Source organism: Ursus americanus, chromosome 21, assembly GCF_024610735.1.
Source record: "Ursus americanus isolate L20-20 chromosome 21, mUrsAme1.1.p, whole genome shotgun sequence".
NCBI lineage: Eukaryota > Metazoa > Chordata > Mammalia > Carnivora > Ursidae > Ursus > Ursus americanus.
Genome location: NC_142147.1, coordinates 41,787,190 through 42,035,669, shown reverse-complemented (window position 1 = coordinate 42,035,669; position 248,480 = coordinate 41,787,190). Strand labels below are relative to the sequence as shown.

At 38.1% G+C, this 248,480-nt stretch overlaps 4 protein-coding genes, 2 long non-coding RNA genes and 1 other non-coding gene across 32 annotated transcripts; 4 read left to right on the top strand and 3 right to left on the bottom strand.

The window, feature by feature from the left end:
- Positions 1-21,393: 21,393 nt before the first annotated feature.
- On the bottom strand, positions 21,394-47,752 carry ZNF566 (zinc finger protein 566). Of its 5 annotated transcripts, none has more exons than XM_087871131.1 (5): positions 47,560-47,752; positions 38,864-38,934; positions 35,909-36,035; positions 35,518-35,616; positions 21,394-23,443 (listed from the first exon to the last, which is right to left on the bottom strand). In XM_087871131.1, exons 2-5 carry the CDS (start codon positions 38,870-38,872, stop codon positions 22,419-22,421), a joined length of 1,260 nt encoding a protein of 419 aa, XP_087727257.1. In that variant the 5' UTR covers positions 38,873-38,934; positions 47,560-47,752; the 3' UTR covers positions 21,394-22,418. The 5 variants fall into 5 exon arrangements, with proteins under 5 accessions (XP_087727257.1, XP_045661221.1, XP_045661222.1 ...); XM_045805265.2 differs by lacking the exon at positions 47,560-47,752 and adding an exon at positions 47,397-47,492; XM_045805266.2 differs by lacking the exon at positions 47,560-47,752 and adding an exon at positions 47,397-47,456 and having other exon boundaries at positions 35,518-35,613.
- A 26,560-nt stretch (positions 47,753-74,312) lies between these two features.
- Positions 74,313-92,787, bottom strand: LOC123797388 (uncharacterized). Of its 2 annotated transcripts, none has more exons than XM_045805268.2 (3): positions 92,711-92,787; positions 89,623-89,833; positions 74,313-80,492 (listed from the first exon to the last, which is right to left on the bottom strand). In XM_045805268.2, the coding sequence occupies exon 3, from the start codon at positions 80,036-80,038 to the stop codon at positions 78,800-78,802; it is 1,239 nt and encodes a 412-aa protein (XP_045661224.1). In that variant the 5' UTR covers positions 80,039-80,492; positions 89,623-89,833; positions 92,711-92,787; the 3' UTR covers positions 74,313-78,799. The 2 variants fall into 2 exon arrangements, with proteins under 2 accessions (XP_045661224.1, XP_045661223.1); XM_045805267.2 differs by lacking the exon at positions 92,711-92,787 and adding an exon at positions 92,286-92,343.
- Positions 92,398-163,587, top strand: LOC148108255 (uncharacterized). 2 transcript variants are annotated; one of them, XR_015728169.1, is made up of 4 exons: positions 92,398-92,542; positions 92,797-92,978; positions 143,823-143,939; positions 150,447-163,587. It is a non-coding gene; the product is annotated as an uncharacterized LOC148108255 (long non-coding RNA). The 2 variants fall into 2 exon arrangements; XR_015728168.1 differs by lacking the exon at positions 92,398-92,542 and having other exon boundaries at positions 92,767-92,978.
- LOC123797394 (U6 spliceosomal RNA) lies at positions 130,026-130,137 on the top strand. Its single transcript, XR_015720866.1, has one exon. It is a non-coding gene; the product is annotated as a U6 spliceosomal RNA (small nuclear RNA).
- Positions 138,459-212,485, bottom strand: ZNF529 (zinc finger protein 529). Of its 14 annotated transcripts, XM_087871083.1 has the most exons (7): positions 212,307-212,485; positions 211,864-211,954; positions 210,871-210,934; positions 186,643-187,696; positions 150,235-150,329; positions 149,158-149,284; positions 138,459-143,408 (listed from the first exon to the last, which is right to left on the bottom strand). In XM_087871083.1, the coding sequence occupies exons 4-7, from the start codon at positions 186,698-186,700 to the stop codon at positions 142,009-142,011; spliced, it is 1,680 nt and encodes a 559-aa protein (XP_087727209.1). In that variant the 5' UTR covers positions 186,701-187,696; positions 210,871-210,934; positions 211,864-211,954; positions 212,307-212,485; the 3' UTR covers positions 138,459-142,008. The 14 variants fall into 14 exon arrangements, with proteins under 14 accessions (XP_087727209.1, XP_087727207.1, XP_087727206.1 ...); XM_087871081.1 differs by lacking the exon at positions 211,864-211,954 and having other exon boundaries at positions 212,193-212,485; XM_087871080.1 differs by having other exon boundaries at positions 210,871-211,954.
- Positions 186,012-189,695, top strand: LOC148108254 (uncharacterized). The gene is made up of 2 exons (XR_015728170.1): positions 186,012-186,084; positions 187,643-189,695. It is a non-coding gene; the product is annotated as an uncharacterized LOC148108254 (long non-coding RNA).
- Positions 212,486-212,522: 37 nt separating the features above from the next.
- Positions 212,523-237,032, top strand: ZNF382 (zinc finger protein 382). 7 transcript variants are annotated; one of them, XM_087871093.1, is made up of 5 exons: positions 212,523-212,554; positions 214,756-214,829; positions 217,153-217,237; positions 217,509-217,604; positions 234,904-237,032. In XM_087871093.1, the coding sequence occupies exons 2-5, from the start codon at positions 214,821-214,823 to the stop codon at positions 236,325-236,327; spliced, it is 1,614 nt and encodes a 537-aa protein (XP_087727219.1). In that variant the 5' UTR covers positions 212,523-212,554; positions 214,756-214,820; the 3' UTR covers positions 236,328-237,032. The 7 variants fall into 7 exon arrangements, with proteins under 7 accessions (XP_087727219.1, XP_045661185.2, XP_045661186.2 ...); XM_045805229.2 differs by having other exon boundaries at positions 217,111-217,237; XM_045805230.2 differs by lacking the exon at positions 212,523-212,554 and adding an exon at positions 212,561-212,706.
- The last annotated feature ends 11,448 nt before the right edge of the window (positions 237,033-248,480 follow it).

Genomic DNA, 248,480 nt, shown 5'->3' with positions numbered 1-248,480 from the left:
AGCCAAATATCTTGGGTTCTGGATCAAACACTCTTCTTTGTTAAAGGAGGGCAAGAAACTTGCTTAAGACCCAAAGTATCAGTTCATGCTGACATTACTAACTCAAATTTAATGTTACAAGGTTTTATTCTTACCTTTAATATTTTGTTTTTTTTCTCTAATAATTTTTCTCTAGAAATCCTGGTTCCTAGTAATATTAGCACATTTATATATTTGCAGTAGCCTAGAATGGCCATAAAGTAGTTTAAAGTGGTAATGCCAATATTATTACTAACAATAAAGCTAGTACATAAAATTTTAGATTGTAGTTATTCGAAAGCAGGGGTTGGCAAACTACAGCCTGCAGGCCAAATCTGGCCTGCCACCTGTTGCATAGCCAGTGAGTAAAGAATAATATCTATCTTTTTAAGTGGTTTTAAAAAATCAAAATAAGAGTAATATTTTGTGAGGTATGAAAACCATGCATTTCAAATTTCAGCGTCCATAAATAAAGTTTTACTGGACCATAGCCATGTTCATGTATGCATTGTCTATGGCTGCTTTTGAGCTACAAGGGCAGAATTGAGTACTTATGCAGACTGAATGGCCTGCAGAGTCTATAATACAATCAATTCTCATTATTCACAGTCCTTAAGTTCTATAAAGTTGTTGCAAACACCAAGTTAGCAAACCATTGCTCCTAAAGGAAATACAGGGTTTCCTGCAAACATTTGATGACATTTTCTTCAACCAATCAATATATACCTGGTAGAAATATCAAAATAAAAATACTGAAAGTTAAACACAAAGAAAAAATATCAAAAGCAGCAAGAGCAAACCAATTTGTGATGTATAAGAGAACACCAGTTAGGTTAACAACTGACTTTTTATTTTATTTTTAATTTTTTTCTTCCAAGTTTTTATTTAGATTCAAGTTAGTTAACATATAGTGTAGTATTGGTTTCAAGAGTAGAATTTAATGATTCATCACTTACATATAACACCCAGTGCTCATCATAAGTGCCCTCCTTAATACCCATCACCCATTTAGTTCACCCCCCATCTCCCCTCCAGCAACCCTCAGTTGGTTTCTTTATAAATATAAATATAAAAATTAAAATATTAAAATACCACATATTCTTTATCCATTCATTGGTTGATGGACATATGGGCTTTTTCCATAATTTGTCTATTGTTGATAATGCTGCTATAACCACTGGGATGCATTTGCTCCTTCAAATCAGTATTTTTGTATCCTTTAGATAAATACCTAGTAGTGCAATTTCTGTCATAGGGTAGTTCTATTTTTAGCTTTTTGAGGAACCTCCTTACTGTTTTCCAGAGCGGCTGCACTAGTTTGCATTCCCACCAACACTGTAAGAGCGTTCCCCTTTCTCCACATCCTGGCCAACATTTGTTGTTTCCTGAGTTGTTACAGACGACTTTTTAATAGAAAAAAATGGAGGCCAGAAGGCAGTAGGATGACATATTCAAAGTGCTGAAAGAAAAAGTCAAGGCAGAATCCTATATCCCTCAAAATTATTTTTCAAAAATTAAAGTGAAATAAAGATAAACAAAAACTGAAAGATTTGTTTGCTAGCAGATACACCTTACAATAAATACAACAGGACATTTTTCAGGCTGCAAACAAGTGATTCCATACAGTAAATCCAAATCCACATTAAAAAAAAAACCTCAGTAAAGATAATAATGTAGTTATAGAAGTATATAAATGTATATTTCTTTTCTGTTTTTCTCTTTACTGAATTAAAACTAATTGAATAAAACAATATATACATAATAATACTTGAGGACTGCTATCATACAGAAATAAAAAAATATTTATTAGTAACAGCATAAAGAAAGTGAATGGGAGCAAAACTATATTGGGTTACGGAAACAACACTGGATAAATGGTGATATATTGAATCCACAGGAACAAAAGAGAACTATATATGATCAACAAGAACATTAATATTGCAAACTCTATTAAATATATACTTGTCCTTTCTTAACCCAGCTTCTTGAACAGACATAACATTATATAAAGTAATAGCTAAAATAATGTATTGTTGGCTTTGTAGCATACATAGTTCTAATATGTATAACAATATAGCAAACAAAAGAGCAGAGCGGGTGAAGAAGGAATAGAACTCTAAAGGAATAACAGAAATATATCTCACTGGACTAAATCTAAAGTAGATTCTGATAATGTAGGGTATATATGGTAAGGCCTAGAGCAACCACTATGAAAATAACTTTAAAAAAAAGGTAAAAAGTTACTAAAATAATTTAAATTTTATGTTAGAAAATATTCACTTAATGTAAAAGAAAGAAGTAAGGACTAATAGAGGAACAAAAAGGACATAAGAACAAAACATAAGAAACAAAAAGTAAAATGGTAGCAATAAATTCAACAATATCCTAACATTAATGTGAATGGATTAAACAATGACTGATTGTAAAGAGCTAATTATCAGACTATTTCTTTAAAGATCCAACTATATGTTGTCTATGATATACACTTTTAATTCAAAGACACAAAAAAGTTAAAGTTATAAAAAAGCTATATCAGCAAACACCAACCATAATAAAGCTGGAGTGACTATACTAATACCTGTTAAAACTGACTAAAACAAAAACGTTACTGGAAAAAAGAGGGATCGTTTATAATGATGAAAAGTCAATCCATCAGGAAGATAAAACAATTCAAAACTAAAAGGCAACCTTCAAAATGGGAGAAGATATTTGCAAATGACATATCTGATAAAGGGTTAGTATCTAAAAAATATTGGTAAAGAATTTACCAAACTCAACACCCAAAAAACAAATAATCCAGTTAAAAAATGGGCAGAACACTCTGGAAAACAGTGTGGAGGTCCCTTAAAAAGTTAAAAATTGAGCTACCCTATGACCCAGCCATTGCACTACGGGGTATTTACCCCAAAGACAGACATAGTGAAGAGAAGGGCCATTTGCACCCCAATGTTCATAGCAGCATTGTCCACAATAGCTAAATCGTGGAAGGAACCAAATTGCCCTTCAACAGATGACTGGATTAAGAAGTTATGGTCCATATATACAATGGAATATTACTCAGCTATCAGAAAGAATGAGTTCTCAACATTTGCTGCAACATGGACGGCACTGGAGGAGATAATGCTAAGTGAAATAAGTCAAGCAGAGAAAGACAATTATATGATTTCTCTCATCTATGGAACATAAGAACTAGGAAGATCAGTAGGGGAAGAAAGGGATAAAGAAAGGGGGGTAATCAGAAGGGGGAATGAAGCATGAGAGATTATGGACTCTGAGAAACAAACTGAAGGCTTCAGAGGGGAGGGGGGTGGGGGAATGGGATAGGCTTGTGATGGGTAGTAAGGAGGGCACGTATTGCATGGTGCACTGGGTGTTATACGCAACTAATGAATCATCGAACTTTACATCAGAAACCATGGATGTACTGTATGGTGACTAACATAATATAATAAAAAAACATTTTAAAAAATGGGCAGAAGACATGAATAGACATTTCTCCAAAGAAGACATACAGATGGCTAACAGACCCATGAAAAGATGCTCAACAGCCTCATCACCAGGAAAATACAAATCAAAACTACGATGAGACATCACCTCACAGCTGTCAGAATGGCTAAAATTAACAACACTGGAAAAAACAGATGTTGGTGAGGATATGGAGAAAGGGGAACCCTATTACACTGTTGGTAGGAATGCAAACTGGTGTAACCACTCTGGAAAAGAGTATGGAGTTTCTTCAAAAAGTTAGAAATAGAACTACCCTATGACCCAGAAATTGCACTACTAGGTATTTACCCAAAGGATAAAAAAATACTGATTTGAAGGGATACATGCACTCTTATGTTTATAGCAACATTATAAACAATAGCCAAATTATGTGAAGAGTCCAAATGTCCATCGACTGATAAATGAATAAAGAAGATGTGAGATATATATATATATATATATATATATATATATATATAAATATTATTCAGCCATCAAAAAATGAAAATTTGTCATTTGCAATGATGTGGATGGAGTTAGAGACTATTACGCTAAGTGAAATAAGTCAGAGAAAGACAAAAACCATATGATTTCACTCCTATGTGGAATTTAAGAGACGTAACAGATGAACAAAGGGGGGACAAGAGAGAGGCAAACTATAAAATAGATTCTTAACTATAGAGAACACCCTGAGGATTGCTGGAGGGGAGGTGGTGGGGAGATGGATTAAAGGGGTGATGGGGCTTAAGGAGAGTATATGTTGTGGGGCACCTGGGTGGCTCAGTCGTTAAGCTTCTGCCTTCGGCTCAGGGCGTGATCCCGTGTTCTGGGATCGAGCCCCGCATCAGGCTCCTCCGCTGGGAGCCTGCTTCTTCCTCTCCCACTCCCCCTGCTTGTGTTCCCGCTCTCGCTGGCTGTCTCTCTGTCAAATAAATAAATAAAATCTTAAAAAAAAAAAAGAGAGAGTATATGTTGTGATGAGCACTGGGTGTTATAAGCCAGTGATGAACTGTTGCATGTAAGTGATGAATCACTAAATCCTACACCTGAAACTAATATTACACTGTATGTTAACTAACTGGAATTTAAATTAAAAAAGGAATAAAAAGGTAATATATATGCACCTAACAATAGAGTACCAAAATAAATGACCTAGAAATTGGGAAAAATGAAGAGAGAAATAGACTATTCAACAATAACAGTTGGAGGGCACAGTACCCCATTTTCAATAATGTACAGAAATACTAGGTGGAAGATGAACAAGGAAATGGAGGATTTGCCCAACACTATAAATCAACTAGACCTAATAGACATCTATAGAATATACCATCCAACAATTCTGAAATACATATTCTCCCCAAGTACACATTGAACATTCTCCAGGATGGACCATAGGCTAGGTTATGAAACAAGCCTCAAATTTTTAAAAGGATGAAATAATGCACATTATGTTTTTTGATTAAAATAGAATGAAATTAGAAACCAATAAGATAAGGAAATTTGGGAAATTCACAAATATGTGAAAATTAAAAATGAGCTCCTAAATAATCAGTGGGTCCCTGATTTCAAACTATATTACAAAGCTATGGTAATCAAAACTGTATGATATTGGCATAAAAACAGACACATAGATCAATGGAACAAACTAACGAGCCCAGAAATAAATCCACATATATATGGTCAATTAACTTACAACAAAGGGGCAAAGAATATTCAATGGGGAAAAGACAGTCTCTTCCATAAATTTGTGTTGTAAAACCTGGACAGCCACACAGAAGAGAATGAAACTGGACCACTATATTACACCATACACAAATACTAACTCAAAATGGATTAAAAACTTGAACATAAGTGGGAAACCACAAAACTCCTAAGAGGAAGCATAGGTGCTAAGCTTGACATCAGTCTTAGTGATATTTTTTTGTATCTGACTCCAAAAGCAAAGGCAACAACAGCAAAAATAAACTATTGGGACTACATCAAACTAAAAAGCTTCAACACAGCAAAGAAATCATTAAAAAAAAAAAGGAAAAGGAAAAGGCAACCTACTGAACGGGAGAAAATATGTGCAAGTCATATACTGAATAAGGGGTTAATATCCAAAATATATAAAGAACTCATACAACTCAATAGCAAAAATACAAAACAATCTGATTAAAAACCAGGTAGGGGCGCCTGGGTGGCACAGCGGTTGAGCGTTTGCCTTCGGCTCAGGGCGTGATCCTGGCGTTGTGGGATCGAGCCCCACATCGGGCTCCTCCGCTGTGAGCCTGCTTCTTCCTCTCCCACTCCCCCTGCTTGTGTTCCCTCTCTCGCTGGCTGTCTCTCTCTCTGTCGAATGAATAAATAAAATCTTAAAAAAAAAAAAAACAGGTAGAAGAGCTGAATAGACATTTTTCCAAAGAAGACATACAGATAGCCAATAGGTATATGAAAAGATGCTCAACATCATTAATCATCAGGTAAATACAAGTTAAAACAACATTATCACCTCACACCAATTAGAATGTCTATTATCAGAAAGACAAGAGATTTAATAAGAGTTGGCAAGGCTGTGGAGAAATAGTAACCCTTGTATACTGTTGGTGAAAAGGTAAATTGATGTAGCCACTATGGAAAACAGTATGGAGATTCCTCAATAAATTAAAATTTGAACTACCATATGATCCGGCAAATCAACTTCTGGCTCTTTATCTGAAGAAAATGAAAACACTAACTGGAAAAGATATATGCACCTCCAAGTTCATCACAGCATGGTTCATAACAACATTGTTAGAGTGGCATCATTTCCCAAACTGATCTACACATTCAGTGCAATCCTGATAAAAATCTCATCTGGCTTCCTTGGTAAATCGACAAGCTGATATGAAAATTTATATTTAATACAAGAATAGCTAGAATAGCTAAATAATCTTGAAAAAGAACAAAGATGGAGGACTCACATTTCCTAAATCCAAAACTCAGTATAAAGAATGTTTACCATTCAATAAGAAAAAGACAAATAACTCAGTTTTAAAATGGGCAAAGTATCTGAATTGACATTTCTGCAAAGAAAATATATAAATGACCAATAAGGACATGAAAAAATGCTCAACATCACCAGTCACCAGGAAAATGCAAGTCAAAACTGTGAGATACTACTTCATACCCTATGCATACATGCATTAGGATGATTGTAATAAAAAAGAAATTTAATAACAAGTGTTGGCATGGATGTGAAGAAGTCATAATCTGCATTTACTGCTGGTGAAAATATAAAACAGTGCACCCACATTAGAAAACAGTCTGGAAGTTCCCCAAACAGTTAAAAGTTATATAACCATAAAACCCTGCAATTTCTCAGTTAGATATATATACCAAGAGAAAGGGAAATATATGTCCACAGAAACATATCAAGAACGTTCATAGCAGCATTAACGATTGCAGCCAAAAAGTGGAAACAACCTAAATGTCCAGCAACAAATGCATGGATAAATTAAATGCAGTATGTCCACACAATAGGGTACTATTCAGCCATAAAAAGGATGAAATATTGACACATGCTACAACAGGGATAAGCCTTGAAAACATGCTATGTAAAGAAGCCAGACACAAAAGACAACATATTATATAATTATATTTATATTAAATGTATAGGGTAGGCAAATCTATAAAGACAGAAAGTAGATAAGTAGTTGCCTAGTGTTGGAATGTATGTTAGTAGTTAAAGAACTGTTTGAACTCTCAAAAAAAAAGTAGGTGAATGAATTTTGATATGTTTATACCATAGAATACAGTAGTACCCCCTTATCTATGGGGGATACTTTTAAGAACCTTCCCAGTGGATACCTGAAACCGTGGATAGTATCAAACCCAATGTATACTATGTTTTTTTATACATACATACCTATGATAAAATCTAATGTATACATTAGACATAGTAAGAGATTAACAATCACAAGTAAATAATAAAATAGAATACACTGTAATAAAAGTTATGTGAATGTGGTCTCTTTCAAAATATCTCGTTATACTGTACTCACCTTTCTTGTGATAATGTGAAATGATAAAATATCCACAAGAGATGAAGTGAGGTAACTGACACAGTCATTATGATGCAGTGTCAGGCTACCACTGACCTTTTTTTTTTTCTTTTTAAGATTTTATTTATTCATTTGACAGAGAGAGAGACAGCAAGCGAGAGACGGAACACAAGCAGGGGGAGTGGGAGAGGAAGAAGCGGAGGCTCCCAGTGGAAAAGCCTGATGCAGGGCTGGATCCCAGAACGCCGGGATCACACCCTGGGCCGAAGGCAGACGCTTAATGACTGAGCCACCCAGGCGCCCTTACCACTGACCATCTGAAGATACATCAGGAGGAGGATCATCTGCTTCTGGACTGCAGTTGACCACAGGTAACTGAAGCCATGGAAAGCTAAACTGTGGATAAGAGAGAACTACTTATTATAAAATAGTCAAAATGAATGGACTATATTGAACAATAATATGGATGAAATCTTGGCCATCTAATGTTAAAAGGAAAAAAATACATTCCCTAAGGTTTTTTTCATTTATTGTTTTTTTTATTATATTATGTTAGTCACCATACAGTACATCCCTGGTTTTTGATGTAAAGTTCGATGATTCATTAGTTGCGTAAAACACCCAGTGCACCATGCAATACATGCCCTCCTTACTACCCATCACCAGTCTATCCCATTCCCCCATCCCCCTCCCCTCTAAAGCCCTCAGTTTGTTTCTCAGAGTCCATAGTCTCTCATGCTTCATTCCTCCTTCTGATTACCCCCTTTCTTTATCCCTTTCTTCCCCTACCAATCTTCCTAGTTCTTATGTTCCATAGATGAGAGAAACCATATGATAATTGTCTTTCTCTGCTTGACTTATTTCACTCAGCATTATCTCCTCCAGTGCCGTCCATGTTGCAGCAAATGTTGAGAATTCGTTCCTTTTGATAGCTGAGTAATATTCCATTGTATATATGGACCACAACTTCTTAATCCAGTCATCTGTTGAAGGGCATCTCGGCTCCTTCCACGATTTAGCTATTGTGGACAATGCTGCTATGAACATTGGGTTGCATATGGCCCTTCTCTTCACTACGTCTGTATCGTTGGGGTAAATACCCAGTAGTGCAATGGCTGGATCATATTTTTATGGCTCAATTTTTAACTTTTTAAGGGACCTCCACACTGTTTTCCAGAGTGGCAGTACCAACTTGCATTCCCACCAACAATGTAGGAGGGATCCCCTTTCTCCACATCCTCTCCAGCAATTGTTGTTTCCTGCCTTGTCCATTTTTGCCATTCTAACTGGCATAAGGTGGTATCTTAGTGTGGTTTTGATTTGAATTTCCCTGATGGCTAATGATTTTGAACACTTTTTCATGTGTCTGTTAGCCATTTGTATGTCTTCATTGGAAAAGTGTCTGTTCATATCTTCTGCCCATTTTATGATTTGTTTATTTGTGTCTCGCATATTGAGTTTGAGAAGTTCTTTGTAGGTCTTGGATACCAGTCTTTTATCTGTAGTATCATTTGCAAATATATTCTTCCATTCCCTGGGCTGCGTCTTAGTTTTTTTGACTGTTTCCTTGGCTGTGCAGAAGCTTTTTATCTTGATGAAGTCCCACAAGTTCATTTTATCTTTTGTTTCTCTTGCCTTTGGAGATGTGTCATGAAAAAGGTTGCTTTGGCCGATGTCGTAGAGGTTGCTGCCTATGTTCTCCTCTAGAATTTTGATGGATTCCTGTCTCACATCGAGGTCTTTCATCCACTTGGAGTTTATCTTTGTGTATAGTATGAGAGAGTGGTCAAGTTTCATTCTTTTGCATGTAGCTGTCCAACTTTCCCAGCACCATTTCTTGAAGAGACTGTCTTTTTTCACCGGATGTTTTTTCCTGCTTTATCAAAGATTAGTTGCCCAAAGAGCTGAGGGTCCATTTCTGGGTTCTCTATTCTGTTCCATTGGTCTATGTGTCTGTTTTTGTGCCAGTACCATGCTGTCTTTGTGATCACAGCTGTGTAGTACAGCTCAAAATCCAGCATTGTGATGCCCCCAGCTCTGTTTTTCCTTTTCAACAGTTCCTTGGCGATTCGGGGCCTTTTCTGTTTCCATACAAATTTAAGGACTATTTGTTCCAGTTCTTTGAAAAATGTCCTCGGTATTTTGATCGGGATAGCATTGAAAGTGTAGATTGCTCTGGGTAGCATGGACATTTTAACTATGTTAATTCTTCTGACCAATGAGCATGAAATATTTTTCCATCTTTTTGTGTCTTCTTCAATGTCTCTCAAGAGTGATTTATAGTTTCTAGAATATAGGTCCTTTACGTCTCTGGTTAAGTTAATTCCAAGGTAATGTATGGTTTTTGGTGCTATTGTAAATGGGATGGATTCCCTAATTTCTCTTTCTTCAGTCTCATTATTCGTGTATAGAAATGCAACTGATTTCTGAGCATTGATTTTGTATCCCGCCACATTACTGAATTGTTCTATAACTTCTAGTAGTTTGGGGCTGGATTCTTTTGGGTTTTCCATATAGAGTATCATGTCATCTGCGAAGAGAGACAGTTTGACTTCTTCCTTGCCGATTTGGATACCTTTTATCCCTTTTTGTTGTCTGATTGCTGTTGCCAGGACTTCTAGTACTATGTTGAATAATAGTGGCGAGAGTGGGCATCCTTGTCGTGTTCCTGATCTTAAGGGAAAGGCTTCCAGCTTTTCCCCATTGAGAAGGATATTTGCTGTGGGCTTTTCATAGATGGTTTTTATGAGATTGAGGAATGTACCCTGTATCCCTACACTCTGCAGGGTTTTAATCAGGAAAGGATGCTGTATTTTGTCAAATGCTTTTTCTGCATCTATTGAGAGAATCATATGATTTTTGAATTTTTCCTTCGGGATAAAATCTAAGACACTGATAGATTTGCGAATGTTGAACCACCCTTGCATCCCAGGGATGAATCCCATTTGGCCATGATGGATAATCCTTTTAATGTACTGTTGGATTCTATTATCCAGGATCTTGCTGAGGATTTTGGCATCCATGTTCATTAAGGAAATCGGTCTGTAATTCTCCTTTTTGATGGGGTCTTTGCCTGGTTTGGGGATCAAGGTAATATTGGCCTCATAGAATGAGTTTGGTAGCTTTCCTTCTATTTCTATTTTTTGAAATAGCTTTAGGAGAATAGGTATTATTTCCTCTTTGAATGTTTGGTAGAATTCCACAGGAAAACTGTCCGGGCCTGGAGTTTTGTTATTGGAAGGTTGTTTATCACTGACTCAATCTCTTCATAATTAATTGGCCTGTTTAAGAAATCAATTTCTTCCTGTTTCAGTCTTGGTCGTTTATAGGCTTCCAGGAAGGCTTCCATCTCTTCCAGATTGCTTAATTTATTGGCATAAAGCTGTTGATAAAAGTTTCTAATAATCCTTCCAATTTCATTGGTGTTGGTCATGACCTCTCCTTTTTCATTCATAATCTTATTAATTTGGGTCCTTTCTCTATTCTTTTGGATAAGTCTTGCCAGTGGTCTGTCAATTTTATTGATTCTCTCAAAGAACCAGCTTCTAGTTCTGTTGATCTGCTCTACTGTACTCCTGGTTTCTAATTTATTGATTTCTGCTCTAATCTTGGTCAACTGCTTCCTCGTGCGTGGATTAGGCCTGCCCCTCTGTTGGTGTTCCAGCTTCTTGAGGTGAGAATATAAAAACTGCATTTTAGATTTTTCTATTCTTTTGAGTGAGGCTTGGATGGTATGTATTTCCCCCTTAGGACTGCCTTTGCATTATCCCATAGGTTTTGGACCATTGTGTTTTCATTCTCATTGGTCTCCATAAATTGTTTAAATTGATTTTTGATTTCCTCGTTTATTGAATCATTCCTGAGCAGGATGGTTCTTAGTCTCCAAGTGTTTGAGTTTCTTCCAAATTTTTCCTTGTGGTTGAGTTCCAATTTCAAGCGTTGTGGTCTGAGAATATGCAGGGAATAATTTCAGTCTTTTGGTATCGGTTGAGACCTGTTTTGTGTCCCAGAGCATGGTCTATTCTTGAGAATGTTCCATGGGCATTAGAATAGAATGTGTACTCTTTGGTTCTGGGGTGTAGTGTTCTATATATATCTATGAGGTCCATCTCATCGAGTATGGCATTCAAAGTCCTTGTTTCTTTGTTGATTTTTTGCATGAGTGTTCTGTCTATTTCTGATAGTGGAGTGTTGAGGTCCCCTACAATTAACGTATTTTTATCTATATGTCTCCTTATTCTGGTTAAGAGTTGGCTTGTGTATCTTGCTGCTCCCCTGTTGGGGGCATATATATTTATAATTGTCATATCCACTTGTTGGATACCTCCTTTAAGAATAATATAGTGCCCTTCTGTGTCTCTAACTATAGTCTTTAGTTTAAAATCCAATCTGTCTGATATGAGATTTGCTACCCCAGCTTTCTTTTGAGGTCCCTTGGTGTGAAAGATGGTATTCCATCCCTTTGCTTTCAGTCTGAATGTATCTTTAGGTTCAAAATGAGTCTCTTGTAGGGGCACCTGGGTAGCGCTGTGGTTAAGCATCTGTCTTCGGCTCAGGGTGTGATCCCAGCGTTCTGGGTTTGAGCCCCATATCGGGCTCCTCCACTAAGAGCCTGCTTCTTCCTCTCCCACTCCCCCTGCTCGTGTTCCCTCTCTCGCTGGCTGTCTCTCTCTGTCAAATAAATAAATAAAATCTTAAGAAAAAAAAATGAGTCTCTTGTAGACAGCAAATGGATGGGTCATGTCTTTTTATCCAATCTGCAACCCTATGGCATTATGGGATCATTTAGGCCATTTACATTGAGACAATATTGAGAGATATGATTTTAATGATGCTATGTTGCCAGTAAAGTCTTTGTTTCTATAGATTGTGACTTTCTGTTCTGTATCACTCTTAGGGCCTTTTTACCTTTATAGAACCCCTTAATATCTCCTGCAGGGCTGGTTTCATGGTTAAGAAATTGGTCAATGGCGATTTTGGAAGGTCTTTATTTCTCCATGAATTCTGAATGACAGCCTTGCTGGATAAAGGATCCTTGGCTGCATGTTTTTCTCTGAAGGAGCTTTAAAAATGACCCCCCCAACCCTTTCTCTCATTCCAGGTCTGTGTAGACAGGTCTGACGTAATTCTGATACCTTTGCCTTGGTACGTGAGAAATTTCTTTGCCCTGGCCGCTTTCAATACTGTATCCTTGGATCTAATATTTGCGAAATGCACTATGACGTGACGTGGCGTAGGTTTGTTGTGGTTGAGCTTGGGAGGGGTCCTCTCTGCCTCTTGGACACGGATGTTTGTTTCCCTCACTAGATTAGGGAAGTTTTCAGCTACAATTTGTTCAAATATCTCTTCTAGACCTCTGTTTTTCTCCACCCCCTCGGGGATACCGATGATTCTGACATTGGAACGTTTCATTGAGTCAGTAATCTCCCGTAACCTACATTCATGAGCGTGGATTTTTTTTTTTAACGATTTTATTTATTTATTTGACAGAGATAGAGACAGCCAGCGAGAGAGGGAACACAAGCAGGGGGAGTGGGAGAGGAAGAAGCAGGCTCATAGCGGAGGAGCCTGATGTGGGGCTCGATCCCAGAACGCCAGGATCACGCCCTGAGCCGAAGGCAGACGCTTAACCGCTGTGCCACCCAGGCGCCCCGAGCGTGGATTTTTTTTAAGTCCAGATTCTATTTTAGCTTTCTCTTCTACTAACCTATCCTCCAATTCACTGATACGTTCTTCTGCCTCATTCACCCTGGCCATCAGAGCCTCTAGTTTTGACTGCATTTGGCTCATAGAATTTTTAGTTTCTGCCAGATTTGTTTTCAGTTCTGCCCTTAAAGATTCTATATTCCCATTAACATTTTCATTCATATTTTTTTCAAGTCTACACATCATCTTGACCATTGTTACTCTGAATTCCATTTCTGATATTTTGATTATATCCATATCCATTAGTTCTGTGGCAGAGGCCACAGACTCATTATCTTTTCTTTGCTGGGGGGGATTTCTCCTCGTCATTCTAATGAGGAGAGGTTGCAGGGTTGTCCAGAGCCCAAATTATTGACTGGGACCCAGGCCGTGCACCCTTTTTTATAGGGATCTTAGGGATGTGGGCTTCTTGAGTTTTAAGCCTGCCTTCTGGGGGGGGGGGCTGCCATGCTGATACTCAGGCAACCTGTTTGTGTAGAGTCTCCGTGTCCCCTGCAAGGGGGGATGGGGATGGGCACACTGTGAGCTGGTATTTCCAGGCTTTTGTTCTCTGGCGGCTTTCCCTGGCGGTTTGCTGTGCCTATTCTGAGAGTCAGAGCAGCAGTGGGCGAATCTCAGCCTCTGTCTCAGAACAGAGGGATCGCGGACTGTTCTCCACTGATGTTGTGTCCACTTTAACTCTGTTTCTGTTGGTGCTGCTCAACCCTGCACCGTCCCGGGATGTGCACCCCACACCCAGCATCCCAGCCCTCACTTCCAGGGCCGGCGTGTCTCTGTCCTTTGTGTTTTTAACACCGCCAGCTGCTCCCACGCGCTCCCGGAGCTCCCGGTCTCGGTCTCGTTCCAGTGAGCGCACCGGAGCTCCATTTCAGTCTCGTGGCGTGTGTTCCCCAGCTCACGGTCTCAGTCTGCTCTCTTGTGGGTGCCGGTCCTCGAGTACGCCCGCTCCCCCATGCAGGTGGCTACTGCTTCCCGGCCCCCAAACGCGGGGGCTCCCTCCCCCTTCTGTTTATCTTCCAATATCTGTGCGCGGTTTCACAGCTCCCCACTTCATACCTCAATACTCAGCGCTGGAGATGTTCATTTGTAGAGATCCAGATGTATCTTCCTGCGTCTCATGCTGATTCCGTAGATGTTCAGGATGGTCTGGGACCTATCCAACTCGACTCAGGGGACCATCTGAAAAATGGGTCCCCTACTCCTCCGCCATCTTACCTCCTCTCCTATCAGTTGCATTTCTATACACTGTGCACCTGCAGGCAATGCAGATACGGTTCCGGGTAACGTGCCAGTCCAAGGGGAGGTTGGTCCCTAAGGTTTTATATAGCATGAAACCCATTTTATAAAGTGAAATTTAACCAAGATAATAAAAATGTATTCAAGTAATGTTATCCCAGAGTTCTTGAGTTTCTGAATCATAAATGCTTTTAAAATAAGGAATTTTAAGAATTTAAACTTTATGGATTTTATGGGAATATGATTATCACTATAGAGTCTATATACAACTGATTATACTATAATAACCTGATCTACATGGGTATCTTTTTCCAAAGGAAATTTTAACTGCATGACTATATGGAACAGTAAAATTATGTTCCTGTATTCCTTATTATGGATTCCTTACAATTTCCACTTACCTGAGCATAATGTTGAAAGTTAGAAATTTACGAAAATAGTCTACAATTTCACTTTTTTTAAAAAAATGATTTTATTTATTAGAGAGAGAGATCACAGCAGGGGGAGTGGCAGGCAGAGGGAGAAGCAGGCTCCCCAGTGAGCAGGGAGACCGACGTGGGACTCGGTCTAGGACGCTGAGATCATGACCTGAGCCAAAAGCAGATGCTTAACCGACTGAGCCACCAGGTGTCCCTGAAGCTCTTATAATTACCTAGTCTGAGGTAGTTATCTTGCAAGTGTTACTTTTCTTCACGCTCTTCTCCCCTTATATTCAGACCATAAAATATAATAAAATTTCAGCATACTCTGAAAGAACAATTATAAAGTCAAACCTAAATATCAAGAACATCACCAAATTTTGACACTTGACTAAGAATAATGTAGAAAATAAATGAAGGAATGCTTTCACCAATAGACACAATAGTGATTCCAATAAAATATAAAGTGAGATCATAACTTTGCTATCTGGAGTTCCTCATGACCATGGGCAACAGATCAAAGGCTGGGGTGATAGGAGAGGAGAAATAGGTTAGTTTTTGCTGGACTGATTGATCCTGGCTCTCAAGGGATGTGAAATTTCTAAATGAAACTTAGAACTCAAAGACTTCCTTGGGTCGACTCTTATCCCTATCAATTCTGGTTGTAAAAACAAACAAAGAAAAAACAAACCAAAAAACCCAAAACAAAAAACCTATGAAGAAAAGTAACCAGCAGATTCTGATCTTTTATGAAAGAAGGTTTGGGTAACTTTACCCATAAAAAGTCCCCAGTTTGCTAATTAAAAGGGAATGTGTCACAACTATTTACAGAAAGGAAGACTGGAACATCTACCTAATTTATATGTAGTTATATATTATTACATTTCTTCTTTCTGCTTTTATGTAGGTTGTTACAACTTAGACAAAAAGTCACAGAATATCTACACAGGATCCTGACAGAGAGGAGGTATAGACATTACCCAATACAATTTTCATTGAATGAGGAATGGCTAATGAACAAATAAGGAATAAGTAATATTATTTTAGGTGAGGTTTTAATTATAGTTATGGGAAGAATTATGTATATTGGTGGGGTGCCATCTTGTGAACACCGGTCATTCATTTGGCTGTGCAGTATTTATGTATCCTTGCTATTATGGTTAATACCCATCTTTAAGAAGCTGAGGCTGATTCTCACTAAACTGAAAATGCATCTGTCTCCTCAGCAACTAATGCACAAGGATGGAACCTAGGCTTCAGCACTTAAACACATTCATATCAGAACAGCAAGATCATGATACTGAGGAACAAGGATGGGAAATTCCATCTGGGTGATGGGTAATCCCATGTACACATGGCAGTAGCAGGAATATCCAGAGTCCAGCACCCACGTTGTCAGTAGTGTAAGCTGTGGATTCTGTCCAGCAGTGACAGCAGCAACAGCAGTGACCTCACAAGTTCTGTGCCATCACATGCAGCAGTGTTCTTGGCTCTGTATCTTTGTTCCTCAGCACTCTAAGATTTTCTATGAGCAATTCAATATTCTTTGAATGCATTTCTTATCTACTCAAATTTTAAAAAGGTAGAACATATTGACTGTAACCAACATGTTTCCATTAAAATCAGAAACAAAACAAAGACAGCTATAGAGGAAATTACTGTGGGTGATGATAATTAATCATAACTTTCTCCTCCTGATTTCTAGACTAATTGAGACATAGACTATTTTTGTTGGCAATACCTTATTGAAAAAGGCAGCTTGAATCTGGAGTTAGAATACACATCCCGATACTTCATTTAAATTATAGATATTGGGAGACATAACAAGAAGGAAATGGACCTGCAGAGAAGGTATAGAGAATCATAGCCTGCCCCAGGGAACATGAGAAATTCAGGGTTGAATAAAGGGAGGTGATTTATTTATTTTGACACATTTAACCAAAGCAATAAATCATTTCCTTTATGACAAATAAGAGATGAAACAGCCCATTAAAAGGGGGAATTATGGTTTTAAAAAAAAGTTTTCCCACTGTTCTCATGTCTACAACATGAAAAAAGAAAGTGAAATAGGTATAAATACTGTGAGACACTATATTGGGCTCCCTGCTCAGTGGGGAGCCTGCTTCTCCCTCTCCCTCTGTTCCTCCCCCCTACTCATGCTCTCTCTCATGCTCTCTCTCTCTCAAATAAATAAAATCTTAAAAAAAAATACTGAGACAGATATCACTTTATCCACAGATTATAAAGATCAAAAGAATCTATCATTTTATAATCAGTACCCTAACAAAAGATATTAAATGTTCAGATATTACTAGTATATTTTAAGTATTGTGAAGCATTATATCATAAAGATATTAGAGGGAAAGGAGATGAAAATTGTCAAAGACATTTTGAGACATACATGTACTAATGAGTATTCACCCAAGGTCAATTCAATGTGAACTCACTTTGAAATACTCAGTATTTAAGTTGAGTAAAATTCAAAATATAATCTCAGTTTTTTAATTGGAAGTGGATAAAATTAAAAATTCTAATAAAAAGCTTTTGTCTTTATTTCCAAATAAAACTAATATATTAATAATATACATATCTCTATTTCCAAGTAATAAGTTATAAAAAGTGTAAGTCAAAGATTGCTGGAAAATAGAGCACAGAAATAGATCTGAGAATATGAGCATTTAATGTATGATAAAAGTATTTTAATCTAGTAGGAGAAAGAGGAATAGTTCAATAGTTGGTTTTGGCCTAATTGGGTTTATTTCTGAATAGAAACAGAGCTGACATCCTGTATCACACCATATACAATAATAAATTCCAGATGGATTAAAATGTTAAAATCTGTGTGTGTATACACACCAACATATATGAAAAACTGCACACTTTATTCCTTTATCCTCTTCCCTCTGAAAGTTTCTATAAGCAATACCTTCCTAAGAAACAGAAAACATTGGAAATGGTTTGGGAAACCTATTTTATAGAAATGAAATAAATAGAGAGGAATATAAAATATGAATGTTTATTAAAGCACTACTTTTAAGTGGCAAAGAAGAAACAGTCTGAAACATCAACATTGGGGAATAGTTGAATTGGTATTGGTATAAGCACTTGGATATGAAATATAATGTAACCATTCTAAAAACTAAATTAGGTGGTGCCTGGGGACTCAGTTGGTTAAGTATCTGCCTTTGGCTCAGGTCATGATCCCAGGGTCCTGGGATCGAGCCCAGCATCCCGCTGAGCAGGGGGCCTGCTTCTTCCTCTCCTTCTGCCTCTCCCCCCACTTGTGTTCCCTCTCCCAAGCTCTGCTTTCTCTCTCAAAAAAATAAATAATCTTAAAAAAATAAAAATAAGAACTAAGTTAAATCATCATTTACTGACTAGGGAAATTCAAAATGTAGTTGAATTTAAAAAGCAAATTACAGAGAAATGTATAAAGTATCATCTATTTTTTTGGTAAAAATATACCAAAATAAATTAATTGTGTTAATGCTTAAGCATAAAGAAATATATGGGGGATATACACAAGGTTCGTTGCTCAGAATGAAATAGACAGAAGGGAAGGGAGTGAGAAATAACAAAGAACAGATTTTTTTTTTCTTGTTTATTGGTATTGTTTCATTGGTTTGGGTGCAAATGCATTACCCCTGCAATTTTTGATGAGAAACTTAATGATTGACTTAAAGTAGGTTCATGAAAGAATATAAAATTTCACTTAGCAGTCCTCATTTTGATTGTAATGCAAAATATTTGAACAAAATATCCTGTTTCCACCAATTCTCTTATTTGTTCACTCCACTTTTTTTTTTTTTAAGATTTTTTAAATTTAGAAAGAGAACACGTGCAAGTGGGGGGAGGGGCAGAAGAAGAGAGAGAATCCCAAGCCGACTCCACATTGAGTATGAAGCCCACTGTGGCGCTTGATCTCACAACCCTGAGATCATGACCTAAGCTGAAATCAAGAGCTGGATACTCAACTGATGAGCCACCCAGGGGCCTCCACTCCACTTTTCTTAAATTAATTATAAAATATTTTACAGGCATATGCCTGTAACAAATGAAATAACTAAATGTATAAAAAAAAAAAAACCTCTAATATGGGACCTAAGAAAAAAGGAAGTGGGGAATGGAAGGACAGACCTGTAACTCTGGATATATATGGGATTTTCCTTCCAAGAATGGTTTCCATCCAATGAAAGAAGTTGCTGCTAAGCATGAAAACTGAGGCATAGAAAATATCTATTTCAAAACACTAACCTAACCTAAACAAAGTTAAGATGTGGGACATTTTCTTAATTTCAGGATTCTTAACCTAGGACTTTTGGTAACCTTCCACACTCTAATAATAGAGTTAAGTAGTTGCATCAGAAATAGTATTCACTTATAGGGCTAAAATATTTACTATCTGGCCATTTATGGAAAGTCTGCTAACCTTTCATCTAGAACACAATACATAATTCCAGTGACATTTTTGCTGCTAGCACAAAATTATGATGATATATATCTCAACAATGGGATATGCAACATATAAAGTATATCCAATTTTTAAACTTGATATGATGCTTAGAATAAAGACCTACATGTTGAAAATGTTGGGGCTGAATCAAGTCCTTTAAAAAAAACCCAAAACCTTACATTTGTAACTTAGCTTCTCTGTCCCTGGAAATATTTTAATCTAAACCTGTTTGCATCTAAGAAATTCTGGGTAAATTATCTTGTTTTGTATCATTCCTTTGCTTCCTTAAATTTCCTTGGGACCAATGGGTTTGCACTATTAAAAACTCACTGCTCTAGTCTCCAGAACAAAAGTTAACTCACGGGCTGTTTTTGCAGTCCATATATCATCTCCTTTGGTCCTTGTGGTGTCTTTAAATAAAAATCTCAGCTACCACTTAAAAACCAAGAGCTATCAGGGCACCTGGGTGCCTCAGTCAGTTAAGCATCTGCCTTGGCTCAGGTCATGATCCCAGTGGAGATCATGCCACATGTCAGGTTCCCTGCTCAGCAGGAAGCCTGCTTCTCCCTCTTCTTCTGCTCCTCCCCCCCACTTCCCATTCGTGCTATCTCTCGAAATAAACAAAATCTTTAAAAAAAAATCAAGAGCTATCACGCACTAAAAAAATAAATAAAAAATAAAATATTTGGTTTCTCTTAAAAAATCAGAAGAGCTGGCAAAATGGGGCCTGTTTCCACACATCACTTAGCTGGAACTGGGCACTGGGTATCATCCTCTAGCTACTGTTACAACCAGGTCCATTTCTATTATTCTTTTAATAGGTACCTATAGTTTGTTAGTTTCCTTAGTATGCCTGTATATATCTTCATGGATGACATCAAAAAATAGCTTTCCTTTTTGGGTGTCCTAAGACTGTTCTAACATCAAGATTATACCTGAGTATGCTATGAGATGTCTAACTCTGTATAACAAATAGTTCCTTAGACACTTGAAGTTTTAGGGGCACCTGGTGGTTAGGTGTCCAACTCTAGATTTCGGCTCAGGTCATGATTTCAGGGTTGTGAGATCAAGCCCCAAGTTGGGCTTGCACTGGGTGTGGAGCCTGTTTGAGAATCTTTCTCTCTCCCTTTCCCCATCTCTCCCTCTCTAAAAACAAACCAAAAAAACAGTTGATAATGTTTTGCCTGAAAAGAAATTTGGTTTGGTGCTTCATTGTAGGAATAGCTACTATATCACACTAAATTTCCCCTTTCGTGTTTTTATAAATCTTCTGAGAGTTCTCTTTGACTCAGTACTGAAATTTTTATTTTCCTAAGAATTGTTTAGGTTTTCAAATGTTATCAGAAAGAAGCACTGTATTTAACATTTTATTTATTTTTATTATTAAAAATGTTTTTTTAAAGATTTTATTCATGAGAGAGCGAGCGAGCGAGTGCATGAGCAGGGGGGAGAGGCAGAGGGAGAAGCAGACTCCCCACTGAGCCGGGAGTCCAATGTAGGGCTCGATCCCAGGACCCGGAGATCCTTAACCATCTGAGCCACCCAGTTGCCCCATTTATTTATTTTTTTAAAAGAAGATTTTATTTTTAAGTAATCTCTACACCCAACTTGGGGTTTGAACTCACAACCCTGAGACCAAGAGTTGCACACTCCAGTGACTAAGCCAGCCAGGCCCCCCAACATAACATTTTAAATCAGTAACCATAAGGTTTCTCTTTGTGTATTTATCCATTTTTCAAACATAATTGTTTGTCTTTTCATACTTTTTCGTCAGTGTCACAATGGTTTGTTTATATTCTTTTTTATGTTGGGTATATGATGTAGTAGAAAGGATGCCAGTCTGAATGAAGTCCTTCCCACACACTGCACACATTACTTTCCCCACCAACACCTAGGATTATTTCATGTTCCATAGAAAATAAGCAATGATGGAAAATTTTCTGAATGCATTACCAAGTGTGTCTATCTTCAACTATATGTCCTGCCTGAGGTTCAGCAAGGTCTGCAAGACAACTGTTGTTTTTCAACAAATAATACTAATGACAACGATGAATAAAATCATGACCAACATTCAGTGAATATTTATTATATGACAGGAACAATTCTAAGCACTTTATGTGTCTTGATTTATTTGATCCTCACATAAAATTTTGAGGTAGGTATTATAATTATCCCCATTTTATAATTTCTACTGAGACAAATATGTATAAAAACATAGAAAAATGCTCAGGAAGGATAAATACTAAACAGATAATGACTATCCTTCAGAATGCGAAATGGGCACAAGGATGGTACTCAAAGGGTATGTTTGCCTTATTTGCAATGTTTAAAAATTTAAAAGGAAAATATGTTCATGCATTATTTCTGCAATTAAAATACATGATACAAAGATATGCCTAGGGAGAATTGCCATCAGGACACTGTGAATAATGGCAAAAACTCTGGAAACTACAATGTCTATCAATAGGAATTTGATATCACAGCAATATAAGGAAACACCAGGAAGTTATGAAATGATCTCTGTTTACTGTGTGGAAAGTTGTTCATCGATGTTTTTACAAGAAGAAAGCCTAAGTTTTGTAAATAACAAAAAGAATAAGCCATCTTTGAATAAAGAGGTCACTTCTTTCAGGTCTTAAAGGCATTTTATAAACCGTGAGGTAAAGGGATGGACTTTACAGTCACATAAATTTAAGATGGGTTAAAATATTAATATAGCAACTATAGATCAATTGGGGGGAAAATGAAAATTAGGAATATATTTCACATGAATTCTGAGGTTTAAAATAAGGTGAAAAAGGTGTCAAAAGTGCTATGATTTTCAGTATTTGCTAGCTTGAATTATCTAATGTCAAAAGAAATATATGCTCTTATTAAAGGGCTTCCAAAATATATTCTACTCATAGGGTGTTTCTCCTACATGATTTTTCTCGGGTTGAATAAGCTAGAGTCAACAAATAAGATGTTTCTACATTATCCTATTTAAAGGGTTTATTATCAAGATAAATTCTCTAATGTTGAATAGTTTTGATCTGTAATTAAAAGCCTTCCTACAGATTTCATACATTCTATCGTTTATCACCAGTACAAATTTTGATGTTGAATAAGTTGTGAGCCATAATTAAAGGTCTTTCCACATTCCCTATATTCATAGGGTTTCTCACCACTATGAATTCTATGATGACTAATAAGTTGTGAACTCTGAGAATAGGCTTTCCCACATATCTTACATTCATAGGGCTTCTCACCAGTATGAATTCTCTGATGTCGAGTAAGGTCTGAACCAGAACGAAAAGCCTTTTCACATTCCTTACATTCGTAGGGTTTCTCACCTGTATGAATTCTCTGATGTTTAATAAGTTGTGAGCTCTGACTAAAGGCATTGCCACATTCCTTACATTCATACGGTTTCTCCCCTGTATGAATTCTCTGATGCTGAGTAAAGTTTGAGCCACTACTAAAAGCCTTCCCACATTCTTTACATTCATAGGGCTTTTCGCCAGTGTGAATTCTCTGATGCCGAGTGAAGTTTGAGCCACTACTAAAGGCCTTCCCACATTCCTTACATTCATAGGGTTTCTCACCAGTGTGAATTCTGTGATGTCGAGTAAGGTCTGAACCACAAATAAATGTTTTCCCACATTCCTTACATTCAAAGGGCTTCTTGCCAGTATGAATTTTCTGATGATGACTGAGTCTTGAGGGATGTCTAAAGGCCTTTCCACATTCCTTACATTCATAGGGTTTCTCAATGGGATGAATTATCTGATGTGTAGTAAGTTGTGAGTCAGGTCTAAAGGTTTTCCTATATTCCTTAGTTGCACAGTATTTCTCTTTATTATTAATGATTTGCTGTAACGTAAAGGGGGGATGCTGGCTGAAAGTGGGCATGCCTTCATGTGTGAATATCAGTTGACTGAAGTGTCCCTCCTGAGAGCCATGTTGTTTCTCAAACTGGCCATTACATTCCCAATCATCTCTGAAACTAGAGCACTGAAGGTCATGTCTTGTAAGTCTTTCCATTATCTCCCACTGCGCTGACTCTATTTCATAAATTTCCTTCTTCAGAAATAATTTCTTGGTCTCACATCTTGATTCCAGGACTGAAAGAAAATATGAAAGTAATCACTCACATTTTTCTTGTTTGGGAGAAATAAAACTTCAATTAAAATGGAAGAATTAAACTGAACTTTAAAAAAATAGACAAGAAAAGAGCGAGGGCAGATCATATAGTAAGATGAGGGCAGTAAGCCAGCCATTGGTTTCCAAACATTGCTATTGATCAGAATTACTTAGAGGAATTTGCTGAACATGAAGATGATTCAAGTCTTATCTCCCTTGTTACAGAGTGAGTCTAATCATAAATACACATATAAAATCTCTCAGCATATGCACACACAGCTATAAGAGCATCCCACAAATGAACTGTAAAATAAGGGAAATGATCATACCTACAATAGAGTTATTATAAGGATTAAATGCATATGTCTAAGAAAAAAATCCCAGGGGTTGGCAAACTATGGCCTGCAACAATTTTTGTAAGTAAAAGATTTATTGGAAGACAGCTACACTTATTTGCTTATATATTGTCTATGACTGCTTTTAAGCTATAATGGCAGAAGTGAGTAGTTACAACAGAGACCACATTGACTGCAAACTTAAAATATTTATGATCTGGCTCTTGAGGAAAATGTTGCCAGCCCCTGGTTAGATATATGTTGTCCATTACAGTAACCATGAGCATATGTGTGTATTTAAATTTAACGTAATTAAAATTAAATAAAAATTCAAATTTAACTCCTCAATGGCACTATCCACATTTCCAGTGGCCGATTGTAGCTAATGACTACCATGTTGGAAATGACAAACACAGGACATTTCCATCATCACTGGAAGTTCTACTGGATTGCACTGGTCTAGATTCTGCAACTGGAGGCCTAGGGTCTCTTTAACAAATGATAAGGAAATACAGGGTGGCAATCCAAATGGGAGAATGAATGAATCTAGTATGAGTGGTAGATAGCAAGGGTTCTTTTGCAGCTAAATATGGAATGTGTTTTTGGGTTCTGATGAAAATACTTTTTGGTTTGGAATTCTGTGATGCTAATCTCAGGAAAAGAGAAGAGGACTTATCAAGTACATAAGCACTATGATAGTGATGACCAACTGACAGGAAGGGCATTTGCAGATTTAAAGAGAAGGAAGAGAATATAAAGACAGTGTTCTACTACTGAAAATTCAGTTACCAGATTCAGTCATGAATTTTGAACTCACACTCAAGTTAATTACAAGCTTTGTTTTCTTGACCAAAGTTCATTTTTCTGAGCCCTCAATTCTCTTGTTATACAACACAAGTAGTAACTCTTATAATCATTGTGAGGATTGTGAATAATATATAAAAAGTATTTGGCATAAAATAAGTATTTAGTATTTGAGAGATAATACAAAAGAATCTGTATACAAAAATGGAGTAAAGGGCAAGTGAAGTGTTTTGAAGACTACACTATGGACCCAGTGGTAAGGCCTAAAACCAAAAAAGTGAAAATCATTCAAGTACCATTGTCTCTCTCTCTCAATTATTCAGCAAATACCACCTAATCTTGCTCCTAAATATATCTTGAAACTCTTCCTCCTATTTTCAGTACAATATCTAATACATTTCTTGAACTATCAGGACAGCCTCTTTCTTTCTAGTTTTCCCACTTGAGGTTTGCAATCTTGAATCCACCCCTTATGATATTTCTCTTACAATAAAAGCCGAACTGTTGAACACGGTCTACAAAGCTCTGAATGACCTAGTTGCTGCCTGCCTCTTCAAACAAATCTCAAGCTATGCTCCCTTTTGGTTGCTAAGACCCATCCATGCTGGCCCTATTTTGCAGTTCTTCAAATGCTCCCAGTTTTTAAGTCCCCCTTAGGGTCTTTCCAGGAATTTTTCTTTATGTCTCATAGATGTTTCCCCCCCCTCCCCACTCTCTGCCTTAATAATTATTGCCCATTTTCCAAATCTCTAAAGGTCATACTTTTTGAGGCCTTCCCTGACTCCATGACCAAATTATACCCTCCTTGTAATGACACTTTTAGCACTCTGTTCTCTTCCTTATCAGGATTTTCACAATTTGTAATTATATATTTATTTAGGTTCACTTAATATCTTTTTCCCTGAATAGGTGTTAGGTCTTTGTGTTTATTTCATTTTAAAAGTAAATGTCTGCTGTCTTCATCAATGTGTATCCAGCTCTAAGCACAGTATCTGGTACATACTGGAAGATTAACAAATATTTATTAACTGACTCAATTAGCAAGTATTTGAATATATACTCAATAAAAGATGTCTTAAAAAATTCCTCTAGAAAAAAGGACACACTCTTTTCAAATACCACACAGTGAATATATATTTATTACTGTTCCCTCAATAAGTCCCACTAAAGTGATAATAAATGAAAGAAACTCCATGAGGACAAAGAATAGGAGACAAAAGAGCAGCAACAAAATTTTGGAAGCTAGAGTAGAGGTAATGGTAATAAATAATGTGTCAACCATAAACACACTGAAACCTAGGTTGCAGATTGGTCCTACTGTGCAATCCAGTTATTTACAAGAACTGCAATCAACAGGTAGCTTTGAAAGTAGGGTGCACGAGGGGCTGCAAAAAGGAAGATTAATAGAAAATCTGGAACAAACAGAGAGACCTCAGATTCTCAAATCTACCCCATACAGTAGGCTGATTCCCAAGCCTGATATTCTCAGTAAACTTTTAGAATCTGGCAGCCAACCTCATTTTATTGATTCCCAGAAAGAAAGAAGAGGATCCATTCTGGAGAAAACCAGCCCAAGAGAAAAGACCTGATAAGTGGTGTCAGCCAATGAACTGTTCTAGACAGATCACTCTACAGTGACTACCACCAATAAATCTACACATCCTCAGATACAAATGAGCTCAGACCAGCTTTTTACTACCACAGTTTTATATGAGCAGATAGCCTAAGTCACTAGCAATTTGAGGAAAATCTTAAACATGAACGATTAAAATCAATAAAGAAAAAAACTCAGGAAAGAGAGATAATGGAGAAAAATTTAAAAATTCAGAAAAAGAATGCTTCTAAAAACATATAACAATTTCATAAGAGAATAATGTCAGAAAAAATATTCAAAGAATATCCTTTACAAAAATTAATGAGATTTAAAACTTAATAAAATCTCACAGAACATACAAAAAATATGAAAAATAGAAAAAGAAAAGAAACTCTAGAGCTAAGACAAGAAATTCAAGATCTGAATTATGAGTGCTCAATCATTTAAAAAATTTAATTAGCCCATACTGTATGTCAGACATGGTGCCAGGCACTGGAAATAAAAAGTGAACATTCAAAACTTGAAATACAGAGAACAGAGAAGATAATGGGGAATAAATAATCAAGAAAATAATATAAGAAAATCTCAGAGATTTTGTTTCCAGAATGAAATGTCTCAGTGAGTGTCCAAATGAAAGAATAAAATTGACATCATATCTCAACTTGAAATATTAGAACATTATAAAGAATAAATTCTAAAAGTTTCCAAAGAGATTAAACAGGTCACATAAAAGAATTAAGAACCTAAATGTGTTTTGGATTTCTCAGTGACACTAGATGCTAAATTTTATAAATCCATGGAGCAATGCCATCAAAATTTTGAAGTTAAGTTTTTCAACCTAAAATTACATCTCCCATCAAATATCAATTAAAAATGAGGGTGAAATGAAAACATTTTCAGACATATAAGGATTCATAAAATACGCTATTTACTTTTCTTGGATACTTTCCTTGGTTGCTTTCGGAACATGTGCCTCAGAATAATGAAGGAATACACCAAGGAAGAGGAAGGCAAGAGATCCAAGAATCAAGGTGAATAAATGTATCAGAGGCATCCAAATACAGAAGCGAATCAATTGGATGATAATGAAGAGAAATTCTAAAATGATAGCTCTGTAACAGTCTCAGTTGGGACAGAAGAACAGAGGGTTAGAGGAGAAATGTCTCTTAAAAAATAAACCAGTTACCTGATGTGTCTGAAAAGAGATTAATCAGAGATACTGAGAAAACTAAGCAATTCTCAGTTAAAACAAGGATTAATTGCATGGAAAAGAACAAGTCATACAAGAAGTGAAATGTGACTACAGAGCTCCGCAATGAAAGACGTTTTACATAGTCATTAAGTGAACTGAATAATAATTTAATTTAAAAATCATGATATTTGGAGGATAAAGGAAGAAGGTGTATGCTAAATCTTCAAATTCCACAGTGAAAAGTCAATTATCACTAAAACTAGAATTCATGAAAAAAAATTCTGAGAGAAAGGATACAAATGGTGACAAAAAAGTAGTAGGAGTCATGAGAAGGGAAAATCATTTAGGAAATAAAATAAATGTCAAATATGAGTTCTGGATGATGCAATGATGCAGATCTAACAATGAAACAAATTTCCAGGGTTGAACAAAATGCTTAGTAATAACAGAGCTCCTCTCTGTGTTGAGCAGAATTTATGAAGAGTTTCAACCAGATACTTCTTGGTAGAATTTCTGAGGTTCAAAGAAGAAGAGAACTCCATAGAAGTAAAAACCTGATGAATCAGGTTGTATCCAACTCATGCATTTGTGTTTGATGTTACCCCCAACAGTTCTCTAAAGTTTTGAATTAGTTATCAGCCTTGAGATATCAGATTTAATATGAAAATCTGGATTTCTGACTTTCTTGAAAGACAACATCATTTGGAAGCACTGAGCCTGCATTCTCATATGACAGCTGTCTTCTAGATGTAACAAGTGCTTACTCCTTTAAGATGGTATAAATTTGCTCTCATTAGCCAGTCTCCCCACTACTGCCTGGTCCCACAGGGACCATTAGGTGAGTCTCAGTTGCCATGTACCTTTAGAGTACTGCTTTTCTTAATTTCACCTTCCTTCCTAAAAGATTTTTGCTGGATTTGGAATTCTGGGTTAACAGTTCTTAAGCACAATAAAATATTCCTTCCTTCTGGCCTCCATGGTTTATAAAGAGAAAGAGAAATCCAGTCATTCAAATAATTGCTTCCTATAATTAATGCATTATTTTTTCTATGGTTCTGTCATTACTTTTTGGTCATCCATTTTCAGCAATTTGATTACGATGTGTCTGGTATAGATTTCTTTGTTTCTCTTCTTTGGGGTGGTTGAGCTTCTTGAATTGGTATGTTATATCTTTTACCAAATTTGGTAAGCCATTATTTCTTCAAATACTTTTTTCAGTCCTGAACTTTGTCCTTCTGGGACTTCAATGACAAATATTAAACCTCTGTTGTTGTCTCACATGTCCCTGAGGCAAGTTTTCAATATTTATTCTCTCCATTATTTATGTGAACAAATTTTTTAAGATTTTATTTATTTGTCAGAGAGAAAGAGAGAGTGCACAAGCAGGGGGAGCAGCAGGGAGAGGGAGAAGCAGGCTCCCTGCTGAGCAAGGAGCCCAATGCCAGACTTGATCCCAGGACCATGACCTGAGCCAAAGGCAGACACTTAACTGAGTCACCCAGGTGTCCCTGAACTAATTTCTTTTGACTTACCTTCAAGTTCAGTAACGTCTCCATTATCTCCATTCTATTGAGCTTATCCAGTGAGTTTAAAAAATTTTGGCCACTGTATTTTTCAGTTCTAAAATTTCCATGTTTCTTTTTATATCTTCTATATTTTAATTGGATTTTTTGCTACAGAGTTTATGGGTTCTGTGTATATATTTTAGATATTACCCCCTTATCAGATATATGATCTGCAAACATTTTGTCCCATTCTGTAGGCTGCCTTTTCATTTTGTTGACAATTTCCTTTGTTGTGCAGAAGATTTTGGGCTTGATGTAGTCCCACTTGTTTATTTTTGCTTTTGTTGTCTTTGCTTTTGTTGTCAAATTCAAAAAAATCATCACCAAGACTGATATCAAGGATCTAGGAGCTTACCGCCTACATCTTTTTCTAGGAGTTTTGTGGTTTCAAGTCTTATGTTCAGGTCCTTAATCCATTTTGAGCTGATTTTTGTGTATGGTGTAAGATAGAGGTCTAGTTTCATTCTTTTGCATGTGGCTGTCCAGTTTCCTCAACATCATTTATTGAAGACACTGTCCTTTTCCCACTGTATATACTTGGCTCCTTTGTCATAAATCAATTAACCATTTATGTGTCGGCTTATTTCTGGGCTATTTGGTTCCATCGATTGATGTTTCTGTTTTTATGCCAATACCATACTGTTTTGATTATGATAGCTTTTAATATAGTCTGAACTCAGGAAGTGTGATGCCTCCAGCCTTGTTCTTTCTCAAGATTGTTTTGGTTATTTGGTTCTTTTGTGGTTCCACACGACTTTGTAATTGTTCTATTTCTCTGAAAATTGCCATTGGAATTTTGATAGAGATTTCATGGAATCTGTAACTTGCTTTGGGTAGTATGGACATTTTAACATTCTTTGAATCCATGAACACAAATATCTATTTATTTGTGTCTTTTCAATTTCTTTCATCAGTGTCTTATAGTTTTCAGGGTACAGGTCTTTCACCTCTTTGGTTAAATTTATTCCTAGGTGTTTTATTCTTTTTGAGTAATTGTAAGTGGGATTATCTTAATTTATTTCTGAGTGTTGATTATTAGCACATAGAAATGTAACTAATTTTTGTATATTGATTTTGTATCCTGGGCCTTCACTGAATTCATTTATTAATTTTAAGTTTTTTTTGGTGGAGTCTTTAGCATTTTCTATATAGATATCACGTTATTTGCAAATAGAGAAAGTTTTACTTCTTCCTTTCTAATTTGGATGCCTTTTCTTTCTTTTTCTTGCCTAATTATTCTAAGACTTCTGGTACTATGTTAATAAAAGTGGTGAGAGTAGGCATCCTTATCTTATTCCTGATCTTAGAAGAAAAGCTTTAAGTTGAGTATGTTAGTTGAGTATGGGCTTGTCACATATGGCCTTTATTATGTTGAGATACATTCCCTCTACACCCACTTTGTTGAGAGTTTTATTCATGGATGCATATTGAAAAAAATTTGTTTTTAAGAGAGAGAGCAGGGTAAGGGGAGAGAGAGAGAATCTTAAGCAGGCTCCACACTTAGAAGGGAGCCAGATGCAGGGCTCAATCTCACAGCTCTGAGATCATGACCTGGGCCAAAATCAAGAGCCAGACGCTTAAGTGACTGAGCCACTCAGGTACCCCCCAAAAATTTTTAGTGAAACTTTACTTAATGTAAATTTTTAAATTTATATGGAAGACAAAGTATAACCAAACACTTCTGAAGGAAAGGGTAGAGGGTTCTGTCTTGTCAGAGATCAGGACTTTTTACAAAAGTAAGACTAATTAGGACAGGGGTAGATAAAAAGGTCAATGCAACAAGAGAGACCTATATATACACAGAATTTTAATATATGCAGAAGGAACATGTGGATTGGTGGATCAGGGGCAAACAGATGGACTTTTCACTCAATGGGGAAAAGATAATTTGTTTTTATATGGGAAAAAATTACAACTGATCTCTACCTCAAACCATTCGTAAAAATCAATTTCGGTTATGTTAATAGGGCTTTAATAAGAAAGTCAAAACATAAAAATTCTTGGAAGAAAAAATAGGGGAAAATTGGGCTAGGAAAAGGTTTAAGATTCAAAGATATGGAGGGGCCTGGCTGGTTCAGTCAGTAGAGCATGTGACTCTAGATCTCAGGGATGTGAATTTGAGCTCCACGTTGGGTGTAGAGATTACTTAAAAATAAAATCTTTAAAAAAGAAAAAAAGATTAAAAAAAAAGATATGAAGCATATAGCAAAAAAAGTAGACTGTTTTATAAACTACATATAACTTAAAGAAAATAAACTATATATAACTTAACCATGAAATATATAATGTAACCATACTAACATAAAGAATTACTATCATCAAAAGATATCATAAAGTAAATAAAGAACCTACAACAGGAAAAGATGTCTATAAACATATTATTGACTAAAAATTAGTATCCACAAAATATGTAAGAAATTCCTACAATCTTAGGAAAAAGACAAATAGCCTAATATAAAAATGATCAGAATGGTATTACACAAGAGGCAATAATGGCCAAATAAGGAAAGGCAATCATCTTTAATAGTAACCAGGAAAATTTAATTTGAAACAACGAAATAAGATTTTATACTCATCAGATTAAAAAATGAAAAAAAAATCTTTCAGTATCAATTATAGGGAAAGATGGTGATACAAACACTTGGAAAATGGTTTAGTATTACCTAGTAAAGCTGGGTAAGTATGTATGCCAAGACCCAGCAATTACATTCCTAGGTATATTTCCAAGCAAATCTCTTGCATATGCAAGTCTAGAGATTTACATGTTATTATCTTATAATTTTATGTTCATTATGTTATATATATCCTATTGTGTATACAGGTGTTTTTTTTCAAGATTTATTTATTTGAGAGAGAGAGTGTGTGTGTGTGGGGAGGAAGGGCAGAGAGAGGGGGGAAGGGCAGAGAGATAGGGAGAGAGAAACTTTAGCAGTCTCCTTGCTGAGCTCAGAGCCGAGATGCAGGGCTTGATCTAGGACTATGAGATCATGACCCAAGCTGAAACCAAGAGCTGGATGCCTAACTGACTGTGCCACCCAAGGGCCCCTTTTGTTTACAGTGTTATTTATTTATTTATTTACTTACTTATTTATTTATTAAAAATATTTTATTTATTTATTTGTCAGAGAGAGAGAGAGAGAGAGAGAGGGCAAGCGCATGCACACAAGCAGGGGAAGCAGCAGGCAGAAGGAGAAGCAGGCTCCCTGCTGAGCAAGGAGCCCAATGCGGGACTCAATCCCAGGACCCCGGGATCATGACCTGAGCCAAAGGCAGATGCTTAACCAACTGAGCCACCCAGGTGTCCCTACAGTATTTTTTTTTATAAGTAACTATACTTTTTTTTTAATAAAAAACTTAATAGATAGGTTGAAGAGCCAAATGGTCATAGCTGAAGAATGTATTAGTGAACTGATACAAAATAAGCTAAGGAATTCCCTGTAAAAGCAGTATCAGCTGAAAAAAAAGGATAAAAAGTAATAGACACTAAGGATGATCCATATGTCCTAATGTTTAATTAGGACCCCAAATAATAGAGAATATGTTCTGTTCATGGTCTTATGGTAAGCAAAGACTTCTTAAAGAGGCCAAAAAATACAGATAATGTGATTCTGTTTATATAAGATTCAAAAACAAGCTGAGGAGGAATTTCTTACATAAGATCCAATGAGTGTGAAGCACAAAAAACTGATAAATTTGACTAAAATGAAGAACTTCTGTTCACAAAATGAAACCATAGAGCTAAAAGACATTTCAGAATGGGAGAAGATATTTACAATTTTAGAACACTGAATGTACTTATAATCAAAATATATACCGAATCCTTACACATCATTAAGAAACATAGAGACAATCCAACAGAAAGACATTTTAAAAAGACCTGAACAGGCAATTCACTAAAGAAGAATTTCAAGAGACCAATAATGATATGAAATGTGTTAAACTCATCAGTAAAAAGGGAAATGCAAACTAAAACTACACTGAACTATACTATACACTCACCAACTGGAAAAAATCCAAGCATGACAATACCATATGTTAGAAACCGTGCAATAATGAGAGCTCTCATATACTGCTGGTGGGATTGTAAACTAGTATAGGCATTAAAGAAAAGTTGAAAATTTGGCAGCTGAAGACATGAGTCTTATGATCCACTCACTTCTCTCCTAGTCCTAAAACACAGAAAATGTTCATAATAGCTGATTGTAATGGTTAAAAACTATAAACAACCCAAATGTCTATGAACAATAGAACTGTTAAATAAACTGTGGTATATTTATATAATGAAATGAATCAAGTCTGACTACAAGCAACACTATGTATGAATCTTAAAAGCAATATGCTCAACAAAAAAGACCTAAAAGAAAATATATAGTACGATTCCATGTACATAAAATTCAAACTCAAGTAAAATTAAACTGTATATTGTGGATGGCACTCTTAGATAGTAAAACTGTGAAAGGACACAAAGATATTATGGACACAAAGAGATCTGTGTTGGCACTGCTGTAGTTCCTGACCTGGGTAATGGTTCCATGAAAGTTCATTTCATAACTGTTGGAATGTCCACTGGCAGTTTGTTACATTATTTGTGATAATTTCGAATAAGATAAATGACAATATAGTAACTTTGGCTAGGCATATCTATTTCTGTAGGCATAAGTGGACAGATGGATAAAAGAAATAAAAAAGAGGCCCTGAAATACTAACATAAATCAGTACTATTGAACAGGCAGATAAAACAATGATGAATCAGCTAAATGATGACATGGTGCTAAGATGTGTGTGTGTGAGGGAGGGAGGTTAATCGATTTAGACTCTCAATTTATACCTTATTGCAAAAGAAACTTAAAATGGATTTAAATGGTATAAAACAAATTACAGAAAATCTAAAAAAACACGACAGAATAAAGTCTTATAAAATTTGTAGAGGACTGTTAATTTTCTAAAATCAGAAATCACAATAATCACTAAGGAGCTACAAAAACATTGAAAATACATATTAAAGATGCCAATGCAAATTAAAATTAAAAAGAAATGGGTAAATGGATTTTATTTCATAAAGTCCATAACAATTGACTGAAAAAATAAGGATAGTAATAGATGAAAAGGGTAAAATTTAGTAGTGAGCAAGTTAAAGGCAATAGCACCATTAAGATGACAATGTCCACTCTCACTAGTATTCAATATAATGACATGAAAAAATCCAGTGCATCAAGAAATTGTAAAATTTATTAGGGATGATAATGGCATTAAAGTTTCATAAAGAAAAAATGTCCACATTTTTTAGAACTATATGCTGAGATTATGCAAACGTGAAATGACATGAAGTCTTGGATTTATGTGAAATACTTAAAATAACCAGGGTAAAGCACTAGTCTTCTGGCTGCTCCTTGAACACAGCCAATGCACACCTGCTTCAGGGCCCCTGAATATCTGGCTTCCTCCCTCTGGACTGTTCTTCCTTCCGGTAACCACACACAATGATTTACTGCTGTACTTCTTCAAGTTTCTGCTGAAATGTCACCTAATTGGAAAAGTTTCTCTTACCCCATCCTATAAAATAGCATCCTCTGCCCCTTTCTCTGTTTTGTTTTTCTTTTTAGCACTTACTATTACGTGATAGATATTCATTTATTTTTGTATCTCTCTCCACATTGGAGGGTAGGCTCTGGGAATACAGATTTTGCATGTTCTGTTCACTGCTATAACATCGGTGTTGAGAATAGTGCTGGGCAAACAACAGGTACTCAATAAACATATACTGAATGAATGAGTGCACTGTACTGTTTAAACTCCTTCATACCAATTCTGTTTATCGTTGCCAGCTCTAAGTTTTCAATGGAGGCACAGAGCCTTTATTTCCAACATCCTACCTAAAGTTAATGACATGCACACTCAAATCTCCCTCTATGACATTTATACAGATTAATTTCTCTTCTATATCCTAATCCCTCATTTTTTCTGCTCCCTACTTTAACCTCTCTTATGATGGTTCTACTTATAGAAGTTATATATAGACGTGTTCTAGTACCCCATTAAGCTATACATTTTGAAATTATTTCTTTAACCTCTGCAGTATCTATCAGAGTACCTTACACATTTGAAAATCAGTAAATGTTTGTTGTAAGTATGAATGAAGCAATGGCTAAATGCGTTACTTTATCTAAAAAACTCTAAAGAATATAAGCCTTTGGCAATACAGAATAAAAACGTATTTCAGGAGACAGTGGTGCTTTTTTAAGATTAAATACAAAAGAGGATGAGAACTGATGAGGAATTGGATCCAAAATATGGATAGAAAGGAATATCATTAGAGAGGATAGAGGAGGTGACTGGCAAGTTAGAACTAGGCAAGAAGAGGAATTGGAAAGAAGTATAAGAGGAGAAAAGCAGGTAGAGTGTGTTATGTAAGGGGAAAATGTAAGGTCATTTGAAAGCTCATGCTGAAAAGGCTTACTTGTGTACAAGGGGCCTAAAGCTTTTAAGGGGAGATTCCCAGATAGCACCTCAAAGGTACAGTCTTTCCACTGACCAACTGGCTCATTACCTGCCACGCCTCACTTACCTGGCCAATGGTCTCTTGTTAGTTCTCTGTCAACCAACCAGGGCTCCTTCCCCTGCTCCAAGAAGGAGATCACATCTGGTTTAGAAACAGAATGTCCTGCTTACAAAAGAAGTAACGAGATAAGTTTATGATGAGAATATCCCAGGATTCAAATTTAGTTCCTTCATTAAGAAGAGTCAAAGAAAGGTATATCAGATTTATGAAACATAACAGAGGACTTGAAACTTCCCCCATGACTCAACGCAGCTTCTTTTTTTCTAATGCTACAATATTAAAAACATTCCTCTGAGCAGAGGATGTAGAAATACCTGCTTGAAAGGTGGGTATTTCACATGGGAGAAAGTAACCTTCTAAGGGCAGAATCTGAATTATTATGGACGGACATCCTTACCCATTGAAACCAGGTGGCTGTAATTCTCCAACATCACATCTCTGTATAAATCTCTCTGATCATCATTCAGGCATTCCCACTCCTCCTGAGAGAAGTCTATGGACACATCACTGAACATCACTGACTCCTGGAACAACAACCACGTAGATGACTTGATTAATAAAAAGAAGTGTTTTTTTGTGAAGGAAAGAGAAAAGAAAAGAATAAAGGTAGAAGTGAAAAACAGCAAGCATGTAGAGTGGGGCTGGATGTTTGGGACGCACATGGAGGACTGTAAACATATAAGCCGGACCGAATCTTGTGTTTCCACGTTCATTGTTTCCCCCAGATAAAACTGGGAAGGTACAAAATCCTGCTAAGAGGAGTATCCCAATTAAATGAAATAGTATATACAAATGGCTAGCATAATACTTGCCATACAATAAGTCATCAACACATGTGAGCCTCTTTCTCTCTCTTCTTTTCCCAAATAGCTAAGAGTAAAATTTCTGAATAAGGGATAAAGAGAAGACATTAAAAGTACCCAGAGAGCAGATCATATAAAAGACATCAAGAGTCAGAGGGGCAATGAGGTTCTCAAGAACACTACTAAAAACAAGAAGTGATAAGAATAATTCTTCAATATACTGATGGAGAAAAGAAATTCTGATCTAGATTGCATAACAAACTATCATTCTGTTGTGAGAGTTGAAAAAAGACATTTCTAGACATAAAAGGACTCCAGCACATTTCTTAGGAAATTACCAGAAGATGTGCTCCACCAAAACGAAGGGAGTATTCAAGAAATAGCTGAATTAACACAGGAGAACAGTGAAGGAAAATCTCAGGTAAACAAAAAAGGGGAGGTCTTGGGAAAGTTACACAGCAGACCCAGAGAGTAACCAGACCGGGTGGGAGCAGGGAAAAGAGAAAAGGGCATGGCAGTCTCTACACTCAAAATGAACTGATGTGTCTGACCAAAGGGAAAACATGGACAACTAAGCAAATGGGAGGAAAAAAGCAATTAACCCCAGGGAAAATGAAGGTTGTAACAGAACAGAGGTATGAGCTGGCTTAGCAGTGAGCAATATTTGCAGTCATAATATTCTGTACACTACTGATTCAACAAAAAATTGTAATATAATTAATAACAGAATCAGAGGAAATGAAGGGTGCAATACAAGAGTACAATGTCCCTTCCACTCTGTAGTAAGTCAAGAGAGTTAAACGGATTCATCAAAAGATAGTAATTAAACCACACTCAACAGAGTTGAGTCATGTTTTAGGAGTGGGACCAGTGATGGGGCAAGATTGAAATAGCACTACTTCACTTGTAAAATGACTTTAAATTCAAGACTGATCCTTTCTCATGTCATACTATTATGTAATGAGTTAATTCCTTGTTCCAACATATTCTTTTCATAAGCATATTTTTTAAGTGAACAATATTCTATTATATGGATATAAAACAAGTTTTCCTTGGTTTTCAGACACTGAGGTTGAAGGTGATATTTAAAGACCTCCTCAGTATTGGCCCAATCTTACTTATAATTACCCATTGCTCAACTGTAAATTCCCTTTGTTCCTGTGCTATAGGAAAGTGATGGGAGATGGTCCAGATTCACACAATAGCATTACTGAAGTCTATTTATCATGGATGATCTGGTGAGCTGTCAGAGCTTTCTACTAACCAGGAGTCATATCCCCAAATCTGAAAGGCTCATATGCCAGGAGATCTTTCCATGTATTAAGACTGATATCAAGCAAAACCATTCCACATATTTTCTTCTTTGAAAACCTAAGTCTGTGATGATCAGGGCTTTTCCCTAAGAGGTGCCCCTAATTACTTATTCCATCCCATCAAATCACTGTCCAAGCAAATTAGATCCATTAACAAATGGGGAATGCATTTCTGTTCTATCAAGATTTCTGGCAAAAGTCTAAGACAGAAGATGCTGAAGGACTTACTAAATGAGTTTGTAAACATTGCTTAAACAAATAGGGAACTGGGGAGGGCCTTGGGGTTGTTTATGAAGAAATGGGGGTCAGGTTCCTGAATGGGAACCATGTTAACCAGCGTAAAGTTTTTTTTCGAAACCTGGTCTCAGACCATTTTTACATTATGTAATTAATCTCTTTGTAGGAACAAATAAGGATTCTTGATGGAATCCATAAGCAATTTTCTGCTGGATTTTAATCTGATTAAGACCTCTTCAGAGGGGCGCCTGGGTGGCTCAGTCGTTAAGCGTCTGCCTTCGGCTCAGGGTGGGTCCCAGTGTTCTGGGATTGAGCCCCGCATCAGGCTCCTCTGATGGGAGCCTGCTTCTTCCTCTCGCACTCCCCCTGCTTGTGTTCCCTCTCTCGCTGGCTGTCTCTCTCTCTGTCAAATAAATAAATAAAATCTTAAAAAAAAAAAAAAAGACCTCTTCAGAGAGACTTGTCATCTAACCACGTGGCCCTCTGTTACCTGTAATGCAAGAGTGTAAACATTTTTAACCAGACTTTATTACTTTTTTCCAAGAATGGTGATAGAAGCACTTCTTTTTTCTGTAAGTATTTCCACCAAAAGAGACATTTTTTTAATTGACTTACTGAAGACCTTTTTCTTTAGAGCAAAAGGGTAAGAGAACTTTGAGGCTGACATTGCTTTTAACTAAGATGGCTGAAAGTTGTTGTTTTTAAAGATTTTATTTATTTATTTGACAGAGAGAGACAGAGAGAGAGGGAACACAAGCAACGGGAGTCTGAGAGGGAAAAGCAGGCTTCCCGCCCAGCAGGGAGGCCGATGCGGGGCTCAATCCCAGGACCCTGGGATCATGACCTGAGTCGAAGGCAGACACTTAACGGCTGAGTCACCCAGGCGCCCCGTTGTTGTTGTTTTTTAAACACTAAAAATATCATGATGAGGAAAACAAATGTTTACATGTACTAGGGGTAAAAATGATTCTATTTGAGCAAAAGAAAACAGCATCTCACCTGAGCCATGGCTTTGGTATTTGCCGAAAAAGACCAGTCCTCCTCTGGGCACCTCTTGGAAAAGGGCAAAGCTGGGGAAGACAAAAGAAGCTCCATAAGATTCCACTTGCTTCATAGCTCCCAGAATGATCACTTCCCTCTGCTCACCCCACACAAACACTTGAGGGGTATCAGTGAGAAAAATGGGCAAATCTTTCATTATCCCCTATTCCAGAGACCTCAGTCTTTGACTGGAGTAGGATAAATTTCAACAATCTGATATGGCTTGGAGAATATAGAGTACATATACACACAAAGATACAATTTTTTTACACAAATGACAGCATATTATACACACGGTTATACATATCACTATTTTTACTTAATATATCGTGAACTGGATCCCAACTAGTACATACAGAGCTATGTAATTCCCTTAGCTACACTTATTTCATTAAATGGATGCACTTTATTTAACCAATCTACTGCCTGTGACCATTTGGGTTGTTTCTTGTCTTTCACTATAACAAACAATGCTGTAATAAATAGCTTGTATACATATCATTTTACCTTTATATGAATTTGGAATAATTCCTAAAAGTTGTTCATATACATTTTAGTTTGAATATACATTTGTCAAAACAGTTTTTAATGATCTTGGATTGTACAACCAGGTCCCAGGTCCTGAGCAGGAAACAACTGGTTGATGAACCAGATCCTCTAATCTTGCCCAGTTTGAAAAGACTTTTGGGGGGGTTAATGAATCTTATCTTAAGAAAAGTGAAATGCAGAAAAGCAAACAAAGCAAGATTACAAAAACTTTAGGAAGATATTTAAATTAGAATAACAATAGGAAGGAATGAAAAATACGGAAATGTAGAAATGGACTAAATCCTTATCACTGATGCCTTAGAATGCTTTTAATTGTAAGCGTAGTAATAAAATTTGTAATAATTGCATATATTTTGTGTGCTTAAGATGTTTAAAATGTCCAAAAGAATGTTATACTAAAATACTAATAGAAGTCTAAATTGTTTAAGGGGCATAAATGAATTTGAGATCAATGCTGAAATGTTTAATAACATATGGGTTTTTTTGTTATATATATATATGTATTAGATTCAGGAATATAATAAAGAGAGCATTATAAAAGTATAAAGGTCAGTGAGCATTCCTGTACAAAGCTCCTTGATCATTAAACAATTTATCTATAATTGCATGTAGGGCACCTGGGTTGTTCAGTCAGCTAAGCGTCTGCCTTTGGCTCAGGTCATGATCCCAGGATCCTGGGATTGAGTACAAAATTGGGCTCCCTGCTTGGTCGGGAATCTGCTTTTCCCTTCTGCTACCCTTCCCCCCTGCTTGTGTGTTCTCTCTCTCTCACATGCTCTCTCTCAAATAAATAAAATCTTAAAAAAAAATTGCATGTAAAACTGACCACCCAGGAAGTAGAATCTTGTAATCAATTATTTAATGGATACCTCTATCCCCAAGCACTCACTGCATTTCCCCAGGGATATACGTGTTTCAGGAAACGAAAACCAAAGTAATCCACAAATGTCTCTTCTTTAAAATCTGAAAGCACTCCTTTAATATTTTATTATTATTTCTATTTATTAAGCTCTTAGTAATTTTTTTAAATAAACCAACATAATCTATTATGTGCCAGGAATTGTGCTACATACTAAAGAATCACTAGTAATCCAGGAAGACTTGGAAACTGGGCTCCTTCTCCCATACTTCTCTTTTTTTTTTTTTTTTCATACTTCTCACTTTAAGTCCCCCTTTATGCTAACCAAGGCCTTTCCTTGGTTAAAGGGACATCCTCAAGTGCTGTACCTTCCAGGTAGAATGGGCAGGAAACATTCTTATTTCAATATTTCCATGTGTTACATTACCAACCCTCTTCATGTTTGCTCCTAGAGTATATCCTCTCTGGCTGAATTCTTGCTATCTGGGGAATCTGCTCCTCCCTTTTAAAGCCAATGATCTCTGTGGCCAAGAGTAGTATGCTTGCAAAATAACCACACCTTGGGTATGGAGCACCACCAAAAGATACCACTACAGACAAGAGAGTCCTTTGAAATCTAGTAAATAAAATTTTTGAGAATTTTGCACTCTTCTAAACAATAAGCCAGTCTTTTGATAAAAATATAATGTCTAAATTATTTCCAACATTATCCTGAAATTTTTCTGTATGCTAAGAACTGCATTTGTCTGTTAGTTAACAGAGAACTGAAAAGCACTAATTTTTCTTATATAATGAGAAGGCTAGACGTAGGTAGTGGTTGCCCTTGGCCTCCATGGTTGTTTGAGACACAATACCTATCACCCAACTAAAAATTGGTAGAGAAAACCAGAAAATAGAAGCAGAACTATGGACAATTCAGAGATTAGAACTGGCAAACAAATAATTTAAAATAGCTATAATTAAAATGTTAAAAACAACTAAAAAATATAGGCAAATGGATAAGATGAAGAAATTAAATAGAACTGAAATCTATAGAAAAGAATCAAATAGACAACCTAGATCAGTAAATTAAGAAATTAGGAAGTTGGGGCACCTGGCTGGATCAGGAGGAAGAGCATGCGACTCTTGATCTTGGGGTCATGAGTTTGAGCCCCACATTGGGTGCAGAGATTACTAAAAAAATAAAATAAAATAGGAATGCCTGGGTGGCTCAGTCAATTAAGTGTCTGCCTTCAGCTCAGGGTCCTGGGATCAAGTCTTCCATTGGGCTCCTTGCTCCCTCTGCCTGCTGCTCCCCCTGCTTGTGCTCTCTCTTTCTCTCTCTCTGACAAATAAATAAAGAAAATCTTAAAAAAAAAAAAAAAGAAAGAAAGAAAGAAAATCTTTAAAAAAATAATAAAATAAAATAGACTTAAAAAAAAAAAGAAATTAAGAAGTCATTGTATGGTTTTAACATGAGACCAGACAAGCAGAAGATAGAACTACTGAACTCAAAGACAAGTCAAAAACAAAAAAAAAACCCCACATGAAATGCAGAGGAAAAACAGAACAGAAAGAACAGAAGTGAGTATAAGACAAAAGGGACATAGTCAAAAGATTTACCATATAGGTAAGTGGAGCCTCTGAAGAAGAAAAAAGATTGGAGAAAAATTAATATCTGAACTGATTAGCTGATAAAAAGCCTCAGCAAGAGTTTCAAGAAGCTCAGCAAACCTGAATAAGAAATAAAAAGGAAAACACACAAAACAAAAAGCAAAGCCACAATCAGAGAAAAAAGTCTTGAAAGTACCCAGAAGGGGCCCCTGAGTGGCTGAGTCGTTAAGCGTCTGCCTTTGGCTCAGGTCATGATCCCAGCATTCTGGAATCGAGCCCCTCATCAGGCTCCCTGCTCTGCTGGGAGCCTGCCTCTTCCTCTCCCACTCCCCCGGGCTTGTGTTCCCTCTCTCACTGGCTGTCTCTCTCTCTGTCAAATAAATAAAATCTTTAAAAAAAAGAAAGAAAGAAAGAAAGAAAGAAAGAAAGAAAGAAAGAAAGAAAGAAAGAAAGAACGAACCCAGAAGAAGAAAAGACACATTACCAACAGCACCAATGAATAAGAGGGGGATAACACAAATAAACAAAATCAGGAATGAAAAAGGGAACATTGTTATAGATGTCCATAGACATTAAAAACGTAAGAGAATACTAATAACTTTATGCTAAATTTGAAAGTTTAGATGAAACAGATAAATTTTTTAAAAAAACATGCCGAAATGGACAAAACAAACAAAAAACCTGAAATATCTGAAGAGGTGAATTGATTCCATAGTTTAAAAATCTTCCAGGGTGCCTGGGTGGCTCAGTCAGTTAGTCATTTGGCTCTTGGTTTCAGCTTAGGTCATGATCACAGCTTCCTGAGATTGAGCCCCAGTGTCGGGCTCTGTGCACAGTATGGAGTCAGCTTGGGATTCTTTCCCCCTCCTCTCCTTCCCTCTTTGCTCTTCCTCCTGCTTAAGCCTCTCTAAATAAATAAAATAAAAGTTTTCCTATCAAGAAAAATTTCAGGCCCAGACAGCTTCACCAGTAAATTCTTCCAAATTTAAGGAAAAGCTTTAGTTTTATATGTAGTGAATAGAAAAATGACAGGGAATTCCTCCTAACTCATTTTATGAAGCTAATATAAGCCTGATGCCAAAACAAACACATTAAAGGAAAAGAAAATTATGGGCCACTATTTCTCATGAACATACATGCAAAAATTCTATAAAGTATTAGCAAATCTAACCCAAATTCTTTTTTTTTTTTTTAAGATTTTATTTATTTATTTGACAGAGAGAGACAAGCGAGAGAGGGAACATAAGCAAGGGGAGTGTGAGAGGGAGAAGCAGGCTTCCCGTGGAGCAGGGAGCCAGACATGGGGCTCAATCCCAGGACCCTGGGATCATGTCCTGAGCCAAAGGCAGATGCTTAACGGCTGAGCCCCCCAGGTGCTCCTAACCCAGTCAAATTCTTGAAAAGATTAATACATTATGGACAAGTAGGGTTTACTTCAGGAATGAAAGCCTGGTTCAAAATATGAATTTAAGAAAATTTACCACATTGATGGTAACAATAAAAAAAATACGATCCTCTCAATAGAGAAAATGCATTTGCCAAATTCAGCTCTCATTAATGTAAAAATCTTAGCAAATGAGAAAGAGAACTTCCTCAACTTGATAAATAGCATATGCAGTAGGTGTTTTGTAGATGCTAGATCCAAGGACAATATACAAAAAACAACTGTACTTCTAGCAACAGACAAATGGAAAATGAAAAAAAAATTTAAACCATGTACAATTTCGGGGCGCCCGGGTAGCGCAGTCGTTAAGCCTCTGCCTTTGGCTCAGGGTGTGATCCCGGCATTCTGGGATCAGTCCCACATCGGGCTCCTCCGCTGGGAGCCTGCGTCTTCCTCTCCCACTCCCCCTGCTTGTGTTCCCTCTCTTCCTGGCCGTCTCTCTCTGTCAAATAAATAAATAAAATCTTAAAAAAAAAAAAAAACCATGTACAATTTCAACAATAAATGTCAAATACCCAGGTACAAATCTAACAAAAGATGTGCACTGAAAACTACAACAAAGCGTTGAGAGAAATTAAAGACCTTAACAAATGTAGACATACACCATATTTATTAATTGGAAGATTCAATATTGATAGGATGGCAATTCTCCCCAAATTAACAAATATACTCATAAACAAAACACTAGAAAGGATTTTTCATTTTTTGTGAGAATTAACAAGTTGATTCTGACATCCATTGAAAGGACTTACAACAACCAAGACAGTCTTGAAAAAGAAATGTAAAAAAGTCAAAGGACTAATACTGTAGATTTCAAGACAGTGGCACTGACAAAAAGATAATAGAACAGAATACAGTCCAAAAAGAGGGCCACATATATGTCACCTGACTTATGATAAAAGCCTCCTGCAATTCAGATGGGCAAGGATGGTGTTTTCAATAAATATCATACACAAAAATTAATTCAAGATGGACCATAGACTTAAATATGAATGCTAAATCTATAAAGCTTCTAAAATAAAACAGAATATCTTTAGGAACCTGGAAATAAAGATTTCTTTTCAAGATACAAAAAAAAAAAAAAGGGACTAATCATAAAAGACAAAGGGCTAAAAACTTTCTAGGAAAATGGGAAAAGATATACATAAGCATAAGAAAGTACTCGAAAATGATGCCATGTTAAAAGGACACAGGAACTAATTTGAAGAAGTTCCTAATGTCCAAATCTGGGACAATGTGAACAACAAAATATATAAAAATAATAATGGATTAAAACTCATAGAGTAAAATAAATACCCACGAGTTAATAAATAATTGAATAAATAATGGGGACATCTGTAAAGGACAGCTCTTTACAGAATTTAAATTAATATAGAAGAAATGGTGGAAAGAGAAAATCACCACTAGACAAACATCACAGTAATAATTGTTACAGACAAGAATGACCAATGGATGTTAAAGTTAATGGGTGAAAGTATGATGAGAACAGTATTTTTTTTAATGTTTATTTTAGTAATCTCTATACCCCGAACATGGGCTTAAACTCATGATCCCAAGAACAAGAGTTGCATGTTCTTCTGACTAAGCCAGCCAGGTACCCCCATGAGAACAGAATTTTTGCATAGTCTCAAAGCGTCTCCCCACAAGATACTTACTAGTTGAAAAGAGAAAAATAGTAGTTTTACAAAGGAGAAACCTGGCAGATGCCACCTCAACCAAGTGATCATAGTTAACATCACCAGTAATGAAATATATTGATAACATTATATGACACATTGAGAAGAACACAAACATAATTTCTGTGATCTTTTAGCCAAAAATGCTTGGTCTAAATTTAACCATGAGGAAAAAGCAGACAAATCCAAATTGAAAGACATTCTACAAAATAAATGGCCAGTACTCTTCAGTGTCAAGGTCATGAAAGATAAAAAAGACTAAAGAACTAAGTCTGATGGGAAGCGGTAAGACAATTAAATCAACGTGGGAATCTTCGATTGGATCCTGGAAAAGAAGAGGGCACTGATAGGACAATTAGCAAAACTTAAATAAGGTCTATAAATTAGTCAAAACTCTTATATCCATGTAAATTTCCTGATTTTCATCATTGTACCAAGGGCACCTGAGTGAAGACTTATAATATAGGAATTCTTTACACTATATTTACAATATGAAAATAAAAAGTTTTTTAAAATGAAAAAAAAATTTTTTTAAAGGGAAGTGGGCAAAAAGACCTAAACAGACACTTTAAAAAACAGTATATCCAAATGGCCAATAAACCTATGAAAAAGTGCCGAACATCATTACCCATCAGGGAAACACAAATTAAAACTGTGATGAAATTCCATTATACTACCACCAGAATAGTTAAAATAAAAGACTCACAATATCAAACAGAGACGATGAGGAGCAACTGAAACTCATATATTGCTAGATGAATCGGTACAACCACATGACAAATTGGTAGTATCTATTAAATATATGCCCACTGTATGACTTAGCAATTCCACTCCTAAGTAGTTACCCAAGAGAAAAGTATTTACATGTTCACCAAAAACATAGAATGTTCACAGCAGCAATACAGTTTGTAATAGCCAAAAAAATGTTAACTATCAAATGTCCTCAATAGTGTAAGCAATGAATAAATTGCAATATATCCCCATAGGTAATGAGAACTAAGTACAATGACAACATGGATGAATCTCAGACATAATGGGGAAGAAAAGAAACCAGGCATAAAAGAGCACATGCTATACAATTCCATTTATATAGAAGTTCAGGAATAGTTAACTAATGGTAATAGACTTTCGAACAATGATTGTGGGAGAAATAACTGGGAAGGGGCATGAGGGAATCTTCTGGGGGTACTGGCAAAGTTCTTAATGTTAATTTACGAACTGTGATACAGCTCATATTCTTAAGATTTGTGTACTTTATATATGCTGTATCTCATAAAAATGTTTTAAATAACTATCAGAACCACGTTTTGGTAGGGACATGGAGCAATGAGGTGTTTCAAACATTGCTGTGCAAGCATAAATTTGTGCACCCACTTAGGTATTTATTTTGGTACTATCTAGTAAAGTGCAAGATATCACATGACACAGAAATCAGGTAGATTGTCAGGTAGCTCAATTCATGCATATGTATCCTCTGTAAAAGAATGCTGTGGCAGCACTGTTGATAAAGTCAGAAACTAGAAATAGCTCAAATGCCCATCATTAATTGAAGGGATGAATAACACTGGCATACTTCAAACGATAAAAAACAATATAGCAAAGAAAACAAATGAAACACTACTATATCTAATAGGGCAATTCTCAAAAACATAGTTGTACAAATAAAAGAAAAAAGACAATATGATAGCATTTGTAAAAGTTTTAAAATCAGGGAAAACTACAGTATAATACTTAGGTAGGCAATATAAGTGAAAAAACCTCATACGTTTATCCAGTCACCCAAACATAATCACACGACCACCACGGGGACATACAGCTAGAGGTAACCCACAACCAAAGCAACAGGGCCACCCACCCAGGGCCTCAAATGGTCACATGAGCACAATAACACGTTTACCAAGAGGACATTCAGTCACAACCGCACTGTCACAAACACCTGACACCAGCAAATGGTCGCACAGTTACAACCACACTAACCAGATAAAATCACAGAGTATTCACAGGTACCCCCACCTGTACTCTGCAGCACACAGTCACAATGTCGCACAATCACACACCCTTACGGGGACAAACGCTGTATCACATCCACTGAGTCACAAGCTCCCCACACGAGCACACACAACGTTGCACGTGGTCCCAATCACACACACACCATCGGGTCCCATCCAATCACACCAGCACAATCACGGGTCCCCAGACTCTGCTGCACACTGGTAATCTCTGGAAGTACACACTCACCACAGGAACTGCTAGTCGCAACCACACGGTCATTCACCACATACCACCAGACACAGTACTACAATTTCAATCTAACCTATCCCGACGTACAAAGCCGAGCCTCCGCCTCCGCCCTCTCCTGGGGACCCTCACCTAAGGCCTTCCAAGCTTCCAAAACAGCAGTACACGGCACAGCGCTGCAACAGATGCGCGTGCAGACCTGAGGGTCCCGCCAGCGCGTGACTTTGAGGCTGAATTCACGCGAGAATCACAATGATGCCGAGGAGTCCTCTGGGAGTTGTAGTCAGAAAGTTACCTGTGGCGAGCAAGATGGCTCCCGGTTGTCAGGCTTTCTGTCAGGGGTTAGCTACGGCCCCGCTTGCTTAAAGGATTGCTCCCCCTCATGGAACCGCGCACCGGAGGCCACGCAGAGCCTTAGGCAGTGGCTTCCAGGGAAAGCCACTCCGACGTGTTTGAAATGCGGTTCCTTCGCGGACCCACCCTTTTTCCCCCGAGATACGGGCTCAGGAAGAGGAGGGCTAGTTTGGTTTAGGTAAGATAATAGGCACCATTGAGCCTTCTGGGAAATGTAGTTCGGAGCAGGGAAAGCGGTGGATGGACCGTTTGAAATTCGTCTTGATTTTTCACAGTTTGCGCCTGGCTACACTCCAGAGACTTCTGGGAGTGTCACTGCGCCCAAAGAGTGCGCAGGCTTCTCGGGTAACCCTTTCGGCCTTTGTTCGGGCGTGAGTTTGGCTTGCGGTTCCTCAGTGCGGAGGAGTTGTGGGACCTGAGCTTCTGAGACTCAAAGCTGGGGTGGCCGAAAGGAAGGAGATTAGAAACTTGCGACGGGATTGGGGAGGTCCAGAGGGAGGAATTGCTAAACATGAAACGGGGTTGTGGAGGCCAAAAGGGAGAGGTTTCCGACGCGCGAAGGGGGCAGGTATTTTTCTGTGCTAGTGATTTCTGTATGAAAGTCAGGGCCTGAGGAGAATGATGGGGAGGCGAGACAGCCTTTGCAGGGAGCAAGTAAAGAGATTCCCGGTGTGTGTATTTAGGATGTTGGGAGTCGTGGAAAGAGGGAGAAACGGGACTCAGGATTTTGTGTGTGTCTGTGTGCGTGTGCGTGTGTGTGTGAGAGAGAGAGACAGAGAGATGGGTAATTTAAATAAGTATCACTGTGTGTATGACTGGTATTGTATCTTGGAGAGTAAATCGCTGAGCCACAATGGTAAAACAGTAACAAGGATAGATTTTCCTGGGACATTTTTTTGTTTTTGTTTTTGGATGGGAGAAAGTTTACATAATTGAGCTGATAAGTGAGCTAAAGCTTGACTTTTGTGTAAAACCAGTAGCATTATTATGGAATTGAAATTAAAATAGCAATGTTTTTTAAAAGAGAAAGTTTATTTGAAAGGAACTCTTAAAAAAAATTTTTTTTTTAATTTTTAATGGGGTTCTTGTTCTTGCTTAGAGTACAGACCCCAGAGACAAAGCCGTTCAGTCTTCTGTGTTCTTTTAATGGCCTGAGCGAGGGGTGTAGGTCTAAGGGAGCCGACTTGTGAAATCGTGAGCTAAGAAAATGTGAAGGGTAGTGTTGACCATTGCAAGTAGAAGAGAAGTGAATTAGTGTTGTTTACATTTTCTTAAAAAAAAACTGGTCTTAGAGAGATGAAGGAATGTAAGTTTAAACTTTCTCAAGGAGCCTACTAAGATAAACTAATTTAGTAATTCCCTCTGGTTATCCCTCGGCCAGGTGGATTTTGTTGGGTATAAAAATAGGTTGCTCCTAATTGGAAAGGTGCTTTCTACAAGTAATTTAATACAGTTGCTTTTAACATAATTTTATTTTATTTTTTTAGAGATTTTGTTTTTAAGTAGTCTGCACCCATCGTGAGGCCCAAACTCACAATCCAGAGATCGAGAGTTGCGTATTCCACTAACTGTCCTGCTAGGTGCCCAACATAATTTTAAATAAAAGGAGAAAGTAAGGTTGGGTTTAAAATTCATGTAAGTAAATTTTATATGTACAAACAAAACCTTGGAATAGGATAAAATTTTTCAGGATAATCTTAGCAAGAATTAAAAAGACTTATTTAAGAAAAAGTTTAAAACCCTATGAAGATACACAAAAAAAGACTTAAATGAAAAGTTATATCATATTTTTGAATAGAAATCCTTCATTATAAACTGTCATTTAAGTTAATTTATGAATTTAACATGATCCCACCAAAAATATCTTTCTCTAGATAGGTAGGAGTTATTTTAAAGTTCAAATGCAGGGGTTCCTGGCTGGCTTGGTCAGAAGAGGATATGACTCTTGATCTCAGGGTCATGAGTTCAAGCCCAACATTGGTTTTTTAAAAAGTAAAGTTCAAATGGAAAAACAAAGGCAAGAATAGATGTGTGGATGAAAAAAGCAACGTGGAGCAAATGGGGCTAACCTTATAATAAAACATTCTAAAAGTTCAAAAATTTAAGTAATATAGTATTATCATTGGACAGACCAGTGGAACAGAAGATAGAATCCAAAAATAGAACCAAATAAAGAATTTTAGTGTATGGTGAACGGGGCATCTCAGATCAGTTAGGGAAAAGGTGAACTTTTCAATAAAGGTAGTAGAGACAACTTGGTAGACTTTCTAGAAAAAAGAGAGTGGATTATTCCACGTACTGAATCCAGATTTAACTCCAAATGGGTCAAAATTTAAAACTGAAACAAAAAACTTAACTTACAAAGACTGAAAACTTGAGTGAATTACTTTATAACCATGGAGGGGGGAAGGCCTTTCTAACTTCAAAATCTAAAAATCAAAACATAAAAGATTAATTATCCCTTCTATATGAAAAAAAAAAGTTAAAGTGAAAAACTGGAAATATATTTACATTTTATGTTACAAACAAATGGCCAAACCTCCCTAATATACAAGGAGCACAAAAAAAAAAAAAAATTGATTAAAAGACTAATAACCCAGACGAGATTGGGCACGTTCAGGGTGGTATGGCCATAGACATAAAAGACTAATAACCCAGTAAGAATGGAGAAAGAGATCAGCAAATAATACACAGAACATAGCCTACATGTTCTCAAATGTATGAAAATATGCTCGACCTCATTCATGGTCAGATAAATTCCTTTAAAACTATATAGAGCTATTGGTTCTTATGGACTAGAATGGCAAAAATTCCCCAAATTTGAAAACCTATATTGCTAGAGGGACTGCATGTTGGTACAAACTGTTGGCAGCATCTTTCAAAATTCCAATTGCATTTAACTTTTCACTGAGCAATCCCACTTCTGAGATTTTATCCTACAGTTATCATAATGTATATCCAAGATTATTCATATAGCAGTCTTCACAATAGTGAAAATTAGCTGTAAATAAACCATTGAAAAGAATGCAGCATTATGTAATTGGGGAAAAAACTGAAAACACTATCTATGGCCTGATACAAAAAGCCTCCAAAATATATTAAATAGAAATAAAAACAAGATTCAGAATCTTATGTTACACTATTCTGCTTTTTGTATAAGAAAAGGGGGAAATGGATAAGAATAAATGTTTGTGTTTGCATAAAGAACTGAAATTTGCCAAAGAAACTAATAAAAGTGACTTCTGTGGCAGCCATTGAGGGCAAGAGGGTGGGTAGGGACAGGAAGGGCATAATTTTTCTCTGTATACTCTTTTGAGACATACTCTTTATATTATGTATATTATATATATATGTATTATATATAATATGTAATATTTATTATGTTATATATATTATAAATATAAATGTGCTTTTATTGTCATCTTTACATGAGAAGGAAGAGTTGTGTTCTTCACATTTCTTTTCAGAAACCTATCACAACTGCATTTTTGACAACTTCCTTGGCTTCCTTGAGACCACTCTTTCATTTTTCTTATTCTAATCCTCTGATTATAAATAAAACAAGTAATAACAGCAGCAAAAACATTCATGAATTGTTTTTCCACTTTTTAAAGTTAGATTCATCTTCTCTTAAGCTGTACTTTTTTTTTTTTTTTTTGAGCAATCATATCCATACCATGGTTTCAACATTTACTGACTCATGAGTAACAAATTTGTTTCCATTCTAGGCCTATTTTTTTTTTTATTGTGGTTAATTATACATAAGATAAAATTTACCATTAGGGGAGCCTGGGTGGCTCAGTTGGTTTAGCATCTGCTTTCGGCTCAGGTTATGATCCTGGAGTCCTGGGATCAAGCCCCACATCAGGCTCCCTACTCTGTGGAGAGTCTGCTTCTCCCTCTGACCCTCCCCCTCTCGTGCTCTCTCACATTCTCTCTCTCTCAAATCAATAAAATCTTAAAAAAAGATAAAATTCACCATTTTAACCATTTTTAAATGTACAGTTAAGTGGCATTAATATATTCACATTATTGTGCAACCATCACTACTGTCCATATCCAGAAATTTTTCATTACCCTAAACTTAAAACTCTGAAACCATTAAATGGTGGCCATCCACCCTCCCTTCATCCTGTAACCATTATGCTATTTTCTTTCTCTATGAATTTGACTGTTATAGGTGCTGTTCGTGTAAGTGAAACCACACAATATTTTTTTGTGTCTGAATTATTTAACGGCATATAATATTTTAATGGTTCATCCTTGTAGTCTATATTAGAATTTAATTCATTTTGAAGGCTGAGTAATATTTCATTGTATATTTATACCACATTTTGTTTATCCATTTATCTGTTGAAGGACATTTGAATTGTTTCCATCTTTTGGGTATTGTGAATAATGCTGCTGTGAACATGGCTTGTACAGATAATGTCTTTGAAACCCTGCTTTCAGTTCTTTTGTGTATACCTAGAAGTAGAAATACTGGACCATATGATGATTAAATTTTTAATTTTTTGAGGAAAAATTCTTATACTCAATGTCTACACCATTTTACATTCCCTCCAGCAATGCCCAAGGATTCCAATTTCTCCATATCCTCACCAACACTTGTTATATTCCGGGTTTTTTTTCTTTTGGTAATAGTCTTCCTAATGGGTGTGGTGTCTCTTGGTAGTTTTGGCTTGTGTTTTTTTAATGATTAATTATGTTGAGCATCTTTTTGTGTACTTATTCGCCATCTATATATCTTTTTTTGGAGATTGTGTATCCAGCTACTTGGTATATTTTTTAATTGAGTTGTTTTATTGTTACTGAGTTGTAGGAGTTCTTTATATATTCTGATCAGGTACATGATTTGCAAACATTTTCTTCCTTTCTGTAGATTACCTTTTCACTCTGTTGGTAGAGTCCTTTGTTGCACAAAAGTTTAATTTTGAGGAAGTCCAATTTACCTGTTTTGTTGCCTATGCTTTTATTTTTATATTTTTATTTTTAATTTTTTTAGAGAGAGTGAGTGAGTGTGTGGGAGGGGAGGGGCAGAGGGAGAGAGAGAGAATCTCAAGCAGGCTCCACACCCAGCACATAGCCCGATGCAGGTCTCAATGCCAGGCTTGATCTCACAACCCTGAGATCATGGCCCTGAGCTGAAATCAAGAGTGGGATATCCAACCTTCTGAGCCATCCCGGCACCCTTTGTTGCCTGTGCTTTCAGTGTCATGTTCAGGAAATCATTGCCAACTTTAATGTCATGAAGATTTTTCCCTTATATTTTCTTTGAAGAGTTTTATAGTTTTAGCTCTTGTGTGGGTCCTTTGTCTCTTTTCAGTTAATTCTTTTACATGGTGTAAGGTAAGGCACAACTTTATTCTTTCGCATGTGGATATCCAGTTTTCCCAGCACCATTAGATTATTTCCAGGCTTATGCTAACATATTTATAATAGATACCCTGGTTGTTTTGAGGATTTCCAAGATCACCCTAAGGTTTGATGATTCGGTGAAAGAGTTATAAGACCTAAAACCAGCAAAGGAAAAATGAGCATAGGGTAGGGCCCAGGAGAGAATAGGCATAAGCTTCCAGTTTTCCTTTCCTAGTAGAGCTGCACAGAGAGTACTTAATTCTCCCAGCAATGATATGTGACAGCACATGCAAAGTGTTGCCAACTAGACAACTAGAATAGCCTACTTGAGCCTTGGCATCCAGAGTTTTTATTGGGGGTCAGTCTCACAGGGATGAGCACTCACATGAATGACCTTAGCTATTCATTCTCTAGTCCCCCAGAGGTCAAACTGACAACAGCTCAATACCCCAGGCATACAAAAGCAGGAATTCACGATAAATCATATTGTTAACATAAACTATCTGGCGTGGCTTTAGGCTTCAGAGATTCAAAGACACCTTTATTAGGGAGGATATTCTAAGGGCTCAGAAGCTGTCTCCCAGGAGCTGGTCAAGGGCCAGTCCTTTCTTTGAAGTGTGTAAGGTTTGAGCATCCCAAGCTTGCTGAGGTCAGTCTTTACTGCACACTTGTATAGATAGGTTTGCATGTATGCGCTAGTTTATTTACGATAAATCCCGAAATTGGAAGTGCTGAGCCAGAAGTTAAATGTATTTATGCTTTTGACAGATAAAAGTGAATTGGTATTCAAAAATGTTAGCTCAATTTATAGTCCTACAAGAAGATAATGAAACTGCCTTTTTTCTATTCTGCTATAAGGTCCATTCAACAAATATATACTGAGTGCTAATTATACAATAGACACTCAAGATACATCAGTAAACAAACAGAAATCCCCATTCTCAAGATTTCTGTGTAGTATTGCCAGATAGTAGAGTGTTGAAAGAGATAGTAATCAAATATATTAACTGTGTATGAGATCAGATGGTAATAAATGGTACAGAAAACAAAACAGAAAGCAATAAGGAATGAGAGGAGAGATGCAACTTGAAATAGAGTTTTCAGGGATGATCTCACTGTGAAGGTCAAATGGGACAAAGATATGAAGGGGGAGAAGGGAGAGAAACATGGAAATTTGGGAGACCACCATTCTGGGCAGAAGGGACAGCTAGTACAAAGGCCCTGAAGTGGGGGCCAAGCTTGAGGTTAAGGGCACAGTCCTCGAGATTTCCAACATCAACTGCAAGCTCAGGGCTCCCCATGGCCACCATCACTTCAGACAGCTGGCTACAAATTTGGAGGTCTCACAGGTGCTCTTGGTTTTGGTAACTCACTGTAACAAGTCTCGGAACTCAGGAAAACACTGTACTTGTTACTAGAGTTTTGTTGTAGCAAAAGAAGAAATCTCAAACAGCCAAAAGAAAAGACACAGAGAGAATGTGGGACTTAGTCCCAAATGTCAAAGCTTCCATTTCTCCATGGGTGTATTACCCTCCTAGTGTCAACGAGTGGTAATATGTGCATGGAGTGTTGCCAACCCAGAAAGCCCACCCAAGTTTCTATGTCCAGAGTTTTATCAAGACTTCATTACATAGTCAAGATTGATTGAGTCATTGGCCATGTGAACAAAGTCAGTTTCCAGCCCCCTCCACTCCCTAGAGGTCAGGGGTTTGTACGGCTCAAAGCCCCAAAAGTCTAATCACACAGTTGGTCTTTTCGGTGTGGCCAGTCCCCACTCTAAGTCATCTCCTTAGCATAAACTATTGAGGGGTCCACCATTAAGTCACCTCGTTATCAAAAAGTATCAGGTGTGGTCTTTGGCCCACCATGAACGGAGATGCTCCTATCACTTGATAAATTCTAAATGTTTAGAGGTTACCTTCTAGGAGCCCAGACAAAGGTTTTAGGTAAAGTTAATTCTTCACTACACACATTCTCTCAGTAATCTTGAGGAGTTATGTAGTCAAATGCAACAGGAAAACTAGTATTTCAGGTTTTTGTTTTTGTTTTTTTCCCTGAAGACATTCTTCAGGTTTTTTTCCTGCTACAATCTAAACTTGATTTTCTCTATACCTGTTAGTTAGCTGTTATCCTGGAATATTATCTTATCATCCTGTTGGGTATTTTCCTACATTTCTTTCCTGTGTGGGGTTCCTTCTATCTTTGATGTCACTTCTTCCTTTCTCTTGAGCTACTACAGTTGACCCTTGAACAACTGATTCGAAATGCCTGAGTCCATTTATGTGTGCATTTTTAAAAAGATAAATACAGTGCAGTACTTTAAATGTATTTTGCCTTATGATTTTCTTTTTTTCTAGCTTATCTTATTGTAAGAATACAGTATATAATACATATACAAAATATGTGTTAATCAACTGCTTATGTTATTAGTAAGGCTTCTGGTCAACAGTAGGCTGTTAGTAGTTAAGTTTTGGGGGAGTCAAGAGTTACAGAGAATTTTCAACTGCATGTGGTCCGTGCCCCTAACCCCTGCGTTGTTCAAGGGCCAACTGTACTTCGTTTTTGTGGAATACATCCTCCAGTAATATCCTGGAGAAAGTATTTGGGCCCCTGCATGTATAAAAATTTCTTTATCTTCTCACTTGATTAATAATTTGGCTAGATTTACACTTCTAGGTTAACATTTTTTTCCCTCAGAATTTTGAATGCATTGTATTATATAGCTTAACTTAAAGATGGTGTCTATGCTGGGAAGTCTATGACCTTTGGATACTTGTTCTTTTGTAGAGGACAGGTTTTTTTCTCTTTCTATTTAGGATCATCTCCTTATCCCCAGAATTAAGAAATTTAACAATATGCATTAGTGTGGGTCTTTTAAAAAACTGTTTTGAAGGACACTTGTGTTTTTTAATATGGAGATTCATAATGTATAGTTTGAGGAAATTTTCTTCAGTTCTTTGAATTTTTCTGCAAATTTTATTCTCCCTTTGGTTATCTTTTTATTTAGTATTATAAAAATTTCAAATATATACAGAATTAAAGAGAACCATTTTTAGATAATTAGTAAGCATTTGGATTTCTTCTTCTTTCTTTTTAAAGCTTATTTATTATTTTTAGTAATCTCCGCACCCAACCTGGGGCTTAAACTCACAACCCTGAGATCAAGAGTCCCATGCTGTACTGACTGGGCCAGCCAGGTGCCTATAATCCTCTTATTTTCTAATCTTTTCCCCTACTGTTAGGGTGACCAGTGATGAGGGCAGCAAAGAATTTCACAGAGAGCGGAGCAACAAGTAGGACAGAGTTTATTCACTCTCCAAGGGATGAGAGAATGTCAGCCCCGAGTTTCTGTCAGGCTGACTGAAGGGGTTTTGAAGGATGTGAGAGGGTTGTAGCTGTGCCTATGGGAGGATGGTTGTGGAGAGGGGGTGGCCAGGTAAAGCAGGAGGTGGTAGAGGGGGAGGGAAAGAGAGAATCCCAAGCAGACTCCCCACTGAGCCTGGAGCCCATTATGGGGCTCAATCCCAGGACCCTGAGATCATGACCTGAGCTGAAGTCAGATGCTCAACCGACTGAGCCACCCAGGCGCCCCTCCGCCCCCCCCCCCCCCGCACTTGTGTTTTAAATGTACCTCAGTGTTTTGTTTGGGGGAATTACCAGTTTAAGTTTTCATTTGTTCTTGCTGGAATATAGAAATAAGATTGATGTTTATAGGTTGACCTTGTACTCGGTCTTGATAAAGTCATTTATTAGTTTTAGTTTTTTGGTAGATTGCTTGGAGTATTCTAGTTAGATAATCACGTATACAGAGACAGTTTTAGTTCTTCATTTCCATTTTGATGCCTCTTCTTTCTTCTTTCTTTCTTCTTCCTCCTCCCCTTGTTCCCCCTCCTCCTCCTCCTTCTTCTTTCTTCTTCTTTCTTCTTCTTCCTTCTTCTTCTGTTACTGGCTAGGACTTCCAGTATGACACTGAATAGGAGTGATGAGAGTGGACATCATTGTGTTGTACCCGATCTGGGACAGGAAGCAATTCATTCTTTTGCAATGAGTGATAGGTCTGCTGTTAGTTTAAGAAAGGTCATTTTTGTTCCTAGATCACTGAGAGTTTCCATCATGAATAGACATTAAATTTTGTCAAATGTTTTTTCTGCATTAGTTGATATGATCATCTGTTTTTGTTTTTAATTTGTTACTATGGTATATTACATTAATTAGTTTCCATATATTAAACCAGTGTTGTATTCCTCAGATAAAAATCAATTTGTTTGTGATGCATTCTATATTGCCGGCTTTGATTGCTGACTTTTTGTTGAGCAAATTTGTGTCTATGTTAATAGAATATTGATCTCTACTTTTTTTTGGTACTGCCTTTGTCTGGTTTTGGTATCATAGTAATGATAGCCTCATAAAATGTGTTGGGACATTTTCCCTTCTGTTTTGGTAGAGATTGTGTAGAATTGACATTATATGTCTAAATATTTAGTGGATTACAACCACAAAACCATCTAGGCTAGAATTTTCTTTCTTGGAGTGTTTTTAGCAATGAATTCAATTTTTTTAAAAGATTTTATTTATTTATTAGAGAGTGAGCGAGAGAGAGAGAGAAGGAGCAGGGGAAGAAACAGAGGGAGAGAGCAAACCAGACTCCCCACGGAGCAGGGAGCTTGATGTGGGGCTTGATTCCAGGATCCCAGGATCATGACCTGAGCCAAAGGCAGATGCTTAACCAATTGAGTAACCCAGATGCCCTGAGTTCAATTTTTTTCTTTCATTAATTGAAGTATAGTTGTTATACTATTATGTAAGTTTAGTGTACATAACATGTTGATTTGGTATGTTCATATATTGTGGTATAGTTGTCACCATAGTATTGTTAGCACCTCTACCACATTACATAATTATCATTTATTATTTGTGGTGGGAATAATTAAGATTCATCTCTTAACAAGTTCAGTGTTTATAATACAATATTGTTTATAATCATTATACTGTGCACTACATCTTCAAGACTTATTTATCTACTAGTTGCAAGTTTGTATTCTTAAACAGTATATCTCCTTTTCCCCCAGCCCCTAGCCCTTGGTAACCACCATCTTACTCTCTGTTCTTATGAATTCAGTTTTTTTTGTTTTTGTTTTTGTTTGTTTGTGTGGGTGTGTGTGTATTTAGATTTCACATGGAAGTGATATCATACAGTATTTATCTTTCTCTGATTTATCTCATTTAGTATAAAATCTTCAAGGTCTATCCATGTTGTTGCAAATGGTAGGATTTCCTTCTTTCTCATGGCTATTCATTACTTGTATATGTGTATATATACATATATATACATGTATATATATGTATGTATATTCACATTTCTTCATCCATTCATTGTTGATGGCACTTGGTTGTTTCCATACCTTGGCTGTTGTGAATAATGTAATAAACATGGGAGTGCATATATCACACCAATATACTCTTTTAATTACCTTTGGGTATATACCCCAAAGTGGGATTGTTGGGTCATATGATAGTTCTATTTTTTTTTTTTTTTGAGGAACCTCCATATTGTCTTCCATAGTAGCTGAACAAATTTACATTCCTATCAGTAGTGTACAAGATTTCCCTTTCCCCACATCCTCATCAACTCGTTATCTCTTGCCTTCTTGATGATAGCCATTCTAACAGATGTGAAGTGATATGTCATTGTGGTTTTGATTTTCATTTCCCTGATCAGTAGTGATGTTGAGCATTTTTTCACATAGCCGTTAGCCATTTGGATGCCCTCTTTTGAAAAATATCTATATAGTTCCTCTGCCCATTTTGTAATTGGAGTCTTTGGGGGGTTTTTGTTTTTATTTTTGTGTGTGTGGGGGGGGGTTTATTTGTTTTTTTGTGGTTTTTTGCTGTTGAGTAGTATTGGTTCCTTATATATTCTGGATCTTAAACCCTTATCCGATATATGCTTTGCAAACATTTTCTCCTATTCTCTAGGTTGCTTTTCATTTTGTTGATTGTTTCTTTTGCTGTGCAGAAGCTTTTAAGTTCTCTGTGGTCCCACTCACTGAGTTTTGCCTGTTGCCTTTGCTTTTGGTGTCATATCCAAAAAAATCTTCGCTAAGACAAATGTTGAGGAGTTTCTTTTCTATATTTCCTTCTAGGAGTCTTATGGTGTGATGTCTTTTTTTTTTTTTTTTTAAAGATTTTTTATTTATTTATTTGACAGAGATAGAGACAGCCAGCGAGAGAGGGAACACAAGCAGGGGGAGTGGGAGAGGAAGAAGCAGGCGCACAGTGGAGGAGCCTGACGTGGGGCTCGATCCCGTAACGCCGGGATCACGCCCTGAGCCGAAGGCAGACGCTTAACCGCTGTGCCACCCAGGCGCCCCTTATGGTGTGATGTCTTATGTTTAAGTCTTCCATCCCTTTCTAGTTAGTTTTTGTGAGTGATATATGACAGGTGTCCCAATTCATTTTCCTGCATGTGGTTATCCAGTTTTCCCAACACCGTTTGTTGAAGAGACTATCCATTTGGTGCTCTTAGTTCTCCTTTTGAATATTAGTTCACTGTATATGCAGGTATTTAATAATGTACTTTATTCTGTCAATCTGTTTCTGTCTTTTTTTCCTTTTCTTTTTCCTTTTTTCCTTTTTAATTGTAATTCCAGTGTAGTTAACATACAGTGTTATATTAATTTCAGGTGTACAATAGAGTGATTTAACAATTCCATGCATCATCCAGTGCTCTCCTTAATCCTTACCATCTATTTCCCCTATCCCCCCACCCACCTCATCTCTGGTTACCATGTTTTTTCTCAATAGTTAAGTTTCTTTCTGGTTTGTCTCTCTTTATTCCTTTGCTCATTTATTTGTTTCTTAAATTCCACATATGAGTGAAACCATATGGTATTTGTTTTTCTCTGACTGACTTATTTCACTTAGCATTATACTGTCTAACATGAGACATCTCTCTATTTGTTTGTATCTTGGCATATAATTGTTCATAATAGTCTCTTATGATTGTATGTATTTCTGCAGTATCAATTGTAGCATCTCCCCTGTCATTGTTGATTTAATTTATTTGAGCCCTGTCTCTTTTTAGTCTACTTAAAAGTCTGTTGATTTTGTTTATGTTTACAAAAACCAGCTCTTAGTTTAATTTTTCTTTCTATTGTTCTTTTTCTGGTTTGTATTTCATTTATTTCCTTTCCAATCTTTATTATTTCCCTCTTTCTGCTAACTTTGGGCTTAATATGTTCTTTTTTATTTCCTGGTTCCTTGGGGGTGTGAACTTTGGTTGCTTATTTAAGATGTTTCTAATTTCCTAATATGTTTATTATCAATATAAACTTCCCTCTCAGAACTGCTGTTGCAGCATCCTGTCAGTTTTGATTGTTGTATTTCCATTTTCATTTGTTTTGAGATTTAAAAAAATTTTTCTTTTGATTTGTTCTTTGACCCATTGGTTGTTCAGAAGTGTGTTTTTTGTTTCCACATATTTGTAGATTTCCCAGCATTCTTCTTGCTGATTTCTTGTTTCATACCATTGTGTTCAGAAAAGATACTTGGTATGATTTCAGTAATCTTAAATTTGCTAACACTTGTTTTGTTGTCTGTCATATGATCTATCCTTGAGAATGTTCACTGTGCACTTGAGAAGAATATATATTCTGCCATTGTTGGATGAATTGTTCTGTATATGTGTTTTAGGTTCATTTTGTCTAAAGTATTGTTCAATTCCATTGTTTCCTTGTTGATTTTCTGTCTGAATGATCCATCCATTGCAGAAAGTGGGTTACTGGTCCCCTATTGTTGCATTGCCATCTATTTCTTCCTTTAGGTCTGTTAACATTTGCTTTATATATTTAGCTGGTCCCATGTTGGATGCATAAATATTTGCATAAATATTTACAAATGTTTTATCCTCTTGTTGGATTGACCCTTTATCATTATACATTGACCTTCATTGTCTCTTACTACAGTCTTTCTCTTAAAGTCTGTATTGTCCGATGTAAGTCTAGCTTCCTTCCTTTGGTTTCCATTTGCATGGAATATCTTTTAGTCTGTGTCTCTTGTAGGCAGCATACAGTTGGGTCTTGTTTTTTTATTCATTTGGTCATTCTATGCCTTTTGATTGGAGAATTCTGTCTGCTTATATTTAAAGTAATTGTTGAAAAGAAATAAAGTGATTATTGGTAGATTTGGATTGACAGTTGCCATTTAATTGTTTTCTTGCTGCTTTGAAATTCCTTTGTTCCTTTCTTTTTCTCTTGCTCTTATCCTTTGTGACTTTATGATTTTCTGTAGTGGCTTGCATGGATTACTTTATCTTTTGTGTTTCTACCGTAGGTTTTTGTTTTGTGGTTACCCCAAAGCTTACATAAGCCATCTTGGAGTTGTAATAGTGTGTTTTAAAGTGATAACAAATTATGATTGGATTTGCCTTCTGAAGATCTACATTTTTATTCTGTCACCATGTTTCATGTTTTTGATATCATAATTTATCTTTTATCCTGTATCTATTTAATTATTGTTATTATTCTTATTTGTACCAATTCTGTCTTTTAATTGTTGTACTAGGTTTATAAGTGATTAACCCACCACCATTACAACATTAGATTATTCTGAATTTACCTATATATTTACTTTTACCAGTGAGATGTATACTTTAATGTTTTCCTGTTACTAATGAGTGCCCTTTCTTTCATCTTAAAGAAGTCCTTTTAACATTTCATGTAAGGCTGGTATAGTGATAATGATCTCCTACATCATTTGTTTGTCTTCAAAACTCTTTACATTTCCTTCAACTCCGAAGGACAACTTCGCTGGGTACAGTATTCTTGGTCGATTTTTTTTTCTTTCAGCACTTTCAGTATATTGTGCCATTCTCTTCTGGCCTGTGAAGCTTCTGCTGATAGCCTTAGGGGGATTCCTTTGTTTGTAACAAGCTCTTTTTCTCTTACTGCTTTTAAGATTCTCTCCTTGTCTTTAACTTTTGACATTTATTTATTTATTTATTTATTTATTTTTAAAGATTTTATTTCTTTATTAGAGAGAGTGCACGCACTGGGGGGGGGGGGGCAGATGGAGAGGGAGAGGCAGGGGGCCTAACATGGGGCTCCATCCCAGGACCCAGAGATCATAACCTGAGCCAAGGTAGACACTTAATTGACTGAGCCACCCAGGTGCCCCTAACTTTTGACATTTTAATTATAATGTGCCATAGTGTGGGTCTATTTGGATTTTTCTTTTGGGGGAACTTCTGGGCTTCCTGGATCAGGATGTTTGGGGTTTTTTTTGTCCTTGTTGGGAAAAGTTTGCTGCTTTTATTTCTTTGAGCAAATTATTTGCCACTTTCTCTCTCACTCATCTCCTTCTGGTCTCCTATAATGCAAATATTGGTCTACTTAATGATGCCCCTTAAATCTCTTACAAACCTTTTTCATGTTTTTTTTTTAATATTTTTTGATTATATTATGTTAGTCACCATACAGTACATCCCTGGTTTCTGATGCAAAGTTCGATGATTCATTAGTTGCATATAACACCAAGTGCACTATGTTTTACGTGCCCTCCTTTCTACCCATCACCAGCCTATCCCATTCCCCCAGCCCCTTCCCCTATGAATCCTTCAGTTTGTTTCTCAGAGTCCATAGTCTCTCATGCTTCATTCCCCCTTCTGATTACCCCCCTTTCTTTATCCCTTTCTTCCCCTACCAATCTTCCTAGTTTTTATGTTCCATAGATGAGAGAAATCATATGACAATTGTCTTTCTCTGCTTGACTTATTTCACTTAGCATTATTTCCTCCAGTCCTGTCCATGTTGCAGCAAATGTTGAGAACTCGTTCTTGCTGAGTAATATTCCATTGTATATATGGACCACAACTTCTTAATCCATTCATCTGTTGAAGGGCATCTGGGTTCCTTCCATGATTTGGCTATTGTGGAAAATGCTACTATGAACATTGGGGTGCATATGGCCCTTCTCTTCACTACATCTGTATCTTTGGGGTAAATACACAGTAGTGCAATGGCGGGGTCATAGGGTAGCTCAATTTTTAACTTTTTAAGGGACCTCCACACTGTTTTCCAGAGTGGCTGTACCAACTTGCATTCCCACCAACAATGTAGGAGGGATCCCCTTTCTCCACATCCTCTCCAGCAATTGTTGTTTCTTGCCTTGTCAATTTTTGCCATTCTAACTGTCGTAAGGTGGTATCTCAGTGTGGTTTTGATTTGAATTTCCCTGATGGCTATTGATTTTGAACATTTTTTCATGTGTCTGTTAGCCAATGTATGTCATCATTGGAAAAGTGCCTGTTCATATCTTCTGCCCATTTTAATGTTTATTTGTTTCTCGCATATTGAGTTTGAGAAGTTCTTTGTAGAACTTGGATACCAGTCTTTTATCGGTACCATCATTTACAAATATATTCTCCCATTCCCTGGGCTGCGTCTTGTTTTTGTGACTGTTTCCTTGGCTGTGCAGAAGCTTCTTATCTTGATGAAGTCCACAAGTTCATTTTATATTTTGCTTCTCTTGCCTTTGGAGATGTGTCATGAAAAAGATTGCTTTGGCCAATGTCGTAGAGATTGCTGCCTATGTTCTCCTCTAGAATTTTGATGGATTCCTGTCTCACATCGAGGTCTTTCATCCATTTGGAGTTTATCTTTGTGTATAGTGTGAGAGAGTGAACAAGTTTCATTCTTTTGCATGTAGCTGTCCAATTTTTCCAGCACCATTTATTGAAGAGACTGTCTTTTTTCCACCAGATGTTTTTTCCTGCTTTATCAAAGATTAGTTGCCCAAAGAGCCAAGGGTCCATTTCTGGGTTCTCTATTCTGTTCCATTGGTCTATGTGTCTGTTTTTGTGCCAGTACCATGCTGTCTTTGTGATCACAGCTTTGTAGTACAGCTCGAAATCCAGCATTGTGATGCCCCCAGCTTTGTTTTTCCTTTTCAACAGTTCCTTGGCGATTTGGGGCCTTTTCTGGTTCCATACAAATTTAAGGACTATTTGTTCCAGTTCTTTGAAAAACGTTCTCGGTATTTTGATCGGGATAGCATTGAAAGTGTAGATTGCTCTGGGTAGCATGGACATTTTAACTATGTTGATTCTTCCGATCCATGAGCATGGAATATTTTTCCATCTTTTTGTGTCTTCGTCAATGTCTTTCAAGAGTGATTTATAGTTTCTAGAATATAGATCCTTTGTGTCTCTGGCTAAGTTAATTCCAAGGTAATGTATGGTTTTTGGTGCTATTGTAAATGGGATGGATTCCCTAATTTCTCTTTCTTTAGTCTCATTATTCATGTATGGAAATGCAACTGATTTCTGAGCATTGATTTTCTATCCCGCCACATTACTGAATTGCTCTATAACTTCTAATAGTTTGGGAGTGGATTCTTTTGGGTTTTCCATATAGAGTATCATGTTATCTGCGAAGAGAGACAGTTTGACTTCTTCCTTGCTGATTTAGATACCTTTTATCCCTTTTTGTTGTCCGATTGCTGTTGCACTATGTTGAATAATAGTGGCGAGAGTGGGCATCCTTGTCGTGTTCCTGATTTTAACGGAAAGGCTTCCAGCTTTTCCCCATTGAGAATGATATTTGCTGTAGGCTTTTCATAGATGGTTTTTATGAGATTGAGGAATGTACCCTGTATCCCTACATTCTGAAGTGTTTTAATCAGGAAAGGATGCTGTATTTTGTCAAATGCTTTTTCTGCATCTATTGAGAGAATCATATGATTTCTGAATTGTTCTTTCTGGATAAAATTTATGACACTGATAGGTTTGCGAATGTTGAACCACCCTTGCATCCCAGGGATGAATCCCACTTGGTCATGATGGATAATCCTTTTAATGTACTGTTGGATTTTATTAGCCAGGATCTTGTTGAGGATTTTGGCATCCATGTTCATTAAGGAAATCGGTCTGTAATTCTCCTTTTTGATGGGGTCTTTGCCTAGTTGGGGGATCAAGGTAATATTGGCCTCATAGAATGAGTTTGGTAGCTTTCCTTCTGTTTCTATTTTTTGAAATAGCTTTAGGAGAATAGGTATTATTTCTCCTTTGAATGTTTGGTAGAATTCCCCAGGAAGACCATCCGGGCCTGGAGTTTTGGTATTTGGAAGGTTGTTTATCACTGATTCAATCTCTTCATAATTAATTGGCCTGTTTAAGAAATCAATTTCTTCCTGTTTCAGTCTTGGTCGTTTATAGGTTTCCAGGAAGGCCTCCATCTCTTCCAGATTGCTTAATTTATTGGCATATAGCTGTTGATAAAAGTTTCTAATAATCCTTCCAATTTCATTGGTGTTGGTTGTGACCTCTCCTTTTTCATTCATAATTTTATTAATTTGGGTCCTTTCTCTATTCTTTTGGATAAGTCTTGCCAGCGGTTTGTCAATTTTATTGATTCTCTCAAAGAACCAGCTTCTAGTTCTGTTGATCTGCTCTACTGTACTTGTGGTTTCTAATTCATTGATTTCTGCTCTAATCTTGGTCAGCTGCTTCCTCGTGCGTGGATTAGGCCTGCCCCTTTGTTGCTGTTCCAGCTTCTTGAGGTGAGAATATAAAAACTACATTTTAGATTTTTCTATTCTTTTGAGTGAGGCTTGGATGGCTATGTATTTTCCCCTTAGGCCTGCCCTTGCAGTATCCCATAGGTTTTGGACCGTTGTGTTTTCATTGTCGTTGGTCTCCATAAATTGTTTTAATTTGATTTTTGATTTCCTGGTTTATCGAGTCATTCCTGAGCAGGATGGTTCTTAGTCTCCAAGTGTTTGAGTTTCTTCCAAATTTTTCCTTGTGGTTGAGTTCCAATTTCAGAGCGTTGTGGTCTGAGAATATGCAGGGGATAATTTCAATCTTTTGGTATCGGTTGCGACCTGTTTTGTATCCCAGAACATGGTCTATTCTTGAGAATGTTCCATGGGCATTAGAATAGAATGAGTATTCTTTGGTTCTGGGGTGTAGTGTTCTGTATATATCTATGAGGTCCGACTCATCGGGTATGGCATTCAAAGCTCTTGTTTCTTTCTTGATTTCTTGCTTAGGTTCTCTGTCTATTTCTGATAGTGGAGTGTTGGGGTCCCCTACTATTAACGTATTTTTATCTATATGTCTCTTTATTGTGGTTAAGAGTTGGCTTGTGTATCTTGCTGCTCCCCTGTTGGGGGCATATATATTTATAATTGTCATATCCACTTGTTGGATACATCCTTTAAGAATAATATAGTGCCCTTCTGTGTCTCTGTCTTTAGTTTAAAACCCAATCTGTCTGATATGAGAATTGCTACCCCAGCTTTCTTTTGAGGTCCAATGGCATGAAAGATGGTATTCCATCCCTTTACTTTCAGTCTGAATGTATCTTTAGGTTCAAAATGAGTCTATTGTAGACAGCAAATGGGTGGGTCATGTCTTTTTATCCAATCTGCAACCTTGTGACATTTTATGGGAGCATTTAGGCCATTTACATTGAGACTGATTATTGAGAGAGATGATTTTAATGATGCCATGTTGCCAGTAGTCTTTGTTTCTATTGATTGTGACTTTCTGTTCTGTATCACTCTTGGGGCCTTTTTACTTTTATAGAACCCCCGTTAATATCTCTTGTAGGGCTGGTTTCGTGGTTACAAAATTGGTCAGTGACTGGCGATTCTGGAAGGTCCTTATCTCTCCATCAATTCTGAATCACAGCCTTGCTGGATAAAGGATCCTTGGCTGCATGTTTTTCCCTGAAAGAGCTTTAAAAATGCCCCCCCAACCCTTTCTCTCATTCCACGTCTGTGTAGACAGGTCTGACGTAATTCTGATATCTTTGCCTTGGTACGTGAGAAATTTCTTTGCCCTGGCCGCTTTCAATACTGTATCCTTGGATCTAATATTTGCGAAATGCGCTATGATGTGACGTGGCATAAGTTTGTTGTGGTTGAGCTTGGGTGGGGTCCTCTTTGCCTCTTGGACACAAATATTTGTTTCCCTTGCTAGATTAGGGAACAAATACAATTTGTTCAAATATCTCTTCTAGACCTCTGTTTTTCTCCACCCCCTCGGGGATGCCAATGATTCTGACATTGGAACGTTTCATTGAGTCAGTAATCTCCCGTAAGCAACATTCATGAGCCTGGATTTTTTTTGAGTCCAGATTCTATTTTAGCTTTCTCTTCTACTATCCCATCCTCCAATTCGCTGATACGCTCTTCTGCCTTATTCACCCTGGCCGTCAGATCCTCTAGTTTTGACTGCATTTGGCTCATAGAATTTCTAATTTCTGCCAGATTCGCTCTCATTTCCGCCCTTAGAGATTCTATATTATCATCAACATATTTTGTTAATAGTTTTTTCAAGTCTACACATCATCTTGACCATTGTTTCTCTGAATTCCACTTCTGATAATTTGGCTATATCCATATCCATTAGTTCTGTGGCAGAGGCCACAGACTCATTGTGTTTTCTTTGCTGGGGGGACTTTTCCTTCTCGTCTTTCTGATGGGGAGAGGTTGCGGGGTTGTCTAGAGCCCAAATTATTATTATTTTTTTATTTTAATTTTTTTTATTATGTTAGTCACCATACAGTACATCCCCGGTTTCCTATGTAAAGTTTGATGATTTATTAGTTGCGTATAACACCCAGTGCACCATGCAATACATGCCCTCCTTACTACCCATCACCAGTCTATCCCATTCCCCCCCCCGAGGCCCTCAGTTTGTTTCTCATAGTCCATAGTCTCTCATGCTTCATTCCCCCTTCTGATTACCCCCCTTTCTTTATCCCTTTCTTCCCCTACCAATCTTCCTAGTTCTTATGTTCCATAGATGAGAAAAATCATATAATTGTCTTTCTGCTTGACTTATTTCACTAAGCATTATCTCCTCCAGTGGTGTCCATGTTGCAGCAAATGTTGAGAAATCGTTCTTTCTGATAGCTGAGTAATATTCCATTGTATATATGGACCACAACTTCTTAATCCAGTCATCTGTTGAAGCAGAGCCCAAATTATAGAACGGGACCCAGGCAGTGCGCCCTTTTTTATAGGGATCTTAGGGATGTGGGCTTCTTGATTTTTCAGCCTGCCTTCTGGGGGAGGGGCCTGCCGCACTGATACATAGGCAACCCTGTTTGGGTAGAGTCTCTGTGTCCCCTGGGAGGGGGGGGTGGGGATGGGCATACTGCAAGCAGGTATTTCCAGGCTTTTGTTCTCTGGCGGCTTTCCCTGGCGGTTTGCTGTGCCTCTTCTGAGAGTCAGAGCGGCAGTGGCCGAATCTCAGCCTCTGTCTCAGAACAGAGGGATCGCGGACCGTTCTCCACTGATGTTCTGTCCACTTTAACTCTGTTTCTGTTGGTGCTGCTCAACCCTGCAGGGTCCTGGGATGCGCGCCCCACACCCGGCATCCTAGCCCTCACTTCCAGGGCTGGCGCGTCTCTGTCCTTTGTCTTTGTAATACCGCCAGCCGCCAGTCGCCGCCGTGCGCTCCCAGAGCTCCCGGTCTTAGTCTGTTTCCAGTGAGCACACCGGAGCTCCGTTGCAGTCTGGTGGCGCGCGTTCCCCGCTTACGTCTCAGTCTGCTCTCTCGCGGGTGCCAGTCTGCGAGTCCGCTCGCTCCCCCGTGCAGGTGGCTACCACTTCCTGATGCCTGAACGCGGTTGCTCCCTCCCTCTTCCGTTTATCTTCCGATATCTGTGCGAGGTTTCATGGTTCCCCACTTCGTACCTCAATACTCAGCGCTGGAGATGTTCATTTGTAGAGATCCAGATGCATCATCCTGTGTCTCAGGCTGATTCCGTGGATGTTCAGGCTGTTGTGGTACCTATCCAACTCTACTCAGGGGACCGGCTGAAAAAGGGGTCCCCTACTCCTCTGCCATCTTAACTCCTCCCCCCTGGTTTTTTTCTTTTTATTTCTCTGAATAGATGATTTCTGTTGCCCTCTCTTTATTTTCACTGATCCTTTCTTCCATTTCATCAAGTCTGCTCTTGAATCTTCTGTTGAATTTTTCAGTTCTGTATTTCATTCTTCTGCTCTATCCTTTCTGTTCAATACTTTCTCATGTTTCCTGTGTCCTTGATGAAATTTTCTCTTTGTTCATGCATTGTTTCCTGCCTCAGTGGGCATCTTTATAACTATTATTTTGAATTTTCTATTAGACAAATCACGTGTGTCCTTTTCATTAAAGTCTATTTCTAGGATTTTTATCTTGCTCTTTTGTTTGGAGCATATTTTTCTGTTTCTTCATTTTCCTTCACTCTGTGTTGGTTTCTGTGCACTTGATAAACCAGTTACCTTTCTCAGTCTTGAGGAGTGGCTTTGTTTAGGAGATGAACCATGTCTTAGCTCTTGGTTGTTTCTTAAAGCTTTGTGCTTGTCCAGGTTTTTTCTTAATGTCTCCCAGTTGTTGAGAGTGTGCCAAGACCTATCAGTGTCCCAAAGGGAAGAATTTCATTCATCACCTAGATACAGGCTCCTTGGAACCACACCCTCAGGAGCTTTTAAAGTATGCAGATATATCTCTTTCAGGGGAAGACTGGGAGATGTGTGTTTCTGTCTGCTTCCTCTGCACTGAGTCCTGGCAGTATAGCCAGTTAAGTTCCTTAATCTGCTATTGTCTTGTTGAACCAATGAATACAGACCTACTGACCACCAGAAGCAGACAATCAAGGGATGTATCCTTTGGACAGCATCACTACAGCCAGGGTGCCAGATGTGTGTGCAGGTTCCTTACCTGGAGTCCCCATTGACTTGTGTCTGGGCAGAGGAATGGCATGAAAATTGTGTCTGCTATTTGGCCTCTAGATGTTTACTAAATTAGAAAACTGCCCCTCAGCTCACAGCTTTTAAGATGACCAGATAGGCTTCTTTCATGGTAAGACTGGGAGTTTCAGTCTTCTGCCTCTGTGCTGAGCCTTTAGGGGATGGATGGTTTCTTAGTTTGCTGTAGCCTGTGGCTCTCATGGATACAATCCCCATTTGCTTTCTGAGCTAGATATTTTGAGGGATGGTCTCTCAGGTATAAGTCTTTTTTTTTTTTAAGATTTATTTATTTGAGAGCCAGAGTGAGCAGGGGGAAGGGCAGAGGAAGAGGAAAAGAGAATCCTCAAGCAGACTCCCTGCTGAGTGCAAAGCCCAACTTGGGGCTCTGTCTCAGGACCCTGAGACCATGGCTTGAGCCTAAATCAAGAGTCAGCCACTTAACTGACTGAGCCACCTAGGTGCTCCTTAGGTATAAATCTTAATAGTGGTGTGCCATACATGTGGTCCAAACCCTTCAATCATTAGGTAGAAGCTAGGATTTGAGTACTCTCCGGATGGTTTGTCACTGTGCCAGGTTGGGGTATTTGCGAAGATTGTGTGTCATTCACTTCCACCCTAGGAATAGAGAAATGGGTTTTCTCTGATTGCTTGATGTATACCTATAAATGAGGTCACTCACCTCATTTCTGGATTTTTTTCAGAGGGAATTGTTCCATATGTAGTTGTAGATTTGGTGTGGCTGTAGGAGGTGGTATGTCCAGGAGCCTCCTAGTTACCATCTTGAAACAGAACCATCATTGGCTTCTTAATCTGAATCCATCTTCCAAGGGAGCTGAGCGAATGAGCAGAATGTGACAACTGGAATGGTGGCTTGAGTATAACAGAAAGTGTTCACTTATCATTCCCAGTCTTCTCTCATAACAATTCCAACTCTTCCCATCCCACTGATACCCAATAAAAACCACTCCCCCATGGTTTGAACCATCTTGTGTCCAAGTAGTCATTGCCCCTGGTCTGGCAGGTGATTTTTTTCTTAAGATTTATTTATTTGAGAGAGAGAGCATGCTTGTGTGTGCACACAAGTGGGGGGGAGGAGCAGATGGAGAGAATCTTTCATCAGACTACCTGCTGAGCCCACAACCCCTGAGATCATGACCCAAGCTGAAACACGAGCTGGACACTTAACTGACTGAGCCACCCAGGTGCCCCTGGAAAGTGATTCTCATAGATCATGTTAGCAAGTTTGGATTTTTCTCCTCTCAAAAGTTATTTATGGAAATTACTAAAAGGCAAGAGCATAAAAGTATAGAGTAGTCTGAAGTATTTATGTATTGTGTTGTGTGCCATGTGGCCATTATGTGCTAGGGTTTCTGAAGAGACCAAATATGCATCACCATACTCTTTACCCATGAGTTGTTATCTAACTGAGATTTAGGACAAATAATTAAGATCAATGGAGGCCAGATATCCCTTTTATTATGGATAAAGGCAAATTGGAGTATGGTCACTGTGGGAGCTTTCTGTTTGGACTCCAGAAATAAACAGACTGACTCAGTGAATCATGACAGTGGCAACAACAGGCTCTAAATCTCCAACTTCACGTCTTGACCTGGATCATTGAGGAATGCATGCTCTATGCAGACAGGCAGATTCCAAAGTGAAGAGGAAAGAAGCAGGGCCAGAACAACTCATGCCTACGTCTTCTTCCAAACTCTTTGCATCAGTCTGATCCAATGTGGAAGACAGGAAACCACACATTAATTAAAACGGGAAATTTAATATAAAGAATTATTAAGCAGCAATAATAATGTAACTATTAAGATGTAAAGGGACTTTAGGCTGAGGCAGAGTACACAAGGAAGGACAAACTTGGAAGGGAAAGGGTTCACATTTCTTCAAAGACTACTAGCTGGTAGAGAAGTTTGCTGGTTTGCTCAGGCCTGATATGATTCATATTCATTAGGCAGTTAGGTGAGCAGAGCCTGAGAAATAGGCATATAGAGGGAGTTTGGGGGACCACTGTGCATACTATCTGACCTGGAGTTGTAGAGAACTTTCTCTTCAGGAACCTAGCACACATCCATGAAGGTCTTGGGCCAGAACAGCTCCAGGTAGCTATGTGGAACAGAAGTCGGGTGCTGGCTTGCATGAGGCCCCCAGTATGCATGTGTAGGCCTATGAAGAGGATACAGGGAGCACAGACCTAGCTGGGGTATAGACACATGTTTGAAGGTCTTCTGCTGTGATGCCTCTGACTTGGTCAAGAATGGAGAAAACATGGTGGCCAAATGCTAGCGAAAGCTGTGATTCAGAGGTACTTCGTAATTCAGTAAACTGTGGGGCAGAGCTTTAGAGAAGAGAGCCTACTTTCAGAAACCTGGAGAGGGGGGCGCCTGGGTGGCACAGTGGTTAAGCGTCTGCCTTCGGCTCAGGGCGTGAACCTGGCGTTATGGGATCGAGCCCCACATCAGGCTCCTCCGCTATGAGCCTGCTTCTTCCTCTCCCACTCCCCCTGCTCGTTGTTCCCTCTCTCACTGACTGTCTCTATCTCTGTCGAATAAATAAATAAAAAATCTTAAAAAAAAAAAAAGAAAAAAGAAACCTGGAGAGGGGGGCGCCTGGGTGGCTCCGTCATTAAATGTCTGCCTTCGGCTCAGGGCATGATCCCAGAGTCCTGGGATCGAGCCCCCGCTCGGAGCCTGCTTCTTCCTCTCCCACTCCCCCTGCTTGTGTTCCCTCTCTCGCTGGCTGTCTCTCTGTCAAATAAATAAAATCTAAGAAAAAAAAAAAAAAAGAAAGGAAGAAAGAAAGAGAAAGAAAGAAGGAAGAAAGAAACCTGGAGAGGAAGCCACACCAGAACTAAGGAGTACTGTGTCCTGCAGTGTCTCTCCAGTACCCTCTAATGACAAAGGTTACCATTATGCCAGCTGGTAAAAAATGTTTAAAAAATAAAGATCTATTTTCACCCATCAGGTAGCAAAAGGTTAATTTGGACCAAAGAGGCAATAAATTCTCTAATCAACTATTTTGCTTTACCTCTCCAGAAGAGAAATAAAAAGTAGGACAAGGAGCCAGGAGTATTTAGGGGGGAAAAATCCTCTTGAAGAACAGATGAGTGGCGAAGATGCATTCTCCACTAACATTCCCAAGCTTTTTCCTTTGTTAACTCAATGGATCTGGCCAGTTATAACCCTTTGAAATCAATAGTTTATTAGTATGTCTTGCCTGCATCTTCTTGAGACCAGTGCTTCCATACTAACTCTTGCTACCTAGGACATCCTTTTTGTTTTGTTTTCAAAGATTATCTATTTGAGAGAGAGTGAGAGAGAACATGAGTGGGGGAGGCAGGGAGAGGGAGAAGCAGACTCCCCAGGATCATGACCTGAGCTGAAGGCAGACGCTTAACTGACTGAGCCATCCAGGCACCCCCAGGACATCCTTTTGAACTGCTAATGGACATATATAGTTTGTCTCCAGAGGTCTCTGAAGTGGGTCATTAATAGCACATTAGTAAAATTAACCCCAAGGTCTTGTTTTGCCCAAGTGCCAACAATTCAGTGACAGTTTCTTTGACCAAACTTTAGTCAGACTCCTGAAACTTCTAGACCTATCTGTGCACTTATTTATAAAATCAGGATTTAGTAAGGACCCTCAGTCAGTTTAACTAGAACCCTCTACCCTTAATATATGATCACCCTTGGTATCAAATCAGGCATTCTCCACCATCTCTCAGGTGCTGTGTGGTCATGCTAGCCTGCCTTCAGTAGGAATCCTGTGTGGTTGGTTTAGCCAGAACACCCTTATCTCTGGTGTTTCCTCTTAGAATTTTCTCATCCACTGACCCTCACCCTAAGCTCTGACTATACACTTCCACTTTCCCAATCTTATATTCAGACTGTGGATTTGTAGTCCACCTTGTAGGTTTTATGAGCAATGCCTGCTCAGTTTCCCAGCTGCATTTTTGTAACATGAAACAGATAATGCTTGCATCATTCCTTCCTGTATCAAGACAGGTTAGAATGGGATGTATACAGTAATTTGCAAACTTGGTCCACTCTGCTCCCTCCAGTTTGAGGGGGGAAACTGGGTGGCTGCTTGCTCAAGACCGTATCAATACCACACCAGCGAGGGTTGGGGCAAGAATAAAAATGCCACAAAACATTACTAACATTTGAAGATGGCTTTTGATTTGCTTGCGCATTTGCTTGTTTCTATAAACCACTGACTGTTTTCCAGAGGTACTACAAAGTTAGTTCAGAAAGTTTTTGGGTTTGTTTTTTTTTTTCCCCAGTTTCTGTAAGGGAACTAACTATAGCTTGTCGATTCCTAGTTCAACATTTTCAAGACGTCACTCCAGGAACCGTATTTTTTACTTATTTCCTTTTCCAGCAATTTTTACTTTTTAAATGAATAAGGTGGGGGAAGTTTTATAAATTGCTAAAAATTACAGACCTTATATGAAAAATGCAGTTGGGAATTTACTCTCCTAATGAAAAGTGCTTTTGTCTTACCACATATTAGGAGCATAGAAGCAGGCAGGAAAGGGATTGTCTTAGCTCAGGCATTATAACAAAATACCACAGACTAGGTGGCTTAAACAACAGACATTTATTTCTTACAGTTCTAGAGGCTGGGAAATCCCAAGATCAAAATGCTGGCAAATCCTGGTGAAGGTCCAATTCCTGGTTTGTAGACAGCTGCTTTCTCACTGTGCTGTGCTCACATGACCTTTTCCTCAGTTTGTACACGTGGAAAGAAATCTCCTTTTATAATCTCTCTCTTCCACTTATATGGGTATTATTTCCACCATGAGTGTTCTACCCTCATGACCTAATCTAAACCTAATTACTTCCTTACAGCCCCATCTCCAAATACCATCACCCTAGGGATCGGGGCTTTGGTGTATGGTTGGTTTTTTTTGTTTCTCATTCACCCAACTAACAAACTTTTAAAAAATATATTATTAAGCAGGGATGGCATTCAAATTACTTTGTTCAGGACCCTCATGCTGAAAGACATGATTACAGTTTGAACAAATGCAAAGGCACACTACGATTTGGATCAGAAAGACTTAAAATCAAAAATCTCATTTCTCCCAAAATAAATATATAAATTTAATACAATTCCAACTAGAATATCAAAAGGTTTTTAGATTTTGAGAACACAATCTTCATTTATATAGGAAGAAAATTAACTTAGAATAGCCAATAAAACTATGAAAAACAGCAAGGAGGACTTTGTTATGCAGTATCAAAATACAATAAGGCTAATGTTAAATCAATTTATCAATTAATATGGTATCGAAGTAGAAAAATAGATTAGTGAAACAAGAGAATACAGAAATAGGTCTTGGTATAAATGAAAGTACAAGGCAGTTTCAGTTGAATGAGGAAAAGATCATGTGGTTAAAGGATTACATAGCTGTTTCAGTTGAATAGAAAAGGATGGTATTGATAAAGTATTGAGAATACGCCTTTCCCACTGACCCATGTCTGGAAAGATGATCTTAGATTTGACTTTCTACCAGTTTTCTTGAAGAAAATACTACTGTATATTCCTAATTTGTATCCTGTACCTGGATAGGGGTAGGGGGAGCTGTGAATTGGCATGTAGACATCCATAGCCTATGTGACTAAGGCATCATGTCTTGGGAAACCAATGCAGCAGCTTCCCTGTGCTTAAGTGGGTATCAGTCTTACAACTGGGTGTGTACAGATGCAGTAGTGGGTTATCATAACATGTCTTGGATGAGAATGTTATGTTTCCCAGAGCTTAGGTGAACTATACCCATTCTGACCTTTTCTCCCCAGAGCAGCACAGGATCCCTGGAAGCTGTGCTTGCTTGGGCAGTTGCAGTACTGTGAAGGTGGTTTTGTTTTAGTTTTTTGTTTTTGTTAGGGCAAGGCTGATAATAAACTGGGTTAAAGCCTGTTCTGTTTTATTGATTGCCGGTTCAAATCTGTGATTGCTGCTGGTGGATACCACAAGTTGGTGTGAGAACTGTGTGACTGGCTGCTGAACAGATGGGTTATTTTAACAAATTGTACTTGTATAACTGGAAACCCTTCTGGAAGAAAATAACAAGGAATTCTCATTTTATATAACATTAAAACTTAAATTCTAGATGGACTAAATACTTACATATTGAAAAAAGCAAACAATAAACAACTTGCAAGAAAACCTAAGAAAGACAATCTAGAGATTAAAATATCTTCTTAACCAATCCATTAAGCTTAGAAAAAAATTATAATACATATCTGATTATATAGAAATTTAAGATACTTTTATGGAAAAATCATTTTTATGATGAAAATTAGCAAATTCCTAATGTCTAATACATAAAGAGGACTTCAAAATGAGCTAACAATAAGAAAATCTACAAAGAAGCAAACCTAGGAGCAGATGGCTACATTCATCAGACAGACATGAATTTGAGCAGTATGTTACCATCTGTTGCAGGGTTAGAGGAAAGTTGTGTTTTGAAAATAACTGATAGCATCTATTAAAATAAAAAAAAATAGCATATGTCCTTTGATTTAACAATCTCTTGCCTGTAACCTATCCTCCACAAATAAAAACATCTGAAATTTAAGGTCTGATTTTAAGAGTGTTTTACTAGTGGTGTTTGTGGTGGCAAAGAACTAGCAACAAGCTGAATCAACAGGGGCATGTCAGAGTAAATCTGAAGTATACAATATCACATGTATTACTCATCTGACTCAGTGTGACTATCCTAATCGTTGTTACACTTTGGCACTAGCCAACTACAGGAACCAAAAGGTAATCCTCCTAGTTTGGTCTGAATTGAGAGTTCTTAGTTGGTCTGGTGACTTCAAAGCTGCATAAGCTCAAAGGCAAGCAAAACACTTAAGAAATATAAGAGGAATGCTTAATGAGGAATGGAAAAAAATAGAGGATAACTTAGATTGATGTAGATATACATGTTATTTGGGTACATTACCCCAGATAATCAATGCCTGGCATTTATAATCTTATCTCAAGACCAACCTTCAAAACTGCTAACAAACGGTGTAGTGGTGTGGTTCTATTAGCATTTCATTATTTTGAATTTAAAAGAAATTGATGTATTTGAAATACGACTAAGGTTTAAATGTTGGATACACATTTTTATCACTATTCAAAAAGAGCACTAACAACTTTATATATGTCAATTTGCTGTGGAAAGGGATTGAGTAAACAAAAATCCTCAAAAAGATTTGCTTCAAATAAAAGAATACTGTTTAGGTCTCAGATCTCCTTTTTTTTTTTTTTTTCTTAAAGGATTGGTTGAGTATATCTGGCAGAATAGAAGAAAAACCGTCTGAGGTTAAAATTGAAGGTGAAATGCAAGAGCTGACATTTTACTCAGTGGCATATTTAAAAATTTAAGAGTAACTTGGTTTCTTCATTTAAAAAATATCAAATTCTTAATGCCAGTACTGGTTATGTGGACTTTAAAAACTCCTGAAAAATGTTTCAGTAGAAACCAATTCTTAATAACAAGTCTGTGCATGTATTATTAAATGGTATGATCCTTAAATGTATGTAATCCAACCAACCTGATGTACAGTCATGCTATAACTTCTAAGTAGAGATCACACAGATTAGTGATAGTTCACATGCAAGAGTAAATTTAAATAATTTAAGCTACCATCCCAATTTTAAAAAATAACTTATAGTAAAGATAGGATTTTAGAAATATTTCCTATAAAATATTAGTATCTATCTGGGATTATGAGTCTATTATTACATGTACTCCACGTACAGCTTTCCTACGCCTATCTTTATCTTTTTTAATTTTCAGAAATAGCACAAACAACAGAACACTTATATTACCACAGCCCGAGGTAACTAACATTTTGTTATATTCACTGGGAATCTTTTTTTCTTTTTAATGATAAGTGTTTAGATACAAAACTGAAGTATCCCTCAACTACCATTCTTGGTCCCGTTTCTTTTCCACTACTGTTCTTTCTAGAGGCATCCACCTTTGGGAACTGCATGTGTATCCTTCCAATCCATTCTTCAGTTTTACATAAAAATGTTTATCTATAATCAGTGCTTAATAATAGTGTTTGTGTTGATTTAATTTAAATTCACAGTTATGATTTTATTTATCCCTTCATTGTTTTTACTCTACATGATTTTTCAGGTCTTTCTATTAATATATTTATACGTATATAACCTGTTAACTACTAGAGAATATTTTACTATGTTCCTATATCACATTTTATTTATCCAAATCACAAGCAACAGACATTTGTTTCCAATTTTTTCCTAATGTAATTCATGCGTCAATGAACATAAAGATAATGACTCCCTAGGTACACATATTGGTTTCTTGGGGATAGGCATGTACACTCAAGAGTGAGTATCCTGGAATCTATTTTAGAAATTCCCTCTTACCCCAAGGTTTTAAAAACATTCTCCTATTAAATTCTTATATTACTAGGTTTTACTTTTTGTATTCTAGTCTTCAATACTTTTGGATTTCATAATAAATACTTTAATGTATTACTACAGCAGAGATCTAATATTTTTCCACATAAAGAGTCAGTTACCCTGAGACCATTTTTTGAATCATGATTTCATTTCCCTACCAACTTGTGATACCACCTCTATCAATTAACAATTCCCAATAAAGGCATGCATGTTTCTGAATACAATATTGTACCAATCTCTGATTTCTACAAATGCATCAAGAACAAATAATTTTGATTACGTATGTATTGAATCATTTTTAAAATGACAGTTTTGTCTCTTAATGTCAAATCTTTATACCTCTTAATGCATCAGGTAGGCCTTCCAGAACCATGTTGCTTAGGGTTCACGACTGGATCCTTATTTCAATGAGACTGCTCCTAAAAGTACGTCATTAACAATGTTTGTTGTGGGAGTTCTGGGAGTATAGGTTTTCATGATACTATGATACTTATTAAAATTGTTAGTATTTAACTTTTGAGTTGTTGGTGAAGTATTTTCCACATTCATGTCACTTTATTGTAAAATGAATTTTTAATATGCCATTGAAGTGTGAGTTCTGATGAAAGTTTTCCTAAATTCAAGGCATTCATAGAGCTTTAGTGAGTATGAATTCTCTGGTGTCTAATATGATGTGACTTCTGGCTAAAAGCCTTCCCACATTCACTACACTGATAAGGTTTTTCTCCAGTATGGATTCTCATATGTAAAGCAAGAGTTGAGAACTGAGAGAAGGCTTTCCCACATTCATTACAACCATAGGGCTTCTCACCTGTATGGCTTCTCATATGAACAGTAAGAGATGAACTTTGACAGAAGGCTTTCCCACATATTTTACATTCATAAGGTTTATCACCTGTATGAATTCTGACATGTACAATGAGTGATGTGATTCGAGAGAAGGCTTTTCCACATTTATTACATTCATAGGGTTTCTCTCCTGTATGAATATTGTGATGTTTAATGAGGTACTGCTTCTGCCTAAAGATTGTTCCACATTCATTACATTTATAGGGTTTTTCTCCAATATGAATTTTCTCATGCTCAGTGAGATTTGATTTGCCACTGAAGGCTTTCCCACATTCTTTACATATATAGGGTTTCTCTCCTGTATGACTTCTCTGGTGTCTAATCAGGCTTGACTTCTGAATGAAAGCTTTCCCACACCCTTTGCATTCATAAGGTTTCTCTCCAGTATGTATTCTTTGATGGATAATGAGGTTTTCCTTTTGGCTAAAGGCTTTTCCACATTCATTACATTTAAAGGGTTTCTTTCCACTGTGGATATTCTGATGTTTAATGAGGTATTGCTTCTGGCTGAAGGTTCTTCCACATTGATTACATTCAAATGGTTTCTCTCCCGTATGAATTTTCTCATGCTCGGTGAGATATGATTTGCCATTGAAGGCTTTTCCACATTCCTTACACGCATAGGGTTTGTTTCCAGTATGATTTCTCTGGTTTTTAATGAGGCCTGGAATCTGAATAGAAGCTTTCCCACATTCATGAAGTTTCTCTCCAGTATGATGTTTCTGATGAGAAAGGAAGTTTCTTTTCTGGCTGAAAGCTTTTCCACATTTATTACATTTATATGGTTTCTTTCCTGTATGACTTCTCAAATGTAGAGTAAGGGATGAGACTCGAGAGAATACTTTACCACATTCAGTACATTCATGTGATTTTTCTCCAGTATGCATTTTCTTATGCTCTATGAGGTTTTGCTTCAGGCTAAAGGTTTTTCCACACTCACTGCATTCATGAGGTTTCTCTCTACTATGAATCTGATCATGCTGACGGAGATCTGCTTCAGGCTGAAGGCTTTCCAACATTCTTATCATGCACAGATATTTTTTCTAACAAGAATTCCTCAGTATCTCTTGACATGTGACACAGATAAAAGTTTTTCCACATTCATCAATGTCATATGGTTTCTCTCCAATATTAATCCTCAAGTACCTAATGAAGTTGAATTTATGATGAAAGACTTCACAGTGCTTATATTGAGATTAGACGATTATGGATTGGGATGAAACATATGACATCATTGTATCCTTAATGGTTCTTTCTTAGACAGCTTCTCTTATATTTAAGTATAAATTATGTTCTAAAGTCCCTTAAACTGAGTCCCATACATAGAGATATAGTCTTAAAGAATCAGTGTCTGTGTTCAGAGGAAATATTTTTCTGTTACCCAGGTTTTCTGAGTTTTTTCCTAGCTGTATTTTCATGCAGAAGTAGACAACTCACATGTCTTCCATGTATGCCTTTCCCTATATGTTTCCCAGACCTTTTCTAAAAGGGAATACAAAAAAAAAAAAAAAAATCATTGAAAAGAGCTAATAACTGTAAAATATTTAGTGCCTGGCAAGTAGTAAAACTCCAATAAAGTAGCTATCATCATCATCAACATCACTATACTTGTGATTTTTTTCCCAGTATTAATAAAATTTCAGAAATGTGGTATTATAAAATAGACTATTTCAAACCTAGTCTACCAGTATAAAAGAAAGTTTAAATACAAATAACATTCACAGGTGCATCTAATCTTAAACTGCTTTAATTATTATTACTATTTATGTTTTTATATATATATTTTTAATAGCATGGAATCCAATGTGGGGCTTGAATTCATAACCCTGAGATCAAGACCTGAGCTAAGAGTTGGACACTTGAGCCACTCAGGCACCCCCCCTTTTTTATTTTTTAAGATTTTATTTATTTATTTGACAGAGACAGCCAGCGAGAGAGGGAACACAAGCAGAGGGAGTGGGAGAGGAAGAAGCAGGCTCCTAGCGGAGAAGCCTGATGTGGGGCTCGATCCCAGAACGCTGGGATCACGCCCTGAGCCGAAGGCAGACACTTAATGACTGCACCACCCAGGCGCCCCACACTCAGGCACCCCCTAAACTGTTTTTAAATGTAACTCTGTACACTTTATAAATAAGTAAAATAAAACATAAAGAACAGGTGACAAACAGATGAAAGACAAAAACATAAAATTGGGAGAGCCTAGGATGAAGGGATAAAAAATAGAAGAATTATTAAAGAGAATGTGTGGTTCAATGAAATTCTATAGCTTTCTGAAACTCCATTAAAATGACAGTAAGAGGATGAAGGGCATATACTCATAAACATTAAGAGGTTGAGGAGATACCACTGGATGAAAAGTTTTAGGAAATTTTGAAAGGAAAGCAGATAACTATAAATTAGCAGAATCGAATGACTTAAAAAGCCAGCAGAAGAGAACACAAAGGCTCTATAACTGGAGAGACTGGTTGAGAGTAGAAGGTGAAACTTATAAAAATGATTATAAAAGCAGCGGCTGATGGTATAACTAAGAGCCTCCAAATTTAGTGATGATAGGCAAAGAAGATTAGAGTAACATATTGAAAAGAAGGTAATGAATAGAGTTCATATGCAGATTAGGGTTCCAACCCCTTTCTACTGCTGCTTGTCAGAAATGCTGGTGGTTGCTGGTGTCAGACAATGAAAGGGTTCTTTTCTGAAAAAATGAGAAGACTCTGAGAACATTTATAGATACTAACATGGAGTCATATAAAAGAAACCTGACTGAATGATGCACAGCAAAGCCCACCATTTTACAAGCCCCAACCATGCACACAGATTACAGTAATATTTTGGGTACCTCAATATTAAATATTAATGTAGCACTAAAGATCACAAATATTTGATGAAAACCCTAAGGTGAAAGATAGATAAAAACAAATAGGAAAAAACAAGGAAAGGAACAAAAGAACACACACATACAATATTATAATTAGTATTACAGAAAGCCAAGAGTTTGTATAGCACTGAAGTATTAAGAGGGTTAGTGCTTTCTGCAAATAAACCATATGACGTTGACCTCAAAAATTCAATAGGTTGGGGAAAAAAATTCCAGGAAATCTCCCAGAATGAAAAAAGGAAGAATGGAAAGAATGAAGGGAGAAATAAATGACTGGAAAATTCATGGGTTTGTGGAGGCATCTAGGAGGTTCAACATTTCCTAAAGGAGTTCCAGAGAAAATACAAAGGAAAATGAATGCAGGAAATTTTCTGGATCCCTGAATGTTAACAATCTGACTATATATATATAAATGACATATTTTAAAAGATTTTATTTTATTTGTTAGAGAAAGAGAGAAAGAGAAGGGGGAGGGACAGAGAGAAGAGAATCTTAAGCAGACTCCATGCTGAATGCGGAGCCTGACACAGGACTTGATCTCAGAACCCCGAGATCCCTACCTGAGCCAAAACCAAGAGTTGGATGCTTAACTGACTGTACCACCCACATGCCCCTAAAAGATTTTATTTTTAAGTAATCTGTATACCCAGTGTGGGGCTTGAACTTACAACCCTGAGATCAAGAGTCACATGCTCTACCAACTAAGCCAGCCAGGTGCTCCCAAGCCGATACTGTTTTAAAATGGTTAAATCACGGGGCGCCTGGGTGGCTCAGTCGTTAAGCATCTGCCTTTGGCTCACGGTGTGATCCCGGCATTCTGGGATCGAGCCCCACATCGGGCTCCTCCGCTGGAAGCCTGTTTTTTCCTCTCCCACTCCCCCTGCTTATGTTCCCTCTCTCGCTGGCTGTCTCTCTGTCAAATAAATAAATAAATAAAAAATCTTTTAAAAAAAAGTGGTTAAATCAAAAGTAGGTAAAACAGCTATATAAAATGTGGGTATAAACACCAGCAGACTCAGTTAAATGAGTTGAAAGTAGTTGCCTATGTGGAGTAGGAACTGTGGGTGAGGAAGGATGGAGTAAGCATAACTATAGTCCTATTTCACTTAAAAAAAAAAGTCTTTGGGGCGCCTGGGTAGCGCAGTCGTTAAAGCGTCTGCCTTCGGCTCAGGGCGTGATCCCGGCGTGCCGGGATCGAGTCCCACATCAGGCTTCTCCGCTGGGAGCCTGCTTCTTCCTCTCCCACTCCCCCTGCTGTGTTCCCTCTCTCGCTGGCTGTCTCTCTGTCACATAAAATAAATAAAAAATCTTTAAAAAAAAAAAAGTCTTTTATTTATTTAAATAATATCTACACCCCCTGTGGGACTCAAACTCATAACCCTGAGATCAAGAGTCACACCCTCCTCTGACTGAGCCAGCCAGGCACCCCCTACTTCACTTTTAAAACCCCCTATTCGTTATACCTACAGAGATGTCCCTGACTTGAGCTTTTCAACTTGAACTGATCTATAATTATATAGTAACTACAGACTATGCTCTTTTTATCTGATTGCAGTTTTCACAGGGCTAAACAGCAAAGTACACATACATTTAATTAAAAAAAGTAAAACAGGCCAGAAAACAGCCATTTTTGCTTTGAAATCTAACTTACTGCAGTGTTTTGATTGATGCTATCATTTCTAGATACAGAAACTGTTACTGCCATCAATTTCAGTTTTCATTTGCTTTCCTTTCATTATGCCTGAAATAAATGGCACCAAAGCTCTTCTGTGAAGAGCTCATTTCTTGTCCCCCCTTTCTTTCTTATATAATTGTTTCCTATCCACTAACTGTAAATCTTCAGTTTGATCCTGATTTGTCTTGTCCCTCTCAAAATTTTATCCTCATTTTCTTTCTTTTTTAAAGATTTTATTTTTAAGTAATCTCTGCACCCAACATGGGGCTCATACATACAAACCTGAGATCAAAGTCCCGTGCTTTATGGGCTGAGCCAGCCAGGTGCCCCTCCTGATTTTCTTATAAATCATTGCAAGAACTGACTCTAGTAATATGCTGTCACTCATATCAATGCTGTAATTTACATAATTAGAAAACAAAAGCCCTCAACATTTACTGCATGCCATATGCAAAAACTCACTCAAACTGAATCAAAGACCTAAACATAAGTGTTAAAACTATTAATACAAAAAGAAAAAATGGTAGACTTCATCAAAATTAAAAACTAATGCCCTTCAAAAACAGTTAACAAAAAGAAAAGCCAGACTGTTAGAAACTGATAAAGGGCTCATATCCAAAATATATAGAACACCTAAAACTCAAAAAGATAATCTAATTTTTAAAATGGTATAAGACTAAATAGACATTTCACAAAATCAGATATTATGAATGGCCAAAAAGTACATGAGACGTTCATTTTAACTAGTGATCAGAAATGCATATTAAAATCCCAGTGAGGGGCGCCTGGGTGGCTCACTCAGTTTAGCATCTGCCTTTGGCTCAGGTCATGATCTCAGGGTCCTGGGATTGAGTCCCACATTGGCTCCCTGCTCAGCGGGGAGTCTGCTTCTCTCTCTGTCCCTCCCCCCTATTCCTTCTCTTTCTCTCAAATAAATAACTAAAATCTTAAAAAAAAACACACACAAAACCCAGTGAGATACATTACACACCCACTAAAATGGCTATAGGTAAAACTACTGCCAATCCAAGTGTTAGAATGTGAAGCAACTATAACTCCCAATGATGGGAGTAGTGGGTGAGGATGAAAAATGGTTCAACTACTTTGGAACACAGTCTGACAGTATTTTATAAAGTTAAATATACACTTACTATTCTATGCAGCAATCCCACTCCTAGTCATTTTTTTCAGAAAAATGAGTATGTATGTTCACACACAGACTTAGTATATAAATGTTCATAATAGCATTATTCATAATAGCCCAAAATGTAAATAATCTAAAAATGTCTATCAACTGGTGAATAGACAAATTATGTCCATACTTATAATAATAGCAATAAAAAGGAATGAAATATTAATCTATATAACATGAATTAATTTCAAAAATGTAAAACTAAGTCAAAGAAATTAAATGCTAAAGATTATGCAGTATATGATCACATTTATATGAAATTCTAGAACTAGCAAGCTATAGTACATGAAGCCAATTAGTGATCATCAGGGATGGGGGAGGGGCGTGGTTCAACTGCAAAAGGGTACAAAGAACTACTGAATCTGTTCTGTATGTTTGTTTTGGTGTTCATTTTATTACTATATACAATTACCAAATAATCAAATAATATACTTAAAGGGGGGGTGACTTATTTTATGTAAATTATTCCTCAATGAAGCTGAAAACATAAATCCACACTTGAAGCTCTACAACCATCACTATTTAATAATCATCTTGCTTGTGCTCAAGACTGCAGATCCAAAGGGTAAAATACTGGCCTTTCTCTCAATGAGCTTCAGTATATGTCTTAAACATGACAGTGAAAAACAGAAATATAAGAGAGTATATACTTAGGATCCATGTTGCTCTGGAAGCTATAAATACGGTATGGGAGTAGAGAGATTAGAGAGACTGGGCTAAAAGTGATAATGAAGATATATTTTAATAAAAATGAAGCTCAAGGGTAAACAATGGATAGGACTTAGATGGATTACTGTACAATCAAAGGCAAAGACACAAATAATTTCATATATATGAAGGGGGAGGTAAAAAGGATGCAGCTGATCCTATTTAAAACTGGAATAATAATCTCAATCACCAACTGTGTGGTAAACAGAGAAGGGAGAACGAAAACATACTGATGTATAAAATACACATCACTCCTTAGTGGGGACTAAAGAAACGAATGATGAAGACTAAGAAAGTTATGCATAAAAAGGCAACCAAGAGAATATTATAAAATAATAAAATATAATAAGCTTTTCAATTTTTCAGAAGGAAAGATATATATACCCAAGACAAGGAAATCAAAGATCCTACAGTAAAGGATAAAAAAGATGAGGTCAAATTTAAAACAATGCATAATATTAAATAAGAGAACCAATACTAGCCATATTGTTCCTCTCAATAAACAGAACTAAAATAAAAAAAACTATTAAAAGAAAAAGACGGTAACAGACTCATACAGAAAATTTTCAGGCTCCAACACATACCTCCTGAATCAGAAAATCTGCTGGTAGGGCCCAGTAATCTGTATTTAACAAGCCCTCTAGATAATTTTGACACATGCTAAAGTTTAACAACTGATATAACAAAACACACCTAAACTCTATACATACAAGATACACATCTAAAATGGTATCACAGGGGCGCCTGGGTGGCGGCTCAGGGCGTGATCCCAGCGTTCTGGGATCGAGCCCCACATCAGGCTCCTCAGCTAAGAGGCTGCTTCTTCTTCTCCCACTCCCCCTGCTTGTGTTCCCTCTCTCGCTGGCTGTCTCTGTCAAATAAATAAATAAAAATCTTTAAAAAAATAATAATAAAATGATATCAGAAATGCTGAAAATAAAGAATAAAGAGAAAAGATAATCATGAATACATAAACCACAGAAATCCAAGACACAAAAACACATTAGTAACTGAGAAAACTACCTTTCCTCAAGCATCAAATCCATAAAATAGGATGTTATGGATTCGAGCCCTGTGGGGCTCCATGCTCAAGTGCAGAGTCTGCTTGTCCCTTTCCCTCCCTTCTTTTCCTCCCCTCACTCATGCTCTCTCTCCCTCTCTCACATAAATAAATAAAATCTTAAAAAAAAAGAAAGGAAAAGACAGAAATGACATCTCCTTGGTAATTAAAACTCCTTGTATTTTTATAGGGATGACATCAACATACGTATTTATTCATACATATTTATCAGAATTGAATTTTCATACTGTAAATCTTTTGAGAGAGCGAGACAGAGAGAGAGCTGGGGGGAAAGGAAGAGAGAATCTCAATCAGACTCTTTGCTGAGTGTGGAGCCCAATGCAGAGTTCAAATTCGTCACCACGAGATCAAGACCTGAGCCGACATCAAGAGTAGGACGCTTAACTGACTGAACCACCCAGGTACCCTTCATACTGTAAAATTCTGAACTGAACTAGGCATTGTCATCTGAAAATCAGGCAAAATGGTTCTTTCAATAGCATTTAAACTTGTGGTTTAAAAAATATTTTCAAAATAGAAATCAAGATAGTCTAATGCTAGCAAACTCCTTTTGTGCTGTAAATGTCTGACTTGAGTAGTGGCAGCAGAGATCCTATGGTTTACATAGCCTTACGTATTTACTATCTGAACCTTTACAGAAAAAGTTTATTGACCTCTTGCCCTACCGTGGTGATTTCTCCCTCCTCCACCTGGCTGTTGCACTGTTGATCCAGTTTCAACCATAACTGAATGATAAAGGAGACAACCTGGAAGAAATCTGGATCCTTAAAGGACCACAAAGACCAAAGCGACCATGCAAATCTTCACTGCTCACCACATTAACTGTTATGTGACCAAGAAATCAATTCTTATATTCCTTAAAGCGGTACATTTAAGGGTTTATTATAGTCAGTTAGCTTTACCATGACAGATATACTTTTTAGTCCCACATCATGCTTTACAACATCATATATCTGCAGATGCCTACTCAACTCAGGCATTTGTTTTGTTTTGTTTTTTTAATATTTTGTTTATTTATTTGACAGAGAGACAGCCAGTGAGAGAGGGAACACAAGCAGGGGGAGTGGGAGAGGAAGAAGCAGGCTCCCAGCGGAGGAGCCCAACGTGGGGCTCGATCCCAGAACACCAGGATCACGCCCTGAGCCAAAGGCAGATGACGCTTAACGACTGAGCTACCCAGGCACCCCCAACTCAGCCATTTGTAGCATGAAAGCAGTCACAGACAATAAGAAAATGAATGGACAAGACGCACTGTAGGTGGTCATGTTTCAGTAAAACTCTTCACAAAAACACATGGTAGGGTGTAGTTTGCCAACCCCTGCTCTAACAGGTCACCACTTCCACAGAATACAGTTAAGAGTTTGCTTGACATTTGTGCATTCTGATAAAATATTTTGAAAATATTTAACCACTAGCCTGCACCTTTTTCCTCAACTGATTCACATATTCACTTGCTACTCAAAACCTGCACTTGAATGTCTAATAGGGAGCTAATTTACCCTGCCCCAGACCAAATTCTTGTTCTCCCAAATGATCTTCTCCCAAATTCTTCTCATCTTGTTAAATAGCAACCTCATTTTCCCAGTTGCTCAAGCCTTGAACAACTGTCTCCTAGATCACACACCTATTACATCTCCACATCCTGTTGGCTTTATCTGCAAAATATGGTCAGCACCTGGCCATTTCCATAATCCTCACTCAGCAGGACCACCAAAGTGTAAGCCACATCATGTCTTGACTGGATTATTTAATAGGCTCCTCACTGTTCTCCCTACTTTCGCCTTTGCCTCTTTATAAATCCTCTCAACACAGCAACGCTGTGTATTCTTGTCACAGTCAAGTCATGTCATTGTTCTGCTTGAAAGCTCCCTTGTATACTCATAAAAACATTTAGAAGAATACAGAGTTAATAGTGGCTGCTTCTGGGGAACAGAAATGGAGAAGTGAGGGCCAGGACTGAGAAGACATACCCATTATTTTACTTTTCTATTAAGTATATGTACTGGATTTTAAAGAGAATAGTATTATTTCTTTTTAAAAGTAACAGAGAGGTGAACTTGTAGGCAGTCAGGACAAATTTCCAAGCCTGCTATATTGTTAAAAAGCAAGAGGGGGATGGGGCGCCTGGGTGGCTCAGTCGTTAAGCATCTACCTTCAGCTCAGGGTGTGATCCCGGAGTCCTGGGATCAAGCCCCACATTGGGCTCCCTTATCTTCTGGGAGCCTGCTTCTTCCTCTCCCACTCCCCTTGCTTGTGTTCCCTCTCGCTGGCTGTCTCTCTCTCTCTGTCAAATAAATAAATAAAATCTTAAAAAAAAAAAAAAGCAAGATGGGGAGAAATGTGCTATGATAGTTGGAGGTAGGAAGAGAATAAGAAATAAGGATAAGGGATAAAATTCAACTCTGAGATATACAACAATGGAAGCAGGAAGAAATGATAGAAAGTTAAATTTTATTAGAAATTTTTTTTTTGAGAGAGAGAGAGGGCAAGCAGGGAATGGGAGGGGGAAAGGGTGAGAGAGAATCCCAAGCAGGCTTCATGCCCAGCATGGAGTCTGATGCAGGCCCTATCTCATGACCCTGAGATCATGAACTGAGCCGAAATCAAGAGTTGGATAATTAACTGCCTGGGCCACCCAGGCACCCCTAGAAAGTTCAGTTTTAAAAGAATCTACATGCTAAGATTTGAAAGATTACAGAACTTGTAATCCTTGGCAAGATGACTAAATGCTTAAGTCTAGACATCTAGGGGGAAGTGAAAAATGGAGAATGTTAGTGAAAGGGAGAACACAATATGTAGGCTGTAAAATTTATCAAACTGAGACTACAAATGAAGAGGCTGGAATCCAGAAGAGAGATTAGAGGGGCAACCAGTCCCCCAGAATCTGAGGAAAAAAGAGCACTGATCAAGCAAGAGTATCTGGAAATGTTATTTAGGTATCTAACGAATTTCCAGCAACTGTTACTCCAAAGACAAGGGATGATAAGACAATTGCCTCAAAAAAGTTTTCAGAGGTTGCAGGTTGAGTAATTGTAATGAGCCTTTATCCCACTGATACCTGCTGAGTTCTTTCTTACTCACCTGGATAGCACCTCCTTTATATTTCTCTCTCAGTCATCCACTGCCTTCTTGTTAAACTGGTACCTTAAACTTCTAAACAGTGACTCAGAGCTTGGACATTACTATTGAGGGTCCAAGTAGCATCCCATAATTCAGGCTGAGGCCACAGGGCTCTTGGAGGTTTTGAAGGATAAGGCAAGTGCAGTTCCTGTGGATGCACAAGGAAGCTGGCCTGTGAAAAAGAACAAAGTAATGATGACCCTTTGGCTGGCGTACACGCGTATTTGAGCACATGGAAAAAGAAAAGAGTAGTTATACTTTGCATCCCAGGCCAAACCCATTATGCCATTTAAAGTCTCCACACATTTCAGAAACAGGAAACCTTATTTTCAGCATTTAGGTGATACAGCGAAATTACAAGACTGAGTTGTTAGAGTTCTATAGAATCACAACCTAAACAGGTACCTTTGAGCAGATGTAACGTGTCCTTGCTCCTGATGAACAGTCACAGTTTTTATTATCATTTTCCCCCATGAAAACACTTTTCTCATAAATCTAAAGTCACCAACCTTAAATGATATGGATAAAATGTAAAGGATATTATTCATGTATTCTTCATGGTCAGAGTTCTTAAAATTTTTAGCAGCCTAGTATTTTACCTAGGTTATGTTACTCTAGGAGAAATGAAATATTATAAGTGCCCTATAATTATATGGTCATTCATGGATTCAGCAAACATACATATTTATCATTTACTATGTGTAATTAAGATATCTTGGCCTCCATTTTGTAATATGGTATGACAGACAAGAGTTAAACTTACTCAGAAGCTCTTCCCTTACTCAGATATAAGAGGCTTCAACTCTGGCTGGACACTGTTATGAACTTACAAAACAGGTAATACATAGGGGAAATGGATGGAGGCAAACCACAGGAAGCAGGAGATATCAGTACTAACATTTTGGGCATAAAGAGTTTGAAGGTCCTATGCAACCTCAAGGTGGAGCTGTCCATTAGGCAACTGGATATGTGAATAAGTAGCTCAGGACATGGCTCAAATAAGGAATGGACATTTGTCAGTCACCTGTTAGGTGTAGCCACAGCAATGGAATTCTGTTCTTAAGAGGTTAAAAAAAAAATCAAACTGAGAAATTTAGGAACACTAACAGTTAAGAGACAAACAGTCACTAATGGAGCTTTTGGTGGGGGGGTGACTGGAATTAAACAAATGAGAGTAGTACATTGGAAGTCAAGGAAACATTCAAGAATGAGACAGTGATAAATATCTAAAACATAATGGAGTGAACATAGAAATCTAATTCCTCCATCCCAGTTAAAATGGAAGTCTACAAACAGGCAAGCAAAAATGTGATTCTTACCCCTGCCTTAGCTGTTATCTCCCTCCCCATCAACCTTTTCTATTTTCTGTGTAAACTTCAAAAGTTTCTTTATGCACCTACAAATATACATTCTTATTCCCACTTATTAAAAAAGTAGTATATTACATATTACCAAACAAGCCCTTAGCTTTCTTCACGAAACAAAATACCCTGCAGACTTTTAAAATCTAAGATATGACATATATTTCCATTTGTACAAGTCTTCTTTTGGGTCTTTTGTTAACACTAAAGAATTTAGTGTTATATAGATTTTATACATTGCCTGTTTATCCCAAGATGTTTTGTCTGATTTGTCGCTATTGTAAATAAAGTACTGTCTTCATAACTATTACTGATTACTTTTTGTATATACCAAGCTATTCTTTGTGTATATGAATTTTTGTACCATGGTACTTTTTCATTTTATTGAAAATTACGTTAAGTGTGATAGAATACTGGAAGAAAGTGTCGTTTTAGATAGAAGAAAATTTGTTTCACTACATTTGGGCCATTTGGTCTGGGGAAAACCTGGTCAAATTACGAGTCATTGCCACTTCGCTGAGAAACAACGGAGTTCTAATTCTAAGTCAGTTACTTGGTATTATCTGCACCAAAGACAGGACAACATCCTTCACAATTCTGTGCGGTCTATACCTTAGTGAAAGCTAGCTCTTAAAGCTCCTTAGTCCAGGGCTTCTTAATACTGTTCACCAAAGTTCCTCCAAAGAATTAAGAAAAGTCAATACACCGGGAGTCTTGTAATCCAATAACAAGTTTTTCGGAAATGTTTACTTTTAAAAATTGTTAATACTGATTTTGTTTTCTACTCCACAATGAGCCTGCCTTTATATAAAAATCGCTTTAAAAATCACTTATCTCTCGATGTCTTAGCCATTTTCCTTTCTTTCAGAAAAACGGATATTCCAGAAAGATGCATCTTTGTTATCATTATTTTAGAAACGAGAAAAGTGAAGTTGAGGTTGCTACCCCATAAAGCTCACAATGCCATCCATCCTCACGAACTTGGAACCACACAATTCTCACGCAAGTTGTACCTCTACAACCCTCTCACACCCTCCGTCACCCACCCGCGAACTCGCCCCAGTTTCCTCCTGTACCCCTGCCCCCATCCGCACAGGCTTTGAACACTGCACGTCACAGAAAGTGATTCTTCCGCTTCAGCCTCCCCAGCCCTGTCGCAGGCTCTAAGAATCCTCCCCTCCAGATTCCTTGATCGAATTCTGAACCCAGAACCCCAGGTCCCACGCCCAGATCTGCGCCTTGCGAGGCCGAAACCACACTCACCCGCAGACAAAGACGACTATGGCGAGCCAGAAAGTCTGCGCCTGCGCACTCCTTGGGCTGGCTCGCACTCCCAGAGGTCTCCTGGGCTTCGCCAAGCCCAGCTCAGTACCGGACAGAATCTGTCGGTATTGGCCGGTCCTCCACTTTTCTGCCTGCGGACTACATTTCCCATAAGTTTCAGGGGTTCGAGTTCGCTTTTCGCGCTTTCTTTCCTGCGCCAGAGTTTGTGGGACTGTCTCCCTGGTCGGGGGAGGAGTGTAAGTAGTCCCTGCCTGGTGGCTCCGTGTCTCATGACACAGTTTAAATACTCCTACCTGTTAAGGCTACCTTTGGGAGAGGACTGTAGTGTGCCTTGGGTTATAATAAACTCAGTTCAAGCATGCCGGGCTTACTCCAAGTAGGAGCCAAGGTGTGAGACTACCTACCTGTGGAGCGCCGAAACATTTCGGGGTGGGCGAGGGGGAGTATCTCTGGCAGGGCTCAAACCGGGAGCCATCTTCTCTATCACCAGTGCGGAGCTTAACTACATTTCCCAGGAGGTATCGCGTCCGCCGCTCCTCCTCACAGAGAGGAGGGCGGCTTTGAGCTGAGCTTTATTTAGACGCGAGTGATGGTCGCTCCGCAGCTCGCTCCGGCCACTAACATGTTTCAGAGGAGACCGAGGTTGAAAAGAGCTCGGCGCCGGGACGGAGAGTGAGTATTGAGTCTGTTCGGGCAGAAGGGGCTGAGGAGGTTTGGTGGGGAAATTTTGTGAGTGACAACTGATGTATGTGTGATTGTGAATGTGTGTGATACCTTGTGTGCGGGTGTGGATTAGTTTATCATAACACTGTGAGTCCCGGTGGTATGATTGTTAATGTGTGACCGTGTGTAACACTGTGTGTGGGGGTTACCTGTGGCTGTGTAACTGTAGTGGGTATGCGCTGTGTGACCTTGTATTCCACTGTGTGTGCTAGTGTGGGGAGCTTTGTGACTGACCCGCCATGACCCGTACTGTGACTGTGGAGCCCAGTGTGGGAAGGGGAGGGAGGGTGTTTGTGACTGAGGGTGTGACTTTGTGTCTAGTAGTGGGTGTGAGACTGTGCAGCACTGTGTGGATTTGCACTGTGTAACACATAATCATATGGGAGCACAAGACAAGACAGCTCTGCCCCTTGACAGTCTTACTTTGACTCCTCTCTGACGCGGAGATTGATTTGGAAGCTCTGGCCTCACCTCAGATGGCGAGGGTCACGTGTGGCAGGTGGAGCCAGTTGACTTTCTCATCCGGGCCCGAAAGAATGGTCTGTTATCTCCTTTCATGTCTTATCCTTCTCCAAGAAAGGTCTCCGTTGGAGAGGAAATAATTGTTGTGACTACTAAAAGTTATGTTTGAGGTGACTTAATATTTTCTCTTTATCTCTGAAATGCTTTATTTTTTCAGGACTTGATTTTTTTCTTTCTTGGTAAACGCCTAACAAAGACCCATCAAGTAACCTGGAACCTACTGTTTCTCTTAGAAAATATTTTCCTTGCATTCCCAATTTTTAAAAATTAATATAGCAAATAGTGCATTTTACTTGTTTATTTTAAAAGACTTATTCTTTGAGAGAGAGAGCGCGCGGAAAGCCTGAGCGGGGAGGGGGAGCGGCAGAGGCAGAGGGAGAGTTAGAGAATCTCAAACCAACTCTCCACTTTGCGTGGAGCAGGAGGCAGGGGTGGATCCTGGACCCTGAGATCAAGACCTGAGGGAAACCAAGAGGTGGTCGTTTAGCCAACTGAGCCACCAATGCCCCCACAAATGGTACATTTTATATTGAGTGCTGAGTATGTTGGTTTTACTTATATACATATATAAACGTGTAGATTCATATACATGCATACATATCTTTTCATTTAAGTGATACTGTAACTTATCACATAATTGAAAATTCTTTGAGAATATATTTTTTAATTTTAATCACCTGGGAGTGCTTATCACATGTGCACTCCTTAATTCCCATCACCTGTTTCACCCATTACCCCCCCCTCACATCCACCTACTCTCTGGTGACCATCAGTTTGTTCTCTGTAATTAATAGTCTGTTTCTTGGTTCGTCTTTGTTTTTCCCCTTTGCTTGCTTATTTTGTTTCTTAAACTCCACATATGAGTGAAATTGTATGGTATTTGTCTAGGACTTATTTCACTTAGCATTATGCTCTCTAGCTCTATCCATGTCCTTGCAAATGGCAAGATTTCATTCTTTTTTGTGGCTGAATAATATTTCATTGTGTGTATATAAACACACACACACACACACACACCACTTCTTTATCCATTCACAATCAGTAGACAGTTGGGCTGCTTTCATATCTTGGCTGTTGTAAATACTGATGCTATAAACATAGAGGTGCGTGTATCTCTTTGAATTAGTGTTTTTGTATTCTTTGGGTAAATACCCAGTAGTGTGATTTTGAGATCAGATAGTAGGGTGTTCTGTTTTTAATTTTTTGAGGAACCTCCATACTGTTTTCCATAGTGGCTGCACCAGTGTGCATTCCCACACAGTGCATATAAGAGTTCCTTTTTTCTCCACATCCTCACCAACACTGTTGTTTTTTGTGTTGTCGGTTTTAACCATTTGTCAGGTGTGAGGTGAGAGCTCGTTGTAGTTTTGATTTGTGTTTCCCTGATGATGTGGTGTTGAACATCCTTTCGTGTGTGTTGGCTATCTGTATATCTTCTTTGGAGAAATGGTTGTTCATGTCTTCTGCCCACTTTTTAATTAGATTGTTTTTTGGGTGTTGAGTTTTGTAAGTTCTTTATATATTTTGGATACTAACCCTTTATTGGAAATGTCATTTGCAAATATTTTCTCCCATTCCGTAGGCTGCCTTTTGGTTTTGTTGATTGCTTCCTTCACTGTGTAGAAGGTTTTTATTTTGATGTAATCCCAGTAGTTTATTTTTGCTTTTGTTTCTCTTGCCTCAGGATACCAATCTAGAAAAAACTTGCTATGGCCAATGTTCAAGAAATTACTGCCTGTGTTCTTTTCTATGATTTTTATGGTTTCAGGTCTCACATTTAGGACTTTAATCCATTTTGAATTTATTTTTGTGTATGATGCAAGAAAGTGGTCCAGTTTCATCCTTGTGCATGTTGCTGTCCAGTTTTCCCAATAATGTTTGTTGAAGAGACTCTTTTTCCAATGGACACTCTTTCCTGCTTTGTCAGAGATTAATTTACCATTTAGTTGTGGATTCATTTCTGGGTTTTCTATCCTATTCCATTGATCTATATGTCTATTTTTGTGTCAGTAGCATACTGTTTTGGTTACTACAGCTTTGTAATATAATGTGAAGTCAGGAATTGTAATGCCTCCAGCTTTGCTTTTGTTTATTAAGATCGCTTTGGCTATTCAGGGTTTTTTGTGGTTCCTTACAAATTTTAGGATTGTTTGTTCTACTTCTGTGAAAAATGCTGTTGGTATTTTGATAGGGATTGAGTACTTTGGGTGGTGTGGACATTTTAACAATATTTGTTCTTCCAGTCCATGAGCATGGAATTTCTTTCCATTTATTTTCTTGTTTTCAATTTCTTTCACTAATGTTTTGTAGTTTTCAAAGTATAGGTCTCTCATCTCTTTGGTTAGGTTTATTCCTAGGAATCGTATTATTTTTGGTGCAATTATAAATGAGACTGTTTTCTTATTTTCTCTTTTTGCTGCTACATTATTGGTGGGTAGAAGCGCAGCAGATTTTTGTAGGTTTACTTTGTATCCTGACACTTCACTGAATTCATTTATCTGTTCTAGCAGTTTTTTGATGGAGTGTTGTGGGTTTTCTACATATTATATCCTGTCATCTGCAAATATTGAAAGTTGTACTTTTTCCTTACTGATTTGGATGACTTTTATATTATCTTCTTGTTTGATTACTGTGGGTAGGACTTCAATTACTATGTTGAATAAAAGTGGTGAGAGTGGACATCCTTGTCTTATTCCTGACTTTTGGGGAAAGGCTCTCAGTTTTTCCTCATTGAGGATGATGTTAGCTGTGAGTTTTCATATATGACCTTTATTATGTTTAGGTATGTTCTAACACAACTTTGTTGAGGGTTTTTATCATGAATGGATATTGTACTTTGTCGAGTGTTTTTTCTGCATCTATTGATATGGTCATATGGTTCTTATCCTTTCTCTTATTGATGTGATGTATCAGGTATCTTTTGCAAAATTAAACCATCCTTGCAACCCAGGAATAAATCCCCCTTCATTGTGGTGAATGATTTTTTTAATGTATTGTTGGTTTCGGTTTGCTAGTATTTTGTTGAAGATTTTTGCATCTCTGTTCACCAGAGGTAGTGGTCTGTTGTTCCCTTTCTTTGTGGTGTCTTTTATCTGGTTTTGATATTAGTAATGCTGGCCTCATGGAATGAATTTAGAAGTTTTCCTCTCTTCTGTTTTTTTTTTTTTTTTAATAGTTTGAGAAGAATGGCTATTAAATCTTCTTTAAATGTTTGGTAGAATTTGCCTGTGAAGCCATCTGGTCCTGGACTTTTTTTGTTGGACGTTTTTTTGATTATTGATTCAGTTTCATTGCTAGTAATTGGTCTGTTCAAATTTTCTTCCTGCATCAGTTTTGGCAGGTTATATGTTTCCAGGAATTTATCCATTTCTTCTAGGATGTTCAATTTGTTGGCATATTTTTTTTTCATAATATTCTCTTGCATTTCTGTGGTGTTGGTTATTAGTCTTCCTCTGTCAAATGTGTTTTTATTTATTTGGTTCCTTCTCTTTTTTTCTTGATAAATATGGCTGAAGGTTTATCAATTTTATTAATATTTTCAAAGAACCAGCTCCTGGTTTCATTGATTTGTTCTACTCCTTTGTTGGGGTTTTTTTGTTTTTTGGCTTTTGTTTGTTTGTTTCTATACCATTTATTTCTGCCCTAATCTTTATTATTTCCTTCCTTCTCCTGGTTTTGGGTTTTGTTTATTGTTCTTTATCTAGCTCCTTTAGGTTATGTTAACTTCTGAGGTTATGTTATTTGAGATTTTTCTTGCTTCTTGAGTTAGGCCTGTATTGGTATAAACTTCCCTCTTAGAACCACTTTTGCTGCATCCAAAGGTTTTGAACCATTGTGTTTTCATTTTCATTTGCTTCTATGTATTTTTTTTATTTCTTCTTTTATTTCCTGGGTGACCCATTTGTTGTTTAGTAGCATGTTATTTAGCCTCCATGTATTTGTGGTCTTTCCATATTTTTTCTTGTGGTTGACTTCTAGTTTCATAGTGTTGTGGTCAGAAAAGATGCATGGTACAACTTCATTCCATCTTTTTTTTTTTTTTAAAGATTTATTTACTTATTTGAGAGAAAGAAAAAGAGAAAGAGAGTGCAAGCAGGGGGAAGGGCAGAGGAAGAGGGAGGGAGAATTCCAAGAAGCATTTTTGCTGAGCCCAGAGCCCACAACGGGGCTCGGTCCCAGAACCCATGAGATCATGACCTGAGCTGAAACCAAGAGTTGAACACTCAACCGACTGAGCCACCCAGGTGACTCCAACTTCATTTTAGTCTTTTGGAATTTGCTGAGGGTTATTTTTTGGCCTAATATGTGATTTGATCAGGAGAATGTTCCATGTGCCCTTGAAAAGTGTGTTTATTTCACTATTTCAGTATGGAATGTTCTGAATATATCTTTTAAATCCATCTGGTCCCGTGTGTCATTCAAAGCCATTGTTTCCTTGTTGACTTTCTGTTTGGATGATATGAGCATTGATGTAGGTGGGATGTTAATGTCTCCTACTATTACTGTATTATTATAGATTAGTTTCTTTATATTTGTTTTTAACTGTTTTAAGTGTTTGGTTGCTCACATGTTGTGTAGGTAAATATTTACAATTGTTGTATCTTCTTGTTGTATTGTCCCTTTTATTGTTATATAGTGTTCTTTCTCTCTTGTTACAGTCTTTGTTTTAAAGTCTGATTTTGTCTGATATAAATATTGCTACTCTGGGTTTCTTCTGACATCCATTTGTATAAGTGTTTCTCCATTCTCTCACTTTCAATCTGCTGGTGTCTTTAGTTCTAAAATGAGTCTCTTGTAGGCAGCATATAGATGGGTCTTGTTTTTATCCCTTCTGTCACCCTGTCTTTTTTTTTTTTTTTTTAAGATTTTATTTATTTTAGAGCATACAAGTGGGGGGAAGGGGCAAAGGGAGAGGGAGAGAGAGAATCCCAAACTGACTCCACACTGAGCAAAGGAGTCTGACGTAGGGCTCAGTCTCACAACTGTGAGATCATGACCTGAGCCGAAACCAAGGGTCCAAGACTTAACTGAGCTACCCGGGCGCCCCGTGTCAGCCTGTGTCTTTTTTTTTTTTTTTTTTTTAAGATTTTATTTATTTATTAGACAGAGAGAGAGACAGCCAGCGAGAGAGGAAACACAGCAGGGGGAGTGGGAGAGGAAGAAGCAGGCTCCCAGTGGAGCAGCGAGCCTGATGTGGGGCTCGATTCCAGGGCCCTGGGATCACGCCCTGAGCCAAAGGCAGATGCTTAACGACTAAGCCACCCAGGCGCCCCAACACCCTGTGTCTTTTGATTAGAGCGTTTAGTCCATTTACATTCAAAGTAATTGATATGTATTTCTTGCCTTTTTATTATTTTATAGTTGTTTCTGAAAATTTTCTCTGATTCATGTCTTTCACTCTTTAATGGTTTGCTGGTTTTATTTAGTGATATATTTGGGTTTCTTTCTCATTTTCTTTGCATTTCTATTAGTGGTTTTCTTTGCATATCTATTAGTGGTTTCCATTAAGTATGTATATGACATCTACATATAGCAGTCTAATTTAAGTTGATGGTCATTAAAGTTTGAACCCATTCTTTACTCCTCCTATCCCCAGGTTTTAGGTATATGGTGTCATATTTTACATTCTTTTTTTTTTTTTTTTTTGGATAAGATTCTTGACTGATTTTTTACACAAATATTAGTTTTTACTGCCTTTATGTCTCCTATCTTCACATTGTCATTTTTAGTTTTTCCTTTCCACTCAAATAGTCGCCTGTAATATTTCTTGCAGAGCTTATTTAGTGTTCATGAATTCTTTTAGTTTTTGTTTGTGTGGGAAAATCTTGATCTCTCCTTCTATTGTGAATGATAACCTTGGTGGGTAGAGTATTCTTGGCTGCAGGTTTTTCCCATTCAACACTTCGAATATATCATGCCACTCCTTTCTGGCTTGGAAAGTTTGTGCTGAAAAATCTGCTGATAGCCTTGGGGTTCCCTTTGTATGCAGCTATCTTCTTTTGTCTTGCTGCTTTTAATATTTTTTCTATGTTATTATATTTTGCCAATATGATTATGATTATCTTAGTGTGGAACTGCTTTTGTTGATTTTGTTGGGGGTTCTCTGTGCCTCCTGGATCTGGATATCTGTTTGCCCCCCCCCAACATTAGGGAAGTTTTCAGCTATTGTTTCTTCAAATAAATTATCTACTTCCCTTTCTTTTCTTCTTCTGGGACTCCTATAATACAAATGTTGTTATTGATGGAGTCACTGTGTTCAACTTGATTACTTTTCATTACTGTCCTCTAGGTCATTCATTTGTTCCTCTGCTTCTTTTAGCCTGTTCATTCTGTCAAACGTGTGTCTCATTTTGTTTATTGAGCCCTTTATCTCTGTTATGTTATTCCCTATTCCTGGGTTAATTGTTTCACTGATGTCTTCCACTCTTTTGTCAAGATCAGTGAGTATTCTTATAATCATTGCTTTAAATTCTCTCAGGCATGTTACTTCTATCTGTTTTACTTAGATCTCCAGCTGTGACATTGTCCTGTTCCGTGGCCTTGTTCTGTTCTTTCGTTTTGGACAAATTCCTCTGTCTTCTCATTTTGTCTCATACCTGTTTCTATGTGTTAAGAAGGTCAGTTATGTCTTCTTTTCTTGACTGTGATGGCTTTATGAAGAAGAGTCCTGTAGTGCTCTGTACTGTAGTGTCCTGTGTTCCCCAGGGCCTGTCAGTTCTGGAAGTGTCTCCAGTGTGTGCTCTGCTGTTGTGTGCTGGCCGCTATAACCTTCGGGCCAGTCGTCTTCAGAGTCTCTCTTTACCTGTTGTGGGCAATGTTTGGTTTCTGGCCTGAATGTGGTGCGTTTTTACTAGGTATGCTCTGGTCTGCTTGTGAAATCAGTCTTGTCGCTGCTGCCACTGGAACCAAGGCCTCACAAAACTCCCAGGTCAGGAGACTCATTATTGGCAGGGATTAGAGCTTGTCTTCCAGGGGAGGGGGCTTGCTGTGCTGGAACAGAGGCAAGCTGAATGGGAAGGACCAATTTCTGGAGTTCTGGGGCTGGATGGTGTGGCTGGAGGGAGTGGGGTTTGGTGTAAGCAATTTAGGTAGGGAGGGTGGGTGCTGCACTTGTTCCCACAGGTGGCCCTGTGCTTATGCTGAGGCGTAAGAGAGGGAAATGGCTCCTGCCAGTTTCTTTGTTCCCGGAGGGCTCTCTCTGTGAATGCAAAGGCTACCTCTCAGTGACACACTTCGAGATGAGTAACTAAACTTCCCCGTGTGTGCCCCAGGTGCCCTTCAGTTTGCTGTTTCCACACTGTAAATTTATAGGCTCTTTGCCCTGCATTCTCTCCAAGAGCAGCTCCAGTGTCCTCCAGGCTTTCCCAGAGCCAAGCACACTGACCTTCAAAGGCTCTGCTGGTTATTTGAAATTGAAGAATCAGTTTGTGGATAACAGATTCTGGCAGTAACCAGAAAAGTATCCCACCTGCAAGGTGAAAGCAAGGGGTTTTTATGAGAAAGGATGTGGGGGGCAATTACATGATTTGGAGAAAAGAAAAAAAAGTTAATACTCATGGGCAGAACCAATGTGGTTACACATTGACTGTTCTCTTGGTGTTAATAAATGAAATTGTTCCTCCTATGCATTAATTATTCTGTCTTCAGAAAGTCCACAGCGAGCAGTTTTGTTGATCAAGATATTCATTGCCCTGTTGGTTTTACAGATCATTGCTTGTAAAACAGTTGCTGCTTCTGGGTCAGACCAAGGGTCTTTTGCCCAGTTCAGGATTATTAGATCATTAGCCATTTGTTTTAGAAAGGAAAATGGAGCTTTTTTTTTTTTTTTTTTTGAGATTTTATGTATTTATTTGAGAGAGAGATCGAGTGCACATGAGAGCACAAATGGTGGAGACAGAGAAGCAGGCTGCCCATCAAGTAGGTAGCCTGATGCAGAGCTTGATCTCAGGACCCTGGAATCATGACCTGAGCCGAAGGCAACCGCTTAACTGACTCAGCCACCCAGGCTCCCTGAAAATGGAGCCGCTTAACTGACTGAGCCACCCAGGCTCCCTGAAAATGGAGCTTTTCATGGAGTACCTGGGTGGCTCAGTTGGTTAAGCATCGCCTTTGGCTGAGGTCATGATCCCAGGGTTCTGGGATTGAGCCCCACCTCAGCGGGGAGCCTGCTTCTCCCTCTCCCTCTCCCTCTACCCCTGTTCTCTCTTTCTCAAATAAATAATTTTTTTTTTTAAATGGAGCTTTTCTTAAAAATGGGGCCTCTCATATCCAAAAATTTTGTACGATCATACAATATTAAATGATAGAGAATTTTAAGTTGTTAATATAAAAAAGTTACTTGGTAAAAAAATATTTACCTATAGATGTATGAAATGTGTAGTAGCATTTCTCTCCATTGTAACTGTGAGGTTTATAAAAGGAGTTTCTTGTCTGTTTAGTTTTCATTTAACACAACGACTGGCACATAAATGGCACTCAGTAGATATTTGATGAAAGAATAGTAAGTACTTAATAAGTGATAGTAGTGATATTTACTTTCTGGGTTGCATGGAAGAAACATACACAAAATGTCTTAGATTTGTGTAACTCTAATGGTACTCTACATGTGTTAACTGTGCCTCTAGAGGAGGGCAGTCATGTGCCAAGGAATATATTCATCCTGTTCATTCATTCATGTTCAAACTGAGTATGAGTTTTTTAGCCTCTGCAGGACTTTTAATGTGGATGAAAGATATTCACTGTTAGTCATGTTTTCTTCAAGTCTTACTTTATTAAATTTCTACATCTAATTAATATATCAATAACCATCTTTTCAAGAGCATTTAAACAATTACTAATTTTGATTAATGTAAATTCCTTAAGCTATTTAAAGTTCGATTACAACCTTAATAAGTGTGATACTGGAATTCATAATAAATACGTATTTGTTCTTCATAGCCTTTTCTGGCACTGAGCTCCTAAAACCCTTGGAATTTAGTTAAGTGTAGAGAGCTATCAAGATGTCTTTTGTTATGTTACTCAGGTGACTTTGGGAAATACTTAAATAACCAAAGCCTGGGCTGCTTGCTAGTGACCCCAGCCAGGTCAGCAGAGGGTTGGAACTTTCAGTCTCCCTCCATCTTTTGCCGTGGGGGGGTGGAGGGGGCAGGAGGTTGAATCATTTGCCAATGGCCAGTGATTTAATCAATCATAACTATTGTTAAATTTAAAAAATTCAAGAGTAAATTTTAAAAATTCAGTTAGCTTTATTAAATGATTCATGAATGTGTTGCCACGCCCTGAAATCAGATTTGTTTGCCCCATGCTAAGTAAGCCAGAGAAAGGTTTATTGAAGGGCACCCCAGTGAGAAGGCAAAGATAGGTCCCAAATCTACCTTGCCTTGTTGAGCCTAGGAACAGTTTATATATTATTAGCAGAGCTTGTGGGTATTAGGGCAGGAACTGGAGGGCCTTGAAACTTCTAGAGAAGGTCTTGAAACTTCTCCAGGTTAGGAGTCGTCCTCTGCATCCTGGCCTGGTGCCTTCCAGCAGTCTTGTTACATGTTGCCCTGTGTCTGCAAAAGAGATGTTATTGTTGTGGGGTCATGGAGCACAGTAGTCAAGAAAGAATTCTTGAGACATATAGTGCAACTTAGTAAGTATATTTAGCTGCACTTTTGCCATATGGTGGTTTTATGCTTAGTACTCAAGGGGGAGGGGACATGCAGGGAGCATTATGTCATAAATATCTTTGAATTTCTGCTTGTAAATTTCTACTCCCATGATTTCTCTGGTGCTTAGCATTCAGTTCAATATTAACTATCAGGGAGATTTATAGGCAGTCATGAGACCCTTTAAGAATGTAGCAACTAGCATGTATTTATTTAAACCTTATCGGTACTATTCAGGCTATAGGTCAGCCTTCAGGGCTAAAGGTGAACATTTTTGTGCTTCTATCCTTGATCAGTTATCAAGCAGCCTGTGTCCCCAGTTCCTGTAGCTAGTACTGGCGGAAAAAAGAACAAAGACCAAAGTTAATAATTCTTGCAAGGCTGTGGAGGAATATGCCTGTGTGTGCAGCATGTGGAAATATGTGTCAGAGTAGTTTAGTTTACATGAATAAAGATGTATATGTCCAAGTTCACAATCTATCAAGTAGGGGGGATCTACAAAGAGCTACAGAAAGGTAAGTTTTTAAAAGCAGGACAAGGAAGTCATAAAAAGACAAAAGGATTATTTCAGATGAGCTTGAGACGAGCAGGGACTGGACTTGATTCACCTCACCCCTAACCAAAAAATCCAGTGTTCCTTGGCTAGGTCTGTAGAGGGACGAGCTGAGCCCCAAGCTTCGTTAGTAACATACCTCGCGGGAATGCAGAGGTACGCTGTACACCTAAAAGGGAAGCAGGGCTGCAAGAACCGGAACAAACCATTCTGCACCAAAACGGACCCAGTGCTGACCTTTCGCCAAATTTCTCCCACGTTTTAATACTAAAAATCATGCCCAGGGGTGGAATTAGACATGTGACACATGAAGAAGCATGACCTTTAAGTGTGCAAGTGCCCCCCAAAAAAATCCCTGCCCTACATGCTTAGCCATCATCCTTTTCCGGCTTAAGTCTGTAAAGTTCTCCTTGACCTCTCCTGGGGGGACAGCCTGAGGGTCTTCCCTTTGTGCTGTCTCCCTTGTGCTTGAGCCTAAGTCAAAATAAAGCCTAGGCTGGAACTCCGATTTGGCAAATGAACAACTGCTGTTTAGAGAGTCCAAGCGCCCAATTCAGGATCAAGGTCACCTTGTTCTGGAGAGGAAAGCATCTTATTAGGTGAATTTCCTCATTTTCCTTTGGGGGATGGAGAGGGCTTCTTTGACAAATAACTTTATTGGTACTGACCAGACTGGTTAAGACAGCATTTCTGGGGGAGGTTGAAAGTGCTGTTAGGTTAGGTATTAAACCCCTGTAAATCTGTTTTGGGCCTGTGGTTTTCTTTTAAAATAGTTATTTTGCTAGCAAAATGAGTTTATTTAGAAACAGCAGAAGAATTACAATTTGGGACAAGAAAACCATGGCACATCACAGACAAGTCCGAAGAAACAAAGGAAAGGTCAGCTTTTATTAGGTTTTAGTAGGAAATTGGGGAGGGTTGTTTTGAACACAAGTTCATTGCAGAAGAACAGTTGAGGTCGTGGAGTTTTCTTATTGGCTGCAAGCAGTGGTTAGCGCATTGTTGCAGAAGCAGGGAGAGATCTTCCCTCTTTTTATTAAAAGCAGGAGATAAAATTCCTACCTGAAAAGTGTCCTCCCTTGGCAAAATAAGAATTATTCCTTCCTTCTTTCTGCTGGTTATGCAGCCTGCAAGGAGGTGGTACTTGAGAGCTTCCCCTTTATTGGGAGGTTTAAATGAAATTTTCTTTACTCATTTTCACTTTTTTTTTAAATACAGTATTATAATCGTTTCAGGTGTCATTTTCACACTTTTTAACACTCTAACGAAGCCTCCAGTAAAAATCCAAAAGGATGGGGTTCAGAGAGCTTCTGGGTTGGTGAACATGTGGAAATTTGGGGAGAGTGGAAAGTTCAGAGAGGGCATGGAAGCTCTTTGCCTTTTCCCCATACCTTGCCCTATGCATCTCTTCCATCTGAGTTTTCCTGAGTTATTTCCTTTTATAATAAACTGGTAATCTAGTAAGTAAAATGGTTTTCTGAGTTCTGTGAACCACTCTAATACATTAATCAAACACAAGGAGGGAGGTTATCGGAACCTCCAATCAGTATGCTGGTTGGTCAGAAGTACAGGTGACAGCCTGGGCTTGCTACTGATGTCGGAAGGGAGGTGGTAGTCTCGTAAGACTGGGCCCTTAACCTGTGGAATCTAATGCTATCTCCAGGTAGATCATGTCAGAATTGAGTTAAATTGTAGGAGATCTAGGTGGTGTTGGAGAATTGCTTGGTGGTGTGGAGGACTCCTCCCCCCCCCAACACTGGAAACCTGTCAGAATAGTTTAGTAAGGCTTATTCTTTTGGATACTTTATTTTTAAATATTTTATTTATTTATTTGAGAGAGATGGTGAGAGAGGTCATGAGCAGGGGCAGGGGAGAGGGAGAAGCAGGCTCTCCACTGAGCAGGGAGCCTGATGAAGGGCTTGATCCCAGGACCGTGAGATCATGACCTGAGCTGAAGGCAAACGCTTAACTGGCTAAGCCACTCACGCGCCCCTATTCTTTTTGATATTTTAAACGTGAAAACAGCAAATAGCATTGGAAGTAAGGAGATTTAAGAAGTGGGAAAAGATTTTTAAAAAGAAGGAAATTGTGATATTTAAGGAAGAGATAATGGTGGCCCAAGCTACTGTGTTAATAGTGGAGAGGGGAATAGAGGGATTTGAGATATAGTCAGAAGGAAATGTTAGAATTTGCCAAAGGATTTAATGGAGGAGGAGAAGGAAGAATGAAAATTGACACTGAAATTTCTGATTAGATTTGACAGAAGCACAAGCCAAAGAAACGTGCAGATTGTACCTGCTGGGGCCATTTTCCCCAGATGAGTGTTGGCATGGCAGAGACTGAAATAACTTGTCACCATTCAGTTTTGAGTTTGGGCCCTTCTAATGATAATCACATGACCTGGCCTTTCATGTTAAATGTAAAAAATAAAGGTATAAAAAATTGAAGATAACAGACTAGTTAGAGTATTTTCTGAAGATAAGGACTTGGTGCTTTGAATGTGATTAAAATCATTTAGGTGTTTGCTGGTGTTTCTCAGGAGTGCAAATCAAGGTGAGAATCTTTCTCCAGTACCATTGAGTCTATAGCCTTTCCCCCTTAGTTTCCTTGAACATGGATTGTTTTTCCTAGTCCTTTCTGTCCCAGTCTATGCTGAGAGGCTCTAACTTCTCTAACTTCCTTCTCCCTGACTATATTCCTTCCTGTACTGATTGCACCTTGAAATTCACTTTCACTTCAATTAGAATTATTACCCATTCTGACTTAATGAGAGTAACTGTAGAAATGCAGTGACTATAGTAGAAAATACACAAGAAGATGAATGACAAGTTTGTGATCCTTTTGTTTTTTAATAGATTTTTACTTATTTGATAGAGAGAGTGAGAGAGAACACAAGAGTGGGGCGAGGGCAGAGGGAAGAGCAGACTCCCTGCTGAGCAGGAAGCCCGATGCAGGACTCGATCCTGGGACTCTGGGATCATGACCTGAGCTGAAGGCAGATGCTTAACCAGCTGAGCCACCTAGGTGCCGAAGTTTGTGATTCTTAATAGGGAAACACGAGAAGCATTCCTATTAAGTCAGTAAAGAGACAAGTATATCCATTTTTTTCTACTACTAGTTAACATTTCTTTAGAGGTGCTAGGTAGAGTAGTTCAACAAGAAAAAACTTAGAGGTAAAATAAAATTCTGAAAAGAAGTAATATTATCATTAAATGCTTGATCCATAGGGAGTATACAGAGAGGAAAAATGTTTATAATTTTTTTATTACCCTCTGAATCTGAAGTTGAGTTAAACACTAATCATTAATTAATGAAGGACTCTGTCAGTTTCTGTTCAATCTCCAACCTGTTTCCATTCTCCCACTACAGACATTCAGAATATCTTTATATTGAATATATTCTTCCAAAGTTGTATATTTTACATGCATGTATTTTTTTAATCTATACACAAAATATGTGTTCTGTTCCTTTTTTCTTTTTCACTGACTACCATGTTATTACAATGTTTTTGTCGCTATGTAAATGTTTGTCAAGGCATCTACCACTTTTTGCCTATTTGCTCTTCCAGAGGATGGACACTTAGCTTACCTCCAATACCCGACCACCGTAAGAAATTAAATCAACATCTTTGTGTATATTCCTTTATGGACCTGTTTGAGAATTTTCGAAGGCCATTAATATCTGGGTCATAGGGTATGAGTTTACTTGTCTGAGTAGTGTCAAATCATCTTTAGATTGGTTGTACAAGTCCACATTTCCACTAGCTTTGCATATGAGTGTTTCTGTGCCCCTAAATCTGCAATGAACACAGCACTATCTAGCTTTTTTCATATTTGGGTCTAAAGTATTACATCTTTGTAGTATTACTTTGCTTTTCCCTGATTGCCAGTGATTTTGAGTATTTTTTAATGCTTGTCAGCTTTTTGAGCTTTTCCATTTGTAAATTGCCTCTTTGTACCTTTTGCTCATATTTCAATTCAGATTGCTGCCTTTTTCTTGCTGATTTGCAAGAGTTTCTTAAATATTCTCAGTATTAATTTCCTGGCAGTTTTGGATTTTGCAAATAATCCTATGTGTATTCCGTTTCTTTTTAAATAGAAAGGCTTTATTTTAATACCACAGTTGCATATTTTCCCCCTGTGGTTTATAGTACTAAATTGCTATTTGTTTTTCTGCTCTATGATCACAAAGAAATTCTCCAGTTTTGTCTATTAACTTTATAGTTTTACCTTACACATTTAGGTCTTTAACCCATTCCAGAGCCCAATTTTGTATTTTCACTTTAAAAAGAAAAAGATTTTATTTATTTATTTGAAAAAGAGAGAGAGAGAGAGGGAGAGAGAAAGAACAAGTGGGAGGGGCAGAGAGAGAAGGAGAAACAGGCACCCCCTAGTTTTGTATTTTCAAAAAACGTATTCTCCCAGAGGCACCTGGGTGGCTCAGTCAGTTATGCATCTGCCTTCAGCTCAGGTCATGATCCCAGGGTCCTGGGATCGAGCCCCGCATTGGGCTCCTTGCTCAGCGGGGAGTCTGCTTCTCCCTTTTCCCCTGTTCATGCTTTCTCTCTCTCAAATAAATAAAATCTTAAACAACAACAACAACCATATTACCCGATAATTGCCTCTTTCAACCCTTCTCTGTGAGGTTATGTTTTTTTCCCTACCCATGGATGAAGTGTTTGACAAGTGTTTTTACAGTCTTTACTAGTAAAAAATCTAGTGGACCGGATGGATTACCCTCAATTTGCCAAAAAAAATGCCCAGTGCATTGTGTTGATTAGGACTCTAAACTCTGTTTAAAATTAAGACTTCTCTCTTCCTATAGCTCAGTCTTACTTTTTTAAAAATTGAGTTTCTTCTGTGTTTATTATAACTGTCAATAATTTAATTAACAACATTCACAACTTAGCACCTCAGTCTTAAAGACAGAAGAAGCCTGTGGGGCACCTGGGTGGCACAGTGGGTTAAGCATCCGATTCTTGGTTTCAGCTCAGGTGATGATCTCAGGGTTGTGAGACTGAGCCCTGCATTGGGCACTGCGCTCAGCACAGAGTTGGCTTGAGTTTCTCTCTCCTCCCTCTGCTCCTCCCCCACATGCTTGCTCTCTTGCTCTCTTTAAAAGAAATAAATCTATTTAAAAAAAAAAAAAGATAGAAGCCTATGGAAGAAGGAGAGTGTGTGCAGTTTCTCTGTTTCCCCTCCATGTTCTTCTAATCTTTGCCCAACACTAGATTGTCCCTAAAAGTAGGAGCATCAGAAGGAAAGAAAGATAAGAGACAGGAAAGGTCTTACTTATCTAATACTGTTGTAATCAATTTTTGGTTTTCTCCTGTGTTGGTACATATTCAGACCTGACCCTTTTTCTTATTGTGTTTTGCCTTTCTGGGTTTCTGAGTAAATACCTTGCTGAAGATCTCTATCTGCAGGGGAAGCCATGAGGTTGGTACATCCCCTTCGCAGAGGCTACTTAAAATCCTGACATTACTCCCAAGTCCCCAGGAATACAGTGGTCAACCTTGCTGCTCCAGAATTTCTCTAGGACAAGATAGATTGCCCCAGGCCAGATCCCTCTGTGTTGTCCACATCTAGTCACTAGGTGGGAATTAGGCTCCCATTTCTTTTTCCCCCAGATGGCAGAAAAAAAGAGAAATTTCTCCTACAAACTCCTTTACTACACTCCACTGTGGATCTTAGGGGCACTGGGATCTCTAGGGTCTACTTGCTTTGTTTGAGGAGACAAGGAAAAATCTACCTCCTTTCCCCAGGTTGCTGAGAAACACTGACAACTCTATCCTTAAATAGTCCTGCCTCACAAAAAGTCTTTTTCCTCATCTTCTCCAATTTCTCAAATACCTTGAGGTATGTTGAACTGAGGGTGGCAAAATTTGCTTATAGCCTGTTCTTAGTTTTCAGATCTTGTATAGATACCCAGAACCTCATTTTGGAATGTACTGTATGCTGTACCTGTTTTCTTTTTCTTTTACTTTGGTTGCTCAGGAGAAACTGATACAGAATGAATTCTAGTTCAACATTCAATTTATAAATTGAAAGCAATTTTAAGCAATAGGAGACTTTAAGTTGGTTGGGTATAAAAATACACCAAAATCAATATACAGTATATGTAACATGGATACATGTGAAAACTATAACAGAAAATTAATGGAAAAAAACTTAAAAGACCCCAGGAATAATAGACACAAAAAATATGATAGTAATGAATAAAGTCAATAAGAAATGAGCATAATCTTATGAAGAGAACTTGAATAGAGAGGAAACTAACAGGAAAAAAATATAGTATAGAAAGCCTCAAACAATTAAAGATTTAAAAACAATTTACAGGGGTACCTGGGTGGCTCAGTCAGTTAAGTATCCAACCCCTGGTTTCAGTTAATGTCACGATCTCAGGGTCATGAGATAGAGCCCCGGGCTCTGTGCTCAGTTTGAGATTTTTTTCACCCTTCTTCTCCCTCTGTTCCTCCCCCTGCTCCTGTGCTCTCTCTCAAATAAGTACACAAAATCTTTTAAAAAACCCCAACTTATAAAAATTTAATATGAGCCCAACCTGAATTATTTTATGAAAGGTTGTTTCTGAAGTCCATGTTAAAACACAAATATGGTAGAATAGGAAAATTCTCAAAAAGAATAATTCATGACACTTGTTCTACCATATATTTAAATATAATGTAGCAATATTAAATTACCATAGTGGCAAGGATACTGGGAAATGAGCAGATGAATCAGTGAAACTAAATAGAAAGTCCAGAAACAGGAGTGCGCCGGTGGCTCAGTTGGTTAAACATCTGCCTTTGGCTCAGGTCATGATCCCGGAATCCTGAGATTGAGTCCCACATCTAGCTCCCTGCTCAGTGGGGAGTCTGCTTCTCCCTGCCCCTCACCCCACTTGTGGTCTCTCTCTCAAATAAAATCTTAAAAAAAAAAAAAAAAAGTCCAGAAACACTGAAACATAGAAGGGAATGTTGTATTCTCCATATGATAATTCTGGCATTTCTAATCAGTAGTGAAAAAAAGGGTTTTTTTAGTACTTGGTTTATAATACAATGAAGCAACCATTTAGAGGGAGGAAATTAGATCCTTAATATTTCATATCATTCTACGTTGGATCAGAGATTTAAATGTAAAAGATGAAATCATAAAAGTTTGAGCAATAAGATGGGAAAGAAATTTTAATAGCCTCAGGACATGAAAATCTTTTTAAGTCTAACAAAAATCCTAGAATCCATAAGAGAAAAGTGTAATTGTTTTACATGACAAAAATTTGGAAATGCTAGAAGCTCAGGTGACAAATAATGAAGTGGGAAAATTTACATGCAACATATATACAGAAAAAGAACTAAATTTTTTTAAATGATACAGAGGTACCACAAATCATAAGAGGAAAAAATAATCCAAAGGAAATCGAACAAATAATATATAGAGACAGTTCATAGAACCGGAAATAAAAATGACTTTAAATATGGGTCTATTAAAGTCTTCTCAGGCTGTCATAACAGAATACTACAGACTGGGTAACTTTACAGAAATTAATTTTCTCTTGCTTCTGGAAGGTGAAAGTCCAAGATCAAGGTGCCAGCAGAGTTGGTTTCTGGAGAGAACTCTCTATTTTTTATTCAGCTATGTTGACATATAACATTGTATTAGTTTTAAATGTACAACAAAGTGATTTGATATATGTATATATTGCAAAATAATTGCCTCAATAACTTTACACCCATCACGTTGTTACAAAAAATTTTTTTCTGGTCTACTCTCCTAACTGCTTTCAAATATATAATACAGTATAATAAACTATAGTGAACTTGTTGTACATTACATCTGAGACTTATTTATCCTATAACTAGGCTCTTCTATCTTTTGACCTCCTGTACTTGTTTGCCTCACCCCACTACTCCTCACCTCTGGCAACCACCAGTCTCTTCTCTGTATCTATGAGTTTAGCTCTTTTCTTTTTTAGACCAGATACAAGTGAGATAATACAGTATTTGTCTTTCTCTGACTTACTTCACTTAACGCAATGTTCTCAAGATCCATCCATGTTGTTGCAAGTGGCAAAATTTCCTTCTTTTTTAAGGCTAAATAATATTCTGTTGTGTGTATGTACACACACACACACACACACACAATTTCTGTATCCATTCATTCATTGATGGACGTGTAGATTGTGTCCTTGTCTTAGCTATTCTAAATACTGCTGCAGTGAACATGAGGTGCAGATATCTTTTCAAGATAGTGATATCATTTCCTTCCATAAATACCCAGAATTGTAATTGCTGGATCATATCGCGGTTCTGTTAAGTCTTTGAGGAAACTGTGGTATTTTCAATAGTGGCTGTAACAATTTACATTCCCACCAACAGTACAAAAGCATTCCCCTTTCTTCACATCCTCACCAACACTTGTTATTTCTTGACTTTTTGATAATAGCTATTCTAGTAGATGTGGTGGTATCTCATTGTAGTTTGCATTTGCCTTGGTTTGCATTTCCCTGATTGATTAGTGGTATTGGGTACCTTTTCATCTACCTGTAGGTCATTTGTATGTCTTTGGAAAAATGTCTTTTGAGATCCTCTGTCAAATTTTTAATTGGATCTTTTTTTTTCTATTGAGTCATATGAGTTCTTCGTATATTTTGGATATTAGTCCCATATATATTATTTGCAAATGTTTTCTCCCATTTCATAGTTTACTTTTCATTTTGTTGACTTGTTCAGTTTTGGCTTAGATGTCAAATCCAAAAAATTATCAGGAAGGATGTCTAGGAGCTTAATCTCTGTGTTTTTCTTTTATGAGTTTTATGTTTTCACATCTTACTTTCAATTTTTTATCCATTTTTATTTGATTTTTGTGTATGGTGTTAGAGTCCAGTTTCATTCTTTTGCTTGTGGCCCAATACCATTTACTGAAGAGACTGTCTTTTTCCCTACTGTATATTTTTGCCTCATTTATCATAAATTGAGTACATATGTATGAGTTTATGTCTAGACTCTCTAAACTGTTGCATTGGTATATGAGTCTGTTTTTATGCTAGTAACCATTCTGTCTTTTTTGTTTTTTAGAGTAAGCTCAACACCCAATGTGGGGTTTGAATTCAAGATCCTGAGATCAAGAGTCACATGTTCTGACCAGCCAGGTGTCCCAGTAACCATTTTGTTTTGATTATTGTAGCTTTGTAATACAATTTGAGATTGGAAAGTGTAAAGCCTCCAGCATTGTTCTTTCTCAAGATGGATTTGGCTATTTTGGGATCTTCTGTGGTTCCATACAAATTTAGGATTATTTGTTCTAGTTCTGCGAAAAATGCTGTTGGTATTTTGATAAGGATTGCATTAAATCTGTAGACTACTTTTGGTAGTATAGACAGTTTAACAATATTTGTTCTCACAACCTGTGAGTATGGAATATCTTTCCATTTTCTGGTGTCAATTTCAATTTCTTTCATCAGTGTTTTATAGTTTTCAGAGTACAGGTCTTTCACCCTGGTTAAGTTTTATTCCTAGGTACTTTATTATTTTTGGTACAGTTGTAAATGGGATTGTTTTCTTCATTTCTCTTTCTGCTACTTCATTATTAGTGTATAGAAATACAGTGGATTTCTGTACATTAATTGTGTATCCTGTGTCATTACTGAATTTATGAGTTCTAGTACTTTTTTAGTGGCATCTTTAGTGTTTTCTGTATATTGTATCTTGTCATCTGCAAATAGTGAAGGTTTTACTTCATCCTTAACTGATACGGATGGCTTTTATTTTTTCTTGTTGTCTGATTGTTATGACTAGGACCTCCACTATTATCTTGAATAAAAGTGGTGACAGTGGACATCCTTATCTTGTTCCTGATCTTGGGGGAAAAGCTCTCAGCTTTTCACCTTGGGTATGATGTTAACTGTGGGTTTTTTCATATATGGCCTTTACTGTCTTGAGGCATATTTCCTTTAAACCTACTTTGTTGAGGATTTTTATCATGAATGGGTGTTGTACTTTGCCTAGTGCTTTTTCTACATCTATTGAAATAATCATATGGTTTTTATCCTTTCTCTTATTGATGTGATGTATCACATTGATTGATTGCAAGTATTGAACCCTCCTTGCAACCCAGGAATAAATCTCACTTTGTGGTGAATGATTTTTTTGATGTATGCTGGATTTGGTTTGCTAATAAATTATTGAGGATTTTTTGCCTCTATGTTAATCAGAGATATTGGCCTATAGTTCTTTTTTTTTTGTAGTGACTTTATCTGGTTTTGGTATCAGGGTAATCCTGGCCTCATAGAATGAATTTGGGAGTTTTCTTCCTCTTCCATTTTTTGGAATAGTCTGAGAGAAATAGATACTAATTCTTTAAATATTCAGTAGAATTCACCTATGCAGCTGTGTAGTCCTGGATTTTTGTTTGTTGGGAGTTTTTTAATTTAATTTGATTGCTGGTGATTGGTCTGTTCAAATTTTCTATTTCTTCATGATTCAATTTTGGCAGGTTTTATGTTTCTAGGAATTTATCCATTTCCTCTAGGATGTCCAGTTTGTTGGCATATAATTCTTCATCATATCCTTTTATACTCCTTTGTATTTCTCTGGTGGTGTTTGTTTTTTCTCTCTTCACTTCTGATTTTGTTTGAGTGCTCTCTCTCTCTTTCTTTTGATGGACCTGGCTAAAGGTTTATCAATTTTTTTGATCTTTTCAAAGAACCAGGTCCTGGTTTCATTGATTTGTTCTATTGGTTTTTTTAGTTTCTATTTCATCTATTTCTGTGCTAATCTTTATTATTTCCTTCCTTCTATTGGCTTTGGGTTTTGTTTATTCTTCCTTTTTGTAGCTTCTGAAGGTGTACGGTTAGGTTGTTTGAGTTTTTTCTTGCTTCTTGTGATAGTCCAGTTTTGCTGTAAAGTTTCCTTTTAGCACAGCTTTTACCACATCCAAAAGGATTTTGGACTGCTGTTTTTTCATTTTCTTTTGTCTCTATGTATTGTTTTTAATTTCTTTTTTGTTTTTGTTTTTGATTCACCCATTCGTTGTTTATTAGCATGTTATTTAGCCTTGCTATATTTGTGTTCTGTCCACATTTTTTCTTGTGGTTGATTTCTAGTTTGAAAGAGTTGTGGTCAGAAATGATGCATGATAGGACTTCAGTCTCTTTGAATTTGTTGTAACTTGTTTTGTGGTCTTACATGTAACCTATTCCAGAGAATGTTCCATGTGCCCTTGAATAGATTGTGTATTTTGCATTTTTAGAATGGAATGTTCTGGATGTATCTGTTGCATCATCTGGTCCAATGTATCATTCAAATACAGTTTCCTTGTTGATTTTCTGTTTAGATGATCTGTCCATTGATGAGTTCCCTACTATTATTGTATCACTATTGATTAGTCCTTTTGTCTGTTATTAGCTGCTTTATGTGTTTATGTGCTCCTGTGTTGGGTGCATAAATATTTACAATGGTTTTATCTCCTTATTCGATTGTTCCCTTTATAATTGTGTAGTATCCTTCTTTATCTGTTGTTACAGTCTGTGTTTTAGAATTTATTTTGTCCAATGAAAGTATTGCTACCCTGGCTTTCTTTTCAATTCTGTTTGTGTGCTAAATGCTTTTTTATCCCTTCACATTCAATGGGTATGTGTCTTTAGGTCTGAAATGAGTCTCTTGGCAGCATATAGGTGGGTCTTAGGTTTTTATTCATTTCATCACCTTCTGTCTCTTGATTGGAGCATTTAGGCCACTTACAAAGTTTAGTCCATTTACAGTCAAAGTGATTATTGATAGGTATGTGTGTATTGATATTGTTACTGTTTTATGGTTGTTTTGTAGTTCATGTTCCTTTCTTTTCTTGCTCTCTTCTCTCACTGTTTGCTGGCTTTTGTTAGTGATATACTTAGTTCCTATGTGGGATGGTTTTGTTTTTGTTTTTGTTTTTGCATATTTGTTACCAGTTGTTGAAATTTGGTTATCATTAGATTTATATATAACATCATCTGCAATAGCAGTTTATATGACATTGACGGTCACTTAAGTTTGAACCCATTCTAAAATTACTAAATTTTTACTCTGCTCCACCCCCCCCCATGTTTTAGGTATATGGTGTCATATTTTACAACCTTTTATTTTGTAAATTCCTTGACTGATTTTCATAGATAATTTTACTGCTTTTCTGCTTCCTGCTTTCCTTAATCCTGTTTATGGTCTTTCGTTTCTGCTCAAACAGTCCTCTTTAACATGTCTTGTAAGGCACGTTTAGTACTGATGACTTCGTTTACTTTTTGTTTGGTAAAGTTTATTTCTCCTTCTATTTTGAATGATAGCCTTGCTGAATAGAGTTGGGCTGCAGGTTTTTTCTTTTAGTACTTTGAATATATCATGCCATTCCCATTCCCCACCCCACGTTTATTATTTATTTATTTTTCTATTTATTTACTTATTTATCTATTTATTTATATTTTATTATATGTTAGTCACCATACAGTACATCATTAGTTTTTGATGTAGTGTTCCATGATTCATTGTTTGTGTATAACACCCAGTGCTCCGTGCAATATGCGCCCTCCTTAATATCCATCACCGGACTAATCCATCCCTGACCCCTGTCCCCTCTAAAACCCTCAGTTTGTTTCCCGGAGTCCATAGTCTCATGGTTCATCTCCCCCTCTGTTTTCCCCCCTTTAATTTTTCCCTTCCTTCTCCTAATATCCTCCCTGCTATTCCTTATGTTCCACAAATAAGTGAAACCATATGATAATTGCCTCTCTCTCCTTGACTTATTTCTCTTAGCACGATTTGCTCCAGTTCCATCCACATCAATGCAAATGTTGAGTAATCATCCTTTCTGATGGCTGAGTAATATTCCATTGTAAATATGGACCACATCTTCTTTATCCATTCATCTGTTGAAGGGCATCTCGGCTCCTTCCACAGTCTAGCTATTGTGGACATTGGTGCTATGAACATTGGGGTGCATATGGTCCTTCTCTACATCTGTATCATTGGGGTAAATACCTAGTAGTGCGAATGCGAGGTCATAGGGTAGCTCTATTTTTAATTTTTTTTAATGTTTTTTTATTATATTATGTTAGTCACCATACAGTACATCCATGGTTTCTGATGTAAAGTTCGATGCTTCATTAGTTGCGTGTAACACCCAGTGCACCATGCAATATGTGCCCTCCTTACTACCCATCACCAGCCTATCCCATTCCCCCACCCCCCTCCCCTCTGAAGCCCTGTTTGTTTCTCAGAGTCCATAGTCCTCCTGCTTCATTCCCCCTTCTGATTACCCCCCTTTCTTTATCCCTTTCTTCCCCTACCAATCTTCCTAGTTCTTATGTTCCATAGATGAGAGAAATCATATGATAATTGTCTTTCTCTGCTTGACTTATTTCACTTAGCATTATCTCCTCCAGTGCCGTCCATGTTGCAGCAAATGTTGAGAACTCGTTCTTTCTGATAGCTGAGTAATATTCCATTGTATATATGGACCACAACCTCTTAATCCAGTCATCTGTTCAAGGCCATCTTGGTTCCTTCCACGATTTAGATATTGTGGACAATGCTGCTATGAACATTGGGGGTGCATATGGCCCTTCTCTTCACTACGTCTGTATCTTTGGGGTAAATACCCAGTAGTGCAATGACTGGATCACAGGGTAGCTCAATTCTTAACTTTTTAAGGGACCTCCACACTGTTTTCGAGAGTGGCTGTACCAACTTGCATTCCCACCAACAATGTAGGAGGGATCCCCTTTCTCCACATCCTCTCCAGCAATTGTTGTTTCTTGCCTTGTCAATTTTGACCATTCTAACTGGCGTAAGGTGGTATCTTAGTGCGGTTTTGATTTGAATTTCCCTGATGGCTAATGATTTTGAACATTTTTTCATGTGTCTGTTAGCCATTTGTATGTCATCAATAGAAAAGTGTCTCTTCATATCTTCTGTCCATTTTATGATTTATTTATTTGTTTCTCGCATATTGAGTTTGAGAAGTTCTTTGTAGATCTTGGAGACCAGTATTTTATCTGTAGCATCATTTGCAAATATATTCTCCCATTCCCTGGGCTGCCTCTTAGTTTTTTTTTACTGTTTCCTTGGCTGTGCAGAAGCTTTTTATCTTGATGAAGTCCCACAAGTTCATTTTATCTTTTGTTTCTCTTGCCTTTGGAGATGTGTCATGAAAGAAGTTGCTGTGGCTGATGTCGTAGAGGTTGCTGCCTATGTTCTCCTCTAGGATTTTGATGGATTCCTGTCTCACATCGAGGTCTTTCATCCATTTGAGGTTTATCTCTGTGTATGGTGTGAGAGAGTGGTCAAGTTTCATTCTTTTGCACGTAGCTGTCCAATTTTCCCAGCACCATTTCTTGAAGAGACTGTCTTTTTTCCACCGGATGTTTTTTCCTGCTTTATCAAAGATTAGTTGCCCAAAGAGCCGAGGTCCATTTCTGGGTGCACTATTCTGTTCCATTGGTCTATGTGTCTGTTTCTGTGCCAGTACCATGCTGTCTTTGTGATCACAGCTTTGTAGTACAGCTTGAAATCCGGCATTGTGATGCCCCCAGCTTCGTTTTTTCTTTTCAACACTTACTTGGCGATTCGGGGCCTTTTCTGGTTCCACACAAATTTAAGGACTATTTCTTCCAGTGCCTTGAAAAATGTCCTCGGTATTTTGATCGGGATAGCATTGAAAGTGTAGATTGCTCTGGGTAGCATGGACATTTTAACTATGTTGATTCTTCCGATCCATGAGCATGGAATATTTTTCCATCTTTTTGTGTCTTACTCAATGTCTTTCAAGAGTGATTTATAGTTTCTAGAATATAGATCCTTTACATCTCTGGTTAATTCCAAGGTAACGTATGGTTTTTGGTGCTATTGTAAATGGGATGGATTCCCTAATTTCTCTTTCTTCAGTCTCGTTATTCGTGTATAGAAATGCAACTGATTTCTGGGCATTGATTTTGTATCCCACCACGTTACTGAATTGCTCTATAACTTCTAATAGTTTGGGGCTGGATTCTTTTGGGTTTTCCATATAGAGTAGCATGTCATCTGCGAAGAGAGACATTTTGACTTCTTCTTTGCCGATTTGGATACCTTTGATCCCTTTTTGTCGTCTGATTGCTGTTGCCAGGACTTCTAGTACTATGTTGAATAATAGTGGCGAGAGTGGGCATCCTTGTCGTGTTCCTGATCTTAAGGGAAAGGCTTCCAGCTTTTCCCCATTGAGAATGATATTTGCTGTGGCTTTTCATAGATGGTTTTTATGACATTGAGGAATGTACCCTGTATCCCTACATTCTGAAGGGTTTTAATCAGGAAAGAATGCTGTATTTTGTTAAATGCTTTTTCTGCATCTATTGAGAGAATCATATGATTTTTGAATTTTTCCTTCTGGATAAAATCTAAGACACTGATAGATTTGTGAATGTTGAACCACCCTTGCATCCCAGGGATGAATCCCACTTGGTCATGATAGATAATCATTTAATGTACTGTTGGATTCTGTTAGCCAGGATCTTGTTGAGGATTTTGGCGTCCATATTCATTAGGGAAATCGGTCTTTATTTCTCCTTTTTGATGGGGTCTTTGCCTGGTTTGGGGATCAGGTAATATTGGCTTCATAGAACGAGTTTGGTAGCTTTCCTTCTGTTTCTATTTTTTGAAATAGCTTTAGGAGAATAGGTATTATTTCTTCTTTGAATGTTTGGTAGAATTCCCCAGGAAAACCATCCGGGCCTGACGTTTTGTTATTTGGAAGGTTGTTTATCACTGACTCAATCTCTTCATAATTAATTGGCCTGTTTAAAAAATCAATTTCTTGGGGCGCCTGGGTGGCACAGCGGTTAAGCGTCTGCCTTCAGCTCAGGGTGTGATCCCAGCGTTCTGGGATCGAGTCCCACATCAGCCTCTCCGTTATGAGCCTGCTTCTTCCTCTCCCACTTCCCCTGCTTGTGTTCCCTCTCTCGCTGGCTGTATCTATCTCTGTCAAATAAATAAATAAAATCTTTAAAAAAAAAAATCAATTTCTTCCTGTTTCAGTCTTGGTAGTTTATAGGTTTCCAGGAAGGCCTCCATTTCGTCCAGATTGTTTAATTTATTGGCATATAGCTGTTGATAAAAGTTTCTAATAATCCTCCAAATTCATTGGTGTTGGTTGTGACCTCTCCTTTTTCATTCATAATTTTATTAATTTGGGTCCTTTCTCTATTCTTTTGGATAAGTCTTGCCAGCAGTTTGTCAATTTATTTATTCTTTCAAAGAACCAGCTTCTAGTTCTTTTGCTCTGCTCTACTGTCCTCCTGGTTTCTAATTCATTGATCTCTGCTCTAATCTTGATCAACTGCTTTCTCGTGTGTGGATTAGGCCTGTTCCTCTGTGGCTGTTCCAGCTTTTTGAGGGGAGAATATAAAAACTGCATTTTAGATTTTTCTGTTCTTTTGAGTGAGGCTTGGATGGCTATGTATTTCCCCCTTAGGACTGCCTTTGCAGTATCCCATAGGTTTTGTTTGGACCGTTGTGTTTTCATTCTCGTTGGTCTCCATAAATTGTTTAAATTGATTTTTTATTTCCTTGTTTATCGAATCATTCCTGAGCAGGATGGTTCTTAGTCTCCAAGTGTTTGAGTTTCTTCCAAATTTTTCCTTGTGGTTGAGTTCCAATTTCAAAGCGTTGTGGTCTGAGAATATGCAGGAAATAATTTCAGTCTTTTGGTATTGGTTGAGACCTGTTTTGTGACCCATGGTCTATTCCTGAGAATGTTCATGGGCATTAGGATAGAATGAGTATTCTTTGGTTCTGGGGTGTAGTGTTCTATATATGTCTATAAGGTCCAACTCATCTAGTATGCCATTCAAAGCACTTCTTTCTCTGTTGATTTTCTGCTTAAGTGATCTATTTATTGCTGAGAGTGGAGTGTTGAGGTCCCCTACTATTAACGTATTTTTATCTATATGTCTCTTTATTGTGGTTAAGAGTTGGCTTGTGTATATTGCTGCTCCCCTGTTGGGGGCATATATATTTAAAATTGTCATATCCACTTGTTGGATACAGCCTTTACGAATAATATAGTGCCCTTCTGTATCTCTAACTATAGTCTTTAGTTTAAAATCCAACCTCTCTGATATGAGAATTGCTACCCCAGCTTTCTTTTGAGGTCCATTGGCGTGAAAGATGGTATTCCATCCCTTTACTTTCAGTCTAGATGTATCTTTAGGTTCAAAATGAGTCTCTTGTAGACAGCAAATGGATGGGTCATGTCTTTTTATCCAATCTGCAACCTCGTGGCGTTTATGGGAGCACTTAGGCCATTTACATTGAGACTGATTATTGAGACCGATACGTTCTTCTGCCTCATTCACCCTGGCCGTCAGAGCATCTAGTTTTGGCTGCATTTGATTCATAGAATTTTTAATTTCTGCTGGATTCGCTCTCATTTCTGCCTTTAGACATTCTATATTCTCATTCACATTTTCGTTAATACTTTTTTCAAGTCTATACATTATCTTGACCATTGTTACTGTTTTGTGGTTGTTGCCTGTAAATACTTTGTTTCTATAGATTGTGACTTTCTGTTCTGTATCTCTCTTGGGGCCTTTTTACTTTTATAGAACTGCGTTAATATCTCCTGTAGGGCCGGTTTCGTGGTTATGAAATTGGTTAATGACTGGCGATTCTGGAAGGTCTTTATCTCTCCATCAATTCTGAATGACAGCCTTGCTGGATATAGGATCCTTAGCTGCATGTTTTTCTCTGAAAGAGCTTTAAAAATGTCCCCCCCAACCCTTTCTCTCATTCCAGGTCAGACAGGTCTGACGCAATTCTGATACCTTTGCCTTGGTACGTGAGAAATTTCTTTGCCCTGGCCACTTTCAATACTGTATCCTTGAATCTAATATTTGCGAAATGCACTATGCCGTGACGTGGCGTAGGTTTGTCGTGTTTGAGCTTGGGAGGGGTCCTCTCTTCCTCTTGGACACAGATGTTTGTTTCCTTTGCTAGATTAGGGAAATTTTCAGCTACAATTTGTTCAAATAGCTCTCTACACCTCTGTTTGTCCCCACCCCCTTGGGAATGCTGATGATTCTTACATCGTATCGTTTCATTGAGTCACTAATCACTCGTAACCTACATTTTTGAGATTGGATTTTTTTGAGCCAAGTTTCTGTTTTAATTTTCTCTTCTAACCCATCCTCCAATTCGCCGATATGTTCTGCTGCCTCATTCACCCTGGCCGTCAGAGCATCTAGTTTTGACTCCATTTGATTCATAGAATTTTTAATTTCTGCCAGATTCGCTCTCATTTCCGCCCTTAGAGATTCTATATTCTCATTAATGTTTTCGTTAATACTTTTTTCAAGTCTACACATCTTCTTGACCATTGTTACTCTGAACTCCATTTCTGATAATTTGGTTATATCCATATCCATTAGTTTTGTGGCAGAATCCACAGACTCATTGTCTTTTCTTTGCTGGGGTGTTTCTCCTTCTCTTCATTCTGATGAGGAGAGATTGCGGGGTTGTCCAAAGCCCAAATTATTGACCAGGACCCATGCAGTGCGCACTTGGTTTATGGGGACCTTAGGGATGTGGGCTTCTTGATTTTTCAGCCTGCCTTCTGGGGGAGGGGCCTGCTGTGCCGATACTCAGGCAACCCTGTTTGGGTAGAGTCTCCATGTCCCCTGCGAGGGGGGATGGGGATGGGCACACTGTGAGCCAGTATTTCCAGGCTTTTGTTCTCTGGTGGCTTTCCCTGGCGGTTTGTTGAGCCTCTTCTGAGAGTCAGAGCAGTAGTAGCTGAATCTCAGCCTCTGTCTCAGAGCAGAGGATTCACAGACCTTTCTCCACTGTTGTCCTGGCCTCTTCAATTCTGTTTTTGTTGGTGCTGTTCAACCCTGCAGTGTCCCGGGATGTGCGCCCCACAGCCATCGTCCCATCCCTCACTTCCAGGGCCCGCGGGTCTCTGTCCTTTGTGTTTCTAACACCGCCAGCCGCCCCTGCGCGCTCCAGAGCTCTGTTTCAGTGTGGTTCGGGCGCACTCCTGAGCTCTGGTTTTCAGACTGGTCGCGCATGTTCCCCGGCTAACAGTCTCTGTCTGCTTTCTCACCAGTGCCGGTCCACGTGTCTGCTGGCTTCCCAGTGCAGGTGGCTACCGCCTCCCAGCGCCCGAACACAGCGGCTCCCTCCCCCTTCCATTTATCTTCCCATATCTGTGCGAGGTTTCACGGTTCCCCGCTTCGTACCTCAATACTCAGCGCTGGAGATGTTAATTTGTAGAGATCCAGATGTATCTTCCTGTGTCTCAGGCTGATTCTGTGGATGTTCAGGATGGTCTGGTACCTATCCAGCTCTACTCAGGGGCCCAGCTGAAAAAGGGGACCCCTACTCCTCCGCCATCTTAACTTGATCCTGGCCTGAAGGGTTTTAATCAGGAAGGATGCTGTATTTTGTCAAATGCTTTTTCTGCTTCAATTGGGAGGACCATATGATTCTTGTTTCTCCTCTTATTAATGTGTTCTATCACACTGATTTGCGAATGTTGAACCACCCTTGAATCCCATAGATGAATCCCACCTGGTGTTGGTGGATGAACCTTTTAATGTAGTGTTGGATTCTATTAGCTAAGATCTTGTTGAGAATTTTGGCGTCCATATTCATGAGGGATATCGGTCTGTAATTCTCCTTTTTGATGGGGTCTTTGCCTGGTTTGGGGATCAAGGTAATGCTGGCCTCATAGAATGAGTTTGCAAGTTTTCCTTCTGGTTCTATTTTTTGAAACAGCTTCAGGAGAATAGGTATTATTTCTTCTTTGAATGTTGGTAGAATTCCTCTGGGAAGCCATCAGGCCCTGGACTCGTTTTTTGGAGGTTTTTGATCACTGCTTCAATATCGTTACTGGTTATTGGTCTATTCAGGTTGTCAGTTTCTTCCTGTTTCAGTCTTGGTAGTTTATAAGTTTCCAGAAAGGCATCCATTTCTTCCAGGTTGCTTAATTTATTGGCATATAGTTGTTGATAATAATTTCTAATAATTGTTTGTATTTTCTTGGTGTTAGTCATGATCTCTCCCCTTTCATTGATAATTTTATTAATTTGGGTCCTTTCTCTTTCCTTTTGAATGAGTCTGGCCAGTGGTTTATCGATCTTATTAATTCTTTCAAAGAACCAGTTTCTAGTTTCGTTGATTTGCTCTACTGTATTTCTGGTTTCTAATTCACTGATCTCTGTTCTAATCTTAATTAATTTTCTTCTCTTGCTTGGCTTAGGCTTACTTTGTTGTTTGATCTCCAGTTGGAAGTTGTACCTTACAAGGTGTAAGTATAGGGTCTGTATTTTAGATTTTTCTATTCTCTTGAGTGAGGCTTGGATGGCTATGTATTTCCCCCTTAGGACCGCCTTTGTAGTATCCCATAGGTTTTGGACTGATGTGTTTTCATTCTCATTGGTTTCCATAAATTGTTTAAGTTCTTCTTTAATTTCCTGGTTGACCCCAACATTCTTAAGCAGGATGGTCCTTAGCTTCCAAATGTTTGAGTTTCTTCCAAATTTTTTCTTGTGTTTGTGTTCCAGGTTCAAAACATTGTGGTCTGAAAATATGCAGGGAATAATCTCAGTATTTTGATATCGGTTGAAACCTGATTTGTGACCCAGTATGTGGTCTCTTCTGGAGAAAGTTGCATGTGCGATTGAGAAGAATGAGTATTCTGTTGTTTTAGGGTGGAATGTTCTGTATATATCTATGAGGTCCATCTGGTCCAGTGTGTCATTCAAAGCTCTTTTTTCTTTGTTGATTTTCTGCTTAGATGATCTGTCTATTGCCGAGAGTGGAGTGTTGAGGTCCCACTATTATTAACGTGTTATTATCTATATGTCTCTTTATTTTGGTTAACAGTTGGCTTGTGTAGTTGGCTGCTCCCATGTTGGGGGCATAGATATTTGTAATTGTTTGATCCTCTTGTTGGATAGACCCTATAAGAATTATATAGTGTCCTTCTGTATCTCTACAGTCTTTAGCTTAAAATCTCATTTGTCCGATATGACAGTTGCTACCCCAGCTTTCTTTTGAGGTCCATTGGCATGAAAAATGGTTCTCCATCCCTTTGCTTTCAGTCTGGATGTATCTTTAGCTTCAAAATGAGTCTCTTGTAGACAGCATAGGGAGGGGTCATGTTTTTTATCCAGTCTGCAACCCTGTGGTGTTTTATGGGAGCATTTAGGCCATTCACATTAAGAGTGATTATTGAGAGAGATGATTTTAATGTCATCATGTTGCCTGTGAAGTCCTTGTTTCTATAAATTGTCTCTGTAAATTTCTGTTCTGCATCACTCTTGGGGTCTTTCTACTTTTATAGAACCCCCCCCCTTCATATTTCTTTCAGGGCTGACTTGGTGGTCACATATTCTTTCAGTTTCTGCCAGTCTTGGAAGCTCCTTGTCTCTCCATCCATTCTGAATGACAGCCTTGCTTGATACAGTATCCCTGGCTGCATGTTCTTCTCATTTAGTAACCTGAATATGTCTTGCCAGCCCTTTCTGGCTTGCCAGATCTCTGTGGGCAGGTCTGATGTTATTCTGATGTTCCTCCCTCAGTGCGTAAGAAATCTCGTCCCCCTCGCCGCTTTCAAGATTGTTTCCTTGGTTCTAAGATTTCCAGCTTGTACTATTATATGTCGTGGTGTTGGTTTATTCTTATTGATCTTAGGAGGGGTCCTTTCTTCCTCTTGGACATGAATGCTTATTTCCTTCCCCAGATTAGGGAAGGTCTCAGCTACGATTTGCTCAAATATATCTTCTAGACCTCTCTCTTTCTCCACCCCCTTGGGGATCCTGATAATTCTGATATTGGAATGTTTTATTGAGTCAGTAATATCTCTCAGCTGACTTTCTTGAAATTGGATTCATTTTTCTCATGCCACCTCTTTTTCCTTCTTTTCTATCTTATCATCTAACTCACTAATTTGTTCTGCCTCGTTTTCCCTGGCAGTCAAAGCATCCAGTTTAGACTCCATATCATTCATAGCATTTTTAAGTTCAGCCAGATTAGATCTCTTTTCAGCCCTTAGAGATTCTATATTTTTGTTAATATTTTTCTTAAGCCTAGATAGCGCCTTGGTAATTGTTACTCTGAAATCCATTTCTGACAGCTTGGTTATCTCCATATCCATTAGTTCTGTGGCAGAGGCCACAGTCTCTGTTTCTTTCCTTTTTTGGGGGTTCCTCCTCTTAGTCTGATGAGGTGTGGTTGCAAGAATGCAAGAATGGTTGCAAGAATGTAGAGACCTGTTTATCTTCTGATATCTGCCTGCGGAATCACAGTTCCCGCTTCCTACCTTGAGACCAACCACCGGATATGTTCTGTTTGTAGAGATCCAGATATATCGTCTTACATCTCAGGCTGATTTAGTGGGTGCTCAGAATGGTCTGGTAGATAACCAGCTCAATTCAGAGGACCAGTTGAAATGGGGTCCCCTACTCCTCCACCATCTTTCCCCCTCCCCCAGTTAACCATAAATGTGAGGGTTTCTTTTGAACTATTTCATTACATACATGGCTATCCTTATGCCAATACCAGACTGTCTGAATTACCATAGTTTATAAATTTTGAAATCTTGTAGTGTAGGTTCTCTGTCTTTATTATCTTTTGAAAGTGGCTATTATAGGTTCTTTATATTTCCCCATAAAATTTGGGATTCATATGTTATTTTCTACAAGAAAGCCTGGGATTTTAGTAGGAATTTTTGTTGAATCTGTAGATCAATTTGGGGAGAAATACCTTCTTAACAATATTGAGTCTATTAGTTCAGGAACATTATATAGCTTTCCATTTATGTAGGTCTTCATTTTCTCTCCGTATCCTTTTTTTTGTTTTTTGTCATACAGGTCTTATACTCTTTTTTTTAAGATTTCGTTTATTTATTTGAGTGAAAGATCACGCATGGGGTGGAGGGGCAGAGGGAGAAGCAGACTCCCCGCTGAGCAGGGAACCTGACATGGGGCTCTGTCGCAGGACCCCAAGATCCTGATCTGAGCCGAAGGCAGATACTTAACCCACTGAGCCACCCAGGTGCCCCCCATGTCTTATGCTATGTTGTTAAATGTATTTCTAGGTGTATTGTTTTTCTTTCTGTTGTAAATCAAAGTGTTTTTTTTTTTTTTAAAGATTTTATTAATTTATTCGACAGAGATAGAGACAGCCAGCGAGAGAGGAAACACAAGCAGGGGGAGTGGGAGAGGAAGAAGCAGGCTCATAGCAGAGGAGCCCGATGTGGGGCTCTATCCCATAACGCCGGAATTATGCCCTGAGCTGAAGGCAGATGCTTAACCGCTGTGCCACCAAGGCTCCCCTAAATCAAAGTGTTTTATTAGTATTTTCATTTTCATAGTCTGCATGTAGTGTATAGAAATAGAATTGATTTTTGTGTATTAGCTTTGTATCAGTGACCTTCCCAAACCCACTTATTAGTTTTATAATATTTAGCCTTATAATATTTTGTAAGTCACTTTGTATTTTCTGCATCTGGTTGTTGTCATACTTTTTCTTAAAAGATCAAATAGTGATGATCTCAGGACTGTGGCCATGTGGTATCTTTTGCAAATACAGTTGACCCTTGAACAAAATGGTTTAACCTGCATGGGTACACTTATTTCCTTTTTTCCCCTGATAAATACAGTACAGTACTGTAAATGTATTTTCTCTTATGATTTTCTTATAACATTTTCTCTTTTCTAGCTTCCTTTATTGTAAAAATACAGTATGTAATACATATAACATACCAAACGTGTTAATCAACTGTTTGTTATCAGTAAGTCTTTCGGTCAACAGTAGGTTATTAGCAGTTTAGTTTGGGGGGAGTCAATAGTTACAGCTTTTCGACTGTGCAGGAGACAGCACCACTACCCCCTGTTGTTCAACTCTGACATGAAAGTGTTTATTGGCAATACGACATAAATGAATGGGCAGGGCTGTGAATCAGTAGTACTTTATTTACAAATTTACATGCTCTTTGTATTTTGCAGGCAAATGCAGGCTGTAGTTCTCTAATCCCTGTTTTGTATACATAGTTATGATATTTGCAAATAAACACCATTTGTGTGTGTGTGTTTCAGTTTATAATCCTTTCATATCTTGTTGTCTTTTAACATTGGATAGAAAATACTATAGAAGATAAATGAATATTGTAGGATCAGAAATCTTTGTCTTACTCCTTAGGGATAAAGAATTCAATATTTCACTGTTAAGAATAATGTTAACTGTAGAATCTTTTGTAAATGCTCTTTATCACGATAAGGAAGTTCTCTTCTAATCTTCCATTGTTGAGTATTTTTAAAAAATCTTGAATATCTATCAAGTGCTTTTTTATCATTCATGATAAAACATCATCATGAAATTTTTGTCCTTTATTGTATTAATTGGCTTTTAGCGCATTCTTGGGATAAATACCTTTGGTCATGTTTTATAACCTTTTTTGTTAGTTGCTGAATTTGGTTTGCAATTTTTTTTAAGTAAACTCTACTTCAGCCTGGGGCTTGCACTCATGACAGCAAGATCAAGAGTCACATGCTTCACTGATTGAGCAAGCCAGATGCCCCTGGTTTGCTTTTTTTTAGTGACCTCTGTGCCCAGCATGGGGCTGGAACTCACTCATGACCCTGAAATCAAGGGTTGCATGCTCTACTGCCTGAGCCAGCCAGGGGCTCCTGGTTTGCTGGGGGGGGGGGGGGGGTGTTGTTGTTTTTTTAAAAAGATTCATACCTCTATGTTCATGGGTATCTTGGTCTATAACTTTTATGGTGTCTTTTGCTAGTTTTAATATTGGGGCAATACTGGCTTCATTGAATGAATTGAGAAGTATTCCCTCCTTTATTTTCTGAAGGAGTTTGTGAAGGATTGGTATTATTAAAGCAAACAAACAAACAAAAAAAACCCCATCTCACTAAGGAAGCCATGTAGGGCCTAGGCTTTTCTTTTGGGGAATTTTTTTTTTTTTAACTCTAAGACTGTGCCCATTTTCATTGTGGCTGCAATATTTTCTTTTATGCATTTGGATTTTGAATAACATTTAGAACATTTCCTTTTATTCAACAGCACACCAGTCCGTTCTCAAACATTTCCATTGCTCCCCCTCCATCCACTCACCACTCTCTCCAGTGACTCTTTTGTCTCCCCCCAAGCAATGTAAGTCTTCTGAATACATCTTCTGAAAAATCAAGGAAATATGACCAGCCCCCCATCCAGGAATACAATTTTCCAGTATCTGACTCTAAAGAAATGGAAATCTATGTTTTCCCTGATAGAGAATTCAAAATACTTGCAAGGAGGTTGAGTAAGCTGCAAAAAACAAACAAACAAACAAAAATAAATAAATAAAACCAAGCAGAAATACTGGAACTTAAGAATACAGCTAAATAATGAAAAGTGAAATACAGAGCATCAGCAAAGGAGATAACCAAAAGAGATAAACTGTGAACTCGAAGTCAGGCCAGTTCAAACTATTTAGAGAAGAACAAAGAAAAAAATTAAAATGGTTAAGAAAGCCTATATGAATTAAGGGAGGCCATGACAAAAAGCAATTTAGACATTGTGGAGTCCTGGAAGGAGAAGAGATGGAGAAAGGGACAAAAAGCTTATTTAGAGAAATAATGACTGAGAAATTCCCAAATCTGAGGAACAATTTGGACAGTCACGTTTAGGGAGCTCATAGGTCCCTAGATTTAACCAAAAGAGATCTTCTCCAAGATGCACTATAATAAAACTGTCTAATAACAAAGACAAAATTTTAAATCAGGAAGACAAAAAAGTCCTCATATACAAGGAAACACACATGAGGTTATCAGTGGATTTAACCTTGCAGGCCAGGAAAGAGTGGGTGTATATATTCTAATGCTGAAAGAAACAAGCTGCCAACTAAGAATATGTTATCTAGCCAAGCTTTGCTTCAGAAATGGAAGAGAGAGACTTTCCTAGATGAACAAAAAGCTGAGGGAGTTCATTACCATTTCACCTGCCTTACAAGAAATGTTAGAAGGAGTTATTCAAGCTTAAATAAAATGGCACTAATTAATAACATGAAAAAATATGAAAATATATAACACATTAGTAAAGGTATGTATATACTCAAATTCTGTTACTTGAATACTGTAATATGGTGCTCTTATAACCATTTGTTTTTAGTATGACAGGTAAAGGACAAAAGTACTAAAAATAACCATAGCTACAATCATTTGTTAATGGATACACATTAAAAAATGGTAAATGGTGACATGAAAAATGAAATGTGTGTGTTCACTTCGGCAGCACATATACTTAAAAATTGTTGGCATGATACAGAGAAGATTAGCATGGCTCCTGCAGAAAGGAGGACATGAAAAATGAAATGTGTGCATGGGAATGAAAGAGTAGAGTTTGTGTTCTAAATTGATTTATCAGTGTAAAATAGACTATTATATCTGTAAGATGGTTTATGTAAATCTCATGGTAACCAAACAGCAAAACCAATAGTAGATACAGAAAAGATAAAGAGAAGGGAATCAAAGCATAGTACTACAGAAAATCCTCTATTCACAAAGGAAGACAACCAGAGGAATAAAGGAACAAGGCACTACAAAACAGCCAGAAAACAATAAAATGGCAATAAGAAGACCTTACCTATCAATAATTACCTTAAATGTAAATGGATTAAATTCTCAAACTGAAGGCATAGCGTTGCTGAAAGATTGTAAGAATAAGAACTAATTATATGCTGCTTATAAGAGACTCACTTCAATATTAAGGACATATATAGGATAAAAGTAAAGGAATGGAAAATGATGTTCCATGCAAATGAAAACCAAAATATAAGGCAACTGTTCTTACATCAGACAAAATGTACTTTAAGTGAAAAGCATTAAGAAAAGAAGGTCAATTCATCAAGAGGCATAACAATTGTAAATATGTATGTATTCAACATTGGAGTATCTATATTAAAAGAATAGTAGATATGAAGGGAGGAATAGACAGAAATACAATAATAGTAATGGTCTTCATTACCTCACTTTCAATATTGGATAGATCACCCAGATAGAAGATCAGCAAGGAAACACTGAACTTGAACTATCCTTTAGATGAAGTGGACCCCCTTTGCTCTGTTTACCCTGTGATTATTACCTTGTATAGGAGTATGGTACTTTTGTTATAATTGATGAGGCAACATTGATATATTAATTGAGGCTCATAATTTACATTTGGAATCACTGTGTTGTATAGTTGTATGAATTTGTAAAATGCATAATGTCATGTGTCATATAGCATCATGTTATATCATTACAACATCACACAAAATAGTTCTACTGCCCTAAAGATCCCCTATGCTCCAGCTATTCATCTCTCCCTCCTATTCCACGGCATCCATTGATTATTTCATTGCCTTTATAGTTTTGTTTTTACACAACGTCATAGAGTTGGAATCATACAGTATGTAGTCTCTTCAGAGTGGCTTTATAAAAAATTGACCCAGGATTTGTTTTAATCAGGTATGGTAAGACACAGACACAGAGATGACTGTCAGGAAGCAAGACGTTTTTATACTTACAGGAGGTACAGCGTGCAACATAGGCTTGCATGGGGAAGCACCAGCATCTCTTTTGAGGTAGAAAGAACAAGGAAAAAATGTGGACAAGAGACTTTACTGTGATTTCTGCAGAAAGGAATGGGTGGGATAGGGTAAGCAGGTTTAGGATTAATTAGTTTGAACAATCTCAGAAGGCTTTGTGGCAAAGCGTTGTTCCTAGTTGCTAGTATATGGCTCTGGGGTGATTAGGGCAAGGGAATAAGTGACCCTGAGTATGAGCCCAGTAAAGGAGGTTTAAGTTTATGCTCTGGTTGGTTAGTTTGCATGTGAAAGGCATACTGCCAGGTAAATTTTTACTATCTGTAAGGAGTTGGCTACCCTAGGAGACACAGGTAGCCACAGAGACACACACACTCCAGAGTCAGTAAGTCTCCAGGTGTGAAGGAATCAGAAACGCAGAAAATAAAAAGGCACTTATTTCATTCACTACACAATATGCATTTATGTTTCATCCATGTGTTTTTGTGGCTAAAAGCTTAATTTTTTAAAAATCTTTGCATAATAATCTGCTGTATAGATGATAGCAGTTTGTTTTCACCTTTTAAAGACCTTTTAAGGACCTCTTCATTGCTTCCAGTTTGAGAAAATTTAAGAATATGCTATTACCATCCAAGTGTGGATTTTTGTGGACATAAGTTTTCTACTGATTTGGGTAAATATCTAGGAGAAAGATTGCTAGTTCATATGGTTAGGAGTAATTTTAGCTTTGTAAAAAACTGCCAAATTATCTTCCAAGGTGGTGGATCCATTTTCCATTCCTACCAGCAATGAATAAGGATTCTTGTTGCTAGACATCTTTGTCAGCATTTTGAATTTTAGCCATTCAGATAGGTGGATAGTGGTATCTCATTATTTTAATTTGCAATTTCCTAATTGCTGTAGGATGTTGAGCATCTTTATGTAAGCTTATTTGCTATCTGTATATCTTCTGTGAGATGTCTGTTTAGATCTTTTGTCTGTTCAGATCTTTTCTCTGTTTTTTAATTGGATTGTTTGCTTTCTACTGTTAGGTTTTAAGAGTTCTTTGTAGATTTTAGATTCAAGTCATTTATCATATGTGTTTTCCAAATAATTTTCTCCTAATCTGTGGCTAGTCTTTTTATTCTCTTAAGAGTGCTTTTTGCATAGCAGAAATTTTTAATGACATCTGACTTAACAGGTTTTATTTTTCATGGATCATGCTTTTGGTTTTTTTTTTTTTTTTTTAAGATTTTATTTATTTATTCGACAGCGATAGAGACAGCCAGCGAGAGAGGGAACACAAGCAGGGGGAGTGGGAGAGGAAGAAGCAGGCTCATAGCAGATCCCATAACACTGGGATCACGCCCTGAGCCGAAGGCAGACGCTTAACCGCTTAACCGCTTAACCGCTGTGCCACCCAGGCGCCCCATGCTTTTGGTTTCTTAAGAAATCATTCCCAAGCCCAAAGTTACCTAGATTTTCTTCTGTTTTATCTTCTAGAAGTCCTTTAGTTTTGCATTGTACATTTAGGTTTGTGATGAATTTCGAATTTTTTAAAGAAGCTTAAAGCCTGTCCCTAGATTCATTTTCTTAATGTGGATATCCAGTTGTTCCATCTTCATTTGTTGAATGATACCTTTCTTCATTGAATTGTATTTGTTCCTTTGTAAAAGATCAGTTGGGTCTATTTGTGTGGATTTATTTCTGAGCACTCTATTCTGTTTCATTGATCTGTCTATTCTTTTGACAGTACACAGTCTTGATTATTGTATCCTTGTAGTAAATCTTGAAGTCACTGTTAGCGCTCCAACTTCTTTATCTTCAGTATTGTGTGGACTTATTTTGGGTCATTTGCCTTTCCATATGAACTTCAAAGAGTCAGTCAACATCTACAAAATAACATGCTGAGATTTTGATTGATATAGTAATGATTCCATAGCTCAAGGTTGGAATAACTCATCTTAACAATACTGAGTGTTCCTATCTATGAATATTTTTTCTTTTATTTAGTTCTTTTATTTCTTTTGTCAGTTTTTTCTGTTTTACGTATATTTTTTAGATTTATTCTTTTTCTTATGTGCTAAATGGTTTTTAATTTTAATTTTATATTGTTCATTGCTGGTATGTAGGAAAGAACTTGACATTTGTATATATTAACCTTGTAGCTTGCAACCTTGGCTATAATCACTTATTAGTTCCAGGAGTTCTTTGTTGTTGATTCTTTTGGAGTTTTGCATTGTCAACCATGTCGTCTGCAAACAAAGATGGTTTTATTTGTTCCTTTTTAATCGATGTACCTTTTAGTTTTTTTTCTTGATTTGTTCCATTAGCTAGGACTTCCAGCACAGTATTGAAAATAGTGGTGAGAATAGATAGGTTTTTGTAGATGTTCTTATCAAGTTGAATAAGGTCCCTTCTATTCCTAGTTTGTCATGAGATTTTTAATCATAAATGGGTATTTTTAAAAAATGCTTTTCTGCATCTATTGACATGATAATATATATGACTTTTCTTCTTTAGTCTGTTGATGTGTAATGGATTACTTGATTTTGCAGTGTTGAGATAGCTTTGCGGGCATAGGATAAATCTCGATTGTATTGTATAATTTTATACATTGTTATATTTGATATTGTGTTTTGTTCGGGATATTTGTTTTATGTTCATGAGAGATACTACTATGTGATTTTCCTTTCTTATAATGTCTTTATGTGATTTTGCTAGTAAGGTATTGCTGGACTCATAAAATGAGTTAGGAACTCTTTCCTGTTATTCTATTTTGTGGAAGATACTGTGGAGCATTAGTATCATTTCCTATTTAAATGGTAGAATTCACCAAGTGAAACCATCTGTGCCTGACGTTTTCTGTTTTAGAAGGTTGTTAGGGATTCAGTTTCTTTAATAGGTACGGGCATAGATTTTCTTTTTGTGTGTGTATTTTGCTAATTTTAACCTTTTAGGATTTTGTTTAATCTAAATTATTTAATTAGTTTTCATACAGTTGTTCATAGCATTTCCTTATAATACTTCTAATTTCTGTGATGTCAGTAGTCAGGAACTTTTTCATTATGAATTTGAGTAATTTGAAGCTTTTCCTTTTTTTATTTTCATGATCATTTTAGATAAACATTTCTAATTTTGTTCTTTTAAAGAAATAAATTTTGGTTTTATGTATGTTCTTTTTTTTTCTATTCTCTCATTTATTTTTCACCTATTCTTGATTTCTTTAATTCCTTTTGTTTCAGGTTTTTCTCTGTAGTTAGTGTACAAAGTTAGGTTCTTCCTTTGAGATCTTTTAAAAATATTGGCATTTATAGCTATAAATATACCTTTATGCAGTGCTTTATATGCATCTCTTAAGTTTACTTTCATTCATCCAAAAGTATTCTAATTTTCCTCATGATTTTTTCTTTCACATTTTGATTAGTTAAGAGTGAGTCGTAGGGGCAGCTGGGTGGCGCAGTTAGTTAAGCATCTGACTCTTGGCTTTGGCTCAGGTCATGATCTCAGGGTTGTGGGATCAAGCCCTGCTCTGGCTCCAGGCTCAGTGGGGAATTTGCTTGGGATTCTCACTCTCCCTCTGCCCACCCCCCCGCCGTGCTCTCTCTCTAAAATAAATCTTTTTAAAAAGTGTGTTGTATAAGTTCCACATGGTTGTGATTTGTGATTTTTTTCACATTTTTGTTACTGACTTCTAATTCATTATCAGAGTGTACTTCGTATGATTTTAATTTCTGTAGATTTATTGAGACATGGCATAAGGTATGTTCCTTTTTTCTTTTTCTTTTTTTTTTTTTGTGGGGGAGGGGGCTGCTTCCAAATGTTCTCTTTTTTTTTAATTTTATTAGTCACCATACAGTACATCCCCAGTTTTTGATGCGATGTCCCATGATTCATTATTTGCGTATAACACCCAGTACACCATGTAATATGCGCCCTCCTTAATACCCATCAGCAGCCTATCCCAATCCCCCACCCTTTCCCCTCTGAAGCCCTCAGTTTGTTTCCCAGAGTCCACAGTCTCATGGTTCATCCCCCCTTCTGTTTACACCCCCTTTCATTCTTCCCTTCCTTCTCCTACCGATCTTCCTATTTCTTCTGTTCCATAAATGAGTGAAACCATATGATAATTGTCTTTCTCTGCTTGACTTATTTCACTTAGCATAATCTCCTCCAGTCCCGTCCATGTTGATGCGAATGTTGGGCAATCGTTCTTTCTGATGGCCAAGTAATATTCCATTGTATATATGGAAAAGGTATGTTCTATCCTGCAGAATGTTTTGTGTACTTGAGAATAATGTGTATTCTGCTATTATTGGTTAGCGTTTTTATTGATGTCTTTGATCTGGGTGGTTTATAGTGTTGCTCATGTCTTCTGCTTTTTGTTGAACATCTTCCTAGTTGTTCTAGCCATTATTGAAAGTGGTTTGATTGTTCTAATTACTGTTAAATTGTCAGTTGTTACTTCATGTATTTTGGAACTCTGTTTTTAGGTGCATTATTTGTCACTCAAGTATTTTTATGATAGTAGTTTTGAAATTCTTGTAAGATAATTCCAATATCTTTGACATCTTTTTAATGTTTTCCGATGGTCTTTTCTCATTTAAGTTGAATATTCCTCATTCTTGCTAGGATGAATAAGTTGTTATTGTACTCTGGTAATTGGTGTTATGACATTCTGGTTCCTGGGGAAATGTTACTTGGTGAGCTGGGATTTAGGCATGGCTCTATTCACACACATAGTTTATGGAGGCCCCCACTAGGTGGAAGGGGAAAAGGCCTTTGTTCCTGTTGTGTTAAGAGTGGTAGTCAGAGTCAGATTATACACTGCCTCTTCAAATGTCTGTCAACTAGTAGAGGGTGGAACAGCAGCTAGTAAGTGCCAGGTCACAATGATAATCAAGACCTAATCACACTCACACCCTCCCAGTGCACCCATCCACGAGGAGAAGATGAGGTGTGTTTTATTTCTGGGCTATGATGGCAGTGTTCCACTCACATCCTTTTAGGGTCCACATTATTGATGTGCCAGGATTGGCAGTCAGGTTTCTGCTCATACAGCAGCTGAATGCACCCACTGTTTGGGAGAAGGGACACTGCCTCTTTATTCCTGAGTTGGGATGATAGGGCTGTGCACACACGAAGCCTTTGCAGATACTTACTGGCAAGGGAGTGGTGCTGCTGGCTGTTGTGGAGAATGGTGTGGGAGACAGGCATTTCTCTTTACTGTTCGGTAACACAGAGTTGGCATTGTCAAAGGGCTTTTTGTTCTGCAGGGCTGCAATCTTTTCAGCCCTTCGTTTGAGGAAAACAGGCATATCATGGGTGTTGTTTTCTTGTTAGTATGTGGTTTGTTTTTTTTGGTAATTGTTTACATCTGGTGACATTTCCAATTTACAAGGTTCTCTGATACTCAGGCCTGAAGCCAAAAACAAAACAAAACACAAAACAAAACTAAACCCAGCTCTCCTCCAAGGAAGTCACCACTGGGTTGGGTTGTTCCTTAAGTCCCAAAGTCCATAATCAGTTTGCTCCCACTTCTGTTTCAGATTCTCATTGTTTCATGTATTTATCCCCATAGACCTTATGTCTAATAAGTGGGGAGGAATAGGGCAAAATATGTTTACTCCATTGTGTCCAGAACAATGTTTTTTTTGTTTTTATCTTTGCTCTTTTGCATGTAGGATTTTTGGGGTTTTTCTTTCTGATGCTGTTAGGATTCTTCTGTTATTACTGATTTTAGTCAGTTTGGTTATGATTTAGGTCAGCTTTGGTGTGACTTGCTTGGATGAGTTGAACTTCCTGGGTATGTGGGTTTACAGTGTTCACCAAATTTGGAAAACTTACTTCTGTAAATGTCCCCCCCCCCCCCGCTCATTCTTTTTGCTCTCTTCCAGGGATCCCAATTACAAAAATTAGTTGATTGCAGTTATCCCATAGTTTTTCTGTTACCTAATTTACTAGTCTGATTTTCTGATCACCTTGTAGTTTTTGTTGCTGTGTTCTCAAGCTTAATGTTTTCTTTCATAGTGTCTACTCTATTAATCTCATCGACTGTATTTTTAAATCTTAGACATTTTTTAATCTCTAGAATTTTGTTTAGGTCTTTTTAATATTTACTACATCTTAACATGATTGATCTCTTCTTCCTTGTTGGGCATGTGGAAAATAGTTTAGATGGTTGTACTGCCAGTATCTATTGCCAAATATAAAATCTAGCAAATCAAATATAAAATCTATTTTTGTCATTTTTGGATGTGTTTCTATAGATTTTTCTCATTATACTCCTGTATTCCTGCATTCTGACACTCCTGTTTTTGTTTTTCCTACCAGCTACACATCATAAAATTTGCCTTGTGCTTGGTATTTTTTGTATTTCTAGAAATATACTCAAGCTTTGTTCTGGAATATATCTATGTTACCTGGTTAATAGTTTTCTCCTATTAAGATTTCCTTTAAACTTTATTAGGTGGGACCAGAAAGCCTTTAGTACTAACTTGCTTCTCTATTGAGGCAATAACATTTCAAGTAATCTAACCAGTGCCCTGTTATGTTATGAAGTTTACCTCTCTAGATGATGGGGACACAATATATCTGGCTGTGTGAGCTCCCAAGGGTTACCCATGCTTTTGCTAGGTATTTCTTTTGTTGGCTTCAGGTGGTTACCTCCATGCACTGATCAAGACTTGCTCTAGTAGTCTGCCCTGCAGACTAGCTTTCTCTGCCTCCCTGGACTCTCATCTCCATCTTGGCATCACGATGCTCCCCCTGTATTCCTCCTCCCTGTGCTGAGATGTGAAAATGCCTACTAGGAATTAAGTGGAGTCAAAAGTATGGATATTACATTTGTTTACACTTGGTTAGGTGTTTCTGTTGTCTAATGTTAAATATCTGAAAACAATTGCTGCTTGTATTTTATCTAGTGTTTTGTTACTTTAGGCAGGAAGGTAAATCTAGTCTATTTTCCATTTTGGCTGCAAACAATATATTTTTCTTTAAGTTCTAGACTTAGAAAAAATTATAATAATACAGAATTTCCATACATTCTTCTTCCAGTTTGCATAATATTAACATATTACATTACCATAGTACAGTGATCAAAACCAGGACATTAACATTGGCATAGTACTATCAATTAAGTACTGGCTTTTTTTTTTTTTTAAGATTTTATTTATTTAGAGATAGAGAGTGGGGGGAAGAACAGAGGGAGAGGGACAAGCAGACTCTGCGCTGAGCACAGAGCCCAATACAAGGCTCAACCCCATGACCCTGGTATCATGACCTGAGCTGAAATAAAGACTTGGGCACTTAACTGACTGAGCCACCCACCCAGGAGCCCCTAAAGTACCAGATTTGGCAGAGAGAGACAGCCAGCGAGAGAGGGAACGCAAGCAGGGGGAGTGGGAGAGGAAGAAGCAGGCTCATAGCGGAGGAGCCTGATGTGGGGCTCGATCCCATAACGCCGGGATCACACCCTGAGCCAAAGGCAGACGCTTAACCACTGCGCCACCCAGGCGCCCCTAAAGTACCAGATTTGGATTTCACCAAGCCTTCTCCACTAATGTTCCACAGATTAGATCCAAATCCAAATTCCTGCATTGTATTCAGTTGTCAAATGTCCTCAGGCTCCTTCAGTCTTTTGGGAGTTTTTCATTCTACCCTTGCCACTCATGACCTTGAAAGGTCATGTATTTCTGGAGTACTGGGTGAGTTATTATATAGTAAGTTTTTCATTTTCAGTTTGTCTGCAGTTTCCTCATGATTACATTATGGTTATGCTCCGCCCCCCCTTAAGTCAGAATACTAGTCATGTGGTATGCCCTTCTTAGTGCCTCACTTTGGGTGAGCATCACATGCTGATGTCTTATTACTGGTGATCATTTCAAAAAGGTGGTATATGGACTATTTTCTCCTTGTAATTATATATTTGGGATAGATACTTTGATAAAATTCTAATGGCCTGTTTCTCTTTAAACTTTTGCCTTTGGGGGCGCCTGGGTGGCTCAGTCGTTAAGCGTCTGCCTTTGGCTCAGGGCGTGATCCTGGCGTTCTGGGATCGAGCCCCATGTCAGGCTCTTCCACTGGGAGCCTGCTTCTTCGCCTCCCACTCCCCCTGCTTGTGTTCCCTCTTTCACTGGCTGTCTCTCTGTCAAATGAATAAATAAAATCTTTTAAAAAAATAAAATAAAAATAAACTTTTGCCTTCATTTTAGCATCCATCAATGAATTTTGTATATAATTATTGTTATTACAGTGTTTTCCTATCTCCCTCATTCCTTTTACATTTATTGATTAGAATTCTTCACCACTAAACTGAAAGTGGATTCCATTATTGGAAGCTAATTTCATGGTTCACTGCAGCAATAAACAGGATAGGTCTGGAACATTCTCTTGTATTTGGGGGGGAAACCCAAAAACTTCTTATGTAGACTAAGGGAAATGTGGAAACAATAAAGTACCAAATAAAAATGGAAAGGAATGAAGTTTTAACAATTTGAGCACCAAAGATAAGTAGAAAAAAAAAAGTTAATAGCAATAATTACATTATCATTTATTGTACCAGCGGTCTGTGAAATGACAGGTGTTCTTAAAGTTCAAAGAAAAACGTTAACATAATGTGACCAAAATATAGCTGTAATTACAAATAAGGGAGGCAAAATAAGAATATTCTTGTATTAATTAAATTTTCATTTATGTATGAATCATTTCAAAAAGTAAGTGCCAAGATACATGGTTATTTTGTTTCTGTCATTAATTTTTAAGTGTATATGTAAGGTCTAGGCAGCTCATTGTTTTAATTTGTTCAAGACAGCAAAAAGAAAAAGGAAACTAAAAATACACAAAGGAGTGTAAGGCAAGTCATTCTAAAGTATTAATAGTAAGAGATAAACTAATCACTAATGGTAACTTAGAATAACCAAGTAAAATGGGATTAAAGAGCAAATCAGCAGTGTGATCACATTATAGCTCAGTAAATAGAATAAACTGTTAATAATTGTAATAGAGTTGAACTATTTTAAAGACATGAAATAGTATATATCCTGATAAAAAGGGTAACAGAGATTCATTCTTATTTTGTAGCATATGAAATATCTACTGTGTGTGTGTGTGTGTGTATTAAGATTTTACTTATTTGAGAGAGAGTGAGTGAACAAGAAAGTACCAGGGAGAGGGAGAAGCAGACTCCCTGCTGAGCAGGGAGCCTGGTGTGGAGCTTGATCCCAGGACCCTGAGATCACGACATCATCACCCGAGCCGAAGGCAGACGCTTAACCAACTGAGTCACTCAGGTGCCCCTAAGTTAACCAACTGAGTCACCCAGGTGCCCCTAAGTATGTGTTTTTTTTAAAACTGCTAATTTAAATGAAATACTAATTAGGAGTATTTAAAGAAAACTGCCCAATATATCCAGTAAGAAAATGGCTTAATTACTATTGCTGGGTCATGCAGAACTTTAGAGTCCAAAAATCCTGGGGAAGACCAATTTGAAGAACTAAAATATAACAAATGCTGGTGACATAAATGTATTTAAACAATAGGTAAATTTTCTTATAAATATCTAATAACCAGTGACTCATAATTAACATTAATTGCATAACCGGGTCAACTCTCCTGACTAAAGAAAGAGATGATGGACAGTTAAGAATGGCAACTTTATTTCTGTTCACTAATTTTCTCTCTTCTTTTGCTTTTCCTTCCTTTCCAAAATCAAAGTTCTATCAATTGTTAAGCTGCCACAACCCAGCAAGGCAACACTAACAGGGAATAAAAAAGTATAAATATACAAAATGCAAGAAGCCATGGTAATAATAGAATTGTAGACTCTCTAAATGTAAGTTTACTAAGTTTATAATCATTGCAATAGCTGTAGATTTTCCCCTCCTTTAATAAATCTAGAGACAGATAAGAATGGCTTAGTAAATTTTACAAAATATTTAGAAGTGCCCCTTTCCTTTGGATCCCACTGGTGGTGAAAAGGCTCTTGAAAGTAATTGTTGTGGTAGGTAAGTCTGTCATGTCAAAACAGAAATTTTAGAAGAAATCAATCACTTGATGACAATGGAAAGGAAATTACTCATCTAACATTAAAACAAAAACAACAGAAAATGAAACAGAAACAAATCTACACAAATACCATGCAGGGCCATAAGACTTCAAAACCACATGGTATGTGACTGGAAATTTTAACTCTCTGGAGGAAGAAAAGTATATCATATATAACAAAAAATTAGAATGCAAAAGATTTATTTGAATAATATTACAAATTAATAAGCCAAAAACAATGAATAAAGAACAAAACCACAAACATCAAAAATAACTATAAACAAAATATGCCTGGAAAAGAAATTCATGTGAAATTGACTCTAACGATTAGTGAAACACATTTTCCACACATATCAGAAATGAACAGGGACCACCCTATCTAAATGGATATTCAGAATGTTAACTGATATAAAAAGGAGAAACAAAAACAAATATTTGGCAATATCTAACAAAACAAAGTATACGTCACCTATCACTGAGTAATTCTACTTCTAAATAGAGTGGCCAGGAAGTCTGGAAACAATAGAGCAACATAATCCCCTTGATTACTTCTTATTTCAATGCATGGACTTTCCCAGTGAAACTCAGAAGCAAAAGGCTTTTGTGCATGTCTGTCATTCAAAAGACAAAACACCAGTACAACTTTTTCGATATCAGGTAAGGTGCTTACCCACACTAAAGGCACTCCCACATCCCTTACATTCATAGGGTTTCTTACCAGTATGAATTCTCTGATGTTTTGTAAAAGATGAACTATGTCTAAAGGCCTTCCCACATGCCTTGCATTCATAAGGTTTCTCTCCAGTATGAATTCTCTGATGTTCAGTAAGGGCCGAACTATGTCTGAAAGCCTTCCCACATACCTTACATTCATAAGGTTTTTCACCACTGTGAATCCTCTGATGTTGAATAAGTGCTGATGTAAGTCTAAAGAACTTTCCACACTCTTTACATTCATAAGGTTTCTGACCACTGTGAATTCTCTGATGTCGAGTAAGTTCACTACCTACTCCAAAAGCTTTCCCACATTCCTTGCATTTATAGGGTTTCTCACCAGTATGAATTCTCTGATGTCTAGTCAGGGATGAACTGTTTCTAAAGACCTTTCCACATGCCTTGCATTCATAGGGTTTCTTTCCGGTATGAATTCTCTGATGTCGAGCAAGTTCTCTACAGACTCCAAAGGTCTTCCCACATTCTTTACATGCATAAGGTTTCTCACCTGTATGAATTCTCTGATGTTCAATAAGCTGTGAACTAATTCTAAAGACTTTCTCACATTGTATACATTTGTATGGTTTCTCACCAGTATGAATTCTCTGATGTTCAGTTAGCTGTGAATGGAATCTAAAGTCCTTGCCACATTCCATACATTTGTAAGGTTTCTCATCAGTATGGATTTTCTGGTGTCGAGTAAGTTGTGCATGCACTCTAAAGGATTTCCCACAGAAAGTGCATTCATAGGGTTTCTCACCATCATGAATTATTTGAAGTGGAGTTATTTCTTCAACTCTTCCAATGGTTCTTTCATACTCCTTCCATTTATAGCACTTTTGATAATCATGCATTTTCTGTATACTAAGGTCTTCATAAAAACTAAATGCATTCTCATATTCCATATATTTACAAGGTTTCACACCACTATGTATATTCAGTTGTAGGGTATGTGGGTCATCTCCAAAGGTTTTCCAATATGCATTATATTGATATGTTTTCTCACTAGTATGTATTCTCTCATATTCATCAAAATTTAAGTCACAGCTAAGGACCCTCCCATATTCCTTATATGCATGGGGCTTCTTGCTATCATGAACTCTCTGATGCGATATAAGAGACTTACGATGTCTGTAATGGGGCACTTTTTCAGAGTTGATTTTCATTTGGCTGAAATATCCCACTTCAGGTCTTTGTACTTCAGTCTTGCTTTTGCTTTGCCAGTCATTTCTGGCAAGACCAATGAATTTACTTTCTGTTACTTTCCACTGAGAACCACTTTTTTTAGTGATGTCCTTTCTAGTAGATGAACACTTTGTGTCATACTTGGACTCCAAATCTGAAAGAAAGGGGAAAAGAAACACAATTTTTGTTTTCATGTGCCATAAAAATGAAACATTTATACAATGCAGAGGAGAAAAACTGCAAATATAAATAATGCAAGTGAATGATTAAAATACCTCAATGAAGTTTTAAGAAAGATCAGAGAACAATGAAAACATAATGTAATAAGATTGTGAGGTTTCTGATAAAGGAAACAGACTAAGTCAGTGGGTCTGACATTTAGGTGTTGATCATCTCTTAGTAAGCTTGCTGAGAGTACTAATGTTTGGGGATCCAATCCAGGTAAACTGACCAACATCTACAGATGCAGAACTAGTTATCAATATCATGTATAGATATAGCTAATGCAGATCACAATTTGATAATCTATACATACTAACAATTTTGGTTTTGTTTTTTGTTTTTTTAGTAGGCTCCAAGCCCAATGTGGAGCCCAATGCAGGGTTTGAACTCACGACCCTATGATCAAGATCTGAACTGAGATCAAGAGTCGTACTTACCTGACTGAGCCACCCAGGCACCCCAGGTTTGTTTGTTTTTGTTTTTTAACAATAGAATCCAAATACTTTACTGTGGATAACAAGGTGCTTGTAAGACCTCATCTTAATCCATTATCCCCTTTCACCTAATCTTTTTTTGACCTCTTAAAACAAACATAATTTCCACCCACATGATGTTTCATTGCTCAGAAATGGGTTCTTTATATACCACCCACATTTTACTGTCCAGATCTAAAAGTTACTACCCTCAGAAACGAGATACTGATTGTAAGTTCATATTTATGTTTCTGTTCCAGTATCTAGTGGCTTGCCCTCACATTCTTCATATTTTTCAGTTGTGTATTCGGTAATCTTCTGTTATACTGTTTAGCCTTATTCCTTAAATTCCAAAAGGAGAGTTGCAATCATTATATGCCACTGAACAAGTCCCAAGGACATGTAAGTTGACAATTACAGTGAAATTAAATCACTGGATGAAAAAGGTCTAAATAAGACAAAAAAGGAAATATTACAAAGATCAGTCACTGGGTAACATTATTGATCATCAAAACAATTATGTACGTATAAGAATAATGCAGTAGGCGTGCCTGGGTGGCACAGCGGTTAAAGCGTCTGCCTTCGGCTCAGGGCGTGATCCCAGTGTTATGGGATCGAGCCCCACATCAGGCTCCTCCGCTATGAGCCTGTTTCTTCCTCTCCCACTCCCCCTGCTTGTGTTCCCTCTCTCGCTGGCTGTCTCTATCTCTGTCAAATAAATAAAATCTTAAAAAAAAAAAAAGAATAATGCAGTAGTTTAAGTATGCCTCCATGCCTTCCAACCCTCACACTATACTGCAGTGATTTATACACATACACATACACACACACACACACACACACACAAAAGTAGTGTTTATGAACGATTTTTTCTAATGGACTCTCCAATTACACATACTGTCTTTCTTTTTTTTTTAAGACTTTATTTTATTTTATTCGACAGAGATAGAGACAGCCAGCGAGAGAGGGAACACAAGCAGGGGGAGTGGGAGAGGAAGAAGCAGGCTCCTAGTGGAGGAGCCTGATGTGGGGCTCGATCCCATAACGCCGGGATCACGCCCTGAGCCGAAGGCAGACGCTTAACCGCTGTGCCACCCAGGCGCCCCTATACATACTGTCTTAATCACTGTTGTTAACTCCCTGCTATGCATAACCATGATTTTCATGTCAATAAAGATTAAGAATTTTATTTACTGTTCTTCATTAGCTTTTTCACTATCACACATCTATCCTACTGGAATCCTAGTTTGTATTTAAACGTTTTTCTTCGTGCTCTTTCCCAGATACCTTTCCATTTTCCTGTACTCAAAGTCAACCATTGTTATACTCTGCAAGGCAGTTTCAGAATATTTTAGATATTATAGTAGGTATAAATCATAAGGCTTATGCAGTTCTGGAAGGGGAAGAAGCTAACAGAATGATGTGGAAAAGGTGGTACAGGTGGGCAAGAATGGAAGGCACTTTGTAAAAAAGAATCTAAACAATGGCTGGAGATTGGCAATTAGATGAGTGGATAACCTGGGGAAAATCCAAAATAAATGACAAACATTGCAGGATACAGGGCAAAAATAATTTCCTGTGACTGAATTATGTTATATGTAACAAAGGTATAATAATGCAATCATTATTTAATTAGAATAATAAAATCATAAATGAATGCTGGTATCAGTATATCGAAAAGCACTTCTCCCTAGAAATGAAAAAAACTTTCTACCAGATGTAGAATGAGATTACAGAAATTTCAGAGAATGATCACATTGAAAATACAGTTGACCCTTGAAACTGGGGTTGGGTGCTAATGCCCTGCACAATCAAAAATCATCATATAACTTTTGACTCACCCCAGACTATTAATAGCCTACTCTGACTGGAAGCCTTTCCAATAACAAACAGTTGATTAACATGTATTTTATATTATATGTATTATGTACTGTATTCATACAAGCTAAAGAAAAGAAAATGTTAAGAAAAGCATAAGAGTGGCGCCTGGGTGGCTCAGTTGGTTGAGTGTCTGCCTTCAGCTCAGGTCATGATCCCAGGGTCCTGCGATTGAGCCCTACATTGGGCTCCCTGCAGGGGGCCTGCTTCTTTCTCCCTCTGCCTGCTGCTCACTCCCCTTGCTTGTGCTCACTCTCTCTGTCAAGTAAGTAAAATCTTAAAAAAATACATTTATGGTATTGTAGTACCTTTATCAAAAAATTCACATGTAAGTGGACCCACACAGTTCAAACCTGTGTTGTTGAAGGGTCAACTGTATTACATATTAAAATCTATGGAAGTCAACATTAGTCACAAAAAGTAAGGATTTAGATGTTAATAAGGAAAAAAATAAAAATAAGTAATGTATACATCCCAATCCAGAAGACAGGAAACAACAGTGACCTAAAGAAAAGGTGAAGGGGGAATTCAATAAATACAGAATCAGATGTAGCTAGAAAACATATAAAAAATATAAATAACAAATATAAAAAATAAAATGATAGAAAACCATCAGAGAAGGTATTTTCTAAAATGTTTTAAGACTGCTATGCTAATCAGTTTGAAAATGTTGACTTAGGGTGAATTATTCTCTAGGTAAATAGGTATTAGAAACCCCAGAAGCCATAAAAATTGAAAAAGACCAATTTGCTAGACAGATAAAACTGTTAGAGACTCACCTCCTATGAAACAAAAAAGTCATAAACATGCCTATTGCTCAGGTTGTGGTAGTAAAGCATGTAATAAGCTAGGGCTCCTAAAAGAAAGATTCAAGTCATGATCTGGTGTAGGGAAGGGAGATGTGCCCTTGACTGTTGTGACAGAAAGCAAGAAATCTGAATATATATACACTACTACAGTGTGAGGATGGAAGGCAGGGAGATATGATTTAACTGTTACATTATTCTTACAGGACACACAAAACACCTGAAGGAGCTAAGGCAGACTACCATCTGACAATACAAAAATCAAAGAAAGGGGAAAAACCTTGGTATACTAAAATACGCTAAGTAAATAGGTAAAATTAATACCTCGTATTGATTTTTAAAACTTAAAAGACCAGAACAACACACTTCTCACCAATTCAGGTGTCTGGTCTGGGATAGGGAAAGGCATAGGGTGAGCCTGGGAAGGTCTCAAAAAGCAAGAATAAATTTAAAGATTAAAGGACTGAGTCAGAGGTACACAAAAATCACCTTTAGAAATTTCTTGATATCCATCAAGAAATGGGCATCAAGAATTAAGACTGGTGAGCTAAAGTAAACTGAACCAATAAAAATCAAATCCATGAGCCATAAGCAAGAAAAAGTTAAAATTTCAGAGGCATCATTTTAAGTCACTAATTAGTTACAGTCGTAGGAAGAACATAAACACTCTTGCTGGTAACACAACATGAGGGCAACTAATAAATGCAGAAGGAATGACGGACTTAGAAAACATCTAAATGAAGATTTTTAATTGTAAAAATCACTGGGAAATTATTAAGGAACTATATATTCATAGAATGACAAGCCAAGACCAGAGGATTTCTTTCTCTTTTTTCTTTCTTTTTTTTTTTTAAGTAGGCTCGCTCGGGACTTGAACTCACAACCCTGAGGTCAAAAGTAGGATGCTTAACCAACTGAAACACCCAGGTGCCCCTCAGAGATTTCCTTCTGACCATACTGTGTGAATTAGCTTTCTCCCTCATTCTTTATTCCTTTGTTGTTGTTGTTTTACTTTTCTTTATCGGAGTTATCACTATGATACATTTTCTAATTATTTGTTTTCCTGTTTATTATACATCTCACTAGTGAGTCAATTCCATAATAGCAAGAACTGTATCATTTTTTCTCATCAATGTACTGATAGGGCTACCACAGTATTTATCTCAGTCTAGATAGTGATTAAATGTTGAGTATATAAATGACTGTGAGTTTTTGTCAAAAGAGAATTTATATAAATCCGAACAGAAAGCAACATGGAAAAAATGTTGGTTGCACCGGGGAAGATGGGCTTCCCCAAGTGTTAGGCTTTCTTCCACAGGGCTTTACAGGGAGTTTCCCAAAAACGTCACAGCGACCCACCTCTTCCCAGACAAGCTGGGCGTTTTACTGTGGTGATGGTTTTCCCTCTCTTACCAGCCTTCACTCACCCAGCCCTCTGTTCTTGTCATATCCCTTACAACCCTTTAGAACAACTTCCCTTCCTCCAATAAGTGATCACAAATGGCTTAAAAATGGACAACCTGCTTACGACAAAGAAATGTAACATAAGGTATAAAAAAAAAAAGAACTACAATTATATAAAACACTTAAGAGAATTGGTTAAGTTTTGATAAATGAAGTTGAAATGATACTGAGAGATTTCAGAGAAGAGAAATGTGAGGAGATTGAAAGACCATTCACCTTAGAGTGACCACAGAATTACAAAGCATAAAGAGTTCTTTATCCAACCATTTCCTACTCTTTGTCTTGTGAGGCGATTTTTTGTTCTAGTTAACAACATCAGCTTTTGTGTCAGACTACTTGGGTAGAAACCCTCCTTTTGACACTAATTAGCTCTGTAACTAACTCTGGAGAAGTTGCCTAAATATGTTGTCTTAGCAAATTAATACAACTAGGATTCATGCCATAGGGTTAGAAAGATTCAATATATTAAATGTGCTTAGAACAGGGCCTGGTACATGGCAAGAACTATGTGATCTGACAGGAAAACGAAAATATTAAAAGATCCTTGCTGGAATACTGACAATATTAAATGCAAAGTTCTTTAACCATAAAACAGGTATAAGACCATACATGTGAGGCAATGAACATGAATTCTGTTTATCCATCTAAAATGTAAATTATGCAGATTCTTTTAATAATCATAACAATTCAGGACACAAGTTTCTTAGCTATTCTTCAAGAAGGTGGGAAAGAAAACAGCAAAGCATTTATAGCAATTCTGACTTCAGTCATAATATAATAGCTATCTCAAAGGATGTGCTGTATGTCTTCTAAAATTCAAATTACACATCCTGGGTATCAGGGAAAGTAGAAATATGAAGGGACTGAGAAGGTACAAACATCACGAAGAATGATGAATGTGCTTAATGGAGGTGTCATCTCCAACACAATGTTCAACCATGCCTCTGGAAACAGGAAGAAGAAATGTACCTACTTTCTTAAAAGACAGCCTGGGGTTTACTAAAAAGCAACTGATATTCAATAGAGCATATTCTAAATGATAAGCAGCAGATAAATTTACCCAGTGAGACCAAGTTGCTGTAGTTCTCCATCATCACATCCCAATACAAGTCCCTCTGAGCTGAATCCAGATATTCCCATTCCTCTTGAGAGAAGCTGATGACCACATCCCCGAATGTCACCAATTCCTGAAACAACAAACCATATACAGGTGAAACTGAAGGAATATTTTTGAGAAAAAAGAATTGCATCATGGTAAGTAGACTAAATAGTAACCTCGTAGGCCAGGGGTAGAAGGTTATGGTATGAGAAGGAAATCAGTGCTCTGAAACAGGACTATCTACGTATCTTTAAAAAATCCATTTGATTCAGAGATATCTTCCTGCATATTATGGATTTTTTAATTAGTCAAGCATGTCTGGAAATAAAATGAGTTTACAAATTTAAAAAATGTGTTCATGTACATTGCCTACATACTGCATGCCTGCTGCATGAATTAATAAAGATGAGTTTCTACATCCTTGAAGTCAGAAATACCTAACTTCGAAAATGAGCTGTGAATACTACTTTATAATTTCTTGCAGCCCCAAGTTCAACACTATGTTAAGTATTATTTAATATGATATGGTCAGAATTTTTACTTCTAATGACAAACTATTTAATAAATACTTTTTAGTGGCTATAAAATAGTCTATTTGGTGAAAAAATAGTGGCTTAATTGTATTTAGACATTTACAGTGGATAAGGTCTTCTCCAACTCTGGAAGTCTACAATCCTCTGTTTATGTATGACGGAAACCAGTCGAGATCGGAAATTCGTGTCTCTTCAGGAGAAGTACAGAGTTTGCCCATATGTAATCAAATGGATATATCTGATCTTTTTCTCTATCCAAGAATATGGAAATATCTCCATCTAGAGATTCCATTTCTACTCTATAGCTGCTGTAGACAAAAGACTGAACAAATAAGAGTGTTGAACATTATTCGGAGAATAGATAGGCACATTAGGAGTTATACTGTTATGTTTGGTTCCAGCTCTCACTAGAAAGTGAAAAACTATGGCAATGTAGGGCAGGCTCTATTTGGTAGGAAGGTTCAGAAAAAGGAAATTCACAAAGGAGACAGATCCAGCAACTTACATGATCCATGCTTAGAACTGTAAAGAATTGGTCCGGGAGTTCCATTTCTGCCATGACAGCGTGAGGAACTCCGATGACATGCTCCTCCGTCCAAACTGGTAGAAATTATATAGCAAATGAAAAAACCTTTGTTTAAAAAAAATCTAAAGCTTATTACAAGCTGAAATTCTGCAGTATCTGAATCAAACCCTTCGTTGTTCATCCCATTTTAGTGAGAAAAATACTCTACTCCATACTGGTACAGTCAAGGCTTCTTCACCACTCATCAACCCTTGCTCCCAGATACATGGCCATCTTCCAGGGAGGAGCAGGACATCAACATTTCACATCCTACCCCCACCTGCCTATTGCTCAGGAAAATGCAGCAAAGGGATAGAGATTTTCTTCTGTCTAGCAGCCACACATAAAATGTAATGTGTACCCTGGGTGTGGCACTGGTAAGAATACCGGGGTTCCAGTTGGCTGCCTTGGATCATGGGAGAGGATCGGGGATCATGCCGAGAGCAAACTGCAACCCCGGACTGCTGCACCTCGCCCCTCCCCCCACCATCTACTAAGCACTCAGTTCTTAAAAGAAGAGTGAAGCATGCTATTGTCCCTAACCCAAGCACTGGATCTGGGGCTCAGTGATTTTGTCCAGGGGGAGAAGCAGGCCACAGACAAGAGAGCTCTCTCTCTCTCTCTCCAAAGGAAATTACTTCATTCATAACTATGGAAAAGTTCAAGCCTAAGGACATCCTCAAAAACAGTGAAGTTTTGGTAAAAGACTATTAGGAGAAGACTGAAGACTCACTGGAGGTATTTGATTTTCACAGGCAGTATATACATGTATTTCTTTCCCTTTACTTAACTATTTTGAGTATTAACTGTATAAAATAATGTATTATTGGGCCTATAACATATAAAAGTATAATATTTTTGCTAATAACATAAAGGAGGTAGGTAAAAGCAAAGCCAAATTGGGCTAAGTAAATGAATACAGATGGTACTTCAAATCCACAATATCAAATCAAAAAAATAAACAGTAAATAAGGGGCACCTGGCTGGCTCAGTAGGTATAGCATATGACTCTTGATCTTGGGGTTGTGAGCTGGAGCCCCACACTGGGTGTAGCACTTACTTAAAATTATAAGATTAGGGGTGCCTGGGTGGCACAGTCGTTAAGCATCTGCCTTCGGCTCAGGGCGTGATCCCGGCGTTATGGGATCGAGCCCCACATCAGGCTCCTCTGCTGTGAGCCTGCTTCTTCCTCTCCCACTCCCCCTGCTTGTGTTCCCTCTCTCGCTGGCTGTCTCTATCTCTGTCAAATAAATAAAATAAAATCTTTAAAAAAAATTATAAGATTAATATAACGAGCTATAGATGTATACAGGTTTTCTTTCGTTCTCATACTTTTTAAAAAATTTAAATTCAATTAATTAACATGTAATGTATTACTGGTTTCAGAGGTACAGGCCTGTGATTCATCAGTCTTATATAATACCCAGTGCTCATTATATCACATATCCTCCCTAATGTCCATCACCCAGTTACACCATCCTTCCACGCCCCTCCCCTCCAGCAACCCTGAGATTGTTTCCTACAATTAAGTCTCTTATGGTTTGTCTCCCTCTCTGGTTTTGTCTTGTTTCATTTTTTTCCTCTCTTCCCCTATGATCCTGTTTTGTTTACTAAATTCCACTTATCCGTGAGATCATATGATAATTGTCTCTCTGACTTATTTCACTCAGCATAATACCCTCTAGTTCCATCCATGTCACTGCAAATGGCAAGATTTCTTTTCTTTTTTTTTTTTTTTTTTTTTTTGATGGCTGTGTATATACACCACATCTTCTTTATCCAGTCATCAGTCGATGGACATCTGGGCTCTTTCCATAGTTTGGCTAATGTGGACACTGCTGCTATAAACATTGGGGTGCAGGTGCCCCTCTGGATCACTACCTTTGTATCTCTGGGGTAAATACCCAGTAGTGCAATTCCTGGGTCGTAGGGTAACTCCCTTTTCAACTTTTTGAGGAACCTCCATACTGTTTTCCAGAGTGGCTGCACCAGCTTGCATCCCCACCAACAGTGCAGGGTGGTTCCCCTTTTTGTTCTCACACTTTTTAAAAGACAAGTAACACTTCTCTATCTCACTGGATTTTAGTATATAGTGGAAGCTGTTTCTCATTACATGTATACATTAAGTTCTGGATCAGCCACTAAGAATAGGTGCAAATCCTGTATCTCATAAGGTGTTAAATATCCAAAATACATAAAGGACTCCTACAACTCAGTATAAAAAAAGACACAGTCCAATTAAAAAATGGGCAGAGGATCTGCATAGACATTTTCCCCAAAAATACAAATGGTAAACAAATACATGAAAAGGTGCTCCATATCACAGAAATCTCATCAGAGAAATGCAATTCAAAACCACAATGAGATACTGCCTTATACCTGTTAGAATGGCTGTTATGAAAAAGACAGTGAATAACAAGTGTCGGTGAGATGTGGAGAAAAGGGAAACCTTCTGCACTGTTGGGAATGTAAACTGGTGCAGCAGCTCTGGAAAACACTATGGAGGTTCCTCAAAAAATTAAAAATAGAACCACCATATGATCTAAGCAATTCCACCTCTGAGTATTTATCTGAAGGAAATGAAAGCTCTCAAAAAGATTTCTGCACCCCCTGTGTTCACTGCAGCATTATCTACAATACACAAGGCATGGAAACAAGCTAAATGTTCATTGATGGGTGAATGGTTAAAGAAAATTTGGTGTGTACACAGAACGGAATATTATTCTGCCATAAAAAGGTAAGGAAATCATGCCATTTGCAACTACATGAATTGACCTCAAGGGTATTATGCTAGCTGAAGTAAGTCAGAGAAAGAAAAACACCCAATGATATCTCACTTATATCTTGAATTAAGATTTAAAAAACAAAAAAACCTCACAGATACAAAACAGTGGTGGTTTCCAGAGGTGGGGGGGGGGATGTGGGTGGGCAAAATGGATGAAAGTGGTCAAGGAAGGTACAAATTTCCAATTATAAAGTAAGTCAAAGGGATGTTAATGTATAGCATAATAATTATACTTGATATTGTGTTGTTTGTTTGAAAGTGGCTAAGATGGTAAGTCTTAGAAGTTACCAGAAGAATAAAAAGTTCTCAGAAAAAGGTGATGGATGTTAACTAAATATATTTTGGTCATCACTTTGCAATATATACATATATTAAATCATGTTGTACACCTAAAACTAATGTGTTACATGTCAATTATATCTCAATAAAGCTAAAAGAAATAAAGAACAATGGTGAAGGCAACTGAAAAGCAAATATATAATCCAATAATACTGTATTTTGTGTCTGTTGTTCCTCCTTTTTTGCAATGTCTTTAAAGACCTGCATAATACATAATTATAAACCTATTTAAAGGGCACACAATGTATAAAGATATAAAGGACTAAAACAACATTAGAAAAGAAGGCTGGAGCCAGTTATAGGAGCTAAACTTTTCTATACTATTAAAGCTAAATTGCTGTACAGTGAAGGTTTGACTCAGCAGATCTGAAATGTTTAAGCTCTGCCCATTCCAAACAAAAGTGTAGGCCGTTAACCACCTCTTGGCAGATTACCTCTAGTCCCTGGAGTTTCTGGCATTTAATGATTTTAATCTGTATCGTGTCATTGGAAAAAAAAAAAAGACAACTGAGTACAACAGCTTTTCTGACGTCTGCGAGTCCTTCTAGCAAATCGCTGAACCTGAGAGTGGTCTTGGGACCCCTGAATAAAGTTGGTTTTATTCCAAACTAGTTCATCACAAACACAGATTTTTAATTGAAATCTACAGGATAAATGCTAAGAAAATGACTAAATGATATAATGAATAGGAAATTTAAAAAGGCATGAAATGGTAAACTACAAAAAAAAATCAATGGAACAGAAAGGAAGTCAATTAGGAACAGAAAAGTAAAGAAGATAAAGTGTATATAGAAAACAAGTAGAAAAATGGTAGAAGCAGTCTTCAGTTATTACATATTAAATGCAAATAGATTTTTCAACTAAAAGGCAGAGATTGGCAGAATGGATAGAAAATATGGTGTAACTGTATTCAATCCACAACAAACTGATGACAAATCCAAAAATATAAATAGGTTGAAAATAAAAGGTTGGAAAAGTATATTGCATACCAGTAGTCATCAAAGAGCTGGATGGCTATATGAGACCAAATAGGCTTTAAGTCAGTACTTCTTATAAGAGACAAAGAAAGCTCTCATATGCTAATAAGAGGGTTTGCCTACAAGAAGACACAACTGTGAACACATATGCCTTACACAAAGCCCCAAAACATATGAAGCAACAGTTAACAGGATTGAGGGAGATAAACAGAAAGTTTTATTTTTTAAGATTTATTTATTCATTGGGGTGCCTAGATGGTTCAGTCAATTAAGTGACTGACTCTTGATTTTGGCTCAGGTCATAATCTCAGGGTTATGAGAGTGGGCCCTGCGTCAGTCTCTGTGCTCAGCTGGGAGTCTGACTGAGATTCTCTTTCCCTCTCCCTCTGCCCCTCCTCCTGCTCGCACACACATACATGCTCGCTCTCAAATAAATCTTAAAAAAAAAAAGTTTTGTCTATCCATAATAAAATTAGAAATAACAGAAAAATGGGAAACTAAAAAACATGTGGAATTTAAACAAAACACTCCTGAATAATTTATCAAAAATGAAAAGGGAAACTGGAAAATAACTTCTGAATAACACAACATATCAACATTTATGACATGCAATTGATGATTACAGGAAAACTTTCAAAGCTTAAAGTACCTATAATTAAAAGTAAATAGGTCAAATCTCACCTCCCTCGTCACTGGGAAAAGAGTAAAGATGTCAAATAGGAAAAATACCCCAAAATAAATGAAACTGAAAGTTAGTTCCATGAAAAGTTCACAAATGTTTAGATAATCTAAAATGAAGAGAGAGAAGACTCCCGTTACTATAATCATAAGTGAGAGGGGACAATACTACCAACCTTACAGAAATAAAAATTGATTACAAAGGAATAAGATGAACAATTGTACAAGAAATCAAAAACCCAGACAAATTGCATAAATTCATAGAAACAAACTTTCAAACTTACTCATGAAGACAGAATATTTGAATAATCTTATAACAAGTAAACTGAATTAGTTATTTAAAAAACTATCCACACAGAAAAGCCCAGATCTGCATAGCTTCACTGTTAAATTCTATGAAACATTTAAAGCAGAATACTAATTCTTCACAAACTCTTCAAGATGTACAAAAGGAGAGAAAACTTCCCAACTCATTTTATGAAGCCAATATTAACTTGATAGTAATAGAAAAAGACATTACAAAAAAGGGCAACTATCACTAATATCTTTTATGAATACGGATGCAAAAAATCTAAAAACACTAGTGACTGAATTTAGGAACATATAAAACATTATATACCGTGAGTAAGTGGGATTTATCCCTGAAATTCAAAATTAGATTGTTAATCTAATGTATCAGTATAATAAAAAATAAAAACTACATAACCATCTTCATACATGAAGAATAAGCATTTGACAAAATCCAACACCCTTTCATGACAAAAGACAGTGAATTAGGAATAGAAGGGAACTACCTCCACATGATAAAATTGACAGCTACCATTAGACTTAGTGATGCTTACCCCTAATATCAAAACAGGTCAAGGATATACATATCTTATTGCCTTTTTTTTTTTAATTTTACTTATTTATTTGAAAGAGAACGAGCACATACAAGTGGGAAAAGCAGAGGGGGAGAGAATCTCAAGCAGACTCCAGCTGAGCACGGAGCCCCATGGGGGGCTTGATCTCACAACCCTCACGATCAGGACCTGAGCCAAAACCAAGATTTGGACACCCACCCAATTGTGCCACCCAGGTGCATCCCCCCATTGCCTCTTCTAATCAACATTGTTCTAGAGGTCTAGCAAGGACAAATAGGAAATAAAAAGAGGCACCCACAGTGGAAAAAAGGAAGGAAAATGATCTCCATTAATAGATGACATGACCGTGTATACAGAAAACCCTGAAAAACTGACTATAACACTATTAGAACTCAGCAAGATATCAGGATGTAAATAAATATGTAAAAATCAATTATATTTTTATACATGTGCAATAATAATCTGAATTAAAATAATTCAGGTGCCTGCATGGCTCAGTCGGTTAAGCGACCAACTCTTTTTTTTTTTTTTTTTTTTTTAAGATTTTATTTATTTATTTGACAGAGATAGAGACAGCCAGCGAGAGAGGGAACACAAGCAGGGGGAGTGGGAGAGGAAGAAGCAGGCTCATAGTGGAGGAGCCTGACGTGGGGCTCGATCCCGTAACGCCGGGATCACGCCCTGAGCCGAAGGCAGACGCTTTAACCGCTGTGCCACCCAGGCGCCCCTAAGCGACCAACTCTTGACTTCAGCTCAGGTCATCATCTCGGGGTCATGGGATCAAGCCCTGCATCGGGCTCCACACTCAGTGGGAAGTCTGCTTGAGATTCTTTTTCCCTCTCCCTCCTCCCCTCACCCCCACTCACACTTGTGCACATGTGTACTCTCTCTCTAAAAGAAACAAATCCTAAAAAAAAGAAAAAATTCCATTTATAACAATATCCAAAAGAATAAAATACTTAAGAAAAATGCAAGCTGTGTACTTAAAAAAAACACTAGTGGAAGAACTTTAACTTGAAAGTCATCCCATGTTTATGAACTGGACTACTAGACAGTAAGATCACAATATTCCTCAAAACAATCTACATATTCAATGTAACCCCTATCAGAGTCCCAACTGATTTCTTCGTAGAAACTGACATGCTGACTTTTAAATTCATATGAAATTGTAAGTGATTCAGAATAACAAAAACAGTCTGGGGAAAAAAAATTGGAAGACTAGCATTTCCCAACCTAATCAAAGCAAATGAACATTGCCATAAGGTTAGATATATTAATCAACAGAATGGAACTGACTGGAAATTAAACCCATATATCTCTAGTCAATTGATTTTTTTAAGATTTATTTATTTTGGGGGGGGGGGCGAGGGACAGGGAGAGAAAGAGAATCTCAAGCAGACTCCCTGCTGAGGGGAGAGCCTGACTCTGGGCTGGATCCCACGACCCTGAGATCATGACCTCAGCCGAAGGCAGACACTTAACTGACAAGAGTCACCCAGGCGCCCCCCCCTTTTTTTTAAGATTTTATTTATTTATTTGACAGAGACAGCCAGCGAGAGAGGGAACACAAGCAGGGGGAGTGGGAGAGGAAGAAGCAGGCTCCCAGTGGAGGAGCCTGATGTGGGACTCGATCCCAGGACTCTGGGATCATGCCCTGAGCCGAAGGCAGATGCTTAACGACTGAGCCACCCAGGCGCACCCCCCCCCTTTTTTTTAAAGTCCCCCTTTCTATTTTTAAACTTCAATATATCAGGATCCTTTTATTTAAAACATATCTCTTATTATAAATAGCAAATGGCTTTTTTTTTTTTTTCCCCAATCTGACACTGTCTTTAGTTTGGAGTGTTTAGTCCTTTTATCTTTGAAGTACTTTTTACAGGATTTAATAAGCCTGTTACCCTTTTGGTTTTCTATCTGTCCCATCTGTACTTAGTACTCTCTTCCTCTTTTCTTGACTTTTTTAGATTAATCAAATTTATTATCCCACTGTATTCCACGATTAAAATGTACATCGTCATATAATTCATTTAGTGATTACTTACACTCAAGCATGTATTCTCAATCAGAATAAAATTGCCCCAAATAAGTGAAAATTGAGGGGGAAGAGGAGAGTCTTACTCCTTTTATGTATAAAGCGCACAGCATGTAAAGAGATACACAGGGTACATCTGTGGTTCTAAATTGTCATGGGGGTACTCAATTAGGGAAAAAAATGTCTAAAGATGTTTCCTCTGGAGGGCAATAAGGAAAAAAAGTTTGCCAGGGGCCTTGGGCCACATTGTATCTATTTGACCTCTGGAGGGGCTTGAAACTGAGTAGCTAAAGTAAACCACACAGTTGCTCTGTGGCTATGTTTCTGACTCTCAATAAAAACCTTGGACACCAAGGCTCAGGTGAGATTCCATGGCTCACTTCACATATGTTCTTATGAACTGTTGCTGGGAGAATTCAGCACTTGTGACTCCAGTGGAAGCTCACATCTAGTTTTTCTGGCTCTTCACCCTATGTGACTTTTCTCCTCACTGATATTAAACTATATCCTTTCATAACCGCCATTTTTCCTAATTCTGTAAGTTATAACACATCATCAAATTTAAGGATGGTTTTTGGGGAAGTCTGACAAATGATGGTTTTAGTGTAAACTGGTCAAAACCTTGTAGCTTTGGGTTTGTCTCCATGATATCTCTCCTCAACAACTACAAAGGTGCATTGTCTCATTTTTTAAATAGTCCTTATCATACCCTACCATAGTTTTAGTCCTATTCATAGTTATTATTTACATGATCAATTATAAACAAGGGAAAGAAGCTATTTCTCTTTAATGCTAGTATCCCAAGTTACATGAACAATACTGGCATACTGTAGGCACTTAATAAATATCTGGTGTTTTATAAATGCAACTTCTGGAAATTCTTAAGAAACATAAAATTCTATTATAAAGATCTATATATATTACAAAGTCGTTTATGATAATTATGAATATCTAAGAGTAGGCAATAGGTTAAATAAAGTATGGTGAGCTATATGTTACCAATATCTGCAGTATTTGACATTGATCCATATTAAATGTTGATGAAAAACATTTTTTGATGAATTAGACAATCAGATTTAAAAAGTGATTAGAGGCTGGATACTGTCATAATAAAGAACATAGGATCCGTCATCCAAAATTCAGGTTGTTAACTTTATCTTTGGTTGTTACTGTGTAACTTTTTACTACATTAGTTAGTTACTTTTTTTCCTCATCGGTAGAATGGGAAAAGCACAGTGACCTACCTCAAAGTGTTCCTATATGTATCAAATGAAATAAAACATACAGCACTTTCAGTGGCATATAATAAACACCTAATTGTACCAAGCAAAAGTTGCCTATTAATTAATGAACTTGTCAAGAATATTTCATGTCCCTTGTTTCATTATTATTTTTTTAAATTCCCTTTGTGTTTCTCCTTTTTCTTATAGTAAAATTTGAGATTCCTAAGTCTGTGCTTCCATGTCATGTTAACTCATTTCAGTGTCCAATCTTCAGATTTCAATTCTTCCTCATTAATATTTGTCACAATGATTCTCAAAAAGCAAAGGAAGACATATATTCTTGCCCTCCACATAAAGCTGCACACATATAACTAGCTCAAAGAATCTGATCTATTAAGTGACAACTTGAGCATAATAATAAAATGTTCAATCTTGTTCCTATGTCCAACACAGGAGTTACTGCATACTTATTTCTGTTTCTAAATCTGTCCTTTCAAGTATAATGTGTATAATGATGTATCTATGACACTTGGATCTCCCAAATCATTCCTGTGTCCTATGAAAGAAACCATAGTCTCTAAAATACATGAAATTCTGAATAGCAGTCTTAATTCATATTTTGTTCCCCTGGAACAAAAAAAAATTTCAATTTCAATTCCAAAAGTTCTGAATACTTGTGTCAAATCGCATGGTGACCACAGCCACTATCTACTTATAACTACATGCCTAGAAATATATAAAACTGTAACTTTGTTATTGCATGGAGCACTGGGTGTTATACACAAACAATGAATCATGGAACACTACATCAAAAACTAATGATGTACTGTATGGTGACTAACATATCATAATAAATTTTAAAAAAACTCTAACTTTGTCTCTTTTATGTGGCAAATTCATGTGCCAAATTTCCTGTTGGCAGAAACAAAATAAAAAACATACCCAGATGCAAATACCCTCAACAAAACAGCAAAATGAATTCAACAATATATTAAAAGGATCATATACCATGATTAAGTGAGGTCTATTCCAAGGTTGCTAGGATGCTTCCACATCTACAAATTAATCAAATGACACACAATGAAGGATTAGCAAAATGAAGAGAAAAAAGATAAAAAATTAAGGATAAAAGTCACATGATCACAATAGATGCAGAAAAAGCATTTGACAAAATTCAACATCGATTTGTTAAAAATGCAACAAAGTGGGTACTGAGGGAACATACTTCAACTTAACAAATGTCATATATGACAAACATAGCTAAGATCACACTCAATTGTAAAAATCTGAAAGCTTTTCCTCCAAGATCAGAAACACAAAAGAATGCCCATTCTTACCACTTTTTTTTTTTTTTTAAGATTTATTTATTTGACAGAGACACAGCAAGAGAGGGAACACAAGCAAGGGGAGTGTGAGAGGGAGAAGCAGGCTTCCCACTGAGCAGGGAGCGCGATGTGGGGCTCAATCCCAGGACCCTGGGATCAGGACCTGAGCTGAAGGCAAATGCTCAACCAACTGAGCCACCCAGGCGCCCCCCATTCTTACCACTTTTATTCAGTATTGGAAGTCCTAGCCAGAGCAGTTAGGTAAGAAAACAAATTAAAGGCATCCAAATCAGAAAGGAAGACATCAAACTGTCACTATTCGCAGAGACATGCTACTATATATAGAAAACTCTAAAGACTACACCAAAACAAAACCAAAAAAAAAAAAAAAACCTTAGAATTAATAAATTCAGTAAAGGTGCAAAATACAAAATTAATATACATAAGTCAGTTGCATTTCTATTGCTAATAATGAATGATCAGAAAGAAATTTCAAAACAATTGCATCAAAAATAATAAAATACCTAGGAATGAATTTAACCAAAAAGGTGAAGGAACTGTACACTGAAAACTATAAGACATTGACAAAAGAAACAGAGAAAGACACAGATAAATGGAAATGTAATCCATGCTCATGAACTGGAAGAATTCCTACTGTTTTCGCTTTTTTAAGATTTTATTTATTTGAGAGAGAGCACAAAGGGAGAGTGAGAGGGAGAAGCAGACTCCCTGCTGAGCGGAGAGACTGATGAGGGGGTTGGTCCCAGGACCCTGAGATCATGACCTGAGCTGAAGGCAGATCCTTAACCAAGTGAGCCATCCAGGTGCCCCAGAAAAACTAATACTGTTAAAATACCTAGACTGTGGGGACACCTGGGTGGCTCAATCAGTTAAATGTCAGCCTTAGGCTTAGGTCATGATCCCAGGATCCTGGGATCAAGTCCCATACTGGGCTTCTTGCTCAGCAGGAGCCTCCTCCTCCCTCTGCCTGCCACTCCCCCTGCTTGTGCTCTGACAAATAAATAAATAAAATCTTAAGAAATAAAACTAATTCAGACTACCACAAAAGATAGATTCAATGCATCCCTATCAAAATTCCAATGACATTTTTCACAGAAATACAACAAACAATCCTAAAAAAATGTATAGAACCACAAAAGACCCTGAAGAGTCAAAGGAACCTTGAGAAACAAAGCAGGAGGCATCATGCTTTTTTATTTTAAACTGTATTACAAAGTTACAGTAATCAAAACAGCATGATACTGACATAAAGAGAGACACATTAGTCAATGGAATAGAACAGAGAGCCCAGAAAAAAACTCCTATATGGCCAATTAATCTATGACAAAGCCAAGAATATACAGTGGGGCAAAGACAGTCTCTTCAAGACATGGTATTGGGAAAACTGGACAACCACATGCAAAAGAATGAAACTGGAACACATTTTACACCATACATAAAAATCAACTCAAAATGGATTAAGGAATTGAACATAAAACTTGGAACCATAAAGTTCCTAAAAGAAAACATAGAGGGTAAGCTCCTTGACATTGGCTTTGGCCATGATTTTTTGGATCAGACACCAAAAGCAAAGCAACAAAAAGAAAAATAAACATACGGGACTACAGCAAATTAAAATGCCTCTGCACAGCAAAGGAAACCATCAACAAAATGAAAAGGTAACCTACTGAATGGGAAAAGATATTTGCAAATCATTTATCTGATAAGGGGTTAATATCCAAAATATATAAAGAACTCCTACAACTCAACAGCCAAAAAACAATCTGATTAAAAATGTGTAGAGTCTAAAAAGACATTTTCCAAAGAAGACATGCAGATGGCCAACAGGTACATGAAAAGTTGTTCACCACTAATCGTTAGGGAAATGCAAATCAAAACCACAATGACCTATCACTTCACACTTCTTAGAATGGCTAAGTGTTGGGAAGGGTAAAGAGAAAAGGAAACCTTTCCTTGTGCACTGCTGGTGGAAATGTAAATTGGTGCAGCCAATATGGAAAACAATATGGAGGTTCCTCAAGAAGTTAAAAATAGAACTACCATATGATCTAGCCATTTCTCTTCTGGATATTTATCCGAAGGAAACTTGAAGATTAATTCAAAAAGATATATAAACATACCCCCATGTTCATGGAACATTATTTATAATAGCCAAGACATGGAAACAACCTAAGTGTCTATCAACAGATGAATGAATGGATAAAGAAAATGTGGGACACACACATATATAATAGAATAATATTCGGCTATAAAAAGGAAGGAAATCTTGCCATTTGTGAAACATGGATGGACCTGGAAGGCATTATGGGAAGTGAAATAAACTAGACAGGAAAAGACAAATGCCTTTGATCTCACTGATACGTGAAATCTTAAGAACAAAAACAAAAACCCCAACTAATAGATACAGAGAACAAATGAGTGGCTTCTAGGGGCAGGGAGTAAGAGGTAGGCAAAATAGGTAAAGGTGTCCCAAAAGTACACATTTCTAGTTATAAACAAATGATGGGGATGTAATGTACAGCATGGTGACTATAGTTAATACTGTATTGTCTCCTTGGGAGTTGCTAAGAGTGTATATCTTCAAATTTACATTTATTGTGTCATTCTAGATTTAATCTAGATTTACAGTGGTGGTCATTTCACAGTATATTACAAATATTGAATCATTACGTTCACCTGAAATTAACATATATTATACGTCAGTTATATCTACAAAACGAAACAAAACTAAACACCCAGAGAGAAAAAGTTTAGAAGAAGGTACACTGAATTATCAAGAGTGATTATTTCTGGATGGTGGAACTATGGCTAATCACTGTTTGTTCTTTACAGGTTCCTTAAAAACTGAGTACCTTGCCACGCCTGGGTGGCGCAGTTGGTTAAGCATCTGCCCTTGGCTCGGGTCATGATCCCAGCGTCCTGGGATCGAGCCTCGCATCGGCTCCTTGCTCAGCAGGGAGCCTGCTTCTCCCTCTGCCTGCCTCTCTCACTCCCTCACTTTCTGTCCCTCTCTCTCTCTAACAAATAAATAAAATCTTAAAAAAAAAAAACAGTATCTTGCAACAAACATGCATTAATTCCATCATCAGAAATACACAAGGAAGCTATTTCCCCTTAACAGATTCAATAGTCGGAGGCAAGTTTTCTTTCTGTTAAGAACACTGTAAGCAAAAAGATCTTCAAAATGAATGGGACCATCAAGGATATCTGTGACTGAAATCACTCCTGTAAACTTGTGAACACCCTTTTGCTGCATCTCAGCAATGCAATACGGCACATTCACTATTCACAAACCCGAATTAACAAAATTCAGGCAGGTAGTATTTTCAGACTATTAAAAAGAAAACCACAGGTCCAAAAAGGCACCAGTTAGGTTAAGGCCCATGGTCAGTAAACAAAGACCTAATACCTACCCAAACTACAGTTTCGACTCCCAGCAAACATGGAACTTCCTGGCCAATACTAGGACATATACTAATATACCCCTTCTTCACCCCTTAGAAGAGCAACCTTACATAAACAATGAATTCCTTGCATGAACTGCCTAACAAATTAATTATTAAGAATTATTAAGAGAATTAATAAATTCCTTTCTTTTTTTGATTCACTCTCTCTGCCTTTAAAAAAAAATTTTTTTGGGGGGGGGCGCCTTGATGGCACAACGGTTAAGCATCTGCCTTCGGCTCAGGGCGTCATCCCGGCGTTACGAGATCGAGCCCCACGTCAGGCTCCTCCACTATGAGCCTGCTTCTTCCTCTCCCACTCCCCCTGTTTGTGTTCCCTCTCTCGCTGGCTGTCTCTATCCTGTCGAATAAATAAATAAAATCTTTAAAAAAATAAAAAATAAAAAAAATTTAAAAAAAAATTTTTTTTTTCTGTTTAGCTCAGCAGAGCTCCCCTCTACTTGTTAGATGGAATGCTGCCTGATTCATGAATTGTTCGACAAAGCCAATTAAATTTTCAGGTTTACTTGTTTGAATTTTGTTTTTTTTCAACACATTTCATGGCAGCAGCACTTTTGGCATTTGGAGAAAATGAGGAACACAGGTGTGGCAGCCCTTGGACCCTTCTAAATTCACCATCTTGCCATTTCCAAAGCCTGCTGGCAAGTCCCCTCTTAGTTTGAGCTTTGTTCTTTTTAACGTTTGAGCTGCCGATCTAATTGGCTTTTAATCCAGGTTGAACAGGTCAGTCTAGACAGGAGGCTCTAACAGCACTATTCCTTAGCCCTTGGTTCAGTCCACAATTCCATGTTGGAATCCCCTCCCCAATTCCAGTCCACAGTCCCCATTTACTACCTTTCTCTATTTCTAATATGGAGTTTACTAGTTTAGTCCACACTGGAAATTGCTGGTGGTACACACAACTTTCTCGTGGTCAGCCCACCATGACATCTCTTGGTTACTGTTGGTTTGTTAAGGTACACACTTGTTTGTCTTGTTTATGAAAACAAAGGCTTAGCTAATGGGATCTTTAAATTCCAAAGAGTTAAGCATTCCACCTTCTGGCACACTTGCTTATTTTATAGCTAAGATCTATGGTCCTGGAAGCTATAAAAATCTATCTGCTTGTTTTGTATCCTAAGGAACTTGGCTTGGTAACCATCAAGTTGGGGGCCCCAGGATAAGGATGGATAGAAATGTGAGTTGTACCTTATTTGCATCTAGATGTGGCTGGGTAGAAATGTGGGTTAATTCCATTTGTGGTGAGGGTCCTACAAACTGCTGCCAGCCCTCATGGGAAATACAATGTAGAAATACCATGGTCATGACGGGAAACAATCCGAGTGCATAAGATCATCTAAGTGCACTTGAAAGCAAGGCTTCCCAAATTAGAATTGGCAAGCAGAAGCCCACAAAAGGTTTAAAAATTCCAAAATAATGTCATTAAAAGATTACGCTGAAGGCTGGAAAAAATTAAATATGTGAGAGACAGCTGTAACGAAAGACTGTAAGACATAACTCCTACTGCTCCCTTCTATCCTTCCTGGAGTACTCATTCTACTAATCCTCTGAATTGTTTATCCACTCTGAAGACTACGTAACTGTAAACAAAAGTCTGCCAAGTTAGTGGCCTTACAGGCACCCCATTACCACCTTCAAAGGAGGGCCCCTCCCAGAGTTGACAAAGTGAGGGATTTTCTGGTAAACTTCTACATTTCCCTTTAAACAGAGAAAAGGAAACTCTGGTAGATATCAGAGCCTGCAGAGTGGGTCCTAGAAAAACTGGCACAAGCCAGTAAAGAGGGAAAATTCTTACTAGAATCAGTTCTTCTGAATCTCTATCTGTAATGCCAAGTTGAAAAGAAAACAAAATTTCACACTGTCTCTTCCTTTCCAAATCCAAATCCACTGTATTGATCCTTTGTCTCCCAGGGATAGCTTCTGACTTCTTAATCTAGTTGTGTGTGACTGGGGTTGGCTTTTTGCCTGCCTGGAATGCACAGGTTGTTGGTTCTTACTATTGGCTATCTTTGGGACTAACTGGATTTTGGGAAGGTAACATCCTTTACATGCTCTTTGGGGACCCATCTTAGACCCAAGGCAGGTTATTCAGTACTGCCAGAAATATTTAAAATTAGAACTATTTACCCCTAAAGAAAGAAGCAAATTGAAGATAATATAGTTGGATAGATGGATTAACCTATAATGTCAATTTAACATACAACCCAAATCTCTGAGGAATTGAGAGCAACTATCCTTACAAATCCATTGCACAACAAAAGTCAGCTTTACTTTTTTTTTTTAAGATTTTATTTATTTGAGAGAGACAGAGAGCAAGAGAGAGCACAAGCAGGGGAGGGAGTAGAGGGAGCAGGGAGCCAGACGCAGGCCTTGAGCGCAGAACCCTGGGATCATGACCCGAGCTGAAGGCAGACGCTTAACCAACTGAGCCACCCAGGTGCCCCAAAAGTCAACTTTAAAGGCAATTCAAAATTCACCTAATCCTTTACCAATTCCAAACTTCCCTTGTTTATCTCAAAAGGCTTGTAAATTATTGGCCTTAGGAAATCAAAGTCCTTCCTGGAAGCACTTATATTCTTTCTCTGTCCTTAGAAGTTATATCTCTTATCATGTCTTTGAAATGTAAACCTGAGATTGAGAGAAAGAAAAAGGGAAGGCATTTTAAAAATACAAACTGCTAAAAGGGCTCTTGTACCCAAAGTTTAGCACAACCTCTTTAATTCCAGGGACAAAAACAAATCTTAAAAAATCTTGTCCACAAATATTAGTAACTATACAGTCTTTGCACCTGTGTTTGTGTCTATGTCCATATACAGTTGTAAATGTATACGGATGTATATGAGATATTCTACCTTCAGACGGTCTCACTAAAATTAATTAGTAAAAGCCCTATTCAAGTGAAGCACCTGAAAGTATGGGCCATTCTGTAACTCTCAAAAAGATAGAAACCAACCCAAATGTTATTCAAGTTTATGTTATCTGGGGAAATATTCTATATGAAAGCTAATTTAAGGTTGATGTTTAATTAAAACAGGCATGTCTTTAGAGTTAGCATTAAACATAAAAAACTTTTATTCTACCTGAGTTTACTAGCCAAGTTAGTTCATGTTATCTCTTACAAAATCTGTCAACAAAAAAGTAACAGCTTGGGGAAGACTTCCAGGAAAGATGGTGGAGCAGGACGATCATAATTTCACCTCATCCCATGGATACAACTAGGTAACACATCAGTGCAAATAACCCAGAAAACGACCTGAAGATTGGCAGAACAAACTCCACAACTAAATGTAGAGAAGAGGCCACACTGAAGAGGGCAGGAAGGGCAGGGATACAGTGGGAAGCTAAACCCTGCAGGACGGATGCTGGAAGGAGGGAGCTGCAGATGCAGAGAAGGGCAAGAAACAGACTATCACACCAGGAGCCTGCACAGGGAAGATGAATCCCCACAACATCTGGCTTTGAAAGTCACAGGGGCCAAATTTCATGAGTTCTTATAACCAGTAGTATTTAAAGGCTGGAACTCTAAAAATCAGCAAACTCAGCTCTGGGAAAGGCCAGAGGGTGATATGAAACTGAGTCCCTGCCCTTAAAGAGTCAGTACAACAGACAGCCCACTGAGGGGCAGCTTATAGAAGCAGCAGTTTGAGAAAGGCCTGGGCAATACATGAGGGAGAGTAAGTTACTAATCTCAGAGTTCACGGAGAGACTTTTCCAGGAACAAAGGAGCTGGCAGAGGCCGTTTGCCTCCCCTGTCCCCCCACCATTGTGGGAACCCGGGCAGTGCAAGCATTCACTACCTAATTTGTCCTGCCCTCTCCAGCTGCGCCTGTCTCAGTCCCTGCGCTGTGGGTCCCCTCCCCAAGAAGAATGGTGCAAACCTTGCCAATACTGCATCTTCTGATCTCTTGCAAAGATGTGGGCACTTTGGTACAACTGCCCCCGACTTGAGTGACTTTGCAGAGTAGTCCAGCTGCCCTGGTCTCTACAGTGGCTGCAAGTCCCCTGTGGAAGAGGACCAGGACCGCTTTGTTAAAAGTGTATGCTTCACTCACTACTTTCAAGAGAAAGCAACATAGCTGACTTTCATAACACACAAAACAGATACAGAGAGTTACGCAAAATGGGCACACAGAAGAATATGTCCCAAATGAAAGAACAAAAAAAAAGTACAGCGGGGCGCCTGGGTGGCACAACGGTTAAGCGTCTGCCTTCGGCTCAGGGCGTGATCCCGGCGTTGTGGGATCGAGCCCCACGTCAGGCTCCTCCACTAGGAGCCTGCTTCTTCCTCTCCCACTCCCCCTGCTTGTGTTCCCTCTCTCGCTGGCTGTCTCTCTCTCTGTCGAATAAATAAATAATCTTTAAAAAAAGAAAAGAAGTACAGCAATAAACCTAAGCAAAATGGAGATAATATGCCTGATAAAAAAATTTAAAGTAAAGATCATAAAGACTCACTGTACTTGAGAAGAATCCAGGACCTCAATGAGACTCTTATACAGAGGTAAAAAAGAACCAATCAAGGATGAAAAACAGTAATTGAAATTAAAAATACACTTGATGGAATAAATAATACACTAGAGGAAGCAGAAGAATGAATTAATGACATGGAAGACAGAGTAATGGAAAGAAATCAAGCTAAACAAGTGAGAAAAAAATTTATGCAAAATGAGAATAGACAAGGGCACTCAGCAACTCCACGAAGTGTAATCACATTCACACTATAGGAATCCCAGAAGAAGAGAAAAGGGAGCAGAAAATGTATCTGAAGAAACAATAGCTGAAAATTTCCCTAACCTCAGGAAGGAAACAGATATCAAGATCCAGGAGACACAGAGATCCCCCAACAAAATCACCACAAGATTAACACCAAGACACAAAGTCATTAAAAGGGAAAAAAGTAGTGATAAAGAAAAAAATTTTAAAGCAGCAAGAGAGGGGGGAAGAAAAAAGGTGGCGGAAGAGTAGGGGCCCTTTCTTCAGCTGGTCCCTTGAATAGACCTGGATATCTACCAGATCATCCTGAACACCCACGAAATCAGCCCCAGATGTAGGAAGGTACATCTATATCTCTACAAACGAACATCATCAGCGCTCAGTATTGAGGTACAAAGCGGGGAGCCGTGAATCCATCCACAGATATTGGAAGATAAAAGGAAGGGGGAGGGAGCTGCCGCGCCTCAGTGCCCGGAAGCAGTAGCCTCCTGCACTGGGGAGCGGGCGGACTCACTGACTGGCACCTGCAAGAAAGCAGACTGAGACCGTGAGCCTGGGAACATGCATGCAACCAGACTGAAAACCCGGAGCTCCGGAGCACACACTCGACCTAGACTGAAACCTAGTGCTTGGGAGAGTGAAAACCAGAGCTCCAGAGCGGGCACAAACCACACTGAAACAGGAAGCTCAGGAGTGCGCACATGCAGGAACCGGGGGCGGCTGGCGGTGTTAGAAGCACAAAGGACAGAAACGTGCTGGCCCTGGCAGCGAGGGCTAGGAGAGTGGCTGGGGGGGCGCACAACCCAGGAGGCTACAGGGTATTAGCAGCACCAGCAGAAAAAGAGTTAAAGTGGCCAAGAGCTCAGTGGAGAGTGGACTGCGATCTCTCTGTTCTGAGACAGAGGCTAGGATACGGCCACTGCTGTTCTCTCAGAAGAGTCACAGAAAACCACCAGGGAAAGCCTCCAGAGAACAAAACCCAGAAGTACCAGCTCACATTCTGCCCATCCCCATCCTGCCTTGCAGGGGATAGGGTGACTCGACCCAAACAGGGTTGCCTGAGTATCAGCGTGGCAGGCCCTTCCCCCAGAAGACAGGCTGAAAAATCAGGAAGCCCACATCCCTAAGGTCCCTATAAAACAAGTGCACACTGCCTGGGTCCTGGTAAATAACATGGGCTCTGTACATACCCGCAACCTCTCCTCATCAGAATGACAAGGAGGAGGAATCCCCAGCAAAGAAAGGAGACAGAGACTGTGGCCTCTGCCAGAGAACTGATAGATATGGATATAACCAAATTGTCAGAAATGGAGTTCAGAGTAACAATGGTCAAGATGATGTGTAGGCTTGAAAAAAATATTAACGAAAATATTAACGAGAATATAGACTAAGGGCGGAAATGAGAGCGAATCTGGCAGAAATTAAAAATGCTATCAATCAAATGTAGTCTAAACTAGACGCTCTGACGGCCAGGGTAAATGAGGCAAAGAACAAATTAGTTAATTGGAAGATAGGATGATACAAAAGAAGGAAAAAATGGGAACTTGGCTCAAAAAAAATCCAATCTCAAGAATGGTGATTACAGGAGATTACTGACTCAATGAAATGTTCATATGTCAGAATCATCAGCGTCCCCGAGGGGGTGCAGAAAGAGAGAGGTCTAGAAGAGATATTTGAACAAATTGTAGCTGAGAACTTCGCTAATCTGGCAAAGGAAACAAGCATTTGTGTCCAAGAGGCAGAGAGGACCCCTCCAAAGATTAATAAGAACAGACCTACACCACGTCACATAATAATACAATTCCCAAATATTAGATCCAAGGATACAGTATTGAAAGCGGCCAGGGGAAAAGAATCCACACCTACAGAGGAAGGAACATCAGAATAACGTCAGACATGTCTAGAGAGACCTGGCAAGCCAAGAAAAGCTGGCAAGTCATATTCAGAGCACTAAGTGAGAAGAACATGCAGCCAAGGATCCTTTATCCAGCAAGGCTGTCATTCAGAATTGATGGAGAGACAAGGACCTTCCAAGACCGGCAGAAACTGAAGGAATATGTGACCACCAAGCCAGCCCTACAAGAAATATTAAGGGGGAGGGGTCTATAAAAGTAAAAAGACCCCAAGAGTGATACAGAACAGAAATTTACAAACTATAGAAACAAAGAATTCACAGGCAACATGACATCATTAAAATCATATCTCTCAATAATCACTCTAAATTTCAGTAGCCTAAATTCTCCCATAAAACGCCACAGGGTTGCAGACTGGATAAAAAGACATGACCCATCCATACGCTGTCTACAAGAGACTCATTTTGAACCTAAAGATACATCCAGATTGAAACTGAAGGGATGGAGAACCATTTTTCATGCCAATGGACCTCAAAAGAAAGCTGGGGTAGCAATTCTCATATCAGACAGATTAGATTTTAAACTAAAGACTGTAGTTAGAGATACAGAAGGATACTATATTATTCTTAAAGGATGTATCCAACAAGTGTCTATGACAATTATAAATATCTAAGCCCCCAACAGGGGAGCAGCTAGATACACAAGCCAACTCTTAAACAGAATAAAGAGACATATAGATAAAAATACGTTAATAGTAGGGGACGTCAACACTCCACTTTCAGCAATAGACAGATCACCTAAGCAGAAAATCAACAAAGAAACAAGAGCTTTTAATGACATACTGGACCAGATGGACTTCATAGATATATACAGAACACTCCAGCCCAGAACAACAGAATACTCATTCTTTTCGAATGCACATGGAACTTTCTCCAGAACAGACCATATACTGGGTCACAAAACAGGTCTCAACCGATACCAAAAGACTGAGATTATTCCCTGCATATTCTTAGACCACAATACTTTGAAACTGGAACTCAATCACAAGGAAAAATTTGGAAGAAACTCAAACACTTGGCAACGAAGAACCATCCTGCTCAAGAATGATTGGGTAAACCAGGTAATTAAGAAGGAGATTAACAATTTTTGGAGACCAATGAAAATGAAAACACATTGGTCCAAAGCCTATGGGACACTGCAAAAGCAGTCCTAGAAAATACATAGCCATCCAAGCCTCACTCAAAAGAACAGAAAAATCTAAAATGCAGTTTTTATATTCTCACCTCAAGAAGCTGGAGCTGGAACAGAAGAACAGGCCTAACCCAAGCACAAGAAGGTAGGTGATCAAGATTAGAGCACAGATCAATGAATCAGAAACCAGGAGCACAGTAGAGCAGATCAAAAGAACTAGAAGCTGGTTCTTTGAAAGAATAAATAAGATTGATAAGCCACTGGCCAGACTTATTCAAAAGAATAGAGAAAGGACCTAAATTAAAAAAATTATGAATGAGAGGGGAGAGATCACAACCAACACTAATGAAATAGGAAGGATCATTAGAAACTATTAGCAAAAACTATATGCCAATAAATTAAACAACCTGGAAGAAATGGATGCCTTCCTGGAAACCTGTAAACTACCAAGTCTGAAACAGGAAGAAACTGATTATCTAAACAGATTGATGAATTATGAAGAGATTGAAGCAGTGATCAAAAACCTCCCGAAAAACAAGACTCTGAGGCCTGATGGATTCCCCGGGGGAATTCTACCAAACATTCAAAGGAGAAATAATACCTATTCTCCTGAAGCTGTTTGAAAAAATAGAAACAGAAGGAAAACTACCAAACTCATTCTATGAGGCCAGTTTTACCTTGATCCCCAAACCAGGCAAAGACCCCATCAAAAACGAGAATTACAGATCGATATCCCTGATGAATATGGACGCCAAAATTCTCAACAAGATTCTAGCTAATAGGATCCAACTGTACATTAAAAGGATTATCCATCATTACCAAGTGGGATTCATCCCTGGGATGCAAGGGTGGTTCAAAATACGCAAATCGATCAGTTTGATAGATCACATCAACAAGAAAAGAGTCAAGAACCACATGATCCTCTCAACTGATGCAGAAAAAGCATTTGACAAAATACAGCATCCTTTCCTGATTAAAACCCTTCAGAGTGTAGGAATAGAGGGTATATTCCTCAATTTCATAAATACTACCTATGAAAAGCCGACAGAGAGTATCATTCTCTATGGGTTAAAGCTGAGAGCCTTTCCCTTAAGATCAGGAACATGACAAGGATGCCCACTCTCGCCACTATTATTCAACATAGTACTAGAAGTCCTTGCAACAGCAATCAGACAACAAAAAGGGATAAGAGGTATTCAAATCAACAAAGAAGAAGTCAAACTGTCTCTCTTTGCAGATGACATGATACTCTATATGGAAAACCCAAAAGAATCCATCCCCAAATTATTAGAACTTATAGAACAATTCAGTAATATGGCAGGATACAAAATCAATGCTCAGAAATCAGTTGCATTTCTATACACGAACAATGAGGCTGAAGAAAGAGAACTTAGGGAATCCATTCCATTTACAATAGCACCAAAAATCATACGATATCTCGGAATTAACCAGAGAGGTAAAGGACCTATATTCTAGAAACTACAGATCACTCTTGAAAGACATTGAAGAAGACAGAAAAAGACGGAAAAACATTCCATGCTCATGCATCGGAAGAATTCACATAGTTAAAATGTCCATGCTACCCAGAGCAATCTACACTTTCAATGCTATCCCGATCAAAATACAAATGACATTTTTCAAGGAACTGGAACAAACACCCTTAAAAATTTGTGTGGAACCAGAAAAGGCCCCGACTTGCGAAGGAAATATTAAAAAGGTAAAACAAAGCTGGGGGCATCACGTTGCGTGATTTCAAGCTATACTACAAAGCTGTGATCACCAAGACAGCACGGTACTGGCACAAAAACAGACACATAGACCAATGGAACAGAACAGAGATTCCAGAAATGGATCCTCAGCTCTATGGGCAACTAATCTTTGACAAAGCAGGAAAAAACATCCAGTGGAAAAAAGACAGTCTCTTCAATAAATGGTGCTGGGAACATTGGACAAGCTATATGCAAAAGAATGAAACTTGACCACTCTCTCACACCATACACAAAGATAAACTTCAAATGGATGAAAGACCTCTATGTGAGACAGCAATCCATCAAAATCATAGAGGAGAACATAGTCTAACCTCTTTGACATCGGCCACAGCAACTTCTTTCATGACACATCTCCAAAGGCAAGAGAAACAAAAGATAAAATGAACTTGTGAGGCTTCATCAAGATAAAAAGCTTCTGCACAGCCAAGGAAACAGTCAAAAAAACTAAGAGGCAGCCCATGGAACTGGAGAATATATTTGCAAATGATGCTACAGATAAAAGACTGGTATCCAAGATCTACAAAGAACTTCTCAAACTCAATACATGAGAAACAAACAAATCATAAAATGGGCAGAAGATATGAACAGACACTTTTCCAATGAAGACATACAAATGGCTAACAGACACTTGAAAAAATGTTCAAAATCATTAGCCATCAGGGAAATTCAAATCAAAACCACCTTGAGATACCATCTTATGCCAGTCAGAATGGCAAAAATTGACAAGGCAGGAAACAAATGTTGGAGAGGATGTGGAGAAAGGCGAACCCTCTTACACAGTTGGTGGGAATGCAAGTTGGTACAGCCACTTTGAAAACAGTGTGGAGGTCCCTCAAAAAGTTAAAAATAGAGCTACCCTATGACCCAGCAATTGCACTGCTGGGTATTTACCCCAAAGATACGGATGTAATGAAGAGAAGGGCCATATGCACCCCAATGTTCATAGCAGCAATGTCCACAATGGCCAGACTGTGGAAGGAGCCGATATGCCCTTCAACAAATGAATGGATAAAGAAGATGTGGTCCATATATACAATGGAATATTACTCAGCCATCAGAAAGAACGATTACCCAACATTTGCAGCAACATGGACGGAACTGGAGGAGATTATGCTACGTGAAATAAGTCAAGCAGAGAAAGACAATCATCATATGGTTTCACTCATTTATGGAACATAAGAGATAGCAGAGATTGGTAGGAGAAGGAAGGGAAGAATGAAGGGGGGGTAAACAGAAGGGGGAATGAACCACAAGAGACTATGGACTCTGGGAAACAAACGGAGGGCTTCAGAGGGGAGGGGGTGGGGGAGTGGGATAGGCTGGTGATGGGTATTAAGAAGGGCACATATTGCATGGAGCACTGGGTGTTATATGCAAACAAAGAATCATGGAACACTACATCAAAAACTAAGGATGTACTGTATGGTGACTAACATAACAATAAGAAATTAAAAATAATAATAAAATAAAATAAAGTAAAATAAAAGCAGCAAGAGAAAAGATGACAGTTACATACAAGGGAAACCCCATAAGGCTATCAGTGGATTTTTCAGCAGAAACACTCCAGGCCAGAAGAGAGTGGGATGATAATATTCAAATTGCAGAAAGGGAAAAAGGTCTGCAGCCAAGAATACTCTACCTAGCAAGGGTAGCATTCAGAATAGGAGGAGAAATAAAGAGTTTCTCAGACAAACAAAAACTAAAGAAGTTCATCACCACCAAACCAGCCCTGTAAGAAATATTAAAGGAATCTTTGAGTGGCAAGGAAAGACCATAAGTAAGTGTATGAAAAGCATGAAATACAAAAGCAGTAAAAATAAGTATATCTGTAAAAATCAGTCAAGGGATGCACAAAATAAAATAATGTAAAACACTACATCATATACCTAAAATGTGGGAGGCAGGTGGGAGAGAGGAGTAAAGAATAAATTCAAACTTAAGTGACCATAAACTTTATATAGACTGCTCTTTATAGAAGATGTTATATGCAAACCAAATGATAACAAATCAACAACCAGTAATAGATATGCAAAGAATAAAGAGAGAGGAACCTAAGTATATCATTAAAGAAAGCAAGCAAACCATGAAAGAGAGCAAGAGAAGGATCAGAGAAAAACTACAAAAACAACTACAAAACAATAAGAAAATAGCAATAAATACATATCTATTAGTAACTACTTTGAATGTAAATGGAGTAAATGCTCCAATCAAAAGACACAGGGTAATGGAATGGATAAAAAAACAAGGCCCATCTATAGGCTGCCTATAAGACTCATTTCAGACCTAAAGTCACCTGCAGACAAAAGTGAGGGGATGGAGAAATATTTATCATGTAAATGGATGTCAACAGAAAGCCAAGGTAGAAATACTTATATCAGACAAAACAGACTTTCAAACAAAGACTGTAACAAGAGATAAAGAAGGATACTATATAATAATAATGAGAACCATTCATCAAGAGGATATAACAATTGTAAATATTTATGCACCCAACATGTGAGCAACCAAATACATAAAATAGTTAAAAACAAACATAAAGGAACTAATCGATAGTTATACAGTAATAACAGGGAACTTTAACACCCCACTTATGTCAATGGACAGGTCATCCAAACAGAAAATCAAAAAGGAAACATGGCTTTGAATGATACATTGGATACTGAATGGTTTTAACAGATATATGCAGCACATTCCACCCTGAAACACCAGAGTACAAATTCTTTTCAAGTGCACATAGAACATTCTCCAGAATAAATCACACAAAACACGTCTCAACAAATTCAAGACAACTGAAGTCATACCCTGCATTTTTTCTGACCACAAAACTATGAAACTAGAAATCAACCACAAGAAAAAAAAAAATCAGGAAAGAACACAAATACACAGAGGCTAAATAACTTGCTACTGAACAATGAATGGATCAAGTAAGAAATCAAAGAAGTCAGAATTATATGGGAACAAATGAAAATGAAAATACAATGGTCCAAATTTTGGGGATGCAGGAAAAGCAGTTTTAAGCCGGAAGTTTAAGGCAATACAAGCCTACCTTGAGAAGTAAGAAAATCCCAAATAATAACCTAACCTTACATATAAAGAAGCTAGAAAAAGAACAAACAAAATCCAAAACCCACAGAAGAAATAATGAAGAAATGAAGATTAGGGCAGAAATGAGTGATATCAAAACTAAAATAAAAAACAAAAATAAAAGAACAGATTAGTGAAACCAGGAGCTGGTTCTTTGAAAAGATCAACAAAATTGATAAACCTCTAAGAAGAATCATCCAAAAAAAAAAAAAAAAAAGTACTAAAATAAAATCACAAATGAAAGAGAAATAACAATCAACAGCACTGAAATACAAACAACTGTAACAGAATATTATGAAAAAGTATATGCCAACAAATTGGACAATGGACAAGAAATGGATAAATTCCTAGGAACATATAACCTACCAAAACTGAAGCAGGAAGAAACAGAAAATTTGAACAAACCAATTACTAGCAATGAAATTGAATGAGGAATGAAAAAACTACCAACAAACAAAAGTCCAGAACCAGATGGCTTCATAGGTGAATTCTACCAAACATTTAAGGAAGAGTTAATATTCACTCTTCTCAAACTATTCCAAAACACGGACAAGGAAGGAAAACATCCAAATTCATTCTATGAAGCCAGTATTACCCTTATACCAAAACCAGATAAAGACACCACAAAAAAAGAGGACTACAGGCCAATTATCTCTGATGAACATACATGCAAAAATCATCAACAAAATATTAAGAAACCAAATCCAACAATACATTAAAAATAACTCACCATGATGAAGTGGGATTTATTCCTGGGCTGCAAAAGTGGTTTAATATTTGCAAATCAATCAGTGTGATACATCACATCAATAAGAGAAAGAATAAAAACCATACATGATCATTTCAATAGATGCAGAAAAAGCAGGTGACAAAGTACAATATCCATTCACGATAAAAAAAAAAAAAACCTTCAACAAATTAGGTTTAGGAAAAATATTTCAACATAATAAAGGCCATGAAAAACCCACAGCTAACATCACACTCAATGGGGGAAAACTGAAAGTTTTTCTAAGATCAGGAACAAGATAGGGATGTCCACTCTCACTACTTTTATTCAACACAGTACTGAAGTCTTAGCCACAGCAATCAGACACACACAAAAAATAAAGAGCATCCAAATCAGTAAGGAAAAGATTAAAACTTTCACTATTTGCAGATGACATGATACCATATATAGAAAACCCTAAAAACTCCACCAAAAAAACTACTAGAACTGATAAATGAATTCGGTGAAGTTGCAGGATACAAAATCAGTGGACAGAAATCTGCATTTCTATACACTAATAATGAAGCAGCAGAAGGAGAAATTTAAAAATTAATCCTATTTACAACTGCAATGAAAAGAAGAAAAATACTAGGAATAAACTTAGCTATAGAGGTGAAATACCTGTACTCTGAAAAGTATAAAACATTGATAAAAGATACTGAAGGTGACACAAAGAAATGCAAAGACATTCCATGCTCATGATGGAAGAACAATTACTCTTAAAATGTCTATTCTACCCAAAGGAATTTACAGATTTAATGCAATCCCTATCAAAATACTAAAAGCATTTCTCACAGAACTAGAACAAACAATCCTAAAATTTGAATGGAAGCACAAAAGACCCCAAATAGCCAAAGTAATCTTGAAAAAGAACAAACTAGAGGTATCACAATTCCAGACTTCAAATTACATTATAAAGCTATAGTATTCAAAACAGTATGGTCTGGCTTAAAGACAGACAATGATCAATGAAACAGAAGAAAGCCCAGAAATGAACCCACAAATATATGATCAATTAATCTTTGACAAAAGAAAAAAAAGTATCCAATGAGACAAAGACAGTCTCTTCAACAAATGGTGCTGGGAAAACTGGATGGCAACATGCAAAAGAATGAAACTTTCTTACTTTCTTTCACCATACAAAAAATAAACTCAAAATCGATTAAAGACCTAAAACCATAAAAATCCTAGAAAAAAGCACAGGCAGTAATTTCTCTGACATTTGCTGTAGCAACATTTTTCTAGATATGTCTCCTGAAGCATAAACTCCATCAAAATAAAAAGCTGCACAGCGAAGGAAACAATCAACAAAACTAAAAGGCAATTGAATGGCAGAAGATATTTGCAAATGACATACCAATAAAAGGTTAGTATCCCAAATATATAAAGAACTTATACAACTCAACACCTGAAAAACAGATAATCCAATTAAAAAACAGCAGAAGACATGAACAGACATTTCTCCAAAGACTTACGGACGGCCAACAGACGACACATGAAAGGATACTTAACATCACTGATCATCAGGGAAATGTAAATCAAATCAATTACAATGGGATATCAACTCACACTGGTCAGAACAGCTAAAATCAAAAACATAGTAACTGTTGGTGAGGATGTGGAGAAAAGGGAAACCTCCCTCTTATACTGTTGGTGGGAGTGCAGACTGGTGCAGCCACTGTGGAAAACCGTATGGATTTCCTCAAAAAGTGAAAACTAGAAGTACCCTACAATCCAGTGATCGCACTATGGGGTATTTACCCCCAAAATATAAAAACACTAATTCAAAGAGATCCATGCACCCCAATGTTTACTCCAACAGTAAACAATACAATAGCCAAATTATGGAAGCAACCCACGTGTTCATCAATAGATGAATGGGTAAAGAAATAAGTCAGAGAAAGATAAATACTATATGATTTCACTCATATGTGGAATTTAAGAAACAAAACAAATGAGCAAAGGAATAAAAAAAAAAAAAGATTAAGAGACAAACCAAGAAACAGACTCTTTACTACAGAGAACAAACTGATGGTTACCAGAGGGGAGGTAGGTAGGGGCATGGGTGAAATAGGTGATGGGGATTAAAGACAACTTACCATGATGAGCACTGAGCAATGTACAAGTTGCTGAATCACTATATTGTACATCTGAAAATATACTGGAAGTAAAATAAAAAACTTAATAATAGGGGCGCCTGGGTGGCACAGCGGTTAAGCGTCTGCCTTCGGCTCAGGGCGTGATCCCGGCGTTATGGGATCGAGCCCCACATCAGGCTCCTCCACTAGGAGCCTGCTTCTTCCTCTCCCACTCCCCCTGCTTGTGTTCCCTCTCTCGCTGGCTGTCTCTATCTCTGTCGAATAAAATAAAATAAAATCTAAAAAACAAAAAACACAAAACTTAATAATAGCTTGAGACAGTGGCTTTGTCTAATATTTAATAAAGTTTTTGTAGGTAATCTAAACATAATAGTTAAGAACAAGTGAATTAAATGTAAGATGTAAGCAAGATAAACTGTAAATGCAGTTTTGAACAATATGAATGTCTACTTAGTCTTCCCAAATCTTTCTGGTAATCTAAAAATTAAAATTTTGCTTAGGTTAAATGATGAGTAAAGTTAAATTCATTAAATATCTAGATCATTTCTAAATAAGATAAATACTAAAACATTAATCACTGAACCTAGATTTATCTACTTTTGGCTTCTTATTACAGGGAAACTAAAAGATATATGGATGTGTTAATGCTACACTGGAAAATTTTTTAAAGATTTTATTTATTTATTTGACAGACAGCCAGCGAGAGAGGGAACACAAGCAGGGGGAGTGCAAGAGGAAGAAGCAGGCTCATAGCGGAGGAGCCTGATGTGGGGCTCGATCCCAGAACGCCGGGATCACGCCCTGAGCCGAAGGCAGACGCTTAACCGCTGTGCCACCCAGGCGCCCCTACACTGGAAAATTTTAAAAGGCATATGCCTCTAGAATATATGTAGTATGTTCATAAATTTGCAAATCTAAAGATTGCTAGTATACCAGACAGTTCACATTTGCTTAATACTTGATTTTCACTAGAAATTAAGGTTTCTAAGAGCTAAGAATGCTAATAAATGTAATTAAGACTACTGGAAAGAATAAGGGAAACAACTCTGTATACAAAGGAAGATGTGTGTTTTTGCTAAGAAAAAAGCATGAGGAATGGAAATACATTTTTGTTAAGGAAAAGACAGTAATTTTGTCCTAAAGTGAGCTTGGTTATTTAAAGAGGGAAAACATTAGGCAAAATCCAAATGTAAAAAACAAAGTGGTAGAAGATTTGTGGGAAAGAATCTTTCTGGAAAGAAGTTTTAATATGTGATCAAGCTGGCTCTCATCAAAGATAGCAGCAACGCAATCATAAAGATTGTGACACCTGTGGATAAAATCAATTCTGCTTTTGCAAAAATGCCATACTTTGCCATCCTGATGTACTTGTAACACAGCAACAGTTTCCTCCTAAATTGAAGAAATCAAGATGGGTAAACAATGGCTGTAAATTAAAGGAGCAGTTAGTGGTATGGGAAACCCAAAACAGCTGCTTGGTTTTTCCCCACTCCTTGACAAACCTGTATTTTATCTTTTGCTTTCCTTTACCTACCATAGTGCATTTAGGATGACTTGTTATGAGTAAGACATTGGTGGGGGAGACATCTGTAAAACTGCAAAAAGAGTTTGTCAGTGCCTGGTCTGCCAGGTCCATATTCCTAGAAAAACTATTCCTGTCCCCAGAGGCCTCAGATCCCTCCCTCTGGGCCCTTTGAACACCTGCAATTAAACTTCATTCAGCTGCCACTCAGTATGGATTGTTATTGTACGTATGTTTTCTCTGAAAGCCATCACACGTCCCGAGGCTTCAAAGTGGCAAAGAAAAATATTATTAACAAGTGTGTATCCCACTTGGGGTATACATTTCACAATCTGCAGTGATTTAGGCACCCACTTCATTGGACAAATCATATGAGCCTTAACAAAGGCCTTAAAAACTTCTTGAAATTCTATCATATATAACCTTCTGCTGATTCTTTCTTGTCTCATGCTAGTATGACCAGCTACTCTAAGTCTCTCATGTCTTATGCTCAAGCTTATCATCAATAGGTAAGGAAGCCTTCCTGGATCCCAGTTCAAAGGGAGTGGTTGGTCAGTATAGAGCCTGGTAATTGGGTATTCTGCAACAATCATCAGAAAAAGACAGCCCTTGAGCCAGTTGTAAAGAGGGCCTTTCTTACCAAGTACTCCCTCCTGACCACTGACACTGCTGCAAAACTAGAAGGTATTGAGCCTTGGGTACACGCCACACAACTGAAGAAGGTTCCTCGGGATACCTGATCTCATACAGATGCTGGAGATTCGTAAATCAAATTGACAAGGAAGAGAAGTAGCTGACATCAAGGCAGACTGCTTTCACCCAAGATTATGGATCAATACTTCATACTTTAACTACACATGAAACCCTTTCTCCTTCTGTTCCTTTTCTTTCCTTTGGCATTGGCCTAGAAGGATAACATCCCTCATCTTTATCTCCCAGGCCATTAGTAAGGAGTGGGCGGTAACCCCTGGTATTTAGAACCTTTTATTTCAGGTGAAGAGAAAAATCTGTGTCCCTAACTCTTCATAAGCAAAGTAAGACATCTCATTGGTTGACATGTGAACTTACATCATCAAGTTATAAAGGATCTACAAAGAGGCATTCATGATTCAAGTCACCTGTTTTGGCAGGTCCCTCTCCTTAGTGGCTAGGGATCAGTGTAAATGAAACTAACTTCTTAGTTCTTGAAATTTTTGCAGAATCTGCTGCTAAAGCAATTAACTGCCCAACAAAGGCCTTTAGACTCCCGGACAAAGTTGTTCTTTTGGTGGGGGGGGGGGGGGGCAGCAAAGCAAAGTTTATTGAGCCACAGCAAAGTGATAGTACAAAGCTCCCAAAGAGGGAAGGGACCTGAGAGGGTTGCCCTGGACAAAGTTTTTCTTGATAACAGCAAAACCCTTAATTATCTCTCTGCTGAGCAAGGAGGTATAGTACTATGTACACCTGCTGCACCTGGATTAACACTCCTGGGGAAGTAGAAAATCAATTATGTAAAAATCACCAAAAAAGCCACTTGACTTAAAAAGATGATGCCTTCCACAAGAGTCTTTGACTTATCCGAGTTTGATTTGTTTGGCTCTTGGGGACCATGGCTTCAACATACATCCCAATCATTGAAAATTATCCTGCTTATAGTCATCATAATAATCTCCCTGATGCTTTCTATTCTCTCAGAAGCATTAAGTGCATGTTTGCAACCGCTAACCACTAATCAAATGATCTCTCTAAGACTGAAATGTCAGAAAAGAAAAAAAGAGGATGACTGACTTAAAAACCGTGAACCTGAAGTTGTAACATGTGAATATTACGGAGATAAAGCCAGAAGTCAGGACCTGTGAACGCCGCACAAAGAATCAACAAAAGCTGCAAGAACTAAAGAGTAGGAGCTGAGTCGTGCTGATGCTTTAAATTTTGATCCCTCAGTTAAACTGATCAAAGGAGGGGAATTGTTAAAAAGAAAACCACAGACCCAAAATAGCATCACTTAGGTTAAGGCCCCAAGTCAGTAAACCAAGACATTATTAATACCTAACCTACCTGCAGTTTCAACCCCCAAGGAATATAACCTTAACCAGTCAACATGGAATTTTCTGGTCAATACTAGGAATCTTAGCTCCCTTCAGGAGGGCAACCCTGCTTAAACAATGCATTCCTTGCTAATAAATTTTTTTTAACACTCTCTCTGCCTTTTAAAACCTTCCTTTTGTTTAGCTCAGTGGAACTCCCCACTATTTGTTAGATGGGATGCTGCCTGATCCATGAATCAGAAAATAAAGCCAATTAGATCTTCAAATTTACTTGAATTTTGGTTCAATTATCCTGAATTTTGTTAAAAAGACTAAGAAAACATGTGTAAATAAGGCAGAAACGTGTTTTGTACAGAGTATGTGCTTATTATACATGCCTTCATTCCTTTATTATTCAATGAGTAATATTTTTTAAATTTTATTATATTATGTTAGTCACCATACAGTACATCATCAATGAGTATTATATTAGATATATTCTTACAAGATTGCTTACAAATGCAATCTTAGTAAAATCGATTCATATACAATATTAACAATTTGGAGTATTTTTCCTATATAAATATATTGTATAATATTAATATCAGTCATTTTTCTTTTTAAGGCTACATAGTTTCTCTTACCTATATGGTATTACATCACATTTATGTAATGTGATTAACTTAGTTTTTAAACTTTATTATATGTTTCATGTAACCTCATGAAATTAAAGATATTCTGCAAACAAAACAAACCAAAAATAAATAAATAAATAAATGTTAGGCATCATATAGAATGATCTGGAATAGAATTTCAAGAGATTTGTGGTCCCCTGAGAGAACTAAAATGGAGTCAATTTGCATTAGGTTAAGAAGTTCTTTTTTTTTTTTTTTTTTTTAGAGAGAGAGCAAATAGGAGCTGGGGGAGAGGCAGAAAAAGAGGGGGAAGCAGACTCCCCACTAAGCAGGGAGCCCCACGCTGCCTGGGATCATGACCTGAGCCAAAGGCATTCCCTTAACCGACCGAGCCACCCAGGCATCCCTAGGTTAAGAAGTTCTATTCTAGGACATTACCAAATCTGATTTTCAAAGATTCCTCTTAAATGCTCATCAAAATTAATTTTGTATTTTCATTGTTCTTGATTTATAGAAAATTTATGGTGAATACTTATAATCTTCACATAACAACATTTTTGTTTCTTGAGGACTTGTTAAGTGCAAGGCTGTTACTAAGTGCTCTCAGCTGTGCCCAGATTAATGTTTCTACCCTTATAAAAACTGTAAGGCATTAATATTATCATTATCTACATTTTAACAACATAAAATTATAAAACAAATATTAATAACTACTGACCTCCTTGAAATGTGGCTAGAGTGAACAAGGAACTGAGTTTTCAATTTTATTTTAATTTTTAATTCAAATACAAAAGCAATATAAAATGTTTTCCAGTTAAACAAAACTTTATTGTTTTGGTATAACTATATTTCACCATAACCACTGAAAATTAAGCATTCAAACTGAGAAGTGCTATCACAGTAAAATATGTATCAGATCTTGAAAACTTAGTATGAAGATAGGAATTTAAAACATTTCAATTTATTTATATTATTACATGTTGAAATGATATTTTAGATATATTGGTTAAAATAAGTTGTATTATCCAACTTAATTGCAACTGTTTCTTTTAACTTTCTAAAATGTGTGCAAAAGAAATTTTTAAATTACACTACTGGCTTGCATTGTATTTCCATCAGAGGGTGCTGCTTCAGACTCAAATACCATTATATCATGCTGCCTCTCACAGCCTATACGACTACGTGGTCTGAAAGAGAGTCATACTGCCAAATCTCAAGACTTAGTTGTCACCATTCAAATCGCCTCGTGGACTCTCAGGAAAAACTCCCTGCCCTTGTTCACACAGACCTCTCTTCACAATACTCCAATCATATTCCTACTCCTAAAATGTTACTGACTGAAATCAATCAAACCATTTCCTACCTTGCTTTGTTTGAAAATCCAGTCTATGAATAAAATCAAATGTATCTGGTGTTTTATCCTACCTAACCACCAGTCTCTTCCTGGACAAAACACATTCTAAAGTAAGTCCTTAGTTTATCCTTGAAGAGTTCAACTAGTTCTATTTCTGTACCATCCTTTGGAAAGAAAAGAGCACACGGGGAAACAATAATTACCAACAGCAATGTGACTATGAACTGGGAAGGAAAAGGGTATTTGGAAAGGCACTGGAAGAGAAGGGGACCTATCCCTATGGTCCTGTTACTAACTGGGAAGGGGCATCCTGAGACCAGGTAAATGGACACCTCACAATTAGGTCTTACAATTTAGAACGGCAGCAAATATTTAACGTTCTGTAGAACAAATATACATGACAGAATAAAAAGTAAACATGAACTGACCTTGAATGGGCTTTTAAGTGGCAAAGCTCTCCTCCACTTCAGGGGGTTTCTCTTGCAGAACTACAGGACCACAAGAAACTCCTGAGACTCTTGGACAGGCTAAATAAGAACACACTGTCCACCATCAGACATAATTCATTACCCATCACAAATACATCCAGGTGGAAGTAAGAAGAACTAGGATACTGCTGACTTTTACCAGTATTAGAGAAAAAGGTCAGCATCACCAATAACCAGCGCTGGAATCTAACCAAGTTCACAGCAGTTTCTAGGGGGAACAGGTGTGTTCTGGAACATGTAAATGCCCTCCAGAGTGTATCCAAAAGAGGTTCGCCCAGGAAGAAATCTTTTACCCTGTGTCCCTCCCATCATGTCTTTCCAGAAATCTGTCTTGAAGTCAAGTGCAAGCCTAAATTCTCATCCCATGACTTAGGATGTACTTTCCTGCTTGGTACTTTCATTCTAGGTGTGAAATCCATGACTTCCCCCTCTGATGTCTATTTCTCCACAGCTAGATCAAACTGGCCCTGGGGTGTAAGAATAGAGGAGAATCAAGCGAAACACGTTCCAAGGAACCACGGAACTTAGAGTGGATCCTGGGTGGGCAACGCTCACTTCACCAATGTCCCCTCTGTGTTAAGCACCCGGCTACATACTGGGCACAAGGTGAGATAGATATACATCTATATCTATCTATCTATCTATCTATCTATCTATCTATCTATCTATACATACATATAGATATATATCTATATACTTATATGTAAAAAAAATTTACTTTACTCACTTTTATAAGCTCATTGAAAAACAAGTAAACAAACTTCAAACTCCTACAGGTTTACTGGGGAAAACAAAAACCCACACCGACTTCGTTCAAACTTACAGTCAGTACAACAGAGCTGTCACAGGATCACTCGGTCACAGTATGAGATACTCACATCACCATTGACTATATACTGATAGTCCCACTAGCCCAATCTTATACCAGTCTGGGCACTCCAGGGCCCGTCACACACTCTCACTCACACGCATGCACGGGCGTGCACTAATACCCCACAATGAACTCTTCACAGACAATAGCACCGGAAACCAACGTCGTCCGGGATTCACGCAAACACTGGGACGAGCTCCCTGGCTGCACCTGCCCCACCCCGCGCCCCCGGAGCTTAGGGCCTCCGCACCGCGAGCCCCTCCCGCAACCCTACCTGGGTCACCTCAACTCACCAGGCATAACCCAATAACCACGACGATACCGGAAGGGGAACCAAAAGTCGACGTTCATTCGTAGCCCTGAGGCCTGTGGGAAGCGTAGTCCAACACTGAAAATGTCCAGGTTTTCGAGGGCCGCGGGGAGGGCAAAGGTCGCAAAGTCCACGCCACGCCCCGGAGACTCCTGGGGGTTTCAGGGTGCGCGGGTTCGCTCCTCCTGGGCGGAGGAGGGTTGACGTTGGCGGTTCTTCAGACGCCGAGGAGCCGGCGTTTTGGGAGCGAGGGATCCTGGGTTGAACTAGAGCCCCAGCCCAGGAAGTAATTGGAAACCTGGGCGGGGGAAGGAAAGAAAAGGGAAGCGGAAGCCAGGAGGAAGACTGGAGAAACCTGTGTCGGGGAAGACCCGGTGAGAACCGGAATCCCCAGACCCGGAGGGTTGAGGTGAAAAGAGGGAATCAGGAACCTGATCGAGGAGGACCAGGGAGAGACTCGGGAATCCGTGCTGAGGGCGGTCGGAGAAGGGTTGAAGAGGGTACCGCAGTTTGGGTGGAGATGGCTGAGGCGAGAACTGAAAGCCGGTGCCTGTCGAGGTTTCTCTTCACGCAGGCCTATATGTGCGGGACCCCAGATCCGTGGCTGTGAACCAGAGGGTGACGAGTTTTGTTGTCAGTTTGCCTCTTGAGAAAGCCCGAGCACCCAGAATGGCATCTGGCACACAGCAGACGCTCAGTATGTGTATACCTGCCCTGGTGCGGGTTTTATACCATTACTGCCGGGAAGTTCTCTGGTGTCCTTTTCCAGTCAGTCTCACAACAGAGACAGCCATAGTTGCGAGATACGTCGCCGTAATTTAGTTTTGTCGGTTCTGCAATTACATATGTCTCCTTTTGCACATCCTGGTTTTGTAAGGTTTATTAATGTGTAGTTCATTCTTTTTATTTATGGACAGCATTCAGTTGTGTGAATATACCATAATTTGTTTATTCATTTTTTCTCTTGAACATTTTATTTCCAGGTTTTATATATTATTAATAAAGCTGGCATGTTTCCATTTCTCCTTTGGAAATACCTAGAAGAAGAAAATGCTGGGTAATAGGTCAGTCTATATTTAACTTTCTAAGAAGTTGATAAACCTTGCAGAATGATTAGTCGTTAGTGACTTGGGTTTGAGGCTCAGTGTGACTATGGAGTCAGTGGCTTCCAAGATTGATTTGGTATTCTTGTATGGAATTATGAGATGGGCTTACTGGAGTTAATGAATGTCATGTAAGGTACATGGGATTATGGTTTTGTGAAGTGGATGAGATCTAGGAAACTGAACGTGTCTGTACAAACTTATTTATCATGATTTTGTGTATTCCACAGTGACCGTGAAATTAGATCACTATGTAAATGATATTAATGAATAATTGAGAAACGCTGTGTCTAGTTAAGTATGTGTCATTTTGATTCTGCTTGCAGAATTATGACTATTTTAATCAAGTAAAATAGCAGTATAGAGATACCCAAAGTAAATGAAAACAGGATATCGAAGAAGTATCTGCAGTCCCGTACTCACTGTAGCATTGTTCACAATAGCCCAGACATGGAAACAGCCTAAGTGTCCACTGATGGATGAATGAATGAAGAAAATGTGTATATATATGCAATGGAATATTATTTAGCCTTTAAAATGAAGTACATCATACCATTTGTGACAACATGGATGGAACTTGAGCGCATATGCTAAGTGAAATAAGTCAGAGAAAGACAAATATTGTATTTACAATTTACATGTGAAATCTAAAAAACCAAACTCATTGAAATAGAGAGTAGAATAGTAATTTCCAAGGGGTTAGGAGGGTGGGAGAAATGGAAAGATATTGGTCAAAGGATATGTCCATGATGACAAGTGCCTTGGAACAGAGTAGGTCTTGAATCTCAGTAAAAGAAGAAATGGTATCTTAAGCCTTCCTTTGGACATAAATTCAATACTATCTACTTTTTTCTTTCATAGACTCACTGGAGAATTTCTAAAGGATGTATGTTAGCAAGAAGTAAATTAAACCTGGAAAAAGAGAATGAGATAAAATTGGTAAATATGTTGGGAAGTCTAAGCATATACTAAGTAATAATTTTAATGATATTTCAAAAATTAGATTAAAATCACGAGATAACAATAGAAAGAATGTACTTAAAGCATTCTTTCTCTTTTTTGAGATTTTATTTATTTATTTGAGAGAGAGAGAGAGCACAGGGGAGAGGGGCAGAAGGAGAGGGAGAAAGAGTCCCAAGCAGAGGCCAATGAGGCCAGTCCCAGGATCCCAAGATCACAACCTGAGCCCAAACCAAGAGTTGGCTTAACCAACTGTGCCACCCAGGCACCTCCAGTACTCAAAGCATTCTAAGGTGTTTCTTGAGATACCAACTAATTATGAATCAAAGATACAAGTTAAAAATATAAGGGTAAGCTCTAAAAGCGATAGAATAATGTTTAATCCAGGAGAGGAAAAAGAAGAATAAAGAAAACTTGATAGATCCAGTAGAATTCAAAGGTTACAGAAGAAGCAAGTATAGGCTTGAATAAAAAGAAACTAGGGAGATACAGAGCTAAAAGAAGGCTCGTGCAACAGCTCTTGGAATATGAAGCCTCAGCAGGGTAACAGGTCAGTTGTTGAGGCTAAAGTGCAGTGTCATTGCTTTTCTCAGTCTGTGTATTTGTGAAAATAAACCTAAATGGTGAGTGCAGAAAAGAGAATTGGTTAAAAATTCAGGCTTATCACTTTCCACTCCCTGCCCTCCCATTACTCCCAATTTAGAGATTTATGGGGGCTAAAGGATGAGTGTGAAGTTTTTGTATAATTTGATGTAGAAATGGGCTGCCTCCGGGGCGCCTGGGTAGCGCAGTCGTTAAGCGTCTGCCTTTGGCTCAGGGCGTGATCCTGGCGTTCTGGATGGAGTCCCACATCGGGCTCCCCCGCTGGGAGCCTGCTTCTTCCTCTCCCACTCCCCTGCTGTGTTCCCTCTTTCGCTGGCTGTCTCTCTGTCACATAAATAAATAAAATGTTAAAAAAAAAAAAAAAAAGAAATGGGCTGCCTCTTGACCAGCAGGTATTCCCAGATCCAAACTCATGTGGAGAGAGTCAGTTATAGGTTAATGTTCATGAGTTCTGGGGTCAAACAGATCTAGATTCCAGTCCCCACCTGCACCATTTTTAGTTGTATATATCCTTTAAAATCACTGAGACTCATTCTCTTCCTAGAAAAAGTGAAGATAGATGTGCTGCTGTTCTGCCTATTCTCTGTAAGTGAAGGGGTATTTATAAAGAATATAAAGTGCCTGTAGTTATTCAGTAAATTAGTGTTTTTCTACATGTATGTCACAAAACTGAAAAGCTGGAAAATTGTATAACATAAGGCACTATGTACACGAAAAGAGATTACTGTGAATTCTTGTTAACTGATAACTACTTTAAATCACATTGATATGCCCTCTTTCCTTTATTCTTCAGCAGTGGCATCATGGGAGGTTGAGTTTTGGTGGGCTAGGAGGTAATGAGAGCCTGGATCGTGACTAATGATACACACAGCTCAGTTCCCAAATATGTCAGTAACTATGGATCTGTAAGCAACAGCTTACATTTACCCTTATGTCTTCTGAGTATGAGTATATATGGTTTCTTGATTTACATGCCACATTATTTAGGTGGCTTAGACATTCATCATGGGGCAGAAGATGTAACAGTGAGAAATCAGGCAAAGACAGGATTGTGCAGGATGGAACATGAAATCTCATTCTGACTGTAGAACATTATATGCTCTACATTATATTGTGTCTTTAAAAAATTACCTTCTGCATTTTCCATTTTCTTATATTTTCAGCTTTTCAGTCCTGTTTTGTCTCACAATGCAAACAAGTAAACATGTTAGCCTAAGGATGCAGACCCACCTAATGAACAGTAGTAAAAAATAATCTTAGAAAAATATGAAGGAAATGTCCTTCCTCTCCCTGTGGAGCTGCAGAGGAATTAATACCATTTTTTGTCATAAAATTTATTTTAAAGAACCTGATATAATAAGGTGTTGAATTGAGAATAAATGAATATCGGCCTCATTCTCCTTTCCCTTACCTTCTATATCTGTAAATCTAATTAGTTATTTATTTCACTATTTGGTACCCTGGTAATAATGTTTAAACTATCATCGATGTTTTACTGAAAACCATAACTATTCATAAGATTTTATGTTAAGAGAATCCTATTTACTTTCTTTATGCATAAAGGTATAAAGGTATATCCCGTGACTTCCTTCAGCCAACAGGGAAATGCAAAGCAAAATAATAATGAAATACTACACACCCACCAGGATGGCTATAACCAAAAATAAAGATAATGAGTATTGGCAAGGACATGGGGAAAGCAAAACTCATACGCTGCTGGACAGAATATAAAATGGTGAGTTACTGTGGAAAATAATCTAGCAGTTCCTCAAATGGTTAAACATAGATCCACAATTCTACTCCCATGTATACACTCAAGAGAAATGAAAATATATGTCCACACAAAACATGCACATGTGTTCACAGCAGCATTATTCATAACAGCTCCTCTGAAAGTGGACCCACCAATTCCACTCCTCCATATACATCCAATAGAATTAAGAGCATACACTCAATAAAAACCCTGTACATGAATGTTCATGGTAGCATTATTCATAATAGCCCCAAACTAGAAACAACCCAAATGTCCATCAACTATTGAAGGAATAAACAAAATGTGGCATATCAATACAATAAAAAGAAATGAATACTGCTACGTGCTATATACAACACGAACCTTCAAAACTTTATGGTAAATAAAAGAAGCTAGTCACAAAGGAACACATGTTGTATAATTCCATCTGTATAAGATGTCCAGAGAAGGCAAATATATAGACAAAGTAAATTAATGTTTGCCTAGGTCTAGAGCATATCGAGGGGTACTTAACTAATAAGGTCAGTTGATATTTTTCATACCTATGTATACAGTATATACAAATTTTATATCAAAAAGCCCTAAAATACAGCAAAATGAGAGGTTGCAGAGTAGACATAAGACCAAACATTTAAAACCAATTCCCCTTCCCTGTCTCTCTCCTTCCCACCAGCTAAGGGTGACAGTGTCTGGAGCTGCAATAGATCAGCCCTTCTATATTCCCAGCTTGCCTATTCCTCTTGAATTTCCATGTTGAGGTTAGAAAGAAAAGTGATGCAACATACCACAGACTCTCTTATAAAGCCCAAATGAATGTTGTTGGGTTTTTTTAGCAAGTTTTAAACCATGGAACCAAACATTAGTTTCCCAGAATCAAACTTTGTAGCCTTTTTACTTTTTAAAAAATCTCTTTGTTTTTTTGGTTTGGTTTGGTTTTGGTTCATTTACACCCCTTAATTGGTCTTTGTAGCCATGGAACAGTTCAGGCCCTACTTCCGTCTCTTCTTGAGAACATCATTCTCTTCTGACATTTTCCTACGCTGGTTAATGCAGAAATAACAATATATTATCTAAAATATCTATTTGTGGGGTACCTGGGTGGCTCAGTCAGTTAGGCAACTGCCTTTGGCTCAGGTCATGATCCCAGGGTCCCAGGACTGAGCCCTGCGTCGGGCTCCCTGCTTTGTGGGGTGTCTTCTTCTCCCTCTGCGCCTCCCCCTCCCCCTGCTTGTGCTCTCTCTCTCAAATAAATAAATAAAATTGTTAACAAATAAAATAAAATGTCTATTTGCCAACAGAAAATTTATAAGACATGCAAAGAAACTGCAGAGTGTGATCTATACATTGGCAAAAAGAAAAAGAATCTGCCTATGAGAGCAACCAGATGCCAGATTTAACACAAAGACTTCAAAGAAACCATTATAAATACATTCAAAGAACTAAAGGGAATCATGATTCCAAGTAAGCTTGGAAGAGAATCTCTACCTCCAGATGAAATCACAGCCTCAACCAGCAGCAGAATGATACAGATAGATTCAGTCGAATGTATCTATTCCCTATGACTAGATAACTCTACTTCTGTGTAAAGAATGGCAATAAGGAAAAAAAAAATACAGATAATTTTTGGAAACTGAACTGCATCCTTTTGTGATATGCTAAAGGTGCAGGTTTGCTCAGTGAAAATCAGATACACAAATCATCCATGACAATGTAACAAACACCACGGATGTACATGAAGGGATTGATGGAAATACTAAGTTACACTACAGTTTGTTTTTTTTTAAGGGTTTTATTTATTTATTTGACAGAGAGAGACAGCCAGCGAGAGAGGGAACACAGACAGGAGGAGTGGGAGAGGAAGAAGCAGGCTCCTAGTGGAGAAGCCTGATCTGGGGCTCGATCCCAGGACTCTGGGATCACGCCCTGAGCTGAAGGCAGATGCTTAACGACTGAGCTACCCAGGTGCCCCTGTATACTACAGTTTTGTACAGCACCTGGAACTATATATTGGTAATGAAACATAACACATTAAATATATGTAATGTCATCATTTATTTTATTGTAATGTAATATCAATAAATCATTTACTGTGTATATTCACATGTTTCCAGATTTATGGCTACCTTATATACACACCTTAGAGAAAATTCTACTTACATAAAAGAGGAGGACAAATATCTTATAAAGTGAAAAAATTTTGTAATAGTGAAAAAAGTTTCAACAAATTAAATCTTGAAGAATGGGAAAAATGTATTCATATATATGAGTGAGAAGGATTTCCATTCTCACATTTATTACATTAACGGCTATTTTATAGCATGAATTTAAGTATAAGATGAATTGAAAGTAACATGAATAATATGAAATAGCTTATGATTTATTACCATGATGAAAGTGATTTCAAATTTACAGAATTTTTCTCTGATAAGAATATCCTAATATTCAAGAAGAAGAGGAATGAATGAAAGTCATTAATGTTATTAGTTCAATACATTAAAAATTCTCTGATTTTGAGAAAGGAATGTTGTTATAAAAGCCTTAATACATTTCTTTTATGTTTTCTTAACATATAAGTTCTGATTTTCATTAATGTGTGAATAAAATCTTACCATTACCCAAATTTCTATCTATTTCATAGAGTGTCTCATGTCTCATCAGGAAACCTTTTCTGATGTACTTAAAAGTATCTTCCACAAGTGAAGGCTTTCCCACATTGCATAAATTCATGAGACTTAACCACCAATATGAATTCTCTAAATTCACTAAAGCTCTTCCTACATTATTTACATTCATGTGGTTTCTCAACAGTGAATTCTTTAATGACCCTTAAAGTTTCTACTAAACCCAAAAGCCCTGCATATTACTTGCATTAATAGTGTTTCTAACCAGCTGGAAATACACTTTTGTGGTTTTAGAAAGCAGTCATCTTGATAATAAATGCTCTGTGGAAATGAAATGCCTGACTATTAGAGGGTGATGCTCTTCCAGCATATTTTTTAGTCTATATTTTTAAACTGAGATAAAATTCATGTAATCATAGACTATACCCCTTTAAGTGTACAATCAGTAGTTTTTAGTATATTCACGAAGTTGTGCAAACATTACCACTAATTCCAGAACATTTTCACCATCCCCAAAAGAAACACTATAACCATTAGCAGTCACTCCCCATTCTTCCCTCTCCCCAGCCCCTTACAACTACTAATTATTTTCTGTCTCTGTGGTTTTACCTATTCTGAATACTTCATATAAATGAAATCATACAGTATGTGGCCTTTTGTGTCTGGCTTCATTCACTGAGTATGATTTTTCAAGGTTCATCTATGTTGTAGAATGAATCACTCTTTTTTAATGGCTGAATAATATTCCATTGTATGGATATACAACATTTTATTTATCCATTTATCATCTGATGGACATTTGGGTTAATGTGCATATTTTCGAGTGGGTCAATTTAGACTCTATGATTGACAAAACAAGCAGTCTACGCTTTTCTGTTGCCAAAGAAAAACCACTGGCTTTTTTTTTTTTTGAATCCTGAATTCATACATTCTAATTGCCTAGACCAGACTCTTAAAAAAAAAAAAAATTATTCATTTATTTCTAAGAGAGAGAGCACAAGTAGAGGGAACAGCAGGGAGAGGGAAAAGCAGGCTCCCTGCTGAGCAAGAAGCCCAATGCAGAACTTGATCCCAGGACCCTGGGATGAAGGCAGATGCTTAACTGACTGAGCCACCCAGGCCTCCCTCCTAGACCTGACTCTTAAGCTGAAGCCTGACCATGAGCTATTTCAGCCTTAACACACAAGCTTGTGCCAAATGGAAATTGGATAAAATTGCTCTGTTCAATAAAAAGGGTTCAACCATCCTGAATATCCACGGAATCAGCCTGAGACGCAGGAACATACATCTGGATCTCTACAAATGAACATCTCCAGAGCTGAGTATTGAGGTACGAAGTGGGGAGCCGTGAGAAACCGCGCACAGATATCGGAAGATAAATAGAAGGGGGAGGGAGCTGCCGCGTTAAGCGCCGGGAAGCGGTAGCCACCTGCACTGGGGAGCGGGAGGACTCTCGGACGGCACCCGTGAGAGAACAGACGGAGACCGTGAGCCGGGAGCCCGCGCCACCAGACTGAAACCGGAACTCTGGTGCGCTCACTGGAACCAGACTAGACCAGGAGCTCCGGGAGCGCGCAGGGGCAGCTGGCGGCTGGCGGTGCAAGGACAGAGATGCGCCGGCCCTGGAAGTGAGGGCTGGGACATCGGGTGTGGGGCGCACATCCAGGGACACTGCAGGGTTGAGCAGCACCAACAGTAACAGAGTTAAAGTGGCTAGAACATCAGTGGAGAACGGTCCGCGATCCCTCTGTTCTGAGACAGAGGCTGAGATTCGGCCACTGCTGCTCTGACTCTCAGAAGAGGTACAGCAAACCGCCAGGGAAAACCGCCAGAGAACAAAAGCCTGGAAATACCTGCTCACAGTGTGCCCATCCCCATCCCCCGTCGCAGGGGACACGGAGACTCTACCCAAACAGGGTTGCCTGAGTATCAGCAGAGCAGGCCCCTCCCCCAGAAGGCAGGCGAAAAATCAAGAAGCCCACATCCCTAAGATCCCTATAAAACAAGGGCGCACGGCCTGGGTCCCTGTCAATAATTTGGGCTCTGGACAACCCCGCACCCTCAACTCATCAGAATTTCGAGAAGGAGAAATCCCCTCCCAGCAAAGAAAAGACAATGAGTCTGTGGCCTCTGCCACAGAACTAATGGATGTGGATATAACCAAATTATCAGAAATGGAGTTCAGAGTAAGAATGGTCAAGATGATGTGTAGACTTGAAAAAAGTATTAACAAAAATGTTAATGAGAATATAGAATCTCTAAGGGCGGAAATGAGAGCGAATCTGGCAGAAATTAAAAATTCTATGAGCCAAATGCAGTCAAAACCAGAGGATCTGACGGCCAGGGTGAATGGGGAAGAAGAACGTATTGGCGAATTGGAGGATGGGTTAGTAGAAGAAAAAGGTAAAATAGAATCTGGACTCAAAAAAATCCACGCTCAGGAATGTAGATTACGGGACATTACTGACTCAATGAAACGTTCCAATGTCAGAATCATCGGCATCCCCGAGGGGGTGGAGAAAAACAGAGGTCTAGAAGAGATATTTGAGCAAATTGTAGCTGAAAACATCCCTATCCAGCAAGGGAAACAAACATTCATGTCCAAGAGGCAGAGAGGACCCCTCCCAAGCTCAACCACGACAAACCTACACCACGTCATGGCATAGTGCATTTCGCAAATATTAGATCCAAGGATACAGTATTGAAAGCGGCCAGGGCAAAGAAATTTCTCACATACCAAGGCAAAGGTATCAGAATTACGTCAGACCTGTCTACACAGACCTGGAATGAGAGAAAGGGTTGGGGGGACATTTTTAAAGCTCTTTCAGAGAAAAACATGCAGCCAAGGATCCTTTATCCAGCAAAGCTGTCATTCAGAATTGATGGAGAAATAAAGACCTTCCAGAATCGCCAGTCATTGACCAATTTCGTAACCACGAAACCAGCCCTACAAGAGATATTAAGGGGGGTTCTATAAAAGTAAAAAGGCCCCAAGAGTGATACAGAACAGAAAGTCACAATCTATAGAAACAAAGGCTTTACTGGCAACATGGCATCATTAAAATCATATCTCTCAATAGTCAGTCTCAATATATGGCCTAAATGCTCCCATAAATCGCCACAGGATTGGAGATTGGATAAAAAGACATGACCCATCCATTTGCTGTCTACAAGAGACTCATTTTGAACCTAAAGATACATCCAGACTGAAAGTAAAGGGATGGAATACCATCTTTCACGCAAGGGACCTCAAAAGAAAGCTGGGATAGCAATTCTCATATCAGACAGATTGGATTTTAAACTAAAGACTATAGTTAGAGACACAGAAGGGCACTATATTATTCTTAAAGGATGTATCCAACAAGTGGATATGACAATTATAAATATATATGCCCCCACCAAGGGAGCAGCAAGATACACAAGCCAACTCTTAACCACAATAAAGAGACATATAGATAAAAATACGTTAATAGTAGGGACCTCAACACTCCACTATCAGAAATAGACAGAACACCCATGCAAAAAATCGACAAAGAAACAAGGGCTTTGAATGCCATACTAGATGAGTTGGACCTCATAGACATATATAGAACACTACACCCCAGAACAACAGAATACTCATTCTATTCTAATGCCCATGGAACATTCTCAAGAATAGACCATGTTCTGGGACACAAAACAGGTCTCAACTGATAACAAAAGACGGAAATTATTCCCTGCATAGTCTCAGACCACAACGCTTTGAAATTGGAACTCAACCACAAGGAAAAATTTGGAAGAAACTCAAACACTTGGAGATTAAGAACCATCCTGCTCAGGAATGACTCGATAAACCAGGAAATCAAAAATCAAATTAAACAATTTATGGAGACCAACGAGAATGAAAACACAACGGTCCAAAACCTTGGGATACTGCAAACGCAGTCCTAAGGGGGAAATACATAGCCATCCAAGCCTCACTCAAAAGAACAGAAAAATCTAAAATGCAGTTTTTATATTCTCACCTCAAGAAGCTGGAACAGCAACAGAGGGGCAGGCCTAATCCACGCACGAGGAAGCAGTTGACCAAGATTAGAGCAGAAATCAATGAATTAGAAACCAGAAGTACAGTAAAGCAGATCAACAGGACTAGAAGCTGGTTCTTTGAGAGAATCAATAAAATTGACAGACCACTGGAAAGAATTATCCAAAAGAATAGAGAAAGGACGCAAATTAATAAAATTATGAATGAAAAAGGAGAGGTCACAACCAAAACCAATGAAATTGGAAGGATTATTAGAAGCTTTTATCAACAGCTTTATGCCAATAAATTAAACAACCTGGAAGAGATGGAGGCCTTCCTGGAAACCTATAAGCTACCAAGACTGAAACAGGAAGAAATTGATTTTTGAAACAGGCCAATTAATTATGAAGAGATTGAGTCAGTGATAAACAACCTTCCAAAAAACAAAACTCCAGGCCCGGATGGTTTTCCTGGGGAATTCTACCAAACATTCAAAGAAGAAATAATACCTATTCTCCTAAAGCTGTTTCAAAAAATAGAAACAGAAGGAAAGCTACCAAACTCGTTCTATGAGGCCAATATTACCTTGATCCCCCTACCAGGCAAAGACCCCATCAAAAAGGAGAATTACAGACCGATTTCCCTAATGAATATGGACGCCAAAATCCTCAACAAGATCCTGGCTAATAGAATCCACAGTACATTAAAAGGATTATCCATCATGACCAAGTGGGATTCATCCCTGGGATGCAAGGGTGGTTCAACAATCGCAAATCGAACGGGGTCTTAGATTTTATCCAGAAAGAAAAATTCAGAAATCATATGATTCTCTTGATAGATGCAGAAAAAGCATTTGAGGAGGGAGTTAAGATGGTGGAGGAGTAGGGGACCCCTTTTTCAGCCGGTCCCCTGAGTCGAGCTGGATAGGTACCAGACCAGCCTAAATAACCACGGAATCAGCCTGAGACGCAGGATGATGCATCTGGATCTCTACAAATGAACATCTCCAGCGCTGAGTATTGAGGTACGAAGAGGGGAGCTGTAAACCATGCACAGATATCGGGAGATAAACGGAAGGGGGAGGGAGCCGCCACGTTTGGGCGCCGTGAAGCGGCAGCCACCTGCACGGGGGAGCGGGCGGACTCACAGAGGGCACCCGCGAGAGAGCGGACTGAGACCGGTGAGCCGTGAACCCGAGCCACCAGGCATCTCCCGGAACACCGGAATCCTGGTGTGCTCACGGGATCCAACTGAGACCGGGAGCTCCCGGAGCGCGCGCGGGGCGGCTGGCGGCTGGCGGGCCACCTGCACAGGGGAGCGGGTGGACTCGCGGTCGGCACCCGCGAAACAGCAGACTGAGACCCTGAACCGGGTGCGCGCGCCACCAGGCTTCTCCCGAAACTCCGGAATCGAGGTGTGCTCACCGGGCATAGACTGAGACCGGGAGACCCGGGAGCGCGCAGGGCGGCCGGTGGCTGGCGGCATTAGAAACACAAAGGACAGAGACGCGCCGGCCCTGGAAGTGAGGGCAGGGACGTTGAGTTGGTGCGCACATCCCAGGACGCTGCAGGGTTGAGCAGCACCAACAGTAATAGAGTAAAAGTGGCCAGAACATCAGTGGAGAACGGGCCGCAATCCCTCTGTTCTGTCACAAGGCAGCCTCTGCTGCTCTGACCCTCAGAAGAGGCATAGCCGGCCGCCAGGGAAAGCCGCCAGAGAACAAAAGCCTGGAAATACCGGCCCAGAGAGCGCCCATCCCCATCCTCCCTCGCAGGGGACACGGAGACTCTAACCAAACAGGGTTGCCTGAGTATCGGCGCGGCAGGCCCCTCCCCCAGAAGGCAGGCTGAAAAATCAAGAAGCCCACAACCCGAGGCGCCTGGGTGGCGCAGTCATTGAGCGCCTGTCTCCGGCTTAGGGCATGATCCCAGCGTTCCGGAAAGGAGTCCCTCATTGGGCTCCTCCGCTGGGAGCCTGCTTCTTCCTCTCTCACTCCCCTGCTTCTGTTCCGTTCTTGCTGACTGTCTATCTCCCTCTCTCAGATAAGTAAATAAATAAAATCTTTAAAGAAGAAGCCCACACCTCTAAGATCCATATAAAACAAGGGGCACGGCCTGGGACCCAGTCAATAATTTTGGGCTCTGGACAACCCCGCAACCTCCCCTCATCAGAATGACAAGAAGGAGAAGCCCCCCCCCAGCAAAGAAAAGACAGTGAGTCAGTGGCCTCTGCCACAGAAGTAACGGATATGGATGTAACCAAATTATCAGAAATGGAATTCAGAGTAACAATGGTCAAGATAATGAGTAGACTTGAAAAAAGTATTCAGGAAAATGTTACTGAGAATATAGAATCCCTAAGGGTGGAAATGAGAGCGAATTTGACAGAAATTAAAAATCCTATGAGCCAAATGCAGGCAAAACTAGAGGCTCTGATGGCCAGGGTCACCGAAGCGGAGGAAAGGGTTAGTGAATTGGAGGATGGGTTAATAGAGGAAAAAATAAAAATAGAAGATGGTCTTAAAAAAATCCACGCCCACGAATGTTGGCTACGGGAGATTACTGACTCAACGAAACGATCCAATGTTAGAATCATCGGCATCCCCGAGGGGGTGGAGAAAAACAGAGGTCTAGAAGAGATATTTGAACAAATTGTAGCTGAAAACTTCCCTAATCTAGCAACCATTAATGGTTTAAATTCTTGCTTAAAACGCCACAGGGTTGCAGATTGGATAAAAAGAAATGACCCATCCATTTGCTGCCTACAAGAGACTCATTTCGAACCCAAAGATGCATTCAGACTGAGAGTAAGGGGATGGAGTACCATCTTTCACGCAAATGGACCTCAAAAGAAAGCTGGGGTAGCAATTCTCATATCAGTTAAACTGGATTTTAAACTACAGACTATAGTTAGAGACGCAGAAGGGCACTATATTATTCTTAAAGGAAGTATTCAACAAGTGGATATGACAATTATAAATATATATGCCCCCAACAGGGGAGCAGCAAGATACACAAGCCAACTCTTAACCAGAATAAAGACACACATAGATAAAAATACATTAATAGTAGGGGACCTCAACACTCCACTCTCAGAAATAGACAGAACACCCTGGCAAAAACTAAGCAAAGAATCAAAGGCTTTGAATGCCATACTCGACGAGTTGGACCTCTTAGATATATATAGAACACTACACCCCAGAACCAAAGAATACTCATTCTATTCTAATGCCCATGGAACATTTTCAAGAATAGACCATGTTCTGGGACACAAAACAGGTCTCAGCCGATACCAAAAGATTGAAATTATCCCCTGCATATTCTCAGACCACAACGCTCTGAAATTGGAACTCAACCACAAGGAAAAATTTGGAAGAAACTCAAACACTTGGAGATTAAGAACCATCCTGCTCAGGAATGACTCGATAAACCAGGAAATCAAAAATCAAATTAAACAATTTATGGAGACCAATGAGAATGAAAATACAACAGTCCAAAACCTATGGGATACTGCAAAGGCAGTCCTAAGGGGAAAATACATAGCCATCCAAGCCTCACTCAAAAGAATAGAAAAATCTAAAATGCAGTTTTTATATTCTCACCTCAAAAAGCTGGAACAGCAACAGAGGGACGGGCCTAATCCACGCACAAGGAAGCAGTTGACCAAAATTAAAGCTGAAATCAATCAAGCAGAAACCAGAAGTACAGTAGAGCAGATCAACAGGACTAAAAGCTGGGTCTTGGAGAGAATCAATAAAATTGACAGACCACTGGCAAGACTTATCCAAAAGACAAGAGAAAGGACCCAGATTATTAAAATTATGAATGAAAAAGGAGAGGTCACAACGAACACCATTGAAATTGGAAGGATTATTAGAAATTTTTATCAACAGCTATATGCCAATAAACTAAGCAATCTGGAAGAGATGGAATCCTTCCTGGAAACCTATAAACTACCAAGATTGAAACAGGAAGAAATTGATTTCTTAAACAGGCCAATTAATTATGAAGAAATTGAGTCAGTGATAAACAACCTTCCAAATAACAAATCTCCAGGCCCGGACGGTTTTCCTGGGGAATTCTACCAAACATTCAAAGAAGAAATAATACCTATTCTCCTAAAGCTATTTCAAAAAATAGAAACAGAAGGAAAGCTACCAAACTCATTCTATGAGGCCAATATTACCTTGATCCCCAAACCAGGCAAAGACCCCCTCAAAAAGGAGAATTACAGACCGATTTCCCTAATGAATATGGACGCCAAAATCCTCAACAAGATACTTGATAATAGAATCCAACAGTTCATTAAAAGGATTATCCACCACGATCAAGTGGGATTCATACCTGGGATGCAAGCGTGGTTCAATATTCGCAAATCAATCAGCGTGATACATCATATCAACAAGAAAAGACTCAAGAACCATATGATCCTCTCAATCAATGCCGAAAAAGCATTTGACAAAATACAGCATCCTTTCCTGATTAAAACTCTTCAGAGTGTAGGAATAGAAGGTACATTTCTCAATCTCATAAAAGCCATCTATGAAAAGCCTACTGCAAATATTATTCTCAATGGGGAAAAGCTGGAAGCCTTTCCCTTAAGATCAGGAACTCGACAAGGATGCCCACTCTCGCCACTATTATTCAACATAGTACTAGAAGTCCTTGCAACAGCAATCAGACAACAAAAAGGGATCAAAGGTATTCAAATCGGCAAAGAAGAAGTCAAAATGTCTCTCTTCGCAGATGACATGATACTCTATATGGAAAACCCAAAAGAAGCCACTCCCAAACTATTAGAAGTTATAGAGCAATTCAGTAACATGGCGGGATACAAAATCAATGCTCAGAAATCAGTTGCATTTCTATACACGAATAACGAGAACGAAGAAAGAGAAATTAGGGAATCCATCCCATTTACAATAGCACCAAAAACCATACGTTACCTTGGAATTAACTTAACCAGAGACGTAAAGGACCTTTATTCTAGAAACTATAAATCACTCTTAAAAGACATTGAGGAAGACATAAAAAGATGGAAAGATATTCCATGCTCATGGATCGGAAGAATTAACATAGTTAAAATGTCCATGCTACCCAGAGCAATCTACACTTTCAATGCTATCCCAATCAAAATACCGAGGACATTTTTCAAAGAACTGGAACAAATAGTCCTTAAATTTGTATGGAACCAGAAAAGACCCCGAATCTCCAAGGAACTGTTGAAAAGGAAAAACAAAGCTGGGGGCATCACAATGCCGGATTTTGAGCTGTACTACAAAGCTGTGATCACAAAGACAGCATGGTACTGGCACAAAAACAGACACATAGACCAATGGAACAGAATAGAGAGCCCAGAAATGGACCCTCGGCTCTTTGGGCAACTAATATTTGATAAAGCAGGAAAAAACATCTGGTGGGAAAAAGACAGTCTCTTCAATAAATGGTGCTGGGAAAATTGGACAGCTACATGCAAAAGAATGAAACTTGACCACTATCTCACACCATACACAAAAATAAACTCCAAATGGATGAAAGACCTCGATGTGAGACAGGAATCCATCAGAATTCTAGAGGAGAACATAGGCAGCAACCTCTACGACATCGGCCAAAGCAACCTTTTTCATGATACATCCCCAAAGGCAAGAGAAACAAAAGATAAAATGAATTTATGGGACTTCATCAAGATTAAAAGTTTCTGCACATCCAAGGAAACAGTCAGAAAAACTAAGAGGCAGCCCACGGAATGGGAGAAGATATTTGCAAATGATGCTACAGATAAAGGACTGGTATCCAAGATCTACAAAGAACTTCTCAAACTCAATACACGAGAAACAAATAAACAAATCAAAAAATGGGCAGAAGATATGAACAGACACTTTTCCAATGAAGACATACAAATGGCTAACAGACACATGAAAAAATGTTCAAAATCATTAGCCATCAAGGAAATTCAAATCAAAACCACACTGAGATACCACCTTACGCCAGTTAGAATGGCAAAAATAGACAAGGCAAGAAACAACAATTGTTGGAGAGGATGTGGAGAAAGGGGATCCCTCCTACATTGTTGGTGGGAATGCAAGTTGGTACAGCCACTCTGGAAAACAGTGTGGAGGTCCCTTAAAAAGTTAAAAATTGAGCTACCCTATGATCCAGCCATTGCACTACTGGGTGTTTACCCCAAAGATACAGACGTAGTGAAGAGAAGGGCCATATGCACCCCAATGTTCATAGCAGCAATGTCCACAATAGCTAAATCGTGGAAGGAGCCGAGATGCCCTTCAACAGATGACTGGATTAAGAAATTGTGGTCCATATATACAATGGAATATTACTCAGCAATCAGAAAGAACGAGTTCTCAACATTTGCTGCAACATGGACGGCACTGGAGGAGATAATGCTTAGTGAAATAAGTCAAGCAGAGAAAGACAACTATCATATGATTTCTCTCATCTACGGAACATAAGAACTAGAATGATCAGTAGGGGAAGAAAGGGATAAAGAAAGGGGGGGTAATCAGAAGGGGGAATGAAACATGAGAGACTATGGACTATGAGAAACAAACTGAGGGCTACAGAGGGGAGGGGGGTGGGGGAATGGGATAGACCGGTGATGGGTAGTAAGGAGGGCACATATTGCATGGTGCACTGGGTGTTATACACAACTAATGAATCATCGAGCCTTACATCGAAAACCGGGGATGTACTGTATGGTGACTAACATAATATAATAAAAAATCATTATTAAAAAAAAAAAAAAAAAGAAAAAGCATTTGACAAAATACAGCATCCTTTCCTGATTAAAACCCTTCAGAGTGTAGGGATAGAGAGTACATTCCTCAATCTCATAAAAACCATCTATGAAAAGCCTACAGCACATATCATTCTCAATGGGGAAAAGCTGAAAGCCTTTCCCTTAAGATCAGGAACACGACAAGGATGCCCACTCTCGCCACTATTATTCAACATAGTACTAGAAGTCCTTGCAACATCAATTGGACAACAAAAAGGGATAAAAGGCATGCAAATCGGCAAAGAAGAAGTCAAACTGTCTCTCTTCGCAGATGACATGATACTCTATATGGAAAACCCAAAAGAATCCAGCCCCAAACTATTAGAAGTTATAGAGCAATTCAGTAATGTGGCGGGATACAAAATCAATGCTCAGAAATCAGTTGCATTTCTATACACGAATAATGAGACTGAAGAAAGAGAAATTAGGGAATCCATCCCATTTACAATAGCACCAAAAACCATAGGTTACCTTAGAATTAACTTAACCAGAGACGTAAAGGACCTATATTCTAGAAACTATAAATCACTCTTATAAGACATTGAGGAAGACACAAAAAGATGGAAAAATATTCCACCCTCATGGATCAGAAGAATTAACATAGTTAAAATGTCCATGCTACCCAGAGCAATCTACACTTTCAATACTATCCTGATCAAAATACCGAGGACATTTTTCAGAGAACTGGAACAGATAGTCCATAAATTTGTATGGAACCAGAAAAGGCCCCGAATCGCCAAGGAACTGTTCAAAAGGAAAAACAAAGCTGGGGGCATCACAATGCCAGATTTCGAGCTGTACTACAAAGCTGTGATCACAAAGACAGCATCTTACTGGCACAAAAACAGACAATAGACCAATGGAACAGAAGAGAGAACCCAGAAATGGACCCTCGGCTCTTTGGGCAACTAATCTTTGATAAAGCAGGAAAAAACATCCTGTGGAAAAAAGACAGTCTCTTCAAGAAATGGTGCTAGGAAAACTGGACAGCTACATGCAAAAGAATGAAACTTGACCACTCTCTCACACCATACACAAAGATAAACTCCAAATGGATGAAAGACCTCGATGTGAGACAGGAATCCATCAAAATCCTAGAGGAGAACATAGGCAGCACTCTCTACGACATCGGCCAAAGCAACCTTTTTCATGACACATCTCCAAAGGCAAGAGAAATAAAGGATAAAATGAACTTGTGGGACTTCATCAAGATAAAAAGCTTCTGCACAGCCAAGGAAACAGTCAAAAAAACTAAGAGACAGCCCACGGAATGGAAGAATATATTTGCAAATGATGCCACAGATAAAAGTCTGGTCTCCAAGATCTACAAAGAACTTCTCAAACTCAATACGCGAGAAACAAATAAATCATAAAATGGGCAGAAGATATGAACAGACACTTTTCCAATGAAGACATACAAATGGCTAACAGACACATGAAAAAGTGTTCAAAATCATTAGCCATCAGGGAAATTCAAATCAAAACCACACTAAGATACCACCTTATGCCAGTTAGAATGGCTAAAATTGACAAGGCAAGAAACAACAATTGCTGGAGAGGATGTGGAGAAAGGGGATCCCTCCTACATTGTTGGTGGGAATGCAAGTTGGTACAGCCCCTCTGGAAAACAGTGTGGAGGTCCCTTAAAAAGTTAAAAATTGAGCTACCCTATGATTCAGCCATTGAATTACTGGGTATTTACCCCAAAGATACAGACGTAGTGAAGAGAAGGGCCATATGCACCCCAATGTTCATAGCAGCATTGTCCACAATAGCTAAATCGTGGAAGGAACCGAGATGCCCTTCAACAGATGACTGGATTAAGAAGTTGTGGTCCAGGGGCACCTGGGTGGCACAGCGGTTAAGCGTCTGCCTTCGGCTCAGGGCGTGATCCTGGCGTTACGGGATCGAGCCCCACATCAGGCTCCTCTGCTACGAGCCTGCTTCTTCCTCTCCTACTCCCCCTGCTTGTGTTCCCTCTCTCGCTGGCTGTGTCTATCTCTGTCGAATAAATAAATAAAATCTTTAAAAAAAAAAAAGAAGTTGTGGTCCATATATACAATGGAATATTACTCAGTTATCAGAAAGAGCGATTTCTCAACATTTGCTGCAACATGTACGGCACTGGAGGAGATAATGCTAAGTGAAATAAGTCAAGCGGAGAAAGACAATTATCATATGATTTCTCTCATCTATGGAACATAAGAACTAGGAAGATCGGTAGGGGAAGAAAGGTTTAAAGAAATGGGGGGGTAATCAGAAGGGGGAATGAAGCATGAGAGACTATGGACTCTGAGAAACAATCTGAGGGCTTCAGAGGGGAAGGGGGTGGGGGAATGGGATAGGCTGGTGATGGGTAGTAAGGAGGGCACATATTGCATGGTGCACTGGGTGTTAATACGCAACTAATGAATCATTGAACTTTACATCAGAAACTATGGATGTACTGTATGGTGACTAACATAATATAATAAAAAAACCTTAAAAAAATAAAAAATAAAATAAAAAATTTAGAGTCATAAGTAAGAACAAGCTCAGTTTGCCAATCTTATCTCTGGAAGTTACTGTGTGCCTTAGTAAGCACTTTATCTGCTCTGCCTAGATTTCCTTATAAAATGAGAGAAACAATAGTACCTGCCACCTGTCAGTTGTCAGGATTAACTGAAAAGAAACAAAATATTATCTATTTTTTATTGATGATGAAAAAACTATTTCATGCTCTATAATCCACTTTTTTTAAAGGAAGTTCTCTTCAGTTCTTACCATTTTTTGAGATTGAAATTTGAGCTTCTTAGGCTTCTCTTCCTTATAATGTTAATATATTACAGAGCACAGCTCGAAAATATAGTCTTCACTAACAACATTACCACAGACAGTTTCAGAAAAAAAAGGACAGCAGCTACAGAGTCACCACTCTTTCTCATAAAACTAGCTCAGAGAATCTGACCCACTCAAGTAACAAAGTGAAAATATTAACAAAAAAACTCAATCTTGTCCCCTGCCTAACCCAGACTTTTATGTATATTTATAACTACTAACATATAATTCTGTTATTTGAAATTATAAATCCAAACTTGTCAGTGTAATTTATAAAATGTAGACTCCTAAGACACTTGCTCTTGATATTAGTACTATCTTGTGAAAGTTATCTAAATCTGTAAGAAGGAAGGAAGGAAGGAAGGAAGGAAGGAAGGAAGGAAAGAAAGAAAGAAAGAAAGAAAGAAAGAAAGAAAGAAAGAAAGAAAGAAAGAAAGAAAGAAAGAAAGAAAGAAAGAAAGAAAGAAAGAAAAGAAAAGAAAAAAAGAAAGTTCTGAGTACCCTTACCTGATAATTTGTTCTCCTGGAATTATTCATAAATTGATATCTATATATTCCAAAAGGTACAAATAGTCAAAAGGTTTGTCACATCGGTTGGGCATCATTGTCCCTTCCTTCTTATACCAACTGATAAAATTAATTTGTATATCAAAACCCAGAAAATGGAGGCCGCCCTAGTGGCCTGGCCCACATCACAAATCTAAACGTTAGTCAGTCTGCACTTACAGGATACACCTGTCAAGGAAACCTTACGTATATCAAGCACAATCCTTCATCTCAGCTTAAGCTAGCTTATCTTACCCTAAAAAATAAGACCTACTAGTGTTTTAAAGAAATCCCTGACCTCTTATCCAATCATACCATTTCTGTGTTGCGTCTTCTAACATTCTAGAAAACTCTCTTGCCCAAAATCCCTCCAGAAGAGTGTTACATTGCATGTGAGGCACAGTACTCCCCCAATCCATGGATTGTTTTCCTTTGAATAAAAACATCAAACTCATCACTAAATTGTTTTAGTTTGGTCATTTGACACTACAGACATGGAGGTGTAACAAAACCAGTGATTGGACTGTATTCCTTCTTCAATCTAAGAGGTCTTATTTTAATGACTAATTCTTGTAAATTTTTTTAAAAGCACAAAATCATAAACATACCTACAAGGAAAACTTTAGAAGAATGTACACCAAAATATTAGTGACTATTTCTGGATGCTAAAATTATGAGTACTTTTTTAAAGCTTATTTATTTTTTAGTAATCTATACACCCAATGTGGGGCTCAAACTCACAACCCCAAGATCAAGAGTCGCATGCTCTTCTGACTGAGCCAGCCAGGCACCCCTAAAATTATGAGTACTTTTAACTTTGTTTTACAAATTCAACTTAGATCAGTACTTTTTTCAAGAAGACCATGTTAATTTCATCATTAGGAATACAGAACAACATGGGGCACCTGGGTGGCTCAGTTGTTAAGCCTCTGCCTTCAGCTCAGGGCGTGATCCTAGGGTCCTGGGATCAAGCCCCGCATCGGGCTCCCTGCTGGGAGCCTGCTTCTTCCTCTCCCACTCCCTCTGCTTGTGTTCTCCCTCTCGCTGGCTGTCTCTCTCTCTGTCAAATAAATAAATAAAATCTTCAAAAAAAAAAAAAAAGGAATATAGAACAACAAATTCCATTTAGAGCATTTTTCTAAAAAGAATTGTAGGATGGGCTATCTTCTACTTATTATGTAAACTGTGAGCACACAGGCTGGCAAAATAACTGGTAACAGCACTAAAACCAGTGCGACTTAAACCTACCAAGTCTTGTGCCCTCTTCTACTTTATTTCATCAATATGAGACACTTCCATGTTAAGATTCCCCTGTGAATGAGCACAACTCAGGTGACGTTTTCAGACTAACCTGTTTGGTCCATAGTAGAGGCTTAATAAATGTGACTTTATCATTGCCTTTCTCCACTGAATGCCTGGTTAATGTATCATATTGGATATAATCCTTGAAAAATTGTTAAGAAATGCCTATAATAAACTTTATATTTATAATTTAGCAATTTCTTGAGTACTTTTGTTCATAAACATGAATACTGCATAGCATTACATTTTTTATTTTTTATATCAGAATCTCTTAATTTATATAATATTAATTTGGATGTAATGTGATAAACAATATTTACATAATACAGGAAATTATTTTTAGACAAACTCCTCCTAAAGTTGACTTCCAATTATAAGTTATTATAACTAAGTTACTGGTTCAAAACTTGTTTGGGTCATGTATACCTTTGATAGTATCATAAAATTATAGACTTTCCCCCAAGAAAAATATGTATTAATAAAATAAATATGCAATAATTGGGTATACAATTGCAAGGCAAACCATTTAAGGTGAAGGATTCCTGTTTTATTTTTTTAAAGATTTTATTTATTTATTTGACAGAGAGAAAGAGAGCACAAGTACGCAGAGCAGCAGGCAGAGGGAGAAGCAGGTTCCCCACTGAGCAGAGAGCCCGACCTGGAGCTCGATCCTAGGACCCTGGAATCATGACCTGAGCCAAAGGCAGACACTTAACTGACTGAGCCACCCAGGCACCCTGCTTTAGACCATCTGAGCATATGGCTCATTTTCTTACTTACAACTACCTATTATAATTAACTTCTCATTTTCATTGCTCCTTATCTATGAATGTGGACTTAAATTATCCACATAATAACATGTTTTTAACTCAAGCACTTATTATTGTCAGTCACTGTTCTAGTGGCCTATTAATATTAACTCTCCTAATCCTCATAAAACCCTTTGAAATCCATACTATTACTTGCATTTTACAAACAAATTACGGAATAGAAAGATATTGAACATATTATCCAAACCCACAAATACTAAATGGCAAAACTAAGATTTAAAATTAAGGGTCAGCAACTTCTGTAAAGGACCAGATAGTAAATATGCTAGGCTTTGTAGGCCTAAAGGCAAAATCAAAGATATTATGTAGAGCTTATTTAACAAGAGAGAGAACAAATTTCCACAAACTTTTTAACTGACCAAATTCAAAACTTTATTTGTAGACATTGAAATTTGAAATTAATATAATTTTCACATGTCAAAATATGGCTCTCCTTTTGATATGTTTTCAATTACTGAAAAATGTTAAAACCAGTCTTAGTTCACAGGCCAAAAAAAAATAGGACACAAGCTGGATTTGGCCTGCTGGGTCAAAGTCTGCTGACCCCTGCTCAAGACTCAGAGACCATTATAGAGTACACTGAAACCAATCAAACTATCTACCTTGCCATTTTTCCACTCATGTGTCTGAAGAATATCTAAAGTATCAAATGTATAATTCTACCTAAACATTGGTCTCTTCCTTAACAAATCACCGTGTAAAGCAAAAAAGGACTATTTCTGCATCACAAGAATGCTCATGACAAAAAGCATACATGGGGAGGTGTTGGCTATATGAAAATTAACTGTAGGAAGAGCATTTGATGAGGAACTGGGAAAGAAGATCCATCCTCATGGTACCATCATTAACTGGGAAGAGAAGGCCTAGAGACCATTTACCTTCTCTACGTAAATGTATAAGTCACTATTTGGCAGGGCAGTTCAGATGAAGTCATTCTATATCCTGAAAAACAAAAATGAAATTTCATAAAACAAAGAGAAAGCTCAAAATGACTTCTAGCTTGGCTTTAAGATGTGTAACTATAACAATGTTCTCCTCTCATTGCTCTTCTTTTGGAATACAGCAAAAATTGGAAGGAAAAGGGAAGCACAACATAGCAGGCCCTTCCTGGAGCCCAGACAGGCTAAACAAGAACACACTTCCTCATCACTAGCAAGCCCCCATGATATGTATTAAACACACACTAATGGAAGTATGAGAAAGACTGGATCATTCCCTGTATCATAAGGAAAACTCAGGTCCATTGAAGCCTGGGACTGGAATCTATGTTCACAGCAGTTTTCTGTCAACAGAGCTATAAAAATGCTGTGGATCTGCAATATGCAACCTGACCCCACGGAGCTGCCACGGGGAAAATTCAAAGGAAGTAATCCTATTCTTGGTGCCTCCGTATCATGTCTTCCCAGGACCCTGCCTTGGGGGCAATTCCAGCTCTAACGTCGCCACAATAAACACAGGGCGGTACTTTTTAGTTGTAACCTTCATTCTAGGTCTCAAAAGTTCAACTTCCCTTTGATAGCCATTTTTGTGCAACTAGCATTTCTGTACAGTGTGGTTATAAGGTGCAATGACAGAGGCTGTGAAAGAAAACCCAGTACAAAAAATTCCAAGTGGAACTTACAACTGGGTCAAGAATACACTACACTTAATGTACTCTATTCCTTCAATATGTTAAGCACTAGGCTGGACAATACATACAGGGTGCACTGATGAAGGCATGAACGGAACAAAGGCCATCCTTTAGAACAGTGAGCCCCCGTGGTTAACTAGGGCCTCGAAGTCTTTCACAGGCACAGACTGAGTCACACGGGGATCTTGTCCACAGACAGATTCCTCAGCACCAGAACCTCAAAAATGAAGCTCTACCTTACCTAAAAATAAAAAAGCTCCACTAGGCCAATTCTGATTAGCCTCCGGTTGGTCACAATAGAGCTGTGATGGAATCACTCCGTCACAATAGAGCTGTGATAGAATCACTCGATCAGAGTACAACACAACTCACAGACACAACTGACCATGGTCATAAAAAAGGCTCCGCCCCCACACAGTCCCAGGGGGCCTAATCTGGACCACTCAGGGCCTCCCCAGCGCGCGCGCTCGCACATACACACTCTGACACATACACTCTCATGATCACATCCCACACCGACGCAGTCACACAATTGCGCGCGCGCACACACACGCGCACACACACACTCACCTTCCCCACAAAGGCCCGACGCTCCTGCTTCACCTGCTCATTAGGCGCCTGGGAAACTCCAGACCTCCCGCGGTGAGCTCCTCCCGCACCCAGACCCGGGTCACTTCAACTCACCACACGGAAAACGGTGACCGCAAGCCTAGCGGAAAATGAACCGGAGGATGAGGTTCACTAGCTCCCCCAGGGCCTGTGAGAAACGTAGCCCACTCTGGAAAAGCCCGGACGTTGACACAAACAGTCCCAAGAGCCGGTAGCTTGGACAGCTGGACTACTAACGCACCGCCCCGTAGACTCCTGGGAGCTCCGGCCCACAAGGGAGTGCGCAGGCGCAGACGCCTGATCCTTGGCCGGGGGTGAGGTTGGTAGGTCCTAGGGGCTCTGAGGAGGCGGGAACCCGGAGCTCGGACCGAGAGGGCAGACTAGGAAGCTGGTCCCGGAGGGGAGGGCAGGGAGGAAACAGGGAGTTCCAGCCGGGCCTGGTAATTCTGAGGAGGGAGCCGGAACCGAGCCCACGGTAACCAGACCCTCGGATCTGTGCGAGCGGGGCCTCGGGCGTGGTCCGTGGGCGTGACCCTGAGGGTGACAATCGAGTTTGACCTGAAGCGAGCTCTGCGCTGGGGGTGGGGATTGTCTGTTTTGACCCGAGGAAGCTCCATCGCTGGGAGCGGGGCCTCATACAGCGGGCGCTGCGTGTGTGTGTGTGTGTGTGTGTGTGTGTATGTGTGTGTATGTGTGTGTGCGCGTGTGCGCCCCGAATTGAGGCGGCCTCCTGTGCCCCACCTGCTGCGCTTTGGGTGCCTGCTACTCTGGGAGATGTTGGGACCGATTGTGTGTGAAAAGTGGACGGAGTTGTGTTGCTGCCTGGGGTTTCTCCTTATGTGTCTAATTTTAGATTAGGTGTGGGTCCTGCTTGATACTATAGGTAATTATGGAGAAGTGAAAGTGATTTTGTGACTTTGCCTGGAATTATGCAATGTGCTGTCTGAGGTTGTAAATGACATATGGGTACTGTGAGATGGTGGTTTTCTGAAGTAAGTTTGGTTGAATATAACTGTGCATGTGTTTGTAACCTACTGTTATTATTTGCGATGGCTTCGTGATTGAGAAACTCTGCACGACTACTATCTAGTTGGGTATTTAAGATTTGATTATCTGAAGAGTGGTCATTAAGCCTGCCTCCAAAATTGTACCTCAGTAGCAATTTAGCAAATACAGGTATGAGTATTGGAAAGGAAGAGGTAAAATTTCATTTCCGAAATGGTAAGATTCATTACAGCGAAACATTATGTGAACTAAAACCAGTGTGTTGAAATTAATAGTGTTCCGTGAATAGCAAGCAGTAAAAAAACAATTTTTGCCCGTAACTAGTACTTTCAACACTGATATATGAGTGAGGTTTTCTGCTTCTGGATGAAGTCAGTGGCAGGGTCAATAGCTTCTTCAGGCATTCCAAGATAATAAAAAAGTATTTGGTATACTTTTAATCACAAGGCCAGTCTCATTTTAATAGTTAAAATAATTTGCTAATTAAAACATTCACTGTAGCAGTCAATACTTTAGACTTCATTTAGCATAGTATCCTCTCCCAGGGAACCTACAGAGTGGAAAGATCAATTTCTTTTCTAGTTCCATACCTGTACTACTAAAAAGTGTTGTTCAATAGTTAATCCTTAAATTAGCTATTAGTAAATTTATAATAAATAAGTTAATTTTCAGTAATTAATTATGCTTATTAAGTCGTGTGATACAGGTGAATCAATAAAGATTAAGTAGAACTTAAAGTTCAGATATTCTCAAGCATATAGGGATATGTAATATATGATAGAGATGGCATTTCACATTAATTGAAAAAATATGGTTTACTTAATATGTAGTGTTGCTAAACAAGAAAACACAATTTAAAAAGCTTCACAAGGTAAAAACACTTTAATAGTCATATGAGCAACTAAGAAAAATTATTTGCAATTTAAAATAATTGTTAGTTTACTAAATAAAAAAGGAAGATAATATCAATTAGAAAATTAAAACATATGAGAAAAATAGACATACTATAAGAAGATGCCATCAAAAAATAAATAAAAGGAGCTTCTTCTCTCATAATAAGAAATGTGTAAGCTAGAATTACAATATATATCTGATAGGCAGAGATTAAAAATTTATTATCAACTGTATTCATCAGGCTGTAGGGAGGTATTCTCCTGTGCTGATACTAACAATGTAAATTGGTAGAAAGTCCATGAAGAACTATTTGGAAATATATGATAAACCTGTCTTCCATGGTGGATGGAAGGTAGAGCTGCAGAGGGAAAAACACAATGTTCCCTCTCTCTCCAGCAACAACAGATTGTCCAGATCCATTCTAACTCACGAAGAGACTAGGTTTCTAGTGGTGAGGGAGCAGAATTTGCTTTTTTCCCCACTAATCTTCACCCTTGATACGTGTGGGTACACAGAGTGGTGAAACAGTGAAAATTGATGCAGATTTAACTGAATTATTCTGGGAGATCTAAGTCAAATATGGTTTCACATGGCTCTTTGTATCCTCCCATCTCTGCCTTCTCAGGATTCTTCCCTTTTCCAAAAGAAAGGCTCAAAAGAGAAGGTTCATCTCTTGCAAATCTCAGAGCCATGCCTCAGGTGAGATGATGTTTCCTCTCTTTCTGAAATAAGTTGTTTTCAGGTGATACAAGCATTTGCTTCCCTATCCTTAAATTTCCTGGATGTTGGCATTTGCTTCCATGAAACTGGTCTCCAGTAGGGCAAGCAAGTGGCCTAAATACAAAATGTAAGGAGTACTTTCAGGGCTGTGCATCCCTAAATTTTGCACCCTACGTTCCTCACCTGCCCCACCTAGTTGCCGACCTGTTCCCAGTTTTTCTTACTCCAACCAGATAAACATAAGCCTTTCCCACGTGTACCTTCTAGTTGTAGCCAATGTTTACATATCGACTTGGTATATTATTCATCATCTCCTTTCTTAGTCTTCTCACAAACGTACTGCTGGAACAGAAATGTATTATTTTGATTTAAAAAGGAATATATTGCTTTACTGAATCTATCCATCTTTAATGAATCTATCTTGTCTAGACACTGATTTGAGATCTAAGTTGTGAGGAGTCAAGGAGCAGACATGGAAAAACTTTGATCATCTCCAGTGACCTAGGTTTTGCAATGATACAATGGGAGGCAGAGTTGGTAAATCACATTATTAGTTTGTGGTAAGATGTCTTGTTGTGTGAGGTTTCCAAGAGAGAGATTTGCTTGCAAGCTTGTACAGAAAACTGTGATTTTGCATTCTCCCTCTGTGATCCTCCTGTCCATTTTATCCAATTCTTTCAAATGGTGGCCAGCCAGTGAAAACCTTTCCAGTATTTCAATGCTGTTGCAGATTTTTCTTATCATTTTGGTTTCTTCTAATTTTTTACATGTGAGTGCAGCAGAATGAAATGCATATGCTTCTCCATTCTTAAAGCATTCTACTTTGACTCAAAGGTGGTACTTTTTCCTGTTTTCATGTCTTTCAGAAAATTCCTCTTCATCTACCCATCTTCAAAATACTGGTTTTCCCCAGTTGCCAACTGGTTCTCTTCTCTTCACTGTCTCTTTTTCTCTATGCACAGATCCACTCTAAAGCTTATATTGATCTAATTCTAGTGACTCTCAAATACCTCTCTTCATCCTAGACTTCTGTTCAGAGTATCAGAATCATATATCCAATCTCCAAAAGTTATGACCACCTGAATGTCCCATAGACACTTCAAGTTCATTTCCAGGGTCTACTTCATTACCTCCTTTGTTCCAGCTTATTCTTTCTTCTGTTTTCCATGTCCATTTTCTAGTCTCAGCCTCTCCCCACTTGCCTATGCAGGTAACCCAAGAGCTCTGCCTCTTTTTTCCACTCTGCAACCAATTTATAACCAATTCTGTTGCAACCCATTATGCACTAACCAGTTTTCCCTTCTCTAGACCACTAATACCACCTTAATCTAGGAAACATCTCTAACAATGGTTACTTGTCTTTCCCACTTAACACACCTCAAGCCTTCTCCAGTCTTCAAGAGTATTGCCTCTGAAGTACAAATTTTATCAGATAACATATGTGCTATTTAACATTTCTCTATACTCCACAAAGCAGCAGACCAAGCAAAGGGCCTATGCATTAGAATGGAATGTACAAGACAGTATATTGAAAGGGAAGAAAATACTAACAGATTGCATTCAAGAGCAGATCATCAACTCTGTGGATTGCCATTAATGCTGACTTATAAATGAATATAAATATGTTGAGAGCATTCTCAGTACATTTTAAGACCACTGCTCTGTAGGAACAAATCTAGTATTATTCCATAAACATGCCCACGGCCTACCTCAATATATGTTTTTCTTCTTAGAGCTCAAAGACTTCCCTAACATACTGTGCCTTTTACGATTTCCTCAGTTTACTAGCTAATTTTCCTCTCCCCATGAATTTTAAAAGCTGATCCCATGTACAAAACAAATTCATTGTCAGGACAAAATTTTGATGTCCTCAGTGAAGCCTTGGAATACAAAATGAAATTTTTCTTCACTTCATAGCACTTTCCTTTGTACATATTTCTGTCATTCATCTGTAATATCTGTAAGGTGTATGCATTTATATGTATGCCTCTCACTTAACCTGTAACTTCTCATGAGCAAGGCCAGGGTTTTATTCATTTTGGTCCACCAGGCAACCAGTTACATTTAATGCAAATAGTATGATCTTATATATATTTTTAGTATGAGATAGTAAGTAAATACAGAATGTATTATCAGAGAGAATTTTCTACAATAAAAAACACAAAATAAGAAAACTAGTCTGACTAGTGAACATGGTCTCCAGTATCTAGTTCTCACTAGTTCCAGTCACTTTAGGATGAACTAGAGTATGCCCTTACAGGGATCAGTGTCATTCAAGGATGTGACTGTGGACTTCACCCAGGAGGAGTGGCAGCACCTGGATCCTGCTCAGAAGGCCCTCTACAGGGATGTCATGTTGGAAAACTACCGCCACCTCATCTCTGTTGGTAAGGAAAATTCCTTGAATCTTGCAACATCATACATCTCCTTTCAAGAATTTCTAAAGCATATGGAACTTTGAATTTCAGAGATCAGAGGTGATGAATCTCTTTTTGTTAGCAGACAGTGTGATTATGTCCTCACTTGCCTAGTGCAAGGTATTAACTTGGTAAGATGTTAATGTGTACCTTGTCTGTCACCTTAGAGCTGTATCTTTCTCTTCCTTCAATAGTTTTGAAGCCCAAACAGCTTAGACCAAATCTCATTTTTTATTACCAGGGTTTCACGTGACTAAGCCTGATATGATCCGCAAGTTGGAACAAGGAGAAGAACTATGGACAACAGAGAGAATGTTTCCAAGTCAGAGCTACCTTGGTGAGTCTGCACAGACAAAATCCAGTGAACTCAGGTAGTTGACACCTTTGAATGTTTTGAGGGATCTATTATTTTAATTGTGGTAAAATACACATAACATAAAACTTACTATCTTAACCATTTTTAAGCATATAGTTTAGTGGCATTAAGTACATTTACATTGTGCAACTATCACCACCATCCATCTCCAGAACTCTTTTCATGTTGTAGAACTAAAACTGTACTCATTAAAATATAACTCTCCATTACCTTCTCCCCCTAGCCTCTGGCAATCACCATTCTACTTTCTGTCTTTATGAATTTAACTACATAGGTACCTCATATAAGTGGAGTCAGTGTGGTATTTGTCTTTTTTGTGATTAGCTTTTTTCATGTAACATAACGTCTTCAAGGTCTACCCGTATTGTAGTATATCCGAATTTCCTTCCTTCTTAAGGCTGAGTAATATTCCAATTGTATGTATATATCATATTTTGCTTATCTAAGGACACCTGAGTTGCTTCTAACTTTTGGCTACCACAAATAATGCTGCTATGAGCATGTGTATACAAATATCTACTTGAGTCTTTGCTTTCAGCTTTTTTGGTATATACCCCGAAGGAGAATTGCTGGAACATTCAGTAATTCTGTTTAATATTTTGAGGAACTGCCATACTGTTTTCCATAACAGCTACCGCATTTTACATTCCCGGTAACACAAGAGTTCCAGTTTCTCCACATCCTCACCAATACCTGTTATTTTCTATTTTGGGTTTTTGGGGGTTTTTTATAGTTGCAGTCTTATTAGGGATCTGTTTTTAAAGTCCTGAGATCTCTGATGTGCCTATCTAAATTTTTATTTTGACTGTCACTCCTCATGTAAGTTCTTTCCTTGTTTGCCTTATTGTTTACAGAGATATTGACTGCTATTACGTTAGCAAGAATCTCCTCCATGCTTTGTAGGTATAATGTACATGGAGATCTTAAGTGTGAAGTCCTTTGAGTTCTGACAGAAGCATAAACTCATGTATGTGACACCCAATATAAAGTACATTTCCATTAACCCATTAAGTTCTTTCAGGCCTCTTCCAAGTCAGTCCCTCCAACGAGGACAATCACACTTGTGATTTCTACTAGCATAGATTAGTTTTGTCTATCCTAGACCTTTTTCATATCTATTTTCTTTAACTCAGCTTAATGTGAGAGAGATATACATGTTTTTACAGTAGTTTAAATGGTTTCTTTTAATTATAGAATAGTATTCAGTTATATGAATATACCAGTTTGTTTATACATCTCTAGTTCATAGACATTTGAAATGTTCCAGTTTGGGGTCATTATGAATAAGGCTATTGTGAACATTCTTGTAAACATCTTTGTGTGGACATATGTTTTTGTTTCTCCTCAGTAAACACCTAACAGGTGGTATCACTCATTCATTAGGCAGGTGTATATTTCACTTTTTTTAGAAACTGTTAGCTTTTAAAAGTTACTGTACCGTTTTAAACTTTTACCAGAAATGTGTGAGAATTTTGATCATCCCACATTCTCTTCTGTGTTTGATGTTACCAGTATTTTCATTTTGGTCATCCTGAAGGGTATGGTAGTATATCTTTGCAGTTTTAATTTAGATGTCTTTTAAGGACTGATGATGAACTTTTTAAAGTGCTTCCTCAGAGGTGCCTATTCAGATGTTCTGCCCATTTCTGTTGGGGGGTACTGTATTTTTTCCTCAAGTAGTAGGAATTCTTTACATATACTGGATAGAAGTCTTGAATTTGATATAGGTATTCTGAATATTTCCTCAGGTCTGTGGCTTGTCTATTTATTTTAATGGTGTCTTTCAATAAGCACAAATTTTTTAACTCTGATGAAATCCAATTTATCATTATTTTCTTTTATAATTACTTCTTTGATCTCTCAAATATTTTCCTTCTAGGTTGTGATGATAGTTTCCTATATTTTCTTCTAAAAATGTTATGAATATTTTGCTATTTTTATTAATTCTGTAGCCCATCTCATGTTAAGTTTGGTTTATGATGTGAGGTAAGGGCTGAAGGTCTATTTTCTTCCATATAGATATCAATTTCTCCCATCACTTGTTACATTGAACTAAATTGCTTGGTGATCTTTTCAAAAAATTGTTTGATTATATTTGTGTCAGTGTATTTTTAGACTATTCTTTCCTTTGCTGTGTTTTAAGTCCTATTGACAATACTATTTGGTCTTTGATTATTGGAAATTTCTAATAAGTCTTGAAGTCATAGTAAGTCTTCTAACTTTCTTCTTTTAAAAATTGCTGTAGCTATTCTGGGTCATTTTCTTTTTTAAATACATTTTTAGAATCAACTTCTTGATCTCTTTAAACAAATGTGCTGGGATTTTTATTGGTGAGAACTAACATCTTAGCAATGTTGAGTCTTCCAGATCATGACTATATTATATCTTTCTATTTTAGTTGTCTTCTCTACTTCCTGTAAGCAATGTTTTATTATTTTTAGTATAAAGGCCTTATACATATTTCATTATGTCTAATCTTTTAATATTTTCATGCCAGTGTAAATAGTAGGATATTTAAAATTTCTTTTTCCAGTTTGTTGTTAATGTATGTACCCATAATTGACTTTTATTTATGATTTTGCATACTTCTACTTATTGTATTCTATTTATTACTTAAGTTTCATTGTTGCTACTGTTGTCCCTTGTTTGTTTTGGTATATTCCTTTAGTTTTTGGCATACAAAACATGCTTTGTAGAAAAGAGATATTTTATTTCTACACTTGTATATGTTATTGCTTTCATTTCTTTTTCTTACTCTCTGGTACTGATTAGAATCTGCAGTACAATGTTGAATAGAAGTGGTGAGAGTCAGCATTCTTATCAGGTCACTAAATTTTTTTTTAATGATTTTTTATTATGTTAGTCACCATACAGTACATCCCCGGTTTCCGATATAAAGTTTGATGACTCATTAGTTGCGTATAACACCCAGTGCACCATGTAATACGTGCCCTCCTTACTACCCATCACCGGTCTGTCCCATTCCCCCACCCCCCTCCCCTCTGAGGCCCTCAGTTTGTTTCTCATAGTCCATAGTCTCTCAGATTTCATTAAATTTAGAAGGAAGACATTTAATATTTCATTCTTGAGCCTAATATTAACTGTAGGCTTTTCCTAAGTGCTCTTTATTAAATTCTGGAAGTTCTTTTCCTAGTTTTCTGCTTGTTTTAATTATGAATGTTGATTTTAACATGCTTTTTCTAAATTTGTTGAGATGAGCATATGATCTTCTTTAATCTATTACTATATGTATGACATTAATTATTTTGAATTTTAAACCAAATTTGGACTCCTGGGATGAGCCCCAGTTGGACAACATGTATTATCCTGCTTCTAGATTACTAATATTGATTTGCTAATTTTATAGTAAGTTTTTATGTATGATTTTACCAAGGATAGTGGTCTGTAGTTTTCTTGTAATGTCCTTGAAAAGTTTTGTATCAGAATTGTGTCAGCAATATCAAACAGGGGGTGTTCCCTCTTCATCATTTTCTTAAAGGATTTGTGTAATATTGGTATTACTGCTTCCTTAAATGTTTGATGAAAATCGTTATTAAGCCATTTGGGCCTATATTTTTATAATTCAAGACTTCTGCTTCCAGCCCTGAGGAAGTAACAGAGTCTGGAATTACACTCCTACAGGAAACAACAAGAAAACTGGACAAAAGTATTTTTAGATATTGAACAACAGGCAGCACAGGCCTGGATTCCTGAGAGAGGAGAAACAAATGAAATGAGCCCTACCTCATCCCAGGCTTTCATCTGAAGGCAGCTTCCAGACTGCAGTACAGAGAAAGGAATCCAAAAAGAACTTCACAATTTTACTGACTTGAGGAGGTTGACATAGGCATTCAAGGAGATTGAGGTGGCTAAAATTTCCAGGACATACTTCCCAAAAGAAGTGAGCTATGCAGAAAGAGAGTTCCCCAAATCTGGAAAAGGTTCTCCTTGAGTCTTTGGCTAAATATAAGCCTGCAGGTGTATAGGTGAGACTCTGTGAGACTAGACAAAGACATGTTCTAAGGAAAATACAACTACCATGGTGTTGTGACATGAACAATTCCCATAGCCTACTGAACAAAGAATCATTTTATTTCTCTCTAGCCAGAATGGAGACAACTTGTTACTACATAGAATTTTAGACAGCAAGGAGCCCAATGTGGGGCTTGATCCCACTGGGATCAAGACCTGAGCTGAAGGCAGACACTTAACCAACTGAGCCACCCAGGTGCCCAGTAGCTACACTTCTTGCACGTGAATGGCAAGTTCTTTCCTGAAGGGAGGTCCTGTGGGCAACTCTATGGCTGCCACGGAATGCCAGTAGAAGGACAATACTCTTTATATGAAAATACAACATGTCTTAAACTCAACAACATTAAACTGATAATGTCTGATATGCAATAAAAATTATTAAAAATAAGAAGGAAAATATGACCTATACACAGGGGAACAAATCAGTCAATTGGAAAAAAAAAAAAACTAAGTCAATAAACTCAGACCTAAAAAAGGTAGAGGTGGTGGAATTTGCAGACAAGGATGCTAAAAGAGTCATTATAAATGACCTCAATATCATAAAGGATGTAAAGCAAAAATGAACATAATGAGGCAAGATAGCAAAGATAGAAATAACCAAATGAAACATCTAAAGATGACTATTTAATATCTGAAATGAAAAGAAAGACCCAACTATGTGAGATATATATATATATATATAAATATTAAATATAGAGACACAGGAAGGTGAAACATAAAAAAATGAAAATATATATCATACTGTCTTGTGGTTACCACAATGTGAGGATGAAATTAACACCCTACTCCACTCACCCAAAATTTGGCTTCAGATGTCAAGACTAAAATCTGACATAATCAGGCTTTCTGGAAAGAGCAAGAAACATTCCCAGGCTGGTCCTAAAATGGCTTGTGAGTGCTAGGGGGTGTATCTGGCTTTCGTGTTTATTGTGGTTGAGGGGTAGGTCAGGTGAGGGTTCTACGTGTGGGCTAGTGATTGCATAGTTTAAACTTCCTGCCATCACCAATAGAAAGAGCATACAAGCTCTCTTATTGGCTTGCCCAGGGGTGGGGCAAGAGGGTAAAAAAGAAGGGCAGCTCTAGGAAGTTGTAAGCAATAAGACCTCAAAAATGGAATCAGACTCTGTTACACATGCAAACACTAAGCATAAGAAAATGGGAGTGGCTATACATCCAAGTAGATTTCAGAATACAGAATATTATAGTGATAAGGAAGGACACTTCATCAGAAGTCATAACAATTCTAACACAGCTTCAGAATACAAAGCTGTTTCTCAGCTTTTTATGATTATCATTCCCCTAGAGAGTATTTTTAGAGATTTTTTTCTAATTGCCCCCCATTAAATTTCAATACCATAATCTATGTTCTGTTGCCATTTGGAGGGCCACAGACTATTGTAATACCTGAGAAACTTATCATTTCCCCAGAATAAGTTTTGCTCCCTTGGGAGAAACCCTCAGTGAGAATTCATGAAATATATGAAACAAAACTGATAGACCTGAAAGGAGCAATCTAATCGTAGCTTGAGATATAAACACCTCTCACTCAGTAATTGAGAGAAGAAAGAAAACAATAAGACTATGGAATGCTTGAAAACACTATTACTCATTTGTATCTAGTTCATCTTTATAGACTATTTTACATGGAACATTCACCAAGATAGATCCTATATGCTGGGTCGTAAAACAATTATCAACAAATTGAAAGGAACCGAAATCATAATATGGACTCTGACCACAACAGAATTACATTTGATCCTTGAACAACACAGGTTTGAATAGTGCAGGTCCACTTAATACATGGATTTTTTTATAAGTACAGTACTGTAAATATATTTTCCTTATGATTTTTAAATAACATTTTCTTTTTTCTAGCTTACTTTATTCTAAGAATACAGTACATAATACAAATAACATACAAAATATGTGCTGACTGTTTATGTTATTGGTCAACAGTAGGCCATTGGCAGTTAAGTTTGTGGGTGAGTCAAATATTATTTATGAATTTTCAACTGTGTAGTGGGTCAGTGCCCCAACCCTACATTGTTCAAGGGTCAACTGTAATTCAATTAAAAATATCTCTACGTGTAAAACTAACGCAATGTTGTGTGTCAGCTATACTTCAATTAAGAAAAATGTATCTCTAAATTTTCCAAACATTAGGAAATTAATCACCACATTTCCAAATAACAGAAATCAGAGAAGAAATCATAAAGTAAATTTAAAGATACTTTGAACTGAATGATAATTAAAACAGTATATCAAAAATTGTGGGATGCAACTAAAGCAGCATTTTAATTTTTTATCCTTTTAAATCAGGGATCTAAACTGTCACCCTAAGTAACTAGAAAAAGAAAAAGAAATTAAATTCAACGTTAGTAAAAGGAGGGGCACCTGGCTGGCTCAGTCAGAAGAGCATGCAACTCTTGATCTTGGGGTCAGGAGTTGGAGCCCCACATTGGATGTAGAGATTACTTAAATAAACTTGAAAAGTTTTTTATAAAAAGTTAGTAAAAGGAAAAAATAAAAGACTAAAGCAAAAATCAGTGAAATACATAACAGAAGAATAATAGAGAACAATGAATGAAGCCAAAAGCTAATTCATTAAAATAGTTGGTAAAATTAATAAACCATAGCTAATATGGTTAATAATAATTTTATACTAATAAAAAATAGAAGGGGGTGCCTGGGTGGCTCAGTTGTTAAGTGTCTGCCTTTGGCTCAGGGCATGATCCCAGTGTTCTGGGATCGAGCCCCGCATCAGGCTCCTCCACTGGGAGCCTGCTTCTTCCTCTCCCACTCCCCCTGCTTGTGTTCCCTCTCTAGCTGGCTGTCTCTCTCTGTCAAATAAATAAATAAAATCTTAAAAAAAATAGAAGACACAAATTACCAATATTAAAAAATTAAAGAGGCTGCATCAATACAGATCCTACAGACATTAAAAGGACAATTAGGGAATAAACAAATAATTTTATGTCAATAAATAGGAAAGAGAGGACACTTCCCAACTCATTTTATAAGGCCAGCATTATCCACAACCATAGGCACTATAAAAATAAAAAAACTACACACCAACATCCTTCATGAAGCTAGAAATAAATCTATAATAAAATATTATAAAACAGAACCTAGCAATATTTTAAAAGGGTAAAACCTCATGACTAAAAAGAGTTTATCCCAGGAAAGCAAAGATGATGTGATATTCAAAAATCAGGGGCACAGTTGGTTAAGTGTCCAACTCTTGGTTTTGGCTCAGGTTGTGATCCCAGGGTTTTGAAACAGCCCCACGTCTCTCCGTGCTCAGTGCGAAGTCTGCTTGATATTCTGTCTCCCTCTGCCCTTCATGCCCATGTTCTGTCTTTCTCAATCAATAAATAAATCTTTAAAAAAAAATCAATCTATGTAATTCCCCATATAAAGGTGAAAAGGTGTCTAAAATCAAGGATCTGAGGTGCCACTTAACATAACTAGAAAAAAATTAAGGAGTAAAACCATGAAAATATCTCAGTAGACATGGGAAAATAATTAAATTCAGTTCCTATTATAAAGCCTTAGAACAGATTAGCAATCAAAGGGAATTTCCTTTGGCTTCATTAAGGGTATCTTTGAAAAACTTATAGCCACCATCATACTCAAGGTAGAAAGCCTGAGTGCTTTTCCTCTGAGATCAAAACCAGAAAAGATGCCCACTATCACCACTTCTATTAAACATCGTACTAGACACAAGTCAGTACAATAAAGCAAGAAAAAGAAACTAAAAGGCTACTAATTAGAAAGGGAACTATCTTAAAAAAGGGGGGGGAACTATCTTCATTTATAGATGACATGATTATGTGCCTAATAAATCCTAAGGAATCTAAAAAGAACTGTTAGAACTAATAAGTAAATTAGCGTTTTCGCAGAGTTCTTGTTTTAGAGCAAATTTGAAGAAATTTTGTCCAGTATTTCTACAATTATTTTTTAAATAATTTTAACCTATTCTCTGTAGAGTTTATTAAGGAATTTAAATTTTTTTTAAGTTTGGGTAATTTCTGTTAACCAGACTTCCAAAGTAGTGATTCTTCATTCTCTTATGTTCCTATGCTGTTAAACCCATCCAATGAACTTTGTATTTAAGATACAAGGTTTTTAAAGTTTGCATTTCCTTATCTCTTCTGAATTCTCCATCTCTTCACCCATATTTCCATCTTTTCTTCTAGATTTTGTAAACATATTTATTATAGTTATTTTAAATTCCTTATCTTGTAATTTTAATGTAGAGGACACATCAGTCTGATTCTGTTGACTGTTTTTTATCTTCTCTATTAGTCATATTTTCCTATTTCTTCTCAGGAAAACCTTGTAGATAATATGTTGTCAAGATGCTGGATCCTTTCTTCTTACTCTGAAGATTGCTGAGTTTTCGCCCAGAAGGCAGTTAAGTTACTGGTAGCTCACGATTCCTTTTTAAAATTGCTTTTATGTTTCTTAGATGATACCTATTTCGGTTTCAGTTTTGCCTTTAGTTTTATGGTATTTCTCTTAGTCCTGGGATGCAGCCTTTACTCCTATACATGGCCATTCTGGGGTTTCAGTAGAAAGATCAAAGGTTCCTCTCACCAGGTTCCTCTGACTTGGCACAGGACTGGTATTAAAAACTATTTTTCCAGAGCTAAACAGCTGCTGAAATCTTTAATCAGTTCTTCCAGTGCTCCAGCTTTCTTTTTCCTTTTTGCTTCTTGCAGTCTTGCCCTGCAGATGCAGTTAACCAAGGTTTTGAGGAGAGGTTTATGCTAATTTAGGGGTTCTTCTATGACTTTTCCATTCTCAGATTTTGTCCTAAGATTTTTTCCTCAATTTGTTCTAGTAGCCCTGAACTTGATCTCAGATTTTTCTGCACAGGATGACTCCTGCTTTCTCCCAGTGATCTATCTATCCCTTGTGTGCTGCACAAACTACTAGGGCCCACAGTGGAAAACCTGGATACATTACGTAGTGTGGTTTCTTTCTTTTCAAATGTTTTATCCACTTCAGTTTCTGCCTGCTTTTGATCACTCTTTAGTGCTTTAAAACAAGTTGGTCTTTTACAGCTAGTCCATAGTTTATCATTGTTATCAGCTGGAAGGTTGTTTTGATACTAACCTCTTTGCCATTATCAGAATCTGGATGTCTAGGTCAGCAATTTCTCAAACTTTTTAGTTTTGGACTTGTTAATATTCTTAAAATTATTAAGGATTAAAAGAACTTTGTGCATATGTGTGTGTGTACCCTATTAGAAGTTAAAACAAAACATTTTTACTATGCATTAATTTATTTTAAAACAATATAAAAATAATAAACTTATTACATGTTGACATAAAACCATATTTTTACAAAAAATAAATATTTCCCAAAAGAAAAACAATAGTGACAAAAGTGGAGTTGTTACATAATTGAGATTTATGTAACAATAGCTGATTTTCACGTTGGATTCTGTATTCAGTTTGTTGCAAAATGTTGTTTGAATCGAAATATGTGAAGAAAACCTTCCTTCATGCATTACATATAGTTTGAATGAGAAATATTTATTTTTTTAAAGATTTTATTTATTTGTCAGAGAGAGAAATAGAGAGGGAGCATGAGCAGGGGAGCCGCAGGCAGAGAGAGAAGCAGGCTCCTGCTGAGCAGGGAGCCTGATGCGGGACTCCATCCCAGGACCCTGGGATCGTGACCTGAGCCGAAAGCAGACGCTTAACCGACTGAGCCACCCAGGTGTCCCTGAATGAAAAATACTTTAAGAGCCTTTTTAGATTGTCATAGATATTCTTCATTAATACTACACCCAAATGTAACAATTGGTAATTCCTGAACAGTTAGTTGCAGTGTAGAATCTGAAACCATAACAATAAACCTTTGTACGCTGTTACATAGAAGCCAATGGTCTACTTAAGTGGATATTTTACCCATGCATTTTTTGGTAATATTATATATTAATCATTTGGAAAGTAATTGTTCAGTGACATCTAACATCTTCCAAATTTTGACATGTTCCCGTATACAATATTAATTTAAAAAATACCAAAGGCCACATTTGTTAATATCATCAGAAATGTCATCAGAAAAGTCTAAGTATTGGGAAGCTGACAAGCTCATTGTAGCAAATACAAGCTTTCCAACATAATGACCTTTACTTGAACACTTGAATTTTATCATTGGTTACAAATATTAGTAGATGTTTTCCTTGAATTAACATGCTCACATTGTTCAAGAAAATGTCTATCAGGGGCGCCTGGGTAGCGCAGTCGTTAAGCGTCTGCCTTCAGCTCAGGGCGTGATCCCGGCGTTCCGGGATCGAGTCCCACATCGGGCTCCTCGGCTGGGAGCCTGCTTCTTCCTCTCCCTCTCCCCCTGCTGTGTTCCCTCTCTCACTGGCTGTCTCTCTGTCACATAAATAAATAAAATCTTTAAAAAAAAAAAAAAAAAGGAAAGAAAATGTCTACCAGAGGGATGCCTGGGTGGCTTAGTTGGTTTAAGTGTCGGCCTTCAGCTTAGGTCCTGGGATCAAGTCCTGCGTCTGGCTCCTTGCTCGACGGGGAGCCGACTTCTCCCTCTACCTGCCACCCCCCTGCTTGTGCTCTCTCTCTGACAAATAAATAAAATCTTTAAAAACAGAAAAAGAAAATGTCTACCAGATACTCACATCTGAGTAATGATCAGTTGTACTCTCAAGTAAAAATGCTGTTCTAGGGTCTCTGGGTGGCTTAGTCAGTTAAGTGTCTGCCTTCGGCTTGGGTCATGATCCCAGGATCGTGGGATCGAGTCCCGCATTGAGCTCCCTGCCCAGTGGGGAGTCTGCTTCTCCTTCTCGATCTGCCTCTCCCCCCTGCTCATGCTCTCTCTCTCAAATAAATAAAATCTGAAAAAAAATGCTGTTCTACAAAAAGGATATATCCCCTGCTTTTTTGAAACTTCATGTTATGCCACCTTGTTTTTACTAAGGACCTCCATTAGTACCTGTTTTCACTAACCAAAAGAAATCCAAAGAGGAGTTTTGCTTTTACAAATCAAGGTGAAAAGCAAAAATAGCACTCAGCGTTTGTTTTGCAGCGAGCTGTAGAGGCACTGCCAGGCTCCTTCCCAGGAACTACACTCATCATCTCATCATCAAACTGCCATAGCTTTGAGCATCTGTGTTTTATCTGAACTTATTTTGCACATCCGTTAGCAAGATGTGTCCGAAAGCTAAAGAGAGGTTATTTTTTGGATCTGGGAATAAGCTCAAAAATTTTTCTGTATAAATTAATGGTAATTGCTTCTTCACTCTATGCCATTTCAGCTTATCAAAGGTTTCACAGGAACATTCTGTTTTTGGGTACAGCAGGAGGGAGTGGAGGGCCCTGTATTCAGTTCTCAACTCAAATAATTACACCAGCACTTTTCCTCACAAAATATTATACTCTGGTGTGCAACAGAATTGCTTTATGCATACATCTTTAATCATCACACAGAATATTGAAAATATGTGTACTCAACAGTAGAGAGCTAATAAAATTAATGATTTTTTTCCTGCTTTATCAAAAATAGTCTTACATGAAGCCTTTTTTCTTATGGATTAGAAATATAGTGATTGCTATTATAGATTGGTGCCAGTGTGTTCATTTATGCTGATGTGCCAGCATTTTACCCACTGTATTAATCATATTTTTTATTTTCTATATTTTATGATGTTTTGACAACTTTAGAGGGCCTTGCTGCCTGGGGAGAGATTGCCCCTCCCAGAGCTAGCTAATTCATAGAGACAGTAAACAACCTTTTGGTAAGCCCACATTTCATATAAAAACCAACCAACCCCAAGTCCATACCCTCAACTACCTCCTTTACCTAACTCACACACACCAAGCCAACATTTCCCGTGCCCTAAAACACCCAGGGCCAGGTAGCATACAACTAAAGACCACCCCTATAACCCGTAGCCTCCCAACACCGTTCAAAAAGCCAGTCCTAAACTGTTTCCCCTGCCCTGCTTTGCTTTTCCCATGCAAGCAAGTCCCAAAAAAGGCTCTGGCATAGGCTTTCGCCCCTCTCCTTTCTACCTCCTGACCACCCCTGCTGCTTCTACATGTGGCCCTGCAAAGCATGGTATGTCCCCTACTCTCAGGAAATGTACGGAAAATCTTTTAATGGCGTTAGCCTATGTCATCAGTCACTTTCATAAATTAAAATTCCACAAGTACAAAGGAGACACATAGACAAATGGAGTGTTGTTATTAACAAAAATAGTTTTGATTTTATGGACTACCTCTCCCCCTCCTCACCTCCCACATAAGGATCTCATATTCTAAGGTCCATGAATCACACTTTGGGAACTGCTGATTTAGGCCTTTCTTGTCTTTCATGTCTTTAACATTTCAGTCCTCTATCTTTTTTCTTTTGTTCAGTCTCCTATTTATAGGCATTCTTAAATCTATCCAAAAATTTATCTAAAATCTAGTATTTCTTCCTCTTAGTTTTCATTTTCTTTCCTTTCTTTCCCGGTGCAATGTCTTAACTGTTTCTTGCAGTCGGACTCGCATCCTATTCTTACCATGACACCTGCCATCAGGTTTCAAAATCCATATGCTGTGGCCCTAAGATAATTTTGGTATCACTTTTTTTCAATAAATTTATTTCCAGTAAGTCTCTGTGTTCCATACCATAGTGCTCAGATGCCTGATACCTACCCACATTGATTTGGGTAAAAAAACACTAACTCATTTTAATCCTATTTCCCTGAGTGCCTTTTACATCTTTGTTGCTTTTCCTCCCTCCTTTATTGCCTAGAAAAATATTTATTGAATAAATTGATTTTATTTCAGTGTGGTCTCTCATTGGTATCCTTAAAGGCTCTTTCTTCATCTTCAGTTCTTGCCTTTATAAAAGTCCTATAATTTGGGGCACCTGGGTGGTGCAGTCAATTAAGCATCTGACTCTTGGTTTCCATTCAGGTCACTCAGGTTTTGGTCTCCGGTTGTAGGGTCAAGCCTTGTGTCAGGCTCTGCACTGAGTACAGGGTCTGCTTGGGATTCTCTCACCCTCTCCCTCTGCATACCCTCCCCCAACTTGCACGTCCGTGCATTCTCTCTCTCTTAAAAAAAAAAAAAGTCCTGTAAACTATAACAATCTGATCCATTCTCAAGTTGTGGTTTTCTTGTTTTATGTGAATGGCTTTCAAATAGACATTTTCAGCCCACTTCTCCCACTTGAACTCTAGTGTATATTTTGATCTGCCTACGATAAGACAACAATCAGTTGTGTCATCCTTTTGATTATTGACTTATCAGAAATAATAGTCATTGTCTTTACCTTATCCTTACTTATTTCTATTTCCTTTTTCTCCCATAGTCAGCCCCTTGTTTTTTGTTTTTTGTTTTAAGATTTTATTTATTTATTTGACAGAGAAAGAGGTAGCGAGAGAGGGAACACAAGCAGGGGGAGTGGGAGAGGGAGAAGCAGGCTTCCCGCTGAGCAGGGAGCCTGATGCAGGGCTCCATCCCAGGACCCTGGGATCGTGACCTGAGCTGAAGGCAGACGCTTAACGACTGAGCCACCCAGGCACCCCCACAGTCAGCCCCTTGTAGTAGCAGGTTGATTCCATCATCTTTGCTATACTTAATTATCTCTCACAATTTTTGTTATCTTTACATCCTCTCATATCCTCATTTGCTACTGACCTCTTCCAAAATGAGAGCATATTGTTTCAGTAACTACTATAATTACTATTTGGATTTGCCATGATTTTTACCCAGTTATTTCAGATTATATTGTCAATAAACCGAAAAGATATCACTTATTATATGAAATTTAAGTCCCTTCTTTTTCAAGGGCTGACAGAAAAATGTCCCATCTGATCATTCCCAATTTATTTCTCTCTGTGACCAAGAATTCTTGCTCATCTCATTGTTCTAGTCCCCCAGATGTACTCCATACAATGGATTTTATTCCTCACAACTGACCCTTTCACTATATGATAGCTGCTACATACCCATATAGATACTTGCAAAGTTAGCCTACTACAAGTCAGAGGGTACAGTAGTATACACAAGACCACCCTCACTTCTGACACCAACTGTAAGCTCAGGGGTCCCCAAGACTAGTGCTAGTATCAACAGTATGCTATAAGGACTCATGGAACTTACTGAAAGCTATAATACTCAAGAGTTATGGTTTATTACAGAAGAAAAAATACAGATTAGAATCAGCCAAGCACAAAGGGCAGAGTCCAGGAAAGTACCAAACATGAAGCTTCTAGTAGATCTCTCTCTGTAGAATCATGGACAGCATTACCTTGCTGGTGTGACAATACATACAGAATATTGCCAGGGAAGCATTGCCTGAGCCCATTGTCCAGAGTTTATAAGGAGGCTCCATGACATAGGCATTATTAACGGTACATGTAGCCAATCTCAGTTTTCAGCCCCTTAAAAGGTCAAGCTGATACTGTGTAACCAAAGCACCCACCCTAAATCACACTGGTTGGTGTGGCTCAAAGACCTCACCCTAAATTATATTGCGATTTTCTGGCTGGCCAAAGGCTCCCAGGCAACCAAATACATATACGAAGGGCTTAGCGATTACTTCCCAGGAGCCAAAGGCAAATGTCAGATGTCTCTTTGGGCAAGGGTATATTCTTAACTATACAATACTACATATCATGTAGCTAAAAGATCAAGTTTCCTCTGTGAAATGTTCCTTGACTACTCCAGACCATGTCACTTCCTTTTTTGCTGCATTCATATTCTACTTATGTCTAAATTGTAAACAGACGCATGCTCTGGTATGATCAAGCTTCTTTCCCCATCCAATTAACAGTTCCCCCAAATAAGATTCTCTCTTTTCTTTACCGGAGTTTGTAATAGAGGCTAGATATTCAGTAATTACCAATCTTTGATATCATGCAAGGAAAACATCTTTCTCATCCATTCAGAAATCATTTAATGATAAGTTTTTTTAAATATACATGCCAAGATCACATCCCTATATCTCAGATAACCATGTGTTAACATATACTCAGAAGATAGTCAATAAAATATTGGCATCCAAGAGCATAAGTTTTAGTTGGGAAGGCAATATTATCAAATTGAGCATTTTACATGTAATATTCATATTAAAATAGCAGGTTGTTGAAAGAGTTCTTGAAATGAACGGTCCAGATTATAATCTTATTTCAGACAAATTAGACATGAAAGTATAAAAATAACGTATGAAGGCTTTTGGATAAATTGAATAGTAGAATGTCTCTGAAGGTGGTTGAGATTCTTAGATGATGTAACTCCAGTTACTAATAAGATTAATTTTAGTGTGTTCTAGAACTGCACATAAATGGAATTGTATAATATATACTCTTTTGCATAAAGCTTTCACTCTGAAAAATGAGATTCATTTCTTTCCATTGTGTATCAGTAGATTTTTTTCTTTTTTATTGGTGAGTAATACTGCATTGTATACATACAGGACACAATATTACCATTTACCTTTTGATGGATACTTGGGCAGTTACCAGTTAAGGGCTATTGTAAATAAGACACAAGTCAAGGGTAAGATGAATCCATATTTAAAATTACCCTACTAGACATGGGTGGTAGTAAGGTAACAATGATCAGGTATAGCCAAAAATTATAAGAAAAATAATAGAGTCAAAAGAAAGAAAGAAAAATAATAGTCAATCAGTGCTGTAATCATACAGTTGAAGAATGTAGGCCTTCACATCCCCCATAGGGAATAGCGGAGTTAGGGTATGTTACTGCATTGGGAGGAAAACTTAAACCCACCCTTCCTTTTTTTTTTTTTTTTTTTTTTAAGATTTTATTTACTTGACACAGAGAGAGACAGCCAGCGAGAGAGGGAACATAGGCAGGGGAAGTGAGAGAGGAAGAAGCAGGCTTCCAGCAGAGGAGCCTGATGTGGGGCTCTATCCCAGGACTCTGGGATCACGCCCTGAGCCAAAGGCAGATGCTTAACGACTGAGCCACCCAGGCGCCCCTTAAACCCACCCTTCCTGAAAACTGAAAAAATAATTCAGCAAATGAAAGGAGGAAAAGTTAGAACTGATGGTCAGGAGAATTTAGTTATTGACCATCTCTGGAAGAATAAATTGATGGTAGCAGCATTCAGAATACAACAGTGATTATATTCATGTTTCAAGTATGCTTTCTTCTCTGGTTATTTTATAATTCCTTTTTTAAAGATTTTATTTATTTGAGAGAGAGTGAGAAAGAGTGGGATGGGATGGGGGGCGGGGAGAGGTAGAGGGAGAGAGAGAAGCAGACTCCCTGCTGATCAGGAAGCCCGACGTGGGGCTTGATCCCAGGACCCTGAGATCATGACCTGAGCCGAAAGCAGATGTTTAACCAACTGAACCACCCAGGTGTCCCTATTTTACAATTCCTAATGGAAATAGGTTTCCCAAAGTCTTCCCTTTCAAGAGAAAATAAGTTGTGTGGAGAGTTAGGGCCTAGGCTATAAACGGTGTTTCTTTCAACACTAAGAAATGAGTGCTTGAGGGGCACCTGGGTGGCTCAGTGGTTAAGCATCTGCCTTTGGCTCAGGTCATGATCCCAGCATTCTGGGATTGAGCCCCGCAATGGGCTCCCTGCTCAGTGGGAAGCCTGCTTCTCCCTCTCCCACCACCCCGCTTGTGTTCCCTCTCTCGCTGCCTCTCTCTCTCTCTGTCAAATAAATAAATAACATCTTTAAAAAAGTAAAAAGAAAAGAAAAAGCAATGAGTGCTTGAGAAAGTTCATTTGCCATGGATGGATTACATGCAAATAAGGAAGAAACAAATGGAAGTATTTTATAACACATATTTAGGCATGAGGGAATAATATTTAGGCTTTAATTTCTACCTGAACATTTCCCTTGCTTACTGGTTAGTACCCTTAATAAGCTCACTCCGTTATTTCTGAATCTGCCCATTCCAAGAACAATCCCACTTTCATCATCCTTTGTCTTCTGTTTACTTGTCCTTGTGTTTATTATACCTGCTCAATGTAGCTTATATTTACAATATGCCAAAGATATGAGTGTTCTTTTCTTATGCCAATTTTTCCTCATTTTAACTGTGTAGCAGGATTTGTGTTTATATCATATGAATTTTCCCTACCAAGAGGTAATTTATTTTGGCCTTTGTGTAGACCACAATCGTGAGGCAGACAGTTGCACAATGGGTTGTTTGTATATACATCCAATCCATAACATATATGTGAAAACTTACAGTGTTGTTATTCTTTTCTAGAAGAAGATGGAAAAGCTGAAGATGTTTTAGTGAAGTTCAAAGAATACCAAGACAGGCACTCTAAATCAGTCATATTCATCAACCACAAAAGACTAATTAAGGAAAGAAGTAATATTTTTGGGAAAACACTTACTGTAGGCAAGAACCGTATTATTTCAAAAACAATGCTTCGTGAATATAAGCCTGATGGAAAGGTTTTAAAAAATATTTCGGAATTAGTCAGTAGAAATATAAGCCCTGTAAGAGAGAAGTTTGGTGAGAGTAATGGATGGGAGAAATCATTCCTCAATACTAAGAATGAAAAAATGCATACTGCAGTGAATCTCTGTAAACAAACAGAAAGGAGTCTGAGTGGTAAACAAGAGCTTATTCAGCATCAGAAGGTTCAAATTCCTGAGCAATCATTAGGTCATAATGAATGTGAAAAATCCTTCCTTATGAAAGGAATGTTATTTACACATACTAGAGCCCACAGAGGAGAAAAACCCTATGAATACAATAAAGATGGAATAGCTTTAATCGAAAAGTCAAATCTCAGTGCCCATTCACAAACTCTTATGGAGAAGAAACCCCATGCATACAGCAAATATGGGAAGTTCCTCTGCAGAAAGTCTATTTTTATTGTGCATCAGAGATCTCAAACAGAAGAGAAACCCTTTCAATGTCCTTACTGTGGGAATAGCTTTAGAAGGAAGTCATATCTCATTGAACATCAACGAATTCACACAGGTGAGAAACCTTATGTTTGCAATCAATGTGGAAAAGCTTTCCGTCAAAAGACAGCCCTCACTCTTCATGAGAAAACACATATAGAGGGGAAGCCCTACATCTGTATGGATTGTGGGAAGTCCTTCCGCCAGAAGGCAACTCTCACTAGACATCACAAAACACATACAGGGGAGAAAGCCTATGAATGTACTCAGTGTGGAAGTGCTTTTAGAAAGAAGTCATACCTCATTGATCATCAGAGAACTCACACAGGAGAGAAACCATATCAATGTAATGAATGTGGGAAGGCATTTATCCAGAAGACAACCCTCACTGTACATCAGAGAACTCACACAGGAGAGAAACCCTATATTTGCGGTGAATGTGGGAAGTCCTTCTGCCAAAAGACAACCCTCACTCTCCATCAAAGAATTCATACTGGGGAAAAACCCTATATTTGTAATGAATGTGGAAAGTCCTTCCGCCAGAAGGCAATCCTCACTGTTCATCAGAGAATACATACAGGAGAGAAATCCAATGGATGTCCTCAGTGTGGGAAAGCCTTTAGTAGGAAATCAAACCTCATTCGCCACCAGAAAACTCACACAGGAGAGAAACCATATGAATGTAGAGAATGTGGGAAGTTCTTCAGTTGTAAGTCAAACCTCATAGTACATCAAAAAACTCACAAGGTAGAAACCATGGGAATTCAGTAAAGGATATGACTTTTTTGGTAAAAGCTTTTGAAGTCATAGTAAACCCTGTACATGATATAGCTTGCAAATATAATAATATACAACTGTTTAAGGTACTATTCCACAAATTTGCCTACTGTTTGTGAGCCTATATAACACACAAAGAATAACTGGACAAATGACAATAGTCATTGAAAATACAACCCTAAATTTTTTATTATTAGATTCAGTAGGCATAAACTTCCTCTGTCAAGTTTCTACAAACATTTAAAATTGCTTATTTTCAATTTCAATACATACCTTGTTGTGACCCAGTAATAAGCAGTTGACCAACTGGTAGTTGTCCCTGGACCACATTGTGAGCAGAAGTGTTTTAAAAGAAAGGAAGTGTGAACTGTATTTCTCATTGCAAATATGAAACAAAAATTAGTTGTTACCTCCTCAAAATTTACCACAGTTCTGACTTCTAACATTATAAATTAGGTTTTGCATATTATGAACCTTTATATAAATTGGATTATACATCATGTATTCTTTTATATATGGCTTGTTTCATTCATCATTATGTCTGTAAAACTCATCATTAGTGCATGCGGCAGAAATTCATTTATTTCTATTCTATATAGAATTCCATCATATGATTAAATTGCAATTTATCCAATCTACTGTTGATGGACTTTTTCATTGTTTACAGCTTAGGGCTATAATAAATAATGCCTCTGTGAACATATTTGTCCTTCGGTGTACATACATTCATTTCTCTTGTGTTTATACTAGGAATGGAATTGCTGGGTCCTACAGCATATGTACGTTTGGTCAGCTTTGGTAGATACTACCAAACAATGCAGAACTTTCACAGCCTGAGATAATTCACTCTGAAGGAAAACAACTGTGAATATTACTGATATGGTGATGTTTCTAACCAGAGAATTCATGCTAGAGGGAAACTCTACAAATATGAAAACTGATAATCCAATTATAATGCATGTACAAAGGCTTTTAGCCACAGCCCAAACTGTAATTTAATACCAAAAAATGTAATAAATGTGAGATTGCCTCTAGGCACAAAAATGCCATATTTGAAATCTAAAAGTCATGCTAAGAAAAGGAAGGCTCCTAGCATGCTTCCTTGCATTAGAGAGTTCTAACTGGAGAAAAATCCTATGAGTACAGTAAAGGGAACAGGGGATAATAGCTTTTACCTATCGCCTATATCTTGCTGGATGTAGAAAAACGATGGATATGGAAAAGCTTATAGTCATAGTTCAAATCATACACAACACCATGGGATTCACATTGGATGAGAACTCTTTAAATGAAATAATCATAAGGGGTGCCTGGGTGGCTCAGTCAGTTGAGCATCCAACTCTTGATTTTGGCTTAGGTCATGGTCTCAGGGTTGTGAGATCAAGCCCTGTGTCAGGCTCCACCCTCAGGAGCCTGCTTTGGATTTCTCTCTCCCTCTCCCTCTATCCCTCCGCACAACCCCCAATACACATGCTGTCTCTCTCTAAAAAAAATGATCATAAGAATGACTTTAGCCATAGTTCACTCCTTATACAACATAAAAAAATTTATACTAAAGAAAGGGAAATTTTGAAAGGGAATAGATGAGGCTTGGAACTCTAACTCTGGGGAAAGCTGCTTCCAGGAAGAAGTCTAACCATACTGAGATCATAATGCTTAGAGAGTCTACATGTAGGCACCTGGTCAATAGCCCCAGCTAAACTCCCAGCCATCATCCAGTACCATCTGTCGACGAAATGAATGAGGTAACACCCAACTGGAACCACCTGAAAGACCCCAAGCAAGAACTGCTCAGCTAAAGCCTTCTCAAATTCCTGACCCACAAAATGGTTACATTTTAAAAATTAAATTGGATTGATTAAAAGAAAGGAAAAATAATCTCTGAGTATCTATTATAAAATAATGGTATGAACATTTGGATTCAGAGTCAATGAGCAAAAGTGTGGCAACTACTAGGAGATTTTTGGCATGATAAAAAACAAACTGATCCTGAAACAGTTGAAGATTGGCTGTATTTTTTGTTTGGAATTACATACATAAATAACTCATTGAAGGGCTCATATGCTATCTTCTTTCTCATTTTCTGGCAGTAAATTATTCTTATCAACTTTAACCAAGTATGCAAATATATTCTTCACAATTTTGCAAAAAAATGAAAATAGCCCCAAAAGACCTACTGGATAATGCAGAGAGAAACAAGTTTATCTTTGAAAGATCCTGTGCAGAGTCATTTCCTTGATGTTCCGTAAACTAAGATGCAGAGAGAAATCAAGATATGAAGATAAGTACAGCCATGTCCTTGTATAAGGTACTTTGAATGCTTTGAAGAAAGTCTAAATGAATTTTTGCTTTCCAACAAGCTATTCACATATAAGCTGCTTCTTAGAAGAAGCAGGCCCAATATTTTATGTGTTGGTGTGAAACGGGATTGGGCTATGTTTCATACTCCTGTATGAAGATTTCTTTTGAAGAAGTTGGGCATGTTCTTTTTCATTAATTTTTATGAATATTTTATGAATGGATAAATATATGAGAGGAGTACTTTTCAACTATCAGTGAATGAAGTTTGGGCAGCTCTTAGGAGTGAACATGATTTTGGATTGCAAGTCCACGTACTCCTAAATATATATAACAGAATAGGAATTAATTCACAAATTCATATTTTATACACCTAACTGCACGATCATGGGACAAAAGAGAGTTAACGTGCAAAGAATCATTCAGTCCAAAGGACTGACAAGACTCCACAGAGCATATCCATGTAATGCTTTTGTTTAAAAGCAAAAGAGGGGTGCCTGGGTGACTCAGTTGGTTAAGTATCTGACTCATGATCTCAGTTCAGTTCTTGATCTCAGGGTCATGAGTTCAAACCCCACACTGTGGAGCCTTCTTAAAAAAATAAATAATAAAAAAAATAATGAAACCAAAGGATATAGCTAAGAGAAAGAAAAGGTAAGTAAGCAATTAGGGAGTCAATTATCCAGGTGCAAGCTCCCCAGTGTCCTTAAGATCATAAATGACAGGAGCGCCTGGGTGGCTCAGTTGTTAAGCATCTGCCTTCGGCTCGGTGTGATCTCAGAGTCCTGGGATCGAGCCCCACATCAGGCTCCTCCGCTGGGAGCCTGCTTCTTCCTCTCACTGGCTGTCTCTCTCTGTCAAATAAATAAATGAAATCTTTTAAAAAATATCTTAAATGACAATAGATTATCATAAATTTAATCAGGTGGTAACCCTAATTGCATTCCAGATGTGGCAGATGTGGTTTTGTTTCCTGAGCAAATTAACACAACCTCTGGTATGTGGTATACAGCTATTGACCTGGAAATTTTTTTTTTCTAGGTATCTTTTTTTTAGTAAAGACCACCAGAAGTACTGTGTTTTCAGGCCAGCAGTACACCTTCACTGTCCTACCTCAGGAGCTGTGTTAGTCTGGGTTCTCCAGAGAAACAGAACGATTAAGGGGTTCATACACACACACACGTGTGTGTACATGTATAAACCCCTAAGTGGTACACATACACAGGTACATAAATGTGTGTATATACACATACATGTGTGTATATATTGTATATACACACACGTGTGTGTAACATATATGTATACAAACATAAATATACCCACATATATAAAGAAACAGAAGGCAGAGAAAGAGAAAAAGAGATTTATTTAAAGAATTGGATCATGTTGGGGCACCTGGAGGGCTCAGTGGGTTAATCATCTGCCTTTGGCTCAAGTCACGATCCCAGGGTCCTAGGATTTGAGGCCCACATCGGGCTTCCGGCTCAGCAGGGAGGCTGCTTCTCCTTCTCCCTCAGTCCTTCTCCCTACTTATTCTCTCTCTCTCTCTCAGATAAATCAATAAAATCTTTAAAAAAAAGAAAAGAAAAGAATTGGATCATGCAATTATGGAAGCTGGCAAGTAAAAACTCTGCAGGGCAGTCATGCAGGCTGGAAAACCAGGTAAGAGGTGATGCTGCAGTTCAAGCCTAAAGGCAGTCTGCTGACAGAATTTCCTCTTCTTCAAGAGAATTCAATTGTTTTCTATTAAAGCCTTCAACTGACTGGATGAGGGCCACACACATTATGGAGGGCAATCTGCTGACTGAAATGTTAATCTTGTCTAATAAATACCTTCAAAGACACATCTAAAATAATGTCTGACCAAATATGTAGGTACTGTGGCCTAGCCAAATTGACACATAAAATTAACCATCATAAGGGTACATCAACTCTCCAGCTCTAGGTCATAATTTAGTCCACCCACACCTCAATCACATTTCCCTTGCATAAGTCATCATGCTAGGCCATTACATTAATAGACTCTAGACATATTGGCAAGACATTTGTATGTCAGACAGTTGGAGATAACTTTGGCAAAAATTCAGGGTCCTTCCACCTCAGTGGAATTTCTATGCAGTCAGTGTGGTGCATATTGAGATATCCTTCTTAAAGTGAAGAATCCCCTCCTAAAACAAAAGTAGAGCCATGACACATAGTGAACTCTTTGGATTTTAGACACAACGTTTTTTAAAAAAAAAGTAATCTGAATATGCCATTATGGCCCATTTACTTAATGAACTGAAAAACTGCTAGTTTGAGTGGGGAAGTTTATACTATCTCAAATGAGAGAGGTATATTGCAGATTTGGCTCAAGCAGGCCCTGAAGGCAAAGTTGCATGAATAAGTGGACTAAAGGGGCACCTGGGTGGCTCAGTCAATTGAGCATACAACTCTTGATTTCAGCTCAGGTCATGATCTCAGGGTCATGAGATTAAGCCCCATGTCAGACTCTGTGCGGGGCATGGAATCTGCTTAAGATTCTCTCTCTCTTCCTCTCCCTTTCCCCCTCCCCACCATGCTCACTCTCAAAAAAAAAAAAAAAAAGATTAAGTGGACTAAAACACACATGACCGCTACTCCTAAGATATACCACTCCCAGGCCACCCTATGATCTCACAGGGAGTGCCCTACAACCAGCCGGCTGAGGAAGAGAAAAATGTGAACATGGTTTACAGATGGTTCTGTATGACATGAAAGTACCACCCAAATAAGGACAGTTGCAGCACTACAGCCCCTTTCTTGGACCTCCTTGAAGGATAATGATGAAATCTTCCCAATGGGAAGAAATATGAGGAGGGCATATGGTTGTTTATTTTGCCTAGAAAGAGAAATAGCCAGAAGCAAGAGTCTATATTCATAGGCTGTGGCCAATAGTTTGGTTAGATGGTCAGAGACTTGGACTGGAAAACGTGTGATGAGGAAGTCTGGGGAAGTGGTATGTGGACAGACTTCTCTGAATGGGAAAGGATGTGAAGATATTTGTGTCCCATATGAATGCTTATCTCAGCAGAAGAGGATCTTAATACATGTATGGGATGACCAATTCTGAGGATATCAGTCAGCCTCTTTTCTCAGCCACTTGTGTCATTACCCAGTGGGCTCATAAAAAAAGTAGCCATGGTCCCAATGATGGAGGTTATGCATCGGCTCAACAACATGGACTTCCACTCACCAAAAATGTCCTGGTTATAGCTACTGCTGAGGGCCCAGTCTGCCAGTAGCCAACACCAACACTGAGTAACCAAAACGGCATCATTCCCTGGGTGATATGGTTAATCTTTCCCTGTATTCAGTGCTTCCACCACACTATTACCTGTGGAGTTAAAGAGCACCTTATGCATCATTGTGGTATTTCAAATAACATTTGCTTCTGATCAAAGGGCTCATTTCATAGCAAATGAATTGTGGCAATGAGCCCATACTCATGCTACTCACATGTTCTTACCATGTTTTCCATCATTCTGAAGAAGGTTTTTTTTTTTCCTGAAAAAGCTATCTTGATAGAATGTTAGAATGGCCTTCTGAAGCCTCAATGTCAGTGCCATTGAGATAGCAATATCTTGTGGGATTGGGGAAGTGCCTTTGAGGATGCAGTATATGCTCTAAGCCAACATCCAATATATGGTGCAAATGGGTCCAGGAGTCAAGGAGTGCAAATGGGAATGGTTCCACACATTATTACCTGTCGTGATCCACTAGCAAAATTTTTGCTTTCCATCCCTGTAACCTTAGCCTCTGCTGGACTAGAAGCCTTAGTTGCAAGTAGAGGAATGCTTCCACCAGAAGATAACGATCATTCCATTAACCTGAAGGTTGAAGCTGCCACCTTGGATTGAGGCCACTTTGGGCTCCTCATGCTTCTAAATCAACAGGCAAAGAAGGAGGTTTACTGTACTCAATGAGTGATTGGTCCTGATTACCAAGAGGAATTTGGGTTGATAATATATAATGAATGTAAAGAATCTTATGTCTGAAATATAGGAGCCCCCTTAGCATGTCTCAGTACTACCATGTCCTGTGATTAATGTTAATGGAAAACTACAGCTGGATTCAGAAAGGACTGCTAATGGCTGAGACACTTCAGGAATATTTGATTTATCCTGACAGGAAAGAATCAAAATCAGCTGAGGTACTTGCTGAGGGCAAAGTAGACATGGAATGTGTAGTGGACGAAGATAGTTATAAATACTAACTATGAGATGACCAGTTGTAAAAATGAGAGCAGTAACAGCATGCATAATTCTTCCTCATTTTGTTATGTGTATATACATATTAACCAAATATTTTTGTTTCCTTCCCTCTCTTATCCCCTTACTGTCAAACATAAGATTTATTAGAATTAGTTAACTTTGTATCACAGTTACAGGATGTAAGAGTGAACCTCACCTAAGGACTTTTGCGTACTCTCTTGGGGAAAGGGTTAATGTGTTTTCAGTTGTACACAGGACAGTGTTTCATCTTAGTTGGAAGTACGACTTATTGTCTTCATTTGAAGAGTGTGATTAAAGGAAATGTGTATGGGTGCCAAGTTGATAAGCAGTGGACAGTTAAGGTCATTTTTATGTGTCAATTTGGCTAGACTACAGTTATTCAATCAAACGTAATCTAGGTGTTGCTGTGAAGGTATTTCATAGATGTGACTAAAGTCCATAATCAGTTAGCTTTAAGGGAGATCATCCTAGATAATCTAGGAGGGCCTGATTTAAGCAGCTGAAAGACATTAAGAGTAGAGCTGAGGAATTCTGAAAAGAAAAAATTCTGCCCGCGGACAGCAGTTTCATCTCATGTCCAAGAATTCTAGCTTGCCCTTCCTGATTTTAGACTTACTTATTAGCGCCCCCCTCAATCACATAAGCAGACTCACTGCAATAAATCTTTATATACTGTTCTGTTTTCTGGTTAAATATTGACTGATGTAACAGTCTTTCAACTTTTCTTCTTCCAGACCCCTGACTAGGCCATTTACCCTTGGAGTATGATTCTTTTCTTGGGCCGCTTCTCCTTCTACGCGAAGTGGATGACCAAATGCAATACCTGAAGTTTCACCCACTGAGAAAAACGTCTCTTTCAGAGCCGTCCCTGTGTGAAGCTTCTGTGTAATGCTGCTGCTTTCCATTTCAGTTTACATTCACATACAGAGCTAACAAACTGTAAGCCAAGTTCAGCCTTTTTCTTTCTTCCTCAGTTGGTTATACGGGACTCCCATATGTCCGTATGAGTGATCTGAGACACTGGTGGACGTGATGGGTGACATGCTCATGCAGATTGTGTCCCCTTAGTACTTCTTGTGCATGATTCTGAATGTACCATTTCCATTTTTTTCAAAGATTGCACTGGGCTCATCCAACTTTATCACTTTGTGGTTCTGACAGGACATACCTCACAATGGGCAATTCAGGGTACATGGTGACTTGGTTTCACATGGTCAAGCATTCTGTCTTCACAGAGCCCAGGAGCATGCCAGGAGCTTATTTTCTAAAACTGTGTACTTCCCTGCTGTGGATGACATGTCCTTGCTCATTCTGCTCTGACTAGGGCTTGCCATGAACTTCACACCACACCGTTTTCAATCAGTCGTATCTCCAACTGTATACAGTATTTCAGATCATGTAGCTCAGGTGGAAGCACTATTTGCACCTCACCTGGGACGTGCTACTTTACTGTGCTAGGCTCCACTCAAAGCTAGCATTCTTTGTCATCTGTATATGGGTTTTCTAAAATGTTGAATGTGTTGCTTTCATAGCACAAAGAAGTTTGCCTGGAAGTGCACTTTCTTCTCAATAGCAGAGGATAGAAACAGAACAATTTCTCTTTTACTGTACTAAGTGGCAGGTCTCCAAATCTTTGTAGGTTTTTCTCTCATGCTTTGGGGAACATGTGTCTTAACAAGGCTTTCAATGTGCATGGCATCCTTTCCCCATGCTATCTTGTTAAATTGATGTCATCAATGAAATGAATTACTGTGATGTTCCAGATTTCCTCATTTTATATTTTGACAGAGGTAGCAAAATCATAAATACACATTTTGTCACTTGCAAATGGTCTTTGGTTTTCTTTTGTGATTGGAATAGAAAAGAATACAGTCGTTCAAATCAATTACTATGTACTGTGCATCTGCTATAACAAAAATACCAATTTCAGAGGCTACTAATTGGTAGAGCTTACAGTAGCCTACAGCCATCTTCCAGTTACATTCACAGACTGGCGCATAAGGTAGACATATGATCATGAGATATAATAGTGACTACCAACCTTACATCCTTTTGGTCTTTAGGGTGGGACTAATCTCTACTCTTTCTGGGATGTGATACAGTTTTTAATTTACCATTGTAGCTTGAGGGGACAGAAGTAATCTCAGAGATTTCTACTTGGTCTTTTCCACTGTTACTCTTGACACTTAAAGGCCAAGAATTGCATATGTGGAGTAATTCCAACTCCAAAGTATGTCAATACTTATTGTAAATTTAGGGATGCACAAAATAACCACCAGATGGTCTGTGATCTATTGTAAGCTAGACATTGGTCAGGAATCCACCTATTACCCAACCCTTGCATAAGACTATTTTAACATGTGGACCATGGTAATGTTTTAGGTCTCTGGATATCATCGTCAATTCAGATCCTTGTATGGGAGATTTCAAGATGTCTGGCTATTTTCCTTTTTCCAATGTGTAGTTGCTCAAGTAAATGGCCATAGGTCCCCGTGGCAGAAAGACTAAGATGTCCCTCAGGGATCTCTAACTCCTGATATGCCTTTGTGTAATCCCCTTCTCTTGAGAGTGGGCTGACTTGTCACGTTATTTCTAATCAATAGAATATGGCAAAGATCATAGGAAGTCACTTAATGTGATTAAAGTTACAAATGAGAACTTCTTTCTTGCCAGAAGACTCTTTATTGACTGTCTTGGTGGCTTTGATGAAGTAAGATGCCATATTGAAGAAGCCCATACAGCAAATGGAACTGAAACTGGATCCTGGCCAACAACCAGCATGAAACTGATGTCCTTAGTCTAACAGCCTATGAGGAACTAAATCCTGCAAATAACCATCTGTGCTTGGAAGTTATCATTCCCCAGATGTACCTTCAGGTAAAACCTGGCCCATACCTTGACTGCAGCCTTTTTTAAAGTTTTATTTATTTAAGTAATCTCTACACCCAACATGGGGCTCGAACTCACAACCCTGAGATCAAGAGTCACATGCTCTTCCAACTGAGCCAGCCAGACACCCCTTGACTGTAGCCTTATGAAAGACCTTGAAGTAGAGGGCAAAGGTTGTGCTCAGACTCATAAACCTCAGAAACTGTGAGATAATGACTGTGTTTTGCTCTAAGCTGCTAAGTTTGTGGTAGCTTGTTACAAAGTAACCAATAACAGTGTAATAAAGGGTATGATTCCATTTTTGATGTTTGACTACTGTGTATCCCTTTAGTGCAGGTAGGGAACTTCAAACTACATAACCCCAGCCTCTTCATGGGAACCCTTACAGAGCCCCACCCAAAAGCACAATAAAAATCCAAGCCACTCTCCCCTCCCTTACCTCTCAGTCCATTCTGAGACCTACTTAGAATCCTCCTTTCTTCTCCCCAGAAAAATCTCACTATGTAATAAAACTTTCCATACCCTATTGGTGCATGTGTGGTACTATGTCCTGACACCTAAACCAAACTTCAAGTTGGGGGTCTATCCCACATCTTTAGGGTGGCTGCAAAAATTAGAGCAGTGAGCAGAGTGTCTAAGCAATAGCTACCACTACCAGGGTGGTACCACTCTCATGCTTTGGTTTCCTAACAAGCTCTGTTGCCTTTTAGCAACTATGCATTTTGAGTTGTTGCCTACTGGAAAGCATGCTGTTTGATCTGTGCTGCTGTCTGGAGAGTTCGTGCTTTGAGCTTTGCCATTTTGTGCTGTATTTTCTGAGTCCTACCAAACCTCCATTATAGATTTAACTGACTTAAATCAGAAGTTTTGATAATTGGCATTTACAGGCATGAGATTGAGGCCCTCCTTAAAGTAGCCCTGGGTTATGTGTCTTTGCCCAAATCTCTCAGATTGAATCATATGTCTCAATTCCAGCAAAGTCATTATTGATACTAGGCTCAGAGAAATGACTCTTACCCTGGGACTATTAGTTGTGTGTTTCAAGCAGGCATTGACACTCATTCTTAAGTGCATGCAGGAGAAAGACTGATACCCTGTGCAATATTCAGTACTGCTGGGTGATTGCTTCTGTGAAAGAAAAGCAGTCACCATGTAGCATGCTATAATCTATATTTCTTTTAAAATCAGATGGTCAAGATCATACAAAATACCTTTGCCAGTGCTGCTCCCTATGCCTCTGCAAAACAGATTCTGATCTTCAGAGTTATAGAAGAAAAAGACTCATGGAACCCTGTGGCATGGTGCCTTATGAAAAGTGGCCCTATGCTTTATGCTCATCCCTTTTGAAGGGTGTAAGACAGTATCATCGTATTAGCCAACTGTGAAATAAAATAAGACTGACTTTGGGATTGATTGAGGGCCACAGTTTATCAATGTTCAGAAAGCAGGGTGGGAAAATCAGTACCCAGAGTTGCTAAAATATATAACACTATATATTGCCTACTGTGTTAGTTTTAAACAAAAAATTATGAGACATAAAAAGGAACAGGAAAATATGACCCATACATAGGGGGGGAAAGCAAGTAACTGAAACTGTCTGAGAGGGCTCAGATGTGACATTTAACAGAAAAGGACATCAAAACAGCCATAAAAATTATGTTGAAGAACTGAAGGAAAGCATGATTAAAGAAGCAAAAGAAAATATGACAATGCTTCATCAAAGAGCAAACATTTATAAAGAGATTGAGGGGCGCCTGGCTAGCTCAGTCAGAGGAACGTGCAACTCTTGATCTCAGGGTCATGAGTTTGAACTCCACATGGGGTGTAAAGATTACTTACATAAAAATTTTTTAAAAAGAAAGAAATTAAAACTATAGAGAACCAAATAGAAACTGAGTTTAAAACTGCAATAACCAAAATGAAAAACTGACTTGAGGAACTCAACAGATTGGAACTGGCAAAAGAATGAATGTGAAGATTATGAAGATAAGTAATTCCAAGAACAGAGAGAAAAAAGAATGAAGAATGAGCAGTCTCAGAGAAATGTAGGACACCATTAAGAATGCCAACACACATGTAAAGGAGAGAAGCAGAAAAAACTTAGGAAATAATGGCTGAAAATTTCCCAATTTACTGAAAAACTTTAATATACACACCCAAGAAGCTCAAGAAACTCCAGGCAAAGATCCACAAAGACTTTAGGATAAAATTAATAAAAGCTAGTCAAGAAGAAACTTTTGAAAGCAACAGAAAAAGACTCATAGGGGAAGGGAGGAAAAACTGAAGGGAAAAAAAATCAGAAAGGGAGACAAACCATGAGAGACTATGGACTCCAGGAAACAAACTGAGGGTTTGGGAAGGAGGGAGGTGGGGCGACGGGGTAGCTGGGTGATGGGTATTAAGGTCGGCACGTGTTGTGATGAGCACTGGGTGTTACACACAACTAATGAACTGCTGAACACTACATCAAAAGCTGATGATGTACTATATGGTGGCTAACTGAACATAATTAAAAAAAAAAAAAGAAAAAAAGAAAAAAAGATTCATCACTTACAGGGGAGCTCCGATAATGTTAACAGCGGCTCTCTTATCAGAAACAATGAAGACCAGAAGAAAACAAGATGAAATAGTCAAAGTTCTGGGAGGAGGGGGGAAATTCGTACATGAAAAATTTTTTATGCAAGTAAAACTGTCTTTAAAAAATGGT

What these genes read in the sequence shown, in the direction of transcription:
- ZNF529 (XM_087871081.1), bottom strand. Translation starts at nt 186,700, where the DNA reads ATGAACGTCGACTTTTGGTTCCCCTTCCGGTATCGTCGTGGTTATTGG. An exon ending in TGGTTATTGGGTTATGCCTG is followed by an intron (nt 150,330 to 186,642) that starts GTGAGTTGAGGT and finishes AATTTCTACCAG; the next exon opens with TTTGGACGGAGGAGCATGTC. An exon ending in CAGCAACTTGGTCTCACTGG is followed by an intron (nt 143,409 to 149,157) that starts GTAAATTTATCT and finishes CCTTTCTTTCAG; the next exon opens with ATTTGGAGTCCAAGTATGAC.
- LOC123797388 (XM_045805268.2), bottom strand. Translation starts at nt 80,038, where the DNA reads ATGATAAGAATGTTGGAAAGCCTTCAGCCTGAAGCAGATCTCCGTCAG.
- ZNF566 (XM_087871131.1), bottom strand. An exon ending in CAGCCACCTGGTTTCAATGG is followed by an intron (nt 35,617 to 35,908) that starts GTAAGGATGTCC and finishes TTCTTTTGTAAG; the next exon opens with CAGGACATTCTGTTTCTAAA. An exon ending in AACAAGAGACCATTGGCCAG is followed by an intron (nt 23,444 to 35,517) that starts GTAAGTGAGGCG and finishes ATTTTCTTTCAG; the next exon opens with TCCTGGAATCAAGATGTGAG.
- ZNF382 (XM_087871092.1), top strand. Translation starts at nt 217,099, where the DNA reads ATGCCCTTACAGGGATCAGTGTCATTCAAGGATGTGACTGTGGACTTC. An exon ending in CCGCCACCTCATCTCTGTTG is followed by an intron (nt 217,238 to 217,508) that starts GTAAGGAAAATT and finishes TTTTATTACCAG; the next exon opens with GGTTTCACGTGACTAAGCCT. An exon ending in TCCAAGTCAGAGCTACCTTG is followed by an intron (nt 217,605 to 234,903) that starts GTGAGTCTGCAC and finishes ATTCTTTTCTAG; the next exon opens with AAGAAGATGGAAAAGCTGAA.